Genomic DNA, 231,838 nt, shown 5'->3' with positions numbered 1-231,838 from the left:
CACTATGGCAACTCAAAATTAACCCAGTTTGATGTGAAGGTGTGTGCCCTATGATGGATTGAAATTCTGCAAATAGACAGTTAAGGCCTTGTACCCATTGATGCTAGAAAAAACTAACATACTGTACTAATATACTTTGGAAGTGCTTCATAAAATGAATAAAGATTGCTTGTTAACCTGTTTATGAAGAACAATATAATATATAGACATTAAAACTGTGCAATGTGTTTCAAATTTGCTATAGTTTAGTTGAAGCCGCATAGCAAAAATAGCAGAAGACCACATTATTAAATACGAAGAGCATGGTCATTTAATTCTCTCTATATTGCATTCCCAACACCAAAATAACAAATGAAAAAAAATTGCATAAAGGAAAAAACAGTCAAGTATAAAGCCCTACACTTTCCTTTAGTTTAGACCTATTTTCTTGGAAACTCTCTCATCTCCTTTTCAGTGTCATATTTGGTGCTTACTTTGTGTAACTCAACTATATCCAAACAGAAGCAGTATAATGGTCTAGTGAGCATATTGTAGATAGACCAGATTAAGAACTTGATTTGCTGGGTATCTGCATGCCATAAATCCATAAGTCCATGCGATTATAAAGATACAAATCAGCCTTCAACAAGTCCTGAATAGATCTTCAAGACCTTTTAAGGATCAACCTGAGATTATAATACAAATACTACCTAAACTTTATCTAAGTGTGTACCCAAATAAAAACACAAAATGCAAAACTGTATATTCTCAGACCAAAAACTATTCCAACATATTCTAATCAGTAGTAGTTTCAGATCTTAAGAACACCCTGGTTTCTTTCTGCTTGATCATTTTACAAGATTGCCAGATTGATAGTTTGTAATTCAGGATTTAAATAAAGATGTATTCTGGTACAATGGCTAGTGCTGATGCTTGAGTTCTCCAGAGTCCAGGTTTCAGATCCAGATCTGGACACTGTCTGTGTGGAATTTGCATGTTCAGCCCATGTCTGAATTTGTTATTCTGTGGCAGTTTTCATCCCACAACCCAAAGACCTGCATGTTGGATTAATTGACTCTTTAAATTGGCCCTGTGTAAGTGAGTGCAGGTGTACAGGTAAGTGTGCATTGAGATAGGATGGCACCAGTGGCGGTTTTTGATATGGGCGACATGGGCCATTGCCCAGGGCGGCATTGTGGTGGGGGCAGCATCATGGACATCGGGCAAAAAAATATATATATTTTTGGGGTTTTTTTGCACACGCTCATGCTGCCCCGACATCATGCCAGCGCATTTTTGGGGTTGCATGGGCACCGATGGGTTTTCTATTGCCCATTTGCGGGGAGTAAGGGCGCCCTCCATTTGCAAGGTGCACCTGCTGCTTGATGCTTGCCGCACAGGGAGGAGAGGGACGGAGTGGCGGGGGATTCTTTGGCTGGCTGGAGCGGCATCTAATAACCAGCTCGCAAAATAAAACATAATAAAAACAAACAAACAAACACAAAAGCACCAGACATTATGATATAGACTTAAAATTTGCACCAATGTGTTTTCTAAATTCTATCACACCCATATATACGGGAAGTGAGAGCGAGGGCCCTCGGTACGTCTGCTTGCTGCTGCTGCTGTGCTGAAGTCTCACACACAACCTGTCGAAAGGGGAGGGGGGCAGGGTGCTTCCAAATAAAGCACATTTCATTCATAATATTGTCAATCCAAGCCCATTATGTCACAATTAATGTTTCCTGGGTTGTGCGAAATCGCAAAAAAAAAACCTATACAAACACTATACCCTATAGAAAACACTAGTTAGCGGTGAAAAGATGCCTAGAAGCTGGCTAGTATATTCTGAGAAAAACAATAGCCTTTCTTGCTTCTGCTGCAAGCTGTTTTTTAAAAGACACATCAATTTAACAAGTTCTGGACTGACCGATTGGAAGCATGCCAGTTCTCTTCTCACCTCACATGACAATAGTCCTGAACACCATAACTCCATGAAAGCATGGAAAGAACTGGTAGTGAGAATTAAAAAAAGGTGAAACAATTGACAAACAAGAGATGACACTTCTGCAGGCTGAGAAAATAAGATGGAGAGTGGTGCTGACTCGTCTCACTGCTATCATTCAGTCTCTTGCAATCAGAAATTTAGCACTAAGGGGACACACAGAAACATTGTTTTCTCCATCAAATGGCAATTTTCTAAAAGAAGTTGAACTCATGGCAAGGTTTGATCTCATAATGCAAGAGCACATTAACCGTGTCCAGAAAGGCACTTGCAGTCACACCAGCTATCTCGGTCACCATGTACAAAACGAACTCATTGATTTGTTGAGTAGCAAAAAGAGCACTTCAGCAATGGTTGATGATATCAAGCTGGCTAAGTTTTTCTCCATAATTCCAAAATGCACTCCAGATATTAGCCACACTGAACAGCTGTCAGTTGTGATTCGGATTGTGTCATTACAAGAGAAGCCCCATATTAAGGAGTATTTTATGGGTTTTTTGGAAGCTGGCAAATCCACAGGGAACATTTCGCATCCATGATTTTAAACAGGCTGGAAGAGCTGAAAATTCCCTTTGAGGACTGCAGAGGTCAGTCATATGACAATGGGGCCAACATGAGGGGAAAAAACAAGGGCGTTCAAGCCAGGCTCCTGGAACTGAATCCTAGAGCTCTCTTTGTTCCCTGTGGAGCTCATGCACTGAATTTGGTTGTGGCTGATGCTGCAAAGGGATCTATTGATGCCACAAGTTACTTTGGGATTTTGCAAAAACTTTACAATTTGTTTTCAGCCTCCACTCAGAGATGGGCCATCCTGAAAAAACATGCTAACATTACACTGAAGATGTGGTCTGAAACAAGATGGGAAAGTAAGATCAACAGTGTTGAGCTCCCAAGCATCTGCAGTGAGAGAGGCTTTGATTGAGGTGAGAGACCACACCAAAGACTCAGTCATAAAGATTGAGGCCCAGTCTTTGTCTGAGGAGGTGGGATCATACAGATTTAGCATTTTTACAGTGGTGTGGTATAACATCCTGAAACAAACCCACCATGTGAGCAAGCTCATGCAGTCTCCCAACATGCATGTGGATGTTGCGGTCAATTTCCTCAAAAAATCAGAGAGAGGTCTCTGCAACTACAGGGCAACAGGCTTTGCATCTGCACAAATGTCAGCCAAGGATATGTGTGAGGACATGAACGTAGAGGCTGTTCTGCAACAGAAAAGACTGAGATCTACAAAGCGGCACTTCTCTTACGAATCATTTGATGAGCCATTGAGTGATGCCCTAAAGAAGCTGGAGGTGACCTTTTTTAATGTTGTTGTTGATGCTGCAGTGTCTTCCATCCAAGAGAGATTCACTACATTGGAAAATGTGGGAGAGAAATTTGGAGTACTGACACATTTTCCAAATCTCTCAAATGATGACCTCACTCTACAGTGTAAAGCCCTCAGTGCTACTTTGCTTTTTCAGGACCAATCAGGCTTGGATGCCAGAGAGCTTGCACAGGAGATTAAGAATTTGTCTGACTTACCATCAAAATCTATGACCTCTCTTGAGCTGCTGAACTTCATGCATTTCAGTGAACTCTCAGAAATATACCCAAATTTGTGGACTGCTCTGAGAATTGCAGTTACTCTACCTGTAACTGTGGCTTCAGCAGAGAGGAGCTTTTCAAAGCTGAAACTTGTGAAGACATATCTGAGGTCCACTATGTCTCAGGAATGCTTCACTGGCCTTGCCATCATCAGCATCAATCATGCAATTGCTGACCAGATTTTATATGATGACATTATTGATGACTTTGCATCAAGGAAGGCAAGAAAGGTCCTGATTTAGATGACAATTATTTCATATCAGTGTGTGTTGTGCGAAGTGCAATCATGTTAATTGTGCAATTTAGGAATGCCTTATTTTAATTGTATCTGCCTTTTATACTTATTTAATATAATAATTGTTATATGTATGTCTTATTTTGACTTCTATGTGTGCTTGTTTTATATTTAAAGTTCTATTTCTTCCAATTAATATGTAAGTTATTATGTTTGTTTATGTTTGGGGGGTAGGGGAGGCGCCAAAGGGGGTGTTCGCCCAGGGCACCAAACAGGCTACGACCGCCCGTGGATGGCACCCTATCCAAGCCTGATACTTTGCTTGTGTTTGATATTTCCAGGAAATGCTCTGGTCATTGCAGCTCTGAATGAATTTGCTAGAGCCTTTGGTCCACACTGATTTGAAGGTGGTTTAATGGATATTAATTGCCTATGATTCACCTTAATCGATGAGCAATTGAAATACAGACAAAATTAAAAATGAAAATCTAATGGGGAGTTTATACATTGTACATGTCTTGCACATTACTAATGAAACAGTGGATCATTGTCCTTAATTCTTTACAGAACAATATTAAGTAAAACAATAGTGGATCATTTTAAAATGCGGGAATGGGTATTGAAATGCTGGAAACAACCATGGTAAAGATATTCAGTGTCAGCTCGAATATGAAAGAATTGTAACTCTATGTTCCATGTCTATATGTTGCCTTAGCAACAAACACAAACTGATGCATTCCACTGTTCTTGCAGGTCAATAAGATGAGAATCTAAAGCATCAACAATTTAAAGGTCATCCATTCAAACCTCTTTCCCCTTGCACCTAAATTAACTTTTTGCCATTTTCATACAGTTTATTCTTGCTTAGAACAATAAAATGTGAGGTAAAAGATAAATATAAGCAATCCACCTATTTCCTGAAACCAATTTATTCATTACAGTGACGTAGAGAGCCAGAACTTAACTGGGCAGCATATGTAAAGAACAGGAAATAATACTGAATGGGTAGCTAGTCTACTGCACAAAAGCACACAACCCCACCTATGCACTACAGTGTTACTAAACAGTCTACCTCCAAATGTTTGAATTGTGATAGGCAATTAGAAATTTTGGATACATAGCTTATAAATATGGGGAAAATATGTAAACTATACACAAAATGTACCACAATTAAGAACTGAACTTGGATTCAAAAATTGCCTGCAGCCAGCAAAATAATGAATCTGGGATCATGTATATTGCTGTGCTACTACACCAATCACAAAGGGCCATTTTGTTAAAAAAAAAAATCAGTGTTTTTAAGTCATCATAGTAATTAAACTCCTAAAAGAGATTAAGATTGTTATAAAATTAAGCTTTGTGATCATGTGCCCACTGCAATGTAATCAGGACATGTTTGTCTTCATCGCAGTCTGCCGCCATCAATACTGATAATATATATCCTGCTTGAGAATTTTTGCAAGGGATTGATGTGAACACAGCATTACAAATTGCAAACATGGGAGCAAAGAGGGGGCATACAGAGTTAAATGGAGGTTTAAGGAAGTCTGTACCCTGGATCTATGAGCAATGCAAAAGAAAACTTGCAAAGACGAAAGTGGGTTGAAAGGTCCACACCTGCTGCGCTGGAGGCTATGTTTTTCTACAGCCTACTAAGGCTACATTAAAACTGCACAGAAAGGTGAATGTCTACAAATTTGCCATCTCCAAAAGTGCTTAAAGATACATTGAGTGGGATCAATTGTTGCCATATCTGTAGATTGAAACTCAAGGACACAAGGGATAAGTCAGAACTGGTAGGAACATGAGCTGCAGCTACTTAAGGCAAAGAAGGCATCTGACTATTTCAGAATGTGGAGTGAGACATTTGATTATGGCAATGTCTAACCACAAGACTCAGTTTGTAATAATGCATGCTTGAGGAGCAATATTGCAGAAACATGTACCTATTGGGCTATATTGGCAGGCTTCCTCTTTTTCGCCTTTTTCACACTTCTCTGAAAACATCAGATCTGTGTCACATCTTTGCTTTGTGCTCTCCCCTACCATAACCTATAGTCTGTGGATGTAGAGCAAAAGCTATAGATTCGTCAAAAATTTCAGTCTTCACTTTTCAATAGATTTAAACATTTTAGGTTATCCTGATAATGAAAACATTGATATCTCGATGATGGATGTGTGTCTGTCTGTGTGTCACAGTTTCTAGAGGACACTCTAGAGCTAAAACAGCTGGACAGAAAAATACCAAGCTCAAAACTTAAGCCTGTTATGATGTTATGAGATGATAATGCGCTGATTAACTTTTGAGAGAAACAAGCACTCTAGAGGAACCATCAAATACCGTAATTCTGCAATTAATTATGAATTATTCTCGTCAATTGCTATCATAATGACATATTTTATTATCAAAAAGATCCACATCAGAGTGGTTAATAATTACTGAAATGTTATAGAATAGTTCGGGTAACTTGGTTGGTAAGGCACAAACCCTGCTGACGCTTACATTCACATTTTTTCTGTTTGTTCTAATTCTTTTTTATCTCACATTTAATTTAAAACAAATAAATCTAAAGTCTACTTTTATTTGCTCTCTCGCTTTTCTTCATTCCTTTGTGTATATTAACACAAGAAGGATTGTGATTAACCAATTATATTTTAGTGAAAAACACCATAAAATAATTTTCTGAAAAAGGTCATGTGACAGTTTTTCTCAGTCACTTTGGCACATTTCTCAGATCAGAATTTAAATTCTCAAAACATCTTGTCCAACCTCCACATCATGTAATTAATTGTGCAAATCATAAAAGTAATGTCTCATTGTTTTGAACAAACTGCAAATGCTTTGGCAAATTCATGCCACTGATTATGTTTCCTACAATATTAATTGTTGATATCATGTTGATCAAAATATATTATACTGGTTATCTATTGAGTAGTCTTACCCTCCAAAATATTGAGGCATTAGTTCATTGTATAAGTCATTACATGCAAAATGGTTGAACCAATTGTCATAATCTGTCAAGCATATTTTCTGTACATTTCTATTAGAATTCTTTGGTAAATGTGCCCTGAATTGGTGAATTGCTCTTAGGTGAATCTTGAATTTCACCAAGGAAGGGCAATGTTTGAAACCTTATATCAACCAGTGATCAGCCGGTCCTCTAAATAGCTCAGAGGTGCACCTCATGAACCATCAATTGACAAGCATATATTGACAGAGAACAATACAGTGTTCAATTTCTGATAATGGAAGAACAACAAAGAAATGAATAAGGTCAACAGCCGGTAAGAAGAAGAGGAGCAAGACTGCATGGTGGAATGATTGGGAGGCAAAACAGAGGAAGAGGTAGAAGAGGCCAAAGACATAGGCACATTCCAGATGAAATAAGGGCCACAAGTGTGGACCATATTCTCAGTCATGGCATTACAATGGCTGAGGTTGGTTGAAAGGTGCTGCCAAATGTTGGGAAAACAGTGATATCTTCAATCATTCAAACATGTCATAGGGACAACTGGTGCGTAATCCAACAATGTGCACTGTACTGTAATACTGTATACATACTGTAATGATTCATATTACAGTATTCAACTTGCATTTTACAGTACACAATAAATATGCTTCATACAGATGCATACTGTACTGTATATATACTGCAACACACAAACACACATATATACATATGCATAGATATCTTCTGTGTGTATAGATAGATAGATAGATAGATAGATAGATAGATAGATAGATAGATAGATAGATAGATAGATAGATAGATAGATAGATAGATAGATAGATAGATAGAGAGTGAATATGCACAGTGACACATTTTTGAAACCTCAATCAATTTTCTGTTTTGCATTATCGTATTTTTTCCACATAGGCCTGCAAGCCTACTTCACAGAGGTGGCAGGGGGCGCCTTTTCACACCTCAACTGGAGGAAGCTATTTGCATCATGGTCATAGCAGATAATGCCATTAGATTAAGGGAGATACAAAGTACCATTATAGATGACAACAATGTCTTTCAAAACATCCAATCTGTTAGCATCTCAGCTATAGACAAGCTGCTGAAAAGACACCAGATGAGCTTGAAGTAGCTGTACTACGTACCATTTGAAAGGAATGCACTCTGCACAGCACTCACAGTACCAGTGTACAGGCCGGCCATGATATCCATCAACCTCGAGGGTAATCCTACGAACCTTCAGGATGTCCCACAGGGCAGCTCGTTCAACAGAGTTGAAAGTTTTGTGAAAATTGACAAAGGCTGAAAAGAAACTCTGCCGATATTCGTGTTTGAGCTCCATGAGAACCCTCAGTGCCAGGATGCGGTCGATGGTAGACTTCTTAGGCGTAAAACCAGACTGCTCTGGTCTCTGGTAGGTGAGCAAGTAATCACAGATCCCTATTGAGGACAACTCTAGCAAGGACCTTACCCGGCACTGAGAACTGCGTTATTCCCCCTGTAGTTGCTGCAATCCAGGCGATCACCCTTCTGTTTTCCAGTCAGTTGGGATGATACCAGTGTCCCAAATGGAAGCAAAGATTGCTTGCAATACCAGGAGGACAGCCTTACCACCAGCCTAGAGAAGTTCACCTTCCCCCCCCTCCCCCCTCAGCTGGTTCACCACCTATATAATCTCAGTGAGATTGGGTGGTTCACAGCTAATTGGAGGTTCAGCCTCAAGAACCGTGAACCCAGAGATATCCAACATCCTAGCCGGAGGATCAACTTTGAACAACTGCTCAAAGTAGCCACCCCAGGGGGTCGCAACTGCAGTGTCACCTGTAAGGACCATTCCATCAGCTGCCCTGACTGCGACCCTCTGCGGAACAGATTTAGATGTGCGTAATGCTTCGATTCCTCTGTAAGTAGGACGTGGGTAGCTAGACCACAGATGGTGTGTCACTTGCTCACAGATTCCTCTAACATACGCCTCTTTATCTGCCCTCAGAGCCCTCGTAGCCATCCTTCTCAGTTCCCAGTACAGACCAGAGCTGCCATTGAGCCATGTGCTGCAACTCCTCTCGATGATATCCAGGGTGCCCTGCGAGATGAAACACCTCCTTCTAGGAACACCAGTAACACCAACACAACCCTCAGCAACCTTCAGGGTCTTGTCACAGAAGGTCTCCCACATCACATTAGGATCGGCAGTCATACCCAAATCTGCAAGTTCCTCACACAAACTCTGTGTAAAGTCATTAGAAACAGTTTGGTCTTGGTTCCAGTGCCCAGAACCGCATCGTTGGACTTGGTACTCCAATACTGGTGCTGCGGTGAAGGAGATCGATCACATCCTCTTGGGCAGACGCTGGAGGCTCTTGCAAAACTGCAGGGTTTACAGAAGTGCCCAGTTTGTGAATTCTGACCACTAACTTGTTGTTGATGTAACTGTATTTTGTCCAAAATGAAAATACATGTAATTCATACACCTCTTTTTTTTCTTCTTCAAAGCTCTAGCTTTGTATGTCATTATACTGTATCTGCTGCTTACCCTTTGACTTTTTCTGCCAATTCTTTCATGGCCGTTTTTCACATTGAATCATAAAAAAGAGAAAGAGAAACAAAACACCACCCACCTATGCCTAAATGAGCAAAAAAGCATTGGCAGTGCAATATTTAAATCACCATAGCAAGTGTGTTTAAATGAATACACCTTACAATTAATTTGTGTTCTATTTAGTGTCAGTTCCTGCCTTGTGCCAAGTACTGCTATAATCAGTTCCACCTCCTCCCAGCTCTGTAAGGAACTCAGAAGGTAAACAAATTAAACAGAAATCTCTCAAGGCATCTGCGAATATAGTTATGACTAGACAGGAGAAAAGACTACTAGAAATGTGAAGCGAGAGTGATCTGAGTCAACTAGAGTGTGGAAAAAAATGCAATAAACTGCATTGTTTTTCTGTATTACGCAAACCATACTGAAACATTTTGACCAAGTAAAACAACCTGATCAGATGTTTGCATATAACACATGACTACTAAGCTTTAAAGTACATTTGAATTTTTCCATGACAACATTATGTTTAGTTTGCTGGTAATTACATGCAGGAAGAGGTGGAGACAGAAACACACTAATTCATACCTGAGTCAAATGCTATCATATATGGAGCAGGCTTCTCCATAGATCTGCAAATTTCTTACAAGATAGTGAGGAACAGCAGGTATGTTTTGCTTTCAAAAGAATGAAAATATTTTATTCAGTTCAGAAATCAATGTGAGCCAGTGAGTAATTAGCAGCAGCAAACACAACCAAAACTGAACACAGTGTCAGACCAACTCAGAGCACTCTCATACAGTATGTTCCACACTCACTTACACTGACATAATTAGAAGTCATAAATTAGCCTAATTGTCTTTAGGATATGGGAGTAAAAGCATCTTTAGAGTTAAAAGGCAGCAGTGCTAACAACTACATCATTGTTCTGAAAGTGTCTTCTCTTATTATTGGTTATTTGCTTACTAGGATATATTTTGTTAGATTTTAATTTTGTCAATTGTAAAGCATGGATGGTTGAGGCAACCTCTAATCCGATGGCAGTATTTTAATTGCATTATTTTACTCACGTTTCGAAAATGCTACTCTCTCTCATCTGGAGCACCAGGGGAGCTATGCACGTCTCCTCTTTATTGTTTTTAGCTCTGCTTTTAACACCATCCTCCCTCACAGATTGGTGTGCAAGCTGCTAACCCTGGGACTCCCGTATTCCACCTGTATATGGATTAAAGACGTCCTGACAGACCACACACAAAGGGTTAAGGTGGGTCCTAACATCTCCTCGGCCATCAACATCAGCACCAGATCTCCTCAGGGCTGTGTGCTGAGCCCCCTGCTCTTCATGCTGTACACACATGACTGCACCCCCGCCCACCACAGCAACACCATCGTCAAATTTACAGGCGACACTAAAGCCTTGAAAAAGAAAGCCAGAGAGTTCTACAGAGCACTGCACAAAATGATATACAGAAAATTAAGACACTTTCTAAATATGAAGGATACTGAAAATTAATTAGTTAATTTATTCTAGTAAGATTGACTACTGCAATGTCTTATTTACAGGCTTGAACTAGAAAGAACAACCTCATCACTCCTGTTCCTGAAGTCTTTACACTGGCTTCCAGTAAAGCTTAGAGCTACTTCAGAACCCTCCTTATTACATATAAAGCCTTAAATGGACAAGAAAACTGCTTACTTATTATTATTTACAAACCAGGGCACATGATAAGATCTCACGATGCAGGTTTTTTTAAAGATTCCAAAGATTAATACAATAGTAGTGGGAGGTCAAGTCTTTAGTTACAAAGATCCAAAGCTGTGGAATGATCCACCTGCTTACATAAGAGACACCCCCTTAATTTCAGCCTTAAATATAGGCTGAAGACTCACTACTTATTGGCAGAGTTTAACTAAAGCTGCTGATTAGCTGTACATATTGAATATCTGTTTGTTAGTCATTTATATAAAAATATAAGTGCTATAATAATTATGAACTACTAACCCTCTTCTATTTTGTTTCTTTTCTCAGTATCCTGCCATGGCACTTGGTTGGTGCCACTCTTATGCTGACATGCTGTTTTCCTGCCCATAGAAATGAGAGAGAGGTTGAGAGTACACATTGATACAGTACATTGCCACATCCTACACACAATGAACCACCTCAAGATCCCAAATTAGGACCTCAGCACAGCTGTGCAATGGGTGACAATGATGTTTTTTATAGTGGCTGGAGTGTCAATCATACCACCAACCCCCAGGTTTTCCTTGCAAGTTGGAGGACCTGCTTGAGAAACCTGAAAATACTGGTAGCCTTGACTGAATTGTAGAATTCCCGGGAGGGGGTGGTCGGCCTGACTGCATCTGATTCTTTCAAAGAATTGACTGTGAATCCACCAGAGGTTTATTTTCTCCAGGGATCCTGCTGATCTGGAGGTTTCATGGTTTTGTTTTCTCCATTGTCAACTTGGCAAAGTTCAACAATTAATTAGTGGACAGACAGTGCTGGGCTCCATTTATGTTAACCAGCTTCAAACTACTTTGTGTTTTTATGTACTCATTATGTAATTATTTAACTTTGTAATTACATTTTACATGAGACTTATCTACTTATCATAGAACTCTGTGCCTGCACACAATGAAGAGCACTATATAGAAAAATAAACAGAATTGAACTGAATTGCAAAACTGCTTCTGATTTAAGAAGGCTACATATAATTTGATTGTTTATGAGTACAGAGCATTTAAGTCTAAGAAATAACAAGTGGTAACACAAGTGTTCATGAATGTGAGGAGTGTTTTAATTTTTTTTCAATTAATTTTTTTATAATGCACTTCATTAAGTACCGTCTCTGTGGTCACAAATGATTCCTGCACATTTTTTGAAAAGAATATGGTGTTTCCCAATGTCCTAGATAAATTGTACATTATGGCCTTGTCCAATCTGGACCTCATATCATCCCCTGTCTCCATCTGGATATCTCTCTCACATCTTCCACACCTAATTGCTAATTTGTGTTGTGCATATTGGTGCAATAATGGCTACTGTCACATCATCCAGGTGAATGCTGTACCTTGGTAGTGGTTGAAGTAGCCCCCCACTATCTACTGTATGTAACACACTCTGAGCAGCTAGAAAACTGCTAAATAAATATAATTTATTATTATTATTATTATTATTTTAATTGTTATTAAATGGATCCTAACAGTATGGAGTATGTGCAGTGTATTTTACTGTATTTTAGTTTAGTTTAATTTAACTCCAAGCACTAAGACATTATTTATTTATGTATATTTATTTATTTAGTTTTATTATTTTGGTTTGAGTATTATTATTATTTATTATTATTACTATTATTATTAATTATTATTATTTGAGTGTTATTATTAGTATTTATTACCTTTTAACCTCCTCTGTTCATTTCTTCTTTAACGCAGTCATGACTACAGTGGAACCCCGGTTTACAAGCAGCTCGGTATACGAGTAATTCGGTTTACGAGCCGCGATCCGAGCAAAATTTCTGCCCGGTGTACGAGGCTTGCCCGTTTTACGAGCCGAGCTCCGAAACGTCACTGCTAGTTTCCGCTTCGCCTTTCTTACCCGGAAACCTCTACCCCTTCTACCCAGAGCCATATCATACATATTGGGCATTAACCATGTCTTCAAAGAAGGTAGGAAGTGGAAAGGACAGCAGCAAGAAGAAAAGGATGCTGTCAGTCGAGTTGAAGCAGGAAATTATAGAAAAGCATGAGAGAGGTGTGCGTGTGATGGAACTCGCCAAAATTTACGACCGCAGTACGTCCACGATATGCACAATACTAAAGCAAAAGGAGACCATAAAGAGTGTAAAAGTAGCAAAAGGCATGACCGTAATTACACAGCAAAGGTCGGCTATCCACGAACAAATGGAAAACCTGCTGTTATTGTGGATAAAAGAGAAAGAGTTGGCAGGAGATATACTTACTGAAACAGTCATAAGCGAGAAAGCTCGCATCATTTACAATGACCTGAAGCAGAAAGAACCATCCACATCTACGGATGTAGTAGAACCAGAATTCAAGGCTAGTCATGGATGGTTCGACAGATTTAAGAAGCGATCAGGCATTCACTCTGTCGTAAGACATGGCGAGGCAGCAAGTGCAGACCAGAAGGCAGCTGGCGAGTTCATTACACGTTTTGCGCAGCTCATCGAGGCAGAATGTTACATCCCCCAGCAAGTTTTTAATTGCGACGAGACGGGGCTTTTTTGGAAGAAAATGCCCCGCAGGACGTACATCACAGCAGAGGAGACGAAGATGCCAGGACATAAGCCGATGAAGGACCGCCTCACCCTTGCATTGTGTGCAAATGCTAGCGGTGACTTTAAAGTGAAGCCACTGCTAGTCTATCATTCAGAGAATCCTCGAGCCTTTAAGACTCACAGGATTCTTAAAGAAAAACTGCAAGTGATGTGGCGCGCCAATCCAAAGGCATGGGTTACGCGGCAGTTCTTCATCGACTGGGTAAATCTCTGCTTTGGACCTGCGGTGAAGAAGTATCTTCAAGAAAACAAACTGCCTCTGCAAGCGTTACTCGTCCTCGACAATGCTCCAGCCCACCCGCCCGGTCTCCAAGACAACATCCGGGAAGAATATCAATTCATAAAAGTCCTCTACCTCCCACCCAACACGACTTCAATCCTGCAACCGATGGATCAGCAGGTCATTTCCAATTTCAAAAAGCTCTACACGAAGCATCTGTTCAAACGATGCTTCGATGTGACAGAAAATACGGAGCTAACACTCCGAGAGTTTTGGAAAGAACATTTCAACATCGTGCAATGCCTACGCATGATTGACCTGGCGTGGAAAGAAGTGACCAGAAGAACACTGAATTCTGCATGGAAGAAGTTATGGCCTGATGCAGTTGCAGCGAGGGACTTTGAAGGATTTGGTCTTGATACCGAGACCGAGATCGAGACCGAGACCGAGACCAACGTGCCCGACGTAGATCCAGTGCATGAAATCGTGTCCCTCGGCAAGTCGATGGGTCTGCAGGTTGACGAGGGTGATATCAACGAGCTTGTCGAGGAACATGAGGAGGAACTCTCAACACAGGAGTTGCTTGAGCTGCAGGACATGCAACGTACAGAGGCTCTGCAAGAGATCAGCGGTAGTGAGGAGGAAGTCGAGACAGAGAAAATTTCGACAAGTGAAATTAAAGAAGTGCTGGGAATGTGGGAGAAGGTTACAAGTTTCATTGAAAAGAAACATCCAGAAAAAGTTGCAACTAGTCGTTCTGCAGCAAATTATGATGACACCTGCTTGGCTCACTTCCGTAAGCTTTTAAAAAGCAGGCAAAAGCAAACGTCGTTGCATAGGTATCTTTGTACTAAAACTGAAACTGCTATAAGTGAAGGTGCCGAAAGTGCAGCCAAAAAGGCAAAAACAGATGATTAGCATAAAAAAAAAATCATACGTACGTAATGTTAAGTGTTAGGCTAAGTTTAAAGTTAAGAAAGTTTATTTTTTTACAATTCATGTACGTACGTACAGTTAAGAAAGTTCAATTTTAGTTTTTTTTGATGTGAAGGTGCCGAAAATGCAGCCAGTCCTCCCTCCCTCCCTCCTTCCTCAGCAACTCTCCGTTATCTGCCGCCAAGGTAAGATTACATTTTCTTAAGTTGGTTTATCTTTTATTTAACTATATTTACTAATACATTATTTTGATGTTTGTTTCTTATTTAAAAACATGTTTTTTTTCCATTATTTATGATATTTTGGGGACTTTTTGGGAGGGCTGGAACGGATTAATCTCATTTCCATTATTTTAAATGGGGGTAAATTTGTTCGGTTTACGAGCAGATCTGCTCGTAAACCGAACAAATTTACCCCCATTTAAAATAATGGAAATGAGATTACAAATTTACCCCCATTTAAAATAATGGAAATGAGATTAATCCGTTCCAGCCCTCCCAAAAAGTCCCCAAAATATCATAAATAATGGAAAAAAAACATGTTTTTAAATAAGTAAACCGAACAAATTTTCCCCCATTTAAAATAATGGAAATGAGATTAATCCGTTCCAGCCCTCCCAAAAAGTCCCCAAAATATCATAAATAATGGAAAAAAAACATGTTTTTAAATAAGAAACAAACATCAAAATAATGTATTAGTAAATATAGTTAAATAAAAGATAAACCAACTTAAGAAAATGTAATCTTACCTTGGCGGCAGATAACGGAGAGTTGCTGAGGAAGGAGGGAGGGAGGGAGGACTGGCTGCATTTTCGGCACCTTCACATCAAAAAAAACTAAAATTGAACTTTCTTAACTGTACGTACGTACATGAATTGTAAAAAAATAAACTTTCTTAACTTTAAACTTAGCCTAACACTTAACATTACGTACGTATGATTTTTTTTTTATGCTAATCATCTGTTTTTGCCTTTTTGGCTGCACTTTCGGCACCTTCACTTATAGCAGTTTCAGTTTTAGTACAAAGATACCTATGCAACGACGTTTGCTTTTGCCTGCTTTTAAAAAGCTTACGGAAGTGAGCCAAGCAGGTGTCATCATAATTTGCTGCAGAACGACTAGTTGCAACTTTTTCTGGATGTTTCTTTTCAATGAAACTTGTAACCTTCTCCCACATTCCCAGCACTTCTTTAATTTCACTTGTCGAAATTTTCTCTGTCTCGACTTCCTCCTCACTACCGCTGATCTCTTGCAGAGCCTCTGTACGTTGCATGTCCTGCAGCTCAAGCAACTCCTGTGTTGAGAGTTCCTCCTCATGTTCCTCGACAAGCTCGTTGATATCACCCTCGTCAACCTGCAGACCCATCGACTTGCCGAGGGACACGATTTCATGCACTGGATCTACGTCGGGCACGTTGGTCTCGGTCTCGATCTCGGTCTCGGTATCAAGACCAAATCCTTCAAAGTCCCTCGCTGCAACTGCATCAGGCCATAACTTCTTCCATGCAGAATTCAGTGTTCTTCTGGTCACTTCTTTCCACGCCAGGTCAATCATGCGTAGGCATTGCACGATGTTGAAATGTTCTTTCCAAAACTCTCGGAGTGTTAGCTCCGTATTTTCTGTCACATCGAAGCATCGTTTGAACAGATGCTTCGTGTAGAGCTTTTTGAAATTGGAAATGACCTGCTGATCCATCGGTTGCAGGATTGAAGTCGTGTTGGGTGGGAGGTAGAGGACTTTTATGAATTGATATTCTTCCCGGATGTTGTCTTGGAGACCGGGCGGGTGGGCTGGAGCATTGTCGAGGACGAGTAACGCTTGCAGAGGCAGTTTGTTTTCTTGAAGATACTTCTTCACCGCAGGTCCAAAGCAGAGATTTACCCAGTCGATGAAGAACTGCCGAGTAACCCATGCCTTTGGATTGGCGCGCCACATCACTTGCAGTTTTTCTTTAAGAATCCTGTGAGTCTTAAAGGCTCGAGGATTCTCTGAATGATAGACTAGCAGTGGCTTCACTTTAAAGTCACCGCTAGCATTTGCACACAATGCAAGGGTGAGGCGGTCCTTCATCGGCTTATGTCCTGGCATCTTCGTCTCCTCTGCTGTGATGTACGTCCTGCGGGGCATTTTCTTCCAAAAAAGCCCCGTCTCGTCGCAATTAAAAACTTGCTGGGGGATGTAACATTCTGCCTCGATGAGCTGCGCGAAACGTGTGATGAACTCGCCAGCTGCCTTCTGGTCTGCACTTGCTGCCTCGCCATGTCTTACGACAGAGTGAATGCCTGATCGCTTCTTAAATCTGTCGAACCATCCATGACTAGCCTTGAATTCTGGTTCTACTACATCCGTAGATGTGGATGGTTCTTTCTGCTTCAGGTCATTGTAAATGATGCGAGCTTTCTCGCTTATGACTGTTTCAGTAAGTATATCTCCTGCCAACTCTTTCTCTTTTATCCACAATAACAGCAGGTTTTCCATTTGTTCGTGGATAGCCGACCTTTGCTGTGTAATTACGGTCATGCCTTTTGCTACTTTTACACTCTTTATGGTCTCCTTTTGCTTTAGTATTGTGCATATCGTGGACGTACTGCGGTCGTAAATTTTGGCGAGTTCCATCACACGCACACCTCTCTCATGCTTTTCTATAATATCCTGCTTCAACTCGACTGACAGCATCCTTTTCTTCTTGCTGCTGTCCTTTCCACTTCCTACCTTCTTTGAAGACATGGTTAATGCCCAATATGTATGATATGGCTCTGGGTAGAAAGGGTAGAGGTTTCCGGGTAAGAAAGGCGAAGCGGAAACTAGCAGTGACGTTTCGGAGCTCGGCTCGTAAAACGGGCAAGCCTTGTACACCGGGCAGAAATTTTGCTCGGATCGCGGCTCGTAAACCGAATTACTCGTATACCGAGCTGCTTGTAAACCGGGGTTCCACTGTATTCACTATAATTACTATTTATAACTATCTTCAGAAACTTACCACTCACTTTCATTGGGGTGAAAGAGTGTGTTTTTTCATTTGCTTTGCATATTGGAGGACTGGAAATATATAGTGCTTCATATTGGAGAGGCAACAATGGGATAGGGTGGTGAAAGGAAAGCAAACTTTACACATACTGTATTCTGTCTCCTTTATTATCACTATGTTTTTTTGCTGAAAGTATTATTAGTGGTAGAGACCATCTGGGGGAACTATAAAACTTAGCTAAAATTAAATTTCATAGAGGTGTTTTTTTTCAAAAGGTGAATTTAAAAAATGGAAAGAAAGAACAGAAGACAACTCCAGGATACTGGCCTAAGTGGCAGAGTTTCAAAGAAAGAGTCATATCTGAAAAAGATAAGGTTAAAATGGTCAAAGTATAAATAATAATAATAATATACATTTTATTTATATAGCACCTTTCCCAAAATAATACAGAGATCGGATGTTAGATGACTGGATGCCAGATTAATCTTTTCATTATTGCAGATAATACTGGTATTTGGAATGTACAGTATTTAAGGAAGAAGCCAAATGAGGACCCGACTCTGACATTCTTTTCCTCATACGCAGTCATTATTGCAGATGATACTGGCATTTGTCATGCACAGTATTTAAGAAAGAAGCCAACTGAGGACCTGACTCTGACATTCTTATCCTCATTTGCAGTTGTGTATTTGGGCCCTTGACCTCTTCTCCGAAGACAGTAAAAGCACCTTTATATGAAATCTTCAGTTTCTGTCACCTGGAATAACCTTAATTCTGCATAAGAACAATAGATTTACATGTTTCTTGAGAAAGTTATTTAATTTTGGCCATTTTTGTACCCAGAACTGAACTTTGATTGTACCTTGCATCCCAAATGAACTGTGTAACAGGATAAAACTACCTTTTATTGCCAAAGTTTTAGAAAAGGTGGTTGAACAGCAACTTTGTGCCTTCTTAGAAAAGCAGCGGTTCTTTGATTCTTTTCAATCTGGTTTTCGGAGGCGACATTCTACAGAAACAGCTCTTCTAAAAGTTTTTAATGATCTTTTAATTGCTGCTGATGCAGGCAGGTGCTCTGTGCTTGTGCTGTTAGATCTTACCGCAGCATTTGATACGGTGGACCATCGGATCTTAATTAATAGATTAGAGCTGTTAGGTGTCTCTGGCTCTGCTTTGGACTGGTTCTCCTCTTATTTGTCAAATAGGAGTTTCTCAGTCGGTGTGGCAGGCTTTTCATCTGACTCTGCTCCTTTGACATGTGGAGTGCCACAGGGCTCGGTTCTTGGACCTATACTTTTCTCTCTATATATTCTTCCCCTATTACAGATTCTTAACTCTTTTAAGGACATCTCGTATCATCTACAGTAGATGCAGATGATATACAGCTTTATTTTTCATTTAAGCCTAACCAAATTAATACTTTGGTCACTTTGGTTGATTGTCTGTCTCAGGTTAATGACTAGCTTAGTAGTAATTATCTACAGTTGAATTCAGGAAAAACTGAGGTACAAATTGTTGCTCCTCCTGTTCTTCATTCTGAGATCAGTTTAAAATTATCTTCTGTCTCTTCTGTTATTAAGTCAAGTCTACGTAACCTTGGGGTTATTTTTGACCAGTCCCTGACACTTGATGAATATGTAAGGTCAGTCAGTCGTTCGTGTTTCTTTCATTTAAGAAATCTCTCAAAACTAAGAAATGTTGTTTCAAAATCAGAATCGGAGATGCTTGTTCATTCTGTTATTTCTTCACGGCTTGAATACTGTAATGCTCTCTTTACAGGTTTGAGCAAGTCCTCTCTCTCACACCTTCAGTTAGTTCAAAATGCAGCTGCCAGACTAATAACTCGTGCCAGTGATCATATCTCCCCCATTTTGCACACACTGCACTGGCTCCCAGTGTTTTATAGAATTTATTTTAAAGTTTTGGTACTTACTTTCAGAGGTTTGCATGGACATGCTCCTGAGTACCTAACTAGCCTGCTCCAACACCATACAGCTTGTCAGACTCTAAGATCTGGGCAACAGGGCCTATTCGTTGTCCCACGCACTCGGCTAAAAACCCGTGGGGATCGTGCCTTTCAGTCTGTGGCACCAAGACTATGGAATAGCCTGTGTTGTGGTCTGCGTGGAGTCGAGTCTCTTAATTCTTTTAAAAAACAACTAAAAATATTTCTTTTTAAACAAGCTTTTAATCAGTGCTGAATAGTCCCAGTTTGTTTATTCATTGTTTTTAATGGTTTTGTTTATGTTTTGTTTTTTAACTGTTGTATTTGTACTGTATTTGCTGTTCAGCGCTCTGTGACCTTTTGTCTGTGAAGGGCGCTATATAAATAAATAAACTAAACTAAACTAACTATTGCAATTGCTAAGATTTCTCTAATAACTATTTCAGTCAGTCAGTCAATCACTGTCCAACCCGCTATATCTTAACACAGGGGGTCACAGGCTCTAATAACCAGTTAACATTTAATTTAGAATAAACTAATGGAGTTTACCATTTGCACACTAAGGAATGGCTGCTGAAAATGAGACTTTGCAGCTGTACGCAATTAATAAATTAAAAATATGTAATTTCAGGCAGTAATAGACATTAGCAACACTAGTAATGTCTTTGCTATATTTTCAATCACTTGAATGATATCTTGATAAAAATAGGTATCTTTTTAAATTAAAAACATGATAAATTCCGGGTGTGTTCGAACTCTGGACTGGTAATGTAGTATACCTAATTGTAGGAAACTAAGGTTTACAGGCACTTTTTCCCTGCTGAGTTCATGATTCAGACTTTTAATTTTAATGTATATTCATTTTTAATCAGGTTAAAAATTTCTGGGTGTGTGCAAAATTTTGACTGGCAGTATATTTTGTAGAAGGTCCATTTAAATACTAGAGATCCATTTTACTTAAAAAGAGATTGGGTTAGTAAAGTTTCATTCGAGTCGTGGTAAGAAGACGCGAGGAGGAGTTTTATTTAAAAGCCACAATTCCATGTACTCCAGTCTAGCACAAAGACATGATATTCTGTCTCCAGCTTCCGTAGGATATACATCCAGGTTTGAGTTTCTAACTTTAAATGGATTTGCCAACAAACCAGCATTCGAGAGCTCGTCCTTCATTGAACGTCGCAAAGCGAGAGACAGAAGGTGCTAGACTACCGGACTCGGGAGCGCGCCTGGCTGTGAAAGAGAGGCGGGTAATTGAAGAGATCGTCAAGGATGAGGGCGTGGCCACTCCCCATTCCTAGGGGATGAATTTCCTCTTACGTCATATTGTTCAGAGTCTGTCGATTCAGGTCAAGGAGGGGGAGGAAAAAGAGAGAAAGAAAAAAAGAGGGCGAGATAGAGAGCGCGAGAAAGAGAAAGAAGCAGGTTTAAAGTGCCTTATTTATATGTATATTTGAGTTGACTACATACGGTATCGAAAGAAAATAGTTACATAAAAAATAAGCAAACCGTCTTCGAAGCTTCGTGTACATTATGGAAACCTTCTGCGAAGTGTGACGTGACAGTGTTGAAGTGGGAGAGTGGACGCGAGAGTTTTACACTTGGAGTACAGTAATTACATCAGAAAAGACAACACGGAAAAAGTTTCCATGAATTAAAGAATTGGCCAAGCAGCAGGCCTCGCTGTGTGTCTCAGCAACAGGTTTCATCATCGAAACTCGCTAAAGCAGGGAGCGCTGAGATTAAAAGAGCAAAGTGATTTCCCAACCGGACAAACCACATTAACAACGCGAAGGAAATTTGTGGACAAAGACGGCTTATTTTTTTGGTGTCTGTGAGACCATCTTGTATTTTAGCCCACATTTCTGGTGATTAATCTGGGAAACTATTACTTTTAAATGCGGTACGAAGGCAAAATGATGCCGGTAAGTTTTAAAGTATTCTTTGAAATGTACAGTTTTGGGAAATTTTAATAAATTTCAGGTTATTTGCTTTATGCGAATTATTTTTACTTGCAAAAAATTTACATTTAATGTAGCATTCCTACTTGGGGAGGTTACTATTTAAACAGTTTCTTAAATTTGGAGACGGTGACTGTGCATGCTAAGATTGATACCAGTTGTATGTTAATCTTTTTTAATAACTGAAGCTGCACTTTTATATTTGATGATAAAAGGCCAGTTTCTAGAAATGTAAGTGTATTCAAAATCAAGTTTTTTTTAGCTTCGCAAAGTTGATTATATCGTTTTATTGGCTACTTTGTTTTCTGTTTTTATGTACAGCATGTAAAATGTATTTTTCAAACGTAATAAAAATGTCAATTTTTTACATACCGTGAAATATGCAATATCTGAATTTCGAGCGAGTGGCTATTTACAAATGAACTGGTTAGAGGAAAAAGGGCTAAGCGCTTTAATAATAGTACACGATAACATTTGTTTGATCTCTAAACTCATTAGCTAAATATATTGTTTTTTGTTTTAGAAACGAACCTGATTCGGCTGTTCATCTCATCTGTCGCTTTCTCACCATATTAAGACGTCAATTTTTAATCTGTAATATTCGGGTTAAGTTAATTTCCGATGCTAAATTGGCTGTAGTGTGTGTTGGTGTGTGCTCGCCCTGCCATGGACTGGCTCCCAGTCCAGTGTTTGTTCCTGCCCTATGCTAGCTGTCATAGGCACCAGCACCCTTCCTGACCATGGTCTGAATTAGGTGGATTAGAAAAACGTATAACAATATGCATCAATAAGTTTGGACATGCCTCTGAAAGTATTACACTCCATCTCAAAGTTGGAGCAAGTAAAATATATGATTAATCTACTCTTGAAGTGCTAAATAAACGACTGTAAACATGAATATGCTGAATTTATTTGCCCAGCGCATTGCTTTAAATATGATCAGTCTGGAAATATTTTTGAAAAATTGAAATGATATAGCTTCATTTAGTGATTATTTTATATTGCATGGTGTAGTAATAAGGCCAAGAGCGTAATGTTTTGGAACGTAAGCCACGGGGATGATGATTCGATATTCAAAAGTATCTAGCTACAATAATATGCATTCAATACTTATGTTATATCTTTTAACAATCAATAATTTTTAAGTAGTCACTGTTTAGTTGATACTTAACAGTTATGCAGACATTGTTATTCTCGTTATTCTTTACTGTATGGACAATGAGGGCTTGGCTCATTGACGTCTTTCTGTTTAGATAATGCTGTATTGTATAGGGTGGCACTGGCAACCCAGTGTCTACTGTTAATTGCCTCACTCTTTTTTAAGTTCAGAGAACATTTTAATTTGTTTGACAATAAGATATTCCACCAAAAGACTAAAAAGCTAAAGTCTGTGTTTTGTTAAGATGCATCTCTACCTCCACTAATACCTAAAGCACAGTGACTTAGAACACAAGGACTTTTGAAAACAAGAGGTGACCATTTAGTCTATCAAGCTTGTTTGTTTAACTGATACTTAAGCCGTCCCATTATCTCTCAGCCAGATACCTCTTAAAGATCGCTAAGGTATCTGCTTCAACTCATGTCTTGATAGTTTGTTCCATGTTCCCATAACTCTGTTTAAATAAGTGCTTCCTGGCTTTAGCCCTAAATGCTATTCTTCTTAATTTCCATTGGTGTCCTTGAGTACATGGTACATTCTTAAGGTGAAAGAATTTTGCTAAATGTAGTTTTGGAATTCTTGTGTGAAGTTTGAAGACCTAGAGGAGGTCCCCTCACTGCTTCCTCTGCTCGAGACTTAACAGGTTTAATTCTGTAAGTCTTTTAGAGTACAACTGCTTTACTTAAGCTAGCCAATGACTTACTTATAACTGCAGATTCTGGGATGGCCGCTATTCTAGTTCTTCTTGACTTGAACGCAGTATTTGATACAGTTAACCATAACATTTTACTGTCCCGACTTTCAGCAATTGGTATCTCTGGTGCTGCTCTTTCTTGGTTCACATCATACCTCCGTGATCGCCAGTATTACGTCTTCATTAGGGAATACAAATCCGTCACTACTACATTCACACAAGGTATCTATCCCTCAAGGGTCAGTTCTCGGTCCAATCCTCTTCAACATCTATATGCTCCCATTAAGTGAGATTATTCATCGGTATGGTCTGACCTTCCACTGCTATGCTGATGACCCTCAACTTTATGTAAGTGTTGATGCAACTGCAACATCTTCACATGTCGCGCTGACTGACTGCAATCGGGAAATCAATCATTGGATGACAGACAATTTTTTACAACTTAATCCTGATAAAACAGAAATCTTATTAGTTGGTACCAAATCTGTCCCCTCTATCCTTCGTGGGGTAAAAATTGACATTAATGGGATCCTGGTTCAACCCTCAGCATCAGTCCATAATTTGGGTGTCATCTTTGATCATCTTCTTACTTTTCAATCACACATTAGCTGAATAGTACAGACAGCCTTTTTTCATCTTCGCAACATTGCTCATTTGCATTCTTTCCTCAGTGTGAAAGATACTGAAACACTCATTCACACTTTCATCACAACCCATCTGGACTATTGCAATGCTTTGTTTTATGGCCTCCCGACTAAACATATCAATAGATTACAATATGTTCAGAATTCTGCTGCTTGTTTACTTACACACACTAAAAAATCTGCTCACATCACTCCTTTCATCTATGATTTACATTGGTTATCAGTTTCTTCAAGAATCAAATATAAAATTATTCTTCTCACCTTTAAAACCCCCTCATTATCTGTCAGAGCTGCTGCTTCCTTACACTCCTGCCCGTGCATTACGATCATCGAACGCTAAGTTACTCACTGTACCTAAATACAGGTTAGTAACTATGGGTGGCAGAGTTTTCAGAGTGATAGCCCCTAAAATTTGGAGTTATCTCCCTCTCAGCCTTCGCGAGGAAAAATCTATTATTAATTTGAAACTTGTGTTAAAAACACATCTTTTCAATGAGTATTATTCTTTTTCGTGTATGTAATTTCTACTGTCTTGTTAATGTGTGTATTGAATTGTAAAGTGTCCTTGAGTGTATGAAAGGCACTACATAAAAAAACTTAATATTATTATTATTATTATAACATGTTCTCCTTTGCACAGCTTCAAGTGCTGCTATATCTTTCTTGTAGCATTGTTTCTCACTAGTGCATTATATATTCTGAGCATAATGGCCCTCAATGTATATTTAAAAGTTTTCACAATGTAACCTAACATTTTATTTAACTTTTACTAGCTTCTTTGCATTGCTTAGATGTTGAAAATGATGTGTCAACATAAACCCCTAAATTATTTTCAGAGGTTGCGTCCTTTAGGTCAGTGTCACTCGTCTTGTATTTATAATTGATTGATTGCACTTTTATACATTAAACCACATTTTTCTGAAGATTGTCCCAAGTCTCAACAGTGTACATATAATCAAACAAGAAAGGCCCAAATGTGTTTTTGAAATTAGATTAGCTGCTTATTAAGTAATATGTTTTCACTTGAATTTTAAGGAACAAGATTAAACCGCAAGTTGAATACAGCTGGACTGATTCTTCATTACCTGCTCAACCATCACTGCAGATTAGGGTGGTGCAGTTTTGTTACAGTTTGGGAACAAGTGTAAAAATGTAAATGATTACAGTAATTCTATTATTAACTATGTGAAGAACAGCTTTAGCAAAAATGGTTTAAATTCTTTTTTTAAAAAATACAGTTTAACTGTTTACTCAAAAGCAGATCTTTGCAAGAGTTATGAAATCCATAATGGGTCAAAGTGGGTCGTTGCAACTGGGTTAATATTTAATTTTTCAAACAAGTTTATCCTAGTACATGGATGCCAGGCCCTGAGGTCTCCCAGCATCCATGGATCATGGAAGATATTTTAACAGTGTGTGAAAGGTTACTTGCGTAACTGTAATGTAATACTACCATTGTCATAGATATGTGAAACAAATATTTTTACGCACAATACACTGCATGTATCAATAATTTATAAGGTAATATTTAAAGCAGAACTGCATTCCGTGTAGCTGAAAAACCTTTTATAAGATAGATAGATAGATAGATAGATAGATACTTTATTAATCCCAAGGGGAAATTCAGAAGGTATGAATACTTTACTAATTAGGTTTCTTTTGTTATTCATTCTCACTTGTTAGATTGAATTCAGGTTTGCATATGTCAACAAGAAAAAATATGCATTTACATTGCCTTAATGCAAGCAGTTTTTGGTTATGTTTACTTTGTTTATACTTTTGAATAATAATACCACTGCTGTGAATTGAATTAGGTGTGTTTTGAGAGTGTAAATATTTCTAAATTAATTCAAATACACTTCGTCTTGTACACACAGATACAGCTTTAATGATGTTTAAGTTTTTAAACATCATATGTCTCTTTCCAGGCTACTCCATCAATCCATCCATTTTCCAACCCGCTGAATCCGAACACAGGGTCACGGGGGTCCGCTGGAGCCAATCCCAGCCAACACAGGGCACAAGGCAGGAAACAATCCCGGGCAGGGTGCCAACCCACCACAGGACACACACAAACACACCCACACACCAAGCACACACTAGGGCCAATTTAGAATCGCCAATCCACCTAACCTGCATGTCTTTGGACTGTGGGAGGAAACCGGAGCCCCCGGAGGAAACCCACGTAGACACGGGGAGAACATGCAAACTCCACGCAGGGAGGACCCGGGAATCGAACCCAGGTCCCCAGATCTCCCAACTGCGAGGCAGCAGCGCTACCCACTGCGCCACCGTGCCGCCCTTCCAGGCTACTCCTCAAAGGTTAATTAGACCAAAGCCTGTATCTAAGTAGCAGACATGGGCCATATCCGTATTGAGACTAGGGAATTTAATCTTCCTGAGAGTCTTGTCTTGTTTTTAGGAGCCCTCTTGCCTGATCACCACTCAGGTGAAAACAATTACCTGTCTTCTCATTTGGGAATAATCTGGCTGTAACTAATTGTGTTACAGCTAATGATGTCTGCTACCAGTTTTCAGTATCTGGTCAAGGGTTCTGCTCCTTCAAGGCTGACAGTTTATAGCTGAGTAATAGTTCTAGTGTTCTTCTATGAAGGTTGGGAACATATGGCATCATAGAATAAGTCACAGATTTGATGTGATGACATTCAGCCCAAGGTATCTAATGGTCTGTCACCTGCCCCATCTTATTTAAATTTCCCACCATCATACTACTTTAACACTTATTTTTTTCATACTGTCTGCCACAGAATTAAGTAGGAATGAAGCTGTATATATAGTATACAATTTTTCCTTTCATAATGTACTTTTTGGAAATTATTGTGATCGTTTTATATCATATTTTTTTCATCATTATTACGCCTAAGTGAGACGTTTCTGTACTGATAAAGCTTCTAATACGGAACTACTTTCATAGTTCAGTTCTTTCCTTCTGTATGAGATTTTCATTGCCTATAGTTAACTAAACTTTTCCCCACTAATATGCTCCTCAAAATGTCCAGTGTTTGTTTTTTCTCATTTTTGCCTTTTTTTGTCCATATTTTACCATAAGCTGTGTCTTGTTGTCATATTTTATCAATCTATCAGTCTTATTATTGTCAAAAAAAAAACTGAGCAGGGGTATGTTGAATTTATAGTATAGTATAGTAAACCTAAGTGTAGCCAAATTCTTATTTTTCAAGCCACCACCCACTGCTCCTCCTCAATTCTTATTTTTGATGGAGTAATAATACAGAATATAGTTGTTTAATAGACAACACGGTGTTGTGCAAAAATTCTACAGAACTACAATCATGTCCCTTTTTTCATCTCTGACATGAGCCCCACATTTGCGGTATGGACATTGTCCACTCTGTTTCTGCATTTCTATAGCAGATAGCTGGATGAAACTAAACTGACACATTATTAATATTTTTCTGTTACTGGATTATATGCAATGCACTCCTTTTTTTGCTTGGCTGTGTGATGGAGCCCTGCAAATGACCCAGTAGGTGTGCTTCTTGCTCAACATGGAGTGTTGCTGCGCTGTTTCCCCCTTGGACGTTTTTAAACGCTTAATATTACAAACATGGAATCGCAGTGGATTTAATTAGGCTTTTCTGACACTGATTAACATACAACCCCAAATCAGAAAAAGTTGGGACAGTGTGGAAAATGTGAATAAAAAAAGAAAAAAGCAAGTTATAAATTCTCCTCAAATTTTATTTCATTGCAGACAGTGTGAACACAAAATAATTCATGTTTTGTCAACATCATTTGATTTGTAAATAAATATCCATTCTTGCCATTCAGGCTTGCAACACATTCCAAAAAAAGTTGGGATGGGGGCAATTAAGGGGTAGTAATGAGGTATAATAACTAAATAATGATGTGATTTGAAACTGGTGATGTTAACAGGTGATTGCAATCATGATTTGGTACAAAAGCAGCATCGAGGAAAGGCCTACTCCTTTAGTAGCAAAGATGGGCAGAGGATCGCCACTTTGCCACCAAGTGCGGGCAAAAATCTTTGAAATGATGAAGAAAAACGTTTCTCAAAGACAGATAGGAAGAGATTTGGGCATTTCTCCCTCTACAGTGCATAACATAGTGAAAAGAATCAGGGAATCTGGAGAAATTACCGTGCGCAAAGGCCAAGGGCGCAAGCCTAAACTGAATGGCCGTGATCTCTGAGCCCTCAGACGGCACTGCATTAAAAACCGTCATTCATCAATAAATGATATAACTGCGTGGGCTCAGGACTACTTCAGGAAGTCACTCTCAAGCACTACAGTATGTAGTTACATTAGGAAATGCCAGCTAAAACTGTACTGTGCCAAAAGGAAGCCCTACATAAATAGTGTCCAGAAGTGCCGTCGACTTCTCTGGGCTCGGAGGCATCTGGGATGGTCCATTGTGCAGTGGAAATGTGTATTGTGGTCAGACTAATCGGTTTTTCACATCTTTTTTGGAAGAAATGGACGCCGTGTGCTGCGGACCAAAGAGTTAAAGGACCATCCAGACTGTTACCAGATACAAGTCCAAAAGCCAGGGTCTGTCATGGTATGGGGTTGTGTCAGTGCCTTCGGCAAAGGTAACTTGCACTTCTGCGATGGCACCATCAATGCTGAGAAGTATATCTCAGTTTTGGAGGAACAAATGCTGCCTTCAAGACGACGTCTTTTCCAGGGACGCCCATGCTTATTTCAGCAAGACAATGCCAAATCACATACTGCGCGCATAACAAAGGCATGGCTGCGTAAGAAGAGGGTGCGGATGCTTGACTGGCCTGCCTGCAGCCCTGATTTGTCTCCTATAGAGAATGTTTGGCCCTTTTTGAAACGAAAAATGCGTCAACGAAGACCCCATACTGTTGCGCACCTAAAACATTGTTTGCAGGAAGAATGGGACAAACTAACACCTGCAACACTTAGTCACTTGATTTCTTCAATGCCTAAACGTCTTTTAAGTGTTGTTAAAAGACAGGGGAACTGTACAAAGTGGTAAATGCTGTACTGTCCCAACTTTTTTTGAAATGTGTTGCAAGCCTGAATGGCAAGAATGGATATTTATTTACAAATCAAATGATGTTGACAAAAAAAACATGAATTATTTTGTGTTCATACTGTCTGCAATGAAATAATATTTGAGGAGAATTTATAACTTGCTTTTTTCTTTTTTTATTCACATTTTCCACACTGTCCCAACTTTTTCTGATTTGGGGTTGTAAAACTATTTCTTACTGTAACTGTCAAAGTGAAAACCGATCTCTTTGATGTGATCTAAATTGATTACAAATATAAAATACTAAATAATTCATCATGTAAGTATTCACCTATTGAATGCAAACCATGTAAATCATCATTTGTGCAGCCAATTGGTTTTAAAAGTCACATAATTAGTTTAGTGGAGATAACTCACCTGTAGTCAAGGGGTGTCCACTGACTGTAGTATAAATGCAGCTGTACCTGGAAAGTCGAAGTTAATATTGTGGCCTAAACTAGACAAGGAAAACAAAAGAACACTCCAAATCTGTGAAAAGGTAATTGAAAAGCAAAAGTCAGGGGATAGAGACGAGAAAATCTCCACATCACTAAGTATCCCTTAGAAGCTATTTAAATCAATTATTAAGAAGTAGATGGCACAGTTGTATATCTGCCTAGAGCATGGCCATCTAAAAAAACTGAGTGCGCAAGAAGAAAACTAGTGAAGGAGACCAATGAGAACACTGAAGGAGTTGTACGCTACAGTGGCCAAGTGACTCACCCAGGCAAGAGGTGTTGTATGCAGAGTCTCATCCGTCGCAGCTTTATAGGAGAGTTGCAAAGAGGAAGCTACTGTTAACATATCTCAACTATATTTTGCCAGAAGGCACGTGGAAAACTGAAATCAGCTGGAAGTAGGTATTATGGTCTGATAAGACCAAAATTTAGATTTTTTGGACATCAAACAAAAAATACAATGTTTGGCATAAGCTAAACACTGCACAGTATCAAAAACACATCATCCCCACCGTGAAGCAAGGTGATGACAGCACCATGTTGTGGGACTGCATCTCTACAGCAGGCTCTGTGAGGTTTTTGATGAAGAGTAACATGAATGTAGGGAATTCCTGGAGGAAAACCTAAAGCATTCCTCAAGAAACCCATACCTTGGGAGATTTGTTTTCCAACATGACAATGACCCCAAGCATAATGCCAAAGCCACAGAGAAATAGTTGGAAAATGTCTTGGATCTCAATCTAATTAAGAATTTGTATCTGGACTTGGGGGAAAATGCTGTTATATAGCATATACATGTCTAATATTATTCTGTACCAGTAATGGCTCACTGCATGATAGCGTGCAGTGAATACACTTGACTTGAGCGTTTCCTAGTTTTCATCTTCTTTCTCTGTACGTTTAACATTCGTTTGCTCAGCAGTTGATGCACTTGCTGCCTCCTAAGCAGCTCTTCTTTTCTCCACCCTAGCGGCCTGCTTCTTCTCCTCTGTCATTGGCATCTTTTCACATTAAAACTGATTAAGTTAGTGTTTGTGTTGTACATACTTAGTACGTTTTCCTTAATTTTTCACATGAGCTGGCACTTAAGTCTTCAAGCTGCCTCAAGAATGATTTAAGATATGAAGAGGTAGGGGAAGTGACCACGAAGGTGGTGGGGTACGCCACACCGCCTCCCTGCTGAGAGTTGATTCTACAATAAAATAAAAAGATTAATAACCTTGGAGGTCAATCATCACCCTGAAAGCGGATAGCAGACGTCACGTAGTATATGTGTACCAAATTTCAGGTCAATCGTTCAAACGGTTTGCGAGTTACAGGTGATTTAAAATCCTGGACAGACAAACAAACAGCCATGGTAGCATATTATATAAGAAGATCAGAGCCATATAGTGTCTCTCAGCCCAGCTCTTAAAAGTGGCATATAAAAGGAACTGGTCCAGGTTACATGCAGCTTCGGAAATAAATGGAGGCAAATGGTAAAAATGCTCCCAAAATTATGTGTAATAGAAGTAATTTAACATGTATAATTGTCACTATTTGTGCTACACAACATTTATTACTCCAGTTCTATCTAATGTGATTCTGTTTACCGCCTCTCACTCTAATGCCTCATGTCTGAATATGCAAGTGCTCTCCTTCATAAACTGGACTGCTTAGTTGTGGGATGCTCTTACGGGTATAGATGCTGTAAAATAGTAAACTAGTGTCACAATATGGATTTTGCTATGTTTATACCAATAAGAGAAGTGTCTTTAATGTTTACATAGATTGTGCTCTCAGATTTGTTCCAAAATTGGTTTGGGGAATTTGTATTCTTGACCTATTATATTTTAGGTATAGTCATGTAATTCTAAACGTGTTCATCTGGCCAATTAAATGGAAATTTGATAGTTTCAGTGTTCTTGATTTGTGATGTTTCGGGCATCTATTCAGACCCATGTTAGGGAAGTAAAGTCAGTAAAATCACATAGGTGTCCTTCTCAGAAAATGGTTTGAATTTAAAAAGTTGGACCACAAGCAGAAAACTAATTTCTACATATGTCAGGTGGCAATTTTTGCCAATGATGATAGTATACCTAAAATTAAAGTGAATGCAAAATATGGAACGTGATGGAGGCTTGAGGATTGAAAGAAAAATGACAAGCATGTTATCACAGAGCATGATGTAAACATGTCAAAGTTGTTCATTGTAATGACTGGAAAAGTTAGGATTGAAGGATTTTATTTAAGTGACTTTTTGCACAAAGGTATATAAGGCACAAAATATATAAAGAGTAAATTCAATTAGAATATGTGTAAAAGCATGGAGAACAATTTTAAATAAGTTAATAGAACAGGAATAGATAGATAGATAGATAGATACTTTATTAATCCCAATGGGAAATTCACAAATAGGCAGAACACATTGACAGAAATTATTATACATAAATATATCAAAGTTGTAGAGACTATTTAAATGTTTTGTTAAATAATTAGGACTTAAGTCTAGATTTTAACAAATCATGTGATTGAATTTTTGTAATTGAAGTTTCCAAAAAAATATATACAATGTTTTGGGGCAAAGCAATTAAAGGTATGGGCTTCCAAAATTTTGTAGATACAAGGTGGAATGTGCAAAAGATAAGTATCATCCCATTAAAGGCGAAATTTAATCTGCTGAATAGGCTGGTGAACTGCCATAAAAACCCTTAAAAATAGCTATAAGATTTTAGGGCGGATTTATACTTCACGCAACGCATGCTGCAGAGGACGCTCCTGCTACTCAAGCATTGTACTGTTTGTACTTGCACACATACCTTACGTAAATATGAAGGAATCCACCAGGTGGCAGTGCGAGATATTATCACGGTGAGAACAGGTTTGGCTTCGCTGTGTTGTGAATTGCCTGGAACACCCATTAAATTCCGATGACATCTTACCGCAATATCTCTGAAAAGGATGTTTAATGATTAAATCCATCAGTCCAGGGATTTGTCCATTTCAGCGAGTATTGTGCACAAGGCAGAAACAATCCCTGGACGAGGCATCAACTCATCCAAAGGTGAATACAAGCACTCACATACACTAGCGTCATTTTAGTGTAACCAAATCTGCATATCTTTGAAAGGAAACCCAGCAGGAAAACATGTAAACTCCAGGCAGGGAATATCAGCAACATGACTCCCTGCAACACAGCAGTGCTAACACTCCGCCACCGTGTCACTCCCATGTGTGTAATTATTAAGAGTATTCATTATTTAAACAAAATTACCGATTTATCTGTAAAATGATACATACATACTTTAATGCATTTCATTATGAAAGTGATATCAAGTATAAATCTAAGGATTCTAAATGTGCAGAGAGTTGGAATATCATACATTTAATGTGTGCAGTGTGGTGATCTATTGCTGGCGATCCGCTGCTGTCAGGACTGGAGGAAGCCCTAGAAAAAAAGACGGCACAGAAGACGGTATGTGAGACTTTTAAAATGTATCGTGTCATTACAACCGGGAATATGTGATGCTTGAATATAAAAGCACCACGAATATATCTGTATGTCGGCATTTTGCTTCACCACATCAAACATTGAAGCGCGCACACCGATCTCGTAAGATCCGCAAAGCAGCTTTCTGTCACATGTAGATGGTAAACAAAGACTCTGACGTCACATTCCAACTTTAAGCACACTGCGCCTCCCGACTTTTTGCTGGTACTGCAACTAGCGCACGCGTCGCGTTAATTTCTGAGGACCTGCTCAGAGGACACATCAAATGAACGCTGGGAACGCGTGGCAGCCATGATCCGAGCACGTATGCGTTCTGAGCATGAAGTATAAACGAGCCCTAAGGCTGTATTTGTTAATTGCAAGCACTCTGTTGTGAATATGTGTGTGTATAAATAATGAACTGCCAAAATTTGAGCCATCTCAAGATTATGAAATAGGTGCTTGGGACGACCAATTTAAAGAACATAACCGTTGTCCAAATGTCAAGTAGTAAAAGCTTGAATAAGAACTTTTGCAGCAGGATAATGCAGGACAGGAGGTTGTGCGAGATACTCCTAAAATGAAAATGACCTAATTTGCAGAGAGGTTTTGTATGAGTTTGAAATGCCAATTCAGGATTAATGCTTCTGTATTTTGCTCAAATTCTTTACCTTGCATTCTCCATTGTTAAATCTGAATCACAGTCCATTATAAGCAATCATTTAATTACATGGAGTTACTACATCAATGTGTTGCAATACTTTTTAACCTTATGTTTGTAAGTCTATTTTCTTCAAATAAGTACAGTGGAACCTCGGTTTGCGAGCATAATTTGTTCCGGAAACGTGCAGGTAGTCCAAAGCACTCGTATATCAAAGTGAATTTCCCCATAAGAAATAATGGAAACTCAGATGATTTGTTCCACAACCCAAAACTATTCATATAAAAATGATTAATACAAAATATAAAGTAAAAATACATAAAACAAATTAACTTGCACTTTACCTTTGAAAAGAATCATGGCTGGTGTGAGTGAGTTTCTAAACTCTTGTGGGATTGCACCCAACTGGATGACACGCGGAAGAGCGTCCCAAAGCAATCGCAGTCTCCCAACGCTGTAGCAGTTCTCCATAAAAGCAAATCCGAAAAGATCGCGGACATGCTATAAGCGCCTGCCGTCAATGGGTGATACAAGAAACAAGGAACATTATAAATGTGCAGGGCCCTGCCTGACTGCTGTGTCTGTGTATAAATAACCGTGCTGTTGCTGTTTCAAGCTGAATAAAGCTTGTGTTGTTAAAGTACTGAGACTCGGCTTCGTGTTTTAGGGTGCAAGACGGGGACTCGCACGTCACAGCACACACACACACAAGCGCGCACACAGTCACAATGCTAATGCTGTAGTAAACACTATACACTCATACGGATGTTGAATATATGAGTGAGGCACGCCGACTCAGATGGAGAATAGGAGACGATTGCCCGCAGTGAGAGAGAGAGAGAGAGAGAAGAACCATCGGCTCAGTTGTGATCACATGACGCTCAGCAAAGCGTATACAGTACATACTACTCGTACTGCAAGACCTCGCTCGTTTATCAAGTGACAATTTATTAAAAATTTTTGCTCGTCTTGCAAAACACTCGTAAACCGAGGTTCCACTGTATTACATATTTATGTTTCTAAGCATTTTATTTGAAGTGCTGCTTACTTACACATTATATTCATGTCTGTATGTTTTTGTATCGTTTTAGTTTTGCAAATTTAAAAAAAAACTTAATGTTCAACTTCTGCTTTAGTTCAATATGAAACTTTAGTAATACTTAAAACAAAAACAACACAGCTAACAAACAGTTTATAGGATTTTGTAACTGTAGGGGATTAAACATTTACTATCCCAGTCTTTTGTTCCTTTTTAAGAAGGTTTTGTTGAACTTACGAAAAGAAATTCATTTGAGATTTAATTTTTGATGTTAACAATGCATAATTATACCTTGATATGCATTTTATGCTGTATTGCCCATTTACCTATGAAACCGGCTACAAACACAAGGGCAATACATCAACACCAATACTATATCCTATAACTATTAAACAGATCAGTGTACCAACTACTAAAACATGAAAGTTACATTGGCTCAAAATACAAGTGAGTTCTCATAAAATACCTAGAATACACTGTAAAACTTGTCAGGCCTAACCTAATAGTAAAAGAGCAATATTCATAGGTAGCAGTACTGCTTGTGATTTTGCAAAGGTAAGCTGATGATAAATTTTAATTCTGTTTGCAGTTTAGGCTGCATTCTCTATTACATAAATAGATACTTTATTAATCCCAAGGGGAAATTCATATTCATATTAGTGATAAATTGAAAATAACTAAGATAGTGTGGTGGGTTTAAGTTAAGTGAATATGGTCTGATGGAGGAGGGGGACAAACACAAATGTCCACTGCTCAAAAAAAAAAAAAAAAAAAAAACTTTCATGGAATATTGTTCATTTAATTTTAAAATGTAGGGTTCGTCCCTGTGACCCTGTAGTTAGGATATAGCGGGTTGGATAATGGATGGATGGATATAGGGTTTGTGGAGTTGCAAGTGTTTCATTGGGAAGTTCTAATGGGAGGGCCAACACCACAGAAACCTTGCATTACTCTTAAACAGCTGAGTAAATGTTCTTTAAATTTTGCATGTATTTTACAGTTAACCCAACTTAACACGTAGAGTTTTTGGAGTTTCAAATGTTTCATCATGAATAGGTGTTCTATAGAGGGATCAACACAAAAACTGCTAGTCTTCCAAGTTTACATTACATGTAGCTGATTCAGGTGTTTTGCAAGCCACCCAATTTATTAATTTGAGATTAAACATCTACTCATGAAACCACAAAAACCATGAAATAAAAGTGATGTGCTGTACATAAGATTTAACAGTGTAAATGATCAAAAATAAAATTTCTCGGCAAATATATTCGTTATCAATTATTATGAAGCACATTGATTCATTGTTGTAGCCCTAATTTTCATGAGACAAACTATTGCTGCTTGCAAGTGTGTGCACCTCAAAGGACTGGTCTTTAACTTACACAGTTTTTGCTCTTTCCTACAAAATTGTTTATGTAGGTAATGGGAGAGTCGGGACTGAGTTTTGTAATTTCTTAGGTTCATACTGTTAGTTTCATAATGTGATTACTTCATGCACAGTGCCAGTGATCAAGTTCAACAGAAAATATTTTTTAATAAAGATGAACTTGTATAGTACATAATGCAACTATTAAATTTATATAATTCCATTGCATATTTGGTTAAGGATTTACTATATACAGAATTGTATTGTGGATAAATGCATGTTAAAATACCAAATGGAAAAAAACAATTTATAAGTCAGGTTATTTTTCATTGTTTATTGTTAATGGTTGATTGTCTTGCTTTCTATTCTTGAATTTCACAGACTCAAAATTGAGTTTGTTTTGATAGGATTCACAGTTCTGTTGTGTATCTCTTTCTCTCCCTGGTACAGTGATTGTATTTTGCAAAAAAGAGAAATTGTGATGTTCATTGGTTAATCCTTGTAAGAAGACAATTGACTATTATGTTAGCATTTGGCAGATGACAAAAACAAATTTTATAGCAAATTGTGCATTACATCATATGCAACAGAATGCCCTCTCTTTTCCTTCTAGTGTAATGTATAGTAGTTATTTATTATTTTCAATATGTGTAACAAGCAGAAGTTCTATACTGGTTTTATTTAGGGCTTTTAACTTGTATTACTTCTGTCAAGCAGAATTTTTTTTATGGTTATGCAGACTGATGTGATGCATTTATGGGAACTAATGCAATACTATTGATTCTGGAGGCAGTCATGGATCATAACTAATTAACATATTTACCTTATGCCAGGTAGAAACACATTTTGAAATGTACTGCGCAAAAGCTGTGTATTCACTTGCATAAAAATGGGTTGGGGGTACAGGCAGCATTCTGTTATCTCCCATATGCTTAGTCAAATGTTTAGAATAAAATTATCCCAAAAAAAGCTAATTAGTAATTTGAGGTTTAAGAATAAATACTTGCAAATTCTGTTTACTATCCAATTGATTCCCATATACTGTATGCTTATTTTAACCAAAACCTATTTCTTCACCTGAAGTATTTTCCGATTTATGTTTACCTTGAATTAACTTGAACTAATCAGTAAATGAATACAGAAAATCAATACTGCTAATTGATATTGTATGGCTATGAAACAAAATGGAAATCAACTTTGTGAAGTTGGCCCTACAAGTGGCACATATCCATACTTTTGATTATTCTATGCATCCTGTTTCACAATGTTTTTGAGATGAATAATTCCCATGATTGCACCCTTATAAATCAGATTAAGTCAAGTTGTTCCGAATATGCAATAATAAAATGGACTAACAATTTAAAAAGAATTAATTGAACAGAAGCTGCAGCTCTCTGTTTTGTAGGGAAATCCATTTAATTGAGTGGATAACATAAAAGTGTTATCCTTCACTCCTTCATTTTCTTCTAGACAATTATAAACTTTTTGTTAATAGGTTTGCTTTTATCCAACTGTAGATCATTTTTTCAAAGATTTAAATTATCTTCAAAAAAGAATGGGCACCTTCATAAAAGTAATCATTTATACCGGTGGCTTTTGATATATTTATCTTGTTTAAAAGTAATGTGTTTGTGCATTTAGCTGAGATTGAGAAGACAGTAGTCATAGGGGCAGAGTTTCAAATATAGAAATATATTAATTTAATGGAGGAAGAAAATACAGTTTGGAAACATATGAAAACAGATATACTGTACAAGATGTCTATTATGGTTACCAATTCATTTGTCCGCAGTCAATTTGCCTCTGGTCTTACTAGGAAATACAACATAAGTTCCCTGTTCTAAAGTTAGTCAGTCAGTCATTTTCCAACCCGCTATATCCTAACACAGGGTCATGGGGGTTTGCTGGAGCTAATCCCAGCCAACACAGGGCACAAGGCAGGAACAAATTCCGGGCAGGGTGCCAGTCCACCGCAGGACACACACCAAGCACACACTAGGGACAATTTAGGATCGCCAATACACCTAACCTGCATGTCTTTCTATCTTTGGACTTTGGGAGGAAACCGGAGCAGACACAGGGAGAATGTGCAAATTCCACGCAGGGAGGAACCGGGAAGCAAACCCAGGTCTCCTTACTGCGAGGCAGCAGCGCTACAACTACGCCACCGTGCCACCCTGTTCTAAAGTTCATTTTCTTTATACATTAAGATATTTGCAAAATGGGTAATCGGTCTTCCTTTTTTTAGTGATTTATAGACTAGAAATTTTAAAATGTACTGCATTATTTGTCAAGTAATCGCTTCCATAAATCAGCAATTTGAATTTTGAAAAGTACATTTCTAGTCCTGGTATACAATATGTTATCACCTCTTTAGTTTAATTTGAAACGATCTCTTAAGTTGTTGGCATTTTCAGAATGTTTCTGAACATGCCTAGATATTTGATTTATTTAGAGGAGACCTTTTACTCCAAGACATAAACTTGTTTACATTAAAGTTGTGAGAAACACTGAAATGTTAAATGACCTTCATTTCTTGACCCCACAATTCAGTTTGCAAAATATTTATTGTAAATGCTAGTAAAGATTAAAGTAGCTTTGGTTGAGAGAGTGAGCGAGAATTTGTTATAAAGATGAACTAGGCAGAATTGAATCACAATTTCTATTTCGGATTGTCAGTCTTAAACTTGAAAATGTACACATTTCTGAATAACTTGTCAGCGTCTAATTAAATATAGTCAGTTTACAAAAATAATTTTATTAAAAGGAATAACATAATCACTTCCGTTTTATAACCTTTTGTATAGAACCACCTAAAATCTATTATTTACAGTAACTTTTTCACAAAATGATACTTTAATTCATATATTTTAGAGCATTTTATTGTCAAAAGCCAGTAATCTCTTTGAATGTTATTTTGCAAGGTAAGTGAAGAGGTCTAAGTCACATTTTCTTAGATTTTGTGTGTGCATGCATTTTAGGTACTTATCAAAATAAACTCTTAAAAACATGTTCATTTTGCTTTTTTTTAATGTTTTGTTAAAATTCAGCAATAACAAATGACAACAGAAATTTGTGTGAGCAGTTCGTGTGTATACATTTTTATTGCTAATAGACTGACCTTCACAAAGCATTGTGGCGCAGGGGTCAGCACTACAACTTGACACTTCTGGGAAGCTGAGCTTAAATAACTTTAGTCACTGTCTATGGATTTTGCATGTTCTACCTTTGAAAGTTTTTTTTTTTTTTTTCTTCTGTCTCTCTCAGGGTGGTGCTCCTTCATCCTATAAACATAGGTATAACACCCCTAAACTGGCTGTCCTGGCTGATTTCCAACCTTGTGTGTAATTTTTCTGGTTTAGGTTTTTACCCTATGAAAGTGTGATATACACATTTATTATTATTAATAGATAGAACTAAGATGTCTGTGAAACATTTACAAGGAAACAAAGACGTGTAATAAAGATATACTGTGCCCTCCATAATGTTTGGGACAAAGATACTTTTTTTTTTTTTTTCTAGACCTCTGCTCCAGTTTAAAATTACAAATCAAGCAATTCAGATGTGATTAAAGTATACATTGCAGATTTCAGTTTACAGGTATTTGGATACATTTTGGTCACACCATTTCAAACATTATGGAGGACACTGTTGCTATATACATTAAAACAAAAATTTCTGATTTAATCAGGAAATCATTGTGGTTTATTTGGCTTGGAAAACACTTTTTTAAAACATTTTTCTTTAATACAAATATTTTCTGGTGCTTAATGCATATAACTGCAAGTATACAGATGGATAAATCCTACTTTTAAATTCCAAATCACATATTTTTTATATTAAGAATGTTTATGCAACATCCATTAGTTTGGTTAACACTCCTACTGACTGAATGTAGGTTTTTTTTTAAATTTTGAATATGAGAAAATTACATATAATAAGTTAGAAATGTTTATCTAAAGTTTTCTTCTAATTATGTGTTTGTTTGTTTCATATCTCCACCCCATCCGGTAAACATCATTTACACTTTAATGCTGGAATTGCAAGTCTGCAAAGCAGTATTTTGACTCTCCCCAAGGAATGGAATGGGACAGCTACTGTGATGATTACTGAGTACTGCCCAGTCCATTCATTACTGAATGTACTGCAATAAAGTATGACTTTCTGAATTTCAACAAGTTGAGCTTTCTTCTGGAAATCCCAGGAGAGTAAATTATCTGTTGCTAAGCATAGTGATAACATTGACTGTGTCATATGCAGTTGAGATATTGGAAATATTTTTTGTTCCTTCTGATACTATAGTTACAAACAGTTGATTCCCCTTTTGGTAAATAAACTCAGCTGATTGGAACATACAAGTAATTCAGACCGTGCCCTTAATCTGCACATTTTTAGCTGTTATAGTGGCTCAATGATTACAGGTTTGTATACAGCAGAGCAGATGTAATTGCATGAACAACATGTGGAAGGGAAGCCGTAAGTAGATTTTTTTTTTTTTTTGCCAGACATCAAAAGCAGATTACACAAGAGGATTATTTACTAGAGCAGTACAAAGGAAAATTTTTAATTATCAGAATATGGTTAGAAATAGTCTTTTCCAGAAAGTAAAATTAGCATTTAACCACTCCACTGAAAGTTACTATTCCTGAATGCTAGAGACATTTTTAATACCATCTTGTAAAGTCGGTTCTGTGCTTTTTGTTAACATGTGAAAATTAAATTAATGCATTTTTTTTTTTTTAAAAAACTATTTTTTTTTATATTTCTCTGAAAATGTCTAAATAGTGTGCAATATGAGGCATTACAACCCTGTTCTTTCATACTAAACACTAAATGATTTAGTTTAAATGTAGCAAGTGTGATAAATAGAGGGGGGGGGGGGGGGGGGGGGCTAGGTAGCGGGGCTTACCAGAAACATTTTACATTTATGTAACCAGACCTCCTGCCAAAATTAAATATATCCCATGAAAAATTAGGTTTTAATGATACTGTAAAAATTAATGATTTTGTAGCATTGTTTGTAAATATTACTAAACAGTAATATAAATTAAACAACACTAATTTTTGAAAAAGGGAGTGATCCGCAGAGGCTAACTTATAGTGTGGTGAGGAGAAATGGGTCAAACTGGTTTTGGTATTTGGAATGAAAAGAGAACAATGACTTCATGAAGAAGTGCGGTGAAATAACATTGGAAGTGGAAGAGAGCAAGTGAGGCCAAAGGTTGTATTGAGAAGAATGGATCTCCCATACCTTTCCAAACTAAAGATCTTGTAAAGTAGAAAAAGAAAGTGTGAGAGTAGCAAAATTGGTTACATCCTGATAATTGCAATTTAGTAGGTTTATGTTTAATTTGCTGTTTTGCTGTATTCAAAAATGTTTTGCCAGAGTTTGTATTATTCATTTTATATTTGATAGGTTTCCTTAAAATTTAACTAAGAGTACATTAAAAATGTTATCTCAATTTGTCATGAAAATGTTCATATACAATTGTTCTCACAGCTCTTAAAGAAAAACAGTACTCCACCCAAAATTGATATATTTTTTATGTTATTGAAACTACCATGTAGTTTGTATTGGTGGCTGGTAACATTTTTAATCTCACATTTTCATTCAGAATAGAGATCACAAAGTATAATAGGTTCTATAGTGACCAATACTGGACAACACTAACAGTATCAAAAAGTCCATACAAAAAGTCTCACGTAATTCGTGTTTTACAATTCACATGTTAAGTTGGCGAATCATATGTTCACAATATCCCAGACCCATGTGTTTTTATTAAAATATTGTTAATTAAACCACTTCTGGAAAACATCCCTATGAACAAGAATGGAACACACTCGGACACAAATGTGCATTTGAATTATAGACCCTTGTTGAAACATTTAGGATGTGCACAAGTACTAGAAATATTCTCATCCTGATGATATTTTCGTTCTCTTTTCTTTATAAAAGAAGTATATTTTTACATGTCTTTCATCGCATGATTTTTGTTGATATATGTTAGCGATTGAATAAGCTCTTACAGGGCTCAACTCTTGACCAATAAATGAGGCATGGAGGAAGGTTTCCATTTTCATTCACAAGACCATTTTCCAAAAGTGGTTTTATTTAACAATATTTTAGTAAAAATACAATACACATTTGTGATGTTGTGAGCATATATCTAGATGACATGCCCTGTGGATTATGTGACATGAGTAACGTGAGGTTTTGTTTTTTTTTCCCATGCTCTTTTTGATATTGTTTGCTGTTGATCCAGCTGTTAACTCAGAAATGTTTATCTCTGATCTACATGAAGACAGGCACCGGGAGACAGTGAAGAGTTGCCAGATAACTGGGTGACTACAGCAGAAGTAGTAAGAGTGACTGCTAGAAGGATGCTTGGTGTGATATCTGGACAGAGAAAGGAAGATAAGGAAACCTGATTGTGGAATGGGGGAATGGGTGAAATGAGTTACATACAAAAAGTAGCATTTTTGGGTGGAGTATTCCTTTAAACTTATAGACATTAATATTTGTCTTGTGTTTCATTACAATCACATCTAAAATATTTGAAACCTGGTGTCACATTGTGTTCACTCAAACATTCTTCATTTTTCTGAACCTGCTTTATTCATTACAAGGATGTCGTAATCCCAACCAACCAATATAGGTTTCCAAAGGCAAAAACAGTCCTAGTTTAAATGCTATCTTATTCTATGGTAGTGTTTCCTAACTGCTGGTCCTCTGACTGGCATCAGTCTGTAGAAAATTTTTGTGATTCTGCAAGGCATGTATTTTAGCATAGTAATTTCAAATTGGCAGTCCATAAAAGGTAGGAAAGGTATGTGACCAGTCTGTGGCATTTTCCACTGAAGTTTGAAACTCTACTAGCCAAGGGGGACACTCATAAAGTCTAAAAACTACTGTTCTAGTTTGTATAGACACACATGTACTTAACACAGTCAACCATATTGAACCCCTTTACATTTTTCAGATTGCATAACAAGCTTATCTTTAAAATATAAATGGAAATCAAGCTAAGCAAATAAAAATCCATAGTGACTTGGAAAGAATGTGCAGATTTCACATGGACAGTGACATTTGTAATTATAACCAGCTCCTACTATACTTACCTTGCTGTCCTATCAAAAATAAGCATTCTGGAGAGCCTTACTGTAATTGTTCATATAATTCAAGGAAAGTCATTCAGAAATCAAACTTCAAAAAAGCTTGGAAATCTGTAAACTTATTAACTTATTGACGGGCAGAAATAAACTAAAGAAAATGTGATAAGCATAACAAAAATAAAAATGTTTGCTTTTGTATTCCTCCTTAATCTTGCAGAGCTGAAGTTGGTGTTTTAAATTTTAATACTATCAGTAAGTGATATTGCAGGCAGAAGAAGGAATCGCAAAAGATAAGATGAAAAATGTACTGTTCCCATAGTTGTATTATTATAATAAAAGCAAAATTTAAACTTTCTGAGAAACAGTGCTGTTTGTTTTGAAAATGTTAAAAGAAATTGACCAAGACAGTCATCTGCATTACATTTTTTGCACAAATAAATTGTGAGCAAGCAAGGAAGGTAAACTTTGGCTACAGCTGTTGATAATTTGCATTTTTTTAAAATTTGGAAGTATAAGCATTTGCATCTGAAGGCTTATACAATGATGTAATCATGGGAAAATGCGCATTTGCTTACAGTTGGCAGTGTCGTAATCTTTGTGATATTTCATTTGTATAGTTGGACAGAATGATTACATTTGTTTTAGTGTAATATAGCAGGCTAGTTTTTCTAGATACATTATCAAAATATTTTTTATGCTCTAAAGTAAGGCGTAAATGTTTTGCATATGTAATGTGTGTGAATGTAAATGTTCCAGTAGTTTTTGATTGTTTTCTTTAAAGCAATGCTACAACTTATCATACTTTCAGTGTGTTTCTTCTTGTCATTCCCAAGCCTAGATAAATGTGGAGCCTTACGTCAGAAACGGTGGTGTAAAATTTAGCAAGATCAATATAAGAAAAACAATACAGATTTCCATACCGGATCGGTGGAGGTCCAGGTTAACAACGGCCGCCACCAGTACTGTTAGCCAAAAGGGTACTGGCGGAAATTGGGCTAATGTTGGTCAGAGAAGAAGAGGGGGAAGGCGTGTCCAGAGGCAGGGGTAGAAGAGTAAGATAAAGACAGTGGAAGTGAGGATAGGAACTTTGAATGTTGACAGTATGGCTGGTAAGGGGGTAGAGTTAGCTGATATGATGAAGAGAATGAAGATCGATATATTTTGTGTGCAAGAGACCAGAAGGAAGGGGGAGTAAGAGTAAGGCCAGGTGTATTGGAGGCAGGTTCGAATTGTTCTACCATGTTGTGGATGGAAGGAGAAATGGGGCAGGGATTATCCTGAAGAGCAGTATGTCAAGAGTGTTTTGGAGGTGAAAAGAATGTCGGACAGAGTGATGATTTTGAAGCTGGAAATTGAAGGTGTTATGATGAATGTTGTTAGTGCATATGCCCCACAAGTTTGGTGTACGATTAATGAGAAAGAAGATTTCTGGAGTGAGTTAGAGGAAGTGGTAGAGAGTGTACCCAAGGGAGAGAGAGTACTGTTTGAAGCAGATTTCAGTGGACATGTTGTGAAGGGAACAGAGGAGATGGGTAAGTATAATGTCAAGGAGAGCAATGCAGTAGGTCAGATGGTAGTGGATTTTGTGAAAAGGATGGACATTGGCAACTACAGCAGAAGTAGTAAGGGTAACGGCTAGAAGTATGCTTGGTGTTGCATCTGGACAGAGGAAGGAGGATAAGGAAACCTGTTGGTGGAATAGGGGAAGTACAGCAGAATATACAAAGGAAGAGGTTGTCAAAGAAGTATAGTGGGATAGTCAGAAAGATACAGAAAGTACAAGGAGATAAGGCGTAAGGTGAAGAGAGAGGCGACGAAGGCTAAAGAAAAGGCGTATGATGAGTTGTATGAGAGGTTGGACAGTAAGGAGGGAGAACAGGACCTGTACCAATTGGCTAGACGAGGGACCAAGCTGGGAAAGATGTACATCGGGTTAGGGTGATAAAGGATAAAGAAACATATTCACAAGCGAGGAGAGTGGTTTGAGCAGATGGAAAAAGTACTTTGAGAGGCTAATGAATGAAGAGAATGTGACAGAGAGTAGGTTGAATAATGGGGAAATAGTGAGTCAGGAAGTGCAATAGATTAGCAAGGAGGAAGTATGGACAGGTATAAAGAGGATGAAGAATGGAAAGGCTATTAGTTCAGATGATATACCTGTGGAAGTATGGATGTATTTAGGAGAGATGGCACTGGAGCTTAGGAGAGGCGGTAGTGGAGTTGTTGACCAGATTGTTTTATGCAATCTAGGAAAGTGAGAGGATGCCTAAGGAGTGAAGAAGTGTACTAGTACCGATTTATTTATTTTTTTTAAGAATAAGGGAGATGTGCTGAACTGTAGTAAATACAGAAGGATAAAATTGATGCCACAGTAGAAAGTTATGAGGAAGAATATGGAAGCTAGGTTAAGAAGGGAGGTGATGATTAGTGAACAGCAGTATGGTTTCATGATAGAAAAGAGAACTACAGATGTGATGTCTGCTCTGAGGGTGTTATTGAAGTATAGAGAAATCCAGAAGGAGTTGCATTGTGTCTTTGTGGAGTTAGAGAAAGTATTTGACAGGGCGCCTAGAAAGGAGTTGTGGTACTGTATGAGGAAGTCGGGAGTGGCAGAGAAATATGTACAGGATATGCACAAGGGAAGTGTGACAGTGGTGAGGTCTGGTGTAGGAATGATGAATGCATTCAAAGTAGTGGTTGGATTACATCAGGGATCAGCTCTGAGACCTTTCCTATTTGCAGTGGGGTTGGACAGGTTAACAGGTGAGATTAGACATCAGTCCCCATGGACTATGATGTTTGCGGATGACATTGTGATCTGTAGCGAGAGTAGGGAGCAGGTCGAGGAGACTCTGGAGAGGTGGTGATGTGTTCTAGAAAAGAGGAATGAAGTTCAGTAGGAACAGGGCAGAATACATTTGTGTGAATGAGAGGGAAGTCAGAGAAATGGTAAGGATGCAAGAAGTAGAGTTGGAAAAGGTGGGTGAGTTTAAGTACTTGGGATCAACAGTACAGTGTAATGGGGAGTGTGGACGTGAGGTGACAGAGAGTGCAGGCAGGCTGGAGTGGCTGGAGAAGAGTGTCAGGAGTGATTTGTGATAGACGGGTACCAGCAAGAGTGAAAGGGAAGGTCTACAAGATGGTAGTGAGACTAGCTATGTTGTATAGTTTGGAGATGATAGCAATGACCAAAAAACAGGAGACAGAGCTGGAGGTGTCAGAGTTAAAGTTGTTAAGATTTGCATTGGGTGTGACGAGGATGGACAGGATTAGGAACTAGTACATTAGAGGGTCAGCTCAGGTTGGATGGTTGGGAGACAAAATCAGAGAGGTGAGATTGCACTGGTTTGGACATCTGTAAAAGAGAGATGCCTGGGATATTGGGAGAAAGATGCTAAGGACAGAGTTGTCAGACAAGATGAAAAGAGGAATGCCTAAGAGAACGTTTATGGACATTGTGATAGAGGACAGCAAGATATGGAAGATGATTCAATATGGCGACTCCTAACGGGAGCAGCTGAAAGAAGAAGGGCGACCTAGTAAAATGAAAGCACAAATTTGCCAGCTGTAGTTAATGTTATCAACATAGACAAAAATAACATTTTATAGTTATTATGACATGTTTTGTTACACAGGATAGAATAATAAAAGCAGTTCTTCAGTATAAACAGGACCTATTTCTTGAGTGGGATAAACATCTTTAAAGTTGAAGTATCTTTGACACCTTTAATGTCTCATGATAATACCAATTTTTGATATATACTGTACATTTTATATTTTGAATAGCCAAAATTATTTTTATTCATAAGTTTCATTTTGACCTGTCAATCTGAACGGTAGATGTCTGTAATAACACTCAGACTTTTACCATAGACTTCTATCAAGGTATCCATTATTACATTTTGACTGTTTGGGGAAAAAATATCCTAAACACAAAACCAAATGAGAAAAACATAAAACAACTCATTATTACAAAGCTTTAACAAATAAATATATATATATATATATATATATATATATAATTTTATAGATTTTATTGAAATCACGCAACATTCCATACAAATAGATCATTTTTTTACAAAAATAGGATCAAAAACAAATCAACCCCCACCCCTGAGAAAGAGAGCATGGTCAGCAGAGTAAAACTTAAAAGCTAGTAAAAATAAGTAAATAGATGAATTAATAAGTGAATAAAGATAAATAGAGAAGAAAAAGAAAAGGGTAGAGAATCTGCTTCCTCTGTGCTTTAAAAGCTTATTCTAGAATGTTATTATTAGATCATACCAGGTTTTGAAAAAGTTCTGCACAGATCCTCTAAGTGAGAATTTGATTTTTTTCAATTTCAAATAATATACAACATCAGTTACCCACTGACTTAAAAGAGGAGAGTTAGGATTCTTCCAGTTGAGCAAGATAAGTCTACGTGCCAATAGCGTAGTAAAGGCAATTATAGTTTGTTTGTTCTTCTCCACTTTAAGTCCATCAAATATTTCAATGTATTTGAATAAGTATATCTTAAATGTAGAAATGCCGCCCTTAACCAGTTTTAACAACATCAACTTCATCTGCAGTTCTGACTAGTCAAAATTAAGTTTTAGATACAGTATGTAAAGTAATTTAGAATTGTCCAAATTTAATTATGTCTAGCAAAATGCAAGCATTACATTTTAAAACTGTTCGCTTCCTATATGAGCCTACTGTTTTCAAAGGGATCTAAAATGTAAGGCATAAACATCAGTAGGAGAGGAAACAAATAAAAAATTTAAAAAGGCAGTTAAGGGCCACTGTTTACAAGTGTACCTGCAGATAGTAAGAGAGAGCTGCTGTAGTTGCTTTTTAATGGTTGAAATTAGTCATGGTTTAAATCACAAACCTGCCTGACCGACAGTCGTAAAAGGGTGGGGGTGAGAAGTGAATCATAAAACCACCACATTTAAACATTCGCCAGCAGCTTATTTCCTAACTACTTGTACCTTTCTTTGCCAGGATATGGCTTGAACATGAAAATTAATTTCCCAGAAACTATCAAAACAAGATCAGCATCAATCACCAGTGTTTTTTTTTTTATTTAGTTTTTTTTTTCTTTTAAAAACAGCAATTGCATGGCAGGCCTAGTTACAATTGAAGCATATGTAGATGATGAACAGTTAGGAGCTTACAAGTCAAAATGTGGGTACAAGAAAAAAAAGTGTGAGAAACCACATGCTATAACATCTGAGGGAATAAAATAAGCTGCCAGAGAATTAATTTATGGAGCTGCACTGTCACAATAAAGCTAAGAGAGCTTTATTGTCTAGCAGGCTTAGTACCCTTTCTGTCCTGTGTTTAAGCCATGCCACTACCTAGTTTATACCCCTTCACTGTGAATTTCTTAAGGGCCTTGAGGTTTGAATTTCATTTGTGATGGATAAGAAAGGGGATTTTACCCCTAGGTAATACCCAATTGGGGAAAGTTTCAGCAAGGACTGTAAAGTATTTACTAGATAGATAGATAGATACTTTATTAATCCCAATGGGAAATTCACAAATGAAATTACAAGTAAATTGTATGTAAATTATGGGATTTGTATGAATTACTGTATTTGTTTTCTTTCCACCCGTCAGATGTTTTATCATTCATTTGACGTGTGTGGAAAAAATTAATTGCTTTGTTTGCCCCCTTTTTTTTATTATAGATGTTTCTTACCGTTTACCTCAGTAATAATGACCAGCATTTTACAGAGGTCCCAATTACACCTGAGACAACATGCCGTGATGTGGTTGATCTGTGCAAGGAACCTGGAGAAACTGAATGCTACTTGGCAGAGAAGTGGAGAGGTTCAGGTAAAAGTGCTTTGAAATCCTGTCTGTGGCTTGTAGAAGAGTTGAATTGTCTTTTGTCAGCTTTTCCTTTCTTATATTGAATTGTGTCTGTTTTAATTCTTATTCATTTATCTTGTTGAACTCATTTCATCATTGTTTAATCTAGTACTTAAGGGTTTAAGTGGTATCTGAAAAAATTAAGAAGTGACTACAGGTTGGACCACATTTAATCTATCTTTTAATGTATCCTAGAGTCTAATTGTTGGTTAAAACACATATTTGTCTACAATAGGTTTCTGAGGTGTCCTTTTCTAGTAGCTGTAGACAAGGGTTTAATTAATAATTTCTGTATTTTTTCAAATCAGTTATTTCTTCACCATCATTTTATATATTAGCTTTCCAAAAAAAATTGTGTTCTAAAGTTGTTTTTTTTTTTTTTTTTTTTATTTATAACTTTTAAAAAGTACCCTGTCAGATTTTAAAATTTACAATGGGGCTGAAAGGTACAGGGATTCATAGGTGAATAAAAAGCCTTAAAACTTACCAATTCCATCCACTTTGCAACAGCAAAGGTTTTTGATTTACTAAAATATGCCATATATCCTTTCTAAACTAGAAATAATTGTTTTTATCACACATCCTTGTACTATTTTCTTGAGGTAAGAATACATTTCCTGTTCACTTGCAGGCTATCAAGGTGGAATTATGACAACCCTAAGAAGCCCCCAGCGCCAAGCTATATTCTGCTTATAATCCTTTTGCTTCTATAATTCTCTTTTTTTTTTCTTTTCTTTTTTTTAAGAAATCAAACTTAAATCCCTGGAGCTGTTGTGCAGTGCCAAAGACCACTGTTCTGGCCATGTTTTTTTTTTTTTGTTTTTTTTTATAACACACACACACACACACACACATATATATATATATATATATATAAATAAATAAATGTGCTTAAAGTCATATTCTGAACAATTCCTACTTTTTATTTTAGTATTGTAATATCATTATTTTCTAGTTTAGATGACTGTAAACATTTTTGTTTTTAAAAACTGTTCATGTACATGTATTTACATTTTTTATGTATTAACAGAGCGTGCTATTGCTGATAATGAAAGAATGCGAGATATTCTACAAAAATGGGGTCAGCAGAGAACAGAAGTTAGATTCTTTCTTAGACATGAAAGACCACCTTTCAGAGAATCAGGTGAGGTTGCAAATTTTAATTTTCCTTGTTTTTGAAAAAATTGTGGCAGACTGAGGAGAGTGGTGAGAACTGGGGAACGGGTCATTTGTATCACTTCATTTTGATTCTTTAATTTTAAACTGTGATGCACAAGTAATTTGTCATTTTCTTTTAATAATAATTATTATTAACAAATTCTGTAGTATTACACAAGGGGAATTTCATTTAGAAGGAAAGTTTAATCTTGTGTTTTCATGCACAACGGAAAGATAAAGGTTTGTAATATAATAAAACGAATCAGTGACCAGTGCTTTACAATGGCAAATGATTTGAAAAATGTCCATGCATAATCTGTATGTCAGTTATCCAGTCATATGCTTTAAACATGCAATACACACGCATTTTTTGTTAAAATATTGTTCAGTGCATACTTCCCACAAAGTTGGTGCACATTACACAACTGAATTGAAGACTCTTAAACCAATAAATGCAGGCAAGAGGCACTGACGTTTCTGGATGTATATATTTTAGTAATAGTTTAGCAAAAAATGCATGCATTTTGCACATTTTCTTCTTTATTCCTTTGTTTTTCCACATCATTTGCCATTACAACACAGGGCACCATTGGGCTCTATTATATCATATTTGTTTTCCCATTCTGGATGAAAACATGAGATTAATTTTTTCCCCAGCCATAACTACAAACTACATGGGCTAAGTAACATATAAAAATATCATTTTTATGTGAGGAATTTCTTTAAGTGTTTTTTGGAAAGTTGATGAATATCATGTATTCATTAGTTTTATGAACCACACTTTCACCGATTTTACAGTTCTGGAATTTTTCTCTATTGACAAGGTGTAACAAGGCCTCAAGATCAGTCTGCCAAGAGGAATGGTGTGAAAAACACTGCAGAAAAGAAAATGGAAAATGGAGTAAGTTGTTTTACTTAAAAAAAAAAAAAAAAAAAAAAAATCTTTCAGAGCATCAGTGTTCCTGATATATTAAACAGTGTTAAATCCTTTTGAATGACCACTAGTCTGAGAACTGCCCTGCATTTGTTTTTGATTTTGTTTTTTTCTTCTTCTTAAACTGACTTCTCATTGGATTCTTTTCTTGCCAAATTATTTTACTAATTATGAGGCTTACATAGAAGAATAATAATGTATTTTTATGGATATAGTTGAATGTAAAAGGAATTACTGATTTAACAAAGGTTTAAAATATTTAATCGTAGTCTTATGATTAAAATTTTAAATTTACTCATTTAAAATTTTTAATTTTTAATGACTGCAGCAGAAATCTATATTTTACTTTAATTTGGCTTTCAGGTTTACATGAATAGGCACACTGTTTTTAAAAATTAAATAAAACTTTAGAACACAGTTTCACATGGCAAATGAATGTGTACTGTGATTGTGGAAAAAACACATTGAAACATTGACTTATCCTTTCTTTACAACCTATTAAGGTACTTAGACATAAACACTGTATAGAGGTGCAGTTAATGTTGGACAATAATATGGCACTACAGTATCAAAAATCTGCTATCCTTACTACATTGTTAGTTGAGCACATCACAGATTCTGTCTGTTCACACTAAGTGAGCATTCGGTTCTCTCTGTTTGACCGCATCAGCATTGCACCTCAGTAAGATGGTGTGGATACTTGTACCTAACTTCAGTACTGGCAAAGATAATACAGAATTACAAAAACAAGGTTACTAAATGAATATAAATATTTTCATGTTCAATAATTAATTTACATAATTGTTTTATAGAATTATATACATATAAAATGTTAACCATTGTGGAAAAAAACAAAAAATTTCACTACTTAAATTTACCTGAAAAAATCAATTTAGATTAAACACTAGTAAAATGAACATTTTTTAAAATGATAATGAGGTCCTTATCCTTCAACGGGCCTTTTGTTATTGACTTTCAAGGTAGCATTTCTAAGGTAGTTATCCTAGTTTCTGCTCACAAAATAATCCTTGTTGTTGTTGTTTTTTTTTTTTTTCCCAAAATTGAATGTAGTGTTTGAAAGTCGTATTTGCTAATAAGCACACATGTTGATGTGATTGTGGATAATGAACAGTAGTATTGTACTTCAGAAAGACAAAAGCAACGTTCAGTGCATAGATATTTAGAGTATTAAATAAATTGCCTATCAACAAGACCTATCGCCCTTCAGGATCAGATGTTATATCTGACACTACAAATGGAATATCTCTTTCTATTAAGATTCCCACAACTCTAGTTTTCTTGGTATAGCTCGAGTGAAAAATTTGGTCAATCCGTTCCCTTTGCAACCAAAACTGGTCCTAAATTATTAATCGAGTCTCCTGTAAAAATACTATCTTGGCATTTAAACCTGTTAAGTGAGAGAATTCTTTCTTTTTCTTTAATTCATAATTGAGATCTTTGACATTCCACCTCACAAAATTCAGTTAGGTCATAAAACATTGCTTCTGATCTTTTGTTGACATTTTGTAGTCTTAATTTAAGGTAGTACATTGTTACATGTGATAGCTTTGACCTAAATATTATAGTACTTTATAGTGTTATGGCTATGAAGCCTACTGTTATGTTGGCACTTATGGTTATTGGGGTTGAAAGGATAAATAAGAAATTACATTGCTGTCTTTCTCCACCCCCAACCCCCCATTTTGCCTCCTTGAGTAAGGCAGACCACACATCACAAAGTCCCTGTCCCCTGACATGCCAAGAGATAAAGCATGTTCAAAGCAAAACGACCCCACTGCATATCCACACCACATCCCCCTCAGCAGTGGTGTAGAAAAAGTTAAAATTGTAATACTAAACAGTTCCCATGGAGAATGAGATAATGTTTGATAGTACATTCCCAATACAATACGCCAAGGGTGTGAAGTGAGAAAAAGAAAAAGAAAAAAAAAAACAAACACTGAATAGGTAGTTACTTTTTGGTTGCTAAAAAGTACATATATTTAATGGAACAAAGTTTTAACAGAAAAAACTGGCTAGAATGTTGCATTAAAACAGTCCAATTTGCAAGCAGAATGGCCTTTGCCTTGCCAGAACACAGTATGACTTATGAACGTGTTTCAAAAGGATGTTGGGATCAGTCTTCTTAGCTCTTTTTCTGCTTCATCCGGAGACCTAAAAATGTAAAACTGACCTTTAGTATCCACCTTCAGTTTGGCAGGGTACAATAGACTGTATCTGATTTCAGCTTTGCGTAGACGCTATTTAATTGCTGTAGTTTGTAGTGTGTTTAGCAGCAGTTGCAGGGGAGAATTCTGTGAAAATATGAAATGTGTTATTTTCAAATAAAATCTGTTTCAGTGTGAGAAGGGACTTGAAGTTTTCTTTAGCCTGTAGTTTTTCAAAAAGAACGATTGGGCTCCTCAGTTTTGAGGCATTCAATCCATTTATATGTTAGCTGCTGATATCATGGTGTCCCATTTGGAGTCCTCTCCGGTTATTTTAGAGAATAGTTCAACTGTGAATTTCACTGGGTTTAGACTTTTACATTTTTCAGGGGGACGTTATATTCTGGTGGTGTTCCTTCTATAGCTATCTTCCAGTGCAGCCAGTTTCTCAGTGAGCACTTTGCATTATGATTTTGCAGCAGTTACTTTTTCATCAGTGGCGGATGTTAGTTGTTCAACTATTTCAATACGAATCATAAACATTTGCTTAACATCTTCAAGCTGAGCAACAAGTACTCTAATTTTATTCTGTTAACTTTCTCGTATTTTCCTGTATTTTTTCAGCACTTTTTTCTAGACTTTCTGTAAAGGCTGTAGTAGATGCTGTTTCTTGTTTAAGTCCTTTATTTCTTTCTTTATATCCCTTATATCCTTCTTTATGTCACTCTTTATATCATTTATGTCCCCTGGAGTGCAGCAGTCATTACCTTCAGCTTGGAAAGTGCGTTTTGGTGTTCTCTGTGCTCCATAGGCAGAGCTGTGAGTCCAGTTATGGTTGATGCTGCTGAGTCACGGGAGTATTAGATGCAGTTGACAGCAGGGATGAAAGGGCCAGGCCCAGTTCAAATTATCTTCCTGGAATCAACAAGTTCTCCTTGCCTGCTCGCTCGCAGTTTTACTCCCACTTTCGCTTTTGACTGGAGTCGATGCTTCAGCATCCAGTCCTAGCAGTTCTGTTCCTTCACCCGTCTGTTCCAGGTCAGTCTCTGGTAAGCCATACCGTGAACTTGAGGCCAGTATTGACTTTGATGAAACTTTAGCTATCTCATCCTTTTCCTTTTCTTTCTAAACCCTTTGTTTGCTGCTCATGCTTATTTATACTTGTGTATAATGTAAATACAGGATATCTCTGAATGATAGTAAAAAAAAAAAAAGAGTAAAATAACACCACTGCTAACGGAGCTCAGCTCTAGAGTCCATCTCACACAACAGATGAGACAAATCACCAAAATGTATTTGCATATATTCCTAATGTGAATACTCATGGGATTATAATGTCTGTAGACTTCAGTTGTGTTTTAAATCCAGACCTGGATAGGTCTTCAGCTACAGCGGTGATAACATCTAAGGCTGTAAAAATAATGAGTTTATAATGGATCAGAACTTATCAGACACGTGGAGGTTTTTAAATCCTAACCTAAGAGCATATTCCTTCTTCTCACAAGTTCATCTTTTTTTCTCAAGAGTTGATTATTTCTTCATAGACAATAATTTTTTTGCCCATTATCAAATCTTGTAAGTATGATGCTATTGTTATCTCCAACCACACCCCTCTGATCATGGATTTTAAATTACTTTGCCCTACATACTCATCTCATAGCTGGCATCTTAACCCCTGTCACTGGCTGATGAGAACTGTATTCATATCCAGACAAATTGAATGTTTTCTGTAGACAAATATATCATCAGAGGTCTCTGCAGGAGTACTCTGGGGAAACTATGAAGGCATTTTTAAGAGGACAGATTATTTCCTATCTTTCTCACAAAAATAAATTGGAAACTAAGCAGGCATCTGTGGTAATTAGCAAAATTACAAGAATATATCTTGAATACACCAGGTCTCCAAATGAGGCACTTTATAGTAAAAGTCACATTTTGCAATTGGAATTTAACCTCTTGATTACTAAAGAAATGGGAAAGCTCATCTTTAAATCGCAACATTATTATGAACACGGAGAGAAGGCCAATAAGATTTTAGCCCAACAAATCCACAAGCAGGAAGTCTACAATGCAGTAACAGTACAACACAGATAGAGATAAAATCATTGACCATAAAAATACAACCCACACATTTAGAGAGTACTAAGTCCTTATATTCCACTCGGTGTAAAGAAGATAACACACAATCTGAGTTTTTTTTACTCCTTGCAGATACCACAGCTAGATACTCTTAGTGCTTTAGAAATGGATAAACCTCTGATATGCTCAGAATTGCTAGACGCTATAAACTCTCTTCAAAGTGGGAAAACAGCCAGCCCTGATGGCTACCCAGTGGAATATTATAAAAAAAAATTAGCTTCACTATTATTAGCAACGTTTATAGAAGCTAGACAACAAAATTCTTCCTGGAACTTTTTACCAAGCATTAATCTCCATGTTTCCTAAGAAAAATAAGGACTTACTACAATGTGCATCAAATAGACCAGTCTCACTCCTGAATAATGACGTTAAGATACTCTCCAAAGTTCTAGCTAGAAGGACTGAGAAAGTGCTTCCTTTCTATAATATTACAAGACCAAACTGGATTTATTAAAGGCAAGTCACTTAGCTCATAGTCTTTGAAGTTAGATTTAATGGGTGAGTATATTATATTAAACAAACACCCCAGAGCTCTTACTATCTTTGGATGCAGAAAAGGCATTTGATATGGTTGAATGGGAAGGCCTATTTACCACATTGCGCAAACTTGGGTTTGGCCCAAACATATGTGCATGGATCAAACCACTCTATTCTAGTCCAGACGCCTCAGTTTGTATTAACAACATTATTTCAGACTATTTTAAAGAAGAACGAGATACTCAACAAGGATGCCCTTATCACCATTGCTCTGTGCAATCTCCATTGAACCATTGGCTGTTTACTTTTGAAATGCATCTATACATATAAAAGGCAAAGCCCTCACTGACTCCTCACTAATTCTCCCACTTTCCATATAGGTGGGAAGATGAAATTTCACATGCTCATTCCTTGCAGTGTACTTAAAAAAAGTTAGGTATGTTTCATGTCCTATTGCAACACCCAAGGCTGGGGGGGGGAAACGAGTGTACCCCATAAACTGTATATATAGATAGGGGAAACCCCTCCTCACTATTTCTGCGACTTCATATATACGTAGAAACCCAAATTTCCCATGCTCATTCTTTACACTGTACTTACAAATGTTAAGTATGTTTCATTTCGCGCCGTGCCCCGTAACGAACTTTTGAAAATAAGTCTTCTTTTTGGCGGTTCTCACCATTATGCCATAAGGAACTTTCGAAACTGACCTCTCTTTTTGGCGGTTTCATTCTTTATTTCCATTAACAGAGGATTTATTTTACGGCAAAGATGCACAAGGGCTGCCCCCGGTCCCCCTTCCTTTTTCCGCATGGCCACTGTCCGCAAACCTACCACGTGGTTGGCTTACTGCCTTTATACATTAATGACATCCTGCACTCATGTGCCTCCTCACTCACTTCCTTACTTTCCTCAGCTGTTCGGCGTGCTCACTGCTCCCTTCTTCTTTACTCTACCGCTTCAAGCCTGTTATTGTTCGCCTTGCTTCACGTCTTCTTGCTGGTGACTTCTGCCTTTTCATTTAGTTTCTTTACACTCTTAATCATCCGGCATGCCACCGCATACTCTTACTTTTGTAGGTCGGTGCACCAATTATTTTACTACAAAACTTACAACTACCAAAACTTTGTAACAGCACCAGGCTTCAGATCAAATCTCTGCACAAGAACCTCATTGAGGCAACTGTCTTCACTGGAAATGGCTCAGGGGAGACTGTATTTATTCCTCACATCCCTGTCATACCCTCTGACCAACCGTTCCAATTCAAACGCCTCCAATTTCCAGTAAGTGTCTGCTTCGCTATGACAATAAATAAGTCACATGACCAGGCTCTAAAAAAGGTCAGCATTGACTTGACACAAGATTGCTTCTCACATGGCTAACTGTACGTTGCATGCTCAAGAGTAAGCTCAGTAGACGGCTTGGTCATTTTACAGCCCGAGGGCAGAGCTGCAAACGTCGTTTACAAAGAGATCCTTACATTTGTCATACACAACATTTACAATCATAAATTAAACTCTTTACAATAATCAAATTCACTCTCAATACTAAAATAAGCCTACAACAATTATATTGACAATCATGTTATGTTATTTTTAAAATGTTTCCTTTTCATTTTCATAACTTCTTTAATACACTACTTCTCTGTTGCAAAGTGCGGGTATTTTGCTAGTCATAGATAAAGGGGAGTTTCAGAGAAGGACTTGAACAGAAAACATCACTCTATGCAAATGATATCGTACCTGTATATATCTGACCCACAAAATTCCATGCCAGCAGTCCTAAAAGCACTAGCAGATTTTCAAAATATATCTGAACTTAAAATGAATTTGAATAGAAGTGTGCAAGTAGAGACTTGAGCTACAAGGTCTTCTTTCCAGTAAACTCTGCAGCACACAGTATTAGACTGGATACCTTCTCATTTATCTTAGCAGATCAGTTTAAATATCTAGGGGTAAATATCACACGTAAATATAAAGCTCTTTTTTAGCAAACTGTTGATGTCTGCATGGAAAAAATTAAACAAGACGTGAATAGATGGTCCACCCTCCATCTTACATTAGCAGGGAGAATCAACACTGTTAAGGGGTACATCCTTCCCAAGCTTCTTTTTCTATTTCAAAGCATCCCCATATATATTAAGAAATCTCTTTAAGAAATTAGATTCAATTGTAGCCTTGTACCTCCCAGATGGGCTTAAAGTGGAGACGTACAAACAAATCATAATGGCCTTTACTTCACTAGACTTATCTTACTTAAATGGAAGAATCTCACCGCACCACTTTTAAGTCAGCGGGTAACTGATACAGTATACTATTTGAAATTGGAAAAAAATCAAATTCTCACTCAGAGGATCACTTTTTAAAAAATATATAATAGGATATAATCAATAACATTTTAGAATAAGCCTCTATATCGGGGGTGGGGGGGGGTTTCTCTTCCTTCCTTGCTGCTTTTAAAGATTTGCTTTGTTGGTTGCTCCTGTCTCTTTCTGTTGGGTAGGGTTACATTTTAGTTTGTTTGATTTGACTGTATGGATTGTTATGTGCTTTTAATTAAAATTAATAAAGGAAAACAGACATAATCAAAAAATTGTATTCATAATAAACATGACTCTGCTTCAATAAGGGCTCATCATGAACCCTCTGCAGAAGTGTTTTAAGATTGGATGCCACATTGCTCTCACATTTGGTTAAGTCTGTTGGAAAGAGATTTCTAGGGAGGGAAATGCCTGCTCAGATCAATCTATGAACTGAAGTATTCAAATGAAGACGCATTTCTTATCTTATTAAGTGTGTTAATCAAGGTTAGGGGATATCTTTGTCTGACTTGCAAAGAGTTGACTTTGCAAACTCTGATGAACTTGGTTACCTCTTAGTGTCAGTAAGGCAGGCTTTAAATTGGCCCTGAATGGGCAGTATTGCCCAAGCAAACAAATGTACATGTTTTTTCTTTTAAGATTATTTAGAATATTTTAATGGCTAAATAATTATTCAGTGATATCCATCCATCCATCCATTTTCCAACCCGCTGAATCCGAACACAGGGTCACGGGGGTCTGCTGGAGCCAATCCCAGCCAACACAGGGCACAAGGCAGGAACCAATCCTGGGCAGGGTGCCAACCCACTGCAGGACACACACAAACACACCCACACACCAAGCACACACTAGGGCCAATTTAGAATCGCCAATCCACCTAACCTGCATGTCTTTGGGCTGTGGGAGGAAACCGGAGCGCCCGGAGGAAACCCACGCAGACACGGGGAGAACATGCAAACTCCACGCAGGGAGGACCCGGGAAGCGAACCCAGGTCCCCAGGTCTCCCAACTGCGAGGCAGCAGCACTACCCACTGCGCCACCGTGCTGCCCTATTCAGTGATATATTTTTTAATTTTATTACCACGCATTTATTAACTTTTCCTGTTTGTTGTCTGGTACAAATCTTGTAATCGATATTTAGCCCACTTTCTATTGTCCAAATGACTTGAAATTTTACACACTTACTCACTTCCAATGACAATACATGAATCAATAATCAGTTTTATTAACACATAATCATATTAGTAATAATCATTAACACAGATAGAATCTTATAAACAGACAGAAGGGTTCATGTGCTTTGACTAAGGAAAAAAGGCACAGCCCCACCCCCTCAACAAAAGGAGAATATGAGGTTTCTAAGTAGAGACTTGAGCTACAAGGTCTTCGTTTTTCATAGGCTTTAAATAGTGATCTAAATCTATAATCAGTTAATTATCAAAACACTTCAATTATGGCCACAGGCTGTTGATCTTGCAGCTTTATTTGTCATTTATGTTTTTTAATTTTCAGCAATATATTTTTGAGGGTGTGTGATACCATTTAAAATACAGTAGATCTCTTTTCACTTAAATCACATTTGTTTTCAAAGTAGCTACCTTATTTTAGAAGGCTATTTAAGGTTTTGCTGTCATTTTTAAATGGTCTACATTAGTGACATAGTTTAGTTGTGAGGTTTTCAAAATATCTTTGAGGCAGTGTTACTGTTTAGTCTCCTTACAGTGTTTGTTTTCATCTGCACACACACACGAACAAGTCAAGGATCAGACAAAAGTAAATAACAAAGAACATGATTGGGTTAATGAAGAGTAAGATCACATAGCACATAAATCTATTGCATTGTCTCAAACCTTTAAAATCACAACATTAAAATGATGGTTTTGGAAACCGGTTTAATCTATATCACTAAATTATGTGCCAGCACCCTGAGAAGTAGGCTGGGGAAAAAATGTAAATCTTTGTTGCTATTTTAAATGTTTTTTCTCTATATTTATTAAAAGCAAATTTGTTTAATCAGACCATATCCTGGGCTATGATCACATATTTACAGTCTAATGAAAGCTGTCTCAGTTTGCATACATTTAAAAAATCTGCCCCTACCTTTTTTATTCAGTTTTTTATATTTAAACAAGTCCACATAGTATTTAAATTCATTTATCTCCTATTCACTTGTACCTTTGTGGCCAGGCTCATAGTGGTCTGATCTTCTGCATTAATTTATGAATGTATTTTTTTCCCTCTTCAGTTGGTTCTTGCTTGTGGCATGTTATTAATGAAACAATCCTTTTGTCTAGGCCTACATATACTATAGTGTGAAAGTGTATATGGTCTCATAGGTGTGATGGTTATATTATAACCTTCACTAGCAAAGGCAGTTTGAGAAGGTGAGATGGCGTGTGAAGGCTATAACTTATTCAGTTTAAAACCCTTAAAAAATAATCTATTTTTGTAAAGCATACAACAATCTAAATTACAATGTGTTTTGCTATGCCAAACTGGAGGAGTCATCCCCCAGTACTCAGTTAAATCTGGCTTTGATCCATTTAAAAGGAATTTAACCTTCTTACAATATGATAGTTTCTGTTTGCATAACCATATTTTAGCAGTATATCTGTGAAAAAAACTTTTAATGCATGTTGTAATCCTACTGTGTTTATGAAGTGTGAGTGCATAAAACAATGTTTTTTCCTTCCTAGATAGGAGGTCCTCGGATGGATATGACATTAACTGAGCTGCAAGAGATGGCATCACGGCAGCAGCAACAAATTGAAGCCCAACAGCAGCAACTGGCCTCCAAGGTAGATAAACAGGCAGAACAAAGATTAAATAAATCCTGATATTCACCTTTTTCAATAGATACAAACATGTTGATACCAGATTTTGTGTACTTTGAGGTTCTTGTGGTTTTTGTTCCTGGATTTTAATTTCTTTGCTTATTTTAGTTTTCATCACAGCATTAACAGTTTGAGTCTAAGACTTAAAATAAATAAATAGGTTTATTGTAGATGTTGTGCCTCAGTATTCTTTGTGTTACGTCTGCTTGCTCTGGTTTGAAGTTCTTACCATTGCATAGATGAGATTTTCTAACATCAAAATTTTATATAAATTGCAGGAAAGGACAGGAATTTTGTAAATGAAGGTTTTACACACACATTTTTACCACACAATCTTACCTGTAGTTACATATTACCAGCAGCTAAGGCACCATCGTGCTGTATGCATCTCAATAGCTTCTTTCACTTCCTGTTTAGTAATTTGGGGATAGGATAGTTACAACCTAGAAGTAGTGTTTAGTTCTGTAAGAAATCTGACACTGGATAACAGAATGGTTTACGTAGGGTCAGTTTTATTATTATTTTATTACTAACTTCACTTTTGGCTAAGACAATGATTATTAAGGCTTTCTTTAAGGCTCTTATAAAACTTGCTTTTTTTTTTTTTTTTTTTTTATCAGTGTCCGGATTGTTTGAAATATGAACCACACCCATATTATGAAATAAAATCATGCCATACATTGTTGAAGGAAATTAATTAGAGAAGTAGAATGTCTACTTATATCTGAATACCAATAAAACACAAACAAGTAATCAAGTATTCATCTTCATTATAGGTTTTTTGGTTTAACCATCTACAAAAAAGTTTTATTTCTAGGTAATAAGCCTTTTGTATGGCTCAGATGTTCCTGAGATGGCTGTTTAAGTGATAGTTTTCAGAAAGAGAGGAGTGTTATGCTGTGTAAAAAATTATCTGCTTGTGCAATTAGAATTTTAAAAGATTATAAATTATAGAGCTTTATCTAACACATTTATTACCAATCATTTGTGCAGAGTAACAATTAAACATACAGAACCATAGCATGGCAAAACTATCCTTGTGGGTTTACTAATTACAAGGCGTTTCAATTGATTTTGGTGCAGTTAATACCCCATCTTTCAAACTTTCTGTTGACATGTAGATCAGAGACTTACAGTGGTGTGAAAAACTATTTGCCCCCTTCCTGATTTCTTATTCTTTTGCATGTTTGTCACACAAAATGTTTCTGATCATCAAACACATTTAACCATTAGTCAAATATAACACAAGTAAACACAAAATGCAGTTTGTAAATGGTGGTTTTTATTATTTAGGGAGAAAAAAAAATCCAAACCTACATGGCCCTGTGTGAAAAAGTAATTGCCCCCTGAACCTAATAACTGGTTGGGCCACCCTTAGCAGCAATAACTGCAATCAAGCGTTTGCGATAACTTGCAATGAGTCTTTGACAGCGCTCTGGAGGAATTTTGGCCCACTCATCTTTGCAAAATTGTTGTAATTCAGCTTTATTTGAGGGTTTTCTAGCATGAACCGCCTTTTTAAGGTCATGCCATAGCATCTCAATTGGATTCAGGTCAGGACTTTGACTAGGCCACTCCAAAGTCTTCATTTTGTTTTTCTTCAGCCATTCAGAGGTGGATTTGCTGGTGTGTTTTGGGTCATTGTCCTGTTGCAGCACCCAAGATCGCTTCAGCTTGAGTTGACGAACAGATGGCCGGACATTCTCCTTCAGGATTTTTTGGTAGACAGTAGAATTCATGGTTCCATCTATCACAGCAAGCCTTCCAGGTCCTGAAGCAGCAAAACAACCCCAGACCATCACACTACCACCACCATATTTTACTGTTGGTATGATGTTCTTTTTCTGAAATGCTGTGTTCCTTTTACGCCAGATGTAACGGGACATTTGCCTTCCAAAAAGTTCAACTTTTGTCTCATCAGTCCACAAGGTATTTTCCCAAAAGTCTTGGCAATCATTGAGATGTTTCTTAGCAAAACTGAGACGAGCCCTAATGTTCTTTTTGCTTAACAGTGGTTTGTGTCTTGGAAATCTGCCATGCAGGCCGTTTTTGCCCAGTCTCTTTCTTATGGTGGAGTCGTGAACACTGACCTTAATTGAGGCAAGTGAGGCCTGCAGTTCTTTAGACGTTGTCCTGGGGTCTTTTGTGACCTCTCGGATGAGTCGTCTCTGCGCTCTTGGGGTAATTTTGGTCGGCCGGCCACTCCTGGGAAGGTTCACCACTGTTCCATGTTTTTGCCATTTGTGGATAATGGCTCTCACTGTGGTTCGCTGGAGTCCCAAAGCTTTAGAAATGGCTTTATAACCTTTACCAGACTGATAGATCTCAATTACTTCTGTTCTCATTTGTTCCTGAATTTCTTTGGATCTTGGCATGATGTCTAGCTTTTGAGGTGCTTTTGGTCTACTTCTCTGTGTCAGGCAGCTCCTATTTAAGTGATTTCTTGATTGAAACAGGTGTGGCAGTAATCAGGCCTGGGGGTGGCTACGGAAATTGAACTCAGGTGTGATACACCACAGTTAGGTTATTTTTTAACAAGGGGGCAATTACTTTTTCACACAGGGCCATGTAGGTTTGGATTTTTTTTCTCCCTAAATAATAAAAACCATCATTTAAAAACTGCATTTTGTGTTTACTTGTGTTATATTTGACTAATGGTTAAATGTGTTTGATGATCAGAAACATTTTGTGTGACAAACATGCAAAAGAATAAGAAATCAGGAAGGGGGCAAATAGTTTTTCACACCACTGTAATGTGTGATCCTGATCACTGTGATGAACTTATTTTGATTATGTTTGGTACTGGTCTTGTCTTCACCTATGGCTCTTAGTCCGTTACATGTAATGAGTATGTGAGATGGTTGTGGTGTTAAATTACTGAGCTGTGCTTGGCTTCATTCGCTTTTCAGATGACATTATCACCATGCCAGACCCTGAGAGCAAACACAGAGTGGCACATTTATTTAAAAAAAAAAAAAAAAAACTGTTGTCTACCTTTGAAAGAAATTCTGGCACTGTACTTTCTTCTGACTGAGAACCTACCTCCATGATGATCAAAGATGCCTGAATTGTTCCCTCTGGCAAGCAGCAAGTTGTTGGTCATCGTAGATTCTAGATAAAATTGCTCTAACAGGCAAATTTTCTCTGAACTTCTTCAGGCAAATCTTGCAGTGGTGTCACTTATTAACAAAACCCTCATTGGATGTAGGTCTTCACAGCATGATATTTCATGGCTTAGATTGGTTTTAAGGATATGGTGGTGTGTCAAAGTAGACAATAATGGTTGCAGGAAAGCTCTCACACATGTCAGGGTGGATTTTTAAGGCCCAATGGAACACCAGCACTTGAAACCAGGAGATTTTAAATTGGGCTGTCACGATTGTTGTATCATTACTTTTAACCTTCTATAAAGTAATTATGCCCTTCAGGTAATCCCTTAGATCATGGGTTGATAACTTGCTGATGATTAACTGTATGAATCCTTTCTGAGCATTAATTACAAAGTCTGCCTGGACTCTTTGTCATCATTAATTACTACTGTATTGGTGTCAAGCTCAGGCAAACTGGGCAGCCTTAAAATGGTGATGCCATCATTGATAGTGATGACTCTCAGAATATCTATTCTCAGAATACCTGAGAATATCCATAGTGTGTGACACTAGAACGGGCAATGCATGGGTCATTCAGAAATGCCATGTATAGAGTGCATCCCATCCTTTATGGGTCAAGCCCATAGTTAGTTTTGGAAGTTTTTTCACTATTGTTTCATGACTGGCTCTAGTTGCAACCGTCATAAAAGTGAACAAAATTCTGAAACATTATTGGAAGGTTATCTCATAAAATTTGATTGTAATATCAAAATTCAATGTCGCTTTTCTATCATGAGTGCAATAAAATGTGCACAAAGCAATCAAAATTAAGGTTAAACATCTAATTCACTGAAAGAGAACAATTTGTTGCTGTAGGAATCCACTTTTAATTTATTTTTTTTTTACCTGCCTTGTATTGGTGAGAAAAACGTTACATAGAATCCAGTTGCTGCAATGTATATGTTGCCATTACTGTCCATTGTCAGTGGTATGTTTCCTTATATACATAAAAAGGTTATTTGATGTTAAAAGCAAATATTGATACTAAGTATCGTAATAGAGTACTATTTACTGCATTGCCTTTTCTATTTTAACCCCAGTCTTATTAAGAAAAGAACCTTTGTCTTCTAGGAGCAAAGGCTGCGTTTTCTCAAACAGCAGGACCAGCGGCAACAACTGGTTTCTGAGCAGGAGAAACTGCTAAAGCTGCGAGAAATTGCTGAGAACCAGGAAGCCAAGCTGAAGAAAGTCAGGGCCCTTAAAGGGCAAGTGGAGCAAAAACGTCTTAGCAATGGAAAACTTGGTAAGCTGTTAAGAAACCCTGTTGTGCGAGGTGCTTAAATACTTAAAATCTGACATATATGTTGTTGAATCCCAATAATGTGTAAGAATACTGTTGTTCAAAATAAGAACAAAATACTGCTGTTTTTACTGTAGTAAAATCATAAGAGAGTTTGAGTACAATGCTAGTATAAATCTTGGCAAGTGAAGTGAAAAGAAACTTTGCACAAAAATGCTGCACCACCAATAATTTAGCATTAGCACTTCATTAAGTGAACTATACAACATCCTTATGAAAGATGATTGTTTATTGGTGCTGGGAACTTCAAAAAAGAAAATGTAAGCATTACATATTCCAAATATTGTGTCATCTACTGCACCAATTGTGTTAATTCAATAATATAAAATATACAAAAATGAAGTGAAAGCTAAAAAATTACAGTTGCTAAATGCATTATTGGGATAAGCTTGAAACTGAGAATAGCAGCACCAATGATATATGTGAAGAGCAAACAAATGCTTGTGAATTACAAGGTAAGGGCCAGTCCAGTAACATACAAATTCTTTCTCCTGGATGAGGTTTAATGTTTTCTATGTGTGCTGTTGTTTTGACAACAAATAATGTACTGTTCCCACATATTCCTAAAACAGTTTTCCCAGTGTCAAATAATGTGGACATTTCTGAAGGTTATTGATCAGTGATCTGTAGTCACTCCTTCTTGTGATAAAATTATTTAATAGCCTAGTGTTGGGACACATTAAACCTAAAATTTCACAATGTTTGGACCTCCTCTAGTTTATAACCACACACAATCTACAGATGCTGTTGTATCCCTTTCACTTTAAACCGTCCAGGTAAACCCATATACCGTCTTTTTCCGAAAATAAGACACTGTCTTACTTTCTTTTTTGGTCCAAAATACGCACTAGGGCTTATTTTCGGGGGAGGACAAAAATAAAAGTATATTTATATATTTTTATTTAATATTTATGTATTTTACACAGAATACAGAAATTAAAATTGATTCAATTACAGTCATGTCATCTTCTTCTGGAACATCGTCATAAATCAAGATTTACACCCCTGGAGTCTTCCACAATTCCCTTTTTGTACTCGACGGAATAGCTCTTTCGTTTTGTACTCATTTTAACTGCGGTTAAAAATTATTCACTTTATAAAAAATAAAATTACGTATGAGGAAATAATCAGACTTACAAGACTGAAATGAACAAACACTGTATCTGCACTGTCGCTCAATGTAGACTGCTGCCTTAACGAACAATTATTTATAGTGTGCGCCAACGACGCGTTCCGTCGCATTCCGCATATGCATGCCCCCCTCCGCCCCCTCCCCACCTCATTCGACCATACTCTGCGATATGCGCGACGCAGTACAACACAGCAGAGCAGAGCGGACACAATATTTATGTATTCATGCTGCCTTATGTTGTATTTTTAAGATAAATTCCAAGAATTAATTTGAAACGAACTGTAGAGGTAAACAATGAATTTCTCGGAATATTTTATTTCAAACATTTCTCTGAAATACGAGTATTAGGGAAGCTAAACATACTTAATAAATCAACAGCATTTTTTAACGAATTCTTTTTTTCACATTATTTTAACTAGGGCTTATTTTCGGGGGAGGGCTTATATTACAAAAAGTTCCGAAAATCTCGATAGGGCTTATTTTCGGGGGATGTCTTAATTTCGGAAAAAGACGGTATTACAAAGCCAACATACTCTTTATGGACTACAGTTCAACATTTAACACTTGTTCTCTCAAGACTAATCACCAAGCTTCTAGATGTGGGACTTAGTGCTACTACGTCCCACAACAATAGTCTACTAAATAATGTGTTTTTAAAGTGATTGTGATTGTCCCATGCTCAAAGTACTTAGGATGTCTCAGGAAAGCCTGAATGTCACCATCTATGCACATCAGCTTTAATAGGTACATAGACTGCTTCCATCTTGGTATTATACCTGTTGAGCTTCAGACCTCCAAACACTACAGGTATAGAGGGAATATATTAAACACGTTGGGTAGGAAAGACAAACAATATTATCCTAATCAATAGAACTTCCCCTTAATGCAGTTAGCTTTCACATCATGATAGTCAAGGAGTTTACACTGCCTGAATGATCTGCATGTTATATATAGACACATAAATACATTCTATAGATAGGTGGATGTATGTGTATGTATGTATATATGTATGTGTATATATTATGTACAACATCATCTGCAAAAAGCAGTGACCCAATCCTGAGCCCACCAAACCGGACCCCCTCAACGCCCTGGCTGCGCCTAGAAATTCTGTCCGTAAAAGTTATGAACAGAATCGGTGACAAAGGGCATCCCTGGCGGAGTCCAACTCTCACTGGAAACGGGTTTGACTTACTGCCGGCAATGCGGACCAGGCTCTGGCAACGATCGTACAGGGACCGAACAGCCCTTATCAGGGGGGCCGGCACCCCATACTCTCGGAGTTTGGTTGGGCAAACTCCCATGCACCCTCCAGGACCCTGCTAAGGGTATAGAGCTGGTCCACTGTTCCGCGAACAGGACGAAAACCACACTGTTCCTCCTGAATCCGAGGCTCGACTATCCGACGGACCCTCCTCTCCAGGACCCCTGAATAGACTTTTCCAGGGAGGCTGAGGAGTGTGATCCCTCTGTAGTTGGAACACACCCTCCGATCCCCCTTCTTAAAGAGGGGGACCACCACCCCGGTCTGCCAATTCAGAGGCACTGTCCCTGATGTCCATGCGATGTTGCAGAGGCGTGTCAACCAAGACAGCCCTACAACATCCAGAGCCTTTAGGAACTCCGGGCGTATCTCATCCACCCCGGGGCCCTGCCACCAAGGAGTTTTTTGACCACCTCGGTGACCTCAGTCCCAGAGATGGGGGAGCTCACCTCTGAGTCCCCAGGCTCTGCTTCCTCATTGGAAGGCATGTTAATGGGATTGAGTAGGTCTTCGAAGTACTCCCCCCACCGACCCACAACGTCCCGAGTCGAGGTCAGCAGCGCACCATCCCCACCATATTCAGTGTTGACACTGCACTGCTTCCCCTTCCTGTTTGCTTCATCAGGCCGTGATCTTCAGCTCTGTCTGGATTGGTTCGCAGCCGAGTGTGAAGCGGCTGGGATGAGAATCAGCACCTCCAAATCCAAGACCATGGTCCTCAGCCGGAAAAGGGTGGAGTGCCCTCTCAGGGTTGGTAGCGAGATCCTGTCCCAAGTGGAGGAGTTCAAGTATCTCGGGGTCTTGTTCACAAGTGAGGGAAGAATGGAGCGTGAGATTGACAGGCGGATGGGTGCGGCATCCACAGTAATGTGGGCGCTGCATCGGTCTGTCGTGGTGAAAAAGGAGCTGAGCCGCAAGGCGAAGCTCTCAATTTACCAGTCGATCTATGTTCCTACCCTCACCTATGGTCATGAGCTATGGGTAGTGACCGAAAGAACGAGATCGCGAATACAAGTGGCTGAAATGAGTTTCCTCCGCAGGATGTCTGGGCTTTCCCTTAAAGATAGGGTGAGAAGCTCAGTCATCCGGGAGGGACTCAGAGTAGAGCCGCTGCTCCTCCACATCAAGGGGAGTCAGATGAGGTGGCTCGGGCATCTGATCAGGATGCCTCCTGGACGCCTCCCTGGTGAGGTGTTCTGGGCATGTCTAACCGGGAGGAGGCCCCGGGGAAGACCCAGGACACGCTGGAGGGACTATGTCTCTCGACTGGCCTGGGAACGCCTTGGGATTCTCCCAGAAGAGCTAGAAGAAGTGGCCGGGGAGAGGGAAGTCTGGGCATCTCTGCTCAAGCTGCTGCCCCCGCGACCCGACCTCGGATAAGCGGGAGACAATGGATGGATGGATGGATATATGTATGTATGTATGTATAAATGTATGTATATATACTGTGTGTAATCAGTTGTCTTTGTAGGTCATGCACATAACAATTAACTTCATTTTTATGTTATTATTTTAATCTTCTTGACATAATGTTTTTGTTACATGCCTACTTGTTTGTGTGCAGTTTAAAATCCTTCCTTTATACAGATTTGTTATATTACGTGCTGTGCCAGCAATTCTTATGCTTCAGTCTTTGTAATGTCTGTAATTTTTGTTTAGTGGAAGAGATTGAACAAATGAACAGTCTGTTCCAGCAGAAACAGAGGGAACTGGTTCTGGCTGTGTCCAAAGTTGAAGAACTTGGTAGACAACTGGAAATGTTAAAAAATGGAAAGATTGATAGTTTGCATGACAATCAAAGTGCTGTTGCAGAACTTGACCGACTGTACAAGGAGTTACAGGTGGGAAATTACTAAACAAAGATTGCGTTAAAGTTAGTTGCAAGAGAGAGAAATGTAGAGTCAATCAAAAAAATCTTATTTCATTAATGAAAACTGGGTTAACTGAAGTGTAACACTAAGTTGTAATCACATTGCATGCAGTAAATATTGTTACATTATGTTCAGATATTTGCTACTTTAATTTTTACTTCCCCATTTTTTTTTCTTTTATTTTTATTGGCACAATAAGCATCAGGTATATTCCATGGTAATTAAACAGAACAACAGTTTTTGCATTACATTTGCTTGCTTGTTGCATATTTAGTCAAAATACTCTTCATTAAAAAGATCATTTTAAATTGTACTTTTATTCATTAGTGCAAGTCAGCCAAAGAGGCTGAGAACATTAACATAGTTGTTGCCTCTAATGGTAGCAAAATGTTTTTAAGCAGTAGTTTGTGAGCTTTCATTCTCCTTTAAATTTTTTTTTATATCTGTGTCTTCAGTTAAGGAACAAACTGAACCAAGAACAAAATGCCAAGTTACAACAACAACGTGAATGTCTAAACAAGCGCAACTCTGAGGTAGTATTAATGGACAAACGAGTGAATGAGCTCCGCGACCGTCTCTGGAAGAAAAAGGCTGCTCTCCAACAAAAAGAAAATGTACCAGTGAGTTTTCACTCTTATTATACTCTCACTATGATATATATTCTGTAGGATTCCTTTTATTTGTATTATTCTGTGGCTGAGAGTAAGATTTGAATAATTTATGCATTTATTTCATGTGTAAATGGTGGTGATGTTATATGTACATAAAATGTTATTGTTTATTCCACCTAGGTATGAGTTCTGAATTTCAGTTTCTGCAGTATATATTAGGGAGAACTTTTAAGGGGATAGAGTTTGAAGAACAAGTGTGTTTTTTCAGGCATCATATTTGTGCCTTTTTGTTTATTTCTTGTTTATTCTTTTTTCATTAGTCTTTTGAACAGGTTTAAAAGCAAAAGTCTATAGTTTTGACAGTATTATGAAAGAAGCAAATCTGTGGTGTACTGCTTTAGGCAGATTTGCTTCTTGCTTTTTTGTAGGTATTTTTCTTTCCTTGTCTCTGACGAGAATATTAATTAGCCAAGGGCAGTAAATAAGAAAACCAGAGATTTACTTCTGCTCCTTTTTAGTTAGTCTTTTGAAAGTTGCTGAGGCTACCAAGATAATTATTTATGTCCTTTAACTTAAAGAACTGACGGTTTTAGCTTGGTTATTTTCTGAGAGAGTATTAAAGTTTTAGGGATCAATAAACTGTTTTAGTCATTTGTTTGAAAGAATACAACATTTATTGTGGGGTTTGCTTTTTAACTCATAGTATACACTATCCACGATTGGAAGCTTCCAGATTTTGTTACCAAGGGCTGAGGGAATAGAAAATCTTGAATCAATTTTATTGTAAAATACTTAAGATAATTATATTGCTAGGTATTTTAAAATATTCTAGGAATTTTAAACTTTATATTATTTTTGTATAAAAAATATAAAAGTGCAGATTTCTGTTCTGTTCTTCTATGACAGGCACAATCTTGGAATACCCATATATATAATGTCTGTCTGTCTGTGTGTGTGTGTATACCCATCGTCACCCAGAAGAGTGGTAAAATGTAGTTTATATGTGTTAAATAAAATGCAGATCTGCCAATTATGACCTCCTCATTGCAGCAGAAAGACTTTTTGTTTTTTTTTTTTCAGTATTGTTTAGAATCTAGTCCTCTTGAGCTTCTGAAGGCCTTTGCCAAATTTTGCAGTATAATTATGTATAAAATTTAGAGAAATAGAATTAATTTTGCAGTAAAGGACAATTCATTGCACAGTAATAATAATTATAAATGTAATTTAGTAAAAATATTCAACTGTTACAGAGTACGTAGAATGCACCACAGTTGTAATTTACAACACAATCACAGAGACAAATGAGGGTCAAGCTCAGAGCTGCCAGCTTTGACAGGCACTTTACAACCTAATTTAAATCAAAACTTCACCCTACCCTATAATATCTAGGTCATTATTGGTTAGTCCATTTCAAGCCAGCTAATTTTCTCCCAGATGCTCTCCATCAACCTCAAGATGAAAACATCCATGAATGGTAGTTAAATTTTGAGAATAAGTTTCCCAAATGGCTTAGGTCCACCAGAAGCTAAAACCTACAGAGAAGCTTTTAAATGGATTTATTTAAGTAGATATGATGAATGATATAGCAAAATGGGCATTTTTTTATATCTGGTTATTTATTTTTTATTTTTTTCCGGGTGAAACAACACAACAGAAAGTTAGTGAAGAGCTTTGTCAGCGTGCATCTGCAAATGAAAAAAAAAAAAAAATTTCCACACTGAAGAAGAAAGTAAGAGACAAAGTTTTGGCTATATAGCCTTCATTAGGCTCACTTGCCTTCTTTCCTCCTTAGCACAGAAATAACCTTTAACTTCTTTTTTTTTTTTTTTTTTCTTAAGTGATAAGTATGACGTTCTTAAACCCAAGCAACACAATTACAAATGTCATGCTCTAATAAAATGCATTTTTCACACATGAACCATTCTTTTAAAATTTTTCTGTCATTTTTGAATGTTTTATTATAAATCTGACATTTAAACAGGAAATGATTGCTTACCAATTATGCCATAGGCTTTAAAATCCCTATTTTCTCAAAAACAGGTGATCAGTTGTTTTAGTTCAGGAGTATCTTTCCATACCACCCAATATCATTATTTATATTGTTATATTTTCCCCACTTATTTACAAAATGTAGTCTGACTGTAGTAGTGTTACTGCAAAATATTTTCTGTACTGCAGTTATCTCATTTTTGTATTCCTGTTTTAGACGCAAATTTGTGCTTTATTTTTTAAACAGAGTTTTATCAGTCATAATTGTCTGATACCTATTGCAATGCCTAATTTTATCAATAATTTGGTAGAAGTAGCACTTTATTGGCAATAAACAATAACATGGAATAATAAAGTATAGTTTTATACTCATTAGAGTTACTCAGGGCTTAGTGGATTGGTATAGGAGCCTCATCCTATCCCAGTTGCCATCTTTTAAAAATTGCATTTTAAACATTATCTTAGCCTTCAAATCTTTATTTATAGCTTTCTCAACTGTTGCTACACAGTATGTTGGGAATAATACAATTTTTGTGAATTTTACATGTTTTTTCATGTCTTTTAATTGCCAGTAAGTTCCACAGCAAACGTTTACTGACCGTTTTAAAATAACTTATGAAATATGTTATTTTTTTTATTCGTAACATGTCTAAAGGTCAGAAATTCTAGGAATATTTAAATTTTTTATTTCATGACCAGCATGTCTCTGTTCTCAAAAATGTAAAATGTTCCCTTCTTTGCAATCTACTGTTTCATTACACCTATACCTTTTGGCTATAGCTTAGTTTATTATGTATTTAATTTGACATTATTAGGGTTATGTGTAAAATAAATTTTTAAATCGTCCGTAAGGTATGTATAACCTATGTAGTGTTTATTTTAAAAATCTAAAAAAAGAATGTTCATAATGGTAATTGTTTTTTTTTTTTTTTTCAAAATCCATTTTAAAGGTTCCATCAGATGGTACTACACCTCAGCAGACTGGATTGTCACAGAGCAGAGTGGCAGCAGTTGAACCTTATATCCAATCTTGGCCCCGTGGCACATCCAAACCAGAGATTAACAAACCTGCTTACACCGATGGCAATGCAGTGCTGCCCACTCAGGATGGTCCTCTAAAAGTTCAGCTCCAACCAAGTGGAAAATCAGGCAGTGTTTCACTGTCTAAGCTGACTCCTGGTAAGACATAAGTAATACAGTATGTTTGTTTAAATTGCCACCATTTTGTAACAGTTTCTGAGAATTTGGTTTGTTTTTTGGCTGAATTTGTTACTGTAACTGGTACTGAGTCATATTGTTATCACCCATTAACAACCTGAAACTCTTTTGCCATATCTTGTTCTCCTGCTTGTTTCATCTATAAGCTTTTTAACATAGATTTTGTCATACATTTACTCAAATATTGGAATAAGGGGATATGAAAATGTTGTGCCATTAAAGTGGGATTGGGAATATATTACCAACAATGTTCATTTGTGGTTCCTAGTAACCCTCATAGACTGAAGCTTTTGTTGCAAATGAAATCAATTCAGGGTACTTCCAACCTTAGTTTCCGTGCCTTAAAAATATGTACAGGGTTTGATAATGCATTCAAATTTGAATTACACTAGATTTAACATTACTGTTTTTGGTAACTACATTTATATATCAAAAAGCCTCATTAGAGAAAGTGTTATAGAAATGGTATCTGGGTACTTAAAATTCCCCAACTGGAAAAATCCTAGAAATACTGAAGTAGAGCCAGAGGTCATGCATATAATCATTTTATTTTTAATTTGGTATGTCAAAGACAAAAATGAGTAGTGAAACCTGTCTTGTCTCGATTATTGCAGAATATCAAAACTAGTGTTGAATAAGCAAGTTATTGAACCATTAGGATCAGGATACAGTGATCATAATACAGTGTAACGAGGCAGAAAACAAGGACAAGATAAAGGTTCAAGGGATCCACCCCATATACTTGAAAAAATAGCGCTCAAAAATAGCAATACAAATTGAGTAGTCTCTTATGCCTGAATCCAAACTTGACTGAGGATGAAACAGAGGAGTGTGGTGGTTTTATAGAGGGGAGGCAGGAAGAGGCGAGTAGGTGCACCAGAAGTGAGATCAGTGATGGGGTTGGACAGGAGGTTGATAGTGAAACCGGAAGTGCTGTCAGTGATGGAGCTGGAAGTGGTGTTAGTGTGCCTTGCCAACCCTCAGTCCAGTGTCTAAACACATTTAGTCAAGCCCATTGATTGCCTCCCATGCGTGTGTGTGACAACAGTAAGTTTTGCAGTGATTTGGCAGATTAAATGAAAAAAACTAAAACTGTTTAAAATTAGCATGGCAAGTGTTAAGCAGATGTTTTATGGTTTTTGTGAAAATATCTATTAAAAAAGTTTTCTGTTGTGTCCACGATGTTTAGCCTTGACCGCTCCCCTCTATACTACCCACCCAATCATTACTCCTACTATGCACATCCTCTCTTCCTACCACCCCATGGCACTCTCAATGCTGCTAACTCGCCCTTTAACACAGTCGGTTATAATGGCAAAGGCAGAAAAGCAAATTATCTGTTCTAGTATGTTGAATTTTAGATCACAATAGAAAAACAGCAACAATAGCTGGTAATAACATTTGAAAAAAAGAAATTGAACAAAAAAGAGCTGCATATAATAAAAATTAAGAACAAAGAATCATTCAATAAACAAGAAAGAGAAAAATATTCTGAACATTATGCAAACAAATTTAAAAAAAATTAATGTTTATAGAATGTAAGTTAGAGGGTACAGTACTATAATTCCTAATATTGTTTTTGACGAGGCGTTAATGTAATTTAATTTTACTTTTTATTACGTTTTACTTTTTCACATATACTTTTTTTTACTTTTACTTTTTACTACATTTTATTATCCATTGGTATTTAAAATGCACAGTTGTAGTGAAATACTCAAGTAACTGATTTTCTATCTATAAAACCAAGGACCAAACCGTCTTCCTCCTGCGCCCTGCATACTCTTCTATACCAACTCTTTAAATACAATTGCTTTCTCTAACAGAGGGGTCCCCCAACACCCTTTTAGTGGCTCAGCCATGAGATACCAGGTGCCCAGGGCTCACAACCAGGGGCTGGCAAGCAAAGCGGTCCAGAGGCAGAACCCTCTAGTTAAGTATAAAAACTAATTAAAGGGATGAATGGAAAAGTGATAAACAAATTGAAGTAAATAAAGCAGCCCTGTGAGCCCATGTGTCATTTCCATTTGAAATGGATATATGAAGTGACAAAAGACAATTGCTGAAAAATACAGATAAAAGTGAAAAGGTCAAACATAAAAGGTTACTCCAGTAACTTTGTTAAAAGAGGAGCCAAAGTGTATTAAGGACAGCAAAGGGAAAATATAATGCAGCAATGGACATGGCAAATGCCCTCAATTAATTCTCAAACCTTTTTCCTGATGTCTCCACAAGTGAAGATGGAAGGAAACATGCCAGTAATAAAAAAAAGTATGTTAATCAAACACCACATGTTTTGGAGATAAGTGAAATTTGGAGGTGATTTGGAAAATAAAGGTGCTATTAGAATTTAAAAACTCTTGAACCACATAAATCATCGGGAGCTGCTGACTTTTACTTTAAAGTGCTCAACGAAAATACACAATTAGCAATTTTTTTTTTAAATCATTACGTCCTGGAAAATAGCAAGTGTCATCCCATTTTGTGAAAAAAAGCTTAGAGAAATAGTTCTGGTAACTTTTGGCCAGTTAGCTTAATGAGTAAGATAATAGATGCTGATCTTAAAAAGGGCAAGACTGTTGAACACATTATTAAGAATGTTAGTATTAGGAATTCATCAACATAGAATTTTAGATAGGGAGGGGAGGTCATGTTTTCACTAATTTAATTTTTTTAAATTATTATAATATAGTATTATAAGAAAGCAACAAAGGCATAGTCATCATAGCACATATTTTTTATGTTATATATTATATATTATTATGTAATATTTATTATTATAACTAGTTTCTCATTTTTGGACAATTTTAAAAATCAATAATTTTGAAACTATAACAGTTTTTGCTGTTGTCGCAGGTGAAGACGAAGTAACGATGAGAGACAAAGGCAAGCAAACCCGTCCATATTCTATGTTTGAATCAACAGATGCTTCCTCAAGTGTGCCACCTGCAGGAAATCTACGAAAAAACCAGAGTACTGAAAATCTTCTACAGGAAGCACAGGTACAGAGAACTGCAATAAGAACTTTTTTTGGTGTAATCATGAAATTTCTATAGTTTGTCACTACAGCCTAATCGATCAGATATTTTGCCACCAATTCAGATAAAGAGTCTTTGATTTCCGATAACTGATATTAGTGACCAATAAATAGCCCCTCCACCTGTACTCGGGAAGGGAAAAATGTAGTACAAAAATAGTAATTTAATTGTTTTATTTTTTTATATCAAAGCATACTTACAAATTATTTTAACTATGTGCAGAAAAATGTCAATTAACAATTATTCAGAAATAAATAACAAAACAACTTGTGTGCTCTTCACGGAGTACAGATTACACTGATTACTCAATATAGAACTGGTACACATATAAATGCAGTTTTGTTAAAGCACGTGAAGAACAAGGTACAAACTGATTAAACATAAATGGAAAGCAACAATATCTGTCCATTAATTGATGAACTGTGACCAGTTGACAACAGAGGAGGTTAAAATTCTAAAAGAGAAAGTCAGAAATAAAGTCACAGTCCAGGAGACCTCCGCCAACTGGCCATCTACCCACTCCTGGGTTTTCTGTGCTGGCCGTGCTGTATGGTGAAAGAATGTTTCAATTCCATGATTCCAACGTTCTTTTATCCAAGATGACTTTTATGCAGGAGAGCAGCCTGGTAGTAGAGCAGTAGCATCAGGTTCCACATACACATTGCGAGAAAATAAACAGAATAGAGCAGTGTTGGTAACGGTTTAAAAATATTTTGATACCTGTATTTCTGTATGAATGACTAACAAACAAAAATGCAGTATACACAGCTAATCAGCAGCTCCAGTCTGGAAATATTTAACCTTTTATTTATTTATATTATTTTTTTATTTTATTGTAAAGAGCAGCTAATGTGAGTATCATGGTTAAACTAATAAACTAACATTATAATACAGGCTCTCTGCATTTAAGCCATGGAGAAAGCTCTTGTCCTCATAAATGTTGCCCTGTTTACTGGGCATTGACAATAGTGGACAAGTCAAATATCACTTTGCCTGAACAGAGAAGATCAGAAAGATTTTGTTTTTACACATACAGACATATGAAGTGACCCTGTTCCATTTTTCTCTTTGATCATGTCCCTTTCCATGCACTGAAAATCCTGTTTTTGTGATGAGCAGAGTTTTTTCATGTTAAGGCTGCGCAGTGCATGAGTCATAAATTGTGCCTGCTTTGCCAACAATGGAAGCAAAAAAGCAAAATAATTAGTAATAATGAAGCATTCAAACACTTGTTAAGACATACAGTGGGGCAAAAAAGTATTTAGTCAGCCACCAATTGTGCCAGTTCTCCCACTTAAAAAGATGAGAGAGGCCTGTAATTTTCATCATAGGTATACCTCAACTATGAGAGACAAAATGAGAAAAAAAAATCCAGAAAATCACATTGTCTGATTTTTGAAGAATTTATTTACAAATTATGGTGGAAAAAAAGTATTTGGTCAATAACAAAAGTTCATCTCAATACTTTGTTATATACCCTTTGTTGGCAATGACAGAGGTCAAACGTTTTCTGTAAGTCTTCACAAGGTTTTCATACACTGTTGCTGGTATTTTGGCCCATTCCTCCATGCAGATCTCCTCTAGAGCAGTGATGTTTTGGGGCTGTCGCTGGGCAACACGGACTTTCAACTCCCTCCAAAGATTTTCTATGGGGTTGAGATCTGGAGACTGGCTAGGCCACTCCAGGACCTTGAAATGCTTCTTACGAAGCCACTCCTTCATTACCTGGGCGGTGTGTTTGGGATCATTGTCATGCTGAAGGACCCAGCCATGTTCATCTTCAATGCCCTTGCTGATAGAAGGAGGTTTTCACTCAAAATCTGACGATACATGGCCCCATTCATTCTTTCCTTTACACGGATCAGTCGTCCTGCTCTCTTTGCAGAAAAACAGCCCCAAAGCATGATGTTTCCACCCCCATGCTTTACAGTAGGTATGGTGTTCTTTGGATGCAACTCAGCATTCTTTCTCCTCCAAACACGACGAGTAGAGTTTTTACCAAAAAGTTCTATTTTGGTTTCATTCCTCTTCTGGATCATCCAAATGCTCTCTAGCAAACTTCAGACGGGCCTGCACATGTACTGGCTTAAGCAGGTGGACACGTCTGGCACTGCAGGATTTGAGTCCCTGGCTGCGTAGTGTGTTACTGATGGTAGCCTTTGTTACTTTGGTCCCAGCTCTCTGCAGGTCATTCACACGGTCCCCTGTGTGGTTCTGGGATTTTTGCTCACCATTCTTGTGATCATTTTGAACCCACGGGGTGAGATCTTGCGTGGAGCCCCAGATCAAGGGAGATTATCAGTGGTCTTGTATGTTTTCCATTTTCTAATAATTGCTCCCACAGTTGATTTCTTCACACCAAGCTGCTTACCTATTGCAGATTCAGTCTTCCCAGCCTGTTGCAGGTCTACCATTTTGTTTCTGGTGTCCTTTGACAGCTCTTTGGTCTTGGCCATAGTGGAGTTTGGAGTGTGACTGTTTGAGGTTGTGGACAGGTGTCTTTTATATTGATAATGAGTTCAAACAGGTGCCATTAATACAGGTAACGAGTGGAGGACAGAGGAGCCTCTTACAGAAGAAGTTACAGGTCTGTGAGAGACAGAAATCTTGCTTGTTTGTAGGTGACCAAATACTTATTTTCCACCATAATTTGCAAATACATTTTTCAAAAAACAGACAATGTGATTTTCTGGATTTTTTTTCTCATTTTGTCTCTCATAGTTGAGGTATACCTATGATGAAAATTACAGGCGCCTCTCATCTTTTTAAGTGGGAGAACTTGCACAATTGGTGGCTGACTAAATACTTTTTTGCCCCACTGTACATGTGGTTGCACTTAGAACTTTTAACCAACCCTTGAATTTATTTGAATATTTATTTATTATTAATGTGAATATTTAAACCATATATATATAATACGCTACCATGGCTGTTCGCTTGTCTGTCCAGGATTTTAAATCACCTGTAGCTCGCAAACCATTTGACCTATTGATCTGAAGTTTGGTACACATATACTACGTACGTCTTCTATCCGCTTTCGGGTGATGATTGACCTCCAAGGTTATTCCTGTTTTTATTTTTATTTTATTTTATTGTAGAATCAACTCTTGGCAATGGCCAGCAGGGCGGCCTTGTGGAGCATATGTACGGGCTCCATTCTCATCCCTAACACCTTTGCAGTCACTTCAACTACCTCTTCATATCTTAAATCATTCTTGAGGCAAATTTAAGACTTAAGTGCCAGCTTAAGTAAAAAAAAAAGGAAAATGATTGCAACATAAACACTGACTTAATCAGTTTTAATGCGAAAAGATGCAGACGAAAGAAGTGAAGAAGCGGGCTGCTAGGGTGGAGAAAAGAAGAGCTGCTCAGGAAGCACCAAGCTCATGAACCTCTGAGCAAACGAATGCTAAACAAACAGAGAGAGAGCATGAGAACTATGAATGCTTAAGTCAAGTGTGTTCACTGCACGTTATCGTGCAGTACTCCGTTACTGATTTTTGTATAATTTGACTGACAGCCTTTGACAGTTTTATTATGAATAGGGTATTTATTTTTTTTATTGATAGAGAAATGCTGTCTAATGTTTCCCAAAGTATAAACACTTATTTTGTTCAACATATCCATATATAAGCCCCTGAGTGAAGCGGTCTGCTGCATGTGTTCAGAATAGCAGACTATAATTTGTGCAGCCACTGAGTAGCTTATACTTTGAAAAACTGTCTTTCAGAAGTTGTTAATGATAGCATACATCTACAATAACATATTGTAAATCCATCATGCAAACAGAATAGCACTTTAAGATAAGTTGTTATACTTGCAACCTTATTTTTTTTTCTTTTTGAAATTTTGACAAAACAATGCGGCCTGATGCACATGTTTATGCATTCCATTCAGATCTATTACAAAACCTCATTGTGATGCACCATCACAGACTGCAGTCACTTAACTATGTCCAGATGTGATCTTTTTTTTTATGCAAAGAACACATGCAAAGGTAAAGTCAAATATAGTCTAAGCATTTATTTTCATTATCTGTGGTGTAACTGTTTTTGAACTGGAAGAGCAGAATTACTGTTGTGTAAATTAAAGACAGAGCAGTGAATGTTTTCTGGCTACAGTGAAACATTCTAGTTAAGCTTAGAAAACAATCTTTTGAAACTGGCAATTGTATACAATATGTACATGATGTATATATTTATTCCCCAAGGACAAATAAGGCTTACCTAATGTATGAAATCAGGCATTTTCTTAACTGCACTTACATCCACTTTGGTGATCATGCCTTTTGTGTTTGCACCGAATCCTGTGTGTTTTGATGGAGTCCATTACTTAAAATGCTGCTGTCTGAATGGTGTCACTTCTGCTGATGCCAATTAGGTTATTGAAACCCATTATTGGCTGATCAGATCTGCCTTGTTATTAATTGGTTGTGTCGGTTGCTATGTCTCTGTTATATGCCATTTGGTATGGGATTCATAAAAGCAGTGATAAGGTTTGTGATGTGCCATCTGATGAAATGACAAATGCAATGCATTTTATTACTACATGCATTATAAAATACATTCCAATAGATGGTGCACTGCAAACGTTAATGCTGAGGTCAACATTGATTACTTAGCTTTAAAAACCCATCTTAGAAGGGGGTAGCACAGCTAGTGGCTAATTTAAACGTATAAAAAATTGAATAATGCATATGAACTAATGAGGACATTTTACTTTTAAGTTAGGCTTTTTACTATTCAAGATTGTTTTGTTCTTTTTTTCTTTTCAGTTATCTTACTGATACTTTAAAATAAATATGCATCTTGAATTCTTATAACATTATACATTGGTAGTGAAACACCTAAAATTGGAAAACCTTAACATTTTTTGTGAACAGATCTATATTAAATCAAAAATAAAACTAATTTCTTGTTGTGATCTATTCATCATGATGAAATAAGACTTATAGAGAATTCTGATATATTGTACACTTGTTTTAGTTCTGTGAATGTAGAAAATAATGAGTTTAATTTGTTTATGCAGTTTCTTATGGACTCGTTTTACAAGAAAAGCTTTCATTGTAGCATCTGTAGAACCACATTGACCTGATTTGTTAATGCAAAAAGATGTCACATTTGGTCAGCTAATATTTAAATACTACTTAATTAACATAATTATACATATTCAATATCAGTCATTTTTGTGGTTTAACATTTTCATTATCATATTATAAAAGATTTAATGTGCATGAAAAGTCAGATGTTACGTGTTTAACTCAGTTATGAATAATAATTGATACATTTCATTCATTAAGTGGATTTTAACTTGTATGTGTACTGCATGGTCTGGCACATTACTTTTCTCACTATATATATAATATATACTTTTTTTTTATCTTGTAGAATGCTCCAAAATTACCTGTGAAAATTCCTCCTCCTGTCCCAATCAAACCAAAAGGTCCTCTTTACATTTCGTCTGGCAAACCAATTATGGTAGACAAGCCAGGTGGCCAGCAAACTCCTGCCTTAATCACTGGAACATTTCCTGGTAAGAGCAAACCTGTGCAGCAGCCACCTGCGTCCTCTGTGCCAAATGAGCAAAGAAACTCCCCTCCAATATTACAGCCTTCTGCACTTCAGAGTCACACTCTTCCTCTGCCTTATAAACATGAAGCTCCCCCAGCTGCTGCTGTCCGACCTTTTACACCCCAGTTGCCAGCAAAGGATACGCCGATATCATACCGCAAACCTCAGACTGGAACTGCCAGTTCCATTTACAACATGTATACACAACATCAAGTAACACCAAGTAGCAAAATCCAGCCAGCTATAAAGAATCCTCCACCTCGAGCAATCAGTGAGTACTGTATTTGTTTTCCAGTCCAGTTGATAGGTCTGATTCCTTGTTTATTTGTATGTTTGTGAGATTAGGTGAACTAAATTCAATGCAGCTTTTTATCTTTTTAGTTGATGATGAATACAGTTTTTTTTTTTATACAAGTTAATTATGTTAATTTATTTTCATCTAGCATATGGTAAACCCATGATCCCTGGTACCAGCACCTCATCTTTGCATCTTTTACAAAGTCAAGATGTGAACCAGGACCAGAGGGATGGTGTCGACTTCGACTTTGAGCGTGGTGGGAACAATTCAGTATCTGAAGCAGAGCGTAGTCCTAGACCTCTCAGCCCTACCAAACTTTTTCCATTTCTTAACCAAAATGACTTGGAAGTGAGGAGGAGATTGTTTAATATTCCAAGGCCTTTAAAGAAACGAAGTTCCATTACAGAACCTGAGGGACCTAATGGCCCCAACTACCCAAGGGTGCTTTACAAAAAGCCTCCATTCTTCCAGCCAAATACAGTAGCAGCAGAGGAAGCTAGCACAACAAAACAAAGTGAAGAAGTCACAGAGACAGTTGGTGAACCTTCATCGGTAGATGTTAAACAAAATGAAGCTGCTGCAGTAGATGTTTCACTAAGTGAAGGGATGAGTCATGAAAAAGAAAATATACCAGAAGAGGATGAAGACTTTGTGCCCCCACCTCCTTCACGGCCTGCTCCAGTGCCTGAAATTATGCAAGGAGCATTTAATCCATTGCCTTTCACCCAAGAAGATGAAAACAGCCTAAGTGCCCCTCAGCCTTATGAAATTCTTACAGAGGAATACCCTCCATACCCACCCCCTCCTTATCCTCTAACAGGGGATACAGAGAGTCTAGGAGATGACTCCTTCAGCATGCGCCCCCCAGAGATCACTGGCCAACTGACACTTCCACCGGTATGTAGTGAAAAATACTTGAGGAAAAAGTATAAGACAACTGATTGCTTAAAAAAGTAGTAATATAAAATGTTAAAGTATATTGTGTTTTTTTTCTGTTGATTTACACAGTTTACAAAGTTGATGTGTTTATTTCAGTTATTTCTTAGGTTTTTAATTTTGGAAGCTGCATCACTAAAACTTTCTGTATTTTTAAATGTCTAGGTAGGATTAGATTTTAATTCTACCAAGATCGTAGATGTAAGCAAGAGTCTTTGATGCATCTATTATATACTTAAGATTTTTCAACTTGTTCTTATTATTGAAAAGCATTGTCTTTTTTAGTGAATTATTTACTCTGGATACAGCACTGTATTGCTCTGAAAAGTTATCGTATTTGCTTTATTAATTCTTAAGGGGTGTGCAGTTACTCATGTGGAGGAGTTCAGTTACCTTGGGGGTCATGCTTTTCTACACTGTGGTAATGAACCAAAATCTAAGTTAACATATGAAGCTGTCAATTTACTGGTTATCCTACTCTCCCGTCCTCAAGTATGGTCATAGGTTGTGGACAGTGACTGAAAGAATGAGATTGTGAGTACAGACAGCAGAAATTAGGTTCTTGCACACCCTTCATCACAAAGTTTGAAGCTTGGCAATATGGGAGGTCTTTGTTATGGAATGCTATTGCTTCTCAGGATCAAGAGAAGCCCTTTGAGGTGTTTTGAGCATAAAGTCAGAATGCGTCCAGGGACCTCCTGCAAAAGGGTAACAGCCCTAGGAGACATGGTGGAAAAATTATATCATTCATCTGTCCTGGCAGCTTCTGTCGTTGCCATGACCCTCAAGAGCAAAAAAAAAAAAAGACTGAAAGTAAATGAATGGTGTCTTCCTTAGTTTTTTGTTTAATATAATTGTTAGTAGAAACAAACAATGCCAAAGTAAGTAATTGTAAGTGATTTTACAAGCTGTATCATAGAGGTAAATACTGGTTTACATGTAAATAACTGAATCAAAAATATCTCTGGTGTTCATTGCATTTTCCTTTTACAAATAACAAGTTTGTCTCCTTTCTGATGTGTTTAGGGTAAAAGAACAAATCTAAGAAAAGCCAATTCAGAGAGGATAGCTCACAGTATGAGGGTGAAATTTAACCCACTTGCTCTCCTGCTTGATTCATCACTTGAAGGGGAATTTGACCTTGTGCAAAGAATAATATATGAGGTAATTTTGAAAAAATGTACGTGTTTGAGCTATTGCCAGAAGTATTTTGTATAAGACATATACTAAATAAACAGCTGTTGTGCGATAGAAAATAAAATTATAGCCATCAACTTATCTTCTCTTCATAACGCAACTCTATAGTTGGACATGTACTGTATGTACATGCTCAGTTATATACCTTAACAGTTATGATTTTGGGTATTTTAAATTCTTGTTTGGTGAAAAAATATTTGCTATTTCAGTAACTTCTTTTTTTTCCTCGATTACTGCAGTGTTATACACAAATTATATAAAGCTGTGCCACTTGAAAGATTAATGTCAATCTTGTATATAAAGCAGACTGTAAAAATCTTGCGGTCTTGTATGTACATTATCATGCAGTTGACACTTAGTAACCACAAGACAATTAAGAGTTTTTATTCCACAAAGCACCTTCCAATGAACACCTCTTCAAAAATTAGCCATAATCTTATATATAAAGCAGACTTGCGGTCTTGTATGTATGTTATCATTCAGCTGACGCTCGGAACATTTCTGGAGTGCTCCATAAAAGCAACCAACAGTTTTTTCATGAAAAATATGGAGTGGTGTTTGTCATTTAATATTTGTTTTTAACTATATTTTCACCTTGCAGCATTCTTATTGTAGCAATGTTGCAGTGGTAATAGAATTAAATCAACCAAATAATATTAATTTAATTGACTTTTTTTTTATCGTCAGAAATTCTGCATGTAAAAACTTAACTACACCACAAAACAAACATTAATCTGTATAGTTGAAGACATATGCAATAAGATAAAAATTTTGTGAATGCAGGGTAGAGCTGAGTGTTAAACAACTTGTGACTGCTTATGTTTTCTAAGAAATAGAAACCAAAGGTCTGTAAACATGAGTGTAATGTTTGTAGCATGGGAATGTCATGTCATTGGTTGAGAACATGGAAGAAGAATTGGTTGGTAGGTAGGTAGGCAGGCAGGCCAAGATACAATAGAAGGTTCATTAAGAATCAAACCAAGGGAATATGTACTTGCAGTACATGAGGCTCAAAGCTGCGAAAAGAACTTTAGCTGTGAACAGGACTGTTGACATCTATCCACACAACAATTGGGAGGCCATTTGTGGGGTTTTACATTCTGTACAGATTGCACACATTTGGAGGAAATTCCACAAAAACATTAATTGTACTCCCATTTTGGGAGAACATGAGCATGAATAGATTATTACAGGTTAGAATTATTGTGAACCAACTGGTCCATTAGGTGTTGTCCAGTTACTAAGTTTTGATATAATAGGTTTTTACTTGTATTGTGTTCACGGCAAATGATACTCTCTTCCCTCATGCTACTCCAGGTAGAGGATCCTAGCCAGCCAAACGATGAAGGCATCACAGCTCTTCATAATGCTGTTTGTGCAGGTCATACAGAGATTGTCAATTTCCTTGTCCAGTTCGGTGTGAATGTCAATGCAGCAGATAGTGATGGATGGTAAGAAAGTGTGCTTTACATTTGCCATTGTATAATATAATAAAATACACATTTCTGCTTGTAAAAAAATATTGAAATTCTTGTAAAATCTTGTTTTTATAGAAGTGGCTATATAGATCTTATTTAGTAAAGAAAAACTGATGCTTCTGTAGCATTCAGGTTTTTATAAGCAACTGAATAATTTTAATTACATAAAATTAACTGTACTTCTAACATATGTATTAAGTCCAAGAAATAACAGAAAAATATTTTAACAAAATGCAGTTTTTTTTTTTTTTTTTTTTATATAACCCTGACCTTCCTTAATAGCAAAACGATATTTTTAAGGTAAAATTGCAATACTTTCATCTTTTCCATGCCAGGACCCCACTTCATTGTGCAGCCTCTTGCAATAATGTACAAGTCTGCAAATTCCTTGTTGAGTCCGGAGCAGCTGTATTTGCAACAACATATAGTGACATGCAAACAGCTGCTGATAAGTGTGAAGAACTGGAAGAAGGATACAGTCAGTGTTCCCAGTTTCTCTATGGTAGGTTTGATATTTGCCAGCTTAATCATTAATCCTAAATCGGTACGTGTGCTGTGATGTTAGTAACGTAATAGTACATAATAGTTACACATACTACTTTTTCAGTTTATTTCACAGTGTACCCGTGGCAAGTGTAACATTTTGACAGACAGGCACAAGAAATAATAAAATAGTTTAGATTATTGTAAGGTTATTTATTGTTTGTCAGTTTATTCTATACCATATAGGGGTATAGTTAAAAAAAAAAAAATTATATTTTAAATATTTTTAAAATTTGTATTCTTTGTTTTGTTGAATTTGTTATTTGTAGTACAGACCTACTTTGCATCCTCAAGTGCTGCTTATTAATTTTAGCCTTCGTTTGATGTTTTTGTGTATTGAAATTTGTATTTTTATGGCAAAAGGTTATAAAATGCATTTTTCTCCATATAGGTGTTCAAGAAAAGATGGGCATTATGAACAGAGGAGTAGTTTATGCCCTGTGGGACTATGACTGCCAGAATGACGATGAGTTTCAGTTTAAAGAGGGTGACTGTATGACAGTAGTGCGACGAGAGGATGAAGATGAGACAGACTGGTGGTGGGCACGCCTTGGAGATCAGGAGGGATACATTCCCCGCAACTTGCTTGGGGTATGCATGGGCACTTATTTGAGATATTAGCTTTTAACCATTTAGAGTATTTAGTTATTAGAAAAATCAGTATTTCCATTTTGACTGTTCATTTTATGCATGCATGATTTGAGTATATTTAAATTTGCAGGCACACTGAATTTGATGATTTGATTTTTATTCCAGTGAGACACAGCTCTGGGGGGGGTTGCTTTATCTGTGTGCATTATAAACCAATTTTCATTTCATTGCAGGATGTTAATGATAAAGTAGGGTTGTGTATGTATTTCAGCAGTATCCATCATATTTTGCTTTTGTAACTCAACTGTTTTTGTTCTTCTTTTTTTTTTTTTTCCTTTTACCACTCCAGCTATATCCTAGAATCAAACCAAGACAAAGAACTCTGGCATAGGTGGGATGAAGGCCTAAAGTAGTGGACATTGCTAACAGACATAAAAGAAATTTCACACTAAATTAACAGACTTTTTTTCAAAAAGAGGTGAATGAATTGCAAGTCGAAGAATTGCAGAAGCTTGCACAAATGAAGACACCACTAATAAATGAAGGAATGACCTATGTTTTTTCACATACAGCATAGTGAAAAATACTAATTGTATAACAAAAAATGATTCATTATACAGTGAAAATGCAAAGAAATTACTCCAAGAATAAATCTTTAATCTTCACACAAAATTAATGCATTTATTATTTATTGGGAACCCTTCAGAGTATAAGCGATTTCTTCACCTAACACACCATGTGCATCATCATCAAATACTCAAGCATTATATTCTTCTAAGAGTAATATTGGACATTTTTCTGGAAAATGTAGTATTTTTTGAGTATTACAATGTTTGTATAATCTAGCTTCAATTAATTAACATTTGTATAGGCAAGTTTTTCACAGAGTGAGTTTTTTTAATATAAATATTAAGAAGGCTTATATATTTTCCCTTGAGTACAGTTTTTTGTAAATTAAATCCTTTTTGACTGTATACGTACTGTATATCAAATAGGTGCTTAAAATGTTTTTGGAAATTTGTAGATGTGTATGTTTTTTGTATTTCTGGAGTAATTGTTACTGAAACTTTATTTTTAAAATACAAAGCATTTTACACCTAATGCCCCATTAATTGGCTAGAAACTGCTTAACATGTTTTTGTTTTTTGTGAAGTAACATTAAACACAAGATCTAGCACGCTTCATTTCATCTGACCTTTCTTCATCCAGTTTTAAAGGGTCTAATGTGAAAAGTGTAAATCCAATTGCTTAATTAATGCATAGTACATGTAATATTCCAGTAAGAGTAAATGTGTGAGAAACTTGCCCCTGAATTAACAATATTATGAGTAAACTAAAAGTGTATACAAACAAGTTTTAGGTGTCATGTAGGGCAGTGAATTATTATTTGGTACACCATGCACATGAAAACTTTGCCTTCTGTTCCTTTGATTTTGAAGCCACTTTTTGAAATTTTCTGACATTAAATTATTTCATTGTGTTTGTGTAGATTAAAAACATTGCATTAACTCAACTGGAGCAGCTGTAATCTGTCGATTATTGTAGGTTATGTTTGGTAGAGATGTGACAGTGCATTAAAGTGAAGAAAATAGATTTCATCGCTTAATGTGTTCATAAATATATTTATTGTTTTCTTTTTATTGATGATGTTGAATAATAGAAACATTCTTATAGGTATAGCCTCAAAATATTAAAATATTTGTGAATAATTTATCTGAGTTTGATTTGGATTGATTTTATTAATTTGTCATATTTACAGTTAACTGGTCATCTAAATTGGACTTTAAAATTCATTTATCTCCATGAGCAGTAGCTACATGTTCTTGTTCACAATCAGTGATTTATTTTAACCAAACTCAATCTGACCTTTTTCCTTTACTTATTTTGTATTTTTTGCCAATAATCTTAACTGCTTAACTCTGTATTCTTTTAAATGACATAATGCTAAAAAAAAACAGTAGCGTCTTCATTGCCATCCACTCGGTGCTTAAAAAACTTGAATGTTAAAAAAGAAAATAATAAAATGGCAAGATAAAAAGAATGACGTTGCTTAATTAATGGAAGAATCCAATTAAAAGAAGAACTTGGTTGGTATGAAACCCTCAACTGCATGACTGAGCTTGAAATCTCTGATCTAAACTAGCTTGCAATATAAATATTTTCAGATTATCAACTGCAGGACTGAGTTTGAAAACTTTAATCTAAACTATCTTGCTGTATAATTATTTTCAGATTATAAAGTATTACACTAAACCCACAGCCACTAAATCCACAGCAAACAATCACTTGTGTTATGCAAAGCAAACAAAATATACAATTAAACAAGCAGTAGGTAAAATACATGATCGTCTCATCAAATTTCCAATAAAGCTTTTTCCTATTGAGGTTTGTGGTGGCAAAAATCTGATTTGGTCTAGCCTACCAGATTCATAATCAGTGACAACTGCTAACACTGATCTGAATTAATTAGCTGTTTTTTTTTTTTCTCTTGTCTTATTCTACATTAAGAAAGCACCACAGCATGATTTTTACATTTATAAGACATTTAAGAATATTTCTGCTTTTGCTATAGATTAAATGCTTAACTCACTTTTGTTGCTTTCATTATATTTTCCACTTTCTCTGTGCAGTTTGCTCCCTTCACTGCATCTTAATAATGACAAACATTAGCAGAGCAGACACCCAGGGAAACAACACTGAATCATGAAAGACTGCAACTACTTTAGCGTTAGACCCACTTATTAGAAAATAATGGATTCATTTATTTATTTATTTTTTTACCAAAACTAGGTTTCTAATTTTTATATTGCACCCAAAACACAAAATCTGGGCATAATAGTTCACTTAATTAGCCCAGGATTGGAACAAAAACCTGCAGCCACAGGGGTTCCCCAGGATCGACGTTGAGAATCCCTGTACTAGACAATTCCCAGGTGCTCCAATGCCTGTTTCTATGTCTGCCCTCATTAGTGCTATTTGAGTGGATCCTGTAACTGTGGATATACTCGGAGATTCTCCCAGATTGTCAAGATCAGCTTTATTGTTGAGATTTAGCACAGGAAGCTGATTTTGGCCACTTTTAATTACACCCTTATTCTTTGTTTTGTTTTGTTTTTTTTTCCTCTTCATTTCACAAAATTATAACAACAGGTAAGGATGGACATTGATTGACTAGTTAATTGAAAGCTAATAAATACCATTTATTACAGTGCTTACAACACTATATTTGCTGTAACAATTCATTAGTCATTCCCACAATTTCATTTTATTGCTTGAACTGTGTACATAAGAGTGAGGTACATAAACTCTGAGTCCCCTAATAAGATGGGCATAACTTAATGTCAGATATGTGATAAAAACAACAATCACTGTACCTACAATATGTAGGAACATAAATGGAAAACGCGCAGTAGCCCTGGAACCTCAGACAATTGCACAAGATTGCATGAGGCACATGGGACACATATGCTAGCTTTCAGAAGTCTGGAATTAGCGAGTTATTTTCATGTTTTTGATAGAAATTGATCTGTTTTTATCAATCATTTAATTGATTCAATAATATAGCCAAGACATTACTAGATAGCTAGAACAGGGGAAATTTGTTTTTTACAGAAGCTCTTTTAATAAATATAGTTACTAGTAGTGTGGTAAATTCTGTTACTGGTTGAAATTACAGATTTATAATTTATTATTCATATATAACTGCAAAGCTGTATTTTTAGTAGCCATCTCTTCAGTTGTCCAGGTGTACCATTCTCAGTTTGTCCATAATTAATAATATTTAAAAGCTAACTGTGGTTAGAGAAACCTTGTAATTGTGTTAGCAAAGCTGAAACCTGTTATTCTGTGCATTAAATCAAATAAATTGTCTTTTCTTGGGTAGCAGTGTACTGGTGTTCCTAAAGCTCTGAGACTAAAAATAGCTAAAACAAAACAGTTTTCCCAAGAACCATGTCGATATTTTGTTTTGGGAAAAAGTCATTCAATGAGATAGAATAATAAAACTGAATATTTTATATTGCAATGTTCAGTACTGTCCTAAAGGCAAACTGGATCATGCCATAATAGAAAAAAAAAGGTGGCTTGAATGCATAACTGCATAAGAGAATAAGTACATAAGCCCGGTCTCAACAGGTATGTGTGGCTTGGCTGCTAAGGAGGGTTCATCCTCCATCTCCCAAGACTATTCCTTCAAGATCATTGTCAGATGTCCTGTCTACCTTTTGTATGTCTCTGAATAGTTTGTTAGAACCTCTTCAAGGCTCAATTCTTCTATACATGGCCCTTTGTACAGGGCACACTCCTATCATTCCTTATTGGTCTGTTACTTCTCAGTCAAATCTGAAGATGCTCCTGCTAATATTGCATGAATTATTTTACCATTAATGGGTTTCTTCACCATAAGTGTTCATTAATTGGTATTTGGATAACCACTATGACAGGTACCAGAGAACAGCAAGGCTAGTTGGTCATGCTAAAGCTTTTCTGCATTAACCACCCTAGCTGTGGCATGCTGTACTTCTGTAGATTGGCCAGTCACATTGCCATAACGACTTTGTTTTTTGAATGAATACTTCTATTGATTCCTCGTCCATCAGGAAAGATGTCTGTCTGTCTCTGTCGAGGCTTGATGCTTTCATGTTGTATTGTGCTCCTCTCTTAGATATCACTTAATGGCAACATTCATGTCAATAATAAGGGCTGCTAAATAATAACATTGTATTGGCAGTGTGGCTATGAAATTTTGTTCGTGGTGTTGCATTTATTAGATGTCCACACCACTTTTTCCCTAATTTTCTTTTGTTTAATATTTTACTTGGTTTGCAAAGGACAGGTACATGTAAGTATTCTCTTGTATTTCGCAATCTGTGATTTAACTACCATTGGCACCCCCCAATTCCACATTACTCTGCAAGACCACATACCACTGTCCACACACTCTTCCCTCCCCCTTACTTTCCATTCATACTTCTCATACCAACTACCAGTGCCTCTGTCCTCATGGACTCTGAACGGTGCAGGTTGGCTCCACGTTACCAGATGCCACCGAGAGCCTCTCGAAGCCGCCACCGCCGATAACATTTCCATGTGATGAACCAGCAAATGAGGACACTCGCACAAAGCAAGTGTTCAGTGCTTTTATTAAAACAAGTCAAAACAAACCGTGTTCAAATGTGCAGTGCTTACTTAGACACCTTTTTATGGATTATTTATTTATGTGGAGGTTAAAACAGTCCTATAAATAATCCATTAAAATGAGCTTAAAAAGTACACTGTCTTTGGTTTGCACAAAACATGTCTAGTACTGTTACTGTTGCCAACCAACTCCATCTTTGATTCATATGTCCAGAGCACATTGTTCCAGAAGGCTTTGTCTTTGCTTGTACAGTATGTTCAATGGCAAACTGTGGTCTGGCTTTAATGTTTTTTTTTGGACAGCAAAGGCTTTTTTCTGGCATACCCCGCATGCAGGATAAATTTGTGCTATCTCTTTCTGATTCTAGATGCATGCAGATTGACACCAGCTTTTGCAAGAGTTACCTGCAGATCCCACGGTGAAATTCTGAGGTTTTTGGTCAGTTCATGGGCTGAATTTGCTGGCTGGTCAACCCTGGACAAATCAGCAGTTGTTTGAAATCTACACTACACCAGTGGAATAATTAATTTAAAATAATTTGAGAATCTCTTTAAATCTCTTGTCAGACTCTTAGACATTCACAAACTTCTTTCCGAGAATGTCAGAGACTTCTCTTGATCTTGGCATGATGGCACCACACATATCAATAATTACTAAGGAGGTTCTAATCAGGGCGGCACGGTGGCGCAGTGGTAGCACTGCTGCCTCGCAGTTAGGTGACCCGGGTTCGCTTCCCCCCTGCGTGGAGTTTGCATGTTCTCCCCGTGTTTGTGTGGGTTTCCTCCGGGTGCTCCGGTTTCCTCCCACAGTCCAAAGACATGCAGGTGAGGTGGATTGGTGATTCTAAATTGGCCCTAGTGTGTGCTTGGTGTGTGGGTGTGTTTGTGTGTGTCCTGCAGTGGGTTGGCACCCTGCCCAGGATTGGTTCCTGCCTTGTGCCCTGTGGTGGCTGGGATTGGCTCCAGCAGACCCCCGTGACCCTGTGTTCGGATTCAGCGGGTTGGAAAATGGATGGATGGATGGATGGTTCTAATCATTGGCACCTAACCTGGAACATCCATCCATCCATCCATTATCCAACCCGCTGAATCCGAACACAGGGTCACGGGGGTCTGCTGGAGCCAATCCCAGCCAACACAGGGCACAAGGCAGGAACCAATCCCGGGCAGGGTGCCAACCCACCGCAGTAACCTGGAACACCTAATTCTAATCTTATGAATCTGAAGTGGTGATAAATGTAGTGGTGTACTTACTTTTTCCATGTGAAAAATCTGCATTTTTGTTAATTTAGATTATGAGAATGAATAAACCATGTCAATTTTATGTCATTTATTCAAGTGTATCATCATTATTTATAGCCACTTGTGGACACAGTCATGGGTTCAGATAAAGTGATTTCAGTTCTCCAGGATTCCTTCACAGGAACTTCAAGAACTGTGACACACCGCACCCTACCACAAAGTGAATAAATTCTGCCTCAATGTTTTCACCCATTCCACTCCTCTTTCTCCAAACAAGTGTCCTCTGATTCCCTGAGTTGAGGTGGTGGAGTCCTTTTAAGCCAGATCTGTGAATGCTACAGGTGTCAGGACAATATACAAGGGAGGCACATCCAGGTCAAGCAGAAGGTTCCCAAAGTAGGGACAGTCCATCCCTGCAGCTGCTCCCTGGAAGACCCCATGGACCCCAGCAGGACTGTCCCACAGGACTATGATTCCCATGATGCTCTGCAGGAAGATATAAGGGAGCAGCAGTACGAGGTACTGCTATCTAGTGTATCAGTGAAGTACAAAATTTGGAACAGTTATCTCCCTTGGACCTTCCATTATTGTGGCCTCCCAACCAGGTAAGGGTCTTCCCTCCATACTTTCAGTAATGCCAGCTCACTTGTATCGTTCATTAACAAACTCTTTACATGAGGATCTACTATTTGACTGTTGAAATATGTTGAAAAAGTCAACAATTTTTTTGGGGCATATACTTCTTCACATGACAATATTTTCTATACAGTTTATACATAGATAGATAGATAGATAGATAGATAGATAGATAGATAGATAGATAGATACTTTATTAATCACAAGGGGAAATTCACATACTCCAGCAGCAGCATACTGATAAAGAACAATATTAAATTAAAGAGTGATAACAATACCGGTATAAAAACAGACAATGACTTTGAATAATGTTAACGTCCCTCTTCTTTATGCTGCCTCCCCAGCACACCACCACGTAGAAGAGAGCTCTCGCCACAACCGTCTGATAGAACATCAGCAGCATCTTATTGCAGATATATGTAAGAAAAATAAAAATAACAGTGGTTTTAACGTTACGAACCAGAGAGCTAAATGAATATGACTTTAATATACTTAGGACTATACAGGAGACATTAGTGGTGATGAAGAATTAAATTAGATTTTAGCCTGGTGCTGTGACTCTGCTTGAGATTCCACAGTAAAAGAATGCCTTCTGTGAAGACATATCTAAATGCAGCTATGAAAATTACAGAACAGTTTTCAATTGTGTCAACTTACCCGGAGGAAGCAAAACGGAAGTTGCAGCTCAGCTTGTGTATCCCAGACACGGTGCCAGGTTACAGATCTTGCTGTCATCGTGGCTTTCAAGTTCTGCCTGTGAGTGTGTGGGATTTCCTCCTACATGCCCAAAGTTGTGTGTTTTGGATTAATTGACAATTCCAGACTGGCCTCTGTAGGTGTGGGAGTAGACCCCAGTTTTGTGCCCAGTGCTGCTCTGATAAGCTCTGGCTTCCTGAATACAACCTGAATTGCATTAAACTGGGTTTAAGTTACAAAAAAGGGAAAAAAAAAAAGTCATGTCAATAAAGTTTTTTTTTCCTTTTTGGTAAAACCCTAAGTAAGATGGCGTGTGGATCACAAACTAGCAAGACTCTTGCCGATCTAGAACTCTATGGCACGTACTTCCTTTCTGAGCATTGCCCGCCGCGCCTGTTTCAGTGTGAAGAGGACGCGGTCGCAGTGACGTCTGTTGTTTGATAACTTTTGAGCTGCGCCTTGCTGAACTGAGAGGTAAAGGATTCACTTTGGGGACAACGAAGTAATCTTCTAGGACGAAGCAAGCTAAACAGGAAAGGAAATGTAGCCTGGCAATTTGTTTGCACTTACTAGGTGACTAAGGATCTTGTTTTCTTGTGTAGTACTTTTGTTAAAGCTTCATACACATTGTATATTGGGTGTATTTTTGCAGCCGCTAATTTTTAAAGCAGGCAATTAGGTTGCGGTTGAATTTACAATTAATTTTAACATTAGATAGTACAATATTTACCCTACTGTAATGCAGTGAGGATGGGATGCAGACTTCGATGAACTGGTAATAATGTTGTTGCCTCAGTTTGTTTGTTCATAGTCGAGTTTTCATTCATGCAGGAACGTAATCTTACACAGCGGTGGGCTCACAGCGGAGAAAAACAACAAGGCAGCCTGTTAAAATGCCAAACTTGGGAAAGAAACATGTCGAAATGAACACGTTTTGTTATATTGGAGAATTCATCACTTCATTCATTTTTCAAAGTTGTTCCCCCAACACACAGATGTATCTTGTAAAGTCTCGCATATTTAAGGGTAGGAACTTAGATTTTAAAACAAGCCTAACTACGATAGGGAGTTTGCACGTTCTTGTTTGACCATAGATTTTTCATACACCTCGTAAATTTAACTGTTAAGTTAAAGGTTAACTCAAACGTAGACTATGATAAGCGAATGTGTCTCGTCGGGGTTTAGCTCACCCCTTGCCCAGCTACTGTCTAGACAAGCCCAGGTTTGCCTTAATTGTAACAATTTGATAAACTAGCAACTGTAAACTGGCGTAGTATGAGTGAGGCTGGTTGTGTCGTTAATTTGTACACAGCGATTGCCATCCCACCCAGTACTGAATATGTGGGTTAAAAATGAATGGATGTTTTCAGCGGGAAATGCACCAGACTAGAGCTTGGGTTGCTGGTGAATCAATCAGGGGGTGCTTACTTTGTGGATCTCAGTGCGCTGACTGACTGGGAACACTGCTGAAAAAAATGCCCTTCAGAGGAAACCGTAAAACGAAGACCCTGACTGTCTGTGATCATTAACAATCCCTGATGTCCTGTTTAAATTGCCAATCACTGCCTTGTAATTTCTGGCTTCCTGATCATCCCCTGTCTCTAATTGGCTGTCTTTTGCCCCTTTACCACCTCATAGCTAATGTTTGATGAGTGTACGGATACAAAAATTTCTGCCATCCCATCATCCAGGTGGATGCTCCACAGTTGTGGTGGACAAAATGGGTCTCTACTTTCTATGTAAAATGCTTTGAGTAACTAGAAAAGGCTATGTACAGTGGGTACGGAAAGTATTCAGACCCCCTTCAATTTTTCACACTCTGTCATATTGCAGCCATTTGCTAAAATCATTTAAATTAATTTTATTCCTCATTAATGTACACACAGCACCCAATATTGACAGACAAAAAAAAAGAATTTTTGAAATTGTTGCAGATTTATTAAAAAAGAAAAACTGAAATATCACATGGTCCTAAGTATTCAGACCCTTTGCTGTGACACTCACATATTTAACTCTGGTGCTTTCCATTTCTTCTGATCATCCTTGAGATCACCTTCATTTGAGTCCAGCTGTGTTTGATTATACTGATTGGACTTGATTAAGAAAGCCATACACCTGTCTATATAAGACCTTAAGCTCACAATGCATGTCAGAGAAAATGAGAATCATGAGGTCAAAGGAACTGCCTGAAGAGCTCAGAGACAGAATTGTGGCAAGGCACAGATCTAGCCAAGGTTACAAAAAAATTTCTGCTGCACTTAAGGTTCCCAAGAGCACAGTGGCATCCATAATCCTTAAATGGAAGACGTTTGGGACGACCAGAACCCTTCCTAGAGCTGGCCGTCCGGCCAAGCTGAGCTACCAGGGGAGAAGAGCCTTGGTGAGAGAGGTAAAGAAGAACCCAAAGATCACTTTGGCTGAGCTCCAGAGATGCAGTCAGGAGATGGGAGAAAGTTGTAGAAAGTCAACCATCACTGCAGCCCTCCACCAGTCAGGGCTTTATGGCAGAGTGGCCTGTCGGAAGCCTCTCCTCAGTGCAAGACACATGACAGCCCGCATGGAGTTTGCTAAAAGACACCTGAAGGACTCTGAGATGGTGAGAAATAAGATTCTCTGGTCTGATGAGACCAAGATAGAACTTTTTGGCCTTAATTCTAAGCGGTATGTGTGGAGACAACCAGGCACTGCTCATCACTTGTTCAATACAGTCCCCACAGTGAAGCATGGCGGTGGAAGCATCATGCTGTGGGGGTGTTTTTCAGCTGCACGGACAGGACGACTGGTTGCAATCGAGGGAAAGATGAATGTGGCCAAGTACAGGGATATCCTGGACAAAAACCTTCTCCAGAGTGCTAAGGACCTCAGACTGGGCCGAAGGTTTACCTTCCAACAAGACAATGACCCTAAGCACACAGCTAAAATACGAAGGAGTGGCTTCACAACAAGTCTGTGACTGTTCTTGAATGGCCCAGCCGGAGCCCTGACTTAAACCCAATTGAGCATCTCTGGAGAGACCTAAAAATGGCTGTCCACCAACGTTTACCATCCAACCTGACAGAACTGGAAAGGATCTGCAAGGAGGAATGGCAGAGGATCCCCAAATCCAGATGTGAAAAACTTGTTGCATCTTTCCCAAGAAGACTCATGGCTGTATTAGCTCAAAAGGGTGCTTCTACTAAATACTGAGCAAAGGGTCTGAATACTTAGGACCATGTGATATTTCAGTTTTTCTTTTTTAATAAATCTGCAACAATTTCAAAAATTCTTTTTTTTGTCTGTCAATATGGGGTACATTAATGAGGAAAAAAATTAATTTAAATGATTTTAGCAAATGGCTGCAATATGACAAAGAGTGAAAAATTGAAGGGTGTCTGAATACTTTCCGTACCCACTGTAAATGCAATTAATTATTTATTAGTAACAGTCACTAAGACATTCCACAAGAAGAGCCTTTATAGGGTCATTATGAGTTTCTATGATCATTTTTGTCACATGTACAGAGTTCAGTGAAATCCTTGCATGTGCTAATCAACATGTTGCCACTCTGGCCATAATTAGTGAGAATAACAATAGTGAGCTCTTCTTTACCTGAAAAAACATCCAAACCCAGTTTACAACACTCTTATCATTAAGAAATAGATTTTGTTTCAATGAAATGTTGATGGCACTAAGCTGTATTTATCAATAAGGCCATTTTCTTTAGTCTGTAAGCATTTCTGAATTGTAGCTGTCACCTTTATTGTAGCCTTAATGCAGTTTCTTGTATTTGAATTAATAAGATCATGAAAAACACCTTGTTAGAGTGGTGCTGCAACTTGTAGAACAGCCACCGTTGGTGCCATTTTATTTAGGTTCATTGTTAAGCAGAATGCTTCCTGTGCTGAGTTTGAATGGTCTCCCTGTATCAGTATGGGTTTCCTCTGAGTGATCATTATACCTCCAACAAGTCCAATACATGGCAGACTGGTCTATTCATCTTTCACAGTTTGTGTAGTGCAAGTGTATTTGGCCATTCATGCTCATATTTAAAAAAAAAAAAAAAGAATTGCATGAATGTTAGTAATAACAAAAGAGAAGGGAAAATGAGTTCTGGTATAAAATAATGCTAGATAAAAATGAGTGTCAATATTGTAATGAGGTCTGTGGTGACCTGCCTGGGTTAGTTTGTGGTACATTTCATAGACATTAAGATGAAATAACGGAAAGGTCATGGAAGGCAATGTGTTTTGCAAGACAGCAGCTCTTATTGTTCTGGTGTGGATCGCTTGGGAGTTACTCCTGTGAAGAGCTGTGGGAAGGCAGCATTCCTGGTTTATGGAGGCTTTGTCTGACCTGGAAACGCTTCAAGGCTATGCTTTAGCTCTGGAAATATTTTCAGCTCAGCGAAAGGAGATTCTTTCTCTGCTGTATCCAGGGGAATTTGGAGACAGGAGACAGTGCTGAAAGCTCTTGGCCAGAGAAGTAGTTGGAAAGGTTACAGGTCCAAGTGAAGACTTGAATACATGCCTTTGCTTAATAAAGGTGATATTTTTTTTAAAATTTGTCAGGCGTAGTTCTGTCCTGGTGTCATCCACCAAAGTAAAATTAAAGCAAAGAAACGATTAGCTAACTCTCTTCCCCTCCACAGTCTTCTCTCTGTTTGACTGTAGCTATTATCTATAGTCATGTCTCTGATTGAAAGTTTTTTATTAATGAGAAGTTGAAATGTGTAAATACAGATTAGATTTAATTATTTTGCTACATATGAGGACATACTGGAAATACTAATGAATGAGGTGTATGGAGTTTTTAATGAACAGAGCCAATGTAAAAGGTATACTAAAAGTCTGAAGTTTAAATGCCCATCCCTAAAGGTTTGAAGTTCTGAAAAGGGCACCCAGCAAACATCACAGCTACACTGGCATTTAAATTCATGTCCAAAAATCTGAATGGGATATATGATGAATCAGCCAGTTGTGCATTCTATGGGAAATGTTGGCATGTATGAATATGCGTTTTACTTTGAGAAACAAGCATTCATTATGTTGTATCATATACCTTGACAAACTGAACAAGCAGTCAAGCCCATATTGATGTGGAAAAAAGCTCCCTCGTTTAAATGTCACAAAGAAGGATATTTTACCTTAAAGCATTTAGATATATTCCATGTTTTGTACAATTAAGATGTCTATTCATTCTTTGAACCCACTTTTTCCTGTTCAGGATCAAAGTTAACTGGTGCTGATCTCTGCAACAATGAGAACAAGGCAGGAACTGACCATGGGTTGAATGCCAACCCTCTGTTGGGCACAATTGTGAACTCACTCACAGTCATACATTGCAAGCATAAAAAGAAGCACCATTTGACCTAGTCTAAATGTCATATGTAATTTACTTCTTTCAGGGTTAGGCTTCTGAACTTCTGCTCTAACATGGAGTATGGGAAAGAACGAGTGGTGGCCCTTGTGGATATGGATTGCTTCTACGTTCAGGTAGAACAGAGGTTTAATCCGGAGTTGAAGAATAAACCCTGTGTAGTAGCACAGTACAAAACATGGAAAGGAGGAGGGTAGGTGACCAGAATAATTCCTTAAACACCATCATTTTGCTGTATAAACTTGGGTGACATTTCAGTATATTCATATGTTCAGAATTCTGTTTATGAATGAATCAGATGCAGTGTGCAAACTTGACTTGCATTAACATAATTTAAGAATGTGAAGTACATTGTTTTGTTTGCTACAAAAATACCTCTTTAAATTTTTCCTAATCTTATATACTATATTTTTGGTTCAGTATTATAGCTGTTAGCTATGAGGCTCGAGCTTTTGGTGTCACAAGAAATATGTGGGCAGATGAGGCCAAAAAACTCTGTCCAGACCTTCATGTTTTCAGAGTCCAAGAAGCCCATGGAAAAGCTGATCTTACCAGGTATGTTATCTGTTTTAAAAGAAATGTATAAATATTTGAAAAATGTAATATAAACATGTTACACTAATGTTTACCAGTTAAATAAATTCACATGTATAGTTTCAAAATGTTAATAGAAATTGAAATTGAATAATAAGCTAAATGTATTAATAGAAAGACAAACATTAAATAAGTAGTTTTGACATAGACTGAAAATTGTTTGCCTTTACTGATACATTTAAGAAAATAGTCCTTAAGGAAGCAAACTTTGGCATGATATAGATGCTCTTTATATTTTCAAATATGGCATTTTGTGTGTTGATTTTTTTCTATTTGGTATTTCATATGAAGCAGAGTATTTTTGCTGTTTATAGGTACAGAGAGGCCAGTGTGGAGGTCATTGAAGTTATGTCTCGGTTTGCAGTGATAGAACGAGCTAGCATTGATGAGGCTTACATGGATTTGACAAGTTCGGTGGCGCAAAGACTGAAAGAATCAACAGAGGAAATGCTTCATCCTGATCGTCTACAAAGCACTTATGTGGAAGGATTCCCAAAGAATGATGACGAGATGCTGATTGAAAAAGGTTAGTGTGTAAAAGTTTCATGTCTAACTATCTTCAATGTGTGATGCATTGGGTAGATATCTATATCTAAACAGTAAACTGCCAAATGAAGACTAATTTTAGAAATCTTTACAAAAAGATCTTTCAATATATTTTGATTTTGTTGGGGGAAAAACACACAAAATATCAACATCATTTTGGCATTGCATTACTCCTAATGCATTATGTAATATTGCAATATTTTATAAATCTAGTTTGGCACATCACTTCCAGAACCAGCTGTATAGTAGTGGCAGTTAGTTATATGTTGTTTTTGTTGTAGAATAGAATAAAAAGGGAATTTCCAATGAATACAGGAAATATTTTGACAAACTTGTCCAGTTAATTTTAGTTTTTTTTTTTTTTTTTTTTTTTTTTATTTAGTATGCTAAAATAACTAGTAACAGAAGGCCCTTTAAGTGGAGGCTCTATAGAACTTTTCATTTTTGTATTTGTAAACTGTTAAATTTTCTTTTGTGTGCTTCCAAAACAGCAGTACGTATTTCAATATGTTTTTGAGTAGTAAACATTTTTAATACCATCTTAAACATGTAATTGTTTAAAATTAAAAGCATAATATCATCATCATAAAAATACAGGTAAAAATTGATTTTATTTTGGGATATCAAACAATCCTTCCTTCTTTGAAAATATAGCAGATATTAATTATAAAAAATATAATTTAGCATTGATTATTAAGAAAGTAATTATTTTGCATGTCAGGGTGATAGAATATATTATCATTCTTGTTACTGTAATTCTTTTTGTGATTTGTTTTACTATAGCAGTTTCCTGTTTTATTTCTTATGTCAATATGAAATTGTTTTTCAGTGGTAGTGCTCTTGACTTTAGCAATGCCAGTTTGTTTCATGTTTGCAGAAGAGAAGCGATTGTGTGGATTGAAGGAGTGGCTACAGTGCTTATCCTGTAACCCTAGTTGTCCTGAACTTCAGCTTATGGTAGGAGCAACAATTGTTGAAGAGATGAGAGCGGCTGTTGAAGCAGAAACTGGTTTCAGATGCTCAGCTGGGATTTCCCATAATAAGGTAACACTGAACATTCATATTTATTTAGGCTGTTATCTTTGAATTACATAGTGTCTTGAATCTCCAGACTCAAACTGTCAAATATGAATGTCTAAAGGATGTGGATGCTCCCACACTGGTTCCCTTTATAATCCTGACTTTACCACAGTATGCTGTTAAACACACCTTTAAATTTAATTTCTGATTTTATAAATTTCGGGTTCATTTTAGCCGCTGCCTTCTTCTTGCTTCTTGGATAACCTCATCCTTTAACCTTAAATTTAAAGGAATACGAATAGGGTTGTGTGGATATCTTTTTTTTTTTTTTTTGACAGCTGATAACTGAGTACTTTATTTACAGTGTCCTTACTTGTTGGGTGGGTTATTTTTATCATAATTTATCTGTTATTTAAACAGGTTTTGTCTAAGCTGGCTTGTGGTTTGAACAAACCAAACCGACAGACAATTTTACCACTAGCATCTGTGCCCAGTCTTTTCAGCAACTTACCAATCAGTAAAATGTAAGTAGTTTCAAAATATTTTTTTCTATTCAGTTCCCAAGTTACTGAAAATCACCCACAGCACTGTAAATTTGATTATAAAAAAGTAGCAGAACTATGGACCTGTTCACCAGAAAGGGGTGTCCACTTGAGAACGGCACTACAGGAAGATTTAAAAAAAAAAAAAAAGCCTTGTGTAATACATAAAATAATTTCTCTTCAACTGCAAAGATGTGAGTAATAAATCCTACTTAAACTGTTCTTAAAATGTGGAACAACAAAAGCAGTTGCTTGCTGTGGAGGAAGAGAATGCACCTTCTCTCTTGGTTACAGCTTGTCTGAAGGTGTGAAGAAACTCCCAATACTTCCCTGAAGTAATTTTAAAATGGATCATCATCACAATATATAGCCAATAATGCTTTATGTACACCTGAATTTTTTTTCTTCAGGGTGTGAATTTCATGTTAAACATATAAAAGGAAATGAATACGCATATCAATAAATAGACTGAAAACAAAAATGCAGAAATATTCTTATGCTTACCATTATTCTTGTCAGTATTTTACCTAATACCTAATGTTTCCACTAAGTACCTTGCATGTTGCGTGGTTTAACATGGGTTTAAAGCCTGGCTATTAAAAATAGGTATTTATTCAAAAGAAAATGTGCTTCGTCATTTCTTCAGAACTAGTTAAACTATAGGTTTTTGGTTAAAAAAAATAAAAAACCCACTAATTTTTCAACTTTGTCAAGACTTATTGTTGCGTTGTGGTGGAACACAGTGGTTTTTTTTTAAAGTTGATTTCTTCTTCAGCAGTTAATCTTGACTTGTGCTTTGCTGCTGTATAATTATGTAGTAAAAGCATGTATAGAGTTTAGTAGCCCTTTAAGTGTTACTGGTAATGACAAGGTTTGCTGAAATATTGAAAAATTATTTCTTACTGCATTTACTTTGGATGTCACATTTTCTTTACAAACATGAAAACAAGAAGATGGCTATAAGTTATGTTAAATTATTAAAGTGTACTTTAGTGAGTATTGTACTGTTTAGTCTTGAGAGAACTCTATAACTGTACACAATATTATGATGCACTAGATAGTATTTCAGAGAAACCAAATCTAGGAAGTGGAATTATTTTGTCATTGTCTATTGTTATTTCTTAAAGTCGCCTCCTTGGGGGAAAGCTGGGAGCTTCCATCAGTGAGAGTTTAGGAATCGAGAACATAGGTCAGCTTACTGAATTCACCGTGTCACAGCTGCAGAGCCACTTTGGAGAAAAGACTGGGTACGTTTTTTTTTTTTTGTTTTTTTTTCTCTCCGTCTCCTTCTCTAAGCATATATTAGTTAAGTAAGGAAGATATTATTTACTTCCCTGTTAATATTTTAAAATATTCCCTGAACAACTGATATCTATTTCATCCCTTTCATTCTGAACTCCTATGAAAGGCTTATGCACTATTAAATTGTTGAAAGACACCTTCTTGGGTAAAAAGATTATTGTTGACTACATATTTTACTGTAAATCGGTCTCTACCCTGTTTGAAAGAAGCTCTTGCACTGTGAATACTACAGAAACAGCAGAATGGGTTTCTCAAAAATATATGTAAAGTTGAGAAGGTGAGAAATTGTTTACTTGTGTGTGGTTACCTGCACAGCTTTCATTGTAAGGTTTGGCTTGCGAGTTTGGTATAACAGGGACATGCTGTCAGTGAGGCTTCTTGCTCTATGCCACCATTACAATTTTAACAATGAAAACAAAGCAGTGACAAAGTATACTGAAAATAAGTGCATTTATTAAAGTTCAAAAAAGTTACTATTCAGTACTGCTGACTGTCTTGAGCACTGTCCAGTGAAATCTTTAGAATGAGTAATGTAGGTAAGAAGCACAACTTGTTTAAATGCATGAATTGTAAGTGGTACTTTTGTCTACTTTTAAGTGATACTTAGAATAATGTAACTTTTATATAAAGCAATTAAAAAAAAAAAAAAAAAAAAAAAAAAAAAAAGGGTTACACAGTTAATCAGTACCTGTGATTGATTGGGGATTTTTGTGTATTATGGCTGTGTAAATTGTTTGCTAGATCACCCTGTGTGATATGAACTAATACTTCTAACTCTGCACAGTTATAAGCATTACAATAATGCTTTAGAAAGGGTATCATGGCTACTAAACTGAATTATATATGCATGAACACATGGATCTTGTGGGATTCACATACTATGTATAATTGAAAAAGTTTAGACATTTAAGGTTAAATCCCACATTTGTTTATGTTTATTGATTTCATACTTACAGTGGTATAAACTTTTAACTTAGACCACATTTACTTCCCTAGGCAGTGGTTGTATGAGTTGTGCAGAGGAATAGACTTCGAGCCTGTGAAGCCAAGGCAGTTGCCAAAGTCCATTGGTTGCAGTAAGAATTTTCCAGGAAAAACTGCCTTGGCAAGCCAGGAACAGGTACCTGGCTGTTTCATACTGTTTTAAAGCAATCAGCGCTTATTACTTGTAAATTAATAACTGTTAATTAATTTAATTAATAAATTAGTAATGTAATTTAACAAGTGAAACATTGTACATTCAAATGTGAAGGTCTGTGTATGTTACAGAAATTATGAATAAAATATATCTACAGAATAAAAATATCTACCAGTACCTGCAGTATGCAAGTCTAGCAAAATTTAATGTTGATGAAAACTATACAAAGAGTATATGATGACGCACAGCTGATTATTAGGGTAAATTGCTGGTTTTTGCTTATCAGTAAATCTTCTATGCACATTTAGTATTTTTTGTTTAGATACTGTTAATCATGTGGTGGGCTGATCGTGTGTGTTTTATTTTATTATTTTATGTTCTCTGTGTGACAGATGTACATATTTAAGTTCATGCTTTTTGTTATGTGTGCTTAGCTTGATGACAGTGGTAGTAACACAGTACCAAAAATACCTAAAACAGTATTTTAATGGTAGTTTGTGTGTTTCAACAACAGGTGCAGCACTGGCTGCTGCAGTTGGCATTAGAACTGGAAGAAAGGTTAACGAAAGACAGGGAAATGGTAAGAAAGATTTCATCAGCCATTAGCAAGTACTTTATTCTTTGTTTATGTATGTTCTTTATTCTCTGTGTATGTTTTGTTGCTTAATTTGTTTATAATGCTTTCACTCGTTCATTATTGTACTTTATGGATGTGTTGCTGCTATTGAAGTCAACTGCTTTACTACAACTACAGTTTTTAATATTCATCTCAAATAGAATTTGTTTTTTATTTCCTGAAAACTGAAAAATTCAGCTACTTGTTTTTCAGACAGTTCATTTTTTATTTCATACAGTACTTTTTATAGCAAGGACTTTCAAATAATTTCTTCAAATAAACTAAAATTAGAGCCCAGTGTCCCGTCGTCATATTACTGCTTAATTACATTTGACTCCATTTTGGAAATACAAAGGCTATCACGATCAGTGTTCATGTTGCATCAGTGGCAGGTGATTGAATCATATCTGTATTACCTCAGACCTGGCAAAATGTACAATACATTTTCCGAAAAATTACCAATTTAAAAAGTATTAATCTCTCTATGTGACTGAGAAGAAAGTTTTCAGATGACTAATATCCAGGTATCTTTGGAATTCAATTTAGAGCTAATAGCAATGTTTGTATAGTGGTACTGAGGTGTATTTGTTTTATCTGTACAGCATGTTTTGCTTTAGCCTATGCACATAACTGAGCCCATCTTTTTGTTTAGAATAATCGGGTGGCTAAACTGCTGACTGTAGGTGTGCGGCTTCAAGGAGACAAGCGAGCAAGCAGCTTTTCCCGCTGCTGTGGGTTATCTCGCTATGAGGCTCAGAAGATTGCTCATGACAGCTTTGCCTTAATTAAAAGCCTTAACAATGCTGGAAACCATCAGTCTGCTTGGTAAGTCAAGTACACCACTATATAGATGAGGAAAGTTTGAGTATATTTTTCAGACTTTTTGTAACCATGAACACATATATTGAACAAAGTGAAATCAGGTGTGCCTTATTTTATTTCATAGTTTGCAGACCTTTCTGCTTTGATTTCTGCCATTTTCACCTGTAAAAAAAAATTGCTCCCAGGTTGTGCACCATTGATATTTTTTCACTAGTATTATTTTTTTTAATTAAAAACTTCAGTTTTTATTTCAATGCATTGAAAACTCAAATAGCTATTTGCCTTCTTTATGCAATATTGTTTTATGCATGGTTTGCATAAACCTTAAAACTCTACATTTTGTAGAAACAAAATTTGTAGCACTAACAGTTTGGGGGTCCTTTGGAGTAAGGATGTGCCAGCTTTATACACTGTTTAAAACTGATTTTGGGACATGTTTCCAAGCATTTTTGCTCTAGGTTGTTCAGCTTAAGACTATGTCGTATCAGGTGACATTTCCAGCAATTTCCAGTTGCACTCTTTAGTCACAGTCTTAACAAGTTGGAGACAGTTGCTTAGTCTAATTCACTCCAACTAATCGTTGCCTCAACAAAATCAAACAGCTTTTATTTTATCTTAAATTGTAGAGGTAGGCTTTGTGTGCATGAGAGTTGTCAACCAATGAGTGCTCACCTGGAAGTATCTAATGCACATAAAAAAGGTTCAGAGATTGCATCTGAACTTGCCATACCTGTTAACTCTCCATATAGCACCAGCTCCATCAGGCCGCATGTTATTGGCCTGTTAGAAAAAAGGGTGAGCATGTGATTCTTTGGATTTGTGAAACCATAATTAAAGTTATCAAGCAGTCATGTACTTTGACATGACCAGTAATATTTAGTTGTGTAAGTTGTCAATGTTCTGGCGATGAGATTATCCATCTAGAAGTTGCATCATGAGACATTGGCTTTAGTAGGATGATGCTTATACACCACAGCTACCAAATAATGCCACACATTTCCAGTCGGACCGAGATTAAGGCCTTGGCTGGATCTCAGTAGAATATTACTTTGGATTTGTTTCTTGGAGCATTGTTCTGCTGAAAAATAAACTTTTGACTGAGCTTCAGTTTTTTAGCAGACTGAAACGGGTTTTCCTGCAGTATTGGCTTGTATTTTCCACTCTACATTTTTGTTTTTGTATTCACCAGATGCTCAGTCCTTTCTGACATAAAAAGCACACAACAAAATACTACAAACACGACCATACATCAATCTACTATAGATCTGGTGTTTTTTCCTTAAAGTGTAATCAGTGCTACATTTTTACCACACATTCCACTGAATGTTGGTTAAAAGGCTTTCTTACCTCCCCACAAAACCTTTTCCCACAATGCATCTGAGTCATTGTCATGTTTTTTGGCAAACGTCAGGTGTGCTTTCACATGATTGTTTTTGCATAATGTTTTCAATTTTGTCACCCTCTCTTACAGACAAGTGTTTCACGTAGAACTCTTCATATAAATGACTGGTACTGTACGCCTGTACTTCAGTCCTGCTACTGAACTCTGTATCTCCTTCAATGTGATTGTTGATCTCTCTTGGAATTTTTCATAAGACCCCTTGTTAGTGCAGCATCAGGGAAGTTTAGCATAGCTTTCACTTCCTGATAATTGAGCCAATATTGCCCACTGAGACATCCAAACACTTGCATATTGTTTTGTACACATTTACCAATTTATGGATTAATGATCCCTCAGTTGTTGGTGTTTTTATTCAGAATATGTCAGTTACTTTAATGATTTGCAGAAATAGGCCAAATTACAAGACACCTGTGGCCTCATTAGGTAATCGTTTTTCACCCATACTTATGCAAACTGAATACCTCCCATGTTTGTGTTTTTCTAACAAACAACAGTTTTGTACTAAAAATAAGTGTCACAGTTTTGAAATAAAAATATCAAAGATAATATCAGTGTAGCCTTATATATATATATATATATATATATATATATATATATATACTAGCAAAATACCCGCGCTTCGCAGCGGAGAAGTAGTGTGTTAAAGAGGTTATGTAAACATATATATACATAAACATATATACTTATATACATATATACATATACACATATATACATATATACATACATACATACATATATATATATATATATATATATATATATATATATATATATATATATATATATATATATATATATATATACATACATATAGACATGCACATATATCAACATATATATATACACATACATATATACACACACATATATACACACATACATATATACACATATATATATATATATATATATATATATATATATATATCAAAATACCCACGCTTTGCAGCGGAGAAGTAGTGTGTTAAAGAGGTTATGAAAAAGAAAAGGAAACATTTTAAAAATAACGTAACATGATTGTCAATGTAATTGTGTTGTCATTGTTATGAGTGTTGCTGTCTTTTATATATATATATATATATATATATATATAATAATATACACACACACACACACATAAACATATATATACATATACATATATATATACATATCTACATATACACATATCTACATATACATACGTATATACACATATAGACATCCACATAAACATATATATACATATACAAATTTACATATCTACATATATATATATATATATATATATATATATACATATATACATTCACATATATATATATACTGTATATATATATATACTATATATATATATATATATATATATATATATATATATACTGTATATATACACATATCTACTTATTGTCTCCTGTATTTAGGATATAGCAGGTTGGATAATGGACAGATGGACATTTGTATGCATAGCCCCATTTGCCCGTTTTCGTTTTTTTTCTTTCTTCAGTAATATTTCAGCAAACCCGGAGCTTGTCAGTTCAAATCCTGGTACTGACACCACTGTGTGACCCTGAGGAAGTCACTTCACCTGCCTGTGCTGCAAAAAACAAAAGTAATGTAACAAATTGTACCTCAGATGTTGTAAGTTGGTGGAATAAAGGCATAAGTAAAATAGATAAATATGTATTATACACATAGGAACTATTCATTTATTTTCAGTTAAGTCATCTGCAGCAAACTTTTATAAATGAGGGTTTCTGATTTTTAGATAGTGTAAACTGTTGCTTCTTCATTGACGTTTTCTCTTGGAGAGCTTTTTTCATTTCATTGAAAATGAAAGCAGCAGCTGCAAAAATATGTAGCTTTCTTATTAATTTTTCAACATTGTGTAAAATAAATGTATAAAGTAACATAAAAGGTTTAAATACTGGTTATTCTTTTACACTAAAATATTACTACAGAGATACATAAAAAGTAAAATGGATATGTTCTTTTTCTGTAAGGAGATTAAATATTACTGAAGAAAGAAAAAAAAAATTAAACAGCCAAATGAGGCTATGCATACGAACTTAAAAGGTTTAAATAAAACAGAAATATATATTTTATTTTTACTTGCTTAACTTGTGGAGGGTGTATCCTGTAGCAAAGCCCTAACTTTTTTCGTGAAAGCCCGTTTCAGTCAATAAGTCTTAAAAAAACGTGTAAAGATATTGACAATAAGCTAAGTCATCTGCAGCAAAGTTTTATAAATGAGGGTTTCTCCTTTTTAGACAATAAGCTACGCAAACCCAGGAAGACATGGAATCGTTTAAATCAAGTATCATTACATCTTCCTTTCTTAAAGAGAAGTAAGGCAGTACTTATAAGCTTACATATTTATATATAGACATATATTTATATATATATATATATATATATATATATATATATATATATATATATATATATATATATATATATATATATATCTGAAGCCATGCAAGCACACTCTTGAGAATGCAACGTATAGTTGTACAGAAGAAAAGCAATCTTGCCTCAAATGAATGGCAACCTTTTGTAGGTCTATGAAGTTAATTTAAACTTTAGGTTTACGCGGTGCTTTCTTTCCGAAGTACCTGCACTCATGAATATGTCTGTATGTGTCAGTCGGTCAAATCCACGCGCTTCACACCGGCGAAGTACCGCTTGTAAATTTTTATTAAGAAGAAAATAAAACGTTTTTAAATTGAGGGAAAATATACTAATAACAATTTGTTAAGGATCTGTTTTTTTGTGAAGCTGCCTTTACTCGAGTGATCACTTCGACCTGACTTGGTGGCCAAGTATAAGCGTTACCTGGAAGTAACCACCCATACAATCAGATTGTGAATCAGACTACGAATGCCGTGAATGTAATTACACACTCACTGCACTTGCTTACGGTAATCGAACCTCGGACGTCAGCGCTAGAGGGGTTTAGCAGCGGTGAAGTATTGCTTTTAAATTTTAATTAAGAACAAAAGAAAACCTCAGAGGTTCGATTCCCAAAAGGGAGTGAAGTGAGTGTCCGGTTACCTAGCAGGTAACGCTTATGGTTGGACAGCAAGTGACGTAACATCAGCCACGGTGCCTTCAGTTGTGAGAAGCAGATCATAAAATGATTGAAAATAGATTTGCATTTACCTTTTTAGTAAAAGGTGAGCTTTTAAGCCTGAGAAATCACCCCGTAAATGCACACGTTTAATTGCACATGTGTTAATATGTATGGTTACACAGTATTAAAAGACAGTGAACAACGTCAGTTACCTTTGTTCCCGCGTTTGACTCGTGCTGTAAATCTCTTCCTTGTTTTTAGTTCACGTGATTACGTAGGAGGCGTGATGACGCAATACGTGACTCCGCCTCCTCCATTACAGTATATGGACAAAAAATATGTTCCAGTTATGACCATTACGCGTAGAATTTTGAAATGAAACCTGCCTAACTTTTGTAAGTAAGCTGTAAGGAATGAGCCTGCCAAATTTCAGCCTTCCACCTACACGGGAAGTTCGAGAATTAGTGATGAGTGAGTGAGTCAGTCAGTGAGTCAGTGAGGGCTTTGCCTTTTATTAATATGTATAGATATATATGTCAATGTATGTGTGTGTATGTATGTTCCAGCATCACTTCTGAAGAGCTGGAGCGATTTTCATGAAACTTGGTACACATGTTTCTTAATGGTCGAATAAAGATACTGTAGGGTGAAATCAACCCTAACCCATCCCCTTCTGGGTAGGGTGGGGGGTGATCTTGGGGTCTTGTATGCATGTTATCATCCAGTTGACACTCGGAACGACCACCAGAGGGCGAACTAGAGGTGACTGCCAGCATTCTTTGTTTGACCACCGCACCCCTGTTGCTTTTGAAATTAAATAGAGTTGGCTGGTTCTGAGCGTCAACTGGATGATAACATACATACAAGACTGCAAGACAAGTACATTAGTGAGTCTTAATTGTTTAATTTTTATTTTTAAAGCTTTTTTTTTTTAGTTATATTTTTCTCCACTTTAACCAAAACCCACTTTATTTTCCTCCCGGGCAGCACTGGGTATTTCAGCTAGTTTAGTATAATATTCAGTATTTTGGATGTTAGACTACTGGAAGTTGTTGAATAGTTTCTACTTGTTTGATTGTTTGATATTGATTGTTTCAAATAGAAGGGTATAGGAAAATAACTTGTACAAAAAAGGTCATTAATAAGGACACCATTATTATTCATTCTCAAACACGTAAGGATAAGGTGATAAGATATAATTTGCTTCAGACAGATTTTACTTATCTTCTTCTTTTTTTAATAGTTGCCCTTGTTGGAACAGCTTCTGCATTACACTCTTTAAAAAATGATCACATTTTAACACAACTTAAATAGTAAAACAAGTAGACATTACTTCATAAAACTTTTGTTCTCATTATTGTAAAATCCTATTTGTTCAGCTAATGGCATTTTGTCGTTTTAGGTCTCCTGCACTTACTTTGCTTCATCTGTCAGCCAGTAAGTTCACAGAGCGTCCAACCTCACTGACCTCTGGAATTACCAGTTTCTTAAAGACTGAAGTAATGCCCACGCCATGTGTTACAGATAACAGTCTGATTCCCTCGGCCTCTAGCCCAAACAAAGCAAATTCTGTAAAAAAACCTTTGACTGGCATAGAATTATTTTTCAAGAGAGCATCAGAAAAGCAGGAAGATGAAACATTGGGATGCCCACTGTATCCTAATAATACAAAAATGTGTTCATCAGAAGGCTCAGAAACTTTATTTTTAAAACATTCACAAGTAAAACAAAACACTGGGGATTTCTTTTTTAATAACAGAAGAATTAATTCATCAAGTATGTTCATGGAAAATGCTACAGGTACTCTAGAGCTGACCAGTCAGAAGACCCATCGTTGTGGTTCAGAATCTAAACAGGAGGAGGATTCAGGTTCTTCTGATAAACAAATTCTGAAGGGCTGTAAAAGCACAATTGCCTCCAAAGATGTTGCAGTTTCTTGTGAGAATAAGGACAAAGAGGCAGGTGAGCCCAACAGTATTGCAGTAGAAGACTTGGTAAAGTGTGAGAAATGTGGTAAGGATATACTGGTTTGGGAAATGCCTGAACATGCAGATTATCACTTTGCTGTTGAACTCCAGAGCTCATTTTCTTCCCCTAGTGCACGTCCACACAGTGAACAGCCCCAGGCTACCAATGTCCCTTCCCGAGGAAAAAGTAAAAACAAGGGTTCACCTGGGCCCAGTCCTAAGAGAAGTAAGTCACGTATCAGCAATCAAACGCTGGACTTCTTTTTCAAGAAAAAATCTGTGACCAATGGCCTGCAAGATGGGACAGAGTAGCAGTTTGTGGCTGGCTTTGTATCTGCTGAAGTACAAATCAAGTTTCTGAATTTTAATCCCATTTATAGCCTCTCTTTACAGTACATAAAAGCTGTTAAATTAAAAAAAAAGCAAGCTTATGTTCATATTTAAGATATGCGATCATGTTAATCTCGGTGAGTGCATGTGGAGTATGCAGTTGTTTCTATTTTACAATAATGTACTGGTGTACTACTTTTTAAGTATTTGGAGAAGCAAATCCGCCATGGATACAAGTCGGTGTTTTGCCTGTAGATGGAGGTGTTGGACAAGTTGAAGATCCTGAGAGGTGAGCTGGTTGTTTCTTCAGGCTAGTAGACCTTTCCTGTGATGTTTGAGAATTGATAGTTTACTGTATTTGTTGTTTTATTTTTTTAAAGCTTTACATGTACTTTTGACAGAAAACTTCTCAATCTGAAATATTTTCACAGCAAGGTGTTTTAATGTCTGAACAGCTAATAAGGTCTTGAATGTTTTGTTCTGTAATATAAATATTTTACATCAGGAAGTATATTGTGTCCTGCGGCAGGTTGGCACCCTGCCCGGGATTGGTTCCTGCCTTGTGCCCTGTGTTGGCTGGGATTGGTTCCAGCAGACCCCTGTGACCCTGTGTTCGGATTCAGTGGGTTGGACAATGGATGGAAGTATATTGTAGTTGCACAATATATTAAATAATAAAGCTGAATAAGATCATTTTCAACATTATCACAGTGTATGAGAAGCCTAAGGAGTATTTCTTTTTATGTTGTTTAATAATGCAAGACATAATTTTATTTTTTTTATGTGTTCAAAAGCACTGCATGGCATAAGTGATGAAAATGGATGAGGTGGACTGATGACTGAAAATGTGTATGCATGTATATATAATTAAAGTTTAAATGAACTGAAAATCATGTTTTGTGGTTTTACTTCAAAACTATTTAAAATTTCTGTATTTCTTTCCTGTTTTTGTCATAATTCTTGTAATATTTCATTTGCACCGTTGATGTTTACTAGTAGGAAATTCGTAAATTGCTTTTCATATACTGTACCTGATCATTTCTGTGATGTATCTTTTTTTCACAGTTCATTTGTCTGCATCTTTTATAGATTCTTTTGCCACAGTGTTTTTCCACCAGTATGCTGTGGCACAGTGGTGTGCCATGACAGCTACCCAGGTCTGCCATGAAAATAATAGTGCAGTGCATCCAGGTCTGTGCCTGAGAGGAGAGGAGAATACCACCTTGGATGGTTCAGACTGGTCTGAGGAGGACAGGCCTACCACTACTACAGACACTTCAGTTGCGTCTCTGGGCTGCTAGAGTCCATGTCGCCAGTGGATAGTGGGCATAGGAGTTGCCTCTGAGGCAGAGTGGGGTTATGCAAAGGGACAAAGCAGCTGGGAGCTGCCCGTAAAGGGGTCATGGAGTGCCGTGGCTGTGAATGCTGACCTTGGAGCTGCTTTTTTATTGGCTGCTCCGCTAGTCCCACCCCTTTCGGACAGTTAAGCACATGTATGAGGTATCGCGTGTCTGTGGTTGGTAAGATAGTGGTGTGCCTTGGGATGGTTAGGGTTACAAAAACTGTGCCACCAAAGAAAAAATTTTTGGACACCGGCGTTACCAGATTTTAACTGATATGTCATCTTTAAAATGTGGTTGTAAAATATCATCTTGTATATAAACGTGGAACTGTCTGTGTCTGTCTGGCCCGGAAGTGCGAGGTGGAGTCGGGCCAAGGGCTCCAAGTCCGAGGAAACAAAAAAAACTCACTTAGCCGCTAAGAACACAAGCGAGGCGAGCGCGTCAGCAAAACGAAACCTCCGAAGAAAGACAAAGTCGCTTAGCTGTTTTACTTTTGTACAAGTGATGTGAGCACGCCTGCAAAACGAATCCTCCTAGGAGAGAGACGTCCAGAGTAGGTCCTTTCAATTACCTGACATCTCTACATTTCAGTTTATTTTTGCACTTTCAATAGTTACTAGGACCCCGGGCTTTTTACAGCATGGGCTTACACAGCTAGTTGCTTGTAAAGATATTTTATTGTCTTTGTTTATTGCAGTGGAAACAGCAAGGAGAATAACAATGGTTATCCATACTGCTATCCTATATTAGGTTGTCCGAGCACCATACAGTATGTCCAGCAAGTCCAAAGTGGTTTGTTTGCTTATTTATTTTTTCACGTGATCCGCATACAGTATTTCAATTGTGCTTACGTGAAGCTGGAATGAAGTGTTAGTGTAGTGTGGCTGGAAGCTTTAAGGACGGGAGATTTCAGACTCCTAATTATTTTTTGTTAAATGGGTTGTCTGTTCTTGTACTGTCATTTAAACTTGTTTTCTTCTCGGATGTTGCTAGTTCCACGTGTTCTGCTTTGCAACACAAAAGTGCTTTCTCCAGGCAACACATTGACAAAGAGGGGCATTTAAATGTTAGCTGCTGCACCCACACCACTGGGGTCCCAGGCTCAGCCCTGCTGGTTTTCACCACTGGCAGGTCATTTGTGTTTAAGTAGATGACCTCTTTTTCTTCTCTTATTTTACATTCAGAAAAGAACAAATTGAGTCTAAGACCTAGTTTACATTGATAAAAAATGTACGTTTTTGCCAAAGCTTTAAATGTTTGTTTTTCTTTCCCTTCCTGCAAGGTTTGCTCTCAATAGCATCTGAATACTGACAGTTAAGAACAAGTGAGCCGATACCGGTGCAAACACGGCATGCTTAAAGATGGCAGCAGTTGCTGTGTTCACCGCTTACTTGCTTATTCATAAGCACTGGTTTAAACAAACAGAACGCGAAAGAGCAACATATTACAAAGTACGAGAAAAAAGAAAGAATGTGTGCGATTCTTTGATGTCTTTTGTTCAGGTGTGCTTGCTGCTTTTACTGATTCACAGTCCAGAGTAAAGTCACTTTTTCATCTTGACATCTACTTTACATTTGTGAGAATGTACAAAAGCAGTGCTCTTGCCCCCCTGCCCTGATTGAGTTGCAAAATGTTTACCTGTTTCTTTGGTGAAATGACAGGTGTTTCAAAATTATCCATCCATCCATCCATTTTCCAGCCCGCTGAATCCGAACACAGGGTCACGGGGGTCTGCTGGAGCCAATCTCAGCCAACACAGGGCACAAGGCAGGAACCAATCCCGGGCAGGGTGCCAACCCAACGCAGGACACACACAAACGCACCCACACACCAAGCACACACTAGGGACAATTTAGAATCGCCAATCCACCTAACCAGCATGTCTTTGGACTGTGGAAGGAAACCGGAACGCCCGGAGGAAACCCACGCAGACACGGGGAGAACATGCAAACTCCACGCAGGGAGGACCCGGGAAGCGACCCCAGGTCTCCCAACTGCGAGGCAGCAGCGCTACCCACTGCGCCACCGTGCCGCCCGTTTCAAAAATTATGACTTCAGTAAATGTTTTTCTCTTTAAAGCATCTATATAATTCACTAAAGCAGCCGATCATGGCAGGCAAGACGGAAGACAGAGCCCCGCCCACCAACAATTCATTAAGCAGCCGTGCGCGCCGATGATTTCCGCACGTGTTCAGTCTCTCCCTGTACAGCGAGCCAGAGAGAGGGAGACAGCGACACACACACACACGCGCGCGCGAGACAGAGACACACACACACGAGAGAGAGAGGGGGCTGGACGCATAACTGGTTCAGTCGTCATACTTCTCAGAAACCTCATGCCAGCAAGAAGTCTCTGTAAAGGCACTAGACTGACTGTTACCAGCATTCACCGCAATGTACTAGAGTGTAAAACAATCGCAGCTGTTACCTCACAAACTGTCCTTATTCCCCTGATTTCCCTGACCCCATCAGATTCAGATTTGCCTTTTACTTTTACATGCAGACAATTTCTTGTTAGATTAGCCTTTGCAATGACAATAAGGCACAGGGCCAAACTTTCAAAAAGATATGCCTGTATCTGCCAAAACCAGTTTTCAGTCACGGACAATTGTATGTCGCTCTCTCCAGAGTTCCATCTTTTCATTCACTCACAGTCGTATCTTCAAACCCACCCCATTTGGACAAGTGTGTCTTTCGGGAAGTGTTCACCCATCAATAAATAATTGTGATGTAGGCTACGCCGCGGGTTGGCTAGTAGTTCCTATGTCTGGTAGTGCGTGCTAAAAAAAGTACTACAGAAAAGTAAGGATCAAATGACATGAGGGAAGATACTGTGTATGAGGCAATTTGTGCCGTGTGATGAAACTGAGGCCAGTAAGCTGTAATTGCAGGAGGGGTGTGCCCAGCTAGACAAGCAAACTTACACAGCATTTCATCAGTTTAGACTTCAGCATTCTTTAAACGTGTCTTATTATGACGGATGTTTTACTGCAGATATACACGCCCAGAATATATTTGGATTGTGTTTTTTGTGGCTTTAAAAACTTAAAGGCACATCTTAATACTTTCGTCCCCCCCTTAAAATAAACCCAGCCAGTGCTGTTGGTATGCTGTGATCTGCTGTGTAAGCCCGTGCTGTAAAAAGCCCAGGGTCCTAGAAACTATTGAAATCATCAGAAAAAAAGAGGTTTCGTTTTTTCGATGTGTTTGCCTCGCTTGTGTAATAGCGGATAAGCGAGTGAGTCTCTCTTTGGATGTTTCATTTTGTCGATGTGCTGGCCTCCTTAAGTGAGTTTTCTGTTTCCTGTTTCCAAAGTGCATGGCAACAGCCCACAGAAGCAAAGATCTGAAATACTTGAGTATCACCAGGCACCACGACACACACAAATGTTATTTTAACAATGAAACACTGACACAAGTAAAACAAGCTTAAAGGTTATTGGGTTTAAGATGATGAGAGACATGTAGCCAGCCCAAGGTGAATTTCAGCTGGAGGGCAGACAGGCTAACAGTAACAGTAACTCCTTCATTATGTCACAATTCATTAAGAACTGCAGACTAAACTTAGCCATCTTGTGTTTAGGGAGAAAGAAACGCAAATTGTATGGCAGCCAGGAGAAAGGCTGCAGTCTGTTTAACTAAACGTTTTTTTTTTTTTAATATTCATTTTTGGTCTTAATGTCATTCATTTTTTTACAGTATGATATTCTTTTCCATTTAATGGTTTCAGCCCACTCTTTATATATAATACGCAACAGTGGCTGTCTGTTTGCCTGTCCAGGATTTTAAATCACCTGTAGCTCGCAAACCGTTTGACCTATTGATCTGAAATTCGGTACTCATATACTATGTGACATCTACTATCTGCTTTCGGGGTGTGATGATTGACCTCCAAGGTTATTCCTCTTTCTATTTTTTCTTTATTGTAGAATCAACTCTCAGCAGCGGCCAGCAAGGCCCCGTTCTCATCCCTACCACCTTCGCCATCACTTCCCCTACCTCTTCAATCTGCCTCAAGAATGATTTAAGTGCCAGCTTAAGTGAAAAATTAAAGAAAACGAACTAAAAAAATTACACCACAAACACTGACTTAATCAGGTTTAATCCGAAAAGATGCCGACGAAAGAAGAGATGAACCGGGCCGCTAGAGTGGAGAAACGAATGCTAAACGTACAGAGAATGAGGATGAAAACTAGGAATGATCAAGTCAAGTGTATTCTAACGTGCAGTGTGCCGTTACTGGTCAAAAATATATGTGCAGTATGTTATGTAAAGGCATTTCAAATCCTATGTACACCCTAGCACAACTGTTTCTGTATTACTACATTAAGTAGTACTAGCTGTGCTACCTGTCTTAAGACCGACTGAAATTGAAGTAATCAATGTAGAACTCCGTGTTAACGTTTGTTGTGCCTCTGTTATTACATACAACTAGCTGTGTAAGCCGGTGCTGTAAAAGGTCCGAGAAACTTGTAATATCGTCAGAAATAAAACTTGAAATGTAGAGATGTCAGGTATTTGAAAGGAACTACTCTGGGCATCTCTCTCCGAGGAGGATTCGTGTTACCGACATGCTCACCTCGCTTGTGCATTAGCGGCTAAGCGACTGTCTTTCTTCGGAGGTTTCCTTTTGCTGACGTGCTGGCCTCGCTTGCGTATCCTCGGAGGCGGAGCCCTTAGCCGACTCCACTTCTCACGTCCGGGCCGGACAGACGCACACACTTCCACGTGTAGACGTTTACAGTGATCCCTCGCTATATCGCGCTTCGCGGCTTCACTCCATCGCGGATTTTATATGTAAGCATATTTAAATATATATCGCGGATTTTTCGCTGCTTCGCGGGTTTCTGCGGACAATAGGTCTTTTAATTTCTGGCACATGCTTCCTCAGTTGGTTTGCCCAGTTGATTTCATACAAGGGACGCTATTGGCAGATGGCTGAGAAGCTACCCAACTTACTTTCTCTCTCTCTCTTGCGCTGACGTAGGGGGGTGTGAGCAGGGGGGCTGTGTGCAGCTGCTTCCTGAAGGACATGCTGCTCGGTGCTTCGCATACTTAAAAGCTCAAAGGGCACGTATTGATTTTTTTATCTGTCTCCTCTCTCTCTGTCTCTTCCTGCTCCTGACAGAGGGGGTGTGAGCTGCCGCCTTCAACAGCTTTGTACCGGCGGTGCTTCGCATACTTAAAAGCCAAAAAGCCCTATTGATTTTTTTTTTTGACTGCTTGCTTTGCACTCCTTTGAAAAGGAAGATATGTTTGCATTCTTTTAATTGTGAGACAGAACTGTCATCTCTGTCTTGTCATGGAGCACAGTTTAAACTTTTGAAAAAGAGACAAATGTTTGTTTGCAGTGTTTGAATAACGTTCCTGTCTCTCTACAACCTCCTGTGTTTCTGCGCAAATCTGTGACCCAAGCATGACAATATAAAAATAACCATATAAACATATGGTTTCTACTTCGCGGATTTTCCTATTTCGCGGGTGGCTCTGGAACGCAACCCCCGCGATGGAGGAGGGATTACTGTATATGTAAGTTTTAGAGGTTACACCTTACCTGATGAGGGGGGGCCTTAGCTGCCTCGAAAGCTTGCATTTGTAATCTATTTAGTTAGCTATAAAGTAGGGTGAAATGGCTAACACAGTACAGCACTCTACTGCTATGTAAGTTTTAGAGTGAGATTCGTAAATTGATGTGCCGTTTATACTCGCTGTTTACAATTTGAGCACAGAGAGGTGAAGGTACATGGTTCTATTCAATAAGGGCGCGCCCAAAAAGGCGACCTCAATAAGGGCGCCGAATAAATGCGCGCGCAAATAAAGGAGCGCTTCAAAAGGATGACCTTCGGAGCGAATTAAATTAATTGTCCTTGTGTGGTAATGTGCCTTACTGGCATTACCTATAAGTAAATAAAATTTTTTGAAGGTCGCCTTTATGTGCGCGCCCTTATTGACGGATACCAAGGTACATACCCACCGTCACTTATTCATTTGAAGGGCTGGATTAGGCTGGCATCCTGGGTTTAGAGTCCATTTCCTTCTCCGACAGAAACGCACCTAACATCCATGAAAGGCTTCATAAGTGAGAGCTTTATAGACGCGGTCAGACTGCTTCGGCCGTGTTACTCATAAAGTTCCTGTGTTGCATCAGCCTGCCCTTTTATTCTACTGAAAATGTCAACAGGCATCTGTAATAAAACTGTTGATAAGAGATCTGAATGTCAAACAACGGTGTCGCACTTTCAGACGTGCCTTGTGCTTTGGTTAAATGTGCCGGCTATCTTGCTTTGTAGCCATGGAGGGGGCTGCTGGAAGCTGGGGGGTTGGCACACGTCTGTCATCCATGTATGTTGGTCAGGATCGAATTCCAAGGAAGGCAGTGCTGCTTCTTTTCTTACTCGACTCCACATCATTTAATACAGCATTCGTTTGTCAGGTTTACTGAACTTGGGAGACAAAACTGTTAAATGACCATCTAGTTTTATTCAGGAAAATTGAGACACACAGAAGAAGATGAATAAAAATTTATTATGTACATTATATATACACAACTCATTTGTACATAAACTGGTGTTCATTTTCAAAGGCAACATCAAATAACGTGACCGCGGATCACCTTGGAATTAGGATGGAAGGATTTATACTTCAAACAAGCAATGCCAGTGTCTCTCGGACTTTTACTTGTACTTAATTAGAAGATGGCTGCCGTCTGTACAGACCGTTTAAAACAGCAATGTGGCGGGTTAGCAAATGCGTTCTGCTAACCGAGGCCACTGATGATTTGCCTTCAGCTCCAACTACTCAACTGAAGCGTCTGATCCTTTTCTCATCCACACAGTGGAAACAACTTCTCAAGTGAGCGCAGAAAACTGGCATCAGCTGACGGTTGTTTTATAGTTAGCAACTTTTACACAACAGGGTGGGACTGCTGAAAACCCAGTGAATGACTTTTGAAGCCGGACTAGAGGAGAGACAGACATGCAACCAAGATTTCACAATTTATACAAAAGAGTGAAAAAATGAACATCCAGATTCTATTAAAAAACAAAAAACCCAACCAGTTTTAAACCCAAATGGTTCAACTTTTTACATGCAAGTGACGTTTGTAGAAGAATAGCACCATTTAAGACAATGCACTCCTACCACAGTGACTAACTGGAGTTGACATTGTGACTCGCTACGATTTAAGTCAGTGCTGTACTCTCGAAGTGTTTTGCTGTCTTGCTAGAATGAACTAAAATTAGAGGGGCAGATCTGCAAAAATGCCCCATTTAATGCTTTTGTATTTCTGCCAATTTAGTTTGTGAATGAAGAAAGGAGAACAAGTCCGATTCTTGAAGTCCTGGCTAACTGGGTTTGACTAAGGTGGCCCTCTCAGGAAACTCCGCTTTGGTTTTTTACCCCCCGTCTCTTTACGGTTGCAGTATATTTGCCACTTGATTATTCTCCTTCAACTGAACTGCTGAGAAACATCTTTCTAAAATGCATTTTATAAGACAACCTACTCTACAGTTTTGCAATTTAAAAGAACTGAAATATGCATGATTAAAAAATATGTAGATATACTGTGTGTAGTTGAAAGTCTATGTTTTACTCTTTTATAGATGTCACTGATTACAAGCCTGAAATGAATAAGCAGCGATGTCAAGACAAGCTGCAAATGAAATCGTTCAGTGCAGCCATAGTTCAAGTGGTACCCAGGTGAGTGGAACAGCTACGTGCCTCAATACTGCTATTGGACCGATTATAATTTTACTTCTCCCTCTCTGCTCAACTCCAGACTTTTCAGCTAATATAAGAACGCATGGGAGTGACAATGCTGGCCTTGATTTGAAAAGGAGAACGGGGATGGAAGGGCTGCAAAACAAGAACCACCAAATGGCCCAAGTCTGGAGGATGCAAGGCTCTCTCCGACTTTGGTTGCTTAGTTTGTTCAAATTTAAAACTTAGAAATAAAAGAAAAGCTCCTTAAAATGTGACCTTATTTAAAAACAGGAATATAAAAATAAGGGGGGGGGGGGGGGCATTACAAATCTATTTTTTTCTTTAAATTGAGCAGCAAATATAAAGACACACCACAGCCTGACCCCATAAATTGTCAAGAAAGCAAACAATTAGGGAGATGCGCTGCGAAAGCGGGACCCTCATTGTCCTCCTTGACGCTGAATCCAGAGTGTTTCATACTGATAAGCTGGTATGGCCTTCACTCTTCTAAAGAATGATTCTGATTTATCAACACTGGATGCAGGTTTGTAACGTGTCCGATCCCTTTAGTAACTCCTTCCCGGAACAGTAGCTTGGCTCCAACTTTCAAATACTCAGGGTGTTTAATGAACTTGAACCGCACCACTGCCTTCTCACCTGTTCGCAATTCATCCTGTAAGCAAGGACAGAGAATGTCACAAATTTAACTTGACCACTGGGGGGGGGCATTCTGTTCAACTGCCAGACCAATCCAGTGAGGGTCCAGTGTGCTGCTCCACCCGATATAGTGAGGGGTGTTTGTGAAAAACTGTCAAATTACACTGGACAACAACTCCACCCCAAAATGTTGATTATAATACACATCTTTAAGCTGAAAACACATATTTCGATCAACTGCAACACTTAAGAATTTACAAGAAGCATGAAATTAACTTTTAGTGATTCTCTTAATAATTGCAATAGTTCAGTTCAGCTAAAAATGTTTTGCTGCCAATTTCCACATCTGATGCTTCTCGTTACAGTACCACAATTGTCAGCAAGCATTGATGAACTCCCCTTGGCCTGATAACCGCTTTCTCATGGCTGCACCAACATTAGTAGAGAAGAAGGACAAGTGTGAATGCAGAAATGATCCTTTAGCGACATGCCACTTGCTCTTCATAGTTTTGTACTCTGGCCACAGTTTGGTGCTCGATAGTTACCACGAAAATTCAACAGAACTCTATTTTATAATTGAGATAATAAGGGCCCCAATGTGGACAATACACAATCATTTATCTTTATTTATAATCAAACTTTATATTAAAATATTTTCGCACTTAGGTCAAAAACGGTGGTGGAATTTTTTCATGATTATATATGCGTTACCTCGATTATATGCAAAGAAAACAGAGTTATCACCTGAACACATAGAAAAAGTGTTAGTATTATATAATATTTGTTGCAATAAATTGCTCTACGTAAAACTGCATTTAGCTACATTACTGATGAGGGTATGAAATTAAGAAAAAAAAAAAAGCATAAAATTAAATGTATTACCAGGAAGACGATGGGGACATAGCATGGCATGTTCAGTGTTTACATGTTATTGTTAAACTGGTGATGTGTAAATTAAAATGAATTTGGTAAGTTATTGAAAGGATATGCGTTATATTGAATCGTTTTTAATATCACGTACACATTTATATTTCCATGATTGTTTAAATAAAATACTTCTGGTTGAGTAATTTTTCTCAAATATCATATCTGTTTGCAATTTATCATTATACATAGCTACAGAAAATTTGATCATCTATCTGGAATTATAACCATAGTTTACTTGAAAATTTGTGAAAGTATTTAGTTAAAGTACCACTTCCGGATGCCAGAAGTGGCCCAAAATTTGATAGGATTCCTTATTTTTGATATAAAGCAGGTGTACAAAATCTCATTGACTGAGGCCAAAGTGTTTGAGATACTGTGTTTACACACAGACAATTTCAAAAATGGTATTTTTTGGATTCAGAAAGGTCTAAAAACGTCAAGATTCACCACAATCTTGAGGTCGATTTTTTCCCCCAATTCCTATGGTTTCTCTATACTGTGTATACGAGAAAGTTATTATATTATACAAAATAAAAAATAAAAAGGGGGGGGGGGGGGCCTTCCACATTTTATCACAGACTCTTGGTACTATTTTCTTGAGATAAAGATACAGTATGTTTCTTGCTCCCTTAGTCTGCTCACAGCAGGTATCATCGGTGGAGTTATGACAACCTCCCTCTAATCGTCACACTATATTCGATTATTGGGAAGAGGAGGAGCAAAATGAAGTGCACAGCTGGACTTCTTTTAAAATGGCCGAATCTTATAGGCGTTTTTTTTTTTTTTACTTTCTTAAAAAGACATGGATGCATGGTTTTGCCATATGCATGTACTCCCAAGACGTGGATTCTTCTTCTTCTTTTGGCTGCTCCCGTTATGGATGAAGATGATCTGATGTGGCGATCCCTATCTTTCTGTCTCCTGCATCTTGTTCTGTTACACCCATCACCTTCCTCTTACCTGGCAGCTCTATCCTTAGCATCCTTTTTCCAATATACCCAGCATCTCTCCTCTGCACATGTCTAAATCAAAACTCCCAAGATGTGGCTTGATAATTGGAATTATTCTAAGTTTTAAAGCTTTTTTACATATTGGGATCCCGATACCATTTAGCTACTTGTTTATTAAAATGGATACAATATTCTTCAGTTTAGAAAGCAGTTTCATGTGACAAATTAATATACACCATGGTTGTACAGAAATAACTTACTTATCTTTTAAGTTATACCTGTGATTATCAAAACATAATAATAATAAAATAATTCATTACATTTATATAGCGCTTTTCTCAGTACTCAAAGCGCTATCCACACAGGGCGGAACCGGGAATCGAACCCACAATCTTCCACAGTCTCCTTACTGCAAAGCAGCAGCACTACCACTGCACCACCTGTGAGGATGCTTCCCTGATCCTTATTTTTTTTTGGTTAAATGATGAAGCTAAATAAGTCTTAATCCAGTCGGTTTTTACTCACCTTCCCGTGCAAGTACTCAACGATTGCGGTTTGCCGGACATTCCCGACATGGACAGTGACTTGGAAACCTTTCCGGAAAGTTTTGGCATGGAACAGAAGTACAATCTCTGCTTCAAACATCCAGCATATGGTTGGTTTCATCTCTGGGCTCACCATCACCATTCCCTGTTATTTATAAATGCAGGAAAAAATGTTAATTTAGTATCCACTGACTTTCTGATCCTGCTTTATTCAGTGCAGTACCCCATGAATTACTGACAGTAAGCTGGCCTGGAGCTGATAAGTATGCTCAGAGGTGAACTGTTGTTTAGTCTCCCTGTGACCCTGTATGCTTACCAGCAAGAAAATTTACATCTACCATAAATATAAAAATTGTATGGCATTGATAACAAACCGCATCTTTCATGTAACTGACGACAGCTTTTTCAGTCCCAACACTGATGAAACCTCCTGCTTTAAAAACCAAATCAACAATAAATCACCAAACAATTTCCATTAATTCTAATAAAAACAAGAATTGTGGCTTCAAATATTGCTCAAATAGTGGTGGGTGGGTTAATGTTGGGTCCTTTATGTTGCTAATGGCAGTTATGATTCCTAGTATTTTAATTGATGTATTGCTCACCTGATGAAATCAAACAACCAATATGATAACACTGTGGTGGGGTGAAATGGACTGAAGAGCAATACAATTAGTCAGATGCATCCTGCTTGGTAGACCATCACTTGACCCAAATCTTACTAATGTCTTTTTTTAAACAAAAGGTGATGTGCATGGGAACAGTTTAGTGTTAACCTTCAAAATAAAGTGAGCTTATTGACATTTCTTCTAGTAAATGATGTCTTCCAGAGATAGACTTATATTCAATCCCACTTAAATGTAATTTAGGACTATAGGGGCCTGGAGACAATTCTGGCACTGCTGGTCCTTGTGTTCACTTTTATGATAACTGCTTTAGATCCCACAACCCCCCAATTTTCTAAGGTTACTAGGAACTAAAGCCTACCATGTTAGTGTTGGCCAAAAGGCACAAGCCTACCCACAAAAGGAGATAACTCTCCATTTTAATCACTACACACTGACATTTTCTTATCACCCACTGGCCCAGTTCTTTTTATCTTGCATGCAAGAGGAAACCTAAAAGGAAAGACAGCAAAAATGGGGAATTTCACTCATACACTAAAATGAACCTGAAGCCTTTGGAACCTGCTAATCCAGGCATGCGATAATGAGCTAAGGACAGAAATCACTTAATTTCATTGCTTACTGGAAAATGTGCTAAATTTTATTCAAGAAACGATCAGCCTTGCAGAGCCAGACATGTAATATGGAGAGAGTTTTGCTTGAAACTGGGTGAGAACAATTAGAAAGCTCACCGACAGTCATGTTTTTAAACCAATCCAGCGCTTCATGGAGGTGGCGCTCAGAATATTGGGCCAGTGTTTCTGAACTGTAAAGATCTGACGTGCTCTTGCTAACCTGATCTGACAGAGAGTAAGCATCGGATTATGATAAACTGTCTACAGCCAAAACGTATTCTAAAAAGGCCCCAATTCAATATTTCTGTTGTATCTGCGGAGAGCACACTGCATGTGTTAAATATAAACATGACCTTTTGCAAGGGAAAAGATTCTCAATGGTTTATTTTTGAGGACAGTGTCTTATTTGATTTACGATTATAAAAATTGGCAGCTATTTGTAAAAATATGCATTCTAAATAAACAGTGTGTCATGTCCTGTCAAAAGGAGATTAAAAGGACAGTCGATAAGAGAGCTGATAATGAAGACCTACTGGATATAAAAAATTCACTCAAAACACCCCCCCAAATTAGTAAATGTGCCTAATTACATTGACACCATTCCAGCAGACTGCACATTTAAACAAATAAACAAGTGAACATTACTGTCTAATTAGAAATGCAAAGGCGCTATGCCAGAATATATCTGCAGTTTTAACACCGAGTAGCGTAGAGCCTTTTCAGAGATAGATTTCACTGCTATTCACAATAAACTTTTTATTTAGCTGTCCTCAAATGTACAGTTTGTTCTTGTTCAAAAATCACATCTGGCCCCAACAGAGTAGGAAAATGTTCTCAAAAGCAAAGTTGGCATTTATCAAGAAATCCATTTCTCATCTCTCTCTGCATCATTCTTTTATTATGGTAAAAGAGCCATTATAATAAAATGCAGTTTGAATCTAATGAAGCAGTGTGAACAGAGTAGTTTTAAATGTATAATTTGTGCATCTGACAAAATCATAAATGTCTCTTTTTTTTGTGGTTTTTCACTAAAATGTTCAAAACAAAACTGCAAAAATTCTATTTTTAATGGATAAAGAGGGAAAAAATACACAAATATTATCAACAATCTTTAAAGTCTCAGTTATGGGTTGAAGAATCTGACCTTCCTGAGGAGTGATCTGTCAAAATTTCCCAGGGCGAGGGTGGCGGCCTGTCTAGCTCGTAGAACCCTGCAGGCTGAGCGGTTCCGCTGAATGCTGCAAACTTTCAATCCCAGGAATTTTCCATCATCAGTTGGGCCAACAACAAGCTGTTCTCCCTCTCGGCAGATCCCACTGAGTAGGAAAAAGGAAAAAAAAAAAAGTAGCTAAAAGAAATTGGGGGGAAAAAAAAGCGCCTTCAATGTGACGCAATATTCTCAAAGCTGCTTTGGCCGCTGTTAACCGTTGCCTAGTCGAGCAGCACTGGAAAGAAGATAAGTCCTGAACAGCATGCCAGTGCCAGTTAACCTAACATTCAAGTCTTTGGGGATGTGAGAGGAAAACCTGTTTTAACACAATACTCTGAAAATTAAAACAGAAATATGGTAGAAGAGACTTCTACTCGGAGAATAGAAAGGAAAACTAAGAGAGCTCTTCATTTGTACTGAGGTCTGGTCAGTTTCATTCCTTAGAATTCTAAACAGAGAAGAATTGGACAGAAATTTCTGGAACAAAAATAAACTAAAAACCACACTGGATTGCTGGCACCCTTATGTAAAACTCTGGTAGTAAGTCACAAACCTGACAGTCTATGGTGGCTGCCCAATATAAACCTGTATGATGACCAAGGCTACGTCCACAATACTAAAGTTTTTAAATGAAAACAATCTTGAGCCACACTAGCTTTTCAGATTGTTTATGGAAGTATCTACATCCACAATAAAATGACTAAAAATACAAATGGTGTAGACATTTACTACAGTAGGCATTTGTATATCAGAGGAACAATCCTTGAGTGGACGGTCATACCACCGGATTTATTGCTAAACTATAGCAAACTCTATGTCAACTATATTGGAATGTGGTTTTCTTCTGTGGAATGAAATATTGTAATAAGCAAGATCTAGTCAGGGAAGGGCTACGTAATCGGCACGAACAAATCAGAGCACAATTAAAGTTCCACTCTCAAGTGTTAAAAATGCCAGAATGGGTGTGGACAAAATGAGAAAATGGAGACGAATGTCTCATAGCAGTGTGGATGAAGCCTCAGACATTCTTTGTGTCCTTAAGCCAGCTCTGTAGCTCTTGGTTAATGCTCATTTTGTAGTATGGCCACTTTGGATCCCATTGTCCTTTATATGAAGCCTACAGCTGTTATTCCTGCTTTCTAATTACAACTTTTCAGTTTTAGGCTCTAATCATCTTCTTTTTGCTTTGTAAACTACTGTATGCCATTAACAGTGCTACAAGCAAACCTTATTCTAAAATATTTGTGATCAATAAAGCACAATGTACTAGACAGCAGGGGAAGTGACACCAACTTAGGACCGAGATCCAAATGTGACTTAATGGTTAGAGGTCCAATTCATGGTGTGTTCCGCTTTCTTTTTCTACTGACAAGGACTTGAACATTTTCATTTCCCTCAGTAAGTGCCATTGCCAGCCCCCTCTCAACATTATAAAAAGTGACCTGCAGTTTCAAGACATTACTGACCTGTAGAGAGTTCCACCAACAACGGTCCCAACATCTGGTACGGTGTAGATTTCATCAACCTATGAAAAATTACACCCACACAAATTATTAATAGTCTCTTTTTAATAAAAAAAGTTGAAACTTTCTACTGTAAATACCCCATTGATCGAGTTTATTTTGTGTACAAGTGACCTATCACAGCCATTAAAACAAGACTGCCTCTGCTCTGCGTGGATCCCATTTCAATTCAGTTAGACAAGTCAAGTGGCTCAATTGTCGTATCATACATTTGCAGTATTGCCACATACAGTGGCACAAAATAATAGGAGCATGGGGCAATATATACATAAACACAGAACCAGTGTAAGACAGGCAAACAACTATAGTGTACTATAAAGAGATAAAATAAAAAAAATAGGTATACAAACATGGTATTTCAGGGTTGGTAGCGAGATCCTGCCCCAAGTGGAGGAGTTCAAGTATCTCGGGGTCTTGTTCACGAGTGAGGGAAGAATGGAGCGTGAGATCGACAGGCGGATTGGTGCGGCATCCGCAGTAATGCGGGCTCTGCATCGGTCTGTCGTGGTGAAAAAGGAGCTGAGCCACAAGGCGAAGCTCTCAATTTACCAGTCGATCTATGTTCCTACCCTCACCTATGGTCATGAGCTATGGGTAGTGACCGAAAGAACGAGATCGCGAATACAAGCGGCTGAAATGAGTTTCCTCCGCAGGGTGTCTGGGCTCTCCCTTAAAGATAGGGTGAGAAGCTCAGTCATCTGGGAGGGGCTCAGAGTAGAGCTGCTGCTCCTCCGCATCGACAGGAGTCAGATGAGGTGGCTCGGGCATCTGATCAGGATGCCTCCTGGACACCTCCCTGGTGAGGTGTTCCAGGCACATCCAACCGGGAGGAGGCCCCGGGGAAGACCCAGGACACGCTGGAGGGACTATGTCTCTCGACTGGCCTGGGAACGCCTTGGGATTCTCCCGGAAGAGCTAGAAGAAGTGGCTGGGGAAAGGGAAGTCTGGGCATCTCTGCTCAAGCTGCTGCCCCCGTGACCCGACCTCGGATAAGCGGAAGAGGATGGATAGATGGGTATACAAACAGATAGTAATAAATATTAACAACTAATAAAAAACAGTAGTAACAAGTGTAATAAATGTGCTACATTTAAGGTTGTGCACCATTGTGATTTTAAAGTAATAACTAACTACACATAACTGAAGAGAGACATCACTGAAAGATGAAAAACAGTTAGTTTGTTTTAAGATGTGTATAAAGGAAAGCTTCAGCTTACACCTTTGAGTTAAAAAATACATACACCAATCGGCCACAACATTAAAACGCCTCCCTAATTATGTGTAGGTCACTCTCATGCAGCCAAAGCAGCTCTGAAGATGTCCTGTGGTATCTGGCACCAAGACATTAGCAGCAGATCCTTTAAGTCCTGTAAGTTACGAAGTTGGGCCTCCATGAATTGGACTTGTTTTTCCAGCACATCCCACAGATTCTCGATTGGATTGAGATTTAGGGAATTCTTGGCCATGGTTCCTCAAATCATTTCTGATCAATTTTTTACAGTGTGACAAGGCACATTATCCTGCTGAAAGAGGCCACTGCCATCAAGGAAATACATGGTGTGCAAAAATCTTTAACATTAACATTAACATGAATACCAGGATCTGAAATTTCCTAGCAGAACATTGTTCAGAGCATCACATTGCCTCCACTGGTTTGTCTTCTTCCCCTAGTGCATCCTATTGCCATCTCAGCCCTTGGTCAATTATGCACACATACCCGGCCATCCACATGATCTCAACGAAAATGTGATTCATGCTTTTGGTGGTGCACAGGGGTCAGCATGGGTACACCAGCCTGTGGCTAATGCAGCCTTATACACAGCAAGCTGCGTTGCACTGTGTGTTCTGACACATCTCTCTCATGGTCATCATCAACTTTTTGAACATTTTGTGCTACAGTAGCTCTTCTGTGGGATCAGACTAGATGGGCAAGCCTTCAATCCCAACACCCATCAATGAGCCTTGGTCAGCCATGACTGTTATTGGTTCACTAGTTGTCCTACCATAGAAAACATTAGGTAGTTACTAACCACTGCATACGGGATACACCTCGCCAAACCTGCCATTTTGGAGATGCTCTGACTCAGTCGTTATCTATCACAATTTGTCTCTTGTCAAAGTCACTCAGATTCTTATGATTGCCCATTTTTCCTGTGTCCAACATATCACCTTCAAGGATTGTTTGTTCACCTGCTGCCTTAAATATCCCATCCCTCAACAGGTGCCATTGTAACGAGATCATTACCTGCTACTGGTTTTAATGTTGTGGCTGACTGGTGTACAGAAGTGGAATTTTGGGGCGAATGAACACACTTGTTAAAGGTCTCCCTTATCTATAGCTTACTCAAAACTACATTCTCAAAATTATTAGGACTGAGGGGAAGATTTGAACAGGAGACTACAATGGCAACCTATTTTCAGCACCCATACCACTAAAAAAAAAAAAAAAAAAGGTTATTATTGTTATTCTGGGAATTGATGCTTGATTCCTAGCCAGTACTATCAGTGTGAAGTTGCATGATAGCTCAAAAGGGCTTTCTTCCCACATCCAAAATATTGCGTGTTAGGCTTATTTAGAGTAGTGAATTAGCCTATGTACTATTTACATGTATTACAGTGTCCTTTGATTGACTTTTAGTACATCCTTTTATGGTTAATTAATAGTACAAATATAAGTCTACTGTTAAGAACTTTATGAGCACCACAAAGTAAAAAGTTTATTGCCGGGGGTTATCTCAAGACAATAAAATAAACAGATTATGGTTCCATGACTCTATAAGACTTCATACAATGACAAAAGAAAATTGTTCTTCCTTTAAAAACTGGTTCTCATCTGAGATGTCCTTATTTGAAACAGACAGCAGAGCTTACAGGAAGCTCAGCAAAAATAGATGCAAGCAAAACTCTCTTCTTTCAAAGTTGCATTCTAAGCTATTTTATACTTCTTATTTTAAAATGTCTATAATAAAAGCCGACCTGTAGAAAGTTAAGTTAAATTGGACTGCACCATCCATATATGTATTTTCTTTTACAAGTCATTTGGCAAATATAGAATTAAAAACTTTGATCACTTTTTTCCGTAAAAAGTCACGGTCATCAAGTGTGTACAGATGGACAACACAGCTCAGTCTAAAATGGGGTTAAGGTTGGCTGTGACCCCAAGTAAATAACCTGCTAATTCAGACTGACCTGAAACTCGGTGAGTTGCTGCATGAGCTCCTCCTGTTCTTTGCTGTTGCTCAGGGGTGGCAGGATGTTGAAGAAGACCTTTAGCAAATCTAAGTTTTCCCCAGAAACACTAGACAGTGTGAAGATGGGAGTGATGCTGCAAAGATAGGATATACTTAAGCAGCCGAGCATTATTAAAAGGGTGAGACTCAAATATCAAAAGTGCCTTAACCACCTTGAGGTGGTGTGTGCTGTGAATGGCACTTTATATAATTAACACTGACTAAGATCTTGAAAGTGCTCAGTGTTTCACTACAAGAGGCAAGAAGGCCTTCAGTTTGCTCAGTCGATATATAATAGCAAACTTCCATTTCTGTAGACTCCTCTTACCTCATAGAATAATAAATGCAAAGGCTATTCCACATTTGCCCAAGTGAGCAAATATTACTACAAAGTAAAAGTAATGGAAAGGCATAATTTATATAAACTGAAGAGGCCCCTGGCAAATGGCTTGCAGATGATTTACTGGTCATTTCCTTACCTGGGCGACTGAGCAAACTGCTGGGCAGCAGTGACTGCATCATCAGCATTATCCACCACCATTGGCACCTTATTACAGCCCGGCTGCTTCAGAATCCTCTCTAGCTGCTTAACTGTGCGCTCTGTGGTGCTCTTGCTGCACAGGTCCACCTTGCTGACCACAATGAAGATGGGCACCTTAAGAGCCATGGCCAAACCCAAGTGCTCTCGTGTTGTGCCAGCTGGAGGAAAACAAGATGGAGATATAAACTCTTTGTAGGCCAGACAGAAAATAAACCTGACAAAAAACTGACTGGTGTTTCTTAATGGTTGATTAAACTGCATAAATGGCATTGTAAAGATATCAATGAGAGCTTATCTATACATGGAAAAGTAAATCAAATGTCATGACACAAAACACTGTTTACAAATGTGTACACAGCAATCTGCAGCAACTGATAAAGTCTTAGCTATGCCACTTGATATGTGGTGTGATCTGTCTACTGTAAAGTATATAAAAAAAAAAAAAACCTAATCTAATACATTGTAAGCTGCCCATTCTAAAAGCATCTTTCAACTATAGAAAGACAAATTGTTACTGCCATTATCAAAAAGTGGTGCCTATTGAATCAATGACTATTCGTTAAGTGGCTGTGTGAGTGCATCCTGTAAAGGACTATAGTAACACAGTCCGGCATAGAGTCTTACCAGGAAAAGCCTTGAAATTCACTGACCTCAACCCCCAGAAACCAAGTTCAGAAAAGGCGGAAAAAATAAAAAATTAAAAACTGCCTGTACGAGACCCAAGTGGCTCTTACTTATATTTGCTAGAAAGTACAACAACAGATAAAGAATACATACGGATTTGAAAAACATACTGTGCCTACAAATTAAATGAAGATGATTTGGAAAATTATAGATTTCTGTCAATGGCCAGCCCAAGTTTATTTGGTGAAGTCCATTTCACAGCAGCACATCATGATGCATTACACACAGTGCAGTATGGTTGGGGACAGGCCGATTAGGAATTAAAATTTGAATAGACATAAGTCCAACAAACAACTGCCTTCCTAAATCTTTTCAACTGAAATCTGGCACAAACATTTGAGTGTGGACAGATACAGAATGAAACGACCACCCGAGAATTATAGATATCTAGAACAAGACACACAATTGTAACTAAAGCTCCATATAAAAGTATGTGCTAATGAAATACATGCAAGAGATAGTTTTGGAGTTTGGTGAACAGTCAGGGTCATCATTAATACCTTTGTGATCAGAGCCACGGAAGAAGAGATGCTACAGTACTACCCAGGTTATACACTTAGTAATCTAAGACTTTTTTCCCCAGAGCTTTGCTGCCGACATCGCCTCGTAAGAAGTGCTACTGAAGCCCAACAGGGGTAAACAATTTACCCAAGGGCAGAGACACACTGACACAATGAAAGCAGCATTTTCATTTCCATGTAACACAAAGGACTCTCAAAAAACATTAACAAGACCATTTGTACTGACTTTGTATAGAGCTATTTATATATTTCTGAATTATTTATTATGGTTTGTTGCAAATGTGTTTTGTTGTGAATTTCCCCTTGGGATTAATAAAGTATCTATCTAAATGTTTTGTACTTATTACACATGAATTCTCTATGATAAATTACATCTGTTGATTTTTTGCTATTGCTCTGGGGAAATGGATTTGAGCTGGAAACAGAGGAAAGACTAACAGCTCCACATGTACTGGCTGAATGAAATGGGCCTAATCTCCGGGACAACTCGGTTTGCCACCTTTGGAGTGAGAAACATTACAAAATGAAATTAAGAAAATGACAGGAGGCACAAAGAAACTGCATGATAGATGTCTTAATAAGCGCAGCCTTACCTATGCCTGTGTTTGCTCCAACAACCAGCATAGCAAAGTCTGGGCAGTAACTGGTGAGGCCAAAAATGGTAGTTTTTAGGTACTTGTGATGTCCGGCCAGGTCGATAAAAGTGATCATCTTGGAAGCACTTTCACAGATCTCTTCTGCAGTTCTTGACTCGCTATAGTTGACTACCTAATAGTAGAAAGAAGATGATTAATGCAAGCCTGCAAACATTAAAATTAAAGTGAAATATCCTCATTTGCTATTTAATATTCAAAGTCTATGTGGAAGAATGCTGCAAAAAGTCAGATTAAAATGAACTAGCCACATCTGCGATTTCATTTTCAATATGCAAGAATGCTACAAAAATTAAAAATGAAATTAAATAACCCCATTTTCCACTTCATTTTTCAGACTAAAAAGCAATGAAGCTACAAAAAATGAAAAGTAAAACGCATTTCCAATTTTGCACTTTCATTTTTGAAATTCTCAACATGAAAACAACATGCGTCAATAGGCAGGGCTTTGCACCTTAATTTCCCACAATTCTTGGTGCTTTATAGCTGTAGTGCCACCTTGATCGATTGAATACTTCTCACTTCAAAAGTTTTTAATTCACACGACTTTGATCTTTTTACCATCGTACTGTGAGCAACTCTGCACAGTTTCATGGGCTTTTTTAACTAGTGCGTCAAAAGGCAAGCAGTTCTTTTAAATACAGCGAGCCACTCAACGAACCCTGTAAAGAGCAGCGAATCCAGCCATTGCAGCGTTCAGCGCTTACTCTACAATACTACAATAATACAAAGCACCCCATTTCCACTTCAGTGTAAATAACAGTAAATTATGACGTAGTAAAGGCTAATTTCCGTTATGTTAAATATTGTAATTAAATAGCACATTAATTACTTCAGAACTACAATTATGTGAGGTCTTCGGATTTTGTAAAAAGGTGTCGCTGTGAAGATCAAAATCATGTAAATTAAAACACAGTCATAGCACTGATAAGAGGAGAGAGACCATCCGTCACCTTTAGTCCGGAGGATGCAGTGTCCATGTGTTCCAAAAAGAATTTCAAATTCTGATTCGTCTGACCACAGAACAGTTTTCCACTTTGCCTCAGTCCATTTTAAAAGAGCTTTGGCTCAGAGAAGATGGCAGTGTTTCTGGATCATGTTCACATATGGCTTCTTCTTTGCATGATAGAGATTTAACCTGCATTTGTGCAAGGAATGGCAAACTGTGTTCACAGACCACAATTTCTGGAAGTGTTCCTGAGCCCATGCAGTGGTTTCCATCAGAATCAGGCCTGGTTTTAATGCAGTGGCACTTGAGGGCCCGAAGATAGTGGGCATCCAATATTGATTTTCGGCCTTGTCACTTGTGCACAGAGATTTCTAGATTCTCGTAATTTTTTGATGATATGTACTGTAGATGATCAGATGTTCAAAGTCTTCGCAATTGAGGAACATTATTCTGACATTGCAAAAAACAAGTGTCTACAAATTGTGAAACAGACTGGTGAACCTCTGCCTATCTAAGATGCTCCTTTTATACCCAATGATGGTACTTACCTGTTGCAAATTAACCTAATTAGTTGCGATATGTTCCTCCAGCTGTTTCTTTTTAGTACCACTTACTTTTGAAGCCTTTTGTTGCCCCCGTCCCAAATATTGAGATGTGCTGCCTGCCATTAAATTCAAAATGAGCTAATATTTTTCATTAAATAGTAAAATGTCTCACTTTCAACATATGATATGTTTTCTATGTTCTACTGTGAATGACATATGGATTTATGAGATTTGCAAATCATTGCATTCTGTTTTTAATTGTATTTTACACAGCATCCCTTTTTTTTGGAACTGGGTTGTATATTCAAAGGACAATTTTATCCAAGTAACTTACCAGTAACAACACTGTCAAATAGTTCTAAAAAGTGGAAGGTTAACTGAGTCAATCTGTTACTAAGTGGGCAGATTTTACAGGCAGAAGTCCAGCATCCCTACTTAACCACAAGGTTTTAATTATCTCAGAAATATTGTAATTGTAGGAAAAGGGGAAAGTGTACAACTGCCAGTTCATGCCTAATACAGATTAATGCAAGAGCAATTTTACGTCATTTCATTCTTCAAGCATGCCAATTAAAATTGCTTATTGTTTGTTTAATGACATTTCCTAAAAAAAAAATAAATAAATAATAAAATTAAAAAAAAAAAAAAAAAAAAAAGAGGCATTAAATATTCAGCAGTTTTCATCTTTACCTCCCCTTTGCTGTTGAAGCCGAGGATCTCAAAGCTGATACTTGAGGTCCTGCCTGACTGAATTTCATGAAGGTGTCTGAACAGATTAAGGCGTGCACGTCCCCGTCCATTATCCAATTCTCCCTGCGTCAGTACACCAAGAAGAGTCGACTTTCCAGAGTCAACATTGCCAAGAACGGCCACCCTCAAGTCTAAAAACTGAACAAAGAAAAATACGCATTATAGGCCTTAAATGTGCAAGCATAATTAAGATACTTAGTATCAACTTTATAGGTATATTATAAAATAGGAAGAACTCTGTATCCTCTCCCCTCCACCCACTTTCATTTGCTTAGCAAATAACCAACTCAAACATAACCTGCAAAAAAGGAACCTGGATTTATTAAACTTATGAGAAACACCATTTACATTTGGGCACACCTGATCAGTATGGACTGGAAGTCAAGATTGCTTTTGCATTGATTACTATGCCAGAGCAGGGCTTTGCATAATTTATATTAATGGAGTCGGACATTAGTGAGAGGTGACAACTTAACCAGAAAGATGTCACTTTTCTTGTGATTTACTACTATTTCAATTTACTCTGGTTAATTAACACTGACATCAGTTCAAAAGTTCAAACATAATACTTATTACCAAACATTTGTACAAACTAGCTTACCTGCTGGTCATCTGGTACTTTTCGTACCAAAACCTCCGATATTTTTCTGGGTATATCTGAATCATAATCCACCTCCCTTTCTCGCAACACTGTGATGTCAGCACCAACTCTGAAAACCAACAAAAACAGAAATACAGAATACCAATAGATTGAGCCAAAATAGAAAAAAAGACAGTGAACATTAAAACATATAGCAATAAAAATTAATAGATCAATAATTGAGCCGTGGAATTTAGCCTTGTATTTCCTGGAGAAGGGGTGTTTTCTTGTATTGGACACTTTTACAATTATACGCAGAAAATGGACAATACTGAACAGCTGATGAAAAGTTGAAAATTAAGCAATTGTGTGAATGACAGTACAAACCTTAGGAAGGAAATAAGGTAAGCAGTAAATGACACCAAACTCAATACAAGTCACTCAAAAGATAACACTTTCTCAGAAAGTGATTAGCATTCTCCACAGGTGATGGCAATCAATAAACACCTTAAAAAAAGTTAAAGACTCTTCATTCTGCAACAGAGAGGGGCTTTGAAGGTAGCAACTGTATAAGCAGCACCTCTTAAATGATGAAAACTGATTGGCAGCTAATACAAAAGCAAGATACTTTAAAAACAGTATGTAGACCTTTTTGTTTAATATTTACAATTAGAAATGAATACTGGCAAATGAATTCATGATTTTCCAAACTCACACACAAAAATTAGGGTGAACAGGATGTAGCAATGTTTGTTAACCATTAATTGCGATTCTTAATACAGTCAACACATTGACTTCTAGGGGTCCAAAAATCCATGGTTGAAAGGACCCTAGTTAGTATGTAGAGAAGTGGAAGGACAGACCTGGATAATAAGTGAAAGACAAGAAAGATCTAAGGTGCACTAGATTAATTTTTTAAGGAAAGCTAGCTCTTGTATTGTACAGAAAACAATGGAAAAGATTGGCAGACCCAGCCACCATTCACTTCTTTATACAGTCTCCTGGTTCTTTTAATACAACAGGAAAACAGTTGTCAAGAGTGTCAGTAAAGTACTATTTAAAGCATTTTAATAAAAGTCCAGCCATACATAACTATACAATTATATTTCTTCTCTACTTTATGTAAGCTTGTAAATACTGTAGATACTACCTTGACCTCTCCACATAAATGAATGAGACACTTTTTTATATATAGAGATGTTAAACTGATACACAAGTTTCTACAGAAGTCACATTATAAAGGGTTGTGGTAGATCAGTACCTATCCCAGAAATACAAGTACAAGCCAGGAATTAACACAAAGCACACCAAGGTCATACAGGGATAGTGCAAATATTTCACTGTCACACAAGACATATCATCTACTACTGATGCGCTGATCACATTTTTTTTTTTAGGGTCGATACCATGTTACTGGATTGGCCCATACAGATTTTTCATTTCTTTTAAAAATTTTTTTCACTAAGCGCCTATATAACCAGACATCAAGAATCCTTGTGTTCTATATTAAAGTGTTAACTTTGGTATTTTTATAATTAAACTATAGACCACAGGTGTTACCTGTTTGTTTATTAACAAAATGAAATTCTGTAGACTTATTGTTCAGTAAAATAAATATACCAAAATAAGCAAAATTCCCTTAACATACATACTTTAATAAATAAAATACATATTGATTAAAAACTTTATGTCTAACACTTATCTGAAACAAAGTTTAATTTAAAAAAAAAAAAAGTTTATCATAAAAAAAAAAAAAAAAATTTCACACATTGATTCAATTAATTAATATTGGCAGTTAAACACTGCTTAAACGTAAATATACATGCATTTAAGTTTTAATCTTTTTAATCATTAATTGCACTATTACTTTTTTGCTATTAAAATACACATTTACTGTATTTATACAGGCTTTTTTTTGTGTCCCCAATAGACATTCCTTATTCCTGAGATGTGATTAAAGTGGTAATCCATGTTTGTAATTATGTAGTACTAGATTCTTACCAAACCTTAAACTGTATGACACACACAAACAAATAATAAGCACAGCTCAAACTCTTTTAAAACGTCCCAAATCTATCAAATGTTCATGAGATGTTTATGAAGAAGATACAACATGCTTAAAAGGTTTACAAGATAAATTGAGAAATTTTGCCGTTAAGCTAACAAGACTATTGTTTATTAAGCAAAAATTTCAAATTCATCTTCATCTCTTCTTCCTTTTTTTTTTTTTTTTTTTTAAATTGAAAATGTTAGCTGCTGTACATAACACCAGCTCGCTCACAGTCCAAACACAGATAAGCAATGTTTGTTTCAACTAAAGGACAAAATAAAAAGGCCTGAATTTATTAAAGTAGCCTTTTTTGCTGTTGTACAATTCCACAGGCCAACTCCAATGATTTTTTTTTTTATTTATTATTCCATTTTCTTTAATATAAAGGCCAATATGTTTTTACTCTCTCTGATAGTCTGCATTACTGCTCTTTGTTTACAGGTAGTAAAAGATGTGTGGTCACTCAACTACCATAATACCTTGCATAAACAAGCACTGCGACTAAATTACTATAAAACTTAGAAATGAAGGTGCTTAAAAAGGTTTTTGGTGAAAAACTTCCTGAAAGGCCAGTAAAATAAAACACATCTTGCTAACATGCAGCTAATCACAGTTGCAGTTTACTCACTTCTCAGCCATTCTGCGTAGAGTTTTAAGAGATGCTCGCATGTCGTCTTCAGAAAGGCCTACAAGTAAGCCATTATCCTCCACGCCAATTTGATAGATTGCCTCTCCACGGCCCTCCTGAAGTCGCCACTTCATCTGCGTCACCAGATGCTCAAATCGATATTGTGTAGGGTTAACTAACTTTAGCTAAAATGCCAAAAAAGAGTCAAGAATTATTATGCAACACTGCGTATGTAAATATCATACAAGAGAAACAGACAAACATACACAGTGGGACTCATATAATAGATAAAAACACTACAACTAGCCTCAAAGAAATAAGCTTTAAAGAACTTTTGGAAACTGAAAAAATACATACAAGTCCTTGATATTTCTTATGTGGCTCGATTTTACTTTAGTTTCTTGTCCATGGTATTACTTAGATCTTGACCAAGTCTCTATAATGTGATAGCACTGTGCAAAAAACAAATTTGATTATTGATGTTCATCATCCTACCTTCATTTAATAAAGCAAGAGTGATGCTGGTGTTCATAGACATTCTGTGTACCTTTTAGAAGTCTCTGGCTATAGGGGGTCAGGGATATCATGTGTGAATGCTATTCACATTGTAAAGTAATGGGATTTTCACATTTATACATCGGGATGTTCCCAGACATTTTCCATATTCTATAGTATGTATGGAAAAGGGTAAAGTCCAAGTAATAAGTAAATGTATGGAGCAATGCTGATGCACTTAAACAAGTCTAGGTTATGCCAGAGTTGTAATAGAAGGCGAAGAACATGACAATTTACAAAAATTTGCTCTACTTGTAAAGCAAGTAAAATGAGTTTAGGGGAAGTAGTAAAACGGTTTACCTTGTACTCTATGTTTCCTTCTTCAGCCTATAAAAACACAAAAAACACACACCATTTACTAGTATCCAATTGATTCAATTGGCAATTTATGACATCTCTCTCGTAATCCCCCGTATGGACTGCAGGTACTGTATAAGAAGGTAAGAATCCCAATGAAAAAATTTTCTGTTATCAAAAAGAGACACATTTCTAAATGTCTTCATTTTATATTGTGCTATTATTAAATAGAGTAGTTTCCACAGCATCTGTGGAGGATACATTCTATGCCCCACTTATCCTCAGATAGTACCAAATCCTAAATATGCAGTCAATCCATGGGGGTCATATTTCTGAAGAAAAAAAAAATCCAGATATGGAAATCATGTGTGGATACTGAGGAAGCATTAATTATATTGGAAAAATGGGGTTAGGTTCTAGGAGGACACTAGCTTGGTAGGAGGACAGGCAGGGGGTATTGGGTGCCCTCTGTACTTGCCCCTCAAGACTCGGTAATGATCACTCCTATGTTCAACTAGAGACAACTTGTTACAACTTTTTCTTCCTCTATAGTCAAGTTCAATTGCCTTTTAGGACTCAGCCAGAAGACATTAGTAACCACATTAAGACTTGTTATATAGTCTGACTAATTAACTTGTAACTTGTGACAAAAAGCCATATTACACTACTGTGCACCATGGTGTACTTGATATCTTGTGTGAAGTCTGCTTGTGTGTCCTACACATCACTTCAGTTATTAGATGTAACTGCAATACCTCCAGATTTTGTAAAAGTGTAGCACAATGTAATAAATTAGACTTGTTTGTGTAAAAAAGAACATGGTTTTGTTGTGTCATTTTCTAGCCCGATTAATGCAGACCAGGGTTTTTGGGAGTTGGGGTGTTGGCTTGGGGGAAGGAGAATAATCCAGCAAGTATAGGGTGCAAGGCAAGAACAAACCCAGGACAGTGTGCCAGAATATGGCTTTATGATATTTTCAAGTGGCCACTCCTTAAATGAAACTCACTCTTTACCAACAAACTGCTATTAAGGTGAATTGTAGGTCTTAAAATTGAATTATTAGGGTAAATGCTTTTCTCATCATCATCATTGTTGTTTTTATAATTGTCAGGTTTGAAACCTTCTAAGAGTCATGCCAAAGGTAAGTGCCAGGAACAAAGCCAGCACACTTATGCATTATACCTCAACACTTAACCACTAGGGATCCACCTGCCCAAAGACATTCAGCTCCAAAATTGTCTCTCTTTACTTTGTTATTTTAATCATGCAAGAACGAACAAAGAAGAGAAAGGCCGAAGAGACTACAATTATATTTTACACTTGATATTTGGCCTTTCACCTTTGAAGAAAAGACAACCCTGAAGCCTTCTCTCTGTGGCTGAAGTTCATATTTGCATAGTCACAATGCTCACAGTGGAAACTTTACTGTGGTTATCATTTTTGCTTCTTTTATGGTGCCTTTTTTTTTTTTTTTTGCATGCACAGAAAGAATATAGTTGGCTACACTGCTGACAGTTCTTAGGCAACACCATAAACAAAAACAAAATGTCACCACCCGAAGAACAACCTAAAGCCTATAATTTCATTGCTTTTTGCTAGGACATACTTAATTGCACTTTCACTTATTTATTCAAAAGAAAAGTGACAAGTATATATTTAAGCCGTTTAATGATTAGTTTTTATTTGCTAGACATCAACATCCCATATTGTATAGATGAAGGAATCAGGTTTGTTAAATCTGTTCCCAGCTAGTTTAAACAAACTCATTCTTACAGGTTTGCATGAGTCTTATGAGCAAAGTTTTGTATTTATTAGCAAATATGCTAATGCTGAATTCATTACATAAATCCACAGGGTCCTCTGTTCTTTTAGTTTTGGTACAGTTTCCAGTATACATAATGTCAAAAAAAAAAAAAAAAAAAAACAAGCATAAAACCAAATGGGTAAATGTAACAGCTGGTCAACATGCTCATCACAGGGAGAAACACGAAACAAAAGCAAGACTAGATGCAAATTAGTTAAGCTTGGCATTGACCTTGTTCTACTGTTCACTGCAACATCACTAGTGTATAATAACTTGGGTAGCTTTATAACTAAAACAGATCCAATGCTTAGCAAGACGACCAATAACTCCACTGATGCATATTTGAGCTCTGGTAATAGTTCAGAAAAGGACGAGGTCAACTCATGTTTTTAGGAAATATCGTGTTGACGCTGCCCACAAATATCTCTACATGAATATCAGCGTCAGCGAAATGGTGTACTGCAGAACAAATTTTCACCAAATGGGAAACACACAAAAGAACAGAGGATTCCTTCAATCTTTCACAGCCAAAACGGGTATTGGCAGGTGCCAGTCACAGCATAAAGTAATTATGTTTCAAAGTGTGTAGGCGGATCATGGAAAAAACTTAAATCACTATGTGCCTGGTGGTACAAGATTACAGGAACACTGCAGCGGTTATTTATGCAGTATGAGTAGGTATTCATTCCCCCCCCCCCCCCCCCCCCCTTTGCAAGCAAAGATTATTCAGCAATACCAAGTAGAAGAGTTCTGGCACCTTGGGACGGGATGGTAGGTGACCATGAAATTCAAACTGCTGCAGCAGCAGTTTTAAAGAATTGTAAAAGTCCTGGATATGCTGGAGAAAACATACCCCTCTACCAGCCTGAGGGCTTCTGAGAATTCCACAGAAAGAGCAGAGCACTACTGCGGACGATAAAGGGACTTGGTCTGTTCAGCTTGGTACGTTGCCATCATGACCCTCACCAGATCAAAAGACAAAAATATGCTATTCTCTTTAAAATGTATGGTATACTGCCAATCTAGCAAAGCACTGGCTTTGCTGTCTGACACAGACATGTTCTGACCTACCTTTCCATGAAAAACTTGCAAAGTAACTAAAAGGCCCTGAAGTGTCACAGGAGTTCACAATAGGCAAATTACCTTCTATTTTATGTTCATGTTACATCAGAAAGACGATTGTTACATAAGGAGTAAAAAAACGCAGTGAATCAGATGTGCAACCTCAAATTTCATTCAGTATCATAAATAAATGATTTTGACCTTTTGAGCAACACCTCAAAGTATACTGCTCAAGTAACATGTTGAAAGAGAGCATATTATCTGCAGTTTTGCATGTAAGCAAGAACTGGAAAATTTAAAAGCACACTGAGCCCAATCCATTCCTATTCTTTGCACCCATGGTTGCTATCAGATTCCAAGTTATATTTTTAGTGCTGCTGTCATGGGAAGATGGCTATCAAGTAACATTCTAATACAGCTCAACTGCCAAGTGGTACACTTTTCAGGCAACTACTGGAGTATCAAACATTTTTCAGTCCTTTAATACTCCTTCAGGACAGGATTATTGCATTTCAAATATTTATTCCATTAAAAGAGGAAAAAAAAAATCTAAGAATGTACACCTTGTATTTCTGTATGTATGTATATTTATATATATAATCATGTATTTTCATCTCAAAGGGACTTAATGATGTAACTCAAGCTACTAGATAATAAATATATTCAATCATAATGAATTGTTTTTAATGTAACAATGCCCATCACCAAGACCCATGTGGAACTTGTTTTTCAGATTTTTTTTTTTTTTTAATATAAATACTGCTGTTTTACTAATATTACTGCTAGTTAGTCCGACTTTGGTACCTATTCTAATAAACCTGACAATATAAATGATAAGATTGACAATTACAAACTGAAGGCTGTGCCTTGCCATAGTAGCTTCTGAAAACGCTCCTAAGAAATCAACAGCAGCAATAAATCAAGAAAACTCAAAACAGTCTAGAAAATCAAAAGGCAGTGTCTTAAGAATTAAACATACATAGAATAAGAAATAATGAAAACACTGAATAACAAATGAATTACAGTAGTCCAATCTATGAGATGGTCCTACTACTCCAAGAAATTGAAGAAACTTATTTTCAACTGATAGGTGCCTTTTGCAGCCATCTCAGTCTGCGGAATATATGTCCAAACTGTCGTTGGCTAATTATGACACCTTTACAGTATTTGCTTCAGATAAAATAAATGATCTAGAATACCACAGACCTCAAGAACAAAAATGGTTGAACCTCAGTAAAGTGAACACAGTGAATTAAAATTCTTTACTAAAATAAGACTAACTGATTTTGATAAAATAATTACTCAGATAACACTGTCCACGTGCATCCTTGATCCAATCTGTATAAATATTTTGCAAAGAAAATCAAAAGAATTCTTGATATAGATAAATTGTTCAATGGACTCTTGCATTTTTCCAGAGTCACTAAAAACTGCAGTAGTTAAGCCACTACTTAAGAAAAATAACCTTTATAATTCGGTCTCAGGCAATTTTAGACCTGTCTCTAACCTACCCTTTTTTGAATAAAGTTCCTAAAAAAAAAAAAAGTTTTTTTTGGACAACTAAATGACCAAATTCAAACATCTTTTCCAGTTAAGTATAATTTAAGAATTAGACCAAACTGTATCATGGAAAGTGCATTTGTTAAATTAGTTACTGACTTATGGCACAATGCTAATGCAAAATGTACATGAGTTCTTATTTTATTACACCTGAATACAGCATTTGATACCACTGATCACAGCACTGTAATGAACCACCTTAACCAGCAGGTCAGCCTTTCTAACAGTGCCTTGAGTTGGTTTCACTCCTGCAAAACTGGTAGAAAATTTTTTGTTGCTTGTTGAGAGTGTACATCACAGACTCAGGATATTGTGTAATGTGTGCTGCAGGGATCTTTTTGGGTATCTTATTTTCAATCTACATAGTCCCAGTAGGCCTGATCTTTGTGGACAAACTAAGTGATACAGCACAGCTATGTAGACAAAACACACAAGTGGTCCACAAAACTAGTCAATAAAAGAGAAATTGAAAGTCTAATATATTTTTGAAAGGACTTAATGCTTAAGATAAAAAAAAAGTTGAAGTGGTAAAATTAAACACTAAGTAATAAAATGAACTTTTAACTGCCGCAACAAAAAGAAACTTCTATTTCAGACAGCATATTGCACATTAAATGCGCTGAACAAAATTTTAGAATACTTTACTTTCTGTGACTTGAAGGGTTACCCACCCACTGCAGTGTTTCTCTGCCAAGGTTCTGGAAGTCCCTAGTGGCTTAAAGTTTTTATTCATTATTAAGTACTCTGTCCTGCTTTTAATTAATGGAATGGTTGTTGAAGGACAGTTTCATTTATATCCTTTATCTGCTTTCATCTGTCAATTAAAAAGACTCCTTATAGGGGGTTTTCATAAAAACAAAACAAAAAAAAAAAAAAAAAACAAGAAGAGAGAAGGAAGAAAGATTTTAAAATGACAGTGAATGCTAATGCCCTGCAGCTATACTACTAGTGTGTCACTGCCCATCTGTGGGCTTACCAAAACAAACCACCATAACCAAGATAAGGAAAACATTTACAGGTATAAACAATACACAAACCTTTGTTATTACATTTCTATAAAACACAGTAGTAGAGGCACTGTATTGTGTGCAGAGTACAGTGAAATTCTTACTTGATGTTTGATCACATGCTACGCATTGCCACTGTCTAGTGTACACCCTGTTGGAAGTTACAGGTTTTAATAAGACCAGAAACTGAGAAATAACCATGTGTTTAATTAACAGGTGCATATTATGATGTTCGGCAAATGTAAATTGACCTGGGATGTGCAAGTGTTGTTGAGTGCCCATAACAGACTATTCTGTAATAGACTGGTTTAGTTCCTTTCTTGCACCATATGCTGTTGGCATAGGCTATAGTTTACTGTGACACTATAATCATACAAGTTAATAAATAAAAAGTTTAAATGGGTAGATGGATGTTAATTTAAACAAAACCACTTTGTCAACTTTGTTCTTCTCATTTTATCACTCATGCAACTTTATCCAAATCAATCAGGCCAGTAAGTAAAACACAACCACAATAAAATACATGCCAGTTTAGAAACCAGGACATGACAATCAAGTAAGACTGTTTTGGATCTTATAAATGATGTCCTGTTATTTTTTTTGTGTTATTTCATTTCAAATGACCACTATCTGCAGACAATGATGTATGCTCAGTACAATACTCTTATTCTGCAAGGCTGGTTTTTAGACAGTCGTTAGTGCTGCTACCTCACAACTCCACAGTCCTAGTCTCAGTTCCATGTTTGCTAATCACTATTATACCCTGGGGTACCCATGTTTAACTCCTGCACCTTAACTGACAGCTGTAATTTTAACACATCTTTAGAAATAAGGGAGGATTTCTTAGTGTGAACCTGACTTGGCAACAAGTCCAGGGCTAGCTGCAGTCTTGCACTACATACTCTGGACCCTGTTATCCTGAACTGGACCGGGCAGGTTAAAAAAAATGGATGGATGGATGTCTAAAATCAATACAGCTGAGAAAGTAGCAACTTTATGCTGTAGCTCCATATGAGCAACAAACATTTAAACACAATGCACAGAATTGCATTTATAAAGCAGCACAGAAGAGGGTAAAGTAGTAGAAATAAATATCAGCTCAGTACTAACAGTTTCCAAGAAGACAAAGATAAACTATTCATGAACTTGAACTATATATTTATTTATTTATTTAATCTTCAGTGCCTTTCAACATGGTAGCAGAGATAAGGTTACTACCAACCTCCTATAAACAAGAAAACAGAAGTTAGTATTTACATAGGAGATTGTATGGTTTAATTAGGCAACACAAACATTTAAACTGCACATTGTTAATACAAAACAAATATAATTACAAAAGTTTTTTGCAGATGTAAAAATGTAATACGATTTAGTCTAAATTGGAAATAAGAAACCATTATAGTTAATAACATTTGATAATAGTTAATAATATTCGATTAATATTATCAAATGTCACACACATATAATGTCAAACTTTTCCAGCAACACTGAGCATTTAAGAATGCCTTCCAGCGAGCACAAAGGTAACATGTAGCAGACTCTTCAAACACACACCTAGAATTTCAAGTTGTTACTTTTGATCAGTTACCAACTTACCAATAATTCACAGTCACCCCAGTTAAACTTTGATCAAACACTGCACTTAATAGCTAGGTCTACAGAATCACAGCCTGACAAAATGCATTATAATTTTAACATACACACTTTTCAAGAATGTCTTTCCATTGCCCAGTGTCATGTAGCTCAAATGTATGAAGTGCAAATACCACCATTGTCATAAGCACAGTCTTCCCCACTTTACCCATAAAAGACTACAATTCGTTTAAAGTTTCCACAGACCTTTTGGATGTCTAATGCAAATGTCATGCAGATATTTAGTTTTTAGAGAATATCCTGCTCTACAGTTTCACATATTCTCTCTTTTTTAGAAAAGGAGGTTACTATACTGTGAACGGAATTGCAATGCCTTAAAAAGTTAAACATCATCATTAGTCTGGAAAGCACTTGTAAACAATCCCAGTAACCTTTTTAGTTATTTGTTTTGACTGTTCCTGCTTGTTAAAGAAGTTTTGCTTACAAGTTGTGATAATTAACTAAGACAACCCACTAAGTTTTCCACTAAAGCTGTTCACCCTTCAGGCAATGTTTTAAATATCATAAGGTTGGGGGGGGGGGGGGGGGGGGGGGGGGGTGAACCATAAAAACAGGAGAGCACAAGTGATTCAGAAATTGCAAAAGATGCATCTCCACTGAAGAACAATGGTTAAAACAAGAATATGTAAGGTAAAACCAGATTTTAAAATAAGGAAAAATAAAGGGCCAGCATCAGCAAATCTATGAGCTTCACCCGCCATCATTTGCTTCAAATCTTTTTCAGTCTCATCGCCTCACCAGAGAGCACCTAATTCTTCAATGTTAACATATGATGCTCATATTATTTCATTGTTGTTTCTCTTCACCACATCTTACTGTTTTAAAAGACATTTCATATAAGAACAGTTCTTTAGTACAATAATCTAATAAGGTGAATGAACAAACCAGACACGTTTTAACTGAGAATGTGTCACAGCACTTTGAACCTGTACTCAGAGAAGACTGCTATACAAAAACAAACTGAATTGAATCCTACCCATGAGAACGGCATTTAGCCCATCAAAAAAAAAAAAAAAACCTTTCAACTTCCCCTTATTTAAGTCACAGATTCAAGGTGAACTTCAAACCAGACGAATGAAGGGCGATTAATAATAGCTCAGCATACACCTCATAAGAAACTCAGCAAAAACCACCTGTTTAATCATTTTCCCCAATAACGTATAAAAGATAGTTTAGGAAATGCGAGTGAATAGATAAACAGCTATTAAAGCAGCTACTGCTAAACTTTTATTAATAAGTTTGCCGATTTTCTCGCCACCAGTAACAAGCTGGGTGCCATAAAGTATGCAATTTTATCTGCCACCATTCCAAAAAACTTTTATTTATTTATTTATTTTTTAATAAAATGAGTTTGCTTTTGTATTGTGCTATACAGTACATACTTTAACTATTTGATGGTTTTCAAAGTTTTTTCCTCCTCTTTTTATTCAAATCTAAAGCAAATAATAATAATTCTTTACATGGATATATCACTTTTCTAATAAAAGAAATGCATGATTAAAAACATTTATTTCTAATTGACCAATTTCTTTGGTCTTGTTCCCCTTTAATATTTTACACCAATGTTTATGAACTAAACCACATGTTAAGAAAATGCAGCAAAGAAAACCAGGGAGCTCTTCATTTATTTTTCAGCCTAGAGTTACAAGGCTTTTACTGTTTATTAGGTGCAAAGTCACCTTCACAAAAATAGGTCACACGCTCAACTTAGTTCATGTAGAATACATGCAACCCAGTCAGACTGACACTGCTTCCACCCCCTACATTTCTCTTTATTTACAAACACGGCTGTAACTCTTAGCAGCCAAGAGTTTCCTTTGGCTCGTTAAACTCTCTACCTAAATGTGAAGTTATAGGTTTATTGGGTCAGTTTTTGTGTCATGCTGAGTACAGTGCAATTTTTTACTTGCATGTGTTAACTTCCAACACACAGTAACACTCCTTATCAATTCAAAGTAATGCTGGGAGGTATACCAGTTCATACCGAAAAACGTTTTTTAATTTTTGTTATGATATGGATTTTTCTTATACCGCAATACCGGTTTAAATAGCCTAAACAATGTACGGAACGTAGCGCAGAGGCAAAATGTTGTGAGGGGAGGTTGGGTGACCTTTTTCACTGCTACACCACTAAACACGCATGCAATGGAATACATGTGTTAGTAGAGGTATTGAGCGGTGAAAATGGACAGAGAACATTCTGAAACTGAAGCTGTAGCAGACGATAAAGTTGAACATGATGACACACAAGAACTTTTGCTGAAAAAAGGAGCCGTGTCTGTTGTCTGGAGATTTTGGTTTTAAAAGGTTGCATGTGGACCAAACAACTATTTACTGCAAATGCTGTGGAGCTAAAGTTGTCTCCGGAGGTGGCAACACGAGCAGTTTGCTGCACCACCTGAGCTGCAAACATGCTTCGGAGTACCATGAATGTATGGAACTAAGATTGGCACCCTCCACGTTCGCAGGTAAAACTGAAAAAGCTACAGGACACTCAAGTCAGACATTACTTGTAGACGCATTTGCTAGAGGTACTGCCTATGACAAAAAAAGCAAGCAGTGGATTGAGATAACCAATGCCATTACAATCCATATAGCTAACGTGTCAGTGGACAGAGATTGATAACATTAATAGAAAGTGTAGTTGAATTACAAAAAATATTTACTCTTTATTCCTTTTCTAAGGCATGTTCAGTGCAATACAACTTTTGACAGGCACCTCTGAATATTTTACTAAGTCTAGCCTCCTTGGATGTTTAAAAATATGTTGTCAAAATTACAGTTTAAGTTGTTTACAAAATTTGTTCAATAAAAAGGATCTATATTTTCATTGCAACTGTCATGCAATGTGATTCCTTCTCTTCATTAGTGCCACCCCCTTGAAAGCATTCACTTTATGGGGCCATGCAAACCTGTATTAATACTTGTGTGCACATTAAAATCTCATGACAGTGGAATAGGTTATTCTTAGCCAGTCTACTGCAGTAATTGCAGTGGAAAATGTGATTAGCATCCACTCATGCATGGGGAAAAAAATAGAGTTGAATACCGTGAAACTGGTATAAATTTTGAAAAATATCATGATATAGAATTTTGGTCATACCACCCAGCCCTAATTCAAAGGTGATCTAACAGCAAAACAGAGTGTCACGTATTATCTTTATATACTAATTGTAAGCAAATGTAACCATGTAAAGATATAATTTGCTGTAAGTGCCAACTCCCATTGGGATATGGGACTGCATTCATGAATAATGGTGCTATATAATGTATACATTAGCACTGCAAATGTCTGAATATAGAGACAGGCAAATATATCTCAAACTACAGACAAGACTGGGTACAGCACACAAAAAAGTTGCAATGCAGTGTAATGGCTACAACTCTAAATGGCATGTCATTCAACTGTAAAGTGAATCACCACCATTGTGGGCAGTTAAAGGAAATCATAAAAAAAAAATTTCTATAGATAGATAGATAGATAGATAGATACTACAGTATGGTTGCAGCACCCAAGTGCTACCTACTTGTGTGACCATAAGCAAATCATATAATCTGCCACAACAAATTACAGAATCGCAAAAAAACATGTACTGATACTCAAATTTTTTTCAGATAAAGTGTTAGATAAACACAAATACTGGATGCTTTCCGATCACTGTATGCACTACATTATAGCAAGAGAAAAAGTTTGAAGAAGAAAAAAAAAAAAAATCATTCAGCCTCACCAATCGTATCCATTTAAACCCTCCAAAAATATCATCATTTAGTAGAGTTCTGAATGCTCCTGAAGACCTACTGTGTACCACACTACTTGGTAACTTATTGTTCAAACCCCTCAGTCCTGGAATCGGTCTAGTCGCTCTTCTCTGAACTCATTGTAGACTGCGGACCAAAACTGCAAACAGTACTCCAGGTTCAACCTCACCAGTGAATTAGAAGGCTTAAGCATATGTGAATTTCCCATTGGGATTAATAAAGTATCTATCTATCTATCTATCTAACTTCTTTTAAATTGTATTACACACAATATGCTATATAACCTAACATTCCATTAACCTTCTTCATAGCTTCTGAACACTACATGAAATTTAATAGTGACGTGTCCACTGTGACTCCCAAGTCATTCACATAAGTAGTGCTATCAATTTTCAGATCTTCCACTGTGTATTCAAATCTAACATTTCTACTTCCTGCATGTAATAGTAGGTCATTTACTAACCGACATAGTCCTGAACAGGGTTGCCAGGGTCTGCTGGAGCCTATCCCAGCTAGCACTGGCGCCAGTCCATCACATAGTGAACGTGCACACACACACACACACACATACCCAAACCACACACTAAGGTCAATTTAGGATCTCCAGTTCACCTAACCTACATGTTCTTGGACTATGGAAGGAAATGGAGACACAGGGAGAACATGCAAACTCCTATGTGTAACACTTTGCATTTATTTACACTAAGTTTAATCTGCCCAAGCCTTGCTGTCAAAGTCACTCTGTACTGATTGAATGGATTCTAGATTATCTGCCAATCCACCACGCTTGGTGTCATTTGCAAACTTAAACCTGCTTGTTGTTTACATTCCTATCCTGATCATTAAAGTATATTAAAAATTTAAGTGGCCTCAGCACTGACTCCAAACATCGTCCAATTATGATAAGGTGCCCCACCCCATAAAAATGTTTGCTGTGTATTAGCCAAATCTGCACCCATCTACGCACTAGACCTTGAAGTCCTACTTCTTTTGGTTTGATGCACAATCTCTCATGAGGGACCTTATCAAATGCTTTCTGAAAAATCAAGGTAAATAATATCATATCCTGTTGTTGCTTCCACAGTCATGGGGAGTTGAAGCATCATGACAGCACTGGAAAAGCAAACAGTCCTGGTGGATGGATGGACAGAAACATTTTTATCCCTAGAGGGACATTTGGCTTTGTACAGAAGCTCATTACATATATAAAAGTTTATATTATAAATATTACACACACACACCAGAATGGCCAAAACAGAAGAACCCTTCTGACTTGGCAGTTACAGCCACAGTGAGACATTTAACTCACCAAACTAATTTAGTGACTAAACCCACACCATTACAAGGAAAACGAGCAACATATAACACTGAAGCATCCTAGCAAGAAATATTGAACTTGGATAAAAGCACCAAGAAGCTAGCAGCCTGCTCTTCGGATTTCAACAATGCCGTTGTTCTCATTACTGTGAAAAAGCACTACCAAAAGTAAAACTATAAAGATTATTCTGAATATAAGCTAAGCAATGCTGTAGCAACATATAAAACAGTATTACAAACCCAACAGTACTGTGCTAAAAACTTTGTTTAATAGTGTACCCTTTCTTAGAGCACTGGTTAGGGTAAAAACATGCGACTGAGGGGTTTGGGCTGGGGTTAAGCTGTCGAAGGGCGCTATACAAAAATGCATTGACATGGAGGACAACAACCAGCCTCCTAGCCGACTCATCACTACTCAGTATTCCTCGGCACTGAGGACACCGTTCTTACTTATGAAAACTGATCTTCTTGCTATAATAAATAATGATAAATGATCAATATTCTCCGATTACATCAATTAGGGTTTCCGCCTGAGAATCAACTTCCCAAGAGGCCCAGTCTCCGACTAAAGGTAAACGCTTTAAAAGAGGCCCCCACTTCAATTTTGTTGTGCTTCGATAAGCTGTTAATCGAGACTTGTAACCTCTGCTTCACTCCACCGGCTACCCGAGATAAACGAACAGAACACCGCGGAAGTGCATACCGGATGGTGGGCTTCGGGGGGGTTGTGTTTGGCACTTACGTCCTCAAAACATGTCGGGACATGACACAAACACACCTCCATAAACATGAGCGGTCACAAGCAAACATTCCCCCATATACACAAACAATAGTATACTGTTAAAAGTGCGGCGCTATAGCCGCCTTTTCTTACCTCGGGAGGTAGATATGGTGGGTTCTTGTTAGATTTGGTGTTTCGCGTCGCTCGATTCTTCGCCTTTTTGCCGTTTTTGGAGCCCGTTTTTTTGGACAGCAACCCAAGGCCGTTAACCGAGCCTGGTCCGTGCATTGGTGCCGCCGACATGAGACCGGCGCCTGATCCAAACAGTTCGGCCACCCGCGGGTCCATCCCTAGTGGATTTGGTTTCGTAATTAGTTCCCGTTTTTTCAACGTAATAGAAATAGGGCAGCGGGCCATTCACACCGACCCGCCTCGGGTAGCCGACACACAAGAAGATGTTAAAAAATCATCATTTAAAAACACGCACACACCAAATAAAATACCTCTACGAATGCATAATAACAACAGAAGCTCCACTAGGGCTGAACACCTCGGAACTCAACAGACACGTCAGTAAGCTTAATATTTCAGAAAAGGTCAGTAATAGGACGGCAACCATGAACAGAGTGGGCTGGATGACGTCGTACATTGGACTAAGGAGATGTCAATCACGTTCAAAACACGATGAAATAAAGTACCGCGTGAAATGGCACCACCCTTTCTAACTAAAATCTCAAGAGTCCGCGAAATTATTTTGAATAAATTACCTAACTCCGCCCTTTTTCTGTCAAAATATGTAATTCAACAAATTTACATAGTAAGACCACCCCTCGTCTTCCAAACAACCCTTTAATTTTGTTTGCACCGCTTCAACTCTACCAAGTATGACTGAATGAAATTAAAACGACCATTTTATTTTAAGTCACGCTGTATGTACCCGCCATCACTGTGTATTTGAAATGTAGAAGAATATATCTAAATGAAATAATCAAGGTCAATAGGTTTTTAAGCAACTATCAGTCCGAAGTATCGATGATGAATCATTCTTTGTGTTGACTGTCTGGACCCTCAGGAGTATGCACATTTCTATTGAGTTGTAACACCATTATTTATATCCGACTGCTGAATAAAAGATCTCCAGCTGTCATAGATATACCACCAGACGTAGGGTGCAAGTGAGGAACAATCACTGTACAGGGCGCTAGTCGAGATATAAAATGCATAATTTTTTCATCGTATAATGTACCAAAAATAATTTTACTCGAATTGAGTACATATACCTTAATGGAAATTAATTAATGAATGCAACCAAAAGACAACAAACGTAAAAATAAATAGACTTGATTGGGCGTGTCTGTGTGGCGGGGCGTGATGTTCAGTGGGCGTGTCATGTAATCAACAGCCCGCAGATGGTCACTCTGGCTTACTGCTGCTGCTTACTGTAAAAATGCTTAATATGCCCCCCCGCCCTTTCCCTTTGTGTTATATTCTCCAATTTTTGTCATGAATCTAACCATTTCCTAAACCAGTTTACCTTATTCTTAAACCAGTTTGCTTTATTATTAAACAAGAAGAACCTATCGATGTCACAGACATACTCTCACTCGCAGAGTCGAAAATTAATCTAACATGTACAAGTGATATAATTAATTTAGTGTATGAGAATGTGTCACCAGTGGTCAACTGGGGACCTATTCCAGGCCTTCAAAATTCCTCAAAGGCATTTATAAAATAAATCCAACTGAATTCTTTCAGCTCCAGGGTGAATCATTGCCGAAGAAGACAAGTGGAAATTAAGGGAAAGTGCATTTAGGTCCAAGCCAGGACGCACTTGTTTAGTCAGAGAGTTGTGGAAATCTGGCAGAAACTCCTGAAACATGTAGCTGAAGCAGAAACCTTGACAACCTTTATGAATGACTGGAAGAGATACTGTATTGGAACAGCTTAGCTATTAGCAAAACAAACAAGCTTGATGGACTGAATGGTCTCTTCTTATTTGACATTTTTTTATGTTCTTATGTAACTGGAGTCCCGTCCAAGTATGGTTTTTAATATCTGCCATATGTTCTGCCTCCCTGTGATTTTGTACTGGAACACGTTCTTGTTTAATTGTTTAGCTGAGCCAGGCCTTTCTATCTGAAACTGCTTCTTTGAGTTCCTTCAACGTCATATGCATAGTCTCAGTAATGCTATCTAGCCATCTTAGTCTCTGTTGTCCTCTTCTCCTTTTGCCTTCAATTTTCCTCAACAGAAGATTATTTTCTAAGGAATTCTTCCTTTGCATTAAGTGGCCAAAGTATGTGAGCTTTTCCTTCCAATGAGAAGACTGGTCATATTTCTTCAAGTATGGATTTATTGGATTTTCTTGCTGTTCGAGGAACTCTCAGCCATCTTCTCCAGCATTAAAGTTCAAAAGCATTGATTTTTTTTTTTTTTATTTGTTTTAACAATATTACAACTCTCACAGCCATGCATTACTACTGGAAACACCATAGCTTTAACATCAGTGTCTTTAGCGTCTTGTTTAAGTACGCTATAGCTGTCCTTCCCAGAAGAAGGTGTCACTTAATGTCATGGCTGCCGTCTTCATCTATAGAAATAATGGATCCAAGGAAACAAAATCTGTTACTTCTTCTTTCTCTTCATCTACCAGCAAAGAATTGACAGGACTGGTTGACATAACCTTAGTTTTCTTGATGTTGAGCAGCAAGCCAGCTTTTGCACATACATCTTTCTCTCTCATCAAAGTTCTCTTCAAGTCCTCCTCGCTTTCAGCAATTAAAGTAGTCATTCACATATCTGAGGTTTTTGATATTTCTTCCACCATGATATACTCAGCACATATGAATTAAATAAATAGGGTGACACTATACAACATTGCCATACTCTATTCCTTATCTGGAACCACTTTGTTGTTCCTTGTTTGGTTCTAGATCATTCAGTTTAGAAAGTTAGTGTTCTGATAACATAAAATTTGATTTCCAGTTTATATGAGTCAATATGGCAAACATAAACCACATATAGAAAACTAGGCAGTGTTTTAATCATGTTGTACTGTGCAGTTTATGTATCATCTTTTGTTGTGAGAAATAAAGACAGGGTTCTTTATAATATAATCTAAAGTATTGTTTAAATAGACCATCAAGCCATCCATCCATCTGTTCCTCTTGTCCAGTTTGGGGGTCCCATGAATTTGAAGTAGTGTCCGTTTTTACTTGACAATCCAGTAATTACTCAGGCTACAATTGAGTACAAAAAGAAAAAGAATCAATCCTTTGAATACAGAACTTCATCCAGTAACTTGACCTGTGGGATATTTGTAAGAAAATATATTTAAACAAACATTCATGGGTAAATGTTACCATCTAGTGGACAAATGAATGTATTATTAACCAAACGGACTGAGTCCAGGCACGTATCGGTCTGATGAAACAAGGCCTTAGCACTCTGTAACACTGCACAGGAAATTAAATGGGTGGGTAGTCTAGTGTTTACGTAATGAAACTTAAACCATATTGTTCGTACATCAAAAAGAAAGGAAAAATATTAGCATGATTAATGATTGTGGGATATGATGAATGTTTGTTGTATCTAGACATTTCTGGCATTTCCTTTTCACTCATTTATTTAAAAGATAAAGTGAAACATTATGAATATTTATAGCTGCAGAACAGAATTCTAACATAAATAATGTACATATTTTGATATCAAATTGGCAGATGTATCTGCTTATGTTTCTTGATAAGGCACAATGGGGTGTGACAATAGTGCAGATTCCTATTTTCACATCTCACCCTGACTCTGCCTTTGTGGCATTGGTATTTTCTCTCCATGATGGTGTGGGACAAATTTTGAGATGACATACAACAATGTAAAGTTTGCAATGGCTAGAAAAAATACAGAGAATATACAAAGTCAATACACTGTTATCAGGCTGTGCTTGGATTCAAACCCAGTCTATAGAAGCATCATTAAATAAGTCACTATTCTGTTATCTGATTGTAAATTAAATTAATATCACGTTACCTTTTTATTGCACTTTTTTTTTATAAAACTCTGAGCACTGTACATGTTTACAAATATACAGTATAATTTTCAATAAAACCACAAAACACTGTATAAAAAATCATAAAACACTTTGAAATAGGTATATAAAAATATTATTATTATATATACTGTATATGTAAAGCTACAGGTCCCTGATTTAACTACTGATTGACTGACAATAAAATTGTCATCTATTCACAGACAACCCAAAGGTGATGTCATATTACATGATTTCTAATTGTTGGTTATGTCAAAATTACTGTCTGCAATTGCCAATCTTGTCACTGGACCACATCAATTTAAATAACTGCAAATTTCATTGAGCATGTGAATTTAGCATCTGCATGTTGACTTGCCCCTTTTCTGACAGCTAATAGTGTGCTCCCTGATGGGGCAGCTTCAGCATAAAGGGTTAGCAAGTATGTTGAGTACAGCTGCATTCTCTGCCCTTTTTTCTTTTTTCCGATCTCTTGTGGTATGTAAAACAAGAGACATCAGACAGACAAGACTGTCTTCTGTTTTTGAGGGCCAAAACACCCAAGTTCCACGTTAGAGACATCAGACAGACAAGACTGTCTTCTGTTTTTGAGGGCCAAAACACCCACGTTCCACGTTCAGATGACCATTCATTGGTTGTCAGCTGTCATGCACACAGAGCCTATCCCTATGACTAAAGACAAAATCAAACCTGTTGGTTTTATCATAGTGAGTCATAAACTAGTTGGAGCGAGTCTTTGGTCATACCAGACTGGATGATAGCCCTTCATGGGTGCATACTGCTGACTGCCTCTGACTCTCTATGATTATGTAAATGAAGGGAATGACTGAAAATCTCAGGAAAAGTCATTTAATGCAACATTGCCTCAAGCAAACATGGTGTTCATTAATCTCTTGGTACTGAGGCCCAGAAAAATCCAACCTCACTTAAAAATTAATATATTTGTTAAAAATCTGATAAAAATACAATGAATATAGTGTTTAATATTCAGAGAGGGTAGTTTCAGTGCTGGTATATGACAGTTACAAACTTGCTTCAGACTGCAAGTCAACAGCATCATGGTATGAGTCCCACCTGTATCCTTTTTGATTTAATCGTGACCTTATTTATGTATTGTATGCAGAACAATAAATAATGTCATAATGTCAAAAAAACAGTATTTCTCTCTATTATATAAAAAAAATCTTGGGACAAGATGAGACCTGTTCAGCGAGACGAGACAATACTGTACAATATATCAAACAATTCCCTCTCTTTCTCCACCATCACTGAGTGTTGCCCACTGCCTCCCAATTCTGACTCCTAGAGATATGGCAGTTGGCTCCTTTTAAGGTGAACCCGGGAGTACATCTTGGGATGTGACGTGACCAGTTGAAACCAATTCTGGGTTATTAGACAGCCAGGGGAGGTCCTCCTCCAGCAGCGCCCTATACTGTCCTCCCAGGATACCTATAGGGCTGCAATCCCAGACTGCAACTCCCATGCAGCTCTGTGGATGTCCAGACTGGGACTCAACATGAGGGACACTGCCACCTAGTATAGCGGGGGATGAACTGCTCTCTTGCTATTTCCTGTAGTCTTTAGGTATCCCAATCTGGATGGGAATCATAAGGCATCCCAGCCAGGTATTGCTCCCACTTATTCCTTTCTTCTTTTATGGTATCCTGGTGGGGTAAGGAATCTGCCTCCGTCCTGGGTGGGACACCCACCATTCCCCTGGAGCATCTACAATGGATATCACCAAATGGAGTAATAAGTAAACAGATTGATAATATGTTGGTGAATGAAAGATTCAGGAATCTTTCATTCACCAACATGTTAAGCTAGATGGCAGTGAACCCAGGCTGGGATCCCCTCATGGGTGCCCATGGGCATACCAGGTATTGTAATCCCATGAGTCAGCCTTGTTGGGAGAGCTGTGGGATTTGGGAGGTCCCTACTTTGTAGGGCTCAAACGTAACCCAGAAGTGCTTCAGTGCCGCAACTTCACATCACTGGAAGCGCTCCTGGGTGGTAGATAAAAGGAGATGCCTGCCTCATATTGATGAGCCAGAGTTGGGAGGAGGAGAACAATGCTTACATGCAGGGGTGGAGGAGGTAGTGACCAGTGATAGAAAGGAAGAAAAGTGTTGCGCTGCCCTGTGCTTTATTGTACTTGTGGCTGTGGTGGTGGGAAATGCTTAGAGGGAAGAGTTTCACACAATAAAATACTCTTTAGCCTTTTAACTTTGGTCTGAGCCGGTTTGTGTTGGGTGTTTGGGGAGCTGGAGTGCCCCTCATGTCCACAAGGTACACCAAATAACAAAAATTAGAGTCAATTTGTATTGGAAACTGAAAGCAAAGGTGAGGACAGGTTCAGGAGAAACAAAAGGAACTTGACATTAAGAAAGCAGTTAGACAAGGATCTTTATTATCACCCATACTATTTGACATACATAGTTAATTCCCGATAAAAGGGTGTCACAAGAGAAGGAGGGGATATAGATAAGTGGAGAAAAGATTACCAACATATGTTATGCATATGATACTGTAATACTGACATCAAGAGTGAAGGATTTGCAAAAAAAATAGTACAAGGTATCTACAAAGCATGCATGGAGTATAGGATGGAAATAAATTGAAGGAAGACTAAAGGAATGGTGATTAGCAAGAAGAGGATATCGCAGATAAATATAATAGTTGAAGGTCAACAATTATAACAGGTGAATGAATATACTGTACATATAGTGGAAGCTGGATTGCATAGCAATGGATTTGCTTGATGTAGATAAAAAAGAAGAAAATGCAAAGTAAAGGAAGAAAATATGGGCCTGCAAAAAACTCAAATCATGTACCTTAGAAAGAAATTAGTGAGAACATACATCTTCCCAGTGTTAGGCTATGGTAGCGATATATAGATATAAGGGAAAGCAACTATTAATAGGGGCGGCACGGTGGCGCAGTGGGTAGCGCTGCTGCCTCGCAGTTGGGAGACCTGGGGACCTGGGTTCACTTCCCGGGTCCTCCCTGCGTGGAGTTTGCATGTTCTCCCCGTGTCTGCGTGGGTTTCCTCCGGGCGCTCCTGTTTCCTCCCACAGTCCAAAGACATGCAGGTTAGGTGGATTGGTGATTCTAAATTGGCCCTAGTGTGTGCTTGGTGTTTGGGTGTGTTTGTGTGTGGTGGGTTGGCACCTTGTCCGGGATTGGTTCCTGCCCTGTGCCCTGTGTTGGCTGGGATTGGCTCCAGCAGACCCCCGTGACCCTGTGTTTGTATTCAGCGGGTTGGAAAATGGATGGATGGATGGAACTATTAATAGGCTGAAAAGCTTTGCGATGTTGTGCTACAGAAGGATAATAAAAAATATAGGATGGAAAAGATGACAGATGAAGAAGTGATGGAGAGGATGGGTACAGAAAAGTGTATGGCGGAGGAGATGAAAAGAAAAAAGATGAGAAGAGTAGGACAAATATGTATGTTGAAAGGTAAAGTGGTATAATTGGTGATAGAAGGAAGAATAGATATAAAACACTGGTCACCATCAAAAGAACTGGGGGGAAGCAAAAAGAAAAGCAGAAGATAAGAGGAAGTGGAAAGCCTTGGTTGCCAACCATCAGATTCAAGAAGGCACATAAAAAGGATAGCTATGTTGTCCAATTATCTCATTCAGATATATTTAAAAATTTTACACTGATTGCTCTTCATAAGTTGCTTTGTTGCAGGTCATCATTATCTGTTTTGTACTTATAAATGCTTTTACATCCAGACCCTGTGCTGCACCTCCTGTCCTCAGATCTGCTCCTAGTACTGTATAGTTCTTTAACTGTCTTGCACTTGTCCTGTGTTTATGTTATATACTGTGGTTCTGGGGAATACTATTTTGTGCCACTGCATGCTGCAATAATGTGTGTGGAGGGTATGACAGTAAAGCCACTTGACTTGACTTAACATGAGATTGTCTTGAATGCACTTTCTATTCTCCATTCCCTAAGCCTGTCACAAATATTACATGCCATTTAAGCCTAGGAATCAGCCATGTGCCTGCCCCTTTCGCCTTCAACAGAGCCGGTGCCATGCCACGAAGATCGCCTTACGTTTTCCTAAAACGAACTTGCTTGTTCTTCTCTGCATGGTTTCAATTACTATGATTTTATTTACTTAATAATTTTTGCATTGTCATGACCAAAACTGTACACAGTACTCAGTATGTAGTATCACTTTACAGAGTATAAATTACATTGTATGTTCCTTTGGCCTGTGTGTACCATTTTTGCCTAGACTACATTAAGCCTAATTTTTCAATTTTTTTGCCCAAATTTAAACATTGTCCGGGACTTTTTGATGTCTCCTGGGTATTTCCATTCATCAATGTCTATAATATAAAGAGTTTGAATGATCTGAAGATAGACCCCTGAGAACCTCCACTGATGGCCTGCCTCCATTCTTCTCTTATCTTTACTCATTTTCTTCCAACAATTAAGCAAGCTGAGATTCCTTTCCATTAAGATGTGTCTACACTGTGATACTGGCACAACTTTAAATCCAATTTGCAGTCGCCCACTGCTTTTCTCTTATGCAGTATGAGAGGGGTTATGATGTCCAAATGCATCTTACTTTTGGGCTATTGTACAATTGGAAAAAATTCTGTCATGTCAGAAGTTTCAGTCGGCTGTCTTGTAGTGTGAGCGGTCTCAAGAGCAGATTTTCTAATGTTGTTATCAGATTTCCCAAGATCCATCTTGCAGTGAACGTTACAAAACCTTTTCATGTCATCTCCTAATATTACAACATGAAAAGAAATGAACACCATGATTAAAAATGAGAATAATTTTAAAAGGTCTGCCAGATGACATATTGATTGACATATGGTCATTGATAAAGGTATCTTAGAAAATGCTTACGGGAAGAACCTGAAATAAACACACACAATGGTAAATGGCACAAATTACATACTTCCAATTCTCTCTGTAAAACAGACAAACAGTATTGTCTTTACCTTCACAACTATCCACATGTTCAGTTGTACCTCTTTCTCTTCTTTGTAATTTCAGAGAACAGTACAGCAAGAGTCAGCAACACAGCTCTTGTCTTTGTGGCAATACTGTGTTTTTTTTTTTTTTTTTTTGAATAGGGGAAGCTTTATTGCAAAATGTCATGGGTAATACTATCTTTTAGGGCCATGTACATGTATAGTCTGAGCACCCACATTGTGGTATGTTAATCGGAGTGAATATTTGTGCATTTTGAGAACGTATGAGACTGACGACTTTGTTGTGTAGTGTGAATAGTTACTTGACCGTGATTTCTAAAAATAGCAAAGTGTATGCCTGGTGTTACATGCCCTTAAAGGCAGCAGCTTAAGTTTCTGAAGTATCCATTGATCAGGTTCCTAGTTCAGCAGCACACTTGTTTCTAATTCTTGATCTCTACTGAATAAAGGGCTGGTTGTGTTACAAGGGATGGACTCTCCAACAAAGAACATTTCTTTTTGGCTCACTCTGATTTAAACCTTGTTTACTGCAGAAGACTGTGTAATTTTTCCAGTTTTTACAGAAAGTACATCCATCCATCCATCCAGTCAGTCAGTCATTATCCAACCCGCTATATCCTAACTACAGGGTCACAGGGGTCTGCTGGAGCCAATCCCAGCTAACACAGGGCGCAAGGCAGGAAGTAATCCCCGGGCAGGGCGCCAGCCCACCACAGGCAACAGAAAGTACTGTACACTTATTTGTAAATTGAGTGTTTTTGATGGTGGGATACTGTGTTTTTTTAGCCCCACTGATTGTTTGAGCCCGTGATAGACCTACCGCTGTCATCACTTTGTTCTCCATTTTGCTTAGGGTAGAACTGAATGCTTCCTAATGTGTCATTGCATTCATGTGGTCTTTTTTGATGTGGGGGTGTAATGTATCTTTTGTTGGCATTGTATTATTATTAATGTTCTAAGAAGACATGCAAATAAGAATTTAACTGTTCTGTGCACTCCTGACAATAGACTTGAACTGGAGTAGTATTTTGTGCTATTTTTGGAGAGCAAGCAGGTTAGGCAACTTGCTCAGGCTTGCCAAGTTTCTACAGTTGCTGCTCAAGTTCATAAATCTTTGGCAACATTTTTGTAGAGTCTTGGATGACAGTTTACAAATTGCTTTACCCGTTGTGGGTGATGGGCTTGATAACCATATTTTTTCTGTCTCTTTATATCAAAGTCTTCCTTAATCTTTGCTCTTAGTAAATGTTGTTGTTGAAATGGGAAGGTCCAGGTATTCCCTCTTATTTCACTACTAGTTTTGAATGTTTGATTTATGAACATGTGCAACTTCCCAATTCCTTAAATACTTTTTGATGCTAACCAGACAATGCCTACACCTTAAACAAAGAACCTTTAAAATTCAGAATGAGTTTACTTTAATTTAAAAGCAGCAACTAAGAAATTGCAATGTAAACCAGTCACCCTAAATATTGAAGCAAATGTAAAACTGGCACAGTCCTACAGTACATTCTTTGAAACTGACAGGCTTGGGCCTCGCCTTCTTGAATTAGAGTAGGCAGGTTTGAGAATGTTATATAATATTACGCAAGAATCTAAAAACTAAAACAGCAGCATTACAAACTAAAACAAAAGTGAAACTAACTTTTTCTTATTGATTTTTGCAGTGCCATCTTTCAAATTGTTTTTTTTTTTTTTTAGAGCTCCTTTCCTGGACTTGTTTAACTCATTGACTCCAATTACCAGCCAAGCAGGTCCACCTGTCTGCTTCAGTTGACACAAAGGATCTTTGTTAGTTTAGATAGAGGAGAAGCCATCAATTTACTCATGGTGACACAGCCATTAGGACTCCTGCCTCTTTCATTCAGTATAGTGATTTTGTTGCCGAAACTTGATTACTGTCAGTATGGATTTTTTCCCAGGTACTCCAGTCTTCCCTTATGCATCCCAAACATTAAGTTGTCATTTACAAGAATGATCTGAATCTGCAGATCTAATTACTTTAGGGAGGCCATCCCAGTCTCAACTTGACCCAGTATTAGTGCGGGTATGTGCCCAGTGGTGTACTGGCTCCACATGTTTTTATGTTGCCATTTTTATGACTAGGGTTTATTTTAAATTATTTTCCCACGGTCCATTATTAAACATATAGGTTTTTGGGGTTTTTAGAATCCATTTTTAACACTGCTTCTTAGTTTTAAAGTTGTGATGATGACAGCGTAATAATATTATGATAAAAACATGTACTTAGAAAAAAAATAATACTTTAGAACCAATGATTGTATTTACTGCAGGTTAAAACTAATATATTTATAAATCTTAGAAATTTGGACAGCTGGCCTGAGGGAATAGAGGTGTGCTGAGATGAAAGGCTATTAACAGGTCAGTATTGAAGCCTGGAATTGGAAGGGGTAGGTAGGTAGAATTACTGATGCCCCTTCCCCATTTAGGAGAAAAACCTGGGCTAGAATGGGACCAAGACTGGAGCTGTTGCTGAATAGGATCAGTATGAAGTAGGGAGTTGGCTTATACTATTGGTGTAAGAGGTATATCAAAGAAATAAAGACAGAGGAAACCAAGAAACTCTCTTACTGCCATTTTCCATCCAGGGAGGAGGAGACCAAGTCTCTCTTGACACTGATAGCCATATGCTGCTTGGCCCTGTCCGGACGATGAGCTAGCTCAAGAACAGTATTGAGTGAACAGTATTGAGTGTAACTACAAGTTTATGTGCCCCCTGAAACTACACATTTGGCACTGTCAGGATGTATGATATTCAAAGAAGCATTCTTTTTTCTTTTTGTTTATGGAACTAGTTATCTTATTTAAAGATTAAAATGTGTCAACTATAATAATAAAATAAATATGTAACATTTTCTCTCCTGTTTTCTCTCCATTTTCTTTCCTATCTAGAAAGAAAATAAAGAAAATGTGTAAAATGCATGCTTTTCTCACAAAAAAAATATTGTTAAATGATTACTTCCAGAATAATCAGCACACATTATAAACAGGAAACCTAAAGCCACATAGGAATAACTTTTTGACTTGAAAATCCCTCTCACCCCCTCATTTGTTGGTCAAAAAAATCTAATTCAGTTCAAAAAGTCAACTCAAATCATCTGCTGAATAGGAAAGAAAAGCAAAAGATGAGCAAATCAAGCTTTGTCCATCACAGATGTCTTTAAATATGTAAAAATAAGGAAACCTGCCCCCTTGTGGACAGGAGCAAAAGCATCACTATTGCATGTACAGTACAGTACAAAAGAGAAAAAAACAAAAATGAACTCGAAACCAAGGCCATAGCCAGAAAAATAACCAAAACTCCATGATCTTATACATAGTTACTGTTTTTATTTGCTTGTTTCTTTTTTATTTAGCATTTTAAATAATTTCACAATCCTATTACTCTTACTTAGTCCAATATAGAATAGTTCTTAAGGTCTGTGCTCATCAACTTTGTAGTGTCTTCTGCTACCTGTTTAGTCTGTCCATAAGCCTCCACAAAATGCCACTGCAGATGAAAAAAGAAGGCAGGTGTCTCATCATCTAATAACTACAGCCCAGTGGCCCTTACACTTCACATCATGAAGACCATTAAGAAGTTGGTCCTGGACTATATGAGTCCTCTTGTGAAAAACCACCTGGTTTTGTCCATCACAGATGTCCACTGCCAACTCCCTATTAGACAAAGACTAGAGTGAAAGATGTAATTATTTTTCTGCAGCACAAAGCTTATTCTCACCTGGAGATGGCTGGCATCACTATATTATGTTTTTTTTTATTTCTCCAGTGCCTTCAATACTTTACAGCCATCCCTGTTACGGGGTAATTTGAGGTATATACAGGTGGATGAGCCTATGGTGTCCTGGATAATGGACTATCTGTCGGGCAGACCACAGTTTGTGAAGCTCTAGGGTTGTCTCTGATATGGATGTGATACTGGACCACCACAAAGAACAGTCCTGTCCCCTTTTCCCTTCATATTATACATCTCAGACTATAAAAATAACACCATGAGGGTTACATTACTTGCAAAACTTCTCTGTTGAGTTTGCACTTATGGGGTATATTGATAGGGGGGATTGGATCAAGTATAGGAGTCAGATGGAGAACTTTGTTTCTTGGTGGAGAAAGAATTGATTGCAACTGAACATCAGCAAAACTTTCACCATTTACATCATATCATCTTTAGGGAATCGATGAGTATGTGTAGCTCTGGTACAAGTACTTGGGGAGCTCACATCAATGACAGGCTGGTCTGGTCTTGTCATTTAGAGGAACTATGTAAGAAAAGGCAGAGCAGTCTTTTTTTCCTTAGGAGACTACATTATTTAATGTGTATAGTGACATCCTTTACATGTTCTACAAACCTCTGAGTTGGCCAATATGATTTCCTACACTGTGGTGTGCTGGGCTGGCAACATCACTTTAAGAGAGGTCCACAAAATCAACAAACTAATTAAAAAAAAGGCTCAGTTATAGGATGCACTCTCAACCTGCTGAAAGTAGTAGAGAAGAACAGAATGAAGACAAAACTGATGGCCATTACAAACAATGCTGCACATCCTCTCTCTGATACACTGAGTATTTTTAGCCAATGAATTAATCAGTAAAAGTGTGTCCAGAAACGCTACTGGCACTCCTTTGTACCAGCGACAATATAACCAAGTCAGAAATTTTTTTTCTTTTTTAGTCATTCTGGTGTGTATTTGTGAGAGCTTTGTTGTTCATCATAATATAATATTACTATTCGTTTATTGAGCTTCTGTAAAAAGCCAGAATTCACTCTAGCTCCATATGCACAAAACATACAATTATTCAACTTAAAATTATATACTGATCACATCTGTATAATTTAAAATTGTCTAAAATGTTTCCAGGACAAGATCCAACCTACAAAAGTTGCAATCAAGTTCCAGCCTCACTGGGCCATATGTTTTGAGCGTGCACCAAATTAACATCATTTTGGACCAAACTCTTTAAATGCCTTTCAGACAGCCTTGGTGTCACAATCCCTCCTAATCCATTAACAGCTGTGTTTGGTGTACTTCCAGATGGGCTTAAAGTGGAGAAGGACAAAGAAACTGCAATTGCCTTTACTTCACTATTGGCATGTACACTTATCTTGGCCAACTGGAAGAATCCTAATTCACTTTTTTAAGTCAGTGGATAACTGATGTTATATATTATCTTAAATTGGAAAAAGTCTAATTCTCACTTAAAGGATCCGTACAAAACTTCTTCAAAACCTGGCAGGATCAAATCAATAACATTTTAGAATATGCATTTAAATTGAGGAAGCAGATTCTCTTCCCTTTTTTTATTCTCTATATTTTAATTAATTAATTCATTAATTTACTTATTTTTCCTCCGATTAAAGTTGTATTCTGTTAGCCTAGCTCTCTTTCTCAGGAGTGGGGGTTGATTTATTTCAAACCTAATTTTATAAAACTTGACTTGCTTGTATGGAATGTTATTGGATTTTAATAAATTCAATAATAAATTTTGAAAAAAGCCAAATTTCTACCAGGGACAAGTTCTACGTATCTATAATAATAATAATAAATTGTATTTATATTCTGTCTGTCTATAATAATATTATTATTATTATTATTAATAATAATGTGACGTCCCATCAAAAAAAACACACTCAGGAGCCGCTTGTCCGGGGGAGTCTTCCAAATGCCGACTGGCTTTTTATTGGATATGCCATGATATAAATGGTGCCCTACCGCGGCCCGTTGTCTGGGTCACGGGGACACCTCCAAAATAACAAAAATAACCCGCTGTCGTCCTATCTACCTCTTGCCCAGGGGGTATTTTTCGTGCATCGCTTAAATCATCCGAGATCAGGTGCCTCATCTTAAATGAGTTAATGCCAGTGAAACTCATCCAGATAAGTCGGTTTTTCAAACGCAGCCGTGTATTAGATTAGTCTAGCTGGATCTAATCATACGAGATGAATGCGTGTGCCCGCGCTGAGTGAAAAGCCCATATATATTGAGTCTAGAAAACATGATCAGCAAGTCTTTGATAGGCTGTAACAAAATGACGAAAGAACGCCGCATTTTTTTCACACACGCGGTGCAAAACCTTTTATTCGAAGGACATGAAGAATTTCAAGATTTAATATGCACAAGGGTTAACACTGCAAAAGCAGCCCAGACCAGAAAAGATGGCTGGCAAAAAGTGGCCGACAAATTAAACGCTAAGTAGTGTGCGTTGTACTTACTGAATGCAGCGTTTCATTTCCTATGTGTCAGATTAATTATTATTTAATATGTCATAATTCCAGATCAAATGTGAGCACAAGGAGAACATGGGAACAGGTTAAAGTGAAGTACAAGAATATACTTCAAACTGGTAAATATTGGTATATAACTATTTAAAGAATTGTTGACATAAATAATCATATATAATATAAAAAACATTAATTTTAAAGCTAATAAGAAGGCAGACAAGCAAAAAACAGGTGGAGGTCCACGCAGTCCAGACCTAACCCCTGCAGAAGAGTTGCCTCTCCAGCAAAATGCCCATCGCCCTGTTTCTGAGGGCATTCCAGGGGGAAGCTCCTCCTCCGAACCAGTGGCAGGATGCAGTGGTCACTTCATTTCAGGTAAAGGATGGTCACTGCATATATTTGTCCTCCATGTGTGCAATAGGTATGTTCCATATAGCCCTCTTTTTTGTTGGGTCAGTTGCAGGGAATGTCATATCCCTTGAACCTGTGTCTGACCAACGAGTTGCTATGACAACACTTCCGGCAAGAGTTTCGAAAAACAGACAGATCCAGGATCAGGCCAAATTGTCAACAATTACATCCGGCTAAACGACTAATCCACGTACGAAAAATACCCCCCAAGACACTGTTTCCAATCCCTACAGCCCATGCAGTGGCAAGACACGTCACAACAATAATAATAATATCCCCCCTGCGTGAAGTTTGCATGTTCTCCCCGTGTCTGTTTGGGGTTCCTCCGGGTGCTCCGGTTTCCACCCACAGTCCAGTCACAGACATGCAGGTTAGGTGGATTGGCGATGTGTGTGTGTGTGTGTGTTTGTGCTGGCGCCCTACCCAGGGTTTGTTTCCTGCCTTGCGCCCTGTGTTGGCTGGGATTGGCTCCAGCAGACCCCCGTGACCCTGTAGTTAGGATATAGCAGGTTGGATAATGGATGGATTGATAAATTTTATTATATTTGTCTATCTATATAATGCATTTTATTTATGTTCTATTTTTCCAAAGTCCTGAAATAAATTCAGGGTGCCCTGAGTTGAACTGGCGTCACACTTATCAACCTTGCTGCCATGACTTTATTTAAAAAGTTGTGAAAATTGAGGCATGGTTGAAATTAAATAATAGTACAACGAGTAATTTTCTCTTTGTGTTGCTTTGCCTTTAATCATCTTCCTTTCGTAAATTGCATTACGTTTATTTAAAACACATTACTCCTGAGACATTTTCATATCGGAGTTTACCAGGAAGGATTTGCGTGTTTTGTTCACATATCATTTGATAAGTCAGGCAGTCAGTAAGATTTACCAAAATCTGTTTGTAATGTTCAAAATTTGTCAAGTCTGTACGATATTAATACAACATATAAACTACCCGTCTCTCACGTAAGCCTTGCTTGAGCCTTTATGACCCAAAGTTCGTCCCGTAGTCTACCTACCAGTATCTGGGTGACCTCTGACAGGAAAAGGCGATTCATAGTTTTCACATTTTTAAAATCATTTCAAGTGGATAGTCCTCAAAGACGTGACTGGTGGTATAGCTTGATCTTTCCTAAACTCACAAATATTTTCAGTGGTTCACAAATTGGTTTAACACGCTAATTGGTTAATTTTTTTGTGCGTGTGTCTTTTCCCATGATGCAGCGGCAGGGGGAGATTCAAACTGCCTCCCAAAAGAAAAAAAATGGCGGAGTCTCTGGAATTATCGTTGTCGGAGTCTACAGGGACGGAGACCCCGCTGGTTAAGGAGGCAGCCCTCTGTGATGTTGACCTGCAGTCTGAGATTAAAGGTGAAAACATTTGGGAGTCTCAAGCAACAGAATTGTCCGAGTCTTTTTACGCTTTAGAGGAGCCTCAGAATGGACAAGTGAGGAGCACTATGAAGCCAGCGGTTCCGCCGCCCTGTGAGGATGATAGTGTGAGGTCAAGCCCTTCCGTTATAGCGGTAGAAAGCCCCTGTGATGAGAGAAATCCGACAAGGAAGGAGGCTGACCACTGGGAAAACAGCCCCCAGCGCCAAGTCGGTGAGTTACGAAAACGAAGAACAGACCTCCTGCCGTACGGAGTAAAAGCTTTGCTCATTGAAACTTTCCAGCCATTGTATTTTTTTGTTTTTATAGACTTAAACAGCACAGAGTGACCGCCCGCTTTGCTTTGTCAAGGCCAATTTAAAATAAGGAGTTGACTTTTTACCTACGTTATGCGTGCGTGCATGTGTTACCTTGATATGAACGCTAAATGCTAAACTTAGAAATTGATAGCTGATCTAGAAATCAATGGCTAGATCTGAGTTGGAAATGCTTCCTTTACTATATCCACAGTTATTAGTTTCGTAAGTCTTTAGGTTAAATTGCAAATTACAAGTTAAAGTGGGGAGCTGTTTCCAAAGTTAGTGTCCACACTGGGACGTATAACGTCAAATTGACTGTATCACTGCTAAGGACTGAACCAGTAACACTGCTCTGTCACTGTACTGAACATAAGAAATTTGAGAAATACGAGGAGACCAGTCACATCATCATCCTCATTTGTTTTGCTAATATCTATGCTGTCTCAAACTTTCATCCAGATCCTCCTTAAAGATTGTCAAGGTTTCAGCATCAGCTGCTTAGCTTGGCAGTTTGTTTCAGATTCCCACAATTCTGCATAAAAAAGTGCTTTATGGCTTCAGTCCTAAATGCACGTCCCGTTAATTTTCAGTGTTGACCCCGAGTACGTGATTCACACTTAAGCTGAAATAATTCTGCTGAATCTACCTTGTAAATGAATTTTTGGGTTTTGAAGACCTGAATTTGGTCCCAAAGAAGCTTGCTCTGCTCGAGACTAAACAGTTTTAATTCACAGAGTCTTGTCAGTTTACGACATGTCCTTAAGTCTGTTTAGAATGCACGTAGTAGTTCTCCTCCACACAGCTTCAAATGCTAATGTCGTTTGTTGCAGCATGGTGATCAGGACTGCACACTACGCTTCAAATGCAGTCTCTTCAGTGCATTATATAGTCGGGGCATAATGTCCTGCCAAATATTTTTGACAATTTTCACAATACAACATAAAATTTTATTAGTGTTTTAAATTGCTTACATGTTGCTTAGACAATAAAAATCTCTCCACATAAACTCCTAAATCCTTTTCAGAGATTGCTTCCACCAGGAATGTGGTGTTTTGAATCTCACAAACTGGAAAAGTTACAACCATAGAAAGTTTTAATATTTATGTTTAAGAAACTCATTTAAAAGAATATTAATATATTTTGGCTTGAGAATAGAAATCATTAAAAAATGTGAAAAACTATCTATTTAACTTTGAACCTGGTTATCCAGTTCAAAGTCACAGTGATGCAATGCCCAACCTAGCAACATTGGTGCCAACCAGCCCCAGACATTTTAGGGTACTCACACTGTGCCAATTTATTATTATTTGCCAATTAAGCTAATGTGTACTTATTTGGGATGTGGGAGGAAAATGCACTAGTTTTTCTTAATGCTGTTTCTAACATTTTAATAGACATATGAAAAAGTACAATGGAAGGTGTAACATTCTGAACGTTAGTCTTATGTCATTAACTGAGATGCTTTGGGAACCACTCCCAACCCGATGGAGGTAGTAGTGAGGGAAAAAATGAAAACAAAACCAAGTGCCTTTATGAACAATGCTGCTCCCTCCCTCTCTCTCTGACACACTAGCACCAACGAGTTATCCAGCAGAAGTGTGTCAAGAAATGCTACTGGGGCTGTGTAATACCAACAGCAATATGCCTGGTTAATACCTTAGTGTGACCGTGCCTGCCAAGTCAGAAGTTTTATTTTTTTAGTTTTCTGTCTTTTCAGTCATTCTGTGTGTAATTGAGAGAGGTTTGTTGTCATAGTATAATATATTTTATTTATTGAACTTCTTTTAAAAGCCAAATTCTTTATGGGAGACACAGGTTGGTCAGTTGGTCCATCTGTCTGTCTGTCTATCTATGTATATTGACTATTTTTTATATCATTTTATCTGCATATTTATTAAAAGAAAAAAAGTACATTTAAACCTACTGGGAGAGTTTGTTTTGGTCGTTCTATATACAGTAGTAATAGTGTTACAGTAAAAATGTATTGGTCCAAAAATTTTAGAATATGTGCAGAAATAAAAACAGATATTAATACCACACTTATTAAATAATTTAGATGGATGATATCTTTTGAATATTTTGGAGTGGACTTTTTCTACCTTATTTTGTAGAACAAATGTATATGGCAGAGATCAGGCGTTTTTTCAGTTTGTATTGAACTTCATCGCAAAACAAGAATTTCTTCATTATATGAGTTTGGAATGTCACATCAACATATGCTACAAAAAGTTATTATTTTGAACTGGGTAGTATTACTCCTGTTTTCTATTTTATAACCCCCATAACTCCTCCAAGTATCTGTCAATACATACTTTTTTTGTGCTCTTTAACTGTGTTTATTTCAAAGGTTTTGTCTTCTCAATTTTCAGAGTTATATGGTGATATATATTTTAATTCGTAAAGCATAGAAAACGGGTGGTACTGTATAGAATAAACCTTGGAATGGTGACACAGAGTAAAGAATATTGGGAGCTGGGTTTATATCTTGACTTGACCATTAGTTTCCCACAGCTGTTCTCCCTGTGTCTGCAAGGGTTTTCTCTGCATACCTATTGTTTTTTCTTTTTGTTTTTATTTTCCCCTTTTCTTTCTGCTCCTCTGAGATATGCAGGTGGATTGATTAGTGACACTAAATTGGCTGAAAATGTGTTTAAGTGTTCCTTGCTGTAAGCTTGTACTTTTTACGTAGACAAAGAATGACTGATTTTATTTTATTTTTCTTTTAAATTAACTAGATTTGCAGCTGTCTCTTGGTAGTAAAGATGAAAATCATACAGTTCTGGAAACTCAAGCAGATCCTGAAAATTTGAAAAGCTCCACCAGTCCCAGTTTGCTTTCCAGTCCAACGAGCAGGGACTTTGATGAGCCTTGTGTGTCTGTTGAATTTTCTGGATATGTCACCCAGGAGGCTTGCTGCAAGTTTGTTTGTGAAATTTTTAAGTACATTCTTTACCAAAGGCAACAACTTCCTATGCCTTTTGAGCAGATGGTGTTTTTTCAGAAGAAACAGCAAGCAATGATTCTGGTAAGCAAAACAGGGTTAGTTTTTTATATTCCTATAATTACTGTATCTTTTTAAGAAGGTTTTATCTTAAAAGTAAAATATAAATGGCTTCCAAAGATAACTGATATTTTAAATTATGTTTACAGAATCGCTTTTTTCAAAGAAACCACATCATTTAGATAGATAGATAGATACTTTATTAATCCCGATGGGAAATTCACATTCTTCAGCAGCAGCATACTGATACAATAAATAATATTAAATTAAAGAATGATAATACAGTAATCCCTCCTCCATCGCGGGGATTGCGTTCCAGAGCCACCCGCGAAATAGGAAAATCCGCGAAGTAGAAACCATATGTTTATATGGTTATTTTTAGAATGTCATGCTTGGGTCACAGATTTGCGCAGAAACACAGGAGGTTGTAGAGAGACAGGAACGTTATTCAAACACTGCAAACAAACATTTGTCTCTTTTTCAAAAGTTTAAACTGTGCTCCATGACAAGACAGAGATGACAGTTCTGTCTCACAATTAAAAGAATGCAAACATATCTTCCTTTTCAAAGGAGTGCAAAGCAAGCAGTCAAAAAAAAAAATCAATAGGGCTTTTTGGCTTTTAAGTATGAGAAGCACCGCCGGTACAAAGCTGTTGAAGGCGGCAGCTCACACCCCCTCTGTCAGGAGCAGGAAGAGAGAGGAAGAGAGAGGAAGAGAGAGATAGAGAGAGACAGATAAAAAAAATCAATACGTGCCCTTTGAGCTTTTAAGTATGCGAAGCTCCGTGCAGCATGTCCTTCAGGAAGCAGCTGCACACAGCCCCCCTGCTCACACCCCCCCTACGTCAGCGCAAGAGAGAGAGAGAGAGAGAGAGAAAGTAAGCTGGATAGCTTCTCAGCCATCTGCCAATAGCGTCCCTTGTATGAAATCAACTGGGCAAACCAACTGAGGAAGCATGTACCAGAAATTAAAAGACCCAATGTCCGCAGAAACCCGCGAAGCAGCGAAAGATCCGCGATATATATTTAAATATGCTTACATATAAAATCCGCGATGGAGTGAAGCCGCGAAAGGCGAAGCGCGATATAGCGAGGGATCACTGTAATACAGGTGAAAAAAACAGACAATAACTATGTATAATGTTAAATATTAACGTTTACCCCCCCTGGTGGAATTAAAGAGTCGCATAGTTTGGGGGAGGAACGATCTCCTCAATCTGTCTGTGGAGCAGGACAGTGACAGCAGTCTGTCGCTGAAGCTGCTCTTCTGTCTGGAGATGACATTATTTAGTGGATGCAGTGGATTCTCCATAATTGATAGGAGCCTGCTGAGCGCCCTTCGCTCTGCCACAGATGTTAAACTGTCCAGCTCCATGCCAACAATAGAGCCTGCCTTCCTCACCAGTTTGTCCAGGCGTGAGGCGTCTTTCCTCTTAATGCTGCCTCCCCAGCACACCACTGCGTAGAAGAGGGTGCTCGCCACAACTGTTTGATAGAACATCTGCAGCATCTTATTGCAGATGTTGAAGGAAGCCAGCCTTCTAAGGAAGTATAACCGGCTTTGTCCTTTCTTGCACAGCGCATCAGTATTGGCAGTCCAGTCTAATTTATCATCCAACCTGTAATTCTGTAATAACCTGTAATTCAATTCTTCAGTAGAAAACACTGGCCTTTGCCTTAAAAATAACATGTTCAGGTGAATGCAGATGAACCTTATTGTTTTTAAATTATTGTTCAATGGGCTCTGCTTTATTAAATCATGTATTGGAACATAAACTATTCAACCTACTACACCTCGTCAATTTCCTATTAACTAGATTATGCAAAATCTTCCTATTCACCACTTTGTATAAATTTGGGTTTGGCCCTAACATACGTGCATGGATCAAACTATTGTATGCCAGTCCAGAAGCTTCAGTTTGTATTAACAACACTATCTTGGACTACTTCAAACTAGAACTTGGTACTAGACAAGGATGCCCCTTGTCACCACTGCTATTTGCAATCTCAATTGAGCCATTAGCTGTTCATTTTAGAAATTCATCGGAGGTAAAAGGGATTTTCAGATAAGGACTTGAATAGAAAATATCACTATATGCAGATGATATGGTACTGTATATATCAGACCCACAAACTTCAGTGCCTGCAGCCCTAACTGTACTAGCAGAATTTCAAAAGATATCTGGAATCAAAATTAATTTGAACAAAAGTGTGCTTTTTTTCTGTGAATTCTCTAGCAAACAACATTAGATTGGACACCACCTCTTTTATCATTGCAGATCAGTTTCAATAGCTAGGGGTAAATTTACATCACAAGTAAATAAATATCCATGCATCCAAATAATGTCTTTGCATCCTTTGAACTATTATAGTCTAAATTTAGTTTCCCATCAACACAATTCTTCCACTATCTCCAAATTAGAAACTTTGCTAAATGAAATCTGGCTCATTTTCCTCACCTCTCACCTATTTCTATTACAAACAGAGATACTGATCAGTCTTGAAGACTCTGACATCATTTCTATAATATATATAAAACCCTTTTAGAGATCCCAGAGTACAGTGGGAAAAGAATCTCTTACTCAAACTTTCAAAAAAGGAGTGGAACGTATCCATACACAGAATTCACTCTAGCTCCATATGCGCAAAGCATTCAATTATTCAACTTAAATTTTTTTATTGAGCACATCTGTCTCGTTTAAATTGTCCAAAATGTTTCCAGGGCAAGATCCAACCTGCGAATGTTACAATCAAGCTCCAGCTTCACCAAGTCACATGTTTTGGGTGTGTACCAAATTAACATCATTCTGGACGAAACCTTTTAAATGCCTATCAGATAGCCTTGGTGTCACAATCCCTCCTAATCCATTAATAGCTGAGTTTAGTGTACTCTCAGATGGGCTTAAAGTGGAGAAGGACAAACAGACTGTAATTTCCTTTATTTCACTATTAGCACATAGTTATTTTGCTCAACTGGAAGAATCCAAATTCCCCCCCACCCAGTTAAGTGAGTGGGTAACTGATGTTTTATACTACTATTGGGACACATCTGGATGGAGACGTTTTGCCCCAATTAAGCGGCTGGCCCAATTATGCGAAGTTCGCAAAAAAGGTAAAATTGTGTAATAGAAAGATGTTACGTACATTTGAATATATGTTGCACAGCATAAATTGTCATTTATTCTTTTAAAAACGACTTGAGAAATTTGTCATCCAAACATTATAATATTCCCTTCTATCCAAATAACAAGAGAAAGGTAGTAAATCGATTCATACATGTGGTTACTGATAGTTAATCCTGTTTATTAAGAAAGCCGTCGATTTTGCTTTGTCTTGTTGACTGGCAGAGACTGGATTTGTTCTTTACAATTTGGCCCAATTAACTGGTGTCCCGATTAAGCGGAATCGACTGTATTTGAAATTGGAAAAACAAATTCTCTGTTAAAGGATCTGTTGAAAATTTTTTTATAAACCTGGCAGGCAGGGATTGGCTCCAGCAGACCCCCGTGACCCGGTGTAAAGATATAGCTGGTTGGATGATGGATGGATGGATGGATGGAGGATCAAATCAATAATATTTTAGGTTAAGCACTTATATTGGGGAGAGAAACTCCTTTCCCTCTATACTACTCTCAAAAGTTTTACTCTGGCTGTTGGCCTTTCTCTCTTTCTCATGGGTGGGGATTGAATTGATTTTAGTTTTGTTAAGTTTGACTTGATTGTATGGAATGTTAATGCATTAAATAAATTCATCCATCCATTTTCCAACCCGCTGAATACGAACACAGGGTCACGGGGGGGTCTGCTGGAGCCAATCCCAGCCAACACAGGGCACAAGGCAGGAACCAATCCCGGGCAGGGTGCCAACCCACTGCAGGACACACACAAACACACCCACACACCAAGCACACACTAGGGCCAATTTAGAATCGCCAATCCACTTAACCAGCATGTCTTTGGACTGTGGGAGGAAACCGGAGCGCCCGGAGGAAACCCATGCAGACACGGGGAGAACATGCAGACTCCACGCAGGGAGGACCTGGGAAGCGAACCCAGGTCTCCTAACTGCGAGGCAGCAGCGCTACCCACTGCGCCACCGTGCCGCCAACATTTGATATGTTTTACCTTATTTATGCTGTCAATGTTCTTCCTGTGTGTTTCTTCAGTATCCTCGGGTGTCTCAGCCTGTCTCAGCTGTTGATTCCTGCCTTGAGCGCATTTTCGTAAAGCCTGGTTCTTGGGTGGTCATTTCAAGGCATGTTGCTCACCTTCTGTCCATTTATACTTCCCATCTTTGGAGGTGAATCTAGTATTGTCACATTAGTCTGTAGAGATCCAACATCACTCGGTACATATTTTCTTTGTCGTCATTGAAATGCTCCATTTTAACTGTTTTTTGTAAAACAACAAAAAAAACCAAATAAATAAATAAAACCTGTACTCGGGAATTGAACCTTGCACCCCTTTTCGGTATTCTCGTATGTCAACCCCTCTTGCCCAGTGCTTCCTTTTTCAGTCACGTTGGCTTTGAATGCTCATCCCAAAGCTGTCTTATCAGATTGCTTGAAGGGAATGGACTTGAGCGCAGTCACACAGACAATAGAGGTTTAATATAGCATCTACTCCTCAAAAATGACCGGCAAAAACAAAATATAAATTTCCTGTTTTTTATTTGGCAAAGTCCCCTATGTTGAGCAAATAATTGTGCTTATGCTGAAGTAAATTATTTGGGGGGCCAGTAGGCCTGCTGTGACTAGAGGAGTTGACTTTGATGAACAGTTTCTTGTGCTACAGTAACATTGATAGGTGTCTTAAGGCCTTGACACATTACATGACTTTTCCAGCAGTTCTCTGTCACAGACATCATTTGCATTATCTTAGTGAGTCAGAAGCAGACTTCGAATTGTATATTCTGATATACCTAGTGACTCTGTCCAATGAGTCTGTGACTCGCCCCGACAAAATATAAAAGGTTTAATTTAGATTTAGGTCTTTGGGATGGGCTGTGTGTGCGCACAAGAGTGGACAACCGATGCAAGTATAAGGCGATTAACACGGCTACAAAGAATCCGAAATGCAGGTGTCTTGGACCTCATAAACTGGAAAAGAGAACTGAGATTGCAGTTGAACTTGCCCTACCTGAAAAGCATTTGTACAGCACTAGCTCTGTCAGGCAAAACGTTGTTTGTCAGAAAAAGGGATGAGCCTGTGATGCTTTGGAAATGTGAAGCTGTGCTGGAAGGTCATTGCAGAGCTGAGTGATTTGTCATGCTCTGCGATTTCTAGTCATGTAATCGGACATAGATTGATAGATGTAGTTTTTCATCCTCTTTGACTAGAAGTTTTGTAATATGCCACATTGTTTAGTGCTTCTATAAAAAGGCGAAAATAACATTTTTTTTTTTCTGCTTTCAGTAATTCTCAGGTACATTAAGATGCACCATTTACATCAGTAATTCTGCTTTGATGCTTTCCCATTAGAAATCTTATTTTTGCTTTCAGTAGCATCTACTATTTGAGCAATAAATACCAGTAAGGAAGGTTAACACACCAGCAAATCTAAAACAAAATATCTATTTTATTGTGCATGGATGCAAATTAGGAGAATTATTTTAGAAACTCTGGACTTGCAAAATGAAAATTCGCTTCCTTGCACAGATGAATGTTCCTTGTTCATAGTATTAGTTGTTCATATGGCTGATATTTTAACTCTCATTTTCAAGACCTGAAAGAGAACCCCAGGAATATTACCCATTACATTTATAATTGTATTTATTTCCATAACCTATGTAAATTTTTGTTTGTTGGAGTTTAGCTGTAAGTAAAATGAATTGGAGAAGTGTGAGTGTCTTTTTACTATCGGACACTTGTAATATTACCTCAAAAAATGTGTACTCGGCTAAAAGCCCTATTTTTCTTTAAAAAACAGTTTATGCATTTGTTTTTCTTTAGAACTCTTTGCACATAGTGCTGCTGTCTGTTTATTATGTGAAGGTTGTGTGTGAAATAATGGAGTCTGTGCCTGATTGAGCATGAAACATGTTCACTTTGTTGCTCTGGTTTATTGAGTGTAGATTATTAGGCAAAAATTGCAAAGTTATCCATTTACAATTGAATCTACAACACAGTGCAGAAAGTGAAGGGTTCTGAATACTTTCTGATGAGGAGGAGCCTATGTCTGCAATTTAAGTAATTGAATTGTGCTTCTCCATCTTTGGTAAAGAATTAAACTAAATCTCAAATGTTCAACTTTACACACGACAGTTAATTAATTTCAGCTCATTATGTTGAAACAATCATTTTTCATCAATTCCTGTTTGACAGTACACAAGCTTTTCTTATAATAGGAACTGCTTTCACTTTTTGTTAGTGTTCAAGTTATTAATGAAAGAGGGTGAGCATATGTTGGGAGTTTCTGTATGGTGCAAGTATTTAATTAGCAATGCATTGTTGTTTTTTTTTTTTTTGTTTGTTTTTTTTAAAGAATGAAATACATTTTAGTACACATCTTTCGCATGGCTTCAGCTGTGACTCTGAGGTACCCTAGTGTATGCTTTAATTTTAATTTGTTTGTATCAATTGGTTAGTAAGTTGAGATTAGCTCAACAGGACCTTCCCAGTTTCTCCTATACTAAACATTAATCAAGTCACTTCTGTTTCATGCTGACAGGCTGAATACTGGTTCTTACCTTAAATCTAAAAAGCATTAGACTAATTGACAATTTAGTCTTTTTTTGCCATCAGTCAAAATATCATCATCTAGTCCATGTTTAACTTTGGTCAGTCTTATATAAACGATGCGTTTTGGAGATATTATGTTTTCACATTCCAGCTTCTTTGTCCTGGACTTTAGTCCATTGTATGCATAAGTGGTAAGTTTGGATAGATGAAGATTTGCTAGAATATATATATATATTTTTTTATAAGGCTAATTTCGTTGTTTTCACAGACAAATGAGCTGGGCAGTAGAAAACCACAGAAAGAAGATGGCTGGGACAGTAAAAAATGTCAGCGGGCAGTTGATAACCTGGAAGAGATCTTGCACAACCTGGAGGTGCTTTTTGCTCAGAGTCTGGTACCCCGTGTGCTCTTTCTACTTGGAGGCAATATCATGCTGCCTAAGGAGCTATATGAGGTCAATCTCCAGGAAATTTCCTTGGGTCCCAATGAGCAGAGCCTGAAACCAGCTACCTGTCTTAGAAAGATCTTCAGAACACTCTTCATGGCTGATATTTTTTCTGACCCCAAATCAGTTCAGCTTATGACCACAACAGTCATGGTGCAGTGCCACCGAAATTGTGGTGTCAGTTGGTTCCGGCCAAAGGTAGAGTATAAAGTGCCAACTAGGGTAAAGAAGCAGATCATAGCTCTTTCCTGCAGTGCTAGTGCAGAGCTAAGCCATCAAACGCTCTTCCAGATGGACCATTCAGACTGGGACGACTACATATGGTTTCAAGCACCAGTGACTGTTAAGGGATTTTATAAATGATTTTAAAAGGGAAATGCCAGCAGTGGCAGCAGGTGGACACTACATTAGGTATTTTATTTTGTGGCTGCATACGTGCAAATACATTATATACATATATAACATGCAACCGGAGAGTGCTGATATATATAAAAAAAATAGTAATTTCAGCAAATCTTTTTTGGAATACCTCACTATAACTTCCTGGATAAAAGGAAGGCGTCTGTTGTCTGATAGTTAAGGAAATTCTTCGTGTTAAACTTTTTTTTTTCTGCATTTGAAAACAGTGGGCATCAAACTGGGAATTCCCAGAGGACATGTAGGAAAACTGCAACTTGATGTGTGGGCATTCTTCAACCATTTTAAATTCTTCTCAAAAGTAAAAGTTGGTGCTAAATATTTCAAGCCACAAGGTCATACAGTCTGGATTTTATTTGTTCATTTTTCCTGACTGCCTAATCTCTATTTAGCTAGAGAATTCTTTAAGATTTGTTAAATCACAACATCCTAAGTAGAATAAGAACACTTTTGCTGTGCTGTTTAGTGTTGGTTTTTATGGAAGCATGTACCTGTTTTAGTATAATTTGTATTAGTCTTTTTTTTTTTTTCTCCCAATTTTTAGCTTTTCGATCTTTTATTTTAACATCAGTTTTGTTATTTTTGTCAAGTTCTCTTCTTAAACACCCGTCTTACTTCCATGTTACAGAGGAACCACTTTATTTTTACACTTTTCAGACAGAGCAAAAAGTGGTAAATCCTTTCAGTTACTCGTTATACTTTAATTTCAATTTAATAAGAGGATAAGTGCATTTTAGAATAAGTAATTTAAAGGAAAAAAAATGAAAATGTTAATAGTATAAGGGTTTATACAATAAGGAGAGGAAGTGTATAAGCATTGTTTCTGAAATCTGTTTGATTTCTTGCTTGGAAAGGTCTTCTGTACAGATTTGTTTTTATTCAATTAAAAGTTTAATCTGTTATTTTTAAATAAAAATGTTTCACAATTTACTTTTTTTTTTTTTGTAAATGTATACTTTAGCTTTGGTTATTCCTCCTTGGATGTTGATGTTCAGAATATTAGGTTTGTGTTTTTTCTTTCAATTTAATTCCCAAATGTCTCTTTTGCTGTTACAAAATAGCAAAAGTTTATGCTAGGAGTAGCTTTGGGTGGAGGTTGTTGCTTAGGACTAGCGTTAAACACGTGTTCATTACTAGTATTGGCATTATCCTTAAAAGCACCCATCTGTTAACACTGAGAAATTTTGAAGTCCTTTTTTTTATTTTGAAATTTTAATATGTAGAAGTGAATCTCATCAGCATTTTTCATTTTTAAAATACATATGCATTGTCTCTTTAGTAATTTTATTTTATGCTTACAAAGTGGGAGTCTTTGTCTGATAATAGAGCTATGTCTCTCACATGTTGGACTACAAACTAGACTAGACACATTTGACACTTGGGTGTGATTAGGAATTTCAGTTAACTGATTTGAAAGTTGAAGTTTTCTAAAAAAAAAAAAAAAAGTTATTAGGCTAGATTAATTGCATGATTTTTAACTTTTCAGTATCATGTAGTTAAAAAGTACCTAAATTGTCTATTTGGAGGCTCAGTAGCTTTCATAGACAGCAGATTCCATTTCAAATGATGTAAAAGTAGCATTGACCAATTGTGCTATTAGTTGTGGAGGATCTGTGACTAACTGTACTTCATATTTCTTGAACATAACATTTTTGAAAATACTCAATAGAGATTTAAAATCTCTGTTAGTCTCAGTGTAAACTTGTTGGCTGTTTTAGACCATGATGGAGAGCAGGTCTGAAGCTTTTCCCATAAATTATAGTGTTAGAGAAATTTTGAATCATAATGGAATCTTTTTTTTTTTTTTTATATTAATAACAAGTTATCCCAAAAAGAGAACTCCAATAACCACCCCAACAGTTTAGTGTAGTGAATACGATACCCTCTTCCTCTCCTTCTTAACTATATCAATAATACCATACCACTATGTGCCAACTTGTTTCAACAAAAAAGCGAGACTAACCAAATAAATAAAACCATCGATACAAAATAACTTAGTAGCATAAAATCATAATCCGTATAACCCCATGCAAGGAGAAAAGCTACTGCATTAAGTTCCCCATATATCTAGTAATAGTTGGAACTCAGTAATTAATATTATCAAAATACTACATATCTACTATAGTTCCCTTTCGGAACACTTCTTATGTTGATATCGATTAGAGGAGCTGCACCTTTAAACTATAGGTGGAATTGTGTTCATTTTTTAATTATACTGGTCTGCAAAAGGGTGTGTTTTTTTTTTTTTTGTTTTTTTTTTGTGCTTCTGTTAAAACTTATTGTGTAAAACAACTTAATTTTTTTTTTGCATGGGAGGATTTTTATTCTGACTTGTATTCAAATCCATTTTGCTCTCAAGAGTGTGTCTCAGATGAATAAAACAGGAAAATCTACAAGTCAAAGTGACCACTCTTCAAGGTAAAGTTAAAAACAGTCAGCTAATTTGTAGTGGTAGTTGCACTGAATGTTTCTCTGTTTGATAGACAAGTTTGCAAATTCCACAATACTTTTCAATGGGGATTTTAAACTTTCAAAATTGTGTGCAGTGCACTCTTTTATTGTTTTTTATTTTTTTTAGGTATCTCAAGTAAAATTGAACTTTCCAGACATACAGTGGCATGCAAAAGTTTTCAGTCCCGTTGAAAGTCATCACTATTTTCAGCATGGCAAAAGATTTGTACACTCATTTATTCATTCACTATTTTAATGTGAACTCTTATGCTGTAACAATACAGTTATAAAGTCAGTCAAAATAACCAATCTTGTAGATATTTAACTGAAGAAGAAAAACTCCAAAGTTAGCGTTTGCATAGGTATTCAAGCCCTTCACATTAATGATTTTTCTAGCACCCTTTTGCTTCAATAACAGCCTTAATTTTGGAGTATATATGTACCAGTTTTACAAATTGTTTAAGAGTGATTATTTTTGACAGAATTGATAGAGGTCCACTAGGTTGGTTGGATGGTGCCTCTGAGCAGTAGTTTTAAAATCGTGCCGCAGATTTGCGGTTTTGGGTTAAGATCAGGGCCTTAACTTGGCCATTCCAAAACATTCATCTGTTTGTTTTTGAGCCATTTCAGTGTCACTTTGGGCTTCTGTTTAGGGTCATTGTCATGTTGAAAGATGAATCCTCTCCCAATCTGTAGGCTCATAGTAGACTAAAACAAGTTCTCCTGCAATATTGTGAGGTATTTGTGTCTGTCCATTGTCCCTTCAACTCCAAAATTCCCAGTCCCAGCTCATGAAAAGCAACACCATAGCAAAATGCTGCCACCATTTGGCCACCACTTCTTTGAACTCTGGCCAAAAAGTTCTGTTTTGGTCTCATCTGTCCATAATCTTAACTGGATCTTTCTAATGCATTGTAGCAAATGCCATACATGCTTTTATGTGGACCTTCTTAAGGAATGGCTTCTTTATTGATACCGTCCCACAGAGGCCTGTTTTATGGAGAGCTCTTGAAATTGTGGACCCATGCGTGTTCATTCCAGTTTCAACCAAGTTGCATTCAGAGAGTGACAGCTGGATTTATAGTAGACTGTCTCACCAGTCGACATCTTGCTCTGATGTTTAGTGGTAAGGGACGGCCAGTTCTAATAAGAGTCTGGGTACTGGGATGAACCTTCCACTTTCTGATGACTCCAACAGTGCTTAACAGGACATTCAAACTCTTTGACATTTTTTTGTAGCCATTGCCTGCCTTGTGCATGTTAATGACTTGTTTCTCACCTCAGCAGAATGCTCCTTTGTGTTTAATTTTTGCAGTGATTGGTCAAAGACTCCGGCCGTTACAAAGGGTGCTTTTTATATCTAGAGAGAGGTAAAGGACTCGCAAGTAGTACCTAATTAGGTTTAATTATGGTCAAATGACTGTCACCTTTATGGTGTTTGTGATTTACTTTGTCATTTGTGTAAACCTGTAGCTTTCAAGGCAGAGAGGTTTAAATATTTATGAAAATGCTAACTTTTTTGTGTTTTTCTTCTTCCGTTAAATATCTACAGAAAGTGGTTTATTTTGACTTTGGAAATGTATTGTGACAGCATAAGAGTTCACATTAAAAATACTGAATGGATAAATATGTGTATAAATCTTTTGTCATGCTAAAAAGTATGATTACTTTCAAGGAGATTGAATACTTTTGCATGCCACTATATTTTCTTGAAGAATATGTGTGCCAAGTTTTATCAAAATTAGTTCAGCAGAGTTGTTTCATGTGGACAGACGGACATGGAAATGGCAGTAGCACCTAGAAATGACCTGTGCATGCCTGTGCCTTTCCATACATATTGCCTTTGTGGGTCGTGTCTATGCCGTAGCACTGCCACTTAATGTATTTTCTGGTTTGTCTTTTGTCCCTCTGTGTCGTCCTCAATGTAAACCCTGTCTCTACCCAAGCACCTATGTTAGACTGGAAGGAAAAAAAAAACGGGCATATTGGGCAGATGGCAATAAGGAGGAACTTGGTGAGGTACGGTCAGTTGCAGTGGTTTCTGGGAGGTTGCCATGGTAAAAAAAAAAAAAAAGCAGCACGAAAAGTCGGGAGGGAGGGAACAATATGGAACACGTGTCTTTGTGGTGGAAAATACCAGTGTAGTCTATCCAAGGCCAGCCAGGAGATTGCCTCACTTAAAGGTCCGAAGCCCTCTTGGGTGGGGTTGAATTTTGATTTTTTTAAGTTTGACTTGAGTATATGGATTGTTGTTTGCTTCAAATAAAATTAATAAAAATCTAAAATAAATTTAAGGTTGAAGCCCTTTCCAGTTTGGAGGTGGACCCCTCGAAGACTTCATCGGCTGATGTGCTACAGGAAGAAACAGATGGGACAGTCAAGGGGTTCTAGATTGGGTGAGCTGAACACAATCTTTATTGTTCTGGAGACCCTGCAAAAACAGAGGGGAAAAAAGACTACAATTTCATTAAAGATGCGACAGAACCGTGTGGACTTTGTGTGTGGTGGTGTTTTTTTTTTCTTTTGTTATTTGTATACTGTATGTGTTGTAGTGGTGGTGGGGAGGTGTGGTTATGGAGTCAATTGTGAATGTTTGTTTGTGTATTTATATAATTTATTACATTTGATTTCCACTTTGTCTGTTGCTCTGGGTCATCTTCTTTATATTCTTTTAATTCAATGTTGCAGGAAAGGCTCAGAGGGTGGTTTAGGGTTGATCTGCTATCTGAATCAAATACATCACCAAAAGCCTGGTGACTTACAGCGGTATCATCTGGGACAGGGTGAAGTGTTGTGCAGTATTTTCAGAAGATACTAACTGCTGCAGAATGGAAAGTCTTTTTTTTTTTTTTTTTTTAATTTTTTTAACATTAATTTGACTGATCATAGCCTCCTCCGTGATGCTTTCCCCTTTGGTGAAACACTGGGCAGTTATTTAATAATGAAAGGACTTGCCAAACCCCTCTATCAGATATCAGAAGAAGTGACTTTCAGTTTGATTTTTTTTTTTTGCTGAGTTTAGTGTTGCAGAATTCTTCCAAAATTTCTTAACTACTCCTGCTTAATGTAAACCAGGCATTTTCCTTTTCAGTCTACACCTCCATTTTGCTGCATGAGTGTAACCGAGTTGCTTAACAAACTGGGGGTGTCCTGAACTTACATTTTTTGCTTTTCTGCAGTATTAGTACGAACATAAATATAATTACACATAGGATTCCAAACCAATATTTTAGGCATCTTCTGCTACTTAACTATGTAAAATATTGTGCTGCAGTGTCAAAATTATAAATCATACATCTAAAAATAAATACAGGTATGAAAGGGAATGTTTGAACCAGAAATTGGTTAAATTTGATCATCTTTCACAGTTGAAACCACTTCCCAACACTAGAGCTCAGATATCTGAATCCTTTTACTCCATTTGTCTTAAACTATGGTCCAGTCGTCAACTAAGATAAATAATGCACAAACACACAGTTTTAACTAAAAAAATGTACAAATTATTGTATTGTTCTCATACATATTGAGTACATCAAACATTTACGGGTGTGGTTTGGAAAAAGTATGTGAACTCTTAGGCTGATGATGACTTCAACAGCAGCTACATGGAGTCAGGAGTTACCAGACCTGAAGGCGAGTTTGACTTTTGATACTCACCTGTGCACAGTTAGACAATATGTATGTACTGTATCAATGGAAGCAATTTAAATTTTTTTTTTTTTTTACCAGCCAAGATGACTTGAAAGGGACAACATCGACTGTTCAATGAGGGTAAAACAACTCCAGACTAACAGCTGAAAGGTTGAAGGAATCATTGGATCAGGTTAACATCTCTGTTCATGAGTCTACCGTACACAAAACATTGAAACATTGACGAGCCTGCTTGTAGAAAAGATGTATACCTCCTGACTTCGTGTTGTCAGGACAACAATCTCACCCTTAATGTCTGCAAAACCAAGGAGCTGGTCATTGACCTAAGATGAACCAAAATGGGCACCACATGTTTTGGCTTTTGTCAAAAAGGCTTACCAGTGCCTCCAATTGTTCTGTTGTTTGAAGGCCGATTGTATTTTTCTGTCTGTTCTCATGAACCTGTATAGGTGCACAATGGAGTTCATATTCACTGCCAGCCTAACATCCTGGCATGGCACTTATTTGGCAATGATCCTGTACCGTGCACAGTTTTGGCCTCCATATTATACAAACACATTCTGTGGCAGTGTTAGAGAAAGTCCAGATCAGAACAACTATGCTGATTCTTGGACTAGAAGTATGAGGAGAGATTGAAGGAGCTGAGGCTTTCCACTTTAAGCAAACAAAGATTAAGAGGTGACAAGACTGAAGTGTTTAAAATATGAAAGGAATTAGTACAGTGGATCCTAATTGTTTCTTGTTAAATTACTTTTTCAACACAAACACAGGGCTATGAGTGGAAATTTGTTAAGGGCCAATTTCATACAAATGTCAGTAGTACTAGGGTGTTGTACCGTGTTAGCCATTATGAATGTAGAGAAAAGCCAAGCAAAATGACACCTTTTATTGGCTAACTAAAAAGATTACGATATGCAAGCTTGCATGTTGTAATCTTTTTAGTTAGCCAATAAAAGGTGTCATTTTTCTTGGCTTTTCTCTACATTCAAATGTCAAAGTTTTTCTTCACGTGAAGAACCACAGACACTGGGAATAAATTACCAAGCAGGGAGGTGGAGAACAGGACTTTAGAGCCCTTCAGATATTGACGTGCTGATATTTTAGACGTTCGGTTGAATGAACAAGCTTGAAAACTGTTCTTAACGTTCTATTGATTTAGTCCCCACACATAACAATCTGCCACCATTTGTATGACTCAAGTAAAAAAAAAAAAAAAAAACACACGTGCATTTAAAATTGTTTATTACATTCAAGGTCTGATTTAAAAGTTCCATCCACCAGTTTTCTTAATGCCAAAATGTCACAGACCAAAGGTTTTAAAATGAGTTAAAGCTCTAGAAACACATTGTAAAATGACACCCTAATAGTACAAACATGAACTACCTGTTGTTGGAATGTTTTAAATTGATCAAGTATTAAAATTATTTTCATACAACCTTTTGCACTTTGCAGTATTAATTATATTGATTTATTTGGCCCAGACTTTGGAACTTCTGAATAAGAAGCACACAACACAAACGGATATCTGAGAGGCTGAGCGACTAGACCGCGTAACGAAGCCCACCTTAGTGCGTCACAGTCCAGTCCTTAACTACTGGCCTGTACTACCCATCCGTTTCAGGCTCTGGGAATTTGCATGCATAATTGCTATTGTCACAGCAGACTCATTAATCCAAGGAAACTTACAATGTCAAAATACATCAGAATTATTTTTAATTATTTTTGGATAGTTGAGTACATGCCGCAACATGACTTGAGGGTCACACAACAAGTCCGAGGCAGGAACAACGCCTGCAGCCTTGAGGTTTGTAGTCCAAGGCAATGCTTGTGCTGGAAACCAACGGACAGATTTTCTCTCTTATTTTTCGATATTAGCTTCTCCATGTGAGGCATACTTGATGAAATGGACTTTGAGAAATCTACTCGGGGCTTTGAATTGCCAGCAAATATAATATAAACATTGGGCCCTTGAACAAGGCCCTTAACATGAAAATTGCTACAGGGGGGCTTTGCAATGGCTGACCCTGCACTCTGACCTCCAAAGGTCATGCAAAAATATCATTTCCCCACAGGGATTAATAAAGCATATCAAATCAAAAATATTTAATTTCTGGTACAATTAATAAAGATTAACAATTGCCATAATTTAGGGGACCACATTCTTAAGCACTAACAGCACCTCTACAATTAGACATATGACATGACCACTCCATATTAATTTAAACAGCTCAGCTTTTAAATGCTGAGCTGTATTTTGGTTTCTACTGCTTTCACAGCAGACTGTTTTTCCTAAGACCACCGTCAAGATGTTTTGCTAAAGTTGCAAAAAAAAAAGTAAACTCTTTGGAATTCCCTGGATTTCTGCATTGATTACCAATAAAATGTGGCCTGTGCCTGTACATCTCAAGTGTCTCCCATGAACATCAAGCTTTACTTTTCTCCATTTTCTTTTTTGGATCTTTTGTAGTGGAGTTGTTGGGCATCCACTGGAATTTCCCAGTAACATTTTACAAGCCCATGAAGTTTCATGAAGGCAGGAGGAGACTTCTGGGGCATTGGAAGATGAAAAGGGAATCACGGAGAAAGGCTTGGCATGAGACTGTAAATATGATCGGGAATACTGGAAGAATGAACGCAACTTCAGAAACAGTGCAGGAACAGCCGTGGCTAATTTAGTAACTGTAACTTTATGAGGTGATTCTCATAGCCATAACAGCAAGAAGACAATGCTTATAGAAGTACAACTGCAAATTATTCATGGTTCATTAAAAACATGCCCACTACCAAGATTAGCTCTCATTCGTGTGTGTGTCTGTCTTGCTCGTAAAAGTATTATTCTTGATGTTGTAGTGATGTGGCTACAGTTAAGCGCATCTTAGTGTAATAGCCTACCTTATTATGTTTTCCTTCTTCTTCTTCTTCAACTACTTTGAATATTCTCATTCTTGTTGTGGTGAAGCCTTAGTGTTAGTATCAGAAAATCTACAAAGCATCACCATGGCTCTGGGTTCTGTAAAACTGTGATGTTCTGCATTCTCAAATGTGAACTCCTAGTCCTCCCTGGCAGTGGGTGTAGGACACTTCATAACTACTTCTCATGTCCTACCCTGGGATAGGACAATTTCTTATCTGAGCCAGAACTTCTGTGCAATTTCTAGGAGTAATTCTGAGATGTTTGATCAAGAACTCACAATTATAGATTGACAGAATCCGGTTAAACTAATATCACACAGTTATACATTTCACCTCTTTATTGAGCACATTTAATAATCTCTCAACAGTGCAGGATGGAAAAAGTAGGCAACCCTCTGTGTTAATGACTTCTCCAAAAGCTAACTGGAGAAAGACGCTTCAGTTAAGGAGATGAGATTGAAAGTGTGGGTTGCACAGATGCCACAGCTGTTAAATAAAGCCTGGTGACTAACACATCTGTGCTCCGCCAGAAAGACTGTGAGGTGTGAACCATGCGTCCAGCCAAACAACTGTCACATGACCTTAGAAGAAGCATTATAGAGATGCATGGAGATGGAGAAAGCTACAAATGCATTGCTAATGACCACAATGTTCTTCATCCATGGCAAGACAATTTATCTATAAACGAAGAAAATTCAGGACTGTAGCTACTCTTCCTAGGAGTTGGCACCCCATAGAGATCACTCCGAGGGCACAAAGGACAATCCTGAAAGAGGTGCAAAACATCTGAGAAAAGTCTACAAAATGAGAAAGTCTTCTGTCCACTATTAGAGAAACACTGATGGTGTTCACATAAGGACGCCATGAAAGATACTGCTGCTTCTTGGTGGGGGTGTGGGGTTGGAATGCAGCTTTTCTCAAGATCTCAGGTTTACCCAAGACCACGTGGATGTTTCACAATGCTTCAGGGAAAATGTTCAGTGAACAAATGACAGAAAATATTAACTTTCTGGCAGAAATGCACCACTTGATGTTTGGAAGAAAAATGGCACAGCACACCAACACCAAAACCTCATCCCAACTGTGAAGCATGGTGGAGGGAGCAGCATGGTTTGGACCCACTTTGCTGCCTCAGGGCCTGGATTGCCTTGCAGTCATTAAGGGAACAATGAATTCCAATGGGGTGTCACGACATTTTACAGGTGAATGTAAGGGCAGCAGTCCATGCTCTCAATTAAGAGACACTGGGTGGCCAAACAAGACAAAGACAGAAAGTACACAAGTAAATCATCTAAAGCAGGGGTGTCCAGCTCTGGTCTTGGTAGGCCGATGTGGCTGCAGCTTTTCATTCTCACCTTTTTCCTAATCATTGAGTAGTTTTCACTGCTAATTAACTCCTTTTCCCTTCATTTTAGTAGCCCTGTTTTTAAGGATTCAGTCCTCTGAATTGATTCGTTTCTTCATTAAATGGCAGCCGAACAGAAATGAGATGTGAAACGAGCCAACAGATGACCAGCTAAGCTGGAACATCAAACTCTAACCAATTTCACTCCCACCAGTTTCCTAATGTGAAGCCAATTCTTGTATTCATTAAAGCCGTTATTGAATATCATGATTTGTTGCTGCTCTCATTCTGCCCCAGCAGACCATGTTGATTTTCTGTTACTTCTAAGACCACCGTCAAGATGTTTTAGTGATCTGAGCAGACCAAAATGACTGAGCCCTTCACCTTTCTTTATTTTCAGGTTAGCTGGTCATGTGGTGGCTTGTTTTGTGCCTCATTATTGTTTGGCTGCTCATTAAGGAAACAGAAACAACTAAAGCAGGGGTGGGCAAAGTCAGTCCAGGAAGGCCGCAGTGGCTACAGGTTTTTGTTCCAACCCAATTGCTTAATTAGAAAACAATTCTTGCCAATACTTTAATTTCATGGCTTGTTACTACTTTAACTCTGCCATGTCAAGTCATTTTCATATCCTAGATTTTCTTCCCCTTTCTAAGGATATCATCCAAATGATTTGAAGTCTAAAACCGGATGAGTAATTCTCAGTCCTTCACTTTCCTTCCAAGTATTTAATTAAACCCAATAGTGCATTAAAAATACACAGAGGTACATGGAAACAAGCTATATGGAGAACTGCTGGTTTACCAATACTACAGCTGTTTAAGACTAAAATAGGCAATAAGGGTTCAAAATCTTAATGAGCGGGACAACGAAAATGAAGCAGAAGTGTTACTTGAGCAATAAGTGTTTCTTATTAAGCAGCCATTGCGGCCCTCCAGGAACGACTTTGCCCACCCCTGAATTAAGGGGTCTGAGTCACGTCAATTAAAACTAAGGCAAAACAAGTTAATCAGCAGCAAAAAACAGCTCACTAATTAAGAAGATGGTTAGAATGAAAACCTGCAGCCACAGTGTGCCCTCAAGACCGAGGTTGGGAAACACTGATCTAAAGGATGGCTGAAAAATGAAGATTTGTGTTTAGGAATGGAGTATCGTAACCCCATTGAGATGCTGAGACATGACCTGAAGAGGGCTGTGCAATCAAGACAACTCAGGAAAATTGGTAAAATGAAACAGATCTGAGGTGAGAAATGCTCCAAAATTCCTCCTTAACATTGTGCAAGGCTAATAAGCAGCAATAGGAAACATTTGGTGAAGACTGTTGCTGCTAATGTAGGATCTACAAGTTATTAAAATCAAGGGTTCACTTTTTCCAGGCTGCACTGTGAATGGTTACTAAATGTGATAAATAAAGACTTGAAATGTACAAATGTGTGTGTGTTTTTAGTTTACTCAGATTGTGTCTGCCTAGAATCATGACTTAGATGAAGATCATTCCACAATATATTAGTAATCAATTCAGCAATCCAGGAAATCCCAAAAAGCTCACTTACTTTTTCTTGGAACTGCATAGTAATTATGGGCAGATTTTTCCCGTTTTTTTATGATTCACTATAACATTTTACCATTCAATTTGACTCACCTGTGCTACCTGACATTTGTACGGGGTTTTAGAAAAAAATGAAATGTAGTATAGTGCATACGGAGAGGTAACTCTAGCGCTTATTTTTAATGAAAACTTGGTCAGTACAATTACATTACAGGTGCCTGCATCTCCAATTGCTATCTTTTATTTCTACATGAAAAGCAATAAAAACCTTTCTCAGTGACAAAAACCTGTGAACATGTTGTACAGCTACAACGCTTTATTTCTCCACTTTCTTCACAAACTGCCTGAAGTCGTCTGCTAAGAGCTTTGGCTCCTCAAAAGCAGCAAAGTGGCCTCCCCGAGGCATATAGGAGTAGGACACAATGTTCTTGTAGCGCTGTTGAAGCCACACACAGGGCGAGTGTAAGAGCTCATTGGGAAAGGCAGAGATTCCGGTTGGGCTGTAAATAGGAATTCTGGAAAAGGAACAGAAGGGCACATGTGAAGGTGTTGCATCAATAATCACAAAACACCGTAAGACACAATTTTTATACTTAAGGTTTAGAAATTTTGGAGCCAAAGTCATACAATATGTTGTGGCAGTAAAATGTATTCACCCTCTTGAATGTTTTCATGTTTTATTGTTATACCTGTACACTGAATCACAGTGGATTTAATTTGGTATTTTGACAATGATCTGCTGAAAAAGACTCTTTAATATCAAAGTAAAAACAAATCTCTGCAATGTGGTTTGGACTCTGCTGCTGTGAGACAGCACTGCTAACCAGGCACCATCATCTTCTTCTTCTTCTTCTTCATCTTTTTCCACTTCTAAGCAGGGTCGATGTGTCTGATCAAGCCCCCTCCAAACAGCTCGGTCCTGCACCTCCTCCCCAGTCAGACCCTTTTCCTTCAAATCTTTTACTTTATCCATCCACCTCTGTTTTGGCCTTCCTTGCTTTCTCTTCCCCTGTACTTCCATTCCCAACCCTCTTTGCCCACATATTCACGGTCTCTCCTCATCATATGTCCATATCACTTCAGCCTACTTTCCTGTACTTTCTTAGGTATCTCTCACACATTTTTGTTCCTCGGTCTCATTTCTTATTCTGTCCATACATTCTAATTTCTGCCACATCTAACATCTCCTGCACTCCCTTTACTGCCACATGTCTCAGCTCCATACATTATTGCTGGTCTTATCACCATCTTGAAAACCTTACCTTTAACCTTCACCCGAATTGTTCAATAATACAATACTCTTGATACATTCTTCCAATTGTTCCATCCACACTGCACCCTAAGTCTCCTCTAAGTCTCCATCTTGGGTTACCATTGATCGTAGATATTCCAGTTTATCCAGTCTTTTCAAAAGATCTCACCACAGGCTAACTTCTTCAACTGGATTACCATTAAACTTCATACACTGTCTTCTTCCTACTTCAATCCTCTATCTTCCAAAGCACTTCTCCATTCTTCCAACTTCCTCTCCACTTCCTCTTCCTAGTGCTTCACAACACAATATCATCAGCAAAAAGCATGCACCAGAGTGATTAGTCTTTTATCCCATGAGTCATCACATCCATAACCAGATCAAAGGAGATTTCTGGTGCAGACCTACTCTAACTGGGATCTTGTCTGTTACCCCCAACACTGTTTTTAACCGGAGTTCTCACTTCCTCATACATATCCCAGACAATTCTCACATACTTCTCCGGTTCACCCTCCTCTGTCTCATGCACCTCCAGACCTCTTGACATGGCAGCGTATCATAAGCCTTCTCCAAATCAATAAACACCATATGGAATCCTTTCTGTTTTCCAATGCACTAGTTGTTCCTCTCCTTGGCATAAAAACACTTTCATTAATTCATAAAAAACAAAAACATTCTAGCAGTGAAAAAGTTTGAGACAATTTTGAAATGTACAAGTTTTACAGGGTTTGCTTTAACTGTACACCCGGGTGTTGCAGCAGTGGAAAACGTATTCCCTCACTTTTTGTTTCCCTCTTTAGAATGGATGAACACAAACTGGAGGAAGTCTAATCTCAATTCCGACCCACTGCCAGAAAGAATACCCCCACCCCACCCCAAAACCCCGAACAAAAACCAGGTGTCAACCAGCATTAGAGATAGAGAGAGAGAATGGAACTCCTCCAGTGTGGTGACAATACTTTGACTGCTAGAGGGCACCAAAACACAAGAAAAACACATGATTTCTGTTTTTTTTTTTTACTTTGTGCCTAAAAAAGTCTCCTAGCCGGTAACCCAACAATTTTATGTCTCTTCTTCTTCCTTTTAAAAGTTAATGGTAACTATTGGCTGTAGAAAACAGTTTTATTATTTGACATAAAAATAAAATAATCCTGAAGGGTAACTGTTTATTCTGGAGGAGAGCTGACTGTGTGGGAACCTAATCCAGGCCTTTTCAATTCTCAAAGGCAGTGATAAAATAGATCCAGCAGAATTCCTTCTACTTAATTGTGAATCATGCACTCAAGGACACCACTGGAAATTATGGGGAAGTACATTTAGGACTGAAGCCAGGATGCACTTCTTTACTTAAAGAGCTGCGGGAATTTGGAACAAGCTACAGAGTCACAGAGTCGATGCAGAAACCCTGACAATCTTTAAGAAAGTGTCTGGATGAGATATGCAGACCGCTTAGCTATTAACTAAACAAACAAGCTTGACGGACTGAATGATCTCCTCTAGTTGGTTAAATTTCTGATGTTCTTATGTAACTCTGTCACGTACACAATCCAAATGCTCATAATCACACTAACAAAGATTAAATGGTTTTACCTGGCATCAGGTCTTTTTTCCATGTTTCTTCCCACATTCTCTTTATAAAATCTCATGGAGGACACAATGGAACTTGTGGTCCAATATATCATGACATTGGTAAGAAGTTCATCCAAGGAGTACTTTCTGTTAAAGTGGGATAGAAAAGCAGAATAAACAAAACAGATAAAGGTTAATAGAAAAACAAGACATACCCAGATGTTCCATCTACGTAACATACAGAAGTTCCATGTCCAAAAGTCCATCCTAATTTGGTTCTTTGAAATGGTGTTACACACAAAATAAAATTGAGTTCTTAATACCTATCTAGCCCTCCATCCTCCAGCTCTCTAAACTCCTTATCAGTCCAAGTGGAGAACTTTTCCAGAATGTAGGCTGCCATCCCCACTGGTGAGTCATTTAGTGCACAGCCTGTCAATAACAATGAATAAATAAAAATCAGAATTTTTATCTTAGAAAGCCATTGTTCAACTGCTAAAAACAGTAAAATTAATTCACATTTAATTCAAGATTATTATTATCACTCCAGTGTCAGATATACTCATTTATCAGTGGGAATGGGTGTTCAGCTGATCCTTCTAAGAATGTAAGAAGGATTAGGTTGCAAACAGCATTCCTAGGCTATCTGCGTTATGGTTGACTCAGGGTTCCTTCATTGGTTTATGTTTAAATTTCTTTTTTCTGTCGTCTTTGTTCATTTTTCATTATTGCTCATTTTATTGTTTCTGATAATATTGTTCTGTTCATTCATTATTTTTTATGTACTTTCTATGCATGTTCAGCATGCATGCTGTTCTCTGCACGTTCTCTTTGTGGGTGGACCCCAGAGAGACGCGGCCACCCTTCCATTATAGTTAAGGGCCCTATAAGTGCAGGTGGCAAGTGAAGTCCTTTTGTAGTTCATTCGAATGCACGCTGGTGGATTTTGGTTCTTGTGAGCATTGCTTTCTTCTTTATTTTTCTGCTCTGGCTGTCAACTCGACTTTGCTACTGTTTTGTAGTTTACTCATGTGGATTTCTATTTGCAACTTGTTTGCGTTTGAACTTTTTGTTGTATTTTTCCTTTTCATTCAACAAATTCTCCGATATAAGGATTTCTTGTGGCCTCTTCCTATACAAGACACGGGTTGACAGTGATCCTCTCCCTTGTAGAGCATTCTATGTGTATTTTAACAAAACTGGTGCACTGTGCGTCAAGTTGTATCATGCAGACAGACATGACATGTCAATTACTGTAGATACTTATTACATTGTATATACTAACACATAAAAATGCTGCTACTGAATGCTGTCAGCTGTTGAGTTTAAACAAGATTTAGACATATTCAGCTAAAGGGTTCAGCGTAAAAGACACCAAGAGAAAAGGAGGGCAACAGAGAGTCCTGACCTGCAGTGTCTGGTTTGGTGGCCTGGATGTGCATGTAGCCCGATTCCAAGAGCATCTCATAGACATTTTTTTGCATGTAAGGGAAGACGCGCTTCACATCCTCTTTTGTGAATCCCACGAGAAAAGGAACATATGCACCAAGCAGCAAAGATAAAAGCATCTTCAAGCCACCTTTAGACACGAAGCCGAAATTCAAGTGCAGGCCTTTCACAGTCCTACAGAAAAAAAATGGGGGAGGTTTCAGGGGATGGGAAAAATAGAAACACTCATGGTGTTGAAAACAAGGATAAAAATGTATTCATACAATAAAAGTACACCAGACATGTTCAGTTAGAACAGTGTCAACTTATAATGCTAGCTGCGTTTATGGGAAAATTACCACACAGTTATCATTTCTCATTAGTGTTCCTGAATACTATGAAACTCCTTGACTTAAAAGAAAATGGACATTTTTTTATATGATACTTACCCTTTGTTGCTTACAGGGATGGCTGAAAAAAACCTTTTGATCTCCTGTTTTCATTGAGTTTCTCATATAATGTGCTTCTACAGTTACAGTCATAGCCGAAATTATCAGCACCCCTGGAATTTTCCCAGAAAATGCACCATTTCTCCCAGAAAATTGTTGCAATTACAAATGTTTTGGTATACACGTTTATTTCCTTTATGTGCATTGGAACAACACAAAAAAACAGAGAAAAAAAGCCAAATCTGACATAATTTCACACAAAACTCAAAAACCGGGCTGGACAAAATTATTGGCACCCTCAAGTTAATATTTGATTGCACGCCCTTTGGAAAAAATAACTGAAATCAAGTGCTTCCTATAACCATCAACATGCTTGTTACACCTCTCAACTGGAATTTACGACCACTCTTCTTTTGCAAACTGCTCAAGGTCTCTCAGATTTGAAGGGCGCCTTCTCCCAACAGCAATTTTGAGATCTCTTCATAAGTGTTAAATCAGATTTAGATCCGGATTCATTTCTGGCCACTTCAGAACTCTCCAACACTTTGTCTTCAACCATTTCTGGGTGCTTTTAGAGGTATGTTTGGGGTCATTGTCCTGCTGGAACACACATGGTCTCTGACGCAGACCCAGCTTTCTGACACTGGGCCCTACATTGCGCCCCAATATCTTTTGGTAGTCTTCAGATTTCATGATGCCTTGCACACAGTCAAGGCATCCAGTGCCAGAGGCAGCAAAACATCCCCAAAACATCTTAGAACCTCCACCATGTTTGACTGTAGGTACTGTGATCTTTTGTTTGTAGGCCTCATTCCATTTTCTGTAAACAGTAGAATGATGAGCTTTACCAAAAAGTTCTACCTTGGTCTCATCTGTCCACAAGATGTTCGCCCAGAAGGATTTTGGCTTCCTCAAGTACATTTTGGCAAACTGCAGTCTGGCTTTTTTATGTTTTTGTGTCAGCAGTAGGGTCCTCCTGACTCTTCTGCCATAGCGTTTCATTTCGTTCAGATGTCGATGGATACTTCGAGCTGACACTGTTGCACCCTGAGTCTGCAGAACAGCTTGAATATGTTTTGAAGTTGATTGGGGCTGTTTATCCACCATTCGGACTATCCTTCATTTCAGTCTTTTATCAACATTTCTCTTCCGCCCACGTCCAGGGAGATTAGCTACAGTGCTATGTGTTGAGAGGGGGCTCAAAAGTAATTGGACAAATTAAATAAATGGAAATAAAATGTTCATTTCTAATACTTGGTTGAAAACCGTTTGCTGGCAATGACAGCCTGAAGTCTTGAACTCCTGGACATCACCAGATGCTGGGTTTCCTCCTTTTTAATGCTCTGCCAGGCCTTTACTGCAGCGGCTTTCAGTTGCTGTTTGTTTGTGGGCCTTTCTGTCTGAAGTTTAGTCTTCAACAAGTGAAATGCCTGCTCAGTTGGGTTAAGATCAGGTGACTGACTTGGCCATTCAAGAATTTTCCACTTCTTTGCTTTAATAAACTCCTGGGATGCTTTGTCCATCTGTATCATAAAACGTCGCCCAATCAATTTGACTGCATTTAGCTGGATTTGAGCAGACAGTATGTCTCTGAACACCTCAGAATTCATTCGGCTGCTTCTGTCCTGTGTCACATCATCAATAAACATTAGTGTCCCAGTGCCACTGGCAGCCATGCACGCCCAAGCCATCACACTGCCTCCACCGTGTTTTACAGATGATGTGGTATGCTTTGGATAATGAGCTGTTCCATGCCTTCTCCATACTTTTTTCTTGCCATCATTCTGGTAGAGGTTGATCTTGGTTTCATCTGTCCAAAGAATGTTTTTCCAGAACTGTGCTGGCTTTTTAAGATGTTCTTTAGCAAAGTCCAATCTAGCCTTTCTATTCTTGAGGCTTATGAGTGGCTTGCACCTTGCAGTGCACCCTCTGTATTTACTTTCATGCAGTCTTCTCTTTATGGTAGACTTGGATATCGATACGCCTACCCCCTGGAGTGTGTTGTTCACTTGGTTGGCTGTTGTGAAGGGGTTTCTCTTCACCATGGAAATGATTCTGCGATCATCCACCACTGTTGTCTTCTGTGGACGTCCAGGTCTTTTTGCGTTGCTGAGTTCACCAGTGCTTGCTTTCTTTCTCAGGGTGTACCAAACTGTAGATTTTGCCACTCATAATATTGTAGCAATTTCTCGGATGGGTTTTTTCTGTTTTCGCAGCTTAAGGATGGCTTCTTTCACTTGCATGGAGAGCTCCTTTCACTGCATGTTGTGTGTTCACAGCAAAATCTTCCACATGCAAGCACCACACCTCAAATCAACTCCAGGCCTTTTATCTGCTTAATTGATAATGACATAACAACGGACTTGCCCACACCTGCCCATGAAATAGCCTTTGAGTCAATTGTCCGATTACTTTTGAGCCCCTGAAATGAAGGGATTGTGTTAAAAAAATGCTTTAGTTGCCTCACATTTTTATGCAATCGTTTTGTTCACCCCACTGAATTAAAGCTGAAAGTCTGCACTTCAACTGCATCTGAGTTGTTTCATTTAAAATTCATTGTGGTAATGTACAGAACCAAAATTAGAAAAAAGTTGTCTGTCCAAATATTTATGGACCTAACTGTATGTAGACCAACACTGGACCACAGCAAACAATTTAAAAACGTCCAATAAAAATCTCACATTACTCATGTCACATACACCTTTGTTTCTCAACCCAACTGCCATTGCTTTAATGTTTTAGGGGGCTGCTGGTTGCAGATTTCACTTCTGCCACCATCAATGGGACATTTCGCTCCCGTGTACTGGGGAATTAAACTGACTGACTTATGTCCAGTTACAAAGTTGTGAGCAGATGACAAGCTGTTATAAACCACACACTTCATTCAGAAAGCCAATGCACAAGTACAAGTTCCTCATCTACTCCAAACTCTTCCAGATCTGTATCATCCTCACAAGATTTATCCAAAAAATCTGAACCAAACAAGAATGTTAAAAGAACATATGATCCAGATTTTCTAAGGTATAGATTTACTTTTACTGTGCAGCATAGCGAGCAACGACCTTTGTGCGCTATCTGCAGTGTGTAACTACCAAACAAAGTTGTGAATCCATCAACCATAAAGACATTTGGAAACAAAGCATGCTACTCACAGAAGTGAATCTGCTTTCTTAAATGAAGAAATGAAAATCTTGAGGTGCCTCAAAAAACATTCGAGTGTTCTTGTACAAGAAGTCGGTAGGTGTTCCAGGTATCATCTTGTTACACACTGAATTGCCAAATGTAACAAAGCGCACACAGCTACAAAACAGCTCACTTGCCTTATGCAACATATACGTGTACAAAAATTCAATACGAGTCAGCCGTCAGCAAAACTAAAATGTATTCCTCTGTGTACTCTTTTCACTGACTTCAACAAACTTGTAAAAAGTCAGAAAATTCCAAGTTACCTATTAAAAAGATAAATTAATACCAAATTTGATTTAGGATTAAATACTCATGTTGAGTGCTGAGGTATTTTTGAACAAGTACCCTGTATATTTCAACTATTTATGTACATTGTACTTAAATGTTAAATATGTATTTACTGTGAAACACATGTATTTTTTGCTAAAATATTGTTAAAAAATATTTTTCAAAAAGCAGAGAAGTTCAATATGAGATCACAAGGGATCAAGCTTTTGCACTGAAGACCCTCCTTTCCACCTCATTAATGGGTCAAAAATCCCATCTTCAATTTAAAAGTCTGACCTCTTATGAACACACAGTGACATAAACAGTAAATTATTTAAAATATTCTAGCCACCTTGATTTTCGACATTAGATGCATCATTGTTTTTCAGTTTTTGTCTTATTACACAAATTTAATAAGAGAACTTCAGCTCCAGTAAATGCTTCTCCCACAATGTGATACCAGCCAGGCCTAGATCTGCTTTTTATATTATTTCCTAATGATTACACAGGTCTAACAGATTTTATGCTATGCTGACTACAGTTAACACTATGTGACTGATCAGGCTGAACAATGCAATTAAACCAGGAGATACTCATTTACAGTTTAAACTTCGACCAGCCTGATATTGTCAAATATTAAAACACACTATCCTAAACAAAGTTTCAATACAAAAGACAAAGAGTAGGAAGAATAAAAGTAAAGATGTCAAAAGTCTTTGCAGCAGGTGTGTCAGGCTTATAGTATATCAAATATAATTCTTCTGCCTGTTTAGCATCAACTATGAAGCACTTCTCAATGATATCATTTTTATATAGTTCATTAACATCATGCATAATCATAACCTGCATTACTGCAGTAGAGACAGTGATTCAAGTATCAGTGATACTATTATTCTCCACATTAGCAGCTCAAGACTGTATCACCTTTGACACCTATTCCCTTTCATGAAGGGAAGCTCAATGCAGTCTAACCCTTCATCTGAGCATTTGTTACTCACTCAGGTTTCATCTGAGCCATGTTGGTAGTGATAAGGCTCCCCCAGTCTCCTCCCTGGGTATAAAATTCTTTAAAACCCAGTCTCTCCATCAGTTTATGAAATATGCGAGCTGCTTGAATAGAGTCAAACCCTAAGAAAAAAATAACAGGGAAACAAGTTGAAACAGAAATACTAAAAAACACATCATCATGTGAAATCTCGGTGGTCTACTCGGTTGTATAGGGAGCAGAAAATAATGGTGCAATAAATCAGCAATTTGATGCCATGTCATCTTGAAATGGCAGAAACAGATAACAAAATTTGAGGGAGAGGTGCATTTGAGTGCATGTTTCACTATTTAATAGGATTAATTCTGATGAATTAATTTTATCAGTACTTTCTTAAGAATTTTAACGGTTTGGACTAAATCACCATGCAGTCTGCTTTGTTCTGAAAAAGTCTGGTTGCCCGAGCCTCACAGAGAAAGACATGTCCTTCAGTCCAGGGCAGAACATCATCATTTATCTCTGTATGGCTGCTACAGTCTTTTTTTCTGACTTTGGAGACCGTAATTGTAGAGAACATGCTATTTATAACTGAACAGAGTCTTACCTATGATTTAATAAATGTAGGACAGTATCTATTCTTAATTCTTGTCATTTAGTATGACATATCATATCATTCTATTAGTTTATTAATTGCTTCTAGATATTATGCAGGGTATTAAGAATGTGGTGTTAATTCCCTTACTTTATGTCAGTATCTCGTTACTTACATTTATAATTATAATTAGTTCTTGGTTAGGACTGGTCTTCATTAAATTATAAGTTCTACATAATCACCCAGTTGTAAAGTTTGCTAAGCTTTTTCTAAATGGTTTTAATTTCTCATTATTTTCTAACTTCATATTCTGGTATCACTTCCAAAAATCCACATGTTACACTATACAAGTATACTGTATGTAAGAACCTAAGAAGTTTGACAAACATAAGAAGAACATTCAGTCCAACAAGCTTGCTTGATTAGTAAAAAGCTAATTATTCCCAATATCTAATCCATTTACATTTTATAAAGTGGTAAAGGTTTCTGTTTCTACTTCAGAACTTCTTAACATGTTCCAGATTCAAACAACTCTTTGTATAAACAAGTTATTTCTGGCTTTCATCTTAAATGCACTATTTCTGAATTTGTTTCACAATTTAACTGAAAGAACACTGCTAGAAGAATTCAGCCTTTTAAGAGCTGGATTAAATCTCCAACATCTTTCTTTACTCACAACTGAAAGCAGTTTAATTCTCTAAGCCTCTCTACGTTAGGCATGCCATTTTCTCCCAGGACGTCTTTAATTGCTTTTCTAGGCACAGCTTCTAGATGGGCTATCTATAACTTTTTTGTAGAATTGTGACCAGAGCTGAGCACAACAATCGAGATATGATTTCATTAGCTCACTAGCACAGAATCTGTTGATTTACATTAAAAGATGTCTTCAATATAACTGAACAATTTTTTAGTCTATTTAATTGCTTGTGCACATTGTCTAGATTATAAAAATGTTTCAATGAAAATGGCCAAATTCATTTTCATTAATAAATCTTCCTTTATGCACTTGTCTATATTAAACTGCATGATAAATACACTGCATATGGATAGACATAAACAGTGGATTCACAAAGTATTCAGGCCACTTCATTTTATGACTTTTTCAGACTGTTTCACTTTATGATTTTTTAATAAATTTGCCAACAATTCTGAAAACATCTTTTCACTTTGTCACTATAGATTATTGAGTGTAGACTGATAGGTAACAATGGCAAATTTATCCATTTAAATTTAAATCTATAACAGAATAAAATGTGAAGAGGTGAAGGGATCTGAATACTCTTTGAATCCACCATAAATTCACAAACGTTTAAAATTATATTTTAATTGTTTTTGGTGATATCTTTTGTATTTGCTATCCTTCCAATACTGTTGTTCCCAGTGACTTTACTAACTAATCTAAAGTCAATATCATTAATATAAATTAGAAAGAGCAAGCATAGATTCCTAACGGACTCCTTACCCCATGTGCAGCCTTCTTCTCTCATCTGTACAATTTGTCTCTGACCGATTGCAAAGCTGGATTTCAAGTTAGTAAAGCTACTTCTAATGACTCACATTTGTGGTTTCAAGAGATTTTTAAAAGTCTAAGTTCATTATGGATTATACTTTACTTTTGGCCACTTTACCAGTTGCCTGTTCAAAAAAGTCTAACAGACTTTGGCAGCATATTCCTTTCATGAACTCATGTTGGCTGCTATTTAATACACTGTATTATTTTAATACCAGTAGTCTTCTTATTTATCTGTAATTTTTGAAAGGGACAGAACTAAGGTGCATTAGCCGATATCATTGAGATCTATTTTGTCTTCCTTCTTGTGGACTGGAATCACATTAACAGCTTTCCATTTATCATCTGAAATGATTGCCAGAATATGCTTAGCAAAGGTTTATAAATAACATATTTGATTTCTTTCAGCACTACTAGTAAAATCCCAGTGCATCCAGGAGTTTTATCAGTCTTCAAAGAATTGGCAGCCTGACGCACATCTGGTTCTTTTATTTTAAATTCTGTAAACTTTCAGTTTGTTTTTACTTTTGACAGAGATATTTTATTTTGTGACGATGCGGGTTCCACTCCATGCTCCCATCTTGCTTCTGGGAGCCCTTGAACCTGACACTGTCAGTAATGTCACGATGAGCTAGACAGTGAGGCACAACAAAGCAAGGGGATGGTGCAAAAGTGCCAAGTGCTTTTATTAAAACAACAACAATCAAAGTGTTCAAATAAATAGTGCAGTGCATCTCAAGAATCTTTAAATAAATAATCCAATAAAACATGTGAACTAGTGAAGGTTAAAATCCAATAAATAGAAAAAATCGTTTTTAAAACGAGGATAAAACAATGGCTGGAAGCTGTACTTTAAAAATAAAACCCGGTACATTCTTCTTCTGGTGACTGGCGACTCCCCTGCTTCTCTCATCCAGGCAATGCACCAGGGGAGTAACCCTAGCTGCAGCTGACCTGCTCTGCCTGCTGGTCTGGAGGCTTCATGATCCCTGGCTTCGGTTCTGCTCTCCCCAGACCGAGACTTGGGTTCCCCAGCGACCAGGATGCTCACGCTGGGGCATCCACCTCCCAAGCCTCCTGACTCCCGCAGCGAGCCAGCCTTCTTCCGGTCACTCCTGCTCCTCAACTACACGCTCAGCAGGAGCAACCACTACCGACTGTCCTAGGTGTCAGCCAAACACCCCGCTAGGGCTCACTGCTCAGCTGCCTTCTTTGCTCACTCAACCATTGGCTTTCTCCTGCCTGCTGCCTGCCGCCTTCTTCTCTTCTCTTAACTTCCGTTCACTTTTTTCTTTTTCTTTTTTCTCCTTGTGCTTCTATATATTACGGGGACGTGGATCAGATGTGGCAATTAGCAGCTCCCAGCACCAATTACGGATGCAGACGACTCCTCACCTGTGCACTTAAGTGAGGACCATCCACATCACACGGAAACTGCTCCGGCCACACATACCACGCCCCCTCGCTAAGCCACAAGTGCACTGATTATTTATTTAAAAAGTGGCCTTTTTGATGTGAGCTGTGGACCCGCTACACCACATATTTACTTCTTCTTTTATAAAGACTTTTGATTTACACATGTATTTAATTCATTTGCTATTTGCTGTTTTATGATTTTTGCTTCTATAGCTCTAAAACATCCTGAATTGTGTTTTACTGCTTGTTTATCAGAATAGTACTAAAAAAATTATTTGCGCTTTGTCTTTGTTTCAAAATCTATTCTTCTTTCAGGTTCTCTTTTTTTAACGTTTCAGATGCCTTGTTAGAAGCCTGGGTAATGAGTTGTAGTACTCTTCAAGGACAGAATTTTTTAAAATCTTTTTAAAATGTTTGCATAGAGTGACTTATTTAGGCTTATGTTTTTAATAATACCTGAACACATCTCAATTTAGCATGAAGCCTAGAAAACAGACCATTCTTAAACCTACTTAGTCTAAGGTTATGAATGATCAGAACTGAGGGTTTAAATCAGAAACTCGTCCTAAAAGTGGTTCATGAAGAGGGTGTTTGATATTCACTCACACTTCCATACTTACACTTGTGTTTCACTTGAGGAACAACAACTAATATAACCTTAAAATTATTATAATATGAAAGGAGAACCGGAGTACACAGAGAAAAAATCCACATTGACACAGAATGTTGGTGATAACTTTACACAGGCAGAAAATGGGTGCTGGATTTGAACCTAAGATGCAGTGTGATTGACCCCTCTTGTAACCATGTAGTATATAATGTGATGAGTGCTATATGGAAAAGTCACCGATGAAGACCCTGCTCCATATTAAGCGTTCATTTCTAATTTGTACTGCATATTTTTCTTTTTAAGGAAAATCTCAGCTATGCAATAAAAATGAATAAATAAGTGTCATAGTCTAAAATGTTGTAAAAGTTACAGAGTACCAAATTATGAGCCATCTTGATGGGTATATCACCTAATTTTACCCCTGCTTACCTTTCTTACGTGGATGATCTGAGAAGCCATAGCCTGGAATGGAGGGGCAAATGACTTCAAATGCAAACCCATCACTGCTTTCAGTTAACATGGGAATGATCTTGTAGAATTCAAAAAAAGATCCTGGCCAGCCATGCACCATCAGTAAGGGCCTCATTACGCATCCATCAGGAACATACTTGGGCCGAACATGAATGTAATGAATATCCAGACCTGAAGTTAAAACATTGCATTTTAACAAAAAAATAAAGAGTAACAAACAGATATATAGATAGGCAGACAAACATGACTGATAGATTCCCTGAAGAAATATTGTCCCTATGCCAATGTGCCTGTTATAACTGGCTTAGGTGAACACAGGAATATTGATAGGAAGAATTATGCAGCTGATGATAGGAAGAAATATGTAGCTGATGATTGCAGTCAAAAAATAAAAGCCCTAGAAGTCCCTGTTATCACACCAAGGTGGATTAATCGGGGGCTAAAGGTGCCACATACAACCTTAATCATAATGGCCTCTAATTTTGGCATCACTTTATTTAGGGTGGAGTGGTTGATGGTTGATGCTGAGGAGTCAACCACTGCACTGCTGGCCTTGTGTCCTCATTTGGGATCCTGGGGTGGTTTGTCATGTGGTGTGTGCTGCAGTGCTCTGTATCAGTGCATGTTCCTAACCCATCCTTCCAGAAATCTCCTGAGTGTTCTGGCATACCCTGACCTGGGGTTATTCACCTACCAGACAACAGATTTATAAACACACATCCAGCAAACCTTACTTGGATTAAACAACATTTTATGCTAAATAAATATTAAGAGTAAAATTCACCTTCAATTTTGGTTTTAAAATGTGGGAATTTATTGAGGACCTTGACTTGCTTCTTCCAATCGTATTCATTTCTCCAGTAGGAAACCACCTTCCTGAGGTAGTTGGAATGAAACCCATAGTTAAACTTGCAGTCTTCTAGTGGTGGAGTAAATCTGCTCTGGTCAATGCGTCTATAAAGGTCCTACATTAATATAAGCAAAAAAGTTACCTTTAAAGCAATCTTGTAGTGTAATATTGTGTTTCATAACAGACCTATCAGAAAGTACTTTATCCACCAAATAATCAAGCAAGAAATAAAAGGGTAGTTCTCTAGCCTCACAGACAGACAGAGGTGCCCAGTGAGTGCCACCAAATGTTTACACAACATTCTCACAACTGAACCATTTATGTGCACCAGATTATAGAAAATACTGCAGCACCTTTTAACATCAGCTAATTATTCGTTATGAGACACTGCAACTGTCAGAACAGTTTAAAAAAAACTGAAAAAAACGGTAGTGGGCTTTCCTCAATGTGCATTCACAAAATGTGGGTAATCTATAAAAGTTGATCTCTCACTTAACAAATGCAGCATTCATACCATGCACCTTCAGCCATATAAATTTAAATACGTTTTATATTTTCTGTGTCTAAACCCTATGGTTAAATTGTAAAATGCAGAGACTCTGTAACTTGAATTTCTACTTAGTTCACACTGATGTGAAAGTGCTCTGCGTACAACAGTAGCCGACTAAGAGGCATATTGTTTTTAACATTCCATGCTTTAGACTCTTGCTGTATCCAACATTGGTTCTGACCTCACTTTAATTACTACCAGAGCATGATCCAGCTCCCAACATTCAGAATGAGCAGAACAGTGAACATTAGAAAAGATGACCTGTACCTGTATTTCTTCATCAGATGTTTTCACTTCAAAACTGCGAATTGATTCATCTTCAGAAAAGGATCTCTCACTGGCCCCCCACCAGCCATCTCCCATTGGGAGGGTGTGGGATTTCTTTCGGTAGGCAAGGAAGTAGACTAAAAGACCTCCCGTTCCTACAGCTACGGAGACAGCCAACATCTGGAGTCTGGAGGGATCCAGAGAGCTGTGGTGCATTAAAAAGGTGACAAATTACTTTTTCACTTCAATAATTTTCATATATTGTAGCACAACTGTCATTTCCAAGCATAGAATGCTGTAGACATATTTAAACAATAATATACAATAAAACAAAACAATATACATCACAAACCATCACAAAGGAAAACATTGAGAAATATACACATGAAGTAATGTATACAGTGTGATGGACGGCCAGCAGCTCAACCTGGCCGGGATACCCAAAGAATAAAAGGATGGGGCAAGGTAGTGACTTGTGGACACTGCCTCCCCCAAAGTGCTAGATGGCAGCTTCCCTGGACAGCAGCAGTGCTTTGGATTCCCGCAGCTCACTATGGAACATGGAGTCCAACAACCCAGCCCTGCTGGGTACCGTGGGTGCCACCGGGGGACGCTGCAAGAGGACCGGAGGAGTCATGCCTCACCCATAGCCTGGAAGTACTCCCAAGTCACAAGGACGGAAGCTCCGAAGGACTTCCAAGTTGAAGAAAAAAGCAAATTCTCCATCTGACCCGGGTCAAGAACTATATAAAGGACTGCTGTGAACCCATCAAGCAAGCCAGAGTTGGAAGGTATTAGATAACGCTTGCTGGAAGGTGTGGTGTGGAGAATTGTGCTTTATTGTGTGTATTATTGTTATTACTTGCCTGTTATTTGTGGTTGAGGTGCTTAGGGCACTGTTTATAAGAAGACAAAGTATTAAAATACTTCTTAGTACTTTTACCCTCTGTCTTGAGCATCTGTCTGTTGGGTTTAAAGGGGCAACAGCAACCTCTAGCGTTCACAGCAGTAAATATATATATATATACACTGTATTTACAGATTTAGAAGTCAGTCAGTCAGTCATTTTCCAACCTGCTATATCCTAACACAGGGTCACGGGGGTCTGCTGGCACCAATCCCAGCCAATATAGGGTGCAAGGCAGGAACAAATCCTGGACAGAGTGCCAGGACACACACACACATACACCAAGCACACACTAGGGACAATTTAGGATTGCCAATGTACCTAACTGCATGTCTTTGGACTGTGGGAGGAAACCCACGGAGACACGGGGAGATTTAGAAGTGACATTCTTAAAACTACTAATAATATAAATACTGTAAGCATACAGGCTAATTTTTATTTTATGTACCAAACAGAACAAAACGTTTAATAACATGGTGGGTAGTACACATATTGTCACCTATGATCATCTCTCATTTGCCTGATAAGCCCTTTCTTCGGTCTGCCATAGCTCTTATTACACACTTGAATATTGCTGTTTACATATTCCAATGTTGAAACTTAACTTTCTTTAAACATAGAAAGCACTGTAATGCATTAAAATGTTAACTTAAAATTAAATATCAACAGATTTATGTGTTTCAGGCATCCCCAGATGTCTGTGTGTGTCTGTGGCTCACTTTACTTGAGAATGCATCAGCTGATCACTTTGCAACTCTTACTACATCCCTAAACACAGTAACACTACTGATATTGAGCAAGACTGGTTCATGGCAATGTCCTCTTTACTAATCTTTAAAATAAAATATCGTACACTTTTCTTATCAAAAACTAAACAAAATGTTTGAATAAAAGTTGTAGAAAATTTTGTCTGAAATGTTTTTTGATGCTTATAACTATTTCTGGTCTGTGTTTACTGAAGGTTTTAATATCTACTATGACTTTGCTTTTGAACAACTACTTCAAAATAAAAAGGTTTCCACAGCATTTCAGTTAAACCTTCTTTGATTCCTAATATATTAAAGTAATCATCAAGTAATTCATAAGACGACCTGACATGTCCTCATGTCCATTCAAAGACAACACATCTTCATTCTCCTACTGTAAATGGAGGTTCATCAAGTGAGCTTTGATTCCTAGTTTTTGTTATTTGTAAATAACCTTGTGAAGAATGAGGATTTTGGAGGTGCCAATGAGAGAGGTCAGAACATGGTGACCTGGCCAAATTTTTCCTTTATTTATATCTGTCCTTACTGTTGACAGTAATGCTTCCTGTAAATTTCTGGGCAGTTTGATTCTTTGAAGACGTGTCATTGCAGAGGAAGTGACATATTTCAAGGTCCTGGGCACCACCATTTTTAGCACAGGCATGACAGGTCAGCACATCTGTTATAATCAAGAAGAAGCTATTCCTTCTGAGAAAGAGTTGTCTTTTCTTTTTACCAATACTTTGCCGAGAGTGTTTTGACTTTCTCTATGACCATCTTGTATAAGAACTTCACGCCGATGACAGGAAACAGATGGAGAGGGTGGTATACACTGCGTTTAAAATCATTGGTCACCATCTTTTCACTGTGGATTTATTCTACTTTTGCAGGGCTAGGACTTATACAAAAGCTGTGTCATAAAAAGTTAGCTTCTTGAATCTGACAGTTGTCTACAATAATTCGATTAACATCTCTAAGTATAATTTGTTTTAAATTAGTCACTTATGAGAAAGAGAGGTTAGGAGCATGCACTGATACAGCGTGTTGTCACATCCAGCACATGACAAACCACGTCAGGATCCCAGATTAGGACCCGAGTGCAGCCATGCAACAGGTGAGCTGTTGTTGAATTAATATTATTTCTGACCTTGCACTGTATGTTTGTATTGACATTTGTTATGACAATAACCATATCATCTTCTCTATAACTGATATTGTTATAGCAATAATGTATTTTTCAATGAGTACAGGCATGGCCAACAGAAGGCAATGTTATAAAGGTGATTCAAAGCTGATTTAAAACTGCTACACATACACAAAAATGTATATCAAAGCATAAAATGATAAATGCCCCATCAGAAAACGGACCTGAATAAATGTGTACCAATAAGAAACAGTAAAAGAAAAGGAACACTATCCTCCTTTGTTTTCTTTCCACCATATTCTGAACAACAGCACACATGAAAAAATAATTCTTCATTCTATTTCCTTACAGTTTAGCTTTGTTGCAAGTGTACAGCATTGTTGGGTTTTTCAAAAATGTAAAGTTTTGCTCTAATAAAAAAGTGTGTGGTCCCCAATTCATTTCAGATTTATTGTTATGTGCACACAGGTACTGAAATTGCTATCTGCATGCATCACCAACATGCACTATGTTGTCACTGTTTTTTCTAGCAGTCCGAATCTCACAATGTAGGTTATATAAAATATAACATCACAAAAATATACGTTTTTTTTTTAATGTTTAACATTTTTTTTAGTTGTGGAACGTAAGGCATACTGTGCAACCCTTTTGGACCTGCACACTTCTCAGAAAAGGTCCCAAAGAAAATAAATAGGGGGGGAAGTGTCCTTTGCAAATTCAGCATGGCTAAACACATCTCACGATGAAACAAAAGACTTAATCCAAATTAGATAGTACTAGGGTGCTGTACCGTGTTAGCCATTATGAATGTAGAGAAAAGCCAAGCAAAATTACACCTTTTATTGGCTAACTAGAAAGATTACAATATGCAAGCTTTCGAGGCAACTCAGGCCCCTTGCTTGAAGAAGGGGCCTGAGTTGCCTCGAAAGCTTGCATATTGTAATCTTTCTAGTTAGCCAATAAAAGGTGTCATTTTGCTTGGCTTTTCTCTACATCCAAATTAGATAAAAAGAAAATGCTGTAGCCGCGGTTGTTGATGAGATCCCACTTTTGCAAGTGATAGTTATACTTCGTGAGCAGTAGCAAATATGGCTGCCTGTCAATACCAACGCACTGCTGCCAGATGGGAGTTGTAGTCTCTGTGTCAGCACTACCATTAGGTTGCAGATGAGATGAAAATATAAAAGGGAAAGGGTTTTTATATACAGTATACTGTACACTGTACTCAACACCTTCTTTCCTTGCTCAACGGCAAACATTTCACTTGTCCTGAAACAGCATATTTTTAGTGTTTATTTATTTTGCAAAGTGAAACTCTTAAATTTCACTGCAATTTACTTATTAAGTAACATTATTACGAAAACATAAAATGTATTAATTTTAGAATTGAAATATTGCTAGTTAACAACAAAGAAAAAGAAAGTAAAAAAAAGGTAAAAAAAAATAAACCTCTGGGAAGTTCATCATCACTTATAATATACAAAGTTACTGTTTTGGTGACTAAGGCCAACTTGATATCCTAAACCATCAGTAGTACACTCTGAAGGATCTATTGAGAAGGGAATATAATTATTTTTTCCTTTTTATTTCCTTTAATGGTTACGTGAAGAGCATTCAAAACACATACATGCTATCTTAATACATGAATTTCTGTAACTGGGCCAAAATGATTACATTACTTCTTACTTAAGGCAGTACTGTAATGCACAGGGAATATGATGTTGATACATTATTTTTTAAACCAACTGTGTATATTAGATGATTATAAAGCCAAATGGATGAAAATATCAGTTGTCCAGAGGAAATTAAATCAAGGCGTGTCAGAGGACAATGAAAAATGTATTTTTCAAATTATTTTCTATGGACCAATGTTAAGTTACCCTATTAATTTAAAAAAATGCATTTATTGTAACATTATGCAAATATTTATTCAAAGTCTTTGAGGGTCTGCTCACGTTTATAGAGTCTGTTCAAACTTTCTTCTTCTCCTCTTCATTAGCAAATTACCTCTGAAATCCGAAATACTTGAAACGAACATTTTCATGTAGAGTTACACATTTGATTTTGATCCCCCCCCCCCCCAAAAAAAATCTGCTCCTTGACAAGAGAGATTGTACTTTTTCTTAACAATTACAACAGAACGAGCAACTGAGATTTCAGTCTTTCACCTCCTCCTTCAAAAGCTTTAAACAACATGTCAAGGTCATTAGAACAAAACACGGACTGCAGAACTTGGCTGATTTATAGGTCCAGTCATCCAAATGTTGTTTTGACAAACATGCATTATTAGGAGACAAAGGATACTTTGATGCACATGATGAGGGCTGCAACACAGTCTCTCTCTAAGACTTTCAACTTATACTTAAAAAAAAAAATCATAAAATGGATAAAAATAGATGTAAATGTATCCATCCTTACCAAAAAAATCTTAAATGACACACCTCCAATGACCACCCAGTCATTCTAATAATTTAACTGTTACTATTTTTTTTTCAATAATTACTATACCATTCAGAGATTACAATATGTACAGTTTTTACATGTAACATAGAAATTTCTCTTTGTAATCAATAAAGTATCTATTGTGACAGATGACTGGGGGCCTGGAAGGACTGGGGGGGTTGGGAGAACATGTCCACAAAAATACTTCCCCCAGAACATGAGGGGGCAAATCCCCTGGATTGCATCGGGGCCACAAGCTTGGAGTTTAGAAAGTCAACCCTGCTGGGACCTGTGGCCACCACCAGGGGGTGCCTAGACAGTCCCAGAGCCCAGGGCTGCAGCACTTCCACCAGACTCAGGAGTGCTGCCGGAAGAGGAACAGAGTGCACCTGGGTGCACTCTAAAGGAGGCCGCCTCACTCCATTTGGGAAGCCAGAGTCGGGAGGTGGAGGACAAAGCTTGCGGGAGAGGAGTGGAGGTGGCAGAAGAAAAGAAAGAAAAGAGAGGAAAAGAGACTGGTAGTCTCTCACTGGTAATAGTAGTGTTGTTGCTGATTTGTGCACTGTACTGTAAAGGGCAGCAAAAGAAAAATAAAACTGTGTGCTTCTGGGACTTGTGTCACTGTGTCTGTCTGTGTTGGGGCTGACTTCCACACTATCTATATGTTTGCTACAATTGTTGATTATTTAGGAAATGTTGATAGCTGCAACAAGGAAAAAAGGTTAGCAAAACACAAGAAAATACAATATAAATTACTGTATTTAATATTTTATTGCATTATGTTCTTTTTAAAACACCTTCAGATGGTGTTTACCATAACAGGCACTATAAAAAGTAATTTACTGTATAATAGCACAAGGTAAAAATGGAAAAGGTCAATGAATTGCTCAAACGCTGCACAGCACGGTACTGGGCTATAATATGAAACTATGACCCTTAACCATGTACTGTATTACAAATAATGATAAACTTTTCTTAAGAATTAATTTTATAATGATGAGTATCCTTATCGTCTGTATTTGATATAACATTTAAAAGACATGAAACTGAATTTAAATCAAATGATGAAAAATGTCTTAACCAATTCAATGTTTTTGTAACTTCATCCACATAACTGAGTGTTTAACAACAGGAAACTGTCAATAAACTGACACAAACGCTACAGTTACAGCTCTGATCCTTCATCTCTCCGCTGTATACACACATTATTGGGAGCAAAGTTAACAGAAGAACTGAGGCCATCTGTGCAAAAGCACTGCAGAGTTGCACCACACCATGGCATGAAGGTAACCTTTGGTTGTAATCAGAAGATAAACAGGCAGGCGGTTAAACCACCAGTTCTATTTTTATCTCAATATTACTTTGAAAAGTGGTTGCTGCTAGGACAAATCCATTGCAACATACAGGAGAAACTGGAATAAACAGGTCAAAGCTTTAGATTCTAGATGTTCCCAGTCTCAGAAATCTCCTTTTTAGAAGTGCTCGGTTATGATCCATATTTAAAGAAATGATTAAAACTAACTAAGCCCAAGGCTCTGAAAGGACAATTGATAAGGAGGCACATGCATCATCAAAAAGAGAAGTAACAAATTATGATGATGTAAAATGATTGAGAGACGATTTTTTTAAAGGTAACAATACCGGCAGGAAGACACTGTATCTTGCTACAGCACAATTCAAGCAACACAGATAAATTAAGTGCTTTAAGCTCCTGTTATTAAATTAAAACCCCTACAGTTATGCACCGGAGGTGCTATATGTGTCTGTAGTTGCTTACCCAGCATAAACCTGTGAAATGGTGAAATCAGACACTAATGCTTTACAGGTAAATTCTCTTTTGATTTTACTGTCAGAAAAGTTGCAAATATTCCAGGTATTAAACCCAAACTGATCATCCAACTGTTTTCAACTGCAGTCAATAGCAGAGACTCTACTGTTGGCCTTACAAAATGACCCTTTCCCATTTGGCTTCTTAACAGGCATTGAGTGCTAATAGCAGTTCAGAGCTTGATATCAAGAAGGTGAGAAAACAGAATATGGCATACAAATGGTAGTGTTTAACATTTTCGAAACTCTGGATAGAAATCTAAAAATTAATTACTTATAGTGATTCTTGATACTCTTTTCTTGAGTTAAGAATATGTTTCTTGTTTGCTTCTCTGCTCGTATTGGGAGCCATGGGTAGAATTTTGTAAACCCCCTCGCCAAGCTATATTTGCTTATTATCCTACTTCTGCTTCTGCAGTTCTGTTTCTTCAGTAGTTATGTTCTTCCATGGCTTGTAGACAGATGCTGTACATAATTATTTTTCCTAAATGGTGCATGCTTTTTCGACAGTACGTTCTGTATTGTTACATAGCCTAGAGAAAGATATTCATGCTGAGTGGCAGCATACTGAAAAGTGCACATATGAGTTTCATTGTACATTATACAAATAACAATACATCTGAAATGAACTGATAACACTGCATTATATTTTTAATAAAAGCCTTACAATTTTTTTAAAGAGCCAATCCAAATGTATGTCACACTTTCTATGGCTTGTTGTGCACGTACATGATAAAAAATACTCAAAAAATGAAAAAGGCAGAGTGTTCGGCAGAGCAGATTGAAGCAACGCAAACCACTTATCAATTTTTTAGTGAATGAAGAGTTGTTCCTCCTGAAGATAAGGTAATAAAAGAACTGAGGACAACATTTATGAGTGAGTAAACTCATTGACAACCACTAATACCAACCAATCCATAAATACACAAGGCAAACATGCAAATCCCATACGGAGTCTGGTACTGAAAGGCCGGCGTGATAGCTCTGCATTACCAATCTGCCTTTGTTAAAACATCTGTAATAAACGTACTAAACTTTAATCTGATTAAATGTACGTGAATTGGTGTTGTTAAACTGCCATTGGGGTATGTGTATGTTCACTCTGCAAAGGGCTGGCACCATTTCCAGTAGTTGTTTCTTCCTTGTGCCTACTTCTTGCTGGGATAGGCTTAAGGGATCAGTCTTTTTTATGTTAAAGACATTGTTTTGAAAAACAGGACATAACTAAGGATCTAATTTTAAAATTATAAAGTCCCAACTTCAGTCCAGGGTAACAAGGTGGCACAGCGGTCAGCCCTTCTGCTTCACTGCTTTAGAGTCCCAGATTAAAATCTCAGCCGTGACACTCCCTCTGTGTCTGTGTGGGCTTTCTTAGGGATACTACAGATTGGATGAGATCCAACCAGAAATGCTGAAAGCACTGTGTATTGTGCTGGTGGTTTGGCTAACAATGCCCTTCAAGAGACTGTGTGGAAGTCAGGGACACTACCTGTGGTCTGGCAGACTACAGGAATAGAAGTAGTCCCCGTGTTTAAAAATAGGAAGAAGAGGGTGTGTGTGCCAGTTTCCCAAAGATTTGTACTTTTCAGCCTCATTGGGAAAACCTACTCTGTGACAATGAAGCCATCACTTTACCTAACAGATGAACCACAAAGCCAGGAAGAAGAATCCAGGTTCTGTCCTGGCCTTGGAACAATGGAACAATTATTTACACTGTCTATACGTGCTTTGTGGATTCAGCAAAGAGAAAGTGTTGGATTTACACACTTAGCATTGAGGCTGTTCTGTGTTGGCCTTGGACTCTGCCATGGCTGTATCTTTTCTCCTCTCTCTAGTTCACAATTTTCATGGACAGGACAGCAAAACATAGCCAAGGATTTGAGAGCACACAGGTGCAGAACCCAATGAATGGACCTCTGCTGTTTGTGGGTGATGCCATCTTGGCTTCACTAGGCTATGACCTCCAGTGTGCAACAGAACAGTTTTTAGTGGAGTGCGATATACTGTAGTTGGGATGCAAATCAGTACTTCCAATTCTAAAGTCATGGTCCTCTCCTGGTAAAGAGTCATTTGTTCTCACCAGTTAAGTGGTGAGCAGCTGCCTCAACTGAAAAAGTGCATGCCATTCAGGGGTCTTATTTCCGAGTGAATGAAGAGTTGATCAAGAGACTAAGCAAAGAATCAGTGCAGTGGAAGCAGATTTGTAGACTTTTTACCAGACTGTGGGAACTGACTTGTTGATGTAGCTTTTGATTTACTAGTCTACATCCCCATTGTTACTTATGGTCATAATCTACGAGTAGTGACCAGAAAAGGTCGATTGCTAGGATAAACAGCCAAAATGATGCTCTTGCATAAGTTTTCTGGGCTCACCTTCATAATATGGTTAAGGGTTATTTTGTTAGAATGCATTTTTTTTCATTTGTAAGAGACTGTTAACCTTTTTGGTATTTTTGTTGCTTCGTGCTGTTTCATTGCACCCCTTAATATCTAAAAAATTCAATTCCTCCACCGTAAGTGGCAGTGTATGAGGTGAGGTGAGATGTACAGTGCATCCGGAAAGTATTCACAGCGCATCACTTTTTCCACATTTTGTTATGTTACAGCCTTATTCCAAAATGGATTAAATTCATTTTTTTCCTCAGAATTCTACACACAACACCCCATAATGACAATGTGAAAAAAGTTTACTTGAGATTTTTGCAAATTTATTAAAAATAAAAAAATTGAGAAAGCACATGTACATAAGTATTCACAGCCTTTGCCATGAAGCTCCAAATTGAGCTCAGGTGCATCCTGTTTCCCCTGATCATCCTTGAGATGTTTCTGCAGCTTAATTGGAGTCCACCTGTGGTAAATTCAGTTGATTGGACAGGATTTGGAAAGGCACTCACCTGTCTATATAAGGTCCCACAGTTGACAGTTCATGTCAGAGCACAAACCAAGCATGAAGTTAAAGGAATTGTCTGTAGACCTCCGAGACAGGATTGTCTCGAAGCACAAATCTGGGGAAGGTTACAGAAAAATTTCTGCTGCTTTGAAGGTCCCAGTGAGCACAGTGGCCTCCACTGTAAGTGGAAGAAGTTTGAAACCACCAGGACTCTTCCTAGATCTGGCCGGCCATCTAAACTGAGCAATCGGGGGAGAAGGGCCTTAATCAGGGAGGTGACAAGAACCCAATGGTCACTCTATCAGAGCTCCAGAGGTCCTCTGTGGAGAGAGGAGAACCTTCCAGAAGGACAGCCATCTCTGCAGCAATCCACCAATCAGGCCTGTATGGTAGAGTGGCCAGACGGAAGCCACTCCTTAGTAAAAAGCACATGGCAGCCCACCTGGAGTTTGCCAAAAGGCACCTGAAGAACTCTCAGACCATGAGAAAGAAAATTCTCTGGTCTGATGAGACAAAGATTGAACTCTTTGGTGTGAATGCCAGGCGTCACGTTTGGAGGAAACCAGGCACCACTCATCACCAGGCCAATACCATCCCTACAGTGAAGCATGGTGGTGACAGCGTCATGCTGTGGGGATGTTTTTCAGCGGCAGGAACTGGGAGACTAGTCAGGATAAAGGGAAAGATGACTGCAGCAATGTACATATACATCCTGGATGAAAACCTGCTCCACAGCGCTCTTGACCTCAGACTGGGGCTATGGTGATGTGGAAGGAAAACAACAGTACCGATAAAAAAAAAAAAAAAATCCATGCAAAGGTGGGAGAACATGCAAATTCTACATAGAAAATGACCATGTGTGGGATTCAAATCCAAACTCCTTGACCCTTGAGACAGTAGTACTTGTAATATTTATTATATCCTTAAATATCTGGTAGCCAAAATGGCCTCATTGACGTACATGTCCTTGAAATGTTAACAATACAGTTGGAGAATGAACTATTATAGCATTTATTTTACATGCTAATTGTATTGATTGCTGTAAGTGATTGTGTTCCAGGGAAGTCAATTTCTGCTACAGTTGTTTCTAACATTATCTCAAGAATCATTCTTTTAAGTGCTATACTGTGCAATACATCCTTTTCCATGAATAAAATGTTCACTTGCGATTTTACCAAGTGACCCTCTGACCTATGAAGAGGAACTGCTTGGTATTGTACTTCTTCACTCATCACTGCTCTAATTAATTGCTTGTTTTCAGCATGTACTCCCTAGGCTTTTATAATACCAGGAGAATTTCTATTTTGCTATTTAGTGGGATGTCTAATTGGATGACCCAAATGTCAATCCAAAAACATGTCTAATTTAATTATACTGAGACAAAGACTGTTTTTTTTTTCTAGTGTGAATGAAAACAAGAAACAGATTAACATTAACAGACACACATGGCATCCAACTAATATGCAAGTGGCACCTAATACCTTCTATAAGATATGTTCAGAAGGGCCTGCCTTTAAACAAGGAAACAGCACTTTTTCAAAGCCATTATTTTAAAAGGTTATTCTAATAAATCAAACTGAAACTAATTAGTAAGTTACTATATTGATGAGTATGTGAATCACAATGAGACACTGATGGCCATACTAATTCAATCTGCTACTGTACCATTACTTTAGTTTTAGACATGCCAAAATCTTCCATTTACAAAATGTTTTACAGTAATTTGCTGTGAATCATTCTTATAAGGTTAAATCCTATATTTATTTGTTTGGTTTTATTTATTTATACCAGAGGTTGACCAAAGTGCTTTACAAAGAGTAAAAGGTAACAGTATGAAATAAAAGTCAGATAAAGAATTATTAAAAAGAAAAACAAAAAAGGAAACATTATACATACACGAACACACATATACCAACACACAAACATAAATAGCAATATAATAATATGCAAAATAAAAATATGGTTAAAAATACTAAATAAATTATAAATAAATAAAATATATGGTTCTTTCTCTCTCAAACAAAATCCCTTTATTTCCAATGTTAACACATGTCCTCTCTTGCTCATTGGAATTACCACTACCCTCCTTCCTCCCCCATTTTTTATGCCTTTGATTGGCCTAGCTAGCCTCCTTCTTATCTTCCTCCTCTTTCATTTTTCCAAACCAAACTGACACATTAAAACAGACGTGTCAAACTTAATTATTGGACGGATTTCTTAATCAGAATCTGATTACCAAGTTAAAGGCACATATGCTTTGTTGTCTTCATTTTAGTTCAATATCTTGTTAAGATACAGAATCTTAAAATTTTAATTTTTGCCAGCTGTTAATTATCAGTGAGCTGGAAAATGAAGGGAGGCAGGTAACACGGTTTCTACCATATCGAAGTGTTTTATGATAAAGTATCAATTTCTGTAAAATCTTTTAAAAAATGTAACCGACTGTGAAATGGTTATCTGTTCCAAACCAAATTATTTGGATGAAGTTCACAGAAATTCTATAAATATTAGAAATATCTCATATATTTAATTAAATTAAGTGTCATCTTTAATTAATGGCACAATCTGCTTTAAACTTGACTGACCAGACAGTATTATGTCCTCCTGCACTGACCCTTGACACACCTTCCCACAGAGCTTCAGTTCAATGGAAGACCTCACTACAAGGTTGCCAGGTACTACAGTCAAAGTCCAAAGTCCCCCGTCCACCCCCCCCATCATCATGCCAGTTTCTGCCCAATCTGAGAACATCCCAAATTCTGAAAACCTAAGTACTTATGTACTGCTTAGTAATTTACATGTATAATAAACGTTTAAAAAAAACAAAAACAGAACACTGTCCTATTACAAAGAAAGGATTTGTCACTTGTACAAGTCAATTATTTTGCCAAAGCTGATTAGCTAATAAGCTCTGGCTACAGTTTTAGTAAAATATTTTAAATTATTCTTATGAAAAAGCTCTTACAACTTTCAATGTGCATTCCTGTATACCATCTGCATGTTTTGTGCCACATGAATGATATTAACAAATGATGGGCACCTTTTGTTATACAAAACAGGTTAAAATATTTTATTTGATAAACCATAATGTAAATAAAATACTCAGTAAAATTAAAGTTTAATTAACTTACTGCACATAAATCTATATATATAAAAATGGAATGGGTGGGTCGTCGGGTGGGCCTTTTTTTCATTCCGTCGTTTTTTCGACGTTTTGAAAATGTAGAATGATTATTTGATTTTTTTGTTTTTATTTGATCGTGTCTATGTAGCCGCTGTCGTAATAAAGTATCGCTAAAATCGTCATTTTTCGTAATTTATTTTTGACGTATAACGTCGCCGTCGTCGAGGTCAGTCATACCACTGCAAAAAATCTGCTTACGGTTGAAAGACACGCCCTACTCACTGGACAGTTAAAAACACCAATCAAACTAACGATGACATCAAGTATTACCCAATCAAAAGTAGGAAAGGAGGCATCTTCATAAAATGCGTGTGGGATGATTTGCATGAGACGCTGCTTTAAAAAAAAAATGATACAAAAAATACGGGATAAATCCCGTCCAGTATTGATTGAAAATGGGACGCGCAATTTCATTCTCAAACGCGGCACGATTCCGTATTTTAAAGGACGGGTGGCAACCCTACAGTGCCAGGTAACCACCCATACAATCAGATTGTGATTCAGACTAGGAATGCAATGAATGTAATTACCCCGATCTACATACAAGGCGAAAGTCTTGCAACATTCAAAGATCATGGTTTGGGATAATTACTACTTATTAAATACAACATTGAACATAAAAGAGCTTATGAAGCCTTGAACCGAAAAAAGCAAGATCTCACAGATCGTAAAAAAAAAAGGAGGTAATGTCGTTTTACTCGCTGTAGATTTTACTCAAACATTACCAGTTATTCCACGAGGGAGACCAGCAGATGAACTCAACGCGTGTTTAAAATCCATGCTTCTCCCACGGTCGGTTATATGTCGCGTGTTCTCGGGTAGGTACACCAAAAAATGTATACATTTAAGCATGTAATGGGCAAAGAAAAAATGAGGTATACCCGAAGGCACTGCAGTAGTACTCAATGTAACTTTACTTCTTAAATGTTAATGTTTTACTGTTTAATAATTTATACGCTTCTTATATATTGTTCACATTCTTTTATCAAAATACCAGTGACAGCGCAATGCACGATAACATGGAGTGAATACACCATACGCATCCGCCCACGGCCACCCTGGTGTGCGCAGATAGGAGTTGATTCTAAAATAAAATAAACATAAAAAGAGTAATACATTCATCACCCATAAAGCTGATAGCAGACGTGACGTATTATATGTGTACCACATTTCAAGTCAATACGTCAAACGGTTTGCAAGCTACATGTGATTTCAAATCCTGGACAGACCAACGAAAAGCCACGGTAGCAAATTATAGAAGAAGATTTTACTGTTTAATAATTTATATTTATATGAAATGTGCTTCTTATATATTACTTCATATTCTCATATGATAATGATGTTAATGTTGTTTATATTGATTTCTATGTTATTGTAAGTGCATCTATGTGTGTATATGTATGTATGTATGTATGTGTATATATTATATATATATATATATATATATATATATATATATATAAATATATGTGTATATGTATATATAACGAGCTGTATATACCCGCCGTTGCCCGGGGCAGAAGTAACCTAATCGGTCAAACAGTTACATATATACCAAAGTAAACCTAATCGGTTAAACAGCTTCATATATACAGAAGCGAACCTAATCAGACAAACAGCTAATCTATATACATAAGCAAACCTAATTGGTCAAACAGTTACATAAATACAAAAGCAAACCTAATCGATGAAACAGCTTCATATATACAGAAGCGAACCTAATTGGTCAAACAGTTATGCATGTGCAGAATAATTTTACAAAGATTATGCGTGTTAACAATCATTAAAAAGAAAACATTCAGGAACTCTTCTTCTATATGTGATGAAGCTGGATGAAGCTGACTTGACGAAGACGTAGGTGGCATAGATTGGTTTTTCTAAAACAGAAGAAAAAAATTAGTATCTATTATTATTTTAAATTAGAATGAAAATGAGAACCTTGATTACAGATAGATTATCTGTATTAAAATATGTGCATGAATAAACTTTTGGTAACTCTCTAGCAAAAGTTTATTCATACAAATTGGCATGGGATGGCTTTGTGAAAAAGTACAAATTACATAAAAATAAATTGAGAATGCGTACTTCCATTTGACTGAGATTATCTGTAATGATGAAAAAAAAGTTTAGTATGTTTTTTTTTCCATACGGGAAGGATGTAAAACCTTACATAGGCACCCTTCAGCCCGTACTGAAGGGTACTGTCAGATTGTTACTGACTAAAAAACACCCTTTTTATTCCACAGCTACCCCAAAAACCAGTATTAGGCATTACTTTGGGGTGGCAGTAGTTTAGTTATAAAACAGCTGGTTACTGAAAAAAATCTGTCTTATAAGTGGCTTCATCACATATAGAAGAACAGTTCCTCAATCTTTTCTTTTTAATGATTGTTAACACGCATAATGTTTGTAAAATCATTCTGCACATTCATAACTGTTTGACCAATTAGGTTCGCTTCTGTATATATGAAGCTGTTTAACCGATTAGGTTTACTTTGGTATATATGTAAGTGTTTGACCGATTAGGTTACTTCTGCCCCGGGCAACGCCGGGTATATACAGCTCGTTTCATATAACATATAAACCCCACTACACTTGTAAAGGCAGTATTTCATTCTCTGATAAAATGTTTATTCCAAAATGTAATACATAGTCACCGTTTCATTAACAAAAAATGTTAGAAAAGCAAAGGAATTATTTAAATCATTTAAATAATAAAAACACTACCTACAAACTTTGGTTCAGTACTCCATTTACTGCTGAATTTCTGCCTATAGCTTGATACTTTTGGAGATGTCATTGCAAATGTTAATTGTTTTACTAAAATATATTCAAGTGATTCGATTCTAATCTTGCAAAGCTAAGCCGATAACTTCACAGAACTCTTAAAGCTAATAAAAGCTGGATATTTGTGTTTGAGCTTTGCTGGAACCCTGACTCTAGTTAATAAAGTTAAAAAATGAACAGGATGAGTAGCATTGGTTTCTGTGCCAGGTCTGATCGTAAAACTTAACTGATTTCAATGTTAGATGGACATTTCTGTCAAAGGGACGGGGGACTGAATTGGACACAATAAGGAGACGCATGTCACTCTCAGATGGCCCATCAATCCCAGACCACTCTGACCCCTACCCAATTATATATAAACTTTGAGATCATCCGGCAAAGCAATAACAGAAGGTTGTTCTGTATGAAAGTTATTAATAAATGAAGGTTTCACCAAGCATGTGGGGGTAGAGAAATTTGAGGAAGGAAATGTAGAAAAGAATGTGAGAAAAAAACAAACAAACTTACTTTTAGGCAACTATATAGTTGGTCATCCAAAAACCTTCCCCAACCCATGACCCTGATTGAAAAAGGTGGGGATTCCCCCAACTTGGCAGCTCTGTCTTATTATTGCACATTGCAAAATCGTGAATGACCACGCCTACTTTCTTCGTTCGCGTACAAACTGAGGCAACAGGCGGGCTCGGGTCGTTCTCGTAGGGCGCATGCGTGGTGCAAGTTCAAAGCTCTTTCTGCTTGCCGCTACGATATAATTGGCTACGCGAGAAAGCAGATTAATCATTACAGTTGTCAAAGTCTCAATGCATTTCGGTCTGCAAAATAATGATAAGAAAACTGTGTCGATACAGTTGTAAAATGCTAAAAAGTGCGAGATAATAAAATAAGTTTTCGTAGTTGTGTGGTTTTATATGGGAAGGTTTTTGGTTGCGATGACTCACCTGTTTTAAGTATAAATAAACAGTAATGGCAGCAAGGCATGAGGAAAGCAGGCTTAATTGTTCTGTATGTACCAGAACAAAGAGGATCCTGCGGGCACATGTAGAGCAGCATACCTTAAAAGCATTGCTAAAACGTAGGACGCGACGTGCAAATACAACCGCTGCAAGTGAAAAGTTCGTAATGCTTTTACTCACTTGAAGCCGTCCATTATCCGCGAATACATGGCTGAAGCAGAAAAATGAGATGAAATCGTTGCAGATTCTGGGACAAACACACAGCAACCCTCGACGGCTAAAGTACTTTGCCAGGCTTCGTGCGCAGTTTCTTTTCTATTGTGTTATTAATCCCGTTGCGTGAGTCCTGGCGACTTCTAGGGGCGGAACCGTGTAATTGCGCGTTCACGACTTTCTTAAAATTATACTAACTGTACTATGTTCATGCGCGTTTGCTGCAGTAATCTACATTTTAAAAGGTCAGAGGACGCATACAATAGTTACGATTTTAATTTTTTTTTCATCTTTTTTTTAAAGTACATGTGAAACAATATGAAAGATTGCGACATGTTGCAGTGGCTTGCATGCCCTTGAAGTCCTTAGACATACAGTGTGTATTTAGGATGTGTAACAGTCCAAAATTGACTCCGATAAGAAGGAAAAAAATCTTGGCAAAGACGAAGACACCTGGGTTTGTGTTCACTTGGAATCACCTGGTACTAAAATCCAGTAGTGCTCAGCTGGAAGAAGTTGCAGAGAACCGCTGTGCGAATATAACACAATTGGTACGTGTAGTGACACAACCCTGACACAACTGGTAAGTGGAGTGTTTGAAGTTTGAAGCTTGTCTGGAGATGTGATTTGTGGTGCAGATCAGAATGGATTAAATCTATGATAAGGAAACTTTGTCTTGGAAACCTGAACATCACTTCTGAGGTAGGGAGGGAAGTGAAACTTGGCTGAGTAGGGCAGAGAAGTACACATTTAGAAATACTAAAAGTCATTGTATGTTCAGCATTGGGTCTGGAACCCAGCTGTACTGTTTGGGGTGTTTTAACCTGTTTCATCATATCTTCACAGGAGATTGTCACACTGGGTGTAGCAATACTTGCAAAAACCCCAGTTGTATTCTTTGCAGTTTGTGTGAGGGGGCCAAGAAGGTTGCGTTAACCTTATATCCATTTCCTGAAACACTTTCTTCAGTTTCAGAGTTGCAGGAGATGGTCTATCATAAGAAACATTAATCTAAGTGCACATCTTTGTGATGTGGGAGAAAGATCAGAGAGAAAAAAACCTACACCTGTCCTAGGTCTCTTCATTCAAGCTGTGCTCCGTACACTGTGTGTTCCCACTGAACACACAGAATGTAAATTTGGATTGGCAACCATCATAGCCAGATGAGCCAAAGGAGAACTCGGTTGATTGAAGTGACTATCTGAACTTCAGACTGTGAGAGTTTATCTTTTTTGTAGCAAGTTTGTTCCATTTGAGCTCCACTACATCCATCCATTATTAAAATTACTTACAGTATACAGGTTATGGTTGTGGAGCAGCTGAAACCTACACCAGCAATCATCAAGTGCACAGCAAGAACAGCACTAGGATGAGGCACCAGTCTATCACAGGGTGAATGCACACACAGACACACTCATCAGAGCCAGTTTAGCAACACTAAACCACCTAACCTGTGTATCTTTAGATAGTAGGTGGAAATGAAGCACCCAGAAGAAACCCACATGCACACAGGGAGAACATGCATACCTTTTCCAGGGAGCATTCTGGACACAAACCCCAGTCTCCATACTGCTAGAAAGCTGTTCACCCATGGTGCCACCATGCTGCCCAGACCCTCTACAGAGGGAGGTAACATGCAGATGCCTTACAGATAATTAAAGTGTTTAGATTCAAACCTAGGACTCTAGAGCTGTGACTATAATGCAGATAATGTGTGCGTGAGTGTGTCCTGAAATTGTCTAGTGCTCTGCCAGGGTAGGTTCCATCCTTGTGTCCAATACTGCTGAGGGAAACAACCCTGAATCAAATCCCACAACCCTCAAACAAATCCCACAATCCTGAATTTGATTAAATGGGTTTGACAATATTATCGTATATATATATATATATATATATATTCTATGCAATGGTTTTCCCCATGTCTGCATGGGTTTACTCCCACAGTCCAAAGACATGCAGGTTAGGTGCATTGGCGATCCTAAATTGTCCCTAGTGTGTGCTTTGTGTGTGGGTGTGTGTGCCCTGTGGTTTGTTTCCTGCCTTGTGCCCTGTGTTGGCTGGGATTGGCTCCATCAGACCCCCGGGACACTGTAGTTAGGTTATAGCGGGTTGGATAATGGATGGATAGATGGATTCTATGCAATATTATCCACCTTCCCACTTTGTGGGTGTTTCTCCAACTGACTCATCCACTGCCAAAAGTGTAGAGAACAGAAGAGAAAGGCCAGGAACCATCTTAGCTGCACACAGGAAATGCTGCTGAATTGATCCTAATGCAAGTAATTTTTTATTTTTAAATTAAAACATACCCTCAGACAACTGCAAGACAGAGGCAGGTACACAATTATTTCACAAAATAACACTTTCAGTCTTCTTGTGCTCAGCATCATATAGACCTACAGACAGAGCCTGTCTCAACCTGTAGGAACCAACCTTAGATGGACTGACATTCAGTCAATTGGCACACTTCCACTCACTCATCAAGGGCAAATTTAAACATGCCAATCCACCTCATGTGTATGAAAAAAAAATGTAAGTTTTCACAAAATAGAAAAATTTCCTCCCAGCTGCAATTTTCAGAAGGCTATTTGAATGGCACAAAAATATTTTCTTTAAATGTGGTTGTGAGGAGGTCAAAATTATGCACTTGCCAGAAATTAAATATAAGGTATTTCAATAAAGTAGGGAAGGTGTAATTTGTTTTAAGGGATCAATTGACAGAAATGAAACCCCCTGCACTACTACCCAAATCTCATTGAGTTCTGAATCATTAGGTTTTTGTTATAAGGTGTTAGTGTCAGATGAAGGTGCACAGGGAGAGCATGAGCTAGACTCACTGGCCATACTTACCCTTACTGGTACAGACTGAGTGACAGAGTCTGTTACTCTGTCTACAATCCCAGTGTAAAAACGTTTGCCACGAAGTAGGACTTGTGAAATTTTAAACATAAAAACTTTTAGCTAACTGCAGTGGTCAACTAGGACAATCTTTTAAACTCTAGTCAATCAAATGGCATAAGTTTTGTAGAAGTCCCCATACAAACATTGCGCCAGCATTTCAAATTTGCACAAAATACTATAAACACTTGAATCAAACCAGAGGACAAGTGCCCTGTAATAACAGTGTAACCTGCTATACGCCCATTCCAGTATAGTTATAGTGTAATTTTATATAAATGGCTGTCCTTTGGGCTCCCACCTCTGCCTTTCTAAATTCAGGACATTGCTACATATTTGCTATCTGGTTTAATTTTCCAAATGAACTGTACACACACTTTGTCATCGCCTGGGACTGTTGTCATATTTCTAATTAGAGTCACTTTCAGGTGCTGGAATATCTCTAGAAAAAAAAGATAAACATTATAAATAAAAAACAAATCATAGCAAATTTCTTTCTGAGGATGAAATAGATTTCCTGTCATTGTCGTTTATCAAGTTCAATCAAGATAGAGTCAACTTTTGCTCTAGCAAAAATAACTTTAATATTAAATAATATTACCAGTGGATTGGAATTACAGTTCTGGTGTGTGGTTAGGTGTGCACTGTTTAAGGGAAAGTTTAAAAATTTTTCATTAATTTTTGTAGGGTATTTCTTATTCCTGTGTAATTATTGTTTCTAATATGCAGAAGTGAATAATCCCATCTTTTCAAACTGCTTTTCCTGGTGAGGGTTGTGACAAATAAGTGAATAATCAGTTTTTGTCATTTTTTTGATGTTTTGAGAAGTAAATAATCGAACAGAATAACTGACAAACATTTACATGCCGACTGCACCACAGTAGCAACATTTCTTTTGTTGCCAGTGTCAAAGGCTGTCTGGACCTTGGCTTATTTTTGAAGATGAAGTCTTGTTATGATGGAATTCTGCAGCCCTTCCCTTGAATGTAGAAGATGAGGGGCTCAGGTCTGTCCATACACATATTGTGGATACTGTGCTCTAGCATAACAAATTCACTAATATTTGATTTTACATTTTTGGCATTCTTGTTGCTTTTGGTACTGAAACAAGATACATATACTAGAAGGCACAAATGGCAATAGGGCTTATAAGTCACATCTTTTATTATACGGGTAGATATTTTTGGCTACTTCAATTTTTATTTTTTTCAAATGTAGGTACCAGGTGAGTTGCAGCAGATAAGCAGGCCTTGTTCTAGATGGACTTCATTAGTCGAGGTGGATGGTTTGCTCTTGTGTCTGCTTTACAGGACAAGGTTTGATTCCAGATAGGCAAAACATATTAGGTTCCATAGTTAGGACAGTGTCAGAAATAGGATAGACTTTGGTCAATTGAAGGGGGCAGCAGCACAAAAGCTTTTGACATTTGAGCCTTTTATGTTTCATAAACGCAAGTGCTATCTGACCCTCAAAAATAATACTTGTTAAATACGATCCTAAGTTCGTGTTTACCTCAGACACATCTATTGACTGTCTGGTGCACTTAAAATAAAATGTATTATTATTATGTTTACCTCTAAATAGGTCCTATCTTTTCATGGGTTGTAGCTATGTGCAGGGGAGTGTCTAAAAAAAGATATCAGGCTTTGGTACTTTCTTCATTTATTTAGTGCATAAGGTAAATTACTCTGTTTTTTCCATTCCAGGATCATGGGGAGCCAGAATCTATCCCAGTATGTTAGGGTGAAAAGAAAGAACCATGCTGGGATGAGATGCTAATCTGCTAATCTGCCACAGGGCACACTTGCTCATAATTTACAGTTGTCAGTTAACATGCACCACTTAGAGACGTTAAAGTGAACCAGAAAGTGTAGAAAAAACTCACATGGGCTAAAATACAATGTATAAAATCCATCCTGACACACAGTA

The 231,838-nt window shown here is 37.6% G+C and overlaps 5 protein-coding genes across 8 annotated transcripts; 3 read left to right on the top strand and 2 right to left on the bottom strand.

Moving 5' to 3' along the window:
• Positions 1-20,974: 20,974 nt before the first annotated feature.
• LOC114665599 (apoptosis-stimulating of p53 protein 2-like) lies at positions 20,975-89,064 on the top strand. Of its 2 annotated transcripts, none has more exons than XM_028820193.2 (17): positions 20,975-21,600; positions 48,955-49,102; positions 50,169-50,282; positions 51,121-51,197; positions 61,032-61,133; positions 65,390-65,561; positions 69,674-69,855; positions 70,341-70,505; positions 73,436-73,664; positions 76,557-76,702; positions 82,126-82,579; positions 82,752-83,503; positions 84,569-84,706; positions 86,057-86,190; positions 86,553-86,719; positions 87,152-87,351; positions 87,701-89,064. In XM_028820193.2, exons 1-17 carry the CDS (start codon positions 21,574-21,576, stop codon positions 87,740-87,742), a joined length of 3,249 nt encoding a protein of 1,082 aa, XP_028676026.1. In that variant the 5' UTR covers positions 20,975-21,573; the 3' UTR covers positions 87,743-89,064. The 2 variants fall into 2 exon arrangements, with proteins under 2 accessions (XP_028676026.1, XP_051775269.1); XM_051919309.1 differs by having other exon boundaries at positions 51,121-51,201; positions 61,036-61,133.
• A 6,388-nt stretch (positions 89,065-95,452) lies between these two features.
• polh (polymerase (DNA directed), eta) lies at positions 95,453-114,518 on the top strand. Of its 2 annotated transcripts, none has more exons than XM_028820195.2 (11): positions 95,453-95,535; positions 100,445-100,609; positions 100,837-100,971; positions 101,325-101,536; positions 102,434-102,600; positions 102,997-103,100; positions 104,246-104,365; positions 105,417-105,540; positions 106,073-106,138; positions 106,827-106,999; positions 112,856-114,518. In XM_028820195.2, the coding sequence occupies exons 2-11, from the start codon at positions 100,473-100,475 to the stop codon at positions 113,730-113,732; spliced, it is 2,115 nt and encodes a 704-aa protein (XP_028676028.1). In that variant the 5' UTR covers positions 95,453-95,535; positions 100,445-100,472; the 3' UTR covers positions 113,733-114,518. The 2 variants fall into 2 exon arrangements, with proteins under 2 accessions (XP_028676028.1, XP_028676027.1); XM_028820194.2 differs by having other exon boundaries at positions 95,453-95,634.
• A 7,078-nt stretch (positions 114,519-121,596) lies between these two features.
• gtpbp2b (GTP binding protein 2b) lies at positions 121,597-155,307 on the bottom strand. Of its 2 annotated transcripts, none has more exons than XM_051919310.1 (12): positions 154,866-155,307; positions 141,833-141,859; positions 140,978-141,162; positions 138,321-138,429; positions 137,660-137,857; positions 135,416-135,590; positions 133,556-133,775; positions 133,036-133,144; positions 129,790-129,848; positions 128,258-128,429; positions 125,854-126,018; positions 121,597-123,467 (listed from the first exon to the last, which is right to left on the bottom strand). In XM_051919310.1, the coding sequence occupies exons 1-12, from the start codon at positions 155,127-155,129 to the stop codon at positions 123,294-123,296; spliced, it is 1,857 nt and encodes a 618-aa protein (XP_051775270.1). In that variant the 5' UTR covers positions 155,130-155,307; the 3' UTR covers positions 121,597-123,293. The 2 variants fall into 2 exon arrangements, with proteins under 2 accessions (XP_051775270.1, XP_028676029.1); XM_028820196.2 differs by having other exon boundaries at positions 133,036-133,171; positions 154,866-155,305.
• A 16,143-nt stretch (positions 155,308-171,450) lies between these two features.
• On the top strand, positions 171,451-182,643 carry mad2l1bp (MAD2L1 binding protein). The gene is made up of 3 exons (XM_028820702.2): positions 171,451-171,980; positions 174,802-175,091; positions 182,017-182,643. Exons 1-3 carry the CDS (start codon positions 171,641-171,643, stop codon positions 182,554-182,556), a joined length of 1,170 nt encoding a protein of 389 aa, XP_028676535.1. The 5' UTR covers positions 171,451-171,640; the 3' UTR covers positions 182,557-182,643.
• Positions 182,644-190,992: 8,349 nt separating this feature from the next.
• Positions 190,993-227,146, bottom strand: ephx5 (epoxide hydrolase 5). The gene is made up of 9 exons (XM_028820873.2): positions 226,979-227,146; positions 209,919-210,123; positions 209,036-209,216; positions 208,210-208,422; positions 203,666-203,795; positions 198,746-198,960; positions 197,661-197,769; positions 197,359-197,484; positions 190,993-195,031 (listed from the first exon to the last, which is right to left on the bottom strand). Exons 1-9 carry the CDS (start codon positions 227,005-227,007, stop codon positions 194,833-194,835), a joined length of 1,407 nt encoding a protein of 468 aa, XP_028676706.1. The 5' UTR covers positions 227,008-227,146; the 3' UTR covers positions 190,993-194,832.
• Between the last annotated feature and the right edge of the window lie 4,692 nt (positions 227,147-231,838).

Source organism: Erpetoichthys calabaricus, chromosome 15 (assembly GCF_900747795.2).
Source record: "Erpetoichthys calabaricus chromosome 15, fErpCal1.3, whole genome shotgun sequence".
NCBI lineage: Eukaryota > Metazoa > Chordata > Cladistia > Polypteriformes > Polypteridae > Erpetoichthys > Erpetoichthys calabaricus.
This window is presented reverse-complemented; position numbering and strand designations above follow the sequence as displayed.

Excerpts from the sequence above, each read along its gene's own strand:
- polh (XM_028820195.2), top strand. The coding sequence starts at position 100,473 with ATGGAGTATGGGAAAGAACGAGTGGTGGCCCTTGTGGATATGGATTGC. Across the intron at positions 100,972-101,324 it reads GGAAAAGCTGATCTTACCAG|GTACAGAGAGGCCAGTGTGG; the intron begins GTATGTTATCTG and ends TGCTGTTTATAG. Across the intron at positions 103,101-104,245 it reads AACTTACCAATCAGTAAAAT|TCGCCTCCTTGGGGGAAAGC; the intron begins GTAAGTAGTTTC and ends TATTTCTTAAAG.
- LOC114665599 (XM_028820193.2), top strand. The coding sequence starts at position 21,574 with ATGCGGTACGAAGGCAAAATGATGCCG. Across the intron at positions 61,134-65,389 it reads AGCAGCAACTGGCCTCCAAG|GAGCAAAGGCTGCGTTTTCT; the intron begins GTAGATAAACAG and ends TTTGTCTTCTAG. Across the intron at positions 86,191-86,552 it reads GCAGCAGATAGTGATGGATG|GACCCCACTTCATTGTGCAG; the intron begins GTAAGAAAGTGT and ends TTTCCATGCCAG.
- gtpbp2b (XM_028820196.2), bottom strand. The coding sequence starts at position 155,129 with ATGGCCCGCTGCCCTATTTCTATTACGTTGAAAAAACGGGAACTAATT. Across the intron at positions 133,172-133,555 it reads CAGTTTGCTCAGTCGCCCAG|CATCACTCCCATCTTCACAC; the intron begins GTAAGGAAATGA and ends CTATCTTTGCAG. Across the intron at positions 129,849-133,035 it reads AGCAACTCACCGAGTTTCAG|GTTGATGAAATCTACACCGT; the intron begins GTCAGTCTGAAT and ends AATTTTTCATAG.
- ephx5 (XM_028820873.2), bottom strand. The coding sequence starts at position 227,007 with ATGTATTCGCGGATAATGGACGGCTTCAA. Across the intron at positions 210,124-226,978 it reads CGGATAATGGACGGCTTCAA|CTCTCTGGATCCCTCCAGAC; the intron begins GTGAGTAAAAGC and ends AATGCACCACAG. Across the intron at positions 195,032-197,358 it reads GAAAAAAGACCTGATGCCAG|AATTCCTATTTACAGCCCAA; the intron begins GTAAAACCATTT and ends TTCCTTTTCCAG.
- mad2l1bp (XM_028820702.2), top strand. The coding sequence starts at position 171,641 with ATGGCGGAGTCTCTGGAATTATCGTTGTCGGAGTCTACAGGGACGGAG. Across the intron at positions 171,981-174,801 it reads CAGCCCCCAGCGCCAAGTCG|ATTTGCAGCTGTCTCTTGGT; the intron begins GTGAGTTACGAA and ends TAAATTAACTAG. Across the intron at positions 175,092-182,016 it reads AACAGCAAGCAATGATTCTG|ACAAATGAGCTGGGCAGTAG; the intron begins GTAAGCAAAACA and ends TTGTTTTCACAG.